Source organism: Lithobates pipiens, unplaced genomic scaffold (assembly GCF_037356315.1).
Source record: "Lithobates pipiens isolate NorthernLeopardFrog02 unplaced genomic scaffold, aLitPip1_a1.2 Scaffold_18, whole genome shotgun sequence".
NCBI lineage: Eukaryota > Metazoa > Chordata > Amphibia > Anura > Ranidae > Lithobates > Lithobates pipiens.
This window is the reverse complement of record NW_027507758.1, coordinates 448,511,680-448,800,037: the sequence shown is the minus strand read 5'-3', so window position 1 is coordinate 448,800,037 and position 288,358 is coordinate 448,511,680. Positions and strand designations below refer to the sequence as shown.

The window sequence follows — 288,358 nt, the reverse complement described above, 5'->3', positions numbered from 1 at the left end:
CTTATAAGGACTGGTAACTTGGTATAGGGTGCTACGGTACATAGGCTTGAGTGCGGTACAGTCTGCTGTTCTGTAAGGACCGCTATCGGTCCACAATAGATAGGGTTGACGTGCACCACTGCTGACCGCTCACCTATACTGCAGCAGTCCTTCAGCGGTATAGGGACTGACGTACAGTCTGCTAATCACTAACACACAACCTGCTTGTTCCACAAAAGTTCTTATAAGGACTGGTAACTTGGTATAGGGTGCTACGGTACATAGGCTTGAGTGCGGTACAGTCTGCTGTTCTGTAAGGACCGCTATCGGTCCACAATAGATAGGGTTGACGTGCACCACTGCTGACCGCTGCCCTATACTGCAGCAGTCCTTCAGCGGTATAGGGACTGACGTACAGTCTGCTAAACACTAATACACAACCTGCTTGGTCCACAAAAGTTCTTATAAGGACTGGTAACTTGGTATAGGGTGCTACGGTACATAGGCTTGAGTGCGGTACAGTCTGCTGTTCTGTAAGGACCGCTATCGGTCCACAATAGATAGGGTTGACGTGCACCACTGCTGACCGCTGCCCTATACTGCAGCAGTCCTTCAGCGGTATAGGGACTGACGTACAGTCTGCTAATCACTAACACACAACCTGCTTGTTCCACAAAAGTTCTTATAAGGACTGGTAACTTGGTATAGGGTGCTACGGTACATAGGCTTGAGTGCGGTACAGTCTGCTGTTCTGTAAGGACCGCTATCGGTCCACAATAGATAGGGTTGACGTGCACCACTGCTGACCGCTGCCCTATACTGCAGCAGTCCTTCAGCGGTATAGGGACTGACGTACAGTCTGCTAAACACTAATACACAACCTGCTTGGTCCACAAAAGTTCTTATAAGGACTGGTAACTTGGTATAGGGTGCTACGGTACATAGGCTTGAGTGCGGTACAGTCTGCTGTTCTGTAAGGACCGCTATAGGTCCACAATAGATAGGGTTGACGTGCACCACTGCTGACCGCTCACCTATACTGCAGCAGTCCTTCAGCGGTATAGGGACTGACGTACAGTCTGCTAATCACTAACACACAACCTGCTTGTTCCACAAAAGTTCTTATAAGGACTGGTAACTTGGTATAGGGTGCTACGGTACATAGGCTTGAGTGCGGTACAGTCTGCTGTTCTGTAAGGACCGCTATCGGTCCACAATAGATAGGGTTGACGTGCACCACTGCTGACCGCTGCCCTATACTGCAGCAGTCCTTCAGCGGTATAGGGACTGACGTACAGTCTGCTAATCACTAACACACAACCTGCTTGTTCCACAAAAGTTCTTATAAGGACTGGTAACTTGGTATAGGGTGCTACGGTACATAGGCTTGAGTGCGGTACAGTCTGCTGTTCTGTAAGGACCGCTATCGGTCCACAATAGATAGGGTTGACGTGCACCACTGCTGACCGCTGCCCTATACTGCAGCAGTCCTTCAGCGGTATAGGGACTGACGTACAGTCTGCTAAACACTAATACACAACCTGCTTGGTCCACAAAAGTTCTTATAAGGACTGGTAACTTGGTATAGGGTGCTACGGTACATAGGCTTGAGTGCGGTACAGTCTGCTGTTCTGTAAGGACCGCTATAGGTCCACAATAGATAGGGTTGACGTGCACCACTGCTGACCGCTCACCTATACTGCAGCAGTCCTTCAGCGGTATAGGGACTGACGTACAGTCTGCTAATCACTAACACACAACCTGCTTGTTCCACAAAAGTTCTTATAAGGACTGGTAACTTGGTATAGGGTGCTACGGTACATAGGCTTGAGTGCGGTACAGTCTGCTGTTCTGTAAGGACCGCTATCGGTCCACAATAGATAGGGTTGACGTGCACCACTGCTGACCGCTGCCCTATACTGCAGCAGTCCTTCAGCGGTATAGGGACTGACGTACAGTCTGCTAATCACTAACACACAACCTGCTTGTTCCACAAAAGTTCTTATAAGGACTGGTAACTTGGTATAGGGTGCTACGGTACATAGGCTTGAGTGCGGTACAGTCTGCTGTTCTGTAAGGACCGCTATCGGTCCACAATAGATAGGGTTGACGTGCACCACTGCTGACCGCTGCCCTATACTGCAGCAGTCCTTCAGCGGTATAGGGACTGACGTACAGTCTGCTAAACACTAATACACAACCTGCTTGGTCCACAAAAGTTCTTATAAGGACTGGTAACTTGGTATAGGGTGCTACGGTACATAGGCTTGAGTGCGGTACAGTCTGCTGTTCTGTAAGGACCGCTATAGGTCCACAATAGATAGGGTTGACGTGCACCACTGCTGACCGCTCACCTATACTGCAGCAGTCCTTCAGCGGTATAGGGACTGACGTACAGTCTGCTAATCACTAACACACAACCTGCTTGTTCCACAAAAGTTCTTATAAGGACTGGTAACTTGGTATAGGGTGCTACGGTACATAGGCTTGAGTGCGGTACAGTCTGCTGTTCTGTAAGGACCGCTATCGGTCCACAATAGATAGGGTTGACGTGCACCACTGCTGACCGCTGCCCTATACTGCAGCAGTCCTTCAGCGGTATAGGGACTGACGTACAGTCTGCTAATCACTAACACACAACCTGCTTGTTCCACAAAAGTTCTTATAAGGACTGGTAACTTGGTATAGGGTGCTACGGTACATAGGCTTGAGTGCGGTACAGTCTGCTGTTCTGTAAGGACCGCTATCGGTCCACAATAGATAGGGTTGACGTGCACCACTGCTGACCGCTGCCCTATACTGCAGCAGTCCTTCAGCGGTATAGGGACTGACGTACAGTCTGCTAAACACTAATACACAACCTGCTTGGTCCACAAAAGTTCTTATAAGGACTGGTAACTTGGTATAGGGTGCTACGGTACATAGGCTTGAGTGCGGTACAGTCTGCTGTTCTGTAAGGACCGCTATAGGTCCACAATAGATAGGGTTGACGTGCACCACTGCTGACCGCTCACCTATACTGCAGCAGTCCTTCAGCGGTATAGGGACTGACGTACAGTCTGCTAATCACTAACACACAACCTGCTTGTTCCACAAAAGTTCTTATAAGGACTGGTAACTTGGTATAGGGTGCTACGGTACATAGGCTTGAGTGCGGTACAGTCTGCTGTTCTGTAAGGACCGCTATCGGTCCACAATAGATAGGGTTGACGTGCACCACTGCTGACCGCTGCCCTATACTGCAGCAGTCCTTCAGCGGTATAGGGACTGACGTACAGTCTGCTAAACACTAATACACAACCTGCTTGGTCCACAAAAGTTCTTATAAGGACTGGTAACTTGGTATAGGGTGCTACGGTACATAGGCTTGAGTGCGGTACAGTCTGCTGTTCTGTAAGGACCGCTATCGGTCCACAATAGATAGGGTTGACGTGCACCACTGCTGACCGCTGCCCTATACTGCAGCAGTCCTTCATCGGTATAGGGACTAAGAGTTTTGTCACAGGGTCATTTAAAAAATGACAGGCAGAGGAAGAGGCAGGCCCTTCCGCAGGGGTGGTAGGGGTAGGGCAGGAGCAACAGGCTTGAGCCAAAGTGGGAAGTTGCAGAAGGTGCGTTCAATTACTTTAAAGGATGCACCAGACTTGGTTGAGTGGCTCGCTCAGCCTTACTCTTCTGCACCCTCCTCATCCTCTCGATCTGCACCCTCTTCTTCACTCTCTGCTATGTGCACCCCCAAAGACACTACCACCAACAACACGACCACCACCACCACCACCACATACCTTCCGCTTGAGTCACTGGAATTATTTTCCGATCCATATCAAGAGGACATTTCTGATGCGCAGCCACTCTTGGTATTGGATCAGGAAGAGGAGGTAGCAACAAGCGCTACTCAGCAGTCTGACGCCAGTACCCAGATCAGCCCAAGGAGGAGGTTGGTCCCCGGTGTTGCTGCCTACTCCGAGATCTCTACTTATAGCGGTGGGGAAGGTGACGTTGATGATGACGTGTCTAGTGATGTCACGTGGGTGCCCACAAGAGAGGAAGAGGAGGGGAGTTCAGAGGGAGATATGGACCAGCAGATAGGGAGGAGAAGCAGCAATGACTTACATTGCACAGCAGGGACAAAGCAGACTGCAAATGTATCAGGAGCGAGTCATCGACCATGTACGGTCACATCTGGCGCTCCCAGGACACCGGCACATGGCTCCGCAGTGTGGGCTTTTTTTAACGTGTCCGCTGCTGACAATAGCGTTGCCATCTGCAATCTTTGCAGTCAACGCGTTAGTCGCGGTAAGCCCAATACTCACCTAGGGACGACCGCCTTAAGAAGGCACATGAGCAGCCATCACCGAGCCCAGTGGGAGCAACGGAACACACAAAGCCACACTGCAGGCTCTCACCGTCCAGCCTCGTCTTCTACTTCTCCTTCTCCTCTCTCCTCACAATTGTCCTCCACTCCACCTTCCATCACGCCAAGCTCACATTTTTCTGCAAAAAGGCAGGCTTCCGTGGGCCTAATGTTTGAGCGTAAAAAAATGATGACGCCGGATAACCCTCTTGCCCAACGGTTGGCGGCTGGCTTGTCAGAACTCATAGCCCGCCAACTACTGCCATATAAACTGGTGGACTCGGAGGCCTTTCGCAAATTTGTGGCCATTGGAACACCACAATGGAAGGTCCCAGGAAGGAAGTATTTCTCAGAGAAGGGCATCCCAGAGCTATATGGCCATGTTCAGCGGCAAGTGAATGTATCTCTGGCACACAGTGTCGGTGCCAAGATACATCTGACCACAGACACGTGGTCTAGCAAACACGGGCAGGGAAGGTATATCAGTTTTACTGCCCACTGGGTGAACCTTCTGACGGCCGTCAAGCATGTAACCCGTGGCACCCGTGTAGATTTGGTTTTACCGCCACGGATTGCATGCAGGCCTGACTCTTCTTCTCCTCCTCCTACTCCATCCTCCTCCCTCTCCTCCTCAGCTGCCTCCTCCTTTTCCGCTGCTAGCGTCTCTTCCACTGCACCGCCCAAGCTCCCCAGAACCTATTCCACATGCCAGGTGAGACGTTGCCATGCCGTGCTGCGTCTGTTGTGCCTGGAAGCAAAGAGCCACACTGGCCCGGCACTCCTTTCAGCTTTGCGTTCACAGGCAGATGAGTGGCTAACACCGCTCAATTTGACAGTTGGTAAAGTGGTGTGTGACAACGGTGCCAATCTGCTTAGCGCATTGAAACAGGGCAAAATCACGCACGTGCCGTGCATGGCACACGTCTTAAACTTGGTCGTGCAGCGATTCCTTGTCAAATACCCTGGGGTCCAGGACATCTTGCGGCAGGCAAGGAAAATCTCGGCCCATTTCAGAAGATCTTACACGGCCATGGCTCGCCTTGCTGACATTCAGCGGCGACACCATCTGCCGGTCAGACGTCTTATTTGCGATTGCCCGACGCGATGGAACTCAACCTTCTATATGCTTGATAGGCTGCTCCAGCAGAAACGTGCAGTTAACGTCTACCTGTATGAACTCTGCGAAAGAAACGGTTCTGGGGAGCTGGGTTTTTTTTCACCGCGCCAGTGGCTGCTCATGCGCGACACATGCAGACTTCTGCGGCCATTTGAGGAGATCACCAAACTGGTCAGTCGCAGCCATGGCGCCATCAGTGACATGGTACCTTATGCCTTCTTTCTGGAGCGTGCATTGCGTCGTGTCATTGATCAGGCTGTGGAGGAGCAGGAGCGGGAAGATGAGGAAGTCGCAATGCTGGATGAATTCCCAGGGGGGGCTACTCTATCTGAGACAAGTCAACAACAGGAGTCTGATGAGGAGTCAGAGGAGGATGGTGCCGGGGCGGATGAGCAGGAGCAAGAAGAGCATGCTTTAAACCTTTCTGGGATCCCTGTTGTGCGAGGATGGGGAGAGGAGAATGAAGAGGACGACATTATCCTGGATGATGAGCAGGAGCCAGGCCACCACACCGCTTCCACTTTAGTGCAAATGGGGGCCTTCATGCTCCAGTGTTTTAATAGGGACCCCCGTATAAAAAGCATGAGGGTCAAGGACCAGTACTGGGTGGCAACGTACTTAGACCCCCGGTACAAACACAAAATGGCGGAAATGTTACCGCCGTCGCAGAGGGCTGTCAGAATGCAGCACTTCCAGGCCTTGCTTCGAGAAATGCTGCATTCTGCTTTTGCGTGCGCTGGCAGAGGAGCAATTCCCACTCCCAGAGAAGGATTTGCGGGTACCAATCCAACAGCGCCTGCAAGAAGAGGCCGGTTTGAAGATGTGTTGGTGACTTCGGATATGAGGTCATTCTTTCAGCCGACCCATCGACAGGTGTCATCCGGATCCAGCATCAGGGAACGCCTAGACCGTCAGGTGTCCGACTACATTGGGTTAACGGCCGATGTGGACGCTCTGAGGAGTGATGAACCCCTAGACTACTGGGTGGGCAGGCTTGACCTCTGGCCAGAGCTTGCCCAATTTGCAATCGAACTGTTGGCTTGCCCCTCATCCAGTGTCCTGTCCGAAAGGACGTTCAGCGCAGCAGGGGGGATTGTGACCGATAAGCGTACTCGCCTAGCTCACCACAGTGTTAACTACCTCACATTTCTAAAAATGAATGAGGCATGGATCTCGGAGGAATTCAACACATGTGACCAGTAGACCATGTATATGTCTATAAACTATTTTTTTAATCAAGCACACAGACCTTCTTAATTCATTTGGCTCACTTCCTTGACCCAAAAAAGCACACCGTACTATATGCCCCTACCCTCCTCTTTGAAGAGGTTGAGCGGTGTCATATTTCTACTGGGGCTGCTTATGATATCCCTGTGCTGTGCTGACTTCCTCCTGGGGGTTCTTATTATGAAGGGATCACACTATCCCTGTGCTGTGCTGACTTCCTCCTGGGGGTTCTTATTATGAGGGGATCACACCATCCCTGTGCTGTGCTGACTTCCTCCTGGGGCTGCTTACGGTGCTGCTGTCAGTGCTGTATGTCACGGTGCTGCTGTCAGCGCTGTATGTCACGGTGCTGCTGTCAGCGCTGTATGTCACGGTGCTGCTGTCAGCGCTGTATGTCACGGTGCTGCTGTCAGCGCTGTATGTCACGGTGCTGCTGTCAGCGCTGTATGTCACGGTGCTGCTGTCAGCGCTGTATGTCACGGTGCTGCTGTCAGCGCTGTATGTCACGGTGCTGCTGTCAGCGCTGTATGTCACGGTGCTGCTGTCAGCGCTGTATGTCACGGTGCTGCTGTCAGCGCTGTATGTCACGGTGCTGCTGTCAGCGCTGTATGTCACGGTGCTGCTGTCAGCGCTGTATGTCACGGTGCTGCTGTCAGCGCTGTATGTCACGGTGCTGCTGTCAGCGCTGTATGTCACGGTGCTGCTGTCAGTGCTCTGTATTACGGTGCTGCTGTCAGATGCCTCTATCACGGTGCATGTGTCATTCCGGTATGTCACGCTGCTGGTGATCATCTCCTGCACCCTCTTCTTTGCCTACCCTGGTCCCTGACCTTCCCTCTCCTCCATTGCCTTCATTAGCTCCATAGTCCTGAATTGTTAGAACAATTTCCCAAATAAAATAAAAATGCTTGTAGTTATCGATCCCAAATTCACCTCATACATGTATTATGTCATTGTCCAGATGGTGGGACTACGTTTTACCCCCTAATAATTACCACGTGGCCGCAAATTCGACATGAAGGTTTGCAAAGTTCGCCTCCCATTGAAGTCAATGGGGCCCGCGGCGAACGTTCGGTTTCGCGAACGTTTGGGTCCGTTCGCATTTCGCGTTCGCGAAACGTCCCGTCGGAAGTTCGTCCATCACTAGTGTACATGACATCTTTTCAAACATAGGTGTCATTCTCAAGTCCCCATGCTGCAGCCTGCTCTGCCTGTGCTGCCATGCTGGCCAAACAATGAACGATCCTGCTATGAAATCCACATGGGTTTTCCTCTTTATTTCAAGGAAATCAAGCCACCTATGATTGCAATGACAGATGCTCTCAGGTGTGAAGGGGTTAATGTCAGACTTTGAAAAAAAAGCAGCTAAAAGGGGAGGAGAGGGGAGGATCAGATTTTAGGGAGAACTGGCTCCCCTCCTCCCCAGGACTGCAGGAACAAATGGGATATTCATCTGGAGCCTGTCTATGCCAGAGAACCTCCCAGAGGGAAATGAGTGGAGGCTCTGGCTATAGGGCGACCCTCCTTATAAAACCCCTGTAGGCTCATCATCCCTACTACTGGGGGGACTACTGCAGGGACAGACATGAGCAACCAACTGACTGTGCTGCTCTTCTGCCTGCTCCTGGCTGCTCGCACCTCTGCACAGCAACCCAATGAAAGGTAAGGAGACACATCCTGGGTGCTACCATCCTCCCCACTGTGCCCACTGCCAATCCACTACTACCTGCCTCACATGGGAACCCACTGCTCTGTTTAGCCCTTCCACTGCCACCAGCAATCCACACACCAGCAGTATGCTGCTTATCATACAGGACTAACCAGACCACTTTCCCAACCTTCCTCTTACTTTATTAGGTTTAGCTGGTGTTGTAAAGTACAGAACCCATAGCAACTAGAAACTCTCATCTGTCATTGTAGAAAAGGCTGAAGGATGATGCCTGGTTCCTATTGGAGGAGTGATGAATTGTGGTTGCTATAGGTTACTAATCTCCTTTCATTTTTTAAATAGCTGAAGACCGACCCATGATTTCTATAGGTTATTAACATATCTGACATTATTGGAGGCGTGATGAATTGTGGTTGTTATAGGTTACTAATCTTATCTTTCATTTATTTTTTTGAATTTTTTGTAAGTAACTAAAGACTGACACATGATTGCTATAGGTTACTTAACATATCTGACCTTACTTGAGTGGGAGGAATTGTTGTTGCTATAGGTTACTAATCTTATCTTTCATTCTTTAAATAGCTGAAGACCGACACATGATTGCTATAGGTTACTTAACGTATCTGCCATTATTGGAGGAGGGATGAATTGTGGTTGCTATAGGTTACTAATCTCCTCTTTCTTTTTCTAAATGGCTCAAGGTTACCATGTGGTTGGGATAGTTTATTAAACTATCTGTCATTTTGGAAATGACTGCAGGGTGAAACATGGTAGCTATAAATTACTAATGTCATTTTCTGAATGGATGAAGGATGACACGTGGTTGCTGTAGGTTATTAAGGTCAACTGTCCTTTCCTAAATGAATTAAGAACAAATGCAGTTTCTATTGGTTTGCTAAATCCTACAGTCATTTTCTAAATAGCTGAAGGAGAAAACATGGTTGCCTTAGGTTACTTTACTCGTCTGTGATTGTCTCAATGATTCAAGGGTGTAATTTGGTTTCTGTAGATTACTAAAGGCTGAAGGATGAATTGTGGTTGTTATAGGTTACTAATCTCATCTTTAATTTTTTTTAAATGGCTGAAGACTAACATGTGCTTACTAAATTTGTCTGTCATTATTGGAGGCGGGATGAGTTGTGCTTGCTATAAATTACTAATCTTATCTTTCGATTTCTAAATGGCTGAAGACTAACATGTGGTTGCTGTAGGTTACTAAACTTCTATGTCATTATTGGAGGAGGGATGAGTTGTGGTTGCTATAGGTTACTAATCTCATCTTTCAGATTCTAAATGGCTGAAGATGGACTCATGGTTGCTATAGGTTACTAAACTTGTATGTCATTATTGGAGGAGGGATGAGTTGTGGTTGCTATAGGTTACTAATCTCATCTTTCAGTTTCTAAATGGCTGAAGATGGACACGTGGCTGCTATAGGTTACTAATCTCATATAATATTTTATTAATGGCTGAAGACTGACATGTGATTATTATAGAATACTAAATTTACCTGTCATTATTGGAGGAGAGTGGAACTTTGGTCGCTATAGGTTACTAATTTCACCTTTCATTTTCTAAATGGCTCAAGGTTGACATGTGGTTGCTATAGTATACTCAACTAGCTGTCATTTTCTAAATGACTAAAGAATGAAACATGGTTGCTATGAGTTCCTAATTTCATCTGTCATTTTTTAAATGGCTGAGGGATGACATGTGGTTGGGATGGGTTACTAAACGTACCTGTTAGGTCAAGATAAAAGGGGGTCTTTTACAATAGCCTTTCACCTGCCATTAATGGATGATGGATAAAATGTGGTTGCTATAGGTTACCAAGCTCATCTGTAATTTTTTTTTTTTTTCATGGCTGAAGGATGAAGTGTGGTTGCTAGGGGTTATAAACTCATCTGTCAAAATAGATGAAGGATGAAGTTTGGTTGCTGCAGGTTACTGAACTCATCTGTTATTTTCTAAACTAATGAATGATTAAACACTGTTGCTGTAGGATACTAAACTTTGTACAGCATCATTGTATACAAAATGTATAAAGTATACAAATACAGTGTGCACACAAATACTGTGTGTGTGTGTGTGTGTGTAAATATATATATATATATATATATATATATATAAATTATGATTCTTGGTTACTAATTCGTTCAGTAGACTCAGTTAAAGCTTAACTCTTGGAAAAGTGAATATCTTCCCTTGCAGTGAGCTGCCTCTGTGAGGCAAGGGTTAAATGCATCTATGGGACCAAGAAAAGCAGTTTTACTTACCCTCTGTTCCGTTCTTGCATGCCTTTTTCCACACCTATATATCGGTCCCTGCAGCCTCCCACCCCCCCCCCCCCCCCTGGCCCTACACTCCAGGAGTCTTATCCCCTCTGACGTCATCAAGTACAATTCGGGGTCCATAGCCCTGTATTGGACGTGAGGACACCAAGGTACAGTCCACCGCCAGAGCATAGGAGTAGGAGATCGGGTAAGTCAAACTGCTTTTTCCAGTACCCAAATCCTAAGCAAGTCATTTTTTTCCCCTGGAGTTCATTGGTGGCCCACTACATGGGAAGGTTTTTAAGGTACTATCTAGTTAGGTCAACCAGTCTCAACAAGGCCAACCACCACGGTAAGGGGTCACAACTCCACTGACTGCTAATGTAAAGGACCCCTGCAGTTGTTAATGCCTTATTTTCTGACTAATAATCATTTTGGTTTGATTACTGAACATATTATAGTTCATGCTGCTAAAAAAAAGTATATGATCTGTCATAAGCTTTTTAGTAGGACTTCCCTGAGACATGAAAATTACTTCAAGTGTACCTCCAGGGTAAAAAGTTTGAGAAGGATTGATTATAGATCTTCCAGACCACATGCTAAACATTCTGTGCTCATTGACTTACATCAAATATTCAGAAACCATTGTTGGCTACAAGAACTATTTAAAGCTGGCCATAGATCAAAATTCAACCAGTTCAGCAGGTACCAGTTGAATTTTCGATCCATCTATGAGCAGGCTGGTTGTACAGGATTCAGTCTCTAGATCAGCTTATGTACAACCAGCCTGTTGGAAAATTTTCACTTAATCAGTGCCACCAGCTATAGCTGGCAGTGGTGATGGGAATATTCTGAATGTGGGGAACTCTCCCCGTTATCGGAATATAATAGCTCCGCAGAAGGGATTCCCCCATCCATCTTGAATGTGTGGATGGGGGAATCAATTGGTTTGGTTATTTATGGGTATGGTTATTTATGTGTATATATATGATATTTATCTTTTTATGATCACATATTTTATTGTGAACTCAATCTCTATTGATATTACTTTATCATCGATGTTTGTTCCTTTATGTTGTCATTATACAATAAAAAGTTTGTAAACACAATAACCTTGGGAGGCTGTTCACATTCTGCGGTGTGATGTTTTGCACTACAGCAAATTTGACATGTCATGCCGAGTTGCGCGTCAAACTTGGCCATTCAATCAATGGGGCTGCCGCCACAACCGTGAGCCAAAAACTTTATTATCCATTATCCCTATTATAAATTGTCAATCAGCAGAAAAAAAAGAACAAAAAAAAAAAAAATCAGTCTTCCAGATCATTCACCTCCTGAATGCCTGACAGCAGTTGCTTAGCTGTGGGCTAAAAAGTGATCCACCGCTTTTCAGGGCATTGGCTAGTGTACCTTGTATATATGAAAATGAGGCAAGGAAAAGTTCTGGACAGCCGCACTCCAGAATGTAGCCTTTATTGTAAAAAATCTGAAATGCAAGCCACAGCAGAGAATGGGACAAAGATCTGACACGTTTCACACTTAACAGTGCCTATTCCTACCTTGTATGTATGACATCAGGTAGTGTATGTTTTTGAAACGAACATCTTATATTATGATTCATTAAAATACTTAAAGAGGAAGTAAACCCTCTCAAAAAAAAAAAAACACCCTGCAGGACAAAGGCATAATGAGCTAGTATGCATAGCATACTAGTTCATTATGAATTACTTTCCTGAGATCAAAGCCCCCGAAGCGACCCTCATTCACATCACTGCCATGATACCCGCAGTGAGTATCACTGCTTCGGGTGCTGTGACTGGCTGAAGCAGCGATGATGTCACTGGGGAGCCGTCAGTGACAGCATAATCACCTTCACTAATGGCACGCTCAGTGTGCCTGTGCCGTTGTCTACGGCACGCATGCGATGTAGACATCAGTGCCCGTTTTTAGGAAAAAATCTCCTTAACCATGTAGGTTAAGGAGATATTTTTTGCACCTACAGGTAAGCCTTAATCTAGGCTTACCTGTAGGTTAAAGTGGTCTGTAAGGGTTTACAACCACTTTAAGATTGTATAATAAACAAAACATGAGTAAATAATCACACATAAAATCAGCAATTTGTATAAGTACAAACATACCCCACTTTTAAGTACACAATAGGCTTTATTTACTAAAGCTGGAAAGTGCAAAATCAGGCTCACTTCTGCATAGAAACCAATGAGCTTCTAACCCCAGCTTGTTTAATTAAGCTTTGGTAATAAAACCTGGAATCTCATTGGTTTCTATGCAGAAGTGAGCCTGATTTTGCACTTTCCAGCTTTAGTTAATAAAACCCATTATGTACTTAAAAGTTGGGTATGCCTGTACTGTGGTATGCCTGTACTTACACAAATTGCTGATTTTATGTGTGATTATTTACTCATGTTTTGTTTATTATACAGTGAGCCTGATTTTGCACTTTCCAGCTTTAGTAAATAAACCCCATTGTGTGCTTAAAAGTTGGGTATGTCTGTAATTGTTTATTGTTATGTTTCTTAGGGAATCATAATAAATAAAGTCCCGTGTAGGTAGATTTCTTCGTGTTTTGCCAATCTTTATTCATAGTATAGTGGCTCTGGCTGTTATTTGAGTGTGCATGCTGTTTGCTTTTCCCAAGCAATTGACTAGATGTGTATAGCATACATACATCCTGCTTCTTCTTCAAACACTTCCATTAATCCAGTTTGCTTCTCATCCTACAATTGTCCCCGATCCTTACATTCCTTCTACCTGTGGAGAACATCTTGCAAAGCTTTGGGAAGGTAATAACACGTGCCGGCGCTCTCTATATACATATTGCATTACAGCTGATGTTTCCTCGTGTTGGCTTTGCCTAATACCTCAGAGGACCCAAAGACTATCTGCAATTGGTCATTATACCACACTCCCCTTCCTCCCAAAGTGCAAGGAACCCAGAATTACATAATATCCCTCGCTCCTTTAGTATCACATTTCTTAGTGTGAGACTAAGTGGTACTTTCGCTCCCATGAACTGGTATTAAGTTGCATTTTGGGCATTTGATTCTTTAGCAAAGTATACGTGATCCAGTCTGGCAATCAACGTGTGAAAGCTTTTAACCACCTCTTGGTTTATTCCACTCATAAAATTTTACTTTAATGCCATTGCTTATCTTCAACTCACTTTACAGGTGAGATAATTCCGTTGGCTGTTTAATTAGATTTTATTACATAGCATGTGAACCCGGTTTGTGTTCTAGGTAATGCGTAACTGACCTTTTCATGAAGCTGCCATGCCAATACTAGAACAATAAAATGCTAATGATCAATTTAGGGTCTTAAAATAAATAAATACAAAATCTGCTACTAATGTTTAATGCATTTTGTGTTGTGCACCTTTTCAGGATCAATTTCAGCTATGCATGTTTGGCTACAGGAAATGTGTCAAATTAAATCTGGTTTTATTTTCCTTTTACGTTTTTGCACCAGTTGCTTTTCACCTTATGGAACTCAACCCAACCGCTTTTTGTGCAGATGCCTTTTTTGTGGAGTTCTTTACCTTAATATAATAGATACAGTGCTCTTTGCTTAGAGGAGTCCTCCTTTATGCCTGGATCACACCTATGCATTTTTGTGCTTTTTGCAGATTTGCTGTACAGTCCATTTAACATGGTTTCCTATGGAACACGTTTTGTAGTGAAAATATGCAAAAAGCACTAAAAATGCATAGGCGTGAATCAGGCCTTAAAAAAGCCAAAGGATGGAAATTCCAAAATATTATAGTTCCAACATTAGGGCACATAGGCAAATATTATAAAAATAGGGGATCATGATGACCTATACAATGCCCTAATGATTGTGCCTGCTTTTAAAACTGCTGTTCCAAAGAAGTGTCCTTCAGCATTATCTGAGAAGTGTGACAATATATCAAAATCTTAGCGTCTAGTATTTTTTTAGAGTAGCACCATGTTGTGAATGGCGCATTCTTAGAGTGGTTTGAAAGGCTCAAGGTTTTTCTGTGTGTGAATGGACATGCCAAGCGTAGCTCAGGAGTGAGCCTGCTCGAGTGCCCCCATACAAAGAGGCTTGCTATTTGGGGACACGTGGCGGGGGGAGGAGCCAGGATTGGCAGTGGGTGATTCAAGAAGAGGATTGGGGCTGCTCTGTGCAAAACCACATTGCAGGTAAGTATAACACATTTGCTTTTTCTAATCTTTCCTTTAGAATCACTTTAAAATAAACCTGTCACAAACTTGGGTGAGGTAAACTGAGCATATAATGAAAAATGCATAAGTATAGGATACCTTTTGTAAAAGATACCTTGTGTAAAATAATACAGAGATCCAAAGAGTTAGCCTCATACACACTATCAGATTTTCTGCTGATTTTTGTCTTCAGATTTACCAAAACCATGTAGTGCAAGGGCCTTCCTGATTGCATACACATTGAAACTCCTAAGGTTTGACCTCATATTATATGGTTTTGGTAAATCTGAAGGTAACAATCAGCAGAAAATCTGATAGTGTGTATGGGGCTTAAGACAGCTGAAGTTACAAAGTTCAAATTTTTCTGTAAAGGTAGAGCTTGGTCCACCCCCCCACCCAACATTCAAGCATGCTTAGTCCTACACTTTGATGTCCCTTCATTGTGATGGGCGGACTTGTTGAAAAATAGAGGGCTTCAAAGAAGGTAGGCAAGCTGGATATTTTGCAGGGCGTCTTGCGTCTCAAATAATGATGGCTTATGCATTTTTTATCATATGCTTAGTTTGATACACGCAGGTTTGTGACAAGTTTAGTTTAAAGATGTATTATTCACAATACAACAGTGCTTTTTAAAATTCCAAATGCTATAGCTTTGGCACATTACCTACAGAAAGCTACTTTAGATAAAGTGTAGCCTCAATATAAAGGAGTTGCAGAAGGTTGGAAGCAGCGGGCTAGCCTTTGACTTTCATGTCTGAGAACCTCAGGATTTGGAGCCCTTGGTCTAGATCGGCCGTCATCAAATGGCGGCCCGCGGTCCGAGTCCGGACCGAGCAGGGCTTCCGCCCGGACCGCTATGCCGCCAGCATAGTAAATGACAGCAATCACTGGTTTGCTGGGACCGCGGGTTTCCCTAGCAACCAGTGACGCTGTGCGCATGCGCCCGCCCCCTGCTCCTGCCCGCGTCTCGGAGCTGAAGACACGCACGCTCACAGGCAGTAGGGGGTGTGACATCAGGTGCGCGCTCCGCCCCCCATGCTGCCCGCGGTTCCGAATTCCCGGGTCCTGGCTCTCCGACTCCTTGAGGCAGCTTCTGTTGTGCCCTCCTGCAGTTGAGGTATGTGGGCTCATGACTGTATTTGTATATTGGTAATTTGCAAAATTCTGGGCTTTTTTGTAAGGGGCATGGTGATGGATATATTTGTAATTTGCACAATGCTGGGCTTTTTTTGTAAGGGGCATGCTGATGGGTATATTTGTAATTTGCACAATGCTGGGCTTTTTTTGTAAGGGGCATGCTGATGGGTATATTTTTTATGTGCACACTGATTTGCATGCTTTGTTAAGGTGCGCCTTAACAGAATATGCCCATCAGTGTGCACTTAAAAATATACCCATCAGCATGCCCCTTACAAAAAAAGGCCAGCATTGTGCAAATTACAAATATACCCATCAGCATGCCCCTTACAAAAAAAGCCCAGCATTGTGCAAATTACAAATATATCCATCAGCATGCCCCTTACAAAAAAAGCCCAGCATTGTGCAAATTACAAATATACCCATCAGCATGCCCCTTAAAATAAAATGTGTTCATCAGAGTGCCCTTTAGCATAAAATAAGGGTCACGCTGATGGGCACCTTTTATGTTAAGGGGTACTCTGATGGACAAATTTAATTTTACGGGGCACGCTGATGGGTATATTTTTAATGTGCACATCGATGGGCATATTTTGTTAAGGGGCACAACAAAATGTGCCTTACAAAATATGCCCATCGATGTGCACATTAAAAATATACCCACCAGCATGCCCCTTAAAATAAAATTTGTCCATCAGAGTGCCTCCTAACATAATAGGCGCCCATCAATGTGACCCTTATTTCATGTTAAGGGGCATGCTGATGGGCATATTTTATTTTAAGAGCAACACTGATGGGTACATTTTATATTAAAAGGGGCACTTTGATGGGCACACACATCAGAGTGCCCCTTAATATAAAATGTGCCCATCAGCATGACCCTTATTTTATGTTAAGGGACACCCTGATGTGCACATTTTGTTAAGGGGCACTGTGATGGGGACACCCGATGTAAAGGGGCACTGTGATGGGGACATCCGATGTAAAGGGGCACTGTGATGGGGACATCCGATGTAAAGGGGCACTGTGATGAGGACACTTGATTTAAAGAAGCACTGTGATGGGGCACCCGATGTAAAGGGGCACTGTGATGGGGACACCCGATGTAAAGGGGCACTGTTATGGGGACACCCGATGTAAAGGGGCACTGTGATGAGGACACCTGATTTAAAGAAGCACTGTGATGGGGACATCTGATGTAAAGGGGCACTGTGATGGGGGCACCTGATGTAAAGGGGCACTGTGATGGGGGCACCCGATGTAAAGGGGCACTGTGATGGGGCACCCGATGTAAAGGGGCACTGTGATGGGGACACCTGATGTAAAGGGGCACTGTGGTTGGGACACCCGATGTAAAGGGGCACTGTGATGGGGACACCTGATTTAAAGGGGCACTATGGTGGGGACGACTGATGTAAAGGGGCACTGTGATGGGGGCACCCGATGTAAAGGGGCACTGTAATGGGGGCACCCGATGTAAAGGGGCACTGTGATGGGGGCACCCGATGTAAAGGGGCACTGTGATGGGGACACCCGATGTAAAGGGGCACTGTGATGGGGACACCCGATGTAAAGGGGCGACACCCGATGTAAAGGGACACTGTGATGGGGACTCCTGATTTAAAGAAGCACTGTGATGGGGACATCTGATGTAAAGGGGCACTGTGATGGGGACATCTGATGTAAAGGGGCACTGTGATGGGGGCACCTGATGTAAGAGCACGGTGATGGGGACAATTGATGTAAAGGGGCACTGTGAAGAACACACCTAATTTAAAGTGCAATCAGATGGGCACATCTGATCTGGTGGGGACACCTGATGTAAGGAGGCACACTTATGGTGACATCTAATGTAAGGGAGCACGCTGATGTGGACACCCTATGCAAGAGGGCACCTTTATATAATGGGGCACTCTGATGGTGACAAATTGTATAAGGGGGCACACTGATGGGAGACACCAGCTGTAAGGGGGCTTTCCATTGCAGAAACCTGATGTAAGTGGGCACTCTGACAAGAATGCCTGATGTAAGAGAGTAGTCTGCCTTTGGCAACTTATTTTTGGGGGTAGTCTGATGGGGCAATGATCTAATGAATTACTCTAATAGGGGCAACTGATGTAAGGGGGAAAACTAATGGGGACATTTACATTTACAGATTACCAAAGTGTGTGGAGGAAACCGTAGCAATAATATTGTTGAAATGCTAAGGAAATTGTACATTTCTCATGTTTTTGATAGATATACAGTGACTACAATCTTTCTGAGTCATAGCGCAGACTTCAGATTCGGACCTCGGCCCAAAGAAAATTTTGGCGACCGGACCTCCTTGAATTTTAATTCATTACCCCTGGTCTAGATGCTATAGAGGGGCATGTCTTGGCACCTAAAGGTGCTTTTTTTGGATATGTGAGGCCAGATTAGATGTCCAAACAAGTTATTCGTTTTGTATTTTGAAGAATACCAGTCTTGATTGGGTTTTTGTACAAATCTGAATATTTAGTCTAAAATCCTTATAATTTTTATAGATTTTTGTACTAAATGTAATATTTGGACCCCTAGGGCTCATTCATATCATGTGCAGTGGGACTGTGCTGGGTGGTTATTCCAGCACAGTCCCATCACATGACAAGACAAAATACATTATCTCCTGAGTGCCTGGTTCACACCACTTTTTTTTTTTCAGTGCAGTGCACTGTGAGGCAGTCCATAGTCTCAAACTGCACACCCAACAGCAGGCCAACTTTATGAGATTTCCTTGTGACATTTCAATAAAGTTTGAAATAAAAAAAGAATGTACTGATGTGTTGTACTGAGATTTTGCCAGCACCACACACCAGCTGCTGCATTGGAATGGTGGCTGGTTTGACCATGCCCTTACAAACTTTACCTGCCTTGCTTGAAGGAAACATGTAGGTTAAGAGAGCTTCAGCTCCTTTACTAAGCTCTGGGGAAAATTCCCTTGCTAAGCGAACAGTCTATTTTATTTTTGATTTTTTTCCAACTCATAAGAGCATAAAAGGGCAAATATGTATTTTTATTATTGATATTGAATAATTATAATCATTTACAATGCAAGTTTAGTTTTAAAAAAACAGCCTTCTCTCGCTAATCCCTGTCCTAATCGAAGTTATAACACTACCCGCTCAGGTGCTTACTTACCGTTCCATAAATTTGAATGGGGCCATATACCTTATTTAAGTCTATAGGGAATTTCTGTGGCAGCAAGTACAGTGCCTTGCAAAAGTATTCGGCCCCCTTGAACTTTTCAACCTTTTGCCACATTTCAGGCTTCAAACATTAACATATAAAATTTTAATTTTTTGTGAAGAATCACCAACAAGTGGGACACAATTGTGAAGTGGAACGAAATCTATTGGATATTTTAAACTTTTTTAGCAAATAAAAAACTGAAAAGTGGTGCGTGCAAAATTATTCGGCCCCTTTACTTTCAGTGCAGCAAACTCACTCCAGAAGTTCAGCGAGGATCTATGAATGATCCAATGTTGTCCTAAATGACTGATGGTGATAAATAGAATCCACCTGTGTGTAATCAAGTCTCTGTATAAATGCACCTGCTCTGTGATAGTCTCAGGGTTCTGTTGAAAGCGCAGAGAGCATCATGAAGACCAAGGAACACACCAGGCAGGTCCGTAATACTGTTGTGGAGAAGTTTAAAGCCGGATTTGGATACAAAAAGATTTCCCAAGCTTTAAACATCCCAAGGAGCACTGTGCAAGCGATCATTTTGAAATGGAAGGAGTATCAGACCACTGCAAATCTACCAAGACCTGGCCGTCCCTCTAAACTTTCAGCTCAGACAAGGAGAAGACTGATCAGAGATGTAGCCAAGAGGCCCATGATCACTCTGGATGAACTGCAGAGAACTACAGCTGAGGTGGGAGAGTCTGTCCATAGGACAACAATCAGTCGTACACTGCACAAATCTGGCCTTTATGGAAGAGTGGCAAGAAGAAAGCCATTTCTCAAAGATATCCATAAAAAGTCTCGTCTAAAGTTTGCCACAAGCCACCTGGGAGACACACCAAACATGTGGAAGAAGGTGCTCTGGTCAGATGAAACCAAAATCGAACTTTTTGCCCACAATGCAAAACGATATGTTTGGCGTAAAAGCAACACAGCTCATCACCCTCAACACACCATCCCCACTGTCAAACATGGTGGTGGCAGCATCATGGTTTGGGCCTGCTTTTCTTCAGCAGGGACAGGGAAGATGGTTAAAATTGAGGGGAAGATGGATGCAGCCAAATACAGGACCATTCTGGATTAAAACCTGTTGGAGTCTGCAAAAGACCTGAAACTGGGACGGAGATTTATCTTCCAACAAGACAATGATCCCAAACATACAGCAAAATCTACAAAGGAATGGTTCACAAATAAACGTATCCAGGTGTTCGAATGGCCAAGTCAAAGTCCAGACCTGAATCCAATCGAGAATCTGTGGAAAGAGCTGAAAACTGCTGTTCCCAAACGCTCTCTATCCAACCTCACTGAGCTTGAGATGTTTTGCAAGGAAGAATGGGCAAGAATTTCAGTCTCTCGATGTGCAAAACTGATAGAGACATACCCCAAGCGACTTGCAGCTGCAAAAGGTGGCTCTACAAAGTATTAACGCAAGGGGGCCGAATAATTTTGCACGCCCCACTTTTCATTTTTTTATTAGTTAAAAAAGTTTAAAAAATCCAATAGATTTCGTTCCACTTCACAATTGTGTCCCACTTGTTGGTGATTCTTCACAAAAAATAAAAATGTTATATCTTTATGTTTGAAGCCTGAAATGTGGCAAAAGGTTGAAAAGTTCAAGGGGGCCCAATACTTTCGCAAGGCACTGTATGTAAATAGTTCTTTAGAACAGATTTGTTCTTGTGTGATCAAGCCACATAAGTAAAAACACTGCATTGCATCCACCACAATGTAGTGCTTCTGATCCATCGCTTCATTTGTCCTGGACAGTCTTGGGCTTTTACAATTAGGAAATGATGATGCTGTCCCAGCAAACCTACAAATTATACTTTCTAATAAAAGTAAACAAGTGAACTTTTTAGAGTCATTTATCTTGATACCAGGGTTTTAAAAATCTTGTCCTCAGGTTATGCTCATAACCCTGGGACCTACATTTGCAGCTTAAATTTTTTTATGTAGCACCATAATGTATCAAATTACATCTAAAATACAAGCTGTGTACTACTTTTTTCAGTGGAGTATTATTATTATTATACACGATTTATATAGCGCCAACAGTTTACGCAACGCTTTACAATGTATAGGGGGGACAACACAATTACAGTACAGTTCAATACAAAAGGTACGGGAGGGTCCTGCTCGTAGAGCTTACATTCTGGTAAAAAGGTAATAGCTGCAGAGAATGATTTGATGGGGGTGGCTAAATACTACTATAATAATATATATAATATAGTGTGTGTGTATGTGTGTATATATATTAAAAAAAATAATGATGAAACAAGGTTGCCCTGTTTATACAGTGGCTGTGGAAAGTGTGCATCCTCTGTTCATATGTGCTGGTGTTCCCGATTTACTAGAGAATTTCCATTTAAAGTGGTGTAAACTGTCTGATGCTTCATCTGAATGACCCTTCTGGAGAAAACTGTGATCTTACAAAGTGATGTTACAAGTTGACTCATCTTTCGGTATTGGAATGATCTTTTGGAAGCTGCTGGTGACCTCATTTTATGTGAAAGATGTAGGTGTATGAGGAAAACATCTCCATAACCGCAACATCATATGGATGCTATCTCCCTGTTTGTGTCTGATGGTTAACCCTGGTTACATGACGCATCTGGAATTATGTAGTACAAATCACTGCACTATACAGGGAAGGCATATGAACTTTGTATTATGAGGTCTTATATGACAGGAGAGGAAGAGAACAAAGTAACATAAGGAAACACTTAAAAGTCTTTTCATTCTTACACAAACATAGAAATCACTGAAATGCCATATTTATGGGAGTTCCCAATTTCGTTTTTTAAAATAACATTCTTTAGTCTGTCAGCTGGTAATGCGGGACATGATGGTATGTATGGAGGGATCTAAAGATTAGTCCTGGGAGTTATCCGGGCTACAGTGTACGTGCCTATGTAATTGACACAAACAAGGAAGACCTGAGTGAGGACTACAGCCAGGGCAAAACTCACTCATGGACTTAGATGCTGTCAGGTTTTATGTACATGGTGCATTTTTAAATGAGTTCCAGTGTGTAAAGGCTGAATTCAGCTGTATGTTTCTTCTAAATTTCAGTTTGCATTACTGAAAATGTTTCATGTAAAATTGACTATTTTCTGTTTGATTAAATATTACTCCAATAATTTGTATTATTTTTTACACATTTCTCTTACAAAACCAACAATCATGCAGTCCAATCTCTCTTAACAATTACAGTTAATTGTAAATATAATTACAAAAAAAAAAAAAAATCCAGTTAGCATCTTACATCCTCCCTTTTTTTTTTTTTTTTTTTTTTTATACAAGACGAATCCAGTAGTATATCTGAATTATACATAGAACGTATTATACAAATATAAAACTTGTATGTAAGCCATACACTTAAAGCAGAGATCCTCAAACAACGGCCCTCCAGCTGTTGTAAAACTACACATCCCATGAGGCATTGTAAAACTCTGACATTCACAGACATGACTAGGCATGATGGGAATTGTAGTTCCTGAACGACTGGAGGGCCATAGTTTGAAGACCCATGACTTAAAGTGATTATAAAGGCAGAAAGTTTTTTTATCTTGATGCATTCTATGCATGAAAATAAAAAGCCTTCTGCGTGCAGCAGCCCCCCTCAGCCATAATACTTACCTGAGGTCCCCCCAGATTCAGCGATGTTGTAGTATTTTCTTGGCTGCCCGGGACTGCCCTCCTTATTGGCTGAAACAGCAGCACAGTGCCATTGACTCCCGTTGCTGTCAATCAAATTCAATCAGCCAATGAGGAGAGAAAGGGGACTGGCCATGGCTCCATGTCTGAATGGACACAAGGAGCTGTGACTCGGCTTGGGTGGCCACATAGCAAGCTGCTTGCTGTGGGGACACTCATAAGGAGGGAGGGGCCAGGATCACCGAAGAGGGACCTGAGGAGAGGAGGATCTGGGTTGCTCTGTGCAAATCCACTGCACAGGGCAGGTACTGTAAGTATAACACGTTTTTTTATTTTTAACTAAAAATACAAAACAAGACTTTACAATCACTTTAACTAAATGAAACAAACCCCCCCCCCCCCAAAAAAAAAAGAGGAAGCGGGGGAGACTGGCTGGTGTGTCTTATACTGGAGGGCACTAGTCCTTTGGGTATTCATTGTGATTGTTTAGCTATTATATTGCTTATGGCCTTGTGAAATATAAGATTTACTGTATAAGGCCTGGTGCTGAATGTGTTTTCCTATTTCAATAATTGTTACAAATAACTTTTGTAAAAGAAGGAACACATGATATGACGATACCTATAGGTGCCTTTTATTTATTAATTTTTTCCTCTAAGGAAACTTGTTTGGATTCCTTGGTGAGTAATACATATACAAAATTTGCATGTTCACTTTCAAATTTAAGTAGTCTAAAGGTTTATTAGGCCAACAAAATTTCAACCGTCAACCAGTCATAGGATTTAAGAGGGAATAGAAAGAAAAATGAGAATACAAACTCCCCCTAGCCCATTTATGGATTAGAAGTGAGCATAGAGAATCGCTGGTCTGGCAGAACTTTAGTAAGCTTTTTTTTTTATTTTTTATATATAATGAAAACCTTGTGCTCAGTTAAAAAAATAAATGTATATCTCTATATCAGACTGTTGCAACTTACAAATCCTTAATACTGGAATTAAACAGTAACCTTAAAATGGTTGTAGAGCCTCAATGCCTTGAAAGAGCCACTGCAACTCTAAGCAAATTAGACCCTTCCTGATATGCTCCAAAGGTTAAAAATCGCTGATTTTGTACCCCTTTTTTTTTTTTTTCCTTTTTTTTTTTTTTTTTTTTTTTTTTTTTTTTACTGTAGTATTGTTCCCTTTCAGTCCCTTTGCACTGGCAAACACAAAGCTGGTGGTGGGCATGCACATTATCTTCTAGCGTTTTTTATGAGAAGTCATGTGAGTGGAAGGGGAGATAAGAGGTGGGACTGAGTGCAGCAGAGCGGAGCTGGCTGGGAGATCTGAGACCGACAACGGAACAGGGAAGTGAGTGTGCAGTTACATTTGCCTGTGGAAAGCAATCGTTGTCAGTCCAAAAGAGGATGGGTCTTGAATAAATTGATTAGATCATTGTTTCTAATTAACCATTTACAAAAGTAAAAGGTGGATAATACAGAAGTGGATGCCTGCAACTAAAGAAATCTGTGGGAGAATATAATTTTTGTCTGGGATGCCACTTTAATGTAAAAAGTGCCCTGTCCCTTTAAATGCGATCAAAATGCTAAATCGATACCAATAATTGAAAGCCTTTTCAAAGCATGTACATCATTCATAAAGGTGAATAATCAATGACATTTTTTTATTTTGTACTCGTCATCGACTGTGTGAATCAATACCCATAATTGATACAGTTGCAAAAAAAACAAAACATAATTTTCAATACAAATTAAGTACTATAGAAAATGTCATATCAATGAAAATAAATATATACAAAAAATACAGAGTTCATATAGTGATGACATCCGAGGTGCCTTTCAAGTGCTCAGTGCTCAAAAAATATAAAAGTGATCCAGTGCTATGGTCTCACCTCCCTCTCTCCCTCATGGGCAGGATTAATCTCGTTAAAATTAAATTACTTCCCTCTATACTATACATACTTTGTCACGCCCTGCTGTGCATCCCCAAGAAATATTTTAGACAGTTTGAATCTGCAGTGGCCTCATTCTTATGGGGTGCAAAGCAGCCCAGGTTTAGGCTGACAATTTTACCATGGACACAGGGTGGGTTGGCTTCCCTGATTTATTTGCTTATTATATTGCTGCTTTGCTTACCCAGGCACACAACTGGTTAGTAGCAGGCGATATCAACGCTGCTGTGGTTCTAGAGACAGCATATCTTGGTTCATAAAGCCTTAAGCAATATAATATATAGAGGCTCCTCATCCCTCTTTCCAACTACACCTTCCATGAAATCCATTGTAAAGGCATGGCAATCCCAAAACCCATTGTCCTCTCATAATTTCTTGCCCCGTACACCCGTGTGGCTCAAACCCTCTCTCAAACAATTCTCTTTGGTCTCTGATCCTAATATATAATCTTCTAAAGGGAAAAACACCTTAACCAAATTTTTGTACAGGGGTGTTCTTCAAACTTTTGATTCCCTTTAAAGAGATCTACTGACTCGCTAACTTGTACTTGTTCTGTTACCTCCAGCTGCGCCGTGCATTTCAGTTGTAATTTTGCAATTAACTAGTATCTTTTACATTATCAGGGACCCTCTAGAGTGCCTATTGCAAGAGGAAGCCCTGGATAAACCTCTCTCCACCATTTATAAGGCCCTTCAGCCCACTATGCATGATGGTCTTGATAAGCTTCTGTCCCGTGGGCACGTAGAGGTCCTGGAGCTGGACTCGGAGGAGTGGAAAGATGTTTGGGAATATCCCATGCAGCACCTGGTCTCAGGCAGGGATAGGTTAATACAATTTTTAAAATTCTTTACAGAGTCTACCTTACTCCCCAAAGAATACATAAGAATTTCCTGTCACATTCATCTACATGCTGGCGCTGTTTGGAAGACCCTGCAACGTTTTTACATGTGTTTTGGGATTGCCCGAGTATTAGACTTTTTTGGACTGAAATTTCTTAATGGATTTGTTCTGTTACTACTATTTCAGTACCCTTGTCCATTGACGTTTGTATATTAAGATCTGGTCCTTCTACTAGCTACCTCCAGAGCCATGAGAATTTTGATAGACCGGTTATTTTTTTATGCTCGTAAATCTATATTCCTTAAATGGAAATTTCCTGAGGCCCCTACCTTAGAATTCTGGAAGTCCATTGTTTAATAAAATGATACCATTGTACAAATTCACATATGAATCTAGAGGTTGTTCTAATAAACTTAAGGAATGGGCCATCTGGATCCTGTCGCCTCAACAGTAGTGCCCCCATAATTACTTCTGTCTAAGGATGGGCGAAAGGTTCGGCCTGAGCATAAGTTCGGGCAGAATTTTGGTTGTTCGGCGAACAACGAACATTATGTGGTGTTCATGGCAAATTTGAAAACCACGGAACCCTGTTTAAGTATATGGGACACTAACATGAAAAACGAAAAGTGATAATTTTAAAGGCTTATATGCAAGTTATTGTCATAAAAATTGTTTGGGGACCTGGGTCATGCCCCAGGGGACATGGCTCAATGTAAAAAAAGTTTTAAAAACAGCAGTTTTTTCGGGAGCGGTGATTCTTAATAATACTTAAAGTGAAACAATAAAAATGAAATATTCCTTTTAAATATCATGCCTATAAAGTGGTGTAGTTTTCCCATGTTTAGAACAGTACCACACAAATTACATTTCCAAAGCAAAGAATGTCATTTAAATCTGATAGCGGCTGTTATTGTCAGATCCCTTCAATACAGATAAAACTCAATGAAAAAAATGCCTTGGGTCCCCCCCCTTCTGTCCATTACCAGGCCCCTTGGGTCTGGTATGAATATTAAGGGGAACCCTGCACCAAAATGTAAAAAAAAAGGCGTAGAGGTCCCCCCAAAATCCATACTAGACCCTTATCCCAGCACGCAACCTAGCAGGTTGCAGGAAAATAGGGGGGCGAGAGAGCGCCCCTGCTCCTGAACCATACCAGGCCACATGCCCTCAACATGGGGCGGATGCTTTGGAGTAGCCCCCCAAAGCACCTTGTCTCCATATTGATGGGGACAAGGGCCTCATCCCCACAACCCTTGCCTGGTGGTTGTGAGGGTCTGCGGGCAGGGGGCTTATCAGAATCTGGAAGCCCCTTTAACAAGGGGACCCCCAGATCCCGTCCCCCCCATGTGAATTGGTAATGGGTACATTGTACCCCAATTCACAAAAAGTGTCAAAAATAGTAAAAATTACAGGAAACACTTTGGGACAAGTCCTTTATTAAAAAATAAAAATGTCCCACAATGTAAATCCATCTCACGCTGCCTGATGAACCGAAAAAAAACAAAAACACAACAGCTCCACCTCCATAGGAGGCTCCTGCACACTGCATGCTTCTTCTCAATGACAGCTGTTATATAGATGAGGGCGGGACCACTCGGTGACATAAACGGGTGACCTCCCCTTCTGACGCCATGCAAGGTAGGGTCACCCGTTTACGTCACCGAATGGCCCCCGCCCTCGGCTATATAACAGCTGTCAAAACAAGAAGTGTGCAGTGTGCGGGAGCCTCCCATGGAGGTGGAGCTGTCATGTTGTTTTTTTTTTCTTTTCTTTTCTTTTCTTTTTTCGGTTCATCAGGCTGCGTGAGATAGATTTACATCACGGGACATTTTTATTTTTTAATAAAGGACTTGTCCCAAAGTGTCTCCTGTCATTTACTATTTTTGACACTTTTTTTATACTTTTTTTGTGAATTGGTAGGGGTACAGTGTACCTGTTACCAATTCACATGGGGGGGGGGCAGGATCTGGGAGTCCCCTTGTTTAAAGAGGGCTTCCAAATTCCAATAAATTCCCCCCGTCCGCAGACCCCCACAACCACCGGGCAAGGGTTGTGGGGATGAGGCCCTTGTCCCCATCAACATGGGGACAAGGTGCTTTGGGAGGCTACTCCAAAGCATCCTACCCATGTTGAAGGCATGTGGCCTGGTTCAGGAAGGGGGAGGTGCTCTCTCATCCCCCTCTTTTCCTGTGGCCTGCCAGGTTTCATGCACGGATAAGGGTCTGGTATGGATTTTGGGGGGCCCTACACCATTTAAAAAATAAATAAATTTGGGTGCAGACCTGAAGGGTCTGGTATGGATTTAAGGGGGGCCCCTAAACTTTTTTTTTTTTTTTTTTTGGCACAGGGTTCCTCTTAATATCCATACCAAACTTGAAGGGCCTGGTAATGGACTGGGGGGGGGGGACCCATGCCGGTTTTTTTTCAATTCGTTTTATCTATATTGCCGAGACCCGATCGCTGCTCCTGGAAAAAAAACGGCTGTTTTTAAAACTTTTTTTGCATTGATATATGTCCCCTGGGGCAGGACCCGGGTCCCCAAACACTTTTTATGACAATAACTTGCATATAAGCCTTTAAAATTAGCACTTTTGATTCATGTTCGTGTCCCATAGACTTTAACAGAGTTCACGTGTTCGTCTGAATTTTTTTGCCTGTTCGCAAGTTCTGGTGCGAACCGAACTGGGGGTGTTCGGCTCATCCCTAATTCTGACTTGCTCCTTTTTTATCTTGGACTAATCTAGCTTGGTATACTACGGGAGAGTTGTCTACTGACTTATGCTTTGTGTACATCAGCAGTTTTGAAAAAGGTTGCCTTAGGTTGGTTGCTAATTACCTAATTTGTGTGCTTGCAAGCCTGGGTATGCCCAATAGGTTCTGTTTTGTAAACCTTACCTTATTTTTAAATTAATAAAAATAATTTACAAAAAAAAGTGCTCCAGTGTTAAAGGTGCTTCTCAAATGTTGAGGCCTCTTACCAGGAGGTAATAATCTCGAATTTCAGAGATCACATGTGTTTTTTATCCAAACAGAAGACCCACACTCTCACCATCAGACCTTCCAATAGCTCTGTAACCCCATCATTAACATACAGCAGCTGTGTCTCCACAACAGGAATGCATGTCTTATGCCCCATACACACGGTCGGAATTTCCGACAGAAAAAGTCCGAAGGAGCTTTTCATCGTATATTCCGACCGTGTGTATGCCCCATCAGAATTTTTACGTCAAATTCTGATGACCCTAGAAAGAGAATATGTTCCACATTTTTCTGACAGAACAAATTCCTATTGGGAAAACCACTCATCTGTATGCTGTTCCGACGTACCAAAAAACGACACATGCTCTGAAGCAAGTACTTGACGGAAGCTATTGGCTACTGGCTATTGAACTTCCTTTTTCTAGTCCCGTCGTACATGTTGTACGTCACTGTGTTCTTGACGGTCGGAATTTGGTGTGATCGTGTGTACGCAAGACAGCTTCAGCGGAATTCCGTTGGAAAAACCTTCAGAGTTTATTCCGACGGGAAAACCGGTTGTGTGTACAAGGCATTAGCCTCTACTTGAATCCAGCCTCTCCAGCATGGATATACAGTATATTACGCATAAAAAGGGAAAAGCCTCATAATACAGTACTGTAAAAGCCTTTTTTTTTATTGATAAGTGCACTTACATGTAGATGAAATGTACAAGCGGTATACACACACACAATCAAAAGTACAGCCATAGGACAATCTGATACTGCCGTGTGTGATGACATCACAGCTCTAGCTCTGCCCGACACGTTTCTCTGTAATAGGAGTTGGAGACTTTGACCAGCCTACATGGTTCATAAGGGAAGGTTTATTCCAACTGGATGACACCCTTGACATAAATCACCTCCTGGCTTCTGATACCCTTGTATCCCTGCAAGATATTTCAGTCTCACTGTGGACACTTCCATGTCCTACTGCAACAGAGGGAATGTCAGTCTTCCATTCTTTCTTTAAAATGTATTTAACTACAGGAAGTAGTCAAATCTGGGAATGTTGATGCAGCTATGTTGCCATCAGTGAGAATTTTATCAGCTGCCATTTGTCCAGAAATGAATTATCAGGCTTTTGACTAAAAAGGAAACCCTAGCCCCAGAAAATATGGGGTCTTTTATGGCTCTTCTGAAGATGCTTGGATGTCATGTGGATCTGTGGCCTCAAATAATATAAGCCCTTGGCACAAAATAACTATTCTAATATGGAGTTCTGATGTATTGTACTAAATGCTTGTTCCAGATCAATGATTTAAATTTAAATTTATGTGACTTTAACAGCTAGCAACTATAATTTCAAAGGAGGTCAATAATGGCAGCATGCATATTTAACTCGGCACAAAACTTTTTTGGACAGTACAGGAAGGCTACTGTATCTTTTTGGTATTAGAAATTTGAGAGACCCCCCCTAGTCCCCACTGTCGGCAACAACAAAAAATCTGCCAAGATTCAAATTTTTCCCCAGTCCATTCAAAATTTAAAAAATGCTTTGGTTGGAATTAGACTGTCACAATCTGGAGTCAGGCTCGGAGGCCAGTAGCTATAGTAGTGGAGCAGCACCCACGACAAATGGGACAGGTATACAAGCAGGTCACCCTGGCTGATGATACAGTTTCACCTGAGGAGAGGAGTCTAAGTAGTAACCAGTATTCACTGGAGATTCTGATACTGGAGATGGATTTTGCTGCCTGTTAGTACCAGGTCACCCTCCTCAGGATGGCTCCTCCAGGAGGTGAGCAAGCTGAGGTCCAGTAGCAGATATAGCAGGTAGGGATCAAGCAGAAGCGTAGTCAGGAAACAAGCCAAAAGGTTAGTAAGAAATGGTTGCAGGTTGGGATTAAGCAGAAGCATAGTCAAGGAACAAGCCAAAGTTTGGTAAAGAGTAGAGACATGGCCTAAATCAGGAAGTTCATGGGAGGAGCAAAGAGTTTAAGGTTCAAAATGAACACGATTTAAGGCAGGATCATACAAGGAATTGCCCAGATAACTGTCCAGCATTCCAGGTGGCTCAGCAAGCAGTCATTGTCAGACATAGCAGAGGTCCCAAGTTCAAGTCCAAGCCCTGATATGGACTTTACTGGATGCATTTCTTTGTGTTAGATGTATTGGAACTGCCAAGCATACAAAATAAGTTGAACTTCATTGACCCTGACATAGGTAAAGATGCTCTAGAGGACCATAACTTGTATCATGTTTACAGGTCTTGATCTGGCCGTCAGTTTATACGACCGTTCACTAGAAGTTTTTATGGTCAGATTTCATAGAAAAATTAGCATTTTACATCCAGTTGACTAAAGGAAACCTAAGACCAATATGCCTGGGTTTTATGAGATCCCAAGTGGCTGTGTTTTTTATGTCTGACATCCTACGCTGTGTACAATGACATATGGTCACACTGACAGCTCTTCTTGCTCCTAATAAGACAGAAAACTGAGCTTAAATTATACGTGAATCAACCTACCCTGTTTTTCCCGTGAAGGAAGATGATTAAATGTTTAGATAGACTTGCCAAGTTTGTCAGCCTTTGTGCAATAAAATATCCAATATCTGCCCATTCTCCAAAGACCGTTCAGAGCCAAAGCAAACTTAACAGTTTATTCTGACCTGATCAGTCTTTTTTCACATGGATTTCAGTGTTATATTTTATTTAAAAAATATATATATACAATCAAAGTAATGCCCCATAACATACCTTTTAAGTCTAGGGTTGTTAACATGTGAGTGACTGAACACCATTTTATACCATTCATCCAAAGCTACAGATTATGTTTTTCTGACTCACTTGTTTTTCGCTTCTTAATTACTCTATTACATTTATTGGTTGATTTCCACCTCAGTCAATATAGTGTGTGGCTACGGATCATAGACATGTAGTAGTCATCTCTGCTAAGCAGTGCAGTGTCGATTTTCAACATACTGGGTATAGAGAGGTAGAATGTACAATGGGTAAAGTGCAGTAATTTCCATTACACAGACTGATGTAAACATTTCTGAAATGTAAAATCTTACTGCTATTTCATGTATTAAATTAGCCAATATGTTCTCTAGTGTTTTCTCACCACAAAAAGGGGGATATTGCAGCTAACCCTTCACTTTTCTCTGTCAATGCTGGTTACTTTAAATGGGCAGTTGCAGTCACCGGCCCCCCAGCCCCCCCCCCCCCATTTTAATTAGAGTCCCTTTATCTCTTCAGCGGGGACACGCTGTCTCTCTCTCCATGGGGTCTCTGCTCTTGATTGGATAGATTGATAGCAGCGCAGCCATTGGCTCCCACTGCTGTCAATTAAATCCAATGATGCGGCAATGGGATTCGTGTCTGTGGACGCAAATGCTGGACTCGGGAACGCACCCGCAGGGTAACCCCCTCGGGAAAAAGCTTCTCCTAGGGGATTATCTGATGCGGGTAGGAGCCGCGAGAGCCGCCAGGGGACCCCAGAAGACGATGTTTGGGAACACTCTGTGCAAACCGAGCTGCACAGTGGAGATAAGCATGATATGTATGTTATTCTTAATAAAAAAACAATCCTTTACAATCACTTCAATGGTATGAACTCAATTACATTCTCTTCTGTACAGGCATCATTTTTCCTGTGGTGGAAATCTAACCGGAGAAAGTGGTCTACTGGGAAGTGAAGGATTTCCTGGAGTTTACCCACCTAATAGCAAGTGTACATGGAGGATTATGGTACGTGGTCACCCCTTCTTTTTATGATTGTGAAAAGTTTAAATCTGACAGTCTTTTACTGCTATCGGGCTCTATTAAGAGATGTGTCCCCATCTTCTGTCCTGCTGACAATGTTTTATCAGACAGGAAGTGTGAAAGACTCTCCAATAACACATACAGAAATAAAAAATGCTCTTCTTTAGTAGAAGGAAAGGCTGGAACCTCCCCCATCAGATTTTTATTTTGTCTTGTCCCTGTTTCATATTTCCCCCTGCTTCCTGTCAGTTGAAACCGTTGTTAATGGCCCAGGAAGTGAGCAATTAAAAATGGACGGAGGGTCTAATCCTTCTCTACTTTATCCTAAACTTGGTTTGGCTTAAACTATAATCTTTAAACTAACAGTGTCAGAACAGTTAAAGCAGAACATCAAGCAAATCCCCCACTCTACAAGACTCTGGTCAGACCGTATCTTGACTATGCCGTCCAGTTCTGGGCATCAGTCCTCAAGAAGGATGTGCTGAAACTGGTAAGAGTTCAGAGAAGGTCAACAAAGCTAATAAAGGGACTAGAGGATCTCAGCTATAGGGAAAGACTACAAGCATTGGCCTTATTCTCTCTGGAGAGGAGACGCTTGAGAGGGTATATGATAGCGATATACATATACTGTACTGGTGACCCTAGCATAGAGAAAAAACGTTTCAGTGAAAGGACGTTTAAAAAGATACGTGACCAGTCACTGAACTTGGAAGAGAAATGGTTTAACCTTAAACTGTGTAGAGGGTTCTTTACTGTCAGAGTGGTAAGGATGTGGAATTCTCTTCCACAAGCAGTGGTATCAGGAAGCATTGATAGTTTAAAAAAATATTAGATGAGCATCTTAATGATCACAACATACAGGTATATATGATTTATTATTGACAGAAACACAAGCACACACCACAGATTGAACTAGATGGACTAGTGTCTTTTTTTTTCAACATTACCAACTAGGTAACACATGGTTAAACATGTAGCTTAAATACTTACATGACTACTGTTTAACCCTCATTAAGATCTGCAATTTCATGCTGTCAGCTTTTTGATCCAAAGTACAAAAAATGGCCACCACACCAATAGGTTAAGACCTCAATTGTTTCACTGAAGTGTTAGTTGCAATAACGGTGTATTTGACACGTAGAAATCATCAAATCCTCCAATGATTTGGAAACACTATGGCCTCCTTTCTCAATTTGACAGAGCTTTGTCATCCAGGCATTCCTGCCGGACAATGAATTCAGACCCTCAAAGTTCCCTGACTCAACAGCATAATGTGGTCAAGACCACACTGCCAGTCTAATGCCTGATGATTGGATAATGATGGAGAAGAGGCACAAACAAACAGAAAAATTCTGAAAAAAACTAATCCATTGCAGCCTAACTGTGCCCATCAAAACACTGCCACTGTGCCCATCAAAACACTGCCACTGTGCCCATCGAATGCTGCCACTGTGGTCCCCTGCCCGCTTCCTGCCCGACACTTACCCCGTGCTGGCGGCGAGCAATGTATTCTATGTCTTCTTCTCCCGTCCTCTCCTCCCATCCTCTCCTAAGATCGGACGCCTGATAGGCGTCCAATCACAGCACCTGTCGTTTCAGCCAATCAGGTGACTGGTAACAGACTCGAGCACCGGATTGGCGGAGAGGCGGTTCAGTGTTAGGAAAGCAAATATTAATTCGCTTTTCTAACACAGCTGGGTGAACTGCAAACGCCAAGCATTGTGCTCGCTGTTTACCTTTTTTAACGACTATTAGAGCCTATGGCTCTAATCGGGTGCTTCAAAAACACCCCCCGCCGCTGTAATTTAGGCGTCCGGTGCCTGAAAAGCCAAATCACAATTGTAGTTTAGCTCCATCAAAGTCTGTTTCTGAGAAGACTGAGTTTGTCCATAATGAGAGCTTTTTATTCATAGTATCAGTCTGACCATTATATCCCTTGGGTTGTCCCCAGCGCTCCACTGGGCCATTCTTTTTAAGCTGTGTGATAATTAAGTCCTCATCAAAGTGATGTAGAACTGCAGGGTTTGCCCTAGTCTAGAGAAAGCAGCATTGTATCAAAATCTGTTTTGACTGGCAGAGATTTGGTTATGGTAGCTATAGATATTTCAGATGCTTGGTCTGCAAAGCTTTCAGAAATTGTCAAGCAGTGACGGCGAGAGGCACCGTACCAAGTCTCAGAGCAACTCATGGTTAGGTAGGCCACTGCAGTTGTGGCAACTACGAGTGATGAGTGAACTGGCCTGAATTTCACAAACCCAAAACATAGTGCCCCGTAGAACCCACTGAAGTCTGAGAGCTAAATGTTTGTAATTGTGTTTTGGCCTTTTCAAGGCCAATTTGCAAGATTTTGTTTAAAAAAAAGGCATGGGTAGCTGGTGACTACTAGTCAACAGTCTCTGGGAGCAGATCTTTTAAAGAGGTTGTAAACTTTTGGGGAAAAAAACAACAACAAAGAAAACCCTGTAAGACAAGGGCACAATGAGCTAGTATGTATCACATACTAGCTCATTATGAAATACCTTAGAACAAAGCCCTCCAGCGGCGCCTGCACACCGCTGAGACGGCTGACATCTTCCCCGGTGTTTCTTCCAGGTTTACAGGTTCCGGCGCTGTGAGTGGCCGGAGCCGTGATGACATTACTCCTGCGCGTGCGCGGGGTAGCTGGCGGTTCACTGTTCACTGAGCTCTGAAGAAACGGCATGGGCGGCCGTTCCTTCAGAGCGCATGCGCCAGTGATTTAACTGGCTTCATGTACAGTAAATATCTCCTAAACAGTGCATGTTTAGGAGATATTTACACTACCTGTAGGTAAGCCTTATTATAGGTTTACCTATAGGTAAAAGGCAGTAGTAGAGTTTACTTCCCATTTAATAATATTCAAAGTGATATTAAACCCACTTTTAGAAACTTGCTCACAGGCAGGGTATTAATGACAGAAGAGATACTAATGGTCTTTTCTGCCATAAAGGCTTCCTCTTGTCTGTCAGCTGTAATGTGCACTGCGTTACATCCCTGATCTGTGCCGCAGTGATAGGACTCCCATGCACATATTCCACAGTGATGTTATTGTGACTAGGGCTGCAACTAACAATTATTTTCATAATCGATTATTTGACTGATTGAAAACCTCCCAAAAACGTTGGCGTATAATTTAAAAGTTGATGTGGAAAGTAAAAAAAAAAAAGACAATTGATTCTTAAATATCTATATACATTGATTGGTAAATATAAATAACTAGCTATATGATTATAGAACAAAATATCTAATGCACTCTGAGAATACTAGACATAAGGGTTACAGTATATACTGTATACGAGGGGGTCTTAAAAAAGTTTCTGCATTTTTATTCTTTTTAATAGAGCTAAAAAAATGTGGAAACTTTTTGAAGAACCCTCATACTAAAGACCTAAAACACTGTTTTGCAGATTTTCAGACTGGATTGTAATATAGTATTATGCATGACAGACTCCCTTGTCATAGGTATGTAGCTTGATACAAACTATCTGCGCCTGCTGTCACTTATGCTGCCTATAAATGAAAAAATAAATTCCTTTGAAAATGTTAGTTTTAAGAACATTTCGTTAAAATTTTATAATTGTTAGTCCAATTGTTAGAAGTCCCCTTCTGGGGACCCCTGCTAGCATTTCTGTCTTCTTCTGCCTTCAGAGTGCCCCTATAGCAAGGTAAAAAAAACTTCTGCCTTTTAAAATCACTGACATCTCCTGCCCAGGACTGCATGTCACATGATGCATTGCTCACACATTCACAAGTTCTCAGGCACTTACTGACATGTATGGATTGTGTACTGACCTGTACGCGTGGTGCAATGTGTATACTGACCTGTATAGAAGTGTACTGAGCTGTATGTGTGCTGCACTGTATTTTCTGATATGTAAACAAATAATGCATTCTGTATGTGTACCAACTAATCAATTATCAAAATAGTTGACAGCTATTTTGATAATTGATTATAATCAAGTATTCCAACTAGTTGTTTCAGCCCTTATTGCAGACCAGCCATTCAAACAGCCAAAGAGATGGAACCTGGAAGGAAGGCTACGTGAAGACAGCCTGCCATATCAGTGACACTGCAGTGCCGGAGGGCTTCTTTAGCAACAAGTCCACCATAATGTGCTAATATGTGAGAATATGAATATATATATATATATATATATATATATATATATATATATATATATATATATATTATTTATAATGTGTACATACACAATATAAATATTGGGATGCCTGCATTTACATGTACATGTACTTTAATGGAACTTTCGTGGTCCGACTGGGATGCCATTAATCCCAAACTCGGTGGCCTGTGCAGAGTCCGGACCTCAGCCCGATAGAACACCTTTGGGATGAATTAGAGTGCAAACTGCAAGCCAGGCCTTCTCGTCCACATCAGTACCTGACCTTACAAATGCACTTCTGGAAAAATGGTCAAACATTCCCATAAGCACATTCCTAATTCTTGTGGACAGCCTTCCCAGAAGAGTAGAAGCTGTTATAGCTGCAAAGGGTGGGCCAACTCAGTATTGAACCCATGTGAATATAATGGCAGGCATCCCAATACGTTTCATAATATAATGTATAAATAAGCGGTATGTGATCAATTATGTCAGCCAGTATCAGCTACTGGTTTGTTGACATTCAGCAGGTAGCCAGGAAACTGTAATTCAAGTCGAAAGAACAGTGTGAGTAGATCGAAAAAACAGAACACTTGGGACTTTAAATGAGGCGATGACCTGGTAAGGTCGATTGCTTCCATCCCAATCTAAATGAAGAGGGGGGCTGGGGATTGGGACTTTAAATGAAAATTATATGAAAATATAAAATTTTATTGGAAATTGATATGATAGTTGAGGGCATGTGGCCTGGTATGGTTTACGGAGGGAGAATGTACACATTTTCTGCCCATCCTATTTCTGGCCAGCCAGGTTTCTTGATTTAATAGGGGTATGGTATGAATTTGCTGGGGCCTCAGGCAAAAAAAAGAACCAAAAAATTGTCTCCACCCCTTTCATTAAGTCTAACCAGGCCACATGGACCCTCCTGAAAAGGCACAATGTTCCCCTTTTGATAGGGACAAGGGCCTCATCCCCCACATTCATGGCTCAGTAGATGTGAGGGTCTACACAGGGGACTGAAATCCCCTTATAAAATAATGGATTCCCCAGATATGCGCCACCCCATATCCTTTGTTAATCATTCACCAGTTTTGCCCCCAATGAGCGCTCCCCTGCTGAAATTATGCTGGATGATGTCATGACCAAATCTGGTCATTGGTTGACAGAGAACACGACCCAAACCCATGCAATGCCAAGCTGCTGCTAACAAAGAAAACAGAATATTGGCATGCATTAAAAAGAGGATTAACTCAAGAGATAAAGCGATAATTCAGGTCCGCCTCACCTGGAGTACGCTGTCCAGTTCTGGGCACCAGTCCTCAGGAAGGATGTACTGAAAATGGAGCGAGTACAGAGCAGGACAACAAAGCTAATAAAGGGTCTGGAGGATATTAGTTATGAAGAAAGGTTACGAGCACTGAACTTATTCTCTCTAGACAGGAGACGCTTGAGAGGGGATATGATTTCAGTTTATAGATACCGTACTGGTGACCCCAAAATAGGGATAAAACTTTTCTGTGGAAGGGAGTTTAATAAGACACGTGGCCACATTAAAATTAGAAGAAAAGAGGTTTAACCTTAAACTGCGTAGAGGGTTCTTTACTGTAAGAACGGCAAGGATTTGGAATTCCCTTCCACAGGCGGTGATTTCAGTGGGGAGCATCGATAGTTTAAAAAAATTATTAGATAAGCACCTGAATGACCACAACATACAGGGATATACAATGTAATACTGACATATAATCATCACACACATAGGTTGGACTTGATGGACTTGTGTCTTTTTTCAACCTCACCTACTATGTAACTATGAAACCCAAAGCTTATCCCTGGTGAATCCAAGGCTAAATATTTCTGAATGGAGCTGTAACTTGGGGGCTTCAACAGCTATGGTTTGCAGGTTTTGTTTCCCATAGCTGTAGGTGGATTTGGAAGTCATGGTGATGAATTGGTGGAGCTGTAATCTCAGAAAACAAAATATAATACGGCGCAGTCTGAATATGACTAGTAAACAAACTCATATAGTGTTGAATGGGAATGAACATCGAGTATAAATAGTATTAATGACCACAATGGGCTGTTACAGTCAGTGATGTCCATGAAGTATAAGGAAAAATAATAAAGTTAAAATAATTAAAAAGAAAGTGTCCATAGGAGGCTGCCAGTTCCGAGTAGAAATGGAAAAAGTGCTCTGGAAAAGACAAATGGAAGAGGAACGGTGCCTGCTAAGTGCATTAAAATGGTAAATTTTAAAAACAAAACAAAAGTGGTTTATAGATATGCATTGTAATTATTTCAACATCCACTAGTTGCCGTCAGAGAGGAGAGGCCATCAGCTGTAAATCCGGCAGAGGGATAGATGATGTGGATGGTCCCAGGCCCGGAAACACCGCTGGATACGATGCTTACGGTGGTTGTGGAGCGCAAACACTAGGCACCAGCACCATTTGTCTTTTTGGAGCTATAATCTCATGAGTGCAAAGCAGAATGTAGGTTAGATGCGTCTTGCACCTGCCATAACAAGGCCAAGTTCCCAAAAGCAAAATTGTTTGTTTCAAGCTTGGCCTAGACTAAAGATCACATGGGGTCTCTATAAAAAAAAAAAAAACTTTATGAATGCCTCAGCATTCATACAAATATTGCAAATAATCCCGTAATGTGTTTAATATGTGTATTTCCCATTATCCACAGTAACCTCTAGTGGTCATAATGCAGTATATTCCTAATTGCGGTATTTCAGGAAATTGCTTCATTATGGCCTCTAGATGGAGTTGCCAATTATAGAAAATGTTAGAAACATTATGGGGACTATTTGTGGCAGCATTGGGAATGCAGAGGTATTTCAATAACAATTTTTTTTATAAATAGGTCATTAAAGACTCCTGTTATTTCAGTCAGACAGGCATTGTCTTCTAGTAGGGTAAGTGGATCAAAAAAGGCATACTCACCATGCAGCACCTGTACATTTAAAGAACAAATATGGCTGCATTCATGTACCTGTTAACACTTTATACATTAAGCTAATATGTTTTACTTGCTTATAAAATAACCAAATCGTAAGACTATAGTTCCAGTTTGACTCCATTGCCTGTGATTTTCCAGGTCTTTAAGAATAGACATATTGGTTGCAATGACCTGTTATAACTGTGAAATGAATAGTATCTCTCTTGTAATGAGACGGGAATGTTTCCAGACATGTAGATTAGTCACAGTTGGTTACTGGGATACCACTGACTCAAATATCCATAAGTCATAAGTGGCTGAAATTACTACAGATTCCATGCATAGCTAGATGTCTGTATTTGCTCTCCCAAAATTATATGTTAATATGGTAGTAATAAGAGCTCATGAGTCACTACAGTAGATAATGTTGGTGTTCAGTATGTCTCTAGCCTATTTGTCCTTTAAAGGTGGATATAGACCTTTATATCATGGTAATCAGACTCCATATATTTGTTTTACCTTTGTTTTGGTCTAGTAAAAATATAAAAGGATACGTGTCTGAAATTTTTTTTTTTTTTTTTTTTGAAGGTGTTAGACTTTTCAGCCACATCACAATGTTCATAGCTGTGGGTGACCCAAGAGCTCGCCTTGGGAACTAGCAATTAGACGGGCTAGAAGAGTTGAAGGGCTAGGCCACCCAGAACGGAAGGCTTAAAACCTCAAACTATTTCTTACATCCTTCAATTACTACTGGTCAGGTCGTTGTGCCTAATTTCCTTTATATGGCTGCTGCGGCCTCTTTGAGGGGTTATTCTCCCTGTTGGATTTTTTTATTCATCTTATTTTATGAAAAATGCACCACAATAGCTGGAACATGCACATGGAAATGGGAACATCCAAAACTTTCAGTTGGAGGGGAAAAGAACTGGAATTTTGGGAAGATCTCACAGTTACAACTTGTTTAAGGAGCTGGAGGATGACTCAGTCCACCAAGTTACGATAACTATGGGGTAGAATAGCGCTTTAATAAAGCCTTCTCCAGCATGGTGCTGAGAATTTGACCCGAGAACAGTTGGATCATGTCTGCCACCTCTAAAGCCTAAAAACAGAGTTAGCAATGCTGCTTGCAGAGATCACCACTGTGTAACTGTGATTCTCTTATCTCTTGCCAGAGCTCTGCTATTAATCTTTGTGGGGTGTGATAATCCTCAAAATACAACTGCTTGGAGCTGTGGAAATTTGAAGGAGAAAAAGAACAAAATATACAGGTGCAACCCCTGACTGCTTATACAGTAAATGGTGCAAGGGGAAGCTGTGATACTGTATGCACGGTTATCATTGACCTAAACTAGATACAATTTAGCAATTTTAGCTGTTATAATCTATTTGCCGTGGGTTACGGCTAGCAATGAGAAATTTGTTATGTCTGGGCACATGGAACTATTGAATCAGAAGCTAAAATCTGATTAGTGGGATGTTACTGTTATCAATATATATTTTTTTAACAATATAGTACATGCTAACATACCGTAATTATAGTTTGTAAATGCTACTTTTTAAAACCCCTAACTAACTGTGCAGCACAGTATAAATGTGTTGTAGACTGCTCATATTTTTTTCATTACCCCTAAATGTCCTTCACTGGAAATGTTGAAAGGTATGTCTGTGTGAAGTATGCACAACATTCTACATCTGTGAACAGCCTTCTTGGCTGATAGTATGCTGATTCATTCTTCTTTGTGGTTCAGAATATTGCTCTCACAGGGGTCCCACACCATGCAGATCTGCTTAACATTTCCCTGAATATCTGTTTTGTATCTGGAATCAATCCCATTCTATTTACAGCTCCAGTGCTCTGATAAAGAAATGCAACATCTAAGTTGGAAAACCACATAGTAGTTCTTCATTTAGGCAAATCCATGTTACATTAGCAGACCGCTTTTAGTTAAGCGCTGCAAAGTAGCATTTTCATAAGAAGTATAGATAAAAGGCAAGATGGACCTTATAGAATTTCTGAGAATTGTTTATGTCGACACTGGGCTTCACCACATTCAACAGTGAATAAATGTGTTTCTTTTATCTCTACTTCCTTTGTATTGGCATGTTGGAAGAAGAGATAGCAGATGGTGAATCTGACATACATATTTCCAATGTGGTTATTACAACTGGAAAGAAAATGAATGATTATAATTGAAATCCTATAGGGTATAGTATTGTACTGAGTAAACATAATAATAAAAAAGTAATAAATCCTTTTTATTATAACTTAACAGCTAAAACCTGTATCTACATCAAACCTTGCCGTACAGAAGTGGTAAAGATTTTTCTGGACCTGCATCTTATATAAATAACAGCTGGCAGCAAGAGGGAAAGTGGACCCTACATAGTTATCAGAGCAACCACTGCTTCCTACTAGGCAGCCTATGTCTGCTTTGCCATATGTTGTAATGCCACCTTCACATTCCTGAGGATTAGCATACCCAAGACTCAAGCAAAACTCAACTGAAAATAAGGGCTACATTGGTTAGCATAATACCACATGAGGCCCAGATACCTATGCTTGACATGCCTTATGAAGCAAAAGAAAGAGCAGAGGTTATGGGGGGGGGGGGATAGGATTGGAGTTTATCGGTAGAAAATGAAGAGTCATTGCTTTGATAACATGCTATAATCATTTCATGTTAGTTGCTTTAGAGCAGCAATGGAAAGTGGTATTATGCCCTGTACACATGGTCGGACATTCTGACGACAAAACCTGTCAGATTTTTTGCAACGGATTTTGGCTTGTCTTGCATACACACGGTTGCATAAAGTTGTCGGAAAATTTGATCGTTCAGAACGAGGTGACGTACAACATGTACGTCGGGACTATAAAGAGGGCAGTAGCCAATAGCTTTCATTTCCTAATTTATTCTGAGCATGCATGGCACTTTGCCAGTCAGAATTTTCTGCACAAGATCGGAATTTAAGTGATCGGATTTTGTTGTCGGAAAATTTTAGATCCAGCTCTCAAACTTTGTGTGTTGGAAATTCCGACGGAAAAAGTCAAATGGAGCCCACACAAGATCGGATTTTCCGACAACGCGATCCGCTCGCACATTTTCCATCGGAAAGTCCAACCGTATGTACAGGGCATAACTCTGCTGAGAACTTTCTTGGCAGCAGTAAGAAAATGCTAGACCCAGCCAACTATCCATAGTCTGTATTTTCTGAAATAGGGTAATGACTCCTGACTCATTTCATAAAATAGAATCAACTCGCAAAGAATATGACCAGATAATTGCAGTCCAAAACTCATTTAGAAACCAACTTGGGTTTTTAGGGACTTTGGTTCTGTACTCGGGGCAACAGTAACACAATTAAGAAGTATAAAAATACTACTACTAGTTATATTGACATGCTTCTGCAATTTTCACATATTTATTTGTAAGAAGTTTTGAAAACCATTGATGATTTTTGGGAAAAGTGTGGCGTGCATTTGTATTCAGTCCCCCTAAGTCAATACATTGTAGAACCACCTTTCACTGCAATTACAGCTGCAAGTATTTTTTGAGGATGTCTCTTCCAGCTTTGCATATCTTGAGTGACATTTTTGCCCATTCTTTGAAAAATAGCTCAAGTTCTGTCAGATTGGACGGAGAGTGCTTGTAAACAGCAATGTTCAAGCCTTGCCACAGATTCTAAATTGGATTTAGGTCTGTATTTTGACTGGGCCATTCTAACACATAATTATGGTTTGATCTAAACCATTCCATTGTAGCTTTGGCTGTATGTTTAGGGTTGTTGCCCTGCTGGAAGTTGAACCTCTGCCCCAGTCTCAAGTCTTTTGCAGACTCTAACAGGTTTTCTTCTAAGATTCCCCTGTATTTGGCTCCATCCATCTTCCCATGAACTCTGACCAGCTTCCCTGTCCCTGCTGATAAAAAGCATCTCCACAACATGATGCTGCTACCACCATGCTTCACTGTGGGGATGGTGTGTTCAGGTTGATGTGCAGTGTTTGTTTTCCACCACACATAGTGTTTTGCTTTTAAGCCAAAAAGTTACATTTTGGCTGACCAGAGCAACTTCTTCCACATGTTTGCAGTGTCTCACATGGTTTCTCACAAACTGCAAACGGGACTTCTTATGGCTTTCAACAATGGCTTTCTTCTTGCCACTCTTCCATAAAGGCCAAATTTGTGGAGTCCACGACTAATAGTTGTCCTGTGGACAGATTCCCCCATCTGAGCTGTGGATCTCTTCAGCTCTTCCAGAGTTACCATGGGCCTCTTGGCTGCTTCTTTGCTCTCCTTGCCTGGCCTGTTGGTTTAGGTGTACGGTCATATATCTTGGTAGGTTTGCAGTTGTGCATACTCTTCCCATTTCCAGATCATGGATTGAACAGTGCACCGTGGGATGTTCAAAGCTTGGGATATTTTTTTATAACCTAACCCTGCTTTAAACTTCTCCACAACGTAATAACTTACCTGTCTGGTGTGTTCCTTGGTGTTCATGATGCTGTTTTTCACTAAGGTTTTCTAACAGACCTCTGAGGGCTTCACAGAACAGCTGTATTTATACTGAGATTAAATTACACACAGGTGGACTTTTTTTTTTTTTACTAATTAGGTGACTTCTGAAGACCATTGGTTCCACTAGATTTTAGTTATGGGTATCAGAGTAAAGGGGGCTGAATACAAATGCACGCCGTACTTAAACGCCATAAAACCATTTATCATTTTCTTTCCACTTCACAATTATGTGCCACTTTGTGTTGGTCTATCACAAAAAATCTGAATAAAACACATTTTTACGTTTTTGGTTGTAACATGACAAAATGTGGAAAATTTCAAGGGGTATGAATATTTTTTCAAGGCACTGTATACCTAGTCCATTTAGTAATTTTACTGAGCATTCTTCAAATTCAAGTCTGAACCACTGTTTCTTCAGGGGCCGAATACAATACTATCTAGAATACTAATAAAACAATAGTTATATTAGTTATATTATACACATATTTCGCATGTATAACCAAATTACATTTTTTCAAATGTTTAGCCAACTAGCTTACTATAACTTCCAACAGAAAATCAATATTTGGTATAGTTAATACCCCACACCACCAGATGCCCACCAATGGTGAAAATAACCCAAACTGACCCCCAGCCACAAATGGGCGAGGATGGCTTCAAGGCACTGGGCCACACAGAGAGCAGACTGAGCCCCCAACAGGATGAACACCAAGCAACTTAACTGCAAACTAAATGATATAATATGCAGCTATTCGTATATGCTTGTAATAAGAATAAGTAATAAGAAGCGATCACATGAACCCTTGTGATTCCCACCTACAGTATAACACATTCACATCACATTTAAAAGAAACCTGACCACACCAAACAACCACATATATGCAAAATCAAACAACACTTACAACCCAACCTACACCCACTTACATCATACACATAACGTACCTAATCCCACTAAAACGCTACCCAGTAATGCATAAATGCAGCCTAGTAGCATGCAACAATCATCCAGGCATTCATTACCATACATGTGCAAAACCACTCAAACCAACACCCTAATAAAACTCCTAACAACCTTACACCCACACTTCATTCAAACAAGGAAGCCACACGACACCCAATAGCCCACACAGACATACCTAACAAACTTCTATCAATCCAAACATCCATTCCACCCAGGACCAACAATGCATATTGCCAAACTATTATATAATACATTGCAAAAATCCTATCAATCCTACACCCGTACACCCACTCCACCTTGACCAACCATACCAACCCAAAGCTCAAAATATTATATCCAGGCTCACATTACTCTCCAAATGTATGGAAACTTTGCACCCTTATATAACAAGAAATAGTCTCACAGCCACAAAGTAAATCCCCTTACATGCAGCAAAACAATGTATTCCAATAATGGGTCCAAATAGCATACCCAATAGTGCAACTTGTTCAATGCTGGCTCCCTGTCGCACACTGCTGCAGCTGCTACCTCCCCCCAGTGTGTTGGCATGTTCCTCCTGCCAAGTGGGACAATATAGGGGGAGGGGTGTTGGTTTGAATGGTTTGGCATATGTATGGTATAATGGATGTCTGGATGTTTGTTGCATGTTAGTGGGTTGGATCTGTGCATGGCTGTGTAGTGTTTTAGTGGGAATAGGTAGGTATTTGTATGATGTAAGCAGGTGTAGGTTGGATTGTGAGTGTTGTTTGATTTTACATATGTGATGTGAATGTGTTCTAGGTGGGAATTACAAGGATTCTTGAAATAGCTTCTCATTACTAGTATTTATGAATAGCTTCATATTATATAATTTTGTTTGCAGTTATGTTGCTGGTTGTTGTCGATCCTGTTGCAGCCTCAGTCTCCTCCCTGTGTGGTCCAATGTCTTGACATCATCCCGGCCCATGTGTGGCTGAGCGTTAGTTTGGACCATCTGGTGGTATGGGGTATCTAAATATACCAAATATTTGCTGTTGAAAGTTGTGGTAAGCCAGGTGGCTAAACACTTAAAAAAATTTCCATTGATTATACATGTGAAACATGTATGTATTGTTATTGTTTTGTGGACTATGTATACGTCTTTTTAGCATGGAATATTGCACTATTTAATCATATGTCTGAGAATGACAGATCATATCAAGCATATCAATACAACTATTTGTTATTTTATTGACAAATTGTAACTAATAAAATTTGTGTTTTATATACTTCCTAATTGTGTTAAAGAGGAAGTAAACCCTGATGAGTTTACTTCCTCTTTGATTCCCTGCAAAGGTAAAGCATAATGGACTACTAGGCATCACATAGTCACACGCGGCATATCGATGTTGACCGCGGCACACTCAGTGCGCCTGCGCCGCAGTCTTTCTGCAAATATCTCCTAAACCGTGTAGGTTTAGGAGATATTTCTTGGACCTACAGGTAAACCTTAATCTAGGCTTACCTGTAGGTAAAAGTTGGTTGTAAGGGTTTACAACCACTTTAATGTTGTCTCTAGTACAGAGCCTTTAAAGTCTTAGTAATGGAATCAGTTAGTTACTGAAAATGTTTTGAATAATTGTTTTGGGATGCGGCACAAGTACGATTTTTCCCCAGGATTTGGTTGATTATCTTATTCTTGTGGACCAGATAATAGCAGTGTAGAGGGTAAATGCTAGGCATAGTCATGATCAACATATCTATTGGGATCTGTTCATATGCTACACTGAACTTTAGTTAAATGATGTGACTACATCTATAGGGATGGTATAGGCATGGGGGGAATAGTTTCAACTGGTCGACAACTGTTTTCAGTTTATATTACAGAGAAGGTTGTATTTTCATATCAAAAAACATTGTTCAAAACAAAAATCTAGTGGGTTTTAGCCCATTAATTTAGCCCGCAAATTCATCTGAACTAGCACGATTTCAAACTGCATTTCAGTGCGAGTTCGGGGGTGATTTAAATGACATTTGTGCAGGTTCATGCATGCCCCAAAAGTCGCCAAAAGTAGTGCATAAAATACTTTTGGAAATCAGTGTGGCACCGCAAAGTCTGTGTCGCACAGTTGGGACAGTGCTGTTGCCAGCACTAGGCTGTGATTTGATATGTCAGCTCGCATGTCAAACCGCACCTATGTGAACTGGGGCTTATGGCTGTTCATACAACTTAATTAAAAAAAAAAAAAAAAGTTTCAAAATCATGCAACAAGTAAAGTGCATTTTGTACTACAGAATGTGTTCCATAGGAAACCATGGTAAATGGACTGAAGTGCAAAACTGCAAAAAGCACTAAAAATGCATAGGTGTGAATCAGCCCTTAATGAAGGATAGTGAGTCAGAAAATGTTGCCCACTAGATTTTGAGAGCTAGGTAATTAGCATTCTGAAAGAGAGGTCAAAAATCACAACCTACATCTTAGTTTGTGTACAGGCTAAGCCTCACAGGCTTCCCTGTAATGATTATATTTAACATATAAAAGTGATTAAACCTGCTAGTGCATGGCAGCATATGAATTAGCAAAGGAACTCTGTACTATATTATATTGGAAAAATTAGTATTCCACATCTCTGCAGCACACTGTTTGTATCACTTATGTAAAAAGTATGTCCGGCTTGGGGTGGAACACCCAAATGGTTGGCACTTCATCCCAAATAGTTAATTGTTGAAATAAAGAGAGGAAAGAGGGGATTTTTATGGTGCTTTCAAATAATAATGAAAGCCAATAATTTTAAAATATAATAATTTTAATGGGAATATAGTTAAAACACAACAGGGCCACTTTGTTCACTAGTAATCAACAATTCATAGTAGAGGTTGTCATTAGGCAAATATTCAGCTTTAACAGAAGTTGCTTATTCGTACATTAACCCGACATGTTTCACATTAGCTTCATCGGGGTATATATATACGAATCAAAAAAGCAAAAAAAGGACAAAGATACAAACAAAATAAATGAAGTACAAAAGTATACAAAACATGAGTATCTTGCAATATAAAGATATATATGTCCTTTGCCAATGCCCGCCCCCAAAGAAGGTGAACCTACCATGCCAGACCTCCTGAGGGCAGCCACAGGGAACCAATTTGACCCAAGTGAAAGGGGCTCTGTGCTGTCACAGAAGACACACAATATGACCAGACTGCAAGTGCGCCAAAGAGAAAGGAAGGAAAATTAAATGTATGAGGTATATAAGAAATATATTTGTAATGTGTACCATATAAAGAAATATAATGGCAACTGAATTACAGAAAAATGCTGCAAACAGAAAAAAGGGAAAAAAAATAAATAAAAGGATATAAAAAAATAAAGGCATATTTATGGTAAAAAGATTAAGGAGTACTCACTTAAAATAAATAAATTCGGAGCATGGGGTGGAGGGCATGCCAAATAACTTTAAAAAGGAAAAAAGAATGGTAGTAGAAGGATAAAAAAAAGGGAGGAAAAGGCAATAAAGAAAACGGCAAAGAAATAAATATAAATATACACACACACACATATATATGTGTAATGTGTATATACACATTTACTACACATATTCATTTACAATAAATCTTATTGTTGTGTTGGCTGCTCTCTGAGGGTGGCACAGTATTTTTAACATCTTTTCATAGTATACACCATGTTTGGAGGTCAATGGCACTGCATATCACCTCCAATACATCATACCAACAGTGAAGTTTGGAGGTGGGAACGTCATGGTGTGGGGCTGTTTTTCAGCATATGGTACTGGCAATTTTCATATCATTAAGGAAGAATGTATGAAAAAATATACCAAGACATTCCTGATAAAAATCTGCTGCCATCTACCAGGATGATGAAGATGAATGTGGACATTTCAGCAAGATAACAATCTCAAACACAAAGCCAAGGAAACTCTCAATTGGTTTCCAAGAAAAAAAATAACGCTGCTAGAATGGCCCAGCCAATCACCCGATTTGAATCCAATAGAAAATGAAGTATGGAAAGAACTGAAGATCAGAGTTCATAGACGAGGCCCACGGAACCTTCAAGATTTGAAGACTGTGTGGAAGAATGGACCAAAATCACACCCGAGCAATGGATGCAACTAGTTTCTCCATACAGGAGGCATCTTGAAGCTGTCATTACCAACAAAGGATTTTGTACAAAGTATTAAAGGGATTGTAAAGTCTCAAAGTTTTTCACCTTGATACATTCAATGCATTAACCACCTGCCAACCACCTGCTGCAGATTTACTGCAGCAAGGCGCCTCAGCTATGCAAATCAGTACAGCGATTTGGGCACTAGCTTTCGTGGGCGCACATGTGGCGGTGCATGCATGCTCTGATTGGCCAGCGGAGGGAGCCAATCAGCGAACTGTGTCCGTTGGCCGCCCACGATCATTCCCCACAGAGACAGAGCTGGGATCTGCCAAAGTAAACAGGGCAGATCTCCGTTCTGTCAGGGGTGACACTGAGATCTGTCTTCCTGCTAAGCAAGAAGGCGAACCTGTGTGTTTCCCCAGTCACACAATCCCCCACACAGTTGGGAAACACAAATGGGGAACACATTTAACCCCTTGAACACCCCTGATGTTAACCCCTTTCCAGCCAGTGTGATTGTCAATGTCTGCATATTTTTAGCACTGATCACTGTAATAATGTCACTGGTTCACAAAAGAGTGTCAAAAATGTCAGTTAGGTGTCTGATCTGTCCACCGCAATGCCACTAAAAATCACTGATCGCTGCCATTAAAAAAAAGAAAGAAAAATGCCATAAATCTATCCCCTATTTTGCAGACGCTATAAAGTTTGCTCGAATCAATCAATATACGCTTATTGGTATTTTTTTTTAACAAAAACATGTAGACAAATATTAGCCTAAACTGATGAATAAATGTTTTTTTTTATTTTTTTGGATCTGTATTATAGTAGAAAGTAAAAAAAATATATATATTTTTTTGTTTTATAGCACAAAAAATAGAAACCGCAGAGGTGATCAATTACCACCAAAAGATATCTATCTCTATTTGTGGGGAAAAAAGAACGTAAATTTTGTTTGGGTACAACATTGCACGAATGCTCAATTGTTAGTTAAAGTAATGCAGTGTTGCATCGCAGAAAATGGCCTGGTCATTAAGGGGGTAAATTCTTCCGGGGCTGAAGTGGTTAAGGTGAAAAACCTTCTTTGATGCAGTGCCCCCTCAGACCCCCCCCCCCTTTTTCTTTCCTCCTGAGTCCATTTGTTTCAGCGCCATACACAAGCCCAGCGGCTCCAGCCACTGGCTCTCATCTCATTGGACAGATAGATAGCAGCAGGAGTCATTGGCTCCTTCTGATGTCAATCAAATCCAGTGACACCGGGAGTGGGGTGCGGAGCAGAGTCCCGCTGTATGTGCCAATGGACGCAGCAGCAGGACTCGGGAGCCCGCCTGCACAAATGCCCCCAGGGAAAGCGGCTATCCGTGGGGGCACCCGAAGAAGGGGAGGGGCCAGGAGTGCCAGTGGCACCCCAGAAAAGGAGACCAGAGCAGGTAAGTATAACATGTTTGTTATTTTTATTTAAAAAATCTGAACTTTTACAATTCCATTTTATTACGCATAATCTAATTTCTGAATGTATTTGTTTTGGTTTCTTTGTACGTATGAATTACATGACTTTGTTACTGACTGTGGTGAAAATTTCATGTCAACTGCACCTTTAGAAATGTATTTACCTAGAAAAATGGTGACGTGCTCAATACTTATTTTACTCGCCATAGCAATAAAAATCTATTTTTTTTGTACAGAAAGTACAGATAGAACCTCTATTAAGTTTTTGTTGCCATCTGTGTCCCATTCCCTTACTTCTTGTTCCAATTTTTACATATGTTGTGTATAAAATCACATTTATCAACAAAAGTTCAGTTAAATTAAGTTTATATTAACCACCTATAGTGCATGGAATATGGGGTGACCATAAGCGATCAGTTTCATGGCCTGCCAGTTAAAATTTCCCAGGAGGAAGATCAGATTGCTGTCCATTTTTAGGTGATCTCTTCTATGTGGCTTATGAAAAAAAGCTTGTTCCACCCTAATGCAGAAACAGTATTATGGCATTGTGATGTAAAATATTACAAAAAAGGTCCTATTTATATAAGTTACCAGAACGCAGTCTCATACAGTACCCTAAGTAAGTGCACAATTACAACAATTCGCTTTCCAGCATTTTTAATGTAAAACATTTTAGCGTAAAACATTGAATGAAATCGATCCCATTCATCTGAATCAAACGTCTCTCTGTACCTTTTATGTGCTAGATGGTTTTGCCAACAGCAGCAATTTAAATATGATTTGACTGACTAGGCGGATATAAAACCTATATAACACACAGGCAGTGTTGCCAAACCCCCATGACTTTTTTTTTTTTTTCTGACTAAACATGAAAAAAATATATACTGACATTCTGAAATATGAACTACTATTATAAACGCAGACACTCGATATTTAAACAGCATAAACAATACTTAAAACAATAATTTGCTTGGCTTTACAATTAGAAATTTAAACCAGACTGACAAAATGTGAGCATGGTTAGGAATATGAAAGGCCTGGGGCACCGTGGGATGAAACAGAAAAATGTAATTCTGCAGCTTGTGTAGCACACTGCGGTGAACTGTATGCATGGCCAGATTTTGTCTAAGGCCCCTTTTCACACTGGGCCTGTGCGTGCGTCGGCGGTAAAGCGCCGCTATTTTTTGCGGCGCTTTACTGTAGTTTTAGCGGCGTTATGCCGAAAAAGGGTTAAAACTGCCCGCAAAGCAGCGCTTTGCCGGTGGTATAGCCACGCTGCCCCATTGATTTAATAGGTAGGAGCGGTGAATACACCGCTCCAAAGATGCGGCTAGCAGGACTTTTTTCACCGTCCTGCCAGTGCACCACTCCAGTGTAAAAGCTCTCTGGCTTTCACACTGGAGTGAAAGGGGACGTTTTTTTTTCAGGCGCTATTTTTGCCGCTGTAGCGCCTGAAAACCCCCCCCAGTGTGAAAGGGGCTTAAGAGGGGATGAATAAACAGAATTTGAGCCTAGTCGCTATATACACTGCACACATACTGTATAGCACAATCCTTGTACCCACAAAATGCTCTTAAAGTGGTTGTAAACCCTTACAAACCACTTTGACCTACAGGTAAGCCTAGATTAAGGCTTACCTGTAGGTCCAAGAAATATCTCCTAAACCTACACGGTTTAGGAGATATTTACTAAAAGACGGGCATCACTGTCTCCGGCGCATGCAGCTACTAAACAGCGATATGCCGTTAGTGGCGGCTCCCTTGCGCATGCGCGGGATTGACGTCATCGCTGCTCCAGCGCTGTGAGTGGCCGGAGCAGCGATACCCAGAAGAAGATGGATGCTCCTGACTACAGGGGACAGCGGTGACATCACTGGCTCCTGTGCCAGGTAAGTGACACATAATGGGCTACTATGCGATGCAGGCGCACTATATATGCCGTTAGTGGCGGCTCCCGTGCGCATGCGCGGGAGTGACATCATCGCTGCTCCAGCGCTGTGAGTGGCCAGAGCAGCAGACAGCGGTGACATCGCTGGCTCCTGTGTCAGGTAAGTGACACATAATGGGCTACTATGCGATGCATAGTAGCCCATTATGCTTTACCTTTGCAGGGAGACAAAACCCATCACGGTTTACTTTCTCTTTAATTACTGTACCACAACTGAAAGCCTCACAGACCTATATATACCACAGGACAAAGGATCATTTTTTAAAAATTAAACATTTCCATTACATACAGTATGTTTTATGCACACAAAAATAATATCATTTTGTCTGACTGAGCCTATCTTAAATAAGAATTTCACTACAACCAACAACTGTTGAGCCAATGAAAACCTTGGTCAGGATTGCGTGACGCACAACATAATGTATGGTGTGCAGGGAAGTAAAAAAAAAAAAAACATGTAGAGTGCAGCAGTCAGGATAACCCCTCTATTCACCTCCTTACATCGAGGTTCCCAGAGTCCCTTCTTACATAGTCTTGAGAGTCCCTCCTTATGTCAGAGTTCCCCTATACATCATGGTGCCCAGATTCCCTCTTTACATCTGTGTCCCCAGAATCCCCCCTTGTAACACAGTGGCTTCTGAAGGGAACTCTGATGCATCAGACAATACATCCAGGAGTCTGGTGCGGAGTCTATGATGATACATCAGAAAAAGCAAACAGGATCAACAGCGCTCTGGACATCTCTGTGGCACTTATAATTTCCAGATTATCCAGTATAGCGCATGACATATGCTACGGATATAAGAACATGAACTCTTAAAAAAAAAAAAAAAAAAAAAACTGGACAGCAAGCTACTGGGTTGCAGTGACAATGCATTTTGTGCCCCAGGTGCTTTTTCAAGGGCTTGAATCATGGTCTTATACTGGATAATCTGGAAGTTGTAAGTGCCACAGAGAGGTCCTGAGCGCTGTTGATCCTGCTTACTTTTCTCTTATGTCAGAGTTTCCCTTTAAATCAGAGTCCACAGAGTTCCCCCTTTACACCGGAGCCCCTCTTTTATATCAAAGTTTCCAGAGTTCCCCCTAAATCGAAGTCCCGAGTATTCCCTCCGTACATCAGAGTACACAGAATTTCCCCCTACATCAGAGTCCCTCTGCATTCCCTCCTTACGATTAAGGTTCTCTAGAGCCCCCTTTTACATAATCAGTCTATAGAGTTTCTCTTTACATCAGAGTTCACAGAGTTCCCCCTAAAATAAAGTTCCCCACATTCCCACAGAGAGACTCCTCCATAGATTACCACAAAAGAGAGGGAGACTGCTCCCAACAGAGAGGGAGAGACTGCTCCACAGACTGCTCCCAACAGAGAGGGAGAGACTGCTCCACAGACTGCTCCCAACAGAGAGGGAGAGAGAGAGAGACTGCTCCCAACAGAGAGAGAGACTGCTCCACAGACTGCTCCCAACAGAGAGAGAGACTGCTCCACAGACTGCTCCCAACAGAGAGACTGCTCCACAGACTGCTCCCAACAGAGAGACTGCTCCACAGACTGCTCCCAACAGAGCGAGAGAGAGACTGCTCCACAGACTGCTCCCAACAGAGAGGGAGAGAGAGAGAGACTGCTCCCAACAGAGAGAGAGACTGCTCCACAGACTGCTCCCAACAGAGAGAGAGACTGCTCCACAGACTGCTCCCAACAGAGAGACTGCTCCACAGACTGCTCCCAACAGAGAGACTGCTCCACAGACTGCTCCCAACAGAGCGAGAGAGAGACTGCTCCACAGACTGCTCCCAACAGAGCGAGAGAGAGACTGCTCCACAGACTGCTCCCAACAGAGCGAGAGAGAGACTGCTCCACAGACTGCTCCCAACAGAGCGAGAGAGAGAGACTGCTCCACAGACTGCTCCCAACAGAGCGAGAGAGAGAGACTGCTCCACAGACTGCTCCCAACAGAGCGAGAGAGAGAGACTGCTCCACAGACTGCTCCCAACAGAGCGAGAGAGAGACTGCTCCACAGACTGCTCCCCACAGAGAGAGCGAGAGACTGCTCCACAGACTGCTCCCAACAGAGAGAGCGAGAGACTGCTCCACAGACTGCTCCCAACAGAGAGAGCGAGAGACTGCTCCACAGACTGCTCCCAACAGAGAGGGAGAGACTGCTCCACAGACTGCTCCCAACAGAGAGGGAGAGACTGCTCCACAGACTGCTCCCAACAGAGAGGGAGAGACTTCTCCACAGACTGCTCCCAACAGAGAGGGAGAGAGAGAGAGACTGCTCCCAACAGAGAGAGAGACTGCTCCACAGACTGCTCCCAACAGAGAGAGAGACTGCTCCACAGACTGCTCCCAACAGAGAGAGAGACTGCTCCACAGACTGCTCCCAACAGAGAGAGAGACTGCTCCACAGACTGCTCCCAACAGAGAGACTGCTCCACAGACTGCTCCCAACAGAGCGAGAGAGAGAGACTGCTCCACAGACTGCTCCCAACAGAGCGAGAGAGAGAGACTGCTCCACAGACTGCTCCCAACAGAGCGAGAGAGAGACTGCTCCACAGACTGCTCCCAACAGAGCGAGAGAGAGACTGCTCCACAGACTGCTCCCAACAGAGCGAGAGAGAGACTGCTCCACAGACTGCTCCCAACAGAGAGAGAGAGAGACTGCTCCACAGACTGCTCCCAACAGAGAGAGCGAGAGACTGCTCCACAGACTGCTCCCAACAGAGAGAGCGAGAGACTGCTCCACAGACTGCTCCCAACAGAGAGAGCGAGAGACTGCTCCACAGACTGCTCCCAACAGAGAGAGCGAGAGACTGCTCCACAGACTGCTCCCAACAGAGAGAGAGAGCGAGAGACTGCTCCACAGACTGCTCCCAACAGAGAGAGAGAGCGAGAGACTGCTCCACAGACTGCTCCCAACAGAGAGAGAGAGCGAGAGACTGCTCCACAGACTGCTCCCAACAGAGAGAGCGAGAGACTGCTCCACAGACTGCTCCCAACAGAGAGAGCGAGAGACTGCTCCACAGACTGCTCCCAACAGAGAGAGCGAGAGACTGCTCCACAGACTGCTCCCAACAGAGAGAGAGAGCGAGAGACTGCTCCACAGACTGCTCCCAACAGAGAGAGAGAGCGAGAGACTGCTCCACAGACTGCTCCCAACAGAGAGAGCGAGAGACTGCTCCACAGACTGCTCCCAACAGAGAGAGCGAGAGACTGCTCCACAGACTGCTCCCAACAGAGAGAGCGAGAGACTGCTCCACAGACTGCTCCCAACAGAGAGAGCGAGAGACTGCTCCCAACAGAGAGAGAGAGTGACTGCTCCACAGACTGCTCCCAACAGAGAGAGAGTGAGAGACTGCTCCACAGACTGCTCCCAACAGAGAGAGAGAGTGAGAGACTGCTCCACAGACTGCTCCCAACAGAGAGAGAGAGTGAGAGACTGCTCCACAGACTGCTCCCAACAGAGAGAGAGAGTGAGAGACTGCTCCACAGACTGCTCCCAACAGAGAGAGAGAGAGAGACTGCTCCACAGACTGCTCCCAACAGAGAGAGCGAGAGACTGCTCCACAGACTGCTCCCAACAGAGAGAGCGAGAGACTGCTCCCAACAGAGAGAGAGAGTGACTGCTCCACAGACTGCTCCCAACAGAGAGAGAGTGAGAGACTGCTCCACAGACTGCTCCCAACAGAGAGAGAGAGTGAGAGACTGCTCCACAGACTGCTCCCAACAGAGAGAGAGAGTGAGAGACTGCTCCACAGACTGCTCCCAACAGAGAGAGAGAGAGACTGCTCCCAACAGAGCGAGAGACTGCTCCACAGACTGCTCCCAACAGAGAGAGTGAGAGACTGCTCCACAGACTGTTCGCAACAGAGAGAGAGACTGCTCCATAGACTCCCAAAAGAGAGAGAGAGACTGCTCCATAGACTCCCAACAGAGAGAGAGACTGCTCCATAGACTCCCAAAAGAGAGAGAGAGACTGCTCCATAGACTCCCAACAGAGAGAGAGACGACATTACATTACATTACAGACTGCTCCCGACATAGAGAGAGACTCTACTCCACAGACTGCCCCCAACAATGAGAGATGCTAAAAATACCCTCTGTTTATAACTAACAATTATGTTCAATTGATTTGCATAATTATGCATATTTAAGTGCAGCTGTTAAATATAGCATGTACCTTCATACGGAGTACAGCTGCTTCAAATCAACATGTTAGCCTGTCAAGCTGCATTCTAATGTATCTTTTCCCAACTTCTATTAGGATAATTTTTATTGACATATGTTGTATTGTAACATATCTATAAAAGAACGAATAGCATTCATTTGAAGCATTCTTGTCATAGTGCACTGAAAACCCTGTCACAGCTATACCACGGTCTGGTAAATACTGAAATGCAGTACTTAATTACTTTAAGTCAAACCTCTAATGAGCAATGTTGGTTGTAATATCTGCTTCTTGGTGGGGTCATAAATGCCTTTATCATATTGTTGACACCATTTCAGTTGTTGGTGTAAGAAGTTCCTGTAACACTGATTAATTGGGATTCATTGTTACCAAAGTCTGTAGGTCAAAGTAGGTACCATAGAACTATGTGTGGTGCTCAGACTGCAGGCTGATGATCCTTAAAATGTATATATAGCCCAAAAAGCTTTTCATATATATATATTTTTTTCTTTTTCTTTTAGGTATGGGTAAAGTTGGGAAAGGTTAAACTACCTCTCTGGTTATTTATTTATGTCTCTGTACCATTAGGAAAATTTCCCTACGCTTGTCCCAGAGATGCTACAGCAAGTTATAGGAAATCTCCTAAAATGAGGGGAATTTCCCACTTTTTACAAAAGTTGTCTCCGGAATGAGTGACCCTTTTAGTAGATTTCCCCATCACTTTTGCCATGTAAATTAAAGAATTGGTATTTTTGAAGCCCTCTTAACATCAAGGATGGGATTATGTAGCTAGAACAGGGTTGTTTTAGAATTTTTACACCTCCACCCAGTTCCTAAGCATAAAACATCTGTCTTTCTGTCAGAAACCATGAACCAGACCGAGACAGAAGTACAATTAAATCACACTTGTTTGTTAATAAAAAATAAAAAGGTAAGTGGCAAAAAGGAGAGCTGGCAATTATCTGACAGCTGAGCAGCCAGCCCAGAGAAGGAAGGGCTAAGCCAGCCCTGACACTTTCCATGTTAATTGCATCAAGACAGTGGACCACAAAGGCCAGAAAGAAACACCAATAGGGAGCCCCGTGGAGAAAATTATCTTTCTAAAAGCTACACTCAGTTACTATGACACATTTGTTACATAGTTGGGCGAGGTTGAAAAAAGACACCCACCAAAGTCCATCAAGTTTAACCTATATGTGTGATTATATGTCAGTATTACATTGTATATCCCTGTATGTTGTGGCCGTTCAAGTGCTTATGTAATAGTGTTTTGAAACTATCGATTCCCCCCCCCCCCCCCCCCCAAGCTGAGACCATCTCCTGTGGAAGGGAATTCCATATCTTTGCCACTCTTACAGTAAAAAAAACCTCTACGTTCTTCAAGGGTAAACCTCTTTTCTTATTTTAATGAGTGGCCACATGTTGTTGTTTCACTTGTGAGGACAACATATGGTGGTCAACGATGGTGACACAAATAATAGCCTAACCAAAGGCAATACTCCTTTTTATTTTATTTTTTATATGAGAGACAATAAAATGCAAATAGTGGATAGAATTTGAGATATCTGATCATTAATGTGCACTAGGACAAAGTATTAGCCCCATGTTGTAGACTTCACTAGTACCCAAAAATAATGCTGACTCTCTTTTTTAGGTTCCAGAGGGTAAAGTGGTTGTCTTGAATTTCCGTTTCATCGATTTGGAAAATGACAATCTTTGCCGATATGACTTTGTGGATGTGTACAGTGGTCATTCGAATGGACAGCGCATTGGACGATTCTGTGGTACTTTTAGACCTGGTGCTCTTGTATCCAGCAGCAACAAGATGTTGGTCCAAATGGTGTCAGATGCCAACACAGCAGGCAATGGTTTCATAGCAATGTTCTCAGCAGCAGAACCCAATGAAAGAGGTATTGGCTTTGTATTTATAATATATTAATATATATAAGCATGAATTTCAGAGGACAAAGCAAATAATTGTCTGTAACAATGTTTATAAAAAAAGAGGTCTACCTGTGACAAAAAAAATAATTAAATCATTTATTTGTAGTTTATTAATACAGTAAAAGGATAAATATACACAACTCCCTAAAAGAGTCTATAATAGGTACTGATTTGGATATATGAGGAATAAAGGTGGAAATACCACCACTACTACTGTACGCTACTTAAAATTATAATTTTCAAAAAATATTTACATGAAAAATGTAAAAACTCCCTAATTAATCACTTTTATTTGGATAGTTATTTGTGTTTCATTGAACTTTGGCCAGCGATGCATTTGCAGCCTATCTGGTTGTTTGGTTGAATTGAACAACCAAATACTTAATCAGCTTACTGAGGTTTCTGTGATTACAGGGGATCAGTACTGTGGAGGAAGGCTGGAAAAATCTATTGGAACTTTAAAAACTCCAAACTGGCCTGATAGAGATTACCCAGCTGGTGTCACATGTTCCTGGCACATTGTTGCACCTAAACATCAGGTGAGATGTATTCATTATATTTTTAATTTCATAAACAGGTGCTATTACTTTTTGCCTTCCATTATTTAGTAAATGTATAGAAAATGTTAAAAAATTATTTAAAAAAGCTCACTTTCTGGTATAGCTGTGCTTTATTTCATATATTTATTTTACTTTTATAATTTTTATTAAAAGTTGTATTTTATTATCAGAGTGACTAACTGAACCCAGTTAAATGCACGGCAGAGCGGTCGTATTTAGCAGGCTTAGAGTTTGTGTCGAATGGCTTTTTTTACTTCAAATGGGTTACATTACAAGACTATGAGAATGTAAAACTAGCTTGAAGCAGGTGAAATGCAGTTTGAAAGGGGGTCAAATGCTTTGGTCAATGAATTCTGAATGGTCTCAGAAACCTCTTAAACTGGTGACACAATGTTGCCATCTGTACAAGTCTCAAGCCTGTTGACACAAGCCCTTAAATGAGAATTTGTTCTAGCGTTCCAAAAGGATGGAACTGATGGTGAGTGCTAAAAATGCATTGTCTGCTAACAAATGTTTAGATATATAATAAAGGTACCTGAAGTACAGATTTTCATTGAAATGTACAAGCAGACTTAACATGGTAACTTTTATGCCATGTAAACATTACTATCTTAAAGTGGTTCTAAAGTCTAAACCATTTTTACCTTAATGCATTCCCTGCATTAATGTAAAAAATGTTTAGGTAGTAATATTTATAAGTGTTTTTTTCCTTTTGTATTATCTTAATTGTTATCACCTAGCCAGTAATTTATTTATCTATTACTTGTAATTGCTATTCAGCAAGTTTTTTTTTTACTGCAGCTAGTGGAATTTATTTACGTACATATCATTTGCACTTAAATCTAAACTTTGTTGCTATCACCTAGCGCTGTGCGTTTTTCACTTATTAGTATTGCAGAATAGGATAGTTCCCCCCAAGGTTTTTTTTTTTAGCAGCAATTAAAATTGATCAAAAATATAATTTGATAATGAGTTTTTCGTTTTACAAAAAAATTTAATACAAATTCATAAGTTTTAAAATAATAAGCTTTGGTTGCACATTACAAGGACATTTATCATGTATGGCAGTATAAACATGGTGGAGCAAAACATTACAAAAATGGCAACCACAATTGGATACCATGACTCGTTTTGATCTATGCAGTCATGGTCTTCTTCAGGGGGGTTAATTCTAAAAGGATGCAACAGACATATTATAATATGTAAACATTTACATGAAGGTTAAGAGTATATTTACTGCCCAATGATGAAATTTAGGAAAAAGTCCTATAACCAGAGGTTTCTAAAACGTGAGTGATGTAGGGGTATTCATGAGCCGTCCCATCCCCTCAAAGGCAGAATGCCGTTCCAATGAGCTTACAAGAAGTCACACTTATGGCCCTCAGGAGGAAGAGGTAGGCAGGCCCCTGAGATACAGTTCTCAGGGGATAGCAATAAATAAATAATGTATACCTTTTTGTTGTAGTTATGACAGAGGGGCAAAGGGTGAAAAAAAATGGAAAATATATTTAAAGGGCATTAAATATATATATTTTTTATCTATTTTAAATTTTTTGGGAATGTGATACATGGCGTTTTTTACTGTGTAAATCAATTGTTCCAAAAAAGAAGAAAACTGATTTTGTTGTGTGTGATGTAAAGTGAATATGACCAAATATATTGACATAATCATTATAATGGCTCTAAATGTGTAAGCAAATGGTGCTGGGATGAGTGAGTGTAGTATGTGTATAAAACTTTTGAAGTTGTAAGAGAAAATACCATATGTGAACAGCAAGTGACTAAGGTAACTCACAAGTGAACCATGAAAAGTAATAATTAAAAATGCAATATAAACGTAATAGATAAGTTAAAATGTGCAAAATAAAATAAACACAATTACCCGATAAAGTGACGTTGCTACATATGGCCAACAGTTGAATGTGTGATATCACAGCGCTGAAATGAAAATTAATGGTGCTCAAAAAATTATGCGACCATATCTGTGTTGAATGTGAAAAAAGGAAAACATAAGACCACCAAAAAATCATATAGTACTTAAATATTTTGGTATATTAATGCTTGCAGCATAATCTGGCCATATAATGGCAAGAGAACAGGCTTGCTTAGATTTTATAGGGTCTGTACTTACATTTGAAACGCCAGTGCACCCCGCACGAATTTAACTAGCACACAGTTCATACAAAGAAAATTTCAAATATGTTTTTGGTATGTAAAACTGTATATATTGATTATATGATATATGATACATATTAAAGTTTTGATATAGCTTTTTCAGTGACCAGGTGGCTTTGTGGTCCCTCCTGCATCGTCTCTGACTGTTTCTGAATCTGCATGGTGGGGGGTTGTGGGGACCACCCTCTCTGCTTCTCCCTTTGATATGCTCCAACCATGCTGTAATTCCAGTCTCGGCCTTTTGAGGGAGCACTCCCATGCAGGCAGCATCCTATGATCATGCACATGTTACATTGATTACGTGTGCAAAGCGTTATGACATCACACATTTGCTATGGAAATGATGGCAGTGGGTGGGGCTAAGGTCTTCCAGGAGGCTGAGGAAGCCACATGGTGGCTGCAGTCCCAATGGCTAAGGCATCTGGATTGGGAAGGCGGGAGGCACCTGTGGGCAATCAACTAGTTCCCAGCTCTCCTAGAGTATAGGAGTCACTATTTAAACCCCAAACCTCTGTGGATCACAAGATGATCTCATGGGTGTTGTTGGCAGAGGTGTGTGAGGTGCCCTGGCATTTCAAATGCAAGTACAGACCCTATAAAAGCTAAGCGAGCCTGAACCTTTTCTTGTATGGAGTTTTTTTTCCTTTTCAACGTTTTCTTTTTAATTTAGACACCTCAGTTTGACTGATTATTGTCCTGGGCTATCTAGCAGTTTCCAGATCTGTATTCTGCAGTGTTTACCTTTGGGACTGTACCTGGACCCCACTGTGTGATTTTGGCCTGTATTGTTTGGTTCAGCAATTGGATCCTGCATTAGGTGTTAACTTGTTGCAATTTGTGTAGCAGGCTGCAGGTTGCAATACAGGTTCATGGCTGTGGTCCATCTCTATGGTCCCCAGAACCTGAAACCCCTTTAGGGGTATGCTCACCTTGACAAGAAAAGCCTGGACTCCTATCAGGCCCAGCAACATTGAATGAATGAATGAATGAATGAAATACTTAGCGCACAGTGCGAACTGAATCGCCTCTTGATAAGATAAGGCAGAGCTTCTTTGTAATTTGGACCATTCCTGGCTATAGACAACTAGCGGTGCTTAGCACAGAAAGCAGATACATAGGCACAGGAATGGAGAGTCATTCACAATTGTACTTGTCTCTAAGGCTAGGAACATGATCAGTGCCTGGGTAATAGCAGATCCTGTATTCCAGGCACATAGAACGTAAAACCCAGGGCTCAAGTCCTGCGGGAACGCATGGTAACGGAGTTCCTGCACTTTTTCCACAACAGGACCTCCATTCCCGTTAGCAGCCGTGTCCTACAAGGCTTTGAAGTATTTGAGTTGTGTGGCAGGTGCTACACCAGCAGCTGCTGACACAGCTCGCAATAGTAAGTGCTGCACACCTGACCATTCAGGCATTGCCAGTAGGAGGCCCCATGACAGCTTCCACTTCCATCTACCTGTCAATCACAGCTAACCAACGGGTAGATCAGGTCCCTGCTGCTAAGAGATTGTATTTAGTCAGACCTCTCGTGATGTGCTCCTCCCCACCGGCCCCTCCTGATTTTCTGTCTCCACCCCCCCCCCCCCCCCCCCAGTCTCCTGCATACTTGCTCTGTGTGTCCCGCTGAATCCCCCCCTCCTCTATCTTCAGTGCCATATGATGAGAGGACCCAGAGGAGGAGCACAGCTATTCTGCTCACAGGACATGCAGGGAAAGAGGTGAGCTGAGGGAGGAACATCAGTTTGGGGTGGTAAGCTGAGCACAATACCTGCCAAAGTTTAATGCCAGGAGGGAAGTTTATGTGGAAATATGTGAAGGGTTGGAATAGCAGCGAGTGTGTGTTGGAGCCCTGCAGAGTTTGCAGCCCCCCAAGCTAACATACATCTCCTAAGCAGGAACACATCACTATCTCCCTAAGCATTCTGTCCAGATAATGTGCAGTTAATTTATGACCTTTCCGTTTAACCCTGTGTTATCCAAACTCTGTTCAATGAAAAGTGTAAACTCACCACATAAACATTCTATATACAAAATAAAATTCCCCAATAAAGATCAGAACATGATGTTCACATTTGCATGGAAGCACAATTGAATGAATGCTGATTATTCAGAGAATTACCGTATTTATGTTTATTGAGGATTTTTTATTTTTTTATGTACTAACAGTTAAGCTTCATACACACAATACGAAAATTGGATGAAAAATACTACTTATGAAGTGTTCGTGCATATGAGCGTATCATTTTTTTTTTTTTGGTGGGCGAGTGGATCTTGGGTGGGAGTTCCCACACTTTTTTCCCCAGGACTTGACCCCTGGTAAAACCCAATCCATTTCATGAGTAACCCACTGGGATCCCCTCTCTTTAGAAATCTCTTTAGCAAGACCTGATTCTCCACAGCCAAAACAAACTCCTATGGGCACTAGGAGTCTGGCAAAATCAAAGACTTTTCCTACCCATACACATGTAAATGTGCATTATATGAGAACTGGGATAATCCTTAACGGATATTTGCTCTTCTTAAGCTTTTTTGTTTAAATGTATCATATAAAAAGGAAATTTAAGAAGAAATGGGCTGTTCCAGTAATAGAGCCTGTGAATTCAGCCCTCAATAAACACCTTGCAGTTCCTACGGAGATTGTTCCCTAATTTAAGGATTCTGTTAATAGGCATTTTGATGCATTCCTAAAGGCCTCATTTGCACTTGCAGGTCAAGCCCTGCAGCCAGCATTTGCTGCCATGTCTAATTGCTAACTGGACAAAACCAAGGCTTAGTGCTTCCTCTCCTTGCAAACCTTGGACACCAAGCCTACCCGTGAGCCCTCCTCATAATGAAGGAACACTCCCAGGGAAATTAGATCATATCATGTCCAAGGATACTTGGATGACCTTCTACTGAAGAATTCCTCCACCACAACATTGTCAGACTATTCAGTTTCCTTAAACCTTCGACTGGTTAATCAACTTTTCAAAGTCTCCTCTTCAGCCCTCACTCTGGAGTACCTAGGTCTAATCCTGGACACAACCCATGCCAGAATCTTCCTTCCTCCAGAAAATATTTCTTCTTTAAGGTGCTACACACAGACCCTCAGTTCCAAAAGACACACCTCGGTTTGCTCTATGAGGATCCTGGGCCTAATGGTTGCCTCCTTCAAGGCCCGGTTTCACTCCAGTACAATTCATCCCAATACCCTCATGTTGTGAAACTAACAGGTTCTGGACCATCCCATGTGTCTATCCAACCCAAAAAATCTCTCCCTGGCATGGTGGATCTCCGACTCTACCCATTGAGTTGATTAGCGCAATGCCTTTGGGAGACCTCACATGAAAGGTTTCCTACCTATTACATCTATTAGGCATGTTTCAGAACTACTAGACCCAATTTTTATTGCACAGGGATAAGGTAGTCTTAAGAGCAAGACCTTCTTTCCTACTGAACATGGTCTCTTCTTTCCACCTCATTGAGGATATTGCTCTCGCTTCCCTCCCTCTTTCCCCAAAACATGCAGAGGATATTTCCCTACACTGCTAACTGCTTGTCGGAGCTATCGGAGTTGCTTGTCAGCCATGGCTTTTGTTCACAAAATGAAGTCTGTTGTTGTCCTCCCTACAGGCTCTCATATAGGACATCCTGCTTCCTGCTCCACCATTGCCAGAGGGATTAGACTTCTTTCCAGGGCCTATTCCTTTCCCGACCAGAACTCATTCCACCGGATTTGTTGATGTCTATTGGAATTTCCAGCATCAAGCATCCATAATCCAGATTTGCAAGGTCCTCTGTTCACACATTCTTCAGGTTTTACCAGGTGGATATTTAGGCCTGGGCTGATGCAAGCTTTGGCCGCAGGGGGCTTTCAAGCTGTCATCTGAGTTTTTTTTTTGGTTTCCTACCCCTTTGTTTTTTGTGTGTCTGCTAACAGTTCTGATTGTCTTATAATTAATATAAAGGGAATTTTGACCATTGGTTGGTGGAATAAAAAAATTGTGGCAAGGCCCGGGGGGGGGGGGGGGGAATGGCTTATGCAGCTTTTCGCAGGTAATTTGTCAGGGAAATGGTTTGTATTAGCGTTTCAACCATTACGGCACCATAGTTAATATGGTGTCAGAATCATTGAAGCGTATTATTTCTATTATTACATTGTAATATAAAATGAAATAGTTCAACTCGCCATGATGCAGAATCTGCCACCAAATGCAGAGTGTCACTTGCCACGTCACTTGCCACCAGATGCAGTTTGTCACTTGCCATGTTGCCTGGCACAAGATGCGGTTTGTCACTTGCCATGTTGCCTGCCACCAGATGTGGTTTTTCACTTGCCATGTTGCCTGCCACCAGATGCGGTTTCTTACTTGTCACGTTGCCTGCCACCAGATGCGGATTGTCACTTGCCATATCGCCTGCCACCAGATACGGTTTGTCACTTGCCACGTTGCCTGCCACCAGATGCAGATTGTCACTTGCCAGCAGATGTGGATTGCCACTTGCCATGTCGCCTGCCACCAGATGTGGTTTGTCACCTGCCACCAGATGCAGATTGTCACTGCAGTGGTGGCAGCACAGGCATGCGCATTAGGCAGGCCTGGAGTGGTGGGTTCCAAGTGAGTGAGAACAGCAGTAATGCAGGCAGGCGGTGAGAGATGATCTAATCTCTCTGCTCACCTGCCTCTTCTTTAACAGTGTAGTGGCCCCACTGTGTGGACGTGAAGAGCGGTGATGCAGGCGGGCAGAGAGAAATGATCTCATCTCTCTGCACCCCCGCCACACCTCCAGCTGTATAGCAGCCCCGCTCTGAGGGCTGAACAACAGTGATGCAGGTGGGCGGTGAGATATGATCTTATCTCTCTGCTCAGTGCAGCCTTCGCAGCCCAGCTGCAAACAGGCCAAGGCCCAGCACTGGGCCGTGGCCCAGAGGTTTGGGACCCTTGCAGTATAGGACACAGGGCCTCCTCTGTTTCCTGTGGCCTTATAGCTTGCAAAAAACTGTAGTCTCACAGAGTGGATGGGGTTATATGAGCATGCACTAGTTCCAATCACCTAAAGGCAGCCTGTATGGTTTATGAATACAAGTCCTGTGTCCTGTACTGTACTCCAAGATGAGATATTTACAGGTAAGTTAGAATTCAGTTGTTTTATATGAAATGGGTGCTCTTAGTCCTTTAACGTGTGAAAAAAAAACACAAGATAGCTGGCTACTTTAAAGCAGAGCTGCAGGAAATATCTTTTTGGACTCATTTAGTGGAATGGTAATTGGTAGAAGAGATCTTTGCACACTGATGGTTGGTTTTGTCATCCTATTTAAATTCTACATTTTAACTGTGTATACATCACTTTTATTTAAGGTTATAGAATTAAAGTTTGAGAAGTTTGATGTTGAAAGAGACAATTACTGCCGATACGATTATGTTGCAATATTCAATGGTGGAGAAATAAATGATGCTAAAAGGATTGGGAAATTCTGTGGGGACAGTCCACCTGCGTGAGTACTCGTACATATATATGTATGTACCTTCATTTATAAGTACTGTGCTCAAACAATAGAAAGTTTTGTATATATTATAATATCATGTGTATACTAAAAGCAAATGCTTCTGTGAAGATACTATTTATACCGCTCTTGCTTTTGGTAATTTACAATAAAAAGTTTAAGCATAATCACCAATTCAGTACTTAAAATCAAGCTCTCAAATTATTCTGTGTACTTTAGAGAGTGCTAACATTTTGCTTGATGCCATAATGGGGGTAAGCCTACTCTTGTGTACACTTTTCTTTTGAATTCTGTGTTTATATAGACACATCATTGCACTCTTTCTGCATTTCCCATCATGGCAACTAGCTGTATAGGCAGTATTAAATAAATGAAGGAATATCTGGTTTGGGTTTCTTCAGAGTTCATTCTTGGCTACCACTTTTGTACCTGACTCCTTAGCCTCATTATTGGTTAGTGAGGACACCCCTCACCGCGATAACCCAATAGTAGGGCTCTGAAGAGGCAGGCAAAGCAACAATAGGAATAATAACAGATTTGCCTGGTATTGGGCTTATTAGCTGTCTGCATAACATCTTACAAACATCTTGAGGTGTCTTACAAGCATCTTGAGGTGCAATAGTTTGAAGGTTCTACTAAAGGCACAAATACTTTAAAGCTGAACTCCAGGCAAACAGCTAAATACAATTACAGCCTTGTAGGCTTAAATGCATCAACTGTCTTTACCTGTGTACTGTACACTGTGGTTTCCTGAATAAAAGCAGGATTTTAGAGCAACAGTGGTTGTGCGGATCATCTTTATGAAACGGCTAAATGCGCAGGTGAAATACTTTTTATGGCAATTTTTTTAACTACCAATGGATTTTATTTATTTTATCTAACATAACAAAATATTCTATAATGTTGTACAACAACAGGTTAACACCTACATACATTAGTCTACAAATCTTGAAGCAAACGTTTCTCCATGCTTACCATGTCCATGTCTTTGGTCATGTAATCTCATGTTACATGACCAAATGCAGGGAGCATATGGGGAAGCATCACTGTGGTAGTCCTGGAGCATCTCCATGCTTTTCTGCTGTGCAGAATCTATCACATCTGTTTTACATTCTGCGTTAATGTGAGTATACAGCAGAGTGTCGTGGATGCCCAGGAATAGGAAAAGGCCTGCATGGGTGTGGGGCACAGCAAGCTGGAGGGACCCTGGCCAAAATATGAAATGGAGCCCCCACCTCCATAACTACATCACTAGCTGCACTTTAATCTTTGCCTTGAGTTAACCTGACAATCTTTGGTCTTGCTGCCATGCGCTTTCCACTCTACTGTTTAACCTCTTACCGACTGGCTCACGCTGATATACTTTGGCAGAAGGGCAGGTACAAGCATATTAACGTACCTGTAGGTTGCCCTTTAAGACGCGGCATTGTGGGCGCTCTGTGAGTGTGATCACGGGTCCTGCGGACTCTATGTCCATGGGGATTCCCGCGATCGTCTCACGGAGAGGAAGAATGGGGAAATGCTGATGTAAACAAGCATTTCCCTATTCTTCCTAGTGACAAGACACTGATCACCGCTCCCTGTGATCAGTGTCACGTCACACATAGCCCACCCCCCCCACAGTTAGAATCACTCCCTAGGACACACTTAACCCCTGCAGCGCCCCTAGTGGTTAAACCCTTCACTGCCAGTCACATTTACACAGTAATCAGTGCATTTTTGATCGCTGTATAAATGTGAATGGTTCCAAAATAGTGCCAAAAGTGTCCGATCTGTCCGCCATAATGTCACAGTCATGATAAAAATCAGATCGCCGCCATTACTAGTAAAAAAAACATTAATAAAAATGCCATAAGACTATCCCCTATTTTGTAGACACTATAACTTTTGCACAAATCAGTAAACGCTTGTTGCGATTTTTTTTTTTTTTTTATTTTTTTTTAACCAAAAATATGTAGAAGAATATGCCTAAACTGAGGGACATTTTTTTTTTTTTTCGTGTATTTTTGGGGGATATTTATAGCAAAAAGTAAAAAATATTGTTTTTTTTTTTTCCCAAAATTTTCGCTCTTTTTTTTGTTTATAGCACAAAAAATAAAAACCGCAGAGGTGATCAAATACCACCAAAATAAAGCTCTATTTGTGGCAAAAAAAGGACATCAATTTTTTTTGGGAGCCACGAAACAAGACCATGCAATTGTCAGTTAAATCAATGCAGTGCCGAACTGCAAAAAACGCTCTGGTCTTTGGTCAGCCAAATAGTCCGGAGCTAAAGTGGTTAAAAGGTGTTGTTTACACCATATATGACATACTGATACATGTTTAGAGTAGATACATTTGAGATGTGCTTAGAAGGTCACTGTAGACTTTTCTTGAATAACACATTATTCTTGGTGTAAACAGTTGATTAATTGATTCAATATGAACTGTATATTCACATGATAAAAATGGGCTCTTTGTTGCATGTGGCAGAACACTCTTTAGCAATTCCCACCAATGGTTGCTAGCTCATTCTGTTCTATTCTAGAGTAATAGCTACCTACTTGGCAATGGTATTTTTAGGGATATTGCTTGGCTGTTGATAGTTATATTTCCAGGGATTTCTAAGGTGGGTATGGGAGACATAGGGATTTTCATCTACAATATGTTAGGCCAGGGTCAAGAGCTCAGGAGCATTTACAGTGCGTTGTAAAAGTATTCACCCCCTTGGCTTTTTACCTATTTTGTTACATTACAGCCTTTAGTTCAATGTTTTTTTTTTATATCTGAATTATATGTGATGGATCAGAACACAATAGTCTAAGTTGGTGAAGTAAAATTAGAAAAATATATACATAAAACTATTTTTCAGAAATAAAAAAATGATAATTGGCATGTGAGTATGTATTCACCCCCTTTGTTATGAAGCCCATAAAAAGCTCTGGTGCAACCAATTACCATTAGAAGTCACATAATTAGTGAAATGATGTCCACCTGTGGGCAATCTAAGTATAACATGATCTGTCATTACTTATACACACCTTTTTGAAAGGCCCCAGAGGCTGCAACACCTAAGCAAGAGGCACCACTAACCAAAAACTGCCATGAAGACCAAGGATCTCTCCAAACAAGTAAGGGACAATGTTGTTGAAAAGTACAAGTCAGGGTTAGGTTATAAAAAAAAAACACAGTGAAACATGGTGGTGGCAGCATCATTCTGTGGGGATTGATTTAGCAGTCGGGACTTGGAAATTGGTCAGAGTTGACGGAAAGATGGATGGTGCTAAATACAGGGATATTCTTGAGCAAAACATGTACCACTCTGTGTGTGATTTTAGGCTAGGATGGAGGTTCACCTTTGAGCAGAACAAAGACCCCAAACACACTGCTAAAGCAACACTTGAGTGGTTAAAGGGGAAATGTAAATGTGTTGGAATGGCCTAGTCAAAGCCCAGACCTCAATCCAATAGAAAATCTGTGGTCAGACTTAAAGATTGCTGTAGGAGGTGGAGCAGTTTTGCAAGGAGGAATGGGTAAAAATGCCAGTGGTAAGATGTGGCAAGCTCATAGAGACTTATCCAAAGCGACTTGGAGCTGTGATAGCCGCAAAAGGTGGCTCTACAAAGTATTGACTTTAGGGGGTGAATAGTTATGCACATTGGCTTTTTCTGTTATTTTGTCCTATTTGTTGTTTGCTTCACAATAATAATAAAAAATAAAAAAATCTTCAAAGTTGTGGGGATGTTCTGTTAATTAAATGATGCAGATCCTCAAACAATCCATGTTAATTCCAGGTTGTGAGGCAACAAAACACGAAAAATGTCAAGGGGGGTGAATACTGTTGCAAGGTCCTCTGTATGGTCAATGTAAGTGGTAAAACTAGAAGCTACGATTATAGTAAAATGTTTGACTATGTTCCCCAGGACTATTTATTACAGGTACTTATAGCACCGGCAATGCTTTACATATATACATTTTATTTTTACATCAGTCCCTGCCCTCAAGGAGCTTCCAATCTAAGGCCAGTAACTCACATTCATATACTAGGGCCAATCTAGACAGGAGCTAATTAACCTAATAGCATGTCTTTGGAATGTGGGAGGAAACCCACATAAGCAGATGGACAACATGCAAACTTTGTACATTTGGTGCTGTGATTGGGAATTGAACCTGCGACTATAGTGCTGCCAGTTGGACGTGCTAACCACTGTACTGCCCCTATTTGTAAAGCATTGTAAATCCTTTGGTAGGTAAAATGATAAACATAATATATATTTACTTGGTCATCAGATTTTTAAGGATTTTTCAGGCAGCCTTGCTCCCAAGAAAAGCAAAGTCATCACTGAAATATTTGAAGCTATTCTGTGCTGTAGGGAGAATCTCATGATCTCATTTTTACCGTAGCCAAAATACTGCTTAAATCATTCAAAATAATCTGTGTATGAAAAAAAATAATGCAGCTTATGTTCACCAGAGCATGTATAAATATTTTTTGTGGAATGACGCATACGTGGTTCAGGGAAAAGAGGTGTGAATACACCCCGAACCAATACATATTGCATGTTTATTTCCTATACACTCAGTGAAGTAGCTTCAGTATACTGGTAAAACTATACTCTTCACCAACATTTACCACATTGGTTATTATGTTAGCATTTCGTAAACAGCATTGGAAACAAACATTGGAAACTGGAAAGTCAGTTGCTAAATGCACATCATACCATGCAGTCAAGCAACTTTTTGATCAAGCAACTTTTTCCAAACTATTTTGTTCATTTTGACATGTGTTCTGATGGTATGTGCAACCTAATACTATGAAAAAAAAAACATAACCTGTATTAAATAAATAAAAAAAATAAACTGTAACTTAAACAAAGTGACAGGAGTACCTAAACACTGTACCACACACACTTCATTTTAGTCTCCAGAACATCCAGATAGCTCCCTAAATTTCACTCTACAGCAGTTTTTATCTCCAGCAGTAGAGTGAATGAATGATTGATCCTATCCTTGCTGTAACTGTTGCCATCTTTACTCATAAGCCACTCTTCCACAAGAATGCCTAAGCATTTTTGGAGACAGCCTTCTATCCACCTTTGGTCAAACACTTTTGTGTGTATTGCTGAAATTTTTATACAAAATCTGGTGACTCTCTATTTGCAATGCTTGCTGAGCTCATTTTTTACAAAGGTGAACAGAACTCATAAAGTCAAAAACTTTTTTCTTGTCTTGAATGGAGTAGTAAATGGTTGGAATCCCTTGCCCCCTGTATCCAAGGTAGGTAGATTCACCCTCTCTTTGTTCTTGTGATCATTGTCACCAAGACCAAAAAAAGTGATGGGAAATCTAAAATTTTATCATCACCGGAGCAAAAGCTGAGGTTCAATCTTTCATCAACTGTCTACGAGGAAAATTTTCCTAACTTTGCAGAGATTTGGCTTCACTCCCTGTTTCCAGGAAAAGAAGTGAAGGGAAATCTCCCCAATGGAACACATACAGGGTTTTAACCATCCCCCTACTCTATCCAAAACTAAATAGGAATGTTTGGCTCTACATACACTTTATTGTGATTTAGAAAGAGTGAATTTGTTCTTATTACACAAAAACATGCTTTTGCAATATGGTACTTTTTGTGATTTTTGTTTTGTCCTTCTTTCAGACCTATTGTATCTGAGAAAAATGAACTGCTAATTCAGTTTTTGTCTGACTTAAGCTTGACTGCTGATGGCTTTATTGGCCATTATAAATTCAGGCCTAAAAAGTTACCCTCTACATCTGCTCCTGTTACAACTGTTCCTACCACTACAAGTAAGTATTTTGGTATTCAATGCTAGAATTGTATTAGGTGCTGTCTAACGCTATCCTAAATGGTCACACAGCAATGCTTACCTGTGTATGATACATTCCTTTGGTAATGAAGGAGATGCTAATCTCCGAATACAAAAATCTGCTAATTACAGATCAGAATAAGGCATTTTAATGGAACAGTGCTGATGTTTATCAAAACAAGTCCTTTGAAGTCTGAGACTGCTTATTTTCACCATCAGCGAGGTTCTCAGAAATTACAGTGTGATTGCTCATGACTGTAACAGATACCACTCAGCAAAGCTTAATAAGCATAATGAGAAAAGTCTTTAATGATACCTCTTCTGTCAGAACAGGCAATATTGGTACAGATCTGATTAAAATCCTTAGCGATTGAATGACAGCAAGGAAATTGCTGCACATTAATATTTGTTATAAACATTGTATGGAAGGAACGTGGTAAGAAAATTTGAAACAAATTATCTTAAATATATAACACAACGCAGTACAGTTACATTTTAAATTATACATTATCTGGATGCCTTTTACACACACACCCATTGAGAGATGTGTACAGCAAAGCAGTGATAAATACACACTGGTCTATACTTGGTAAAAGCTCCTATGATGGGGCATAATAAACTGTGATCTTTTTCTGCATTTTAGATTGTCACATGACTTTACCCCATGCAAACTAAAAGACCACGTGACTTGGTATATAGGTACCCTAAGGATTAAATACATATTATCTGGCCAGAAATATTTTGGATAAAATGTTTTCTATTACAGCCACACAAGCCACCTATTATGAAATATAAAACTGTGACAATTTAAAGTTAACTTGCCCTGAGAGAAATAGATGAGCTACCATTACTGAACTCCTTCTTAAAAAACAAGTGGGCCAAATGTTATGCTGTCCCACTTCTTTTGATACTTTGAGATACTGTTATGGAAAAGGTTGCAGGTCAGGAAAGTCAGAAGTAATAGCAGTGCCAGATTTAAATCTGGAGGGGGGGGGGGGTCAGTCTGGGGCACTTCAAGTTTGGGGGCCCCTCAACATAAATTCAATTTTTTATATGACAGGATTCAGGACATGGAAATTTAGAAATCAATGTCTCTATTACACTCGGTGTAGGACACGTAAGGAAGGAAGATCCTCCACTCTCTGCCGATTTTGATCTATGCTATGTCATTCTGATCGAATTCTGATCCAGGGCCACGTCTGTCCCAAATTCGACCAATCTCGTAATTTTGAGTTTGCTAGCAACGTTTTACCCTATTCAAGATCGCAGTGTCAGATTCGCCCCTTGACCCAATCGCTGATGTTTTTCACTGCGATTAATCAATGCTGGTCTTTAGCCTCATTCCCACACGATGGGCTCGGGGCTGTTGCCTGGCACTTTCCGGATTTTTTTAACTTTCCCCTTGTCCCACCCACTTGTCTCTTGTAAACAAGCCAATAAATTCCATGACACAATCATGTTAAAGTAAACTACTCAAATAAGAAAATAATAGAATTTGAAATGTAAAACATCTGCCAGAAGCCCTCATCCCTTTCTTTGCCTCTGAAGTCAGACTTAACTGCTCTGTATCCTGGCACCCACACACTTTGTTATTTTTTTTAATAATAAAACTGATTTCATAATTATTACATTTTTTTTTTAGTCTGGGGCCCCTATTGGCAGGGGGGGGGGGGGGGGTGGGACAATTTCCCCTTTTGGCCCCTTATTTGGCACTGATTACTAGAGCAACTGGATTAGCGTAACAAGAAGAATTTTCAGAAGCAACAGTCCTTTAAGGGTGCACCGCAGTCACAGATGATTATTTTGCCTTTAAGACCAACAATTTCATAAGAATGTTTTGTTTTACACCACTGTTACTTTATCTGTGATTAGCGGTGAGTGTTAGTTAAAGTACAAAGGTGAGGTTAAGGGAACCAAATATAATTTTGTGGAATTTGGTATGGAGGTTGGACATCAAACTCACAAAAATACCAGGAGAATAATATGGGAGCCGCCACAGTTAATTAATTGTTAAAGGCTGTCATTATTACCATTGCTTTACTGCCTTGTGATCTACTAAACTGAATTGTGTCAACATGCATTTGTTTGCATCAGAACTTCTTTTCTTCCCATAAAAGTTAATGGGCATGCAAAAGCAGCTGAAGCAAATCAAATGTGGGTTAACTATACTTGCAATGGATTCTAAATAATCTCAGAACAGTCTCAAAGTGATGTCCAAAGCACTCCACATTTTCTCAGTAAGTCTAGGTTTACATCTATGCTGCTCAGCTTGATCCATTTTTCAAGCACCTTTTGCAGTACATTTTTCTCATTGCATGCACTGTAAACATGCTGTATATAGCTGGTTTCTAAGGAGCGGGTCGGGAAGCCGGCCGCAGCATCCTTAACAACCGATGAATCAGCAGTCAGCAGGCAAAAAAGTTTGCAAGAAAAATGGCTTGGGGTTCTCCCCCAGATCCATACTAGGTCCATATATGATGTCACAAGGGACAGGCTCTTCAAACGACGTCATTGGATGGCCAAGATGCCGGAGAGCGGAAACATCACGATGGAGAAACACAGCTTCGCGACAAGACCAGTTTTTTTTTTTTTTTTTTTGCAGGTAACCGGCGGCAATGAAGAAGATGTCAGTGGCAAGGAAGAAGAAGAGACCGGGAGATGTTGGCTCGGGGAGAAGATAAACAGTGAGAAGACTATGGCGCTGGGAGAGGCGGCAGCGGGAGAAGACAGCTCACAGCTATTTTACTAATAAAGGATGTTTTTTTATTTTTTTATTTTTACATTCACATGATTGGGCCGGGATCTGGGGGCCCCCCCTTCTTAAAGGGGGGCTTCCAGCTTCCGCTATGTCCCCCGGCCGCAGACCCCGACAACCACTGGCCAGGGTTGTCGGGAAGAGGCAACACTGGGGCAAGGTACTTTGCAAGGTACTTTGCTCGGCGCCCCCAACCCCCTTGTTGAGGGCATGTGGCCTAATATGGCTCAGAAGGGGGGGTGCTCACTCGTCCCCTCTGTTTCCCTACCTGCCAGGTGGCATGCTCAGATAAGGGCCTGGTATGGACCGGGGGGGGACCCCATGCCGTTTCTTTTTCATGATGTTTTTTGCCGGCACTTTTTTTTCTTTTTTTCTTTTTTACATTCAGATGTCAGTGGGCAAGCCTGCTGACAGCTGATGATTCATGTCCATGTTAAATGGACTGTAGTGCATTTCTGCAACCTGCAAAACGCACTAAAAACGCATAGGTGTGAACCTAGGGTAAAGCCCACATAGACTTTAAATGTCCAGCTGGACTTCTGGTATACCTGTGCATGTTACAGGTCATCAGCTTACTAGCAATAAAAGGATAATAATTAAAGCACTGGAGTGAGGGCCTTCAAAGACTAGTCAGCAATAGCTCCCTTTTTCCTATCCTAGAAAAGGACACATTTTAAAGTGAGAAATATATGGAGTATTTTCAGTAAGCACATGTGTATGGCATGCCATCAATGTTATCTTGCAATTGTGTGTTTATTAATATATTTGTTATGTTTCTGATTTTCTTTTGGGGGTGGGAGCATTAAAGCTGAACTTCAATATAAAAATCACAAATGAGTGCATCTCTATAATATTAATACATCATGAAATGTATGTTTTTAAATGCAAGCAATGTAGCTAATAAGTGGGAGAAGGGGAATCAGTTCATGTACAGTATGCCACACTAAAGAAACCTTCTAATAAGCGGAAAGAGTTATTAGCTTATGAGTGTGTTGCTTCTATTTTTACTGTCTAGTCACAGGGTAAGGTTGAGTTGAAGAGATCTCTTAGACCCCTTTCACACTGAAGCGCTGCTAAAACAGCCGCTAAAGTGCTGACCGATCTTGCGGTGCTTTAGAGGCGCTTTTCGAGCGCTAGTGGGGTTCTTTTTTTAAGGTTACGTGACAAAATGACCTTTAGAAAAGCCAAAAAGATCATTTTGTGGTGCTTTGGAAGCACTTTTTAAGGCGCTTTGGAAGCTTTCAATGGGCAGGGGCGTCTTTGGAGTGCTTTTTACAGCACTCCAAACACACCCCAAAGATGCTGCTTGCAGGGATTTTTCTAAAGCCTCGCAAACGCACCGCCCGAGTGTGAAAGCACCCATGCAAATGAATGTGAGGCAGTTTTCAGGGGCTATTTTTAGCACTAAAATGCCTGAAAACTGCTTCAATGTGAAAGAGGTCTTAGTGAAAGTAAATCTGCAGCTTGGAGAAATTAGGTCTCCTCTTCTAACCAGACAGGGCTGTGATATAGGAAATACAAATGTTTTGGTAGTGTACAGGACGCCGTGGCTGGGTCCTGGAAGGACGCTATGTTTCCCCTCTGTTTGGTTTGTGGTCCCTTTAAGGGAATAAAATTGATTAACCCACCTGTCAGAGGAAGTGGGTTTAAAAACAAGACAGGAAGTGGTAGATGGGTGTGGAGGAGTGTATTTGTTTTGGTGGATGGTGTTTGTTTTGGGTTGCAGCAACAGAAGTGGACAGCAGTGTCCTGCCTGGATGCCTCCTGGCAGGGGAAGCTACCTGCCATAAAAAATCAAGTACTGTTTGATTGAGACAGCTATTCTGGACTTTGCAAGTCGGTGAGACTAAAAACCTTTTTTCTTTTGGCTGCTGTAAAGCTGTTTAAGTTTAATAAACCCCTTGTTGTGTGAAAAGCCTGTGTCCTGCGATCTAGCGGGTCCCCCCGAACATTACAGTAGATAGAGCAGCTTTCATATAAATAATCATTGTATTTAGCCATTTGCCTGGAGTTTAGCTTTAAAGGAGAAGCTCTTTTGGCCTTACTTCTCCTGTAGGTCACCAGAGTGCACTTTGTTTTGCATTCCTGTGACCCATAGTCAACCAAAAGTATGCTAAAGTCCCCTATCGGCTGATATCACTTAGCCCACACAGGCTCTGGAGGGATGCTGACTTTAATGTCGGCATCCACCCAGATTCCTGACCAGAAGCTGGCTCAGCCTCTCAGTGGGTCACTGAGAGGCTAAACCAGGTGCTCCCACCCCCTCTACATACAACGCGAGCGCTGGAGAGGAAAAACAGAGCCATGACTGACAGTGACTACTCTCTGCTCACTGAAGACCTAGAACTGAGCATTCAGTGGTCATAGGGGTGTCAGGGGACAGATATCTAGATGAGTATGTATGTATCTTTATTTTTTTCAAAACTCGCACTTCTCTTTTCAGATAATTTCTTCATACACACATAAAATGTATGTGACCTTTCCTGTGAGTGTGCAAGCATGCTTCCAGCTTCGTAAACAGTCATACACGTCTTGCATTTCTTCCCCAAGCTTCCAGGCTAACTAGTAATCTCAAGCTGCAGTACAACAAGGGCCTGTGCTATTTTTATTTTACAGGTTTTCTTTAGAGGTTTGGAATGACACTGAAAATTCTATGTTTAGTACTAAAAATACATCTGGTTAGATGGGGAATTAGAGGGTAGCAGTGCTTTAGGATTGTCTCTGTTATTCACACATTCCGCTGTGGCTGGCAGATTAGATATATACACATGTTGTCCTACATAGGCCAATATTTATGTCGTTTTTACCACAGTTTCCCTCCAGTGTTCAAAGTATGTATAGATATGTTTTACCACCAGCACACTTAAAGATCACACACATTAATATCTGACATTCACACAAAAGGCTGTGATGCTTGGCTCCAGGCTTATCTTTTTTTCTGACATCTGGCATTTTCAGCATGGCTGAAGTCATTCAGATGTTGGCTTGTTTGTGGGCTGCTACACGCATTACTAGTATGAACACAATTCTTGGTGCAGTTTATGTTCTTGTCTCTTGTCTGAGTTGTTAGCTATTATGGAATAAAAGTACATGTTTGCTGATCCCTTTCTTTTCCTGCTTTAATTCCATCATTGCATACAACCGCGCTTCCAGAAATACCTCTGCTGATACACACGCATAAGCCTTTGGCATCCTCTGCGCCTGAGACCAATATTCCACCTACTTGCATTCTGGCAGTGGCTTCCATTTCAAAAAACCCCCATTCCTCTAGGCAAAACATCTTGTCGTATTTAGGGGGGTCCAGTTCACTTTCCAGTTATGGGAAAATGCTTTATAAATTCATGGACATCTCTCTTTAATTCTCATTTGCTTACAACTCTGAAACAAATGGCAAACTGAGAGAACAAACTGAGCAGTATATCCGCTCTCTCTTTTCTGCCTACCATGAGAACTGGGCCTCTCTCCTGCCTTGGCCTGAGCTTGCCCATAATAACCTCAATAATTCAACCCCCAGGTAATTTTATTTTCTTTGTAGCCTCTCATAAGCATCCCAGGGTACCAACTCCTATTCCACTAGTTGATGACGTGCCCTAGCTACCATGCAAACCTCTATCAACCCACTTTTGTTCCAGGCACAAAAGAACCATCTTAATTTTACTTCCAGAAACAAAATATGTGCACACCGCCAGCACAAGCTAAGCTCCTGACTTCCAACCTGGAGATAAAGTGTTGGTCATGAGTGAAAACCTTTCCTCAAGATTACCTCTACTAGGCTTACTCCATATTGTGTTGGTCGTTTTGAGGTTTCAACCAAGATCAATCCTATGTCTTTGAAGCTACATCTTCCTTTTCATTTTCACATTCTCATGCCTCCTTTCTGAAGTTGGTTGTTCTCAACAGGCTTCTCTACTCTACTCCAGTTGTTTCTCCTTGAGCAGCCTTCTCCCAAGAATACAAAGACCAGTAAATCAGATTCCAAGATCTTCAGAGGAAAGTTGTATTGCCTGTAGGATTAGAAAGGCTTTGTCCCTGGAGAATTCTCCTGGACCCTGGCAACAGGTATTTTTTATGGAAATTTCATCCCCTTTTCCCTCTAAAAGCTAGGCCCCTGAGCGAGTAAGGATACCCAAAGTTTCAAAGCTGCATCACATGATCGATCAAATGACACAGCAGCATGGTGGATCTTCCATTTAAAATCAAGCAAAGCACTTAATCACAGCGCAAGCAAGGAATCGGTGTGCTTCCCTGAGCATCCTAACCTGTGTGTGTGTGTGTGTATACACACCTCTGTTCACAGCCTCAGTGTCGTCAACTTGCCCTCTTGCCTCTGAAGCACCCACCTGTGGTGTAACTGCAGCCTCCACAGCACCCACAGCCTTCATTGTTTTTTCTTTTGCTCCTCCTCTGAATCTGCTGTTTCCTCTGAACCCACAGTCTCAACTTCTACTGCACCCAAAGCCTCATAGCGTCTTAATCCAAAGCCTCCAATCTGAGCCTCCACCGCAACCACAGTCTCAGCCTCTGCTGGATCACTTTCCCCATCAAAGGATTAATAGAAGCAATATTAGGATATGTTAAATGTGTTGTAAAGGCAGAAGATTTTTTGCATTCTATGTATTAAGATTTAAAAAAAACCTTCTGTGTGTAGCAGCCTCCCCAGCACCCCCCTAATTACCTACCTGAGCACCTTCTCTCTCCTGCGATGTCCACGATACCCTCAGCCATCCAGGACACTCTTCCTGATTGGCTGAGACAGAGGAGCTGCACCATTGTCTCCTGCGGCTGTCAATCAAAGTCAGTCAGCCAATCAGGGGAGAGAAGGGATGGGGTCAGGTCGAATGCTGTGTCTGAATGTGTACATGAACTCTGACTCTGCTATGGTGGCCCCTGTAGCAAGCTGCCGGCTGAGGGGCACTCAAAGGCGGGAGGGGCTAGAAGCAGCGAAGAGGGTCCCAAGAAGAGGAGGATCCAGGCTACTCTGTGCAAATCCACTGCATAGAGTAGGTAAGTATAACAGGTATGTTAAAAAAAAAAAAAAAAAACAAGCCTTTGCAATCACTAATAGCTACTACAGGCCCTGTTCATTTAAACAACAATACAAGTAAAATAAAATTATATGTGCATTTAACAAATTTTAGGCATGTTTTTACCTCTTATTTACCTGTCATTTATCTATAAATACCAGAAGAGGAAAGGGTGGGCTGTGCTAGGGAATTGATAGGTTCTGGAGGGTCAATTTCCAGAACAAGTCCAGAGCAAGTTCAGAGGCACATTGCAAGTCAATAAAAAATTATTTATGGAAAGGACAAATACTGTAAGTAAGCATATACTTCCATATACAATACTTTGATTTATCCGTAAATTGTTTTACGTTGTTGACAGGGTTTCTTTAAATTCTTGTGATGCGTGAAATACATGGATAGCCATGGCTGATCTCCTTTTGAAAATGCTGCCTGTTTTCTGGATTCACAATTTTCTGAGTTGGAAACGCGCAGCAAGAGAAGACAGAATTCTATATACTTTTCCAATTGAGTAACAGACCCCAAAAGCATGATATTTGAACAGTTGGCATTTTTAGAAAGAGATCAGCAAGAACAAAAGCCTAAGCATTTCTTTTATTACAGGCTTTCTTTAGATATGTGTTTTTATGGATTAAAACACTCCTTTAACGTTTGGATGGAGGTTATCCAGGAGAAAGCTTGCTGAATTCCTGTGTTTTAAGATATGCTTTAGAGAAAAAAGAGTTCATGCAAAGTTCATTCACTCTTAGTACATGCCATCATCACAATAATAATGCACCTGCATGCTATGTGATCTAGTGCTGCCAGAAATGGAAATTGTGTATTTCAACTTTCTTAAGAAAATCCTATAGCGTCTTTTTTATACAAGTATAATGTATTATTTACAGCACTAAAATACAATATATTGTTTGTTTTCGTTTTTCTTTTCCTTTAGGCAAATATGAAATGTTACACGTGAATAATTCATTATTACCACTTGCGGTCAACAGGTGGCCCTATAATATAGGAAGGGTCTCTCTGATGTCTTAGCAACTGACATAAACACAGTCAACCAGAGAACATATAGGTGGTGCTGGGCTGTACCCCGTTAAGCTTCTAAAAAGTGTACCTCTCTTACCAGGCCATTGTTTTGGGACAACTTTCCACATATGTTTGTGTCTGAGCCCTTTGACAATTTTTTTCTGTTGTCAAAGGGCTCTGTTTGTGCTTTTTTAATACAATTTTGAATCAGTCGATGCACCAGGGTTTTACCCATACTGTACAATGTATTTGGCCCCTTCATCCCTCCTTGTCCTAACTGCCATCCCTTTTGTCCAACATTATTACTCGAATGATCTTTATTCAAAAATATCTCTTTCTGTTGTCTTGTGTAATAGTTTATTGCGTAAGTATGTATTCCTAAAACCTTTATATTCCATTCTAGATGAATGCTCTTATCAGTTTTTTGTTGTCTGTGTCTCATTGGAGAGTTTTCACTTCCTGTCCTAAAAAGTAGAGGGAATTCCCCTTTTAGACAATTGTCACTGGAACCAATGTCACCATTCCCCTTTAAGCCCTTGTACACATGGTCGGACATTCCGACAACAAAATCCATCTGATGGATTTTGTCCCAAACTGGTGTTGCATACACACAGTCGGACAAAGTTGTCAGAAAGTCCGATCGCTCGTAACGTGACGACGTAATTTAGTTACGACGGGACTACGTTCAGGCTAGTAGCCAATAGATTTGGTCTAGGAATTTGATCTGAGCATGCGTGGCACTTTGTCCGATCGGAATTCTCTACAAACGATCGGACAAAGTCCGATCGGATCATGTTGTCGGAAAATTTTATAGCCCAGCTCTAAAACTTTGTCAGTCGGATATTCCAACGGAAACAGTCCGATGGAGCCCCACACACGGTCGGATTATCCGACAACACGGTCTGATTGGACATTTTCCGTCTAAATGTCCGACCGTGTGTACAAGGGCTTAGACAGTTGTCATTAGAACAAATGTCACCCCTTTATCCCTTATGCTGGTGAAAACTGTAAAAATTTGATTTACCATAATTTTCTGTCTGTATGGTAATGATCCTCAGGACAAATGAAGATGGTGCATCTTCCCAGTAAGGACACAGACAGCTATGAAAGCTTGACTGGGTTCTAGCCCTATCTTCCATACTTTGCATTACATTTACCATTACCAATTGACACTGGCAGAAACATTTAAAAAAGTCCTTGTGAAAATGATCTTCCATTTGTAAACTACTAATCTCCTGATCTCTCATATAATACGAATTAACAAAGGCAGGCCTAGGTGGCAACCATGGATCCCTACATTGATACAGTGGACAGGGACAGGACAAGAGAGGAAGTGTGTTATGTGCAGGATTACCAGGTGAAAATCAAAGAAAGGAAGCCTGAAAAAAAAGAAAGCTACATCTAAGGACGGCTAAGTTGCAATATTTTAAATTGTTGTTTTTAGGTTTAGATACACTTTAAATGAAGAACCCAGATAGTGAGGGTAAGCTTACCATGCCCTATCTGTTACTCCCTGGGCTATCAGCAGAATTCCAGCATGACTTGTGACTCTCGGCTGCCTATACCAACTAGCAGCCATGAGCTTGCTATGTAGAGTTGCATGGCATGTGCTGTTGAATTTTACCATGAACACTGCTGTCTGCAAACCAAATTGCAGTGTTGCTAAACCCACAACAGTAAAATCTGTCTGTATATGCAGAATAGCATAAGACACAGTCAAAGTAGTAAGGCTGCAGTTTGGTCTCTATTGCTGGAGAGAACATTTCCTTGTTGAACTGAGCTTTTCAGGTCACATGATATTGACATTACATAGGCAGAATAAAGACACCAGTCCATCCAGTTCAACCTAAGTGAGTGTGGGTGCATGTCTACAATTGTCCCTGTCCCTGCACATTGCGTCTCATGAAGAGGCTCCTCCATTATATATTATTTATTTTGTAGGTACCCATATAGCACTGTCAATTTATGCAATGCACCACACACACATTGGTCTCCACACCCAAGGGCCAATTTTGGACAGAAGCCAATTGACCTACCAGAATGTCTTTGGAGTGTGGGAGGAAACCGGAGTACCCAGAGGAAACCCACACAGGCGCAGGTAGTGTCGTGGTTGGGATTCAAACCAGTGACCCTTTTTACTGCTAGGTGAGAGTGCTAACCACTACACCACTGTGTGGGATGTCACATCTTGATTCATGGATGATCCATTTCCCATAACAGCATGAGGACACAGGCTGTAGTGGGAATCTCCTCCTACATGAACACTTGGCACTCAGGCAGACCCTGCAGTTTATCATGTGACCATGGTATACAGATCAGCAAAAAGGTATATAGTGGCAGTATTTTAATGTAAAGAGAAGACTTATAAGCTGGGGGGGGGTTAAGCTCTTTTCATATTACTGGGTTTAGTAACACTTTAAGTCAGACCAGTACCGAATGGGTTTTGGGAAAAGCAATTGCACTTAATCAGCACATGAGAATAAGAACTCTTTGGACCTTATGTAGCAGTGTGTTCCTTTTAAGAACTCAAGTTAGCTTTCAAGAGCTATCACTTGCCTGATGCTGTTTGATGGCTGATAAGTAACTCCATTAGGAATATGATTGATCTGGCCCTTCATTTAAATATACCTGATACAATTCACTGAATTGCAACATGACGTCTAAACTGGCTACAGATTTCCAAAATGTTTTTTTATTTTATTTAATATTGCCATACCTGGAGGCATTTTACAAATGTTATTTATTTTTTAATAAGTACGTCCTTTTGTTTTGCCTTTGTCCAGGGATGCCCAACCTTTTGAAGAGCGAAGGCCACTTAAGCAACTTAGTAACCAGTTGCAGGCCACAATGAGCAGATGACAGTTCTGCATCCACTCTGGTGTATGCAAAGCCGGACACAGACACAGCCCACTCTACTCTATGGGCCCTCTCATCTGATTAAATGGAAGGGGACGGATCCACTTTCCATTTTTTTAGCAGATCAGATTGGAAGGAGGCAGGTATAAATGGACACAAATCTTTTTACATCTGCCGCTCCATAGAGGTGAATGGAGGATCTGATTAGGTCAGACAGATCACGTTAAAGGGGCCTAAGGCTACTTTTACACTGATGGTCTGCGGTCTACCCGCACCTGGGGCTTTCCTGCAGGTTAGCTGTACTTTGCCATAGAATTCTATCATATCCTGCAGGTGTGGTGCACCAAACCCACAGGTAAAACCACAAGTCTATTGCTCAGTGCAGGTAAGCCACAGGTACACTGCGCTACACCTGCGCATCAGTTTAAAAGCAGCCCAGTAACCACTGCAGAACAGATATCTCCATATATACACTGTGATTTTAGTAATGAACTTGCTGTCCCAGACAGAGTGCATTTGGTATCACTCCACCTATGACAGGAGCTGGTGCTCTACAGGAAGCATTGGCTTATGCGGCTCTGCGCAGCTGCTTGCTTCCTCTACCGCTGGCTTCATTCACAACACTGATGCTCTGGCATGGTGAGTAGATAACCTACAATCTGGGCTTGCCAACCCGCTATCCCAGAGCAGGAGGTCGCGGGCCACATCAAAGGGCTCCACGGCCCACACGTGGTTGGGCACTCCTGCCTTTGTCCAATATGTTCAGTTTTAGGTGCCCCAGTTAACAACCGGCCCATAGCCAAATGACAGCTACAGGGCGGTTGCTTAACTCTGGGAGCCCGTCATATGACATCCTCCCAGAGTTCCGCTCTCGCTTGCCCCCTGGGGCGTGCACTTGAGAGCATCCATGACCGCCCGGTCCACAGGACTCGGTGCATTACGGTAAACGGCCGCTCATCACGGCTGTTTACCACGTGATCGCTCCATCAAATGACGGAGCTATCACTTGTAAATATGTTATGACGCCGGTTCCTCCCTCCCCTCTCTGTACCAATCGGTACAGTGAGAGGGGAGAAATCGGTGTTAGTAGTGCTGTGGGCTGGATCTGCAGTGCCCACAGCACTGCTCACCGACAATTAACCCGCCAATACTCTGCAATGCCCTGCCAATACTCTGCAATGCCCTGCCAATACTCTGAAATGCCCTGACAATACTCTGCCATACTCTGCCATACTCTGCAATACTCTGCAATACTCTGCCATACTCTGCCATACTTTGCAATACCCAGCAATACTCTGCAATACCCTGCCAATACTCTGCCATAAATTGCCATACCCAGCAATACTCGGTGATACCCTGCAATACCCAGCCATAGTCGGTAATACCTAGCCATACCTGGTGATACTCTGCAATACCCAGCCTATACTCGGCCATGCTCAGCCATACTCGTGATACCCTGCAATACTCGGTGAAACCCAGCCATGCTCGGCCATGCTCAGCCATGCTTGGCTGTACTCAGCCTCTGTATGTGGCCAGGCTGTAGAAGTCTCACACACGTGTTATCGCCGTACCCCGGAGGAGTAGGAGAATGTATTTTGGGGTGTCATTTTTGGTATGTACATGTTATGTGTTAGAAATATTGTATAAATGGACAACTTTGTGTTAAAAAAACAAAAATGCATTTTAACCACTTCCCACCCACCGGCCGTCATATGATGTCCTTGTCTTTGTGCGGGGATATCTGAATGATGCCTGTAGCTACAGGCATCATTCAGATATCAGCTTTTCACCCGGCGATTCTCTACACCATAAAAATGATCATTGAGGCTGTTCCGCTGCTTAATCGTTCTTACAGAAGGCGAGAGGGGACGTCTGCCGCCCTCTGGTGCTTCTACCGACTCGCCAATATGATCAAAGCCAGAATCATTATCTTTTTTTTTTTTTTATTCAAGGCTTCCCAGCCTAAAGGTGAGATGTGGGATCTTATTGACCCCATATCTCACTGTAAAGAGGACCTGTAAAGAGGACCTGTCATGCCATATTCCTATTACAAGGGATGTTTACATTCCTTTTTAATAGGAATAAAAGTGATCAAAAATGTATTTCTGGGGAAAAAAGTGTCAAACTAAAATAAATAAAGTAAAATGAACAATAAAAAAATAAAATTAAATTTAAAGCACCCCTGTCCCCATGTGCTCGCATGCAGAAGCAAACGCATACCTAAGTCCCGCCCAAATATGAAATAAAAAGTTGCAATGACATCCATTGTATTCTCTAGGGTCTTTGCTAACCAACATATATAATGTTAACGTGTAGGAGAGAAATGTCAGAATTGGCCTGGGTGCTCCAGAGCGCTTGATGGCGCTACCTGCATGTTTGGCCTCTGTATGTGGCCACGCTGTGTAAAAGTCTCACACATGTGGTATCGCCGTACTCGGGAGTAATGGCAGAATGTGTTTTGGGGTGTAATTTGTGGTATGCATATGCTGTGTGTGAGAAATAAACTGATAATATGACAATTTTGTGAAAAACAAAAAAAATCTTGATTTTGCAAAGAATTGTGGGGAAAAAAATGCCAAATTCAAAAAACTCATTATGCCTCTTACTAAATACCTTGGAATGTCTTCTTTCCAAAAAAGGGGTCATTTGGGGGGTATCTGTACTTTTCTGGCATGTTGGGGTCTCAAGAAATGAAATAGGCCATCAGTACTTCAGGTGTGATCAATTTTCAGATATTGGCACCATAGCTTGTGGACTCTATAACTTTCACAAAGACCAAATAATATCCACCAATTTGTACTTATTTTTACCAAAGATATGTAGTAGTATACATTTTGGCCAAAATTTATTTAGAAAAATTACTAATCTGCTAAATTTTATAACAGAAACAAAGAAAAATATTTTTTTTTACAGAATTTTCGGTCTTTTTTTCTTTTATAGCACAAAAAATTTAAAAAACAGCAGTGATTAATACCACCAAAAGAAAGCTCTATTTTGTGAAAAAAAAAAGGACAAAAATGTTATGTGGGTACAGTGTAGCATGACTGAGTAATTGTCATTCAAAATGTGAGAGCACCGAAAGCTGAAAATTGGTCTGGTTTAAGTGCCCAGTGGTCAAGTGGTTAATCAGTATGATTTCTGAACATGACTTATTTGCTTATGCAATACGCCTGTATTTTTTTTTTTTCAGTCTGTAATGTCACAGTATTGAGTGAGTCATTCTGCTTTACTAGAATCTTTAGCAGTGATGTAATATGGAAAGTATTGTGCTCACTGGGGAATAAACCATGGCCAATAATGTGTATGTCTAGTACATTCCTCTTAACTGCTATTGTCTAGGTAATGTTAACTCTTATCCTATTACTAGGTCGTCGCCATAAAACCCCAAGCCAAGTGGATGGCATTTCCTAAGTCTGGAAATAGATTAGCTGTAACTGATTTTATGAGAGTTGCCTATAGTTTTGCAGGTTCAAATTCCAATGTATTACAGCTGTAGGTGGTATAGCAACAAGGCCGGCCCGGAACACCTAGTAATGACCTTGCAATGACCTAGAACAGATGACAGTGTCTGCATGATGCACTGTGATCCAGTCCCTGGAGTAAATTTCTAAGTGTGGATTGCTGTAATTGGAATATTACTACATGTCATGTAGGATTCCTTAACCACTTGCAGACCGAACCATTTTGCTGGTCAAAGACCAGACCACTTTTTGCGATTCGGCACTGCGTCGCTTTAACTGACAATTGCGCGGTCGTGCGACGTGGCTCCCAAACAAAATTGACGTCGTTTTTTTCCCACAAATAGAGCTTTCTTTTGGTGGTATTTGATCACCCCTGCCGTTTTTAATTTTTTGCGCTATAAACAAAAATAGAGCGACAATTTTGAAAAAAACGCATTATTTTTTACTTTTTGTTATAATAAATATCCCCCAAAAATATATAAAAAAAACATTTTTTTCCCTCAGTTTAGGCCGATACGTATTCTTCTACATATTTTTGGTAAAAAAAATCGCAATAAGCGATTATTGATTGGTTTGCGCAAAAGTTATAGCGTTTACAAGATAGGGATAGTTTTTATAGCATTTTTATTAATAATTTATTTTTTACTAGTAATGGCGGCGATCAGCAATTTTTATTGTGACTGCGACATTGTGGGGGACCCATCGGACATTTTTGACACATTTTTTGGGACCATTGTCATTTATACAGTAATCACTGCTATATAAATGCAGTGATTCCTGTGTAAATGACACTGGCAGTGAAAGGGTTAACAGGTGGGTGGCAGTGTAGGGGTTAAGTGTTCCTCGGGGTGTGTTACTAACTGTGGGGGGGTTGGGCTTTCATTTCGTGAACACTGATCTCTGCTCCAATCACATGGAGCAGAGATCAGCGTCACTAGTTGCTAGGTAGAATGGAGAAATGTTGTTTACACAGCATTTCCTCCATTCGGCCGCTCCGTGAGACGAACGCGGGGATGCCCGCGGCGATCGAGTCCGCGGGTCCCGCGACCGGACTCACGGGGGTCCCGACCAGCGCGGGAGCGCGCTGCCGGCGGCGCGCTCCCGATGGCAGGGCGGCATTGAATATTGGACGTACCTGTACGCCAATATGCCTGCCCGTGCCATTCTGTCGACGTACATCGTCGTGCGCTGGTCGGGAAGTGGTAAAAGCAGTAAACTTGGGCTTTTAAAAAAAAAAAATCCTCTGCAAGGCAATGGATAATGTGCTAGTACACATACAAGCACATTATGAAATACCTTAGAACAAAGCCCTTCAGTGGAGAGCTGTCTCCGCTGACAGGGCTTCCATCTTCACCTGGTCTTCCTTCTGGGTTGGCGGGCTCCAGCTGTATGAATGGCCAGGCTGCGATGATGTCACTCATCTGTGGCGGCCTGAGTATGGAGCTCTGAAAATATGGCATGGGTATGCCATCCCTTCAGAGCGCATGCTCTGGTGACATCACCAGCTGCATCCCATGTGAATATCTCCTAAACAGTGTTTAGGAGATATTGACTGTACCTACATGTAGGTCTTATTATAGGCTTACCTGTAGAGGTAAAAGTTCAAAAGTGGACTTTGCTACCACATTAAGCTCAATTCACAAAACTCTGCACTTCATATTTGCCATGTTACTGCAGTTTTAAAATCTCATTGGAGCTCAAAGTAAATAACAGAAAACATAGTATTGACAACCAATCATTGTATAAATGTATAATGCAGCATACACACGACCGGACTTTTCAACGGACTAGGTCTGATAGTCTTCCCGACCGACTTTCAGAGGAGGTCCGACGGACTTTCACACACACGACCGGACTAAGTCCATTCGAAAGTCTGTTCATTTTGAACGTGATGACGTAAACAAGACTAAACAAGGAAGTTCAATAGCCAGTAGCCAATAGCCATCCTTGTGTCGTATTTGGTCCATCGGACTAGCACACAAACTAATGGTTTTCCCGATTTTTAGTCCGTCGGATAGATTTGAAAAATGTTTTATTTCTAGGTCCGTCGGACTTTTGGGAAAAAAAAGTCTGCTGGAGCCCAAACATGATCGAATTGTCTGATGGATTCCAGTCCGCCGGACCAAGTCTGCCGAAACGTCCGATCGTGTGTACGCGGCATAAGACTTTGTATATGTTTTTTCTTTATTTGTTTTATTGAGAATTAAAACAGTTTCTTTTTTTTTTTCTTTTTTAGTCAGGTTGATTTTATATATTGCATTTGAATTGTTTGCATGGTCATATAGACCCAGCGGGGGGAGATTTCAACACCTTTTCAAATACTTCCTAGGTTTTCCTTTTCTGCTTTGTTAAAAAAAGGTATTTTGTATACAGGATGCAGTATCTCAAGCTGAAATTTAAACACAATTGTATATATTAAATTAAGCAGGACTGAAGCTAAGCTGAACTGTCACCATCTTACTCAACTTCTCTGATGGAAGAGGCCTCCAGTGTTGTCTACATCTCAGCCAGTAAAAATCTAGTCCCGGGCTGCCCTGAACAGTTACTGTATTGCAGTAGCTACATACTAAGAAAGTGAAAAAAATAAATAAAATAGCTAGTTCAATAAATGTTCTTCCACCATTGGTCTGAGTATGCCCCTAGGCAATGGCAAATCACTGGCTTAGGAAGGAAGGCAGAATCACCAGACAGCTGGCCTAGGCGGGCAAGCAGTATACATCTTGCCCTGGATATCATCACGCATAGATATGTAGTTTTCTAGCATTCGTTCCCTTTCCTCTATGAAAAATAGCCTCTCAAAGCTCCTGTTTATCCAATAGCCAAGGGTTTTAATCTTAACCTCCCTGGCGGTATGATTATTTCAGGTTTTAGGTGCTGAAAGCGGTACAGTTATTTTGCATGGAAATTTGGCGTTTTATATTGTAGGCCTGCAATTCTTAGGAATAACTATCTTAAATCTGTTCAAACCAGAGTCTAGTAGACATCCCGGGTATGATAAGGTTTATAATATAATAAATGACTATAAATAATAACAAATAATCAAAATTATTCAATAATGTAATCAAATCCAAAAACACTGAAATTTGCTCATTTGCAGAATTGTCGCTGTCATTAGATTTAGTATTTGATGACGAATCTCCCCACAAATCGCTATCGCTCAATTCTGCGAGTGATTCTAATTTATTATCGCTGTTTTCTAGCTGGTCTAAAATCACTTTTGACATAAAAGGCCACTTTTTGGTTGCTATGGACAATCTCCAAATTCTAGGCAGAAAAAACTGTATTTACAATATAAAAGTGCATGCAGGGCACTGGACAGACCACTAGGGACAAAGGGGATGTGTATTTTTTTTTTATACAGTATTGTAATCTGTAAGATTACAGTACTGAATGTGTACTGTGTATTTTTACTTTTTAGAATTTGGCGCCGATCTCCACTCCCGTGCGTCGTAACGTTGCAGGGAATGGAGATCAGCGGCACTCGGTCACTGTGTGAATTGAGCGGAGGACAGCTCACTCGCACAGTGTGGAGGAGATCGCTGGATCCAGGGGACAAGGTAAGTAAGTCTCCCTGTATCCAGTGATGCGATCCCGAGTCTGGCTCGGGGTTACCGCTCATGGTACTAAAATCCCAGCCAGACTCGGGATCACCGCTAGCGAGGTTAATTAACCTCTGGAAGGTTTTACCCCCTTCATGACCAGGACATGTTTTGCTATTCAGCACTGTGTTAACTGGCAATTGCTTGGTCATTCAACACTGTTCCTAAATTAAATTTATATAATTTTCCTTCATAAATTTAGGGCAAATGTATTCTGCCGCATGTCTTTGGTAAAAAAAAATCCCAATAAATGTATAATTGTTTTGTGTGGAAGCTATAGCATCTACAAACTATGGTATATACTGTATACTGGTATTTACACCGCTATAGATGCTATACTAGTAATGCCGGTGATCAGCGATTTATGGTGTGACTGTGATAGTGTGGAAGACAATCTGACACTGGCTGGGAGGGACACTAACTGACACTGACATCACTAGTGACACTAATACAGTGATCAGTGATAATACTGTACTAATGACACTAATGGGTGACAGGGGTGATCAGAAGGGCAATTATGGGTTTAAATGTGTGCCTAACGAGTGTATTTGTGCTGCTTTCACATACATGATCTGGCTGTCTTTTCACCCTGAACTCAGAGTTGATTTCAGGGAGAAGAAACAACCAGATCGCTGTTCTGTGTTTGGTGTGTTTTGTGTTTAAAAACACAGAACTGTGCTGTGATTGGCCACAGCCGATCTGCAGGTATACAGCCAAAATGATTGGCTGCAACCTGCTGACAAACTCGTGCTGTGTGCAGTCTCAGCGCAGGGGGCACACACGCACGTGCTCGAGAACCAGAACTTTCACTTCAATGTACAGGTAGATCGTAGTGCCTGGCTGTGCCATCCGCTAGCAGTAAATGTACAGTTGGTGGGTGGCAAGCAGTTAAGTACAGAGCCATTTTAATATTACTATTGTTCTTTATCATTACATTTTGATTTATTTATCATATAATGTACGATCTATTGTTTTCTTGATTAACTGGGAATTGTTTATAATTTAACTTTTTTTTTTTTTTTATCTAGGTGTAAAACCAACAATTGCACTTTGCCAACAAAAATGCAGAAGGACTGGATCCCCGGACAGCAATTACTGTTCAAGTAATTTTGGTATGGTGATATAAATTAGATGATTTTTACTCCTTAATCAGTGACTTGAATTAGTGAGGGGATGTGCTTGAATGTTGAGAAATGGCAAAAAAAATATAGCTAAAGTTTGGCATCAGTACTCAGGCTGCCCCGCCTGTGTCTTGCATTAGTGTCTGTGACTCAAAGGATTCCTTGAGACATTTAAGAGAGAAAAGCATAAACATCTGTCCCAGGCAAACGGTGTAAACACAAATGGCCAGACAGAAGGTAAACTGTTACTATATAAAGGTCTTTATTCAGAATGTTGTATTGCTGGAACACTGTATATATTTTCAGCTGACAAGGACAGGTTTGTCATGCTGAAAACCAAATCTATACTCTTTTATAATTTAGTTTCACTGTGACACATGTTAAAAATTAATTCATGAGCATTATTTAAATATTAATGTAAACTAATCTTGGCACACAGTGAATCAATAAAACAACTCAAATATACCCATACGTCCTACCATATAGAATATATATAAAGGTATATTAGAGCTGTATTACTGTTGTACAAGATGTGTTTCTTTCTTTTTTTACAACAGTTCAGCTTTAGTATCCTTTGAAGTCCTCCTGAGGAAGCAGGGTTAGCCTTTGAAACGTGTAGAGGTACAAAAGAGCTATACAAGGGCTACCTACCTATTTTGGGAGAACTTATGCCATGTGTTATGGCTAACCTTGTTTGAGCATCCCTTTTTACTATATTGGACCCCAATCAGGGGAAATTTTCCTTTTTAATGATGTATACATATTTTATTGCATCACTATATGTAAAAAATAGGGCTGTTACTGATTAAAATTTTCCTGTTCGATTAATCGTTTTTTGTTTTTTTTAAAATCAATTAATCGACTAATTTTGATTAGATATAATGCACATACAGATCCAACTACTTTTAGTAGACTAGTTTTAGTATACACTATATATAATCACCCAACACTAGTTTGTTTCTACAATCCATGACTTAACTTCACAGTTCACACAAATACATTTTAAATTTAGACAGTAGCACTGACGTAAGTAATTTTTTTTCCACAGTAGCGTGACAATCCCTTCACCTCTGGTCTAACTAATCACTCTCACGTTATGGCATGGGCCCCTGTGCAAACAGGTGGTCATGCAAGCGGGTATCACAAGGGTTAACACGGACCATAAACTTCTCTCACGTCTCCTTAGATCTCAGCAAGGACGCCAGGTCATGGGTAGAGAGAAAAGATCTAAGTGCTCACCGTTTAAGTATAAGAATTCATTTTTGTGTGCAAACACAAACTACTCACATAAAGATGATAAAAACACAGCATGTAAAGGCGTCAATCATGTTAGTTCCGTAGGGCAGCAGCGGGTGACGTCATGTGTAGCTCCTCCCCCGTATGCCTTACGTTCAATCAGAACTTCAACGTCACCGGACTCCTCCCCCCCCCCTTCGTTAGCAGATGGAGGCACTTGGGGAAGGGGGGAGGAGTCCAATGACGTCGATGTCCGTGATGTCACCGGATCTCCGACTGAACTCTTTTGATCAATCAAAAATATTAATTGATTAATCGAGGAATTAATCTTTAATTTCCACAGCCCTAGTAAAAAAAAAGTTTGTAAATAAGTATTGATAAGTCCATAGTGTCTTATTTATTTCTTAATACATATATTCAGGATGTGGTGCTTGATATACTTACTGTTGCAGTTACTATATATCAATAAAACACATTATTTAGCAAATAATTTTGAGAGCCAAAAATGGCACATTTATTATTAGGTGCAGGGAACAGTTTTAAAGGAGAAAAAAACAAGCATACATATTTACCACAAGGCTGCATCATCAGCTCTAATGTGTGAGAACTGAGCGATCACATGACTGCTGATCACGAAGTTCTTAGTCTTCTCAGAGCGGAGAGTGTTGACTGTCAGTCACCACTCTTTCCTCTGTACCTCCAGCGCTTACTGGAGTGCCAGGCTGGGAAGGTACAACTGGCATCAGCTCTCAGACATGCGCTGAGAGCCAGTGCCAGTGCCAGTTGTCAATCTGGCATCTGGGTGGCTCCCAATAACATTGTCAGGATCCTTCCAGACCCCAAGGGGGCTCTGTGATGTCAGCTGACAGTAGGCTTTAGCAAAAGTAAGTGCGTGCCTGTGACCTACAAGAGAAGCATGACCAAAATAGCTTTGGCCTTCTGTTTTAAAAGATAAGTTCACCTTTTAACAAAAAAATATAAATGCACATTTTTTTGCAGGTAATAAAAGGTAAATTTATGATTTTCTGTTTCTGGAACCTCTAAAGCATTGCACCAGCGATCAGTAGATTGCTGGTGCCATGCAGGTCCCCTGCAGACCTGTCAGTGTATCTGTGTGCCCGTACATCATATACTGACAGGAAGACTCAATGAACTACCACAACACTCCACGACGCAGTGATAGTTCTTTAAAAACTACAAGCCAGCAGCTGCAAAGGATGTCGGGACTTGTAGTTTTCCATTCACAGAGGTCTGTGAATGAGTGCCACGGCTGGCGGGACTCCATTAGGTGACTATTCCATCAGTCCCACTGCAGGCCAAGGTAAAATGCCTTGTCTCCGGTGTGCCTAATTCACAACACTGAGTGGTGGGTGGTGTTTGGGCAGTGTGCTCTGAAAAATAGTACTTGGTGCAGTACTTTTTCCAGCGCATTGCGGTGTGAGGCAGTCCACCGCCTTTCACCGCATGGGCAGCAATTGAATTGAATGAAATGAAAAAAGTGAACAGTGAAATGCGTTGAGAGTGGCACATCTGCACTGCTGTAATCCTGCCAAATCGCACAGCACATCAGCCACTGCATTGTAGCTCAGCGGCTGGCGTGAATTAGCCCTGAAATTGTAGAGCGGTTTTGTTGTGCTGGTTTAATAGTAATTTTGTATTGAGAGAGAGAGAGAGAGAGAGAGAGAGATTTAATTCTGTCATTCCTAATGAGAGGGCCACTAATATAATAATAATAACGTATAACTCCATGTTTCAGGAATATGTTATATTGTCAAGCAACAAAAAAATGTATACATTTTGCATTAGGCAAGTATTGCTTCCAGTGTTCCTTAATACTTGTCCAAGGTTGGGGACTTGTCATAGACGTTGGTGACTTGTCATAGATGTTCAATTTTATCTCATCACTGTAGGAAACATGTAGACAAGGCTCACTGATAGCTCTTATTTTACATTAACATTGCACTTATTAAGATTCCCTAGAATCATATTTCTCTATAGGTCCCTTAGAGGAACAAACACAATTTGCACATTGACTGCTGGGTACCATGAGGATTTTGAGAGCCAACACCAGCATAAAGGAGCTAAATGTGTGATAAATGAAACGATATATAGTTTATCATGTTACATCCCTGTCTCCCAATCTAATTTGACAGCGATGGGATGGTGAAATGTAAGATGTACAATATATGTAATCATTTCATTTGGTGGTTAAAAAAGTCCCAATAGTCTTGGATCCATCGATAGCACAATTTTATCAAGACCCTAATGCCGCGTACACACGACTGGACTTTCCAATGGACTTGGTCCAGCGGACTGGAATCCGTCGGACAATTCGATTATGTGTGGGCTCCAGCGGACTTTTTCTTCCCAAAAGTCCAGCAGACCTAGAAATAAAACTTGCTTCAAATCTTTCCGACGGACTCGAGTCCGGTCTAAAAATCCGGTCGTCTGTGTGCTAGTCCGATGGACTAAAACCGATGCTAGGGCAGCTATTGGCTACTGGCTATGAACTTCCTAATTCTACGTCATCAGGTTTGAATCCGTCTGACTTTTGGAGTGATCGTGTGTGGCCAAGTCCGTTCGTTTGAAAGTTCGGTGGACCTCAGCTGCAAAGTCCGTCGGATTGTCCGCCGGACCAAGTCCGTCAAAGTCCGGTCATGTGTACGCGGCATAAGATTGAGATGCTCACTGCAGGTCTTGTTTGAGGTCAGGTCTTTCCCCAAAATTTCACCCAACCAATGATCAAGGGGCTGACAATAAAAGCCAGTTCACAAAAAAATTAACTGGACTCCAGATAAACCGCTAAATACACAGAAATGAAATACTGTATATAGGAGATGTTGTACTTGGTGGATGTGTATTTCTGTCCATAAAGTCCTAAGATCTACATAGCTAGCCACAGTGAACAGTCCTGCCTAAAAGTTCTGTCTGACCTATCAGAATGGCTGGCCTGGGCAATACATGCCTGCCTATGTAACTATGTAATGTGCAAGGAAAAATCAATTTATCATGTATGCAGTTCAATTGGCCATACACAATCATGTCAGGACAACATTATGACTAGGGCTCCATTTTAGACAACTCAATCTTTAACAGATGTGGCCTTACACAAATTTAAATAAAGCAGAACTTCACTCTCTCAATCAACATTGACTTTTTGAATCCTTATGCTGCTAGCATTAGTAAATAGATAGCAAAGTATATCATATTTACTTGTTTTAGTTATATATATATATTCAATTCCTTTCTGGTTTCCAGGCCTAAGTAAATTATGTCATACATCCCAGAAATCTTAAGGGGAGGAGGGGTTTTCTCAAATAAGCACACCCTTATGCCTGCATGCCTACGTTAAGTGCAGATGGATTCCAGGAAGTAAATGCTACATGAATCATCTGCCCTTACTCACAGCCAAAAATGCTAGGGGGTGTTTTTCAAAGTGATTTCTCGAAAAAATAAACCACGAAGACAGGAAAGGATGGGCGAGTTTGCTTTAAATAATAAAAATGAAGGAAATGGCATCTGGTTTGTGGTGCTCAAATGCAGTGTAGTTACGCTTTAATCTTTACAGTTCTTTTACACTGCTACTCAGCATCCAGATTTTTTACAAGTAAACTGAATGATATCCATGTACTCAAGCAAATTTGGATTTTTCATTCCTGAATGTTATCTATGAAAGTACTAACAAGCTGAGTATGTATGCTGAATGCCAAGTGAGGGCTAAAGTCACTTTCCTCTGCTGATAATGTAAATAACATTGGGGCCTACAATATCCCACTCCTGCTTCCTTGCATTATAAAAAGAATTAAGAGTGCTTCTCATGTAATGGCTGCAAAGACTCGTGCTTGGTATTAATGTCATTTTTTTTTTTTGTTCTTCAGTGATCACTGGCATGGTTATAACAACAGTAAGCAAAGGAGGAAGTGTACACGCAACACTGTCCATTATCAATGTTTACAAAGCGGGGACCCTGGCCATCCAGCAGGCCGGCAAATCAATGAGTGCCAAGATCATAGTGGTGTGCAAACAGTGTCCGCTGGTCAGAAGAGGTCAGTTACAAAGTGCAATGTTAAACTTTGATTTATAAAAATAAACATAACCCAACAGGGCAGAAATAAAGCTGAATTCCAGATACAGTTTTTTATGTATAGTTGGTCCAGCTTGGGCCAATGTAAGTACCGTGTTTCCTGAAAAATAAGGGCTACAATTTAAGCCCAAGTTTCCCCCAAAATAAGCCCTAGTTTAAAGTGGTTGTAAAATCCTATAATCCAATAAGTATTATATGATGTACAATGTATGTGTTTCTGTAATATAATTGTGCCAAATACCTTGGTCAAAGTGGCGCTCTGCCGATCTCCCGCTGCTCTCCCCCTCTTCCCCCAGCTGTTAGCTGGTAAAATATAATATCTTTAACCACTTGCAGACCAGCCACCGCAGTTTTACTGTGGCAGAATGGCATGGCTGTGCAAAACTATGTTATGTAACATCACTTTTCCCTGTGGCCACTAGGGGCACGCACGCGGGCTCCCGCGATCGCTCGTGACACACCGGTCCTCTGAGGGGAGAAGAGACTGATTGTGTGTTCATACAAAGTATGAACAGCGATCTGTCATCTCCCCTAGACAGTCCCCTCCCCCCATCAGTTGGAACACAGGTAACCCCTTGATCGCCCCCTAGTGTTAACCCCTTCCCTGCCAGTGAAATTTTGACAGTAATCATTGCATTTTTATAGCACTGATCGCTCTGTAAATGCCAATGGTCCCAAAAATGTGTCAAAGGGTATCTGATGTGTCCGTCATAATGTCACAGTCCCGATAAAAATCACAGATTGCCACTATTACTAGTTAAAAAAAATAATAAAAATGCTATACCTTCTGTTAAAAAAAAAAGCTATAAATCTATCCCCTATTTTGTAGATGCTATAACTTTTGCGCAAACCAATCAGTATACACTTATTATGATTTTTATTAACAAAAATATGTAGAAGAATACATATTGGCCTAAACTGAGGAAAAAAAATGGTTTAAAAAAAAAAAATGGGGATATTTATTATAGCAAAAGTACAAAATATTGTGTTTTTTTTTTTTTTTTTTTTTTAAATTTAAACACTTTTTTGTTTTATGATTTATTACATTTTTTTGATTTTGAGTTTAATACCGCTTTAAATATGCAGGCTTTTAACTCAGATAGATCCATTCTGCAGACTTTATACATTTCCAGATGGGGGTACAGCATTTAAAAAAAAAGAATCTGCATGGGATTGGGAATTAATTGGGAACATGAGCATTCTTGAAGATTTGATAGTGAATGTCTAATTTTGTTCTCCTCTTTCCTCCACAGGCTTGAATTATATTATCATGGGCCAAGTAGATGAAGAAGGCAGAGCAAAGGTCTTTCCCAACAGCTTTGTAATGAGCTTCAAGACGAAGAACCAAAAAATGCTGAACACACTGGAAAATAAGAGATGTTAGACATCATTTCTGTTTGTAACAAATTTGACTGTGTTTCCCCTGTTTCAAGAGGGAAATTAAATGTACCCACAGTTCAATCCATCAAGAACACTGACTTGTGCTGGGCCTACGGCACAGTGACAGCTGCAATGTGCAGTCATCTCCTGCAATTGTACGTATTAGCACCTCCACTAGGGGGTGCTGTCAAATAAGCTTCTCCCATCGAGATTCCAGTGATATAAACTGAACTGTTCTAGGTTCTGACTACTTTTGAATTTGTTTTATTTATACATTTCTGAAAACTTTGAGAAATATATTTTTAGTAATAATATGGTCTTGTAACATATGAAAAATTTTAAGTGCAATATTTATACTTTTTTCTTCTTTTGACTGAGATTTTTTTTTTTTCCAGTGAAATGTCTTTTTAAATGCTGGTTTTGTGTGTGACCTATGCTTAATAAAACCTATTCACAAATGTTCTTTTATGGTTATGAAAATATACACTAATAATAACAATGCAGTTATTAACAACTGAGATAAAGTAGAAAACTTCAATCTAGGAAACTCTGTACTCTGGCAATGTGGGAAAGATCACTTAATTTAAACTGAACTTGCATTTTGCTATTAGTTATACGTTATATGTTTATCCTAATTCACCTTCCGTTCAATCCCCAACCATTCTATACCCAGTGAAATACCCAGTACTTCCAGGTACCAGAAAGCACTACGCTCTCTACCCTTTTTCCTACACTACTGGGGGCATGAGTGTACATTACATAGGCTTAGTTGCTGTCATATTGGGGGGGAGTCCTTCCCACTGGCTATATACTGGTAGAATTTTGTAATAATTTTTTTATTTTAATAACCTTTGTTCAATGTTGTAATCATTAATGGGTTCAAATCGATGGTTGTTTTTCAACCATAGTTATGAGAAAATTCAATAAAGCAGGATTTCTAATGCCGTGTACACACGACCGGACTTTTCGACAGCAAAGGTCAGATGGAACGAATCTGTCAGACAATTCGATCGTGTGTGGGCTCCATCGGACCTTTGCTGTCCAAATAATCTGACGGACTTTAGAAATAGAACATGTTTCTATTGAGAAATCCATTCGGGTGTATGCTAGTCCGACAGACAAAAACCGACGCTAGGGCAGCCATTGGCTACTGTCTATGAAGTTTCTTATTCTAGTCTGGTCGTACGTCATCATGTTCAAATCCCACTTTGGTGTGATCGTGTGTGGCCAAGTCCGTTCATTTGGAAAGTCCGTCGGAACACCGCTGAAAGTCCGTCAGAAAGACCATCGAACCTAGTCCGTCAAAGTCTGGTCGTGTGTACACGGTATAACAGTATATGCCTAATGTTCAGGAAAATTCATTCATTCCAAAATTTAATGTTAAAAACAAAGGAACTTTTGAAGTACTTTCAACTGACAGCCGTGAAGTCATCAAATGTACTAAGAATTTTCTCACAAATGTTCATTCACATCATATTTTCGTATGAATGTTCTTAGAAACATTTGTTTGGAAATCTACTAGTGTATGGCCAGCTTAAAGGAGAAGCACAGCCAAAGCTTATTTGGAGGCAATGGCATGCAATGCCAAGCTGCTGCTAACAAAGCAAACAGAATATTGGCCTGCATTAAAAAGGGTATTAACTCCAGGGATAAAGAGATAATTCTCCCACTCTACAAGACTCTGGTCCGGCCTCACCTGGAGTATGTAGTCCAGTTCTGGGCACCAGATGTGCTGGAAATGGAGAGAGTACAGAGAAGGGCAGTAAAGCTAATAAAGGGTCTGGAGGATATTAGTTATGAAGAAAGGTTATGAGCTCTGAATTTATTCTCTCTGGAGAAGAGACGCTTGAGAGGGGATATTACAAATACCATACCGGTGGTGACACCAAAATAGGGATAAAACGTTTTCACAAAAGGACATTTAATAAGACACATGGCCACTCAATAAAATTTGAAGAAAAGATGTTTAACCATAAACTATGTAACTATGTAATCCTAAGGTTTTTAAATATACACCAGCTATGTCCTTCCCAAGCTAAATGTTTAACTTGCATCCATATTCATTTTTGTTCCTTTAACACTATATAGTATTTAAAAAATATATATATATAATTGGTACTTACTGCATATTTTCATTGTGTAACAACATGCAGCATGTACCTGGTATATATTTTATTGTAAATAAAAGAAACAGCCAGCTTCACAAAGACCTGCTCAGGTTGCACAGTAAAATTGCCTATTATCTGGTCTTAAGCCCCCAAAATCAGGTGCAGTAGAAACTGACATTAGGCCCATGTGTATAGTTACTTGCCCGACAGAAACCAATCTCTCCAACAGCCAACCAGCATCCAATCAGTACTCTCAGCCAATGGCTGCAAGCACTGGCAGATGCGTTCTGCGGGGGGTGGGGGATCCTACTGTCAGAACCCAGTAGCTCAGCGGAGAGATCACTGTAATAACATCACATAATTAATACAGATATCTTCTCCTGAGCTCCCCAGTTTTTTTTGTTTTGTTTTTTCATTCAGCCCGTTGGATTGAACTAAAAAAAAAAAAAAAAAAAAAAAAGTACTGTGTGTACCAGGCTTTAGATCTTATCATATATTCTAAATGGCAAATATACCATGAATACCTAAAGCCAAGATCCAAGGTGTTCCAATTTCTGTTTGTACACCTGAGTGATGGGCTGAAAAGAACCAAGGCTGTCCACTGATGGTAACATGTACAGTATCTACACATCAAGTGGTTACCTGCTGTTAGGAACCAGTTTCCGACCCTGGATGCAGAAAGATTTTGTCCAAGGGCAAAAATGTATCCCTACCTGCAGGTAACCACTGGATGTGCAGCAACATGATTACAGCAGCAGACAACCTTGGCAGGTAACCTTGCCGCGCCATGGTCATGTAGGATGTATGAATGAGACCCAAGACTTTAGCTAACCTTACTGTGCAACCTGAACAGGTGCAAGGCGCAATATATTCTGGTAGGCAGTAAAACAGTGTCTTAAGAAATTTTATTAAATGTTTTAAGAGATTAAAAAAAAAAAAATAGTGCACTGCCTACCACAGGTGCACCTGGTCAATAAGGTTGGCTTATATTCAGTCTTGCCCTGTAGAAAACCCAGATTTTCAACTTGTACCTACAGGTATGCCTATAATAAGGCTTACTTGTAGGTAAAGAGAATATCTGCTAAACATGTGATGTTTAGGAGATATTCACATGGGAAGCAGCAGGTGATGTCACCCATGCATGTGCTCTGAAGGGATGGCATACCGTTTTGGCCATTTGGCAGTCTGTTCTGCACTTATTTGATCTGTTTTTAGCTGACAGCTGGGTAAAGGCTGCTACATCACTCAGCAGGTCCAGGCTGGGGAAAGACCCCAAAATTTAAGTTGGGATTCACCCAGATCCCTGGACCGGCAGTTGGCTCAGCCTCTCAGCGAGCCGCTAAGATTCTGAGCCAGCTGCCCCTTCCACAGCCCAGCACTCCAGTGTGCATGAGGGATGTTCTCCCTCCTAAGAACTCCCCCCCCCCCCCTCCTCAAGCAAAGATACCCACTGCAAAATATCTCCCTCCCTCAAATATTCTCCCAAAAAATTAAACCCCCTGTCTCTAAACTGACCTCCAAAGCAAAAATATCTCCCTCAGTCAACACCCTCTCCCCTGCAAAGATTCATAATTATGAAGAAATGTTCCTTTCGTTCAACCAAACTCCCTCCCAGAAGCAAATCCCTGCCATTAACCATCCCTGTAAACTTCTCTACGAAAAATCCCCCCTTCTCCAAAAGCAAACCCATGTATCTTTCCTTAACCCCCCCTCCAAAAGAAACTCCCCCAGGCAGGAATTCACACCCCCCCCCCCTTTCCCCAAACAGAAAGTTTATGCCTCTCCACTTGCCAGACCTCAGATTCAGTGCTTCAGAGAGGCAGAAAAACTTCTGCAGACCCAGTCTCCCTTCTGCTCTGTCATATGTACCTCAAGGAGGAGTCTAGGAGTTCCCTCGATCATGCACTGTCAGTTGCAGGTATCTGAGACCTGTTTGGAGGTATTGTAAGCATCGGGACCTCGCAGGAATTTCATGGCTTTCGGGGGACTCCTTATTAAACTGATGGGGATTTGGCACAATATAAGGGGGATTGGCTACTGCACTCCAAAACTCCTTGATTGCTTCTACTGTGCTGTTGCTGTTGCTGAAGCTGAGCAGCGCAGCAGCAGGGACACTGGCTGGGCATTTTGCCAGGATGCTCTGGGGGGGTTTGAACATTTCTGACCCCCCTTATCTACTCTCCTGAACTAACCTGATCCATATTGAACAGAAAGGTCTCTTACCTCCTCTTCTGATGGTCCCCTTGCTGGAGCTGACTTTTAAGGAGGCTCCCTTGCGTGCCTGCTCCTGAGCCAGGTTAGTGTGGGCCATAAAACAGCAAAGGCATATGGCGCACAATAGAGATGTTATATACAAGATGATATGTCCCTTAAAAATTCACTTATATATATAACCATGTGTTCGTTAACCCATATGTGGATGTAGAGGGGGATAGTCCATTAGGAATGGAAGACTAATGCCTTGTACACACGGTCGGACATTATGACAACAAAATTCGTCAGATTTTTTCCAACGGATTTTGTCCTAAACTGGTGTTGCATACACACGGTCGGAAAAAGTTGTCAGAAAATATGATCGTTCGGAACGTGATGACGTTCGTTCGTTATGATGGGACTACGTTGAGGCTAGTAGCTAATAGCTTTGGTCTCGTAATTTGATCTGAGCATGCGTGGAACTTTGTCCGATCGGAATAATCTACAAACGATCAGAAAAAGTCTGATCGGATTTTTTTGTCTGAAAATCTGAGAGCTTGCTCTCAAAAATTTTCCGTCAGAATTTTAGATGAAAGAAGTCCGATAGAGCCCACACACGATCGGATTTTCCGACAACATAATCCGATCGGACCGTTTCCATCGGAATTTACGACCGTGTGTACAGGGCATAAGTCAGACCAGACCATAGAGAGTTTGTAAAAGTCCCCTCAGTAGACTGCACTTCAATAGGCAGTTCCACCAGAGACAGGAATGATCCCTACAAAACTACAAACATGGGGGGGAAGCTAAGTGCAGCATAAAAGGATAGACTCTGACTTTGATCTATTTGACTTTGATCACATTGCAGACTGTGGCATGTGAGTTTGCAGTTGCCTTTATTAACCCCTTTGCGCCAGCACCTCCCATCTCTTTAAGGGATAGGCTGTCATGGCAGTCACATGATCGGAAAGCTTCCAATCAGCTTCCAGGTGTGTCTTCAAATTGGTACGCAAATATGTGGCCTCATGGCGCCAAGGCCCACCTGTTGAGAGGCTGCATATTTGTGTAACTGTCGGTGCCTAGGGGTTAATAAAGGTGTCCTTTTATGCTGCACTTAGCTGGTGCCCTCCTGTTTGTGTCTGGGCCATACACAGTGCCAGTAAGCCATGTCCCCACTTCCTCTTCAGAGGAGTTTGACTGACAGCAGTAGGAGCCTATAGCTTTGCTGTCCTCAGTTTCTCCTGTGAAAGCAGGAAGTGGAGGGAGCAGAGCTGGAGACAGCACTGGAGCAGTGACATGGAGCCCGGTATCTGAACCTGAAGCTTTGTCCTGTAATTGCAGCCTTATTTAAAAGCTGTTCACAATGCCTCTTGTCACATTATCCTATGCTGCATGACTCCACTGTATATAAGCTAAATCCACTCAGAATTATAATTTAGCTACTAAGTGAAAGTCAACATGAGGGCTCACCTGACCTAACACTGAGAGCTGTCTTCAGCTCTGCACCACCAACAATGAAATATCTGTTATTCATTTAAAATATTGAGAAATTAGATCTGGGCCCTGCCCCAATAACCCAGCACTGGTTTTGTGGGGGGAGATTTACTAGAACTGGATCACACATAATCTGGTGCAGCTGTGCATAGTAACCAATCAGTTTCCTGGTTTTATTTTCAAAGCTTAATTGAACAAACTAGTTAGAAGATGATTGGTTACTATGCAGAGCTTTACCAGATTATTTGTGCATGGTTTTAGTAAATCAACCCCAGTATTGCACAGCCACCCATTCAACAAATTGCTCTAATGTAGTTTGCTCCCAAGAAAATATGATCATCACTGGGCCACTTATGGAGAACTGATAAAACTTAAAGTTGCTGTAAAAGCCCCTGTTGATTTACTTTAGATTCTTGGATTTTTCACAATTTAATAGCAGTTTTTTTTTTTTTTAGGGATAAGCATGAATTTTAATTACCCTAAAACATAGTTCTGATCAAGGAACTCTTAGACCACTGACAAGCCTGCTGATAAGTCAGTACAAGTGGTACTGTTGTACTGGGCCCAGGCCTCATCAGCTAAACAGGGAGGCCCAGGGCAGCTGTATTGTTTTCTGCCTAAATTGATAATTCGATTATTTATGTATTTATTAGTCCACACCCCCACCCCTACTTGCTTACTAGGGCTTAATTTACATTTCCTGGGGCTTCATCAATTCAATGATGGAAGCAGAGGAGGGACTTTTTTTTTGGGGAGTAAGGATAAAGTCACATTGCTGTTCTGCTGCACCTAGGGAAGTGGAGGGGTTAAGATTTGTAAAAGCAGCCCTAACCACTGATATGCCATTCTTGACAACATTTCTTTAGTATATTCTGCATCTTTAGTTTAATCACTTTTAGATCCTGATAGCAGAGGTTCCTGGGTCTGATCTACCTTCAATGTCTCTGGGTCACACTTAAATCCAGATAGACAAGCTGTGGCACTGGGTTTCCAGCGATGTCTGTTAGAAATACTTACTAGTAACTCCTGAAATCCTAAGAGACTTAAAATATGTATTAGTAACCTAGCTCAATCCCTCCAGATACATTGGCCAGTCCAATAAATATTCATAACTCCAAAAAATATTTATCCTAGCTTAAACTTCTGGACCACACCAACATAAGCTGGCTAAAGTAATGATAATAAAGTTGAAGGATTTTAATACAACATCCATAAAAATCCAGACAGCTCGGCAAACTACAGCCTGGGGTATGATCCCAACATTGATAAACAGAGAACACTGAGCTGTCATATGTCCATGAAGTTTTCAGGCATCCATCTTGGAATTCCTAATGGTCATAAGTTACACACAACTGGACATTGTGATTACTCTTAAAACAGTCTCAGACATAAATCCTAGATATGATACATATATAGTTGCCATTCCATCTGCAGCATCTGCTGGAGTAGCAAAGAAAACTACAAAAATTGATTAGGCACCTGTTGAAGAGAATCAATAAGAATGTTGATTTAAATGTCAGTCTTATGGATCATAGCTGCTGGGAATAAACGCCTGGTAAAGAGAACTCAAACAAAGCTGCATGAAATTGTTCCAAATAGCACTTGGATCCAGATGATGTGGTCTTTAAATACATAGGATGTGAAGGATACATAACCTGATGACACATCAACTTCTATAAAAAAACATAAGTTTATTCCAATATGTACGAGTTAAAAAGCTTCACCTAGGACAAGTGTCAGATGTATAAGAACAACCACAGTGGCTGAACCTGCTTACTGTTATCCAACAGAGGAGGTCCAAGATGTGTCTGGTTAGTAAACCTCAGTACTGGTTTCCAGGGCGATGGATCTAGAACCTTCACGGTCCCACAGCCTGTCTTACATCCTCCTGGTTACATTCTTCGGCACTGTGTTTGCCAAGACAGCACCTCCTTTCCCGTTGGGTGGCTCCGTGTTCTAGATCCATCGACCTGGAAACCAGAACTGAGGCTCATCAACCAGACACATCTTGGACCTCCTCTGTTGGATAACAGTAAGCAGCCAATGTGGTTGTTCTTTTACATCTGACACTTGTTCCGGGTGAAGCTTTGTAACTTGTACATATTGGAATAAACGTATGTTTTTTTATAGAAGTTGATGTGTGATTAGGTTATGTATCCATCACATCCTATCTATTTAACTACTTGCCGCCCGCGCTATAGCCAAAAGACGCTGCAGCATGGGCCTTAATTGTCGAGAGGGCGTCCATGGATGTCCTTTTGAACAAGCGCAGTCTGCACGACCTTGCGGGTCACTCTGTGATCACAGAGTCTATGAGACTCGGCTGATCAAAGATCCAAGTAAGGGGTCGATCCTGGCCCCTTATGATGCGATCAGCTGTCAGCCAATGACGGCTGATCACGTCATGTAAACAGAAGCTCGGTAATCTGTATTTTTTTGTTCCTCATGCTGTTAGTGTGAGGGGAAAAAAAGCTGATCACTGCCTTCTGTCAGAGGCACATCGATCCCTCACTCAGAAAGACGCAGCTATGCCCACCAGTGTCACCTGCCAATGCCCACTGTGCCACCTGCCAGTGCCACCTATCAGTACACACCAGTGCCCACAGTGCCACCTGCCAGTGCCCACAGTGCCACCCATCAATGCCCACCAGTGCTGCCAATCAATGCCCATCATTGTCTAATCAGTGCCACAGATGAATGCTGCCTATCAGTGTCATCTATCAGTGCCCTATAGTGCCACCCATCAGTGTCATTCAGTGCCAATCATCAGTGCCACCCATCATAGTTACATAGTTAGTCAGGTTGAAAAAAGACACAAGTCCATCTAGTTCCACCACAAAAAATAAAAATAAAATAGTAATAATATCATACAATCCCATATACCCAATTCTATACCCACAGTTGATCCAGAGGAAGGCAAAAAACCCCAGCAGACCATGATCCAATTTGCTAAAGCAGGGGAAAAAAATTCCTTCCTGATCCCCCGAGAGGCAATCGGATTTTCCCTCATCAGTGCCACTTCTCAGTGCCACCAATCAGGGCCACCTCATCAGTGCTTGTCAGTGCCATCTATCAGTGCCCATCAGTGCCGCATTATCAGTGCCCATCAGTGCAGCCTCATCAGCGCACAACAGTGAAGGAGAAAAATTACCTGTTTTCAAAATTTTATAACAAACTATGAAACTGTTTTTTTCAAAATTTCGGTTCCTTTTTGTTTTATTTAGCAAAAAATAAACAGCAGCAATTAAATACCACCAAAAGAAAGCTCTATCTGTGTGAAAAAAATTATAAAAATTTCATTTCGATAAACTGTAGCATGACTGCGCAATTGTCATTCAAAGAGTGACAGCGCTGAAAGCTGAAAATTGGCCTGGGCAGGAAGGGGATTTAAGTGCCCAGTATTCAAGTGGTTAAAGACTACATAATCTGGATCTAAGTGCAATTTGGAGCAGTAAAACAAGACTCCATCCTCAGTCCCACCAATAAAATAGGAGCCTTTTTTATAAATCTGTATACAGAGTTTGTTACTAACAATAAAAGTGAAATAGGGACTGTAAAGTTATATGCTTTTGCTGAAAGAAAACTATTTACCAGGGATACTATCTTTCACGCTGATCATTTCATGAGGCAAGTTATGAATCTAATGTCAGCTTATCTTGGATAAGCCAAACAATGTTATGGAACAATCAGGGTAATTCAATAATGTAGTAACGTCACTTTTCTGGTAGTAAGGCCCCTTTAATATGGCCTGTGCCTAGCTCATGAAAGCCTTGCACCAGTTTCAGTACAAGAACATGAGCAAGATTCCGATAGTTTTTACTACAGATTCTAAAAGAATTAACATCTGCGTCCCCGTTAGGGAGATTTGCCCTTCTTCTTTGTCCTGTTTACCATTAAAATGACCAAAAGTGATAGTGATAGAAAATCTAAAATTTTGAGTTGGTATCGCCAGAACCAGAATAGAGGGAAAATCCTTCTATGGGGCACTAGTTCTGGTGATATTGTTTATGTAGCGGATGACATTTGGGATCAAATGTCACACGCCTGTAAATTTCGTTTTTGGCCTCAGAACACTAAAGGTTCTGAGGGTTAATTGTATAGATAGGCCTTAACACCAGTCTGGCCAGGCTGTGTTTGTTCTGCCTGGTCATGTGGACGGTGAGGTGCACATGACAGGCCAGAACCAAGTCTGGTTGGATGTTTGGGTATCGGCCATCTCGGAGCCAATCAGCGGGAGTGCCGGGGCCCGCTGAGGAGTCTGGGAGAGGGTACTTAAACGTGTTCAGGGTTCCGGAGTTGTTGGAGAGACCCGTGTGGTCTGGTCTGGTTCCAGGACCGGGGTAGCCCCATGAGGGGTCCCGGTCACGGGGTGTTCGACACCCCGCAACATGTTCCTGTCAGTGGCCCCTGATAGACCTGCCTGGTCTGGGGTAGGGATCCGTCTGTTCCTGAGTCTCGGAACCTGCTGGTCTGAGGCGCAGTAACTGAGGGAGGATTCAAGGTGTCCAGGTGTGCTCACGGCTTGGAGGGACACTGCAGCTTGTGGAAGTGACCGGGGGAGGACTCTTCGGAGGAGGGCCGACAAGTGGCATCCTGAGAAGTGCCTGGTTACTGAGTTGAGAAGGACATTGACACACTTTTCCAGTACCATAAGGAGACGGGAAACATTCCAGGCACGGAGAAAAAAGGTTCCTGTTTGCCCTTAGTTATTTGTTCAAGTTTGAGTCAACGTGCTGATTGCCATGATCTCTGGCTAGAGATCTGTCCAGCCTTGAAGTACCCAGCTGCGAGTGGCTACTCTCTGGGTGGAAATAGAGACTTTGCTAGACCTGCAGTTTAAGGTGCCTAAGTTCTTCCCTCGTGCCCTCTGTTCCCTAAGAGACTGTGTTAATTGAAAGTTGTACTGCAAAATAAAACCCTTTTTAAAGGACTTCATCTGTGTCAGTGTACAAGTCATTGGGTATCAACCCTGGGAACCCCTAGAAGTGGAAGAGCAGGCCAAGAGAAGGTAACCGGTAAGCCCATTAAGTCAAGGCCGCCCTGCAACAGGTTATGGCTGCTACATTTACAACCAGGGAATCCCTCACTTTCGGGGTATTTCCTCTCATTTCCCATTTTGGTTACAAGACAAAAAGTGAAGAAAAATCTCCCCAATGTTTTACAGAGGGCAAAAATAAAGGTGACAGGGGTTATAAACCTCCCTTACACTATGTGAAAAAAAAAAAAAAGCCTTGAGTTCTACTTTAATCTCACAAGATCTTTTGAACCATGTACTAAAATATTAGTTTTTTTATAGACTTGCCCCTGGCAGGCGAGTTTTATGTAGGCTGCTATTGATCAACCCTTTTTGCGATTCGGCACTGCGTCGCTTTAACTGACAACTGCGTGGTCATACGACGTGACTCCCAAACAAAATTGACGTCCTTTTTTCCCCACAATTAGAGCTTTCTTTTGGTTTAATTTGATCACCTCTGCGGTTTTTATTTTTTGCACTATAAACAAAAATAGAGCGACAATTTTGAAAAAAATGCTTTTTTACTTTTTGCTATAATAAATGTCCCCCCAAAATATATAAAAAAACATTTTTTCCTCAGTTTAGGCCGATACGTATTCTTCTACATATCTTTGGTAAAAAAAATCACAATAAGCGTTTATTGGGTTTGTGCAAAAGTTATAGCGTCTACAAAATAGGGGATAGTTTTATTTTTATTAATCATTTTTGTTTTTACTAGTAATGGCGGCGATCAGTGATTTTTATTGTGACTGCGACATTATGGCGGACACGTCGGACAATTTTGACACATTTTTGGGACCATTGGCATTAATACAGTGATCAGTGCAATTAAAAATACACTGATTACTGTAAAAATGTCACTGGCAGTGAAGAGGTTAACCACTAGGGGGCACTGTAGGGGTTAAGTGTGTGTGTTTTTTTTTACTGTAGGGGGCGTGGCTTGGCGTGTGACATCACTGATCATCTTTTCCTATGACAGGGAACAGACGATCGGTGACAGCCACACTAGGAAGCACGAGAAGAGGGTTGTTTACACTTACCTCTCCTCCTTCTTCAGCTCTGTGACCCGATCGCGGGTCACAGGAGGCGATCGGGTCCGCGGGTCCCGCGGTCACAGTCACAGAGCTCAGGAGCGGGTCGCGAGTGTGCCGGCGGCAGCGCGCGTGCGACCGACGGCTGGGTACTTAAAGGGCAACGTACCTGTACGTGCTTGTGCCCAGCCGTGCCATTCTGCAGATGTATATCGACGTGAAGCGGTCCTTAAGCGGTTAAACCTAGTACACCCCACACTAGTCAGAGACACTGTACTAGCAATTTGATGTTAGTACAGAGATCTCCCCTGCTGTTCTATTATGTTCTGACAGGGGGACTGCCACTGATCGGGAGTGGGTTGACTACTGGTTTTCCAGCATGCTCGTCTGACATTCTGCCTGTAGTAGGCTTAAGAGTGCTAATTTCCTGGCTTCAGTGCTTCTTGAGACACTGGGGTTGATTTACTAAAGGTAAATAGACTACTTTGCCAGGGAATTTTCCCTAGAGCTTAGTGAATGTGGTGAAGCTCTGCTGACTTCCATCATCCAACCACATGCTAGCAAAAAAAATGTTTTTTTTTCCAAAAATATAAATGGGTATTCTTTGCAAAGAAAAACTTCATCACATTCACTAACCTCTGGTGCAAATTTAGTTGCAAAGTGAACAGTCTATTAATCATTAGTAAATCAGCCCCACCGACGGCACCAAAAGTTTTGGATCCTCTACTTTAAAAAACTCACTGCATCTGGATCGCATGGTACTTCTGTACCATGGATCTGATGTAGGGGAATGCACTGTGTTTGGGACCTGCGATTGGGGTGTCATTAACATAACATTGGCACACGCTGCAGATCACATCCCATGTTCTTTATTGAAATACTAGTACTCTACTGCTGATTTCATGTTTTCCCTGAAACTATTGTTAAGTGTAACTATTGAAATGTCATTTAATATTAATCAATAATAGAATAAAATGGGAAAACTATGATAGGGTAACAGGCACACTCTCCCTGGGCTAAGGGTTAAATTATCCGCATTCAATAATGGCTGGCACTCGTATATAGCCACCTCCCTTCAATTTTTGCCACATAGAGCCTTGGAATAACACCAAGACACATTTAACTGATCTCCTGTTAATACAGTGATATTTTCCTTCCTCACTGAGAAGTTTAAAGTTTGCCCAAATCCACACCCCGGCTGGACTGTCCTTCTCATGTGTAATAACACAGTTAAAGATAAAGTACAGCAAAGTGCATTGAAATGAAGGACAATAACTGCTATATACAATTCAGAACTGAAATATACGATAAGTAAACCTTCATTGTTATGTGTGTATGAATAGGAAGGGCTTCTTGGATGTATTGTAGGAGAGACCAAGTGCTCTATCATTTACACATTCCATAAATAGCGCCAAGCCACTGAGACTGAAGTTAACCATCACAATTGGCAAGAATGCTTTCAAAGTAAAAAACAGAAGAAATGTCAGCTTTTATCACATGTTTAGAAATAGCTCACTTTTTAAAGTACAGTAAATCTAAAATATGTTATCATTATAAAAGAAATGATTATTCACAAATGTGTTTGTAAAATATATCAGCAACCTGGCGCTGCTTGTTTTAGGCACAGAGATGTGGTGATTTTTTTTTATTATTTATTTATTTCTTATTTTCTAATGTGGGATGGTTAGGTACTATTAACCACTTGCCTACTGGGCACTTAAACACCCCTCCTGCCCAGACCAATTTTCAGCTTTCGGTGCTCTCACACTTTGAATGACAATTACTCAGTCATGTAACACTGTAGCCAAATTCATTTTTGTCCTTTTTTTTTTCCCACAAATAGAGCTTTCTTTTGGTGGTATTTGATCACCTCTAGGTTTTTTATTTTTTACGCTATAAATGAAAAAAGACCGAAAATTTTGAAAAAAAACACATTTTTCTTTGTTTCTGTGATAAAATTTTGAAAATTATTAATTTTTCTTTATACATTTTGGCCACAATTTATACTGCTACATATTTTTGGTGAAAATAACCCAAATTAGTGGATATTATTTGGTCTTTGTGAAAGTTAGAGAGTCTACAAGCTGTGGTGCGAATAATACAAAATTTATCACATCTGATGTACTGGTGGCCTATCTCAATTCTTGTGACCCGAACAAGCCAGGGAAGTACAAATACCCCCCAAATGACCACTTTTTTGAAAATAGACATTCCAAGGTATTTAGTAAGAGGAATGGTGAGCTTTTTGATGTTGTCATTTTTTTCCACAATTCCTTGCAAAATGAAGATTTTTTATTGTATTTAAATGTTTTCCACAAAATTGTCATTGTAATAGGTTATTTCTCTCACATGGCATGTGCATACCACAAATAATGCCCCAAAATAAATTCTGCTACTCCTCCTGAGTATTACAATACCACATGTGTGGGACTTTTCCACAGCCTGGCCACACAGAGAGGCCCAACATGCAGGGAGCACCGTCACATGTTCTAGGAGCATAAATTACACATCTAACTTGTTGACTACCTATTACACTTGTGAAGGCCCTGGAGCACAGGAACAATGACAGTTGACACCAACGTGGCATTGATGACAGATGCACTGATATGTGGCACTGATACGTGGCACTGATTACAGATGCCACTAATACGTGGCACTGATGACACGTGACACTGACAGATTGCACTAATATGTGGCACTGATGACAGATGGCACTTATACGTGGCACTGATGACACATGGCACTGATGACACATGGCACTAATAAGTGGCACTGATGACAGATGGCACTAATATGTGGCACTGATGACAGATGGCACTGATACCTGCCATTGATGACATGTGACACTGATAACAGATGGCACGTGACACTGACAGGTGGCACTGATGACAGATAGCACTGATGACAGACGGCACTAATATGTGGCACTGATGACAGGTGACACTGATATGGCACTGATGACAGATGGCACTATGTGGCACTGATGACACGTGGCACTGATGTGGCACTGATGACAGATGGCACTATGTGGCACTGATGACACGTGGCACTGATGACAGATGGCACTTATACGTAGCACTGGGGACAGAAGGCACTGAGGACAGGTGGCACTGGGGACAGATGGCACTGATGACAGATGGCACTGATGACAGATGGCACTGGGGACAGATGGCACTGATGACAGGTGGCAGTGGGGGCAGATGGCACTGACAGGTGGCAGTGGGGGCAGATGGCAGTGGGGACAGATGGGCACTTTATTTTCGTTTTTTTTTTAAATTTTTTTTTTACACTAACCGCTGCATCTCTGCAGCGGTTCATCTCTCCCTCCTCACACGCTCTCTGGGTGAGGAGGGAGAGCCGGCGATGAGAGATGATCTCATATGTTTACATATGAGATCATCTCTCATTGGGCACGCCGATCGTGCTGTAAACAGGCCGATGTGATTGGCCGTTTACAGCGATCTGTGACTGGCTGTGTCCGGGGGACACGGGCAGCACAGAACGTCCCCGATACGCGCCTGCGGCGGCACGCAGAGGGAAAGTTAAAGGGAGGATGTCCAGGGACGCCCTCCCGACAGATAGTGTCCGCGCTGTAGCCGTCTTTTGGCTATAGCGCGGGCACGAAGTGGTTATAGTAAGACTTAAGTCTAACTTTTTTTCATTAAAAATAACAAACATGTAATACTTACCTGCTCTATGCAGTGGTTTGCACAGAGCAGCCCAGATCCTCCTCTTCTCAGGTCCCTCTTCGGTGCTTCTGGCTCCTCCCTCTTGTTGAGTGCTCCTACAGCAAGAAGCTTGCTATGGGGGCACCCGAGCTGAGCTGCAGCTCTATGTGTCCAATCAGACACGGAGCCGTGGCTAGGCCCCACCCCTTCTATTTCCTCATTGGCTCAATTGCTTTGATTGACACCCATGGGAGCCACTGATGCCATGTTGCTGCCTCAGCCAATGAGTAGGGGAGTCCCAGACAGCCGAGTCTCTCAACATCGCTGGATAGAGATGGGGCTCAGGTAAGAATTAGGGGCTATCATTGCTAGTAGATATTGTGGAGGAATGTCTCCTACTTTGGTGGCCTTTGTGCTGTACTAGTGAGATTTTGTGCTATATAAACTTTTTTCATTCATCAATAACGTTAATAATAAAATAATTGATTGAATTCCATCGTAGATTCTCCCCTTGATTGCAATCCTGGGACTATTCTAGTCCCAATTTTCTTTCCTTTTCATATATGTGTCCAGTTTGCTATTAGGGACATAGCCCGTCGCTTGATGAATCAGCCAATCTGTTGTAATCTAATTGTTCACAAGTGGATTCAAGTAATTTATTATATTTAAAAAAAGAATTATGGGGGGTTGCTGCACACCAAAGACTTTTTATATTAAGGCATAGACTGCATTAAGATAAAAAACCTTCTGCCTGTACAACCACTTTAAGAACAAGGTAAGATAGGTATGAATTTAAAGGAGTTAGTTTAATATTAGTAGTAATGTTAAATTGGGGATAGCATCAAGAGTCAAATTTAGGGTTACATTTAAGGTGGGTTAAGTTTTAGACCCCTTTCACACCGAGGGCTTTTGCAGGCGCTATAGCGTTAGAAATAACGCCCGCAATCTGCCCTCAAACTGCTGCTATTTTGTCTCCAGTGTGAAAGCCCCAAGGGCTTTCACACCGGAGTGGTGCGCTGGCAGGACATCAGGAAAAGTCCTGCCAGCAGCTTCTTTGGAGCGGTGAAGGAATGGTGTGTTTACCGCTTCCCCACCGCTGCTCCCTATTGAAATCAATGGGGCAGCGCTGTATTACTGCCGGCAAAACGCTGCTATTGCGGCGTATTGCGGGCGGTTTTAACCCTTTCTCGGCTGCTAGCGGGGGTAAAAGCATCCCGCTAGTGGCCGAAATGCGCTGCAAATCCGACGGTAAAACGCCGCTAAAAATATCGCCGTTTTACCGCTGACGCTATAGGCTCTGCGGTGTGAAAAGGGTTAATTCTCAGGATCTAAATATAGCCAAAGCCAACTTGAAAGTCTCAAACACTGAGAAAGTGGCCTAGGGATAACATTTTCTGATGCCTCAAGTTTGGAATAGAGTTGAAAGAGATTAGAAAATCCGTCATGTTTTTATTGCTGTCTGTGCCCCTGTTAGAGCTATTCACCAGAACAGGAATAGAGTGGAAATTTTCCAATAGAGACACTAGTTTTGGTGATCCTGGTCACTTTGAAGGGATTTCTTGTGGTGTCTATCAAGAAAATCAAGAAAAGTTTTGACTTTAGTTCTAGTTTAAGGTGTCTGTATAAAGTCTGGTTAAAGTGGTTCTAAAGCCTTAGGGTTTTACACCAAATGTGAAAAACCTTCTGTGCTGCAGCTGCCCCCCAGACCCCCCTTTTGCTTACCTGAGCCCATCTGATCCAGCGATGTGCATGACCGCAGCTGCTCCCACCACTGGCTCTTTCCTTATTGGACAGATTGATAGCAGCAGGAGCGATTGGCTCCTTTTGCTGTCAATCAAATCCGGTCAAATGGGAGCAGGAAGAAGGGGGCCGGCTGAGTCCCGCTGTCTGTGTCACTTGGCGCAGCAGCAAGACTCAGTAGCAAGCACGCACTGATGAAGAGGAGGGTCCTGAAGCACCGGCTGGGGGACCCCAGAAGAAGAGGAAGGGGCTTCTCTGTGCAAAACCATTACACAGTGCAGATAAGTATAGGAATGTTTGTTATTTTTATATAACAAAAAAAGCTTTATAACCACTTTAAGTTTTAGAGGAGGTTAAATGTTAAAAGAGACACTGGTGCCTTGCCTATTTGGGGCAAACTGACAGTGTCTATGTAAAAACAGCCATCTCACTCTTTTATTCTTACCTCTTCAGTGCTCCCTTAGCAGCCACCAAAATACCTGGTTTCAGTATACTCACTCACTGTACTGTATTGAGGAAGCTATGGTTTTCATTCATCCTAGACCTCAAATATGGCTTCCTCACTTCACCTCTATTGTATGCATAGTTTAGATGGCAGAAAAAAAGACGAAGTCCGTCAAGTCTGCCTGTTATGTTGTTTTTTTGTGTGTGTGATTTGGGTTTTTGTGTGTGTGTGGGGGGGGTGGGTTCCATTAACTTTTTTTTGTCTGAGTATACATCTATGTTTGTCCCCAGTAAGGATGAGCCAAACACCCCCCTGTTTGGTTCGCACCAGAACCTGTGAACAGACCTAAACTTCGTGTGAACTTTAGAACCCTATTTAAGTCTATTGGACTCGAACGTTCAAAATCTAAAGTGCTAATTTTAAAGGCTAATATGCAAGTTACTGTCCTAAAAAGTGTTTGGGGACCTGGGTCCTTTCCCAGGGGACATGAATCAATGCAAAAAAAAGTTTTAAAAACGACCGTTTTTTAGGAGCAGTGATTTTACTAATGATTAAAGTGAAACAATAAATAAATTTCGTACCTGGGGGGTGTCTATAGTATGCCTGTGAAGGGGCGCATGTTTCCCGTGCTTAGAACTGTCCCTGCACAAAGTGTCATTTCGCAAGGAAAAAAAGTCTTTTAAAATCACTTTGAATTGTAGACTCCCGTAATACAGAGAACACTCAATGAGTGTTCTCTGTATTATGGAGCCGACAATTCATTCATTGTTAAAAAAAAAAAAAAAAAACATGGGGTTCCCCTAAATTCAATTACCAGGCCCTTTAGGTCTGGTATGGATATTAAGGGGAACCCCGCGTCAAATGTAAAAATTTTTTTACGTGGGGGTCTCCCTAAAAATCCATACCAGACCCTTTATCCGAGCATGCAACCTGGCAGGCCGCAGGAAAAGAGGGGGGACGAGAGAGCGGCCTCCCCTCCTGAACCATACCAGGCCACATGCCCTCAACATTGGGAGGATGCTTTGGGGGTCTGTGACCCCTCAAAGCACCATGTAACAAGGGGACCCCCAGATCCCGCCCCCCCTGTTTGAAATGGTAAGGGGGTACAAAAGTACCCCTACCATTTCACAAAGAAAGTGTAAAAAATGGTTAAATAAGACAAACACACTTTTGAAAATTTCCTTTATTAAAAATAACGTATGGGTGACCCCGCCCCCCTCTGATGTAACCCAGGTCCCCAAACACTTTTTAGGACAGTAACTTGCATATTAGCCTTTAAAATGATCCAGCGACGGGCGATTTTCAGTCCAGCGCAGTCCATGCATCCGTCTTCTGTCTCCACTGCGGGGATCCCAGCACTGACATTTCTTATATTAGGAGGGCGGGGCCACCCGTCACCTGACCCACCCCCTCTGATGCTGGTGAGGGAAGCCAGCAGGTTTCCGTTACATCAGAGGGGGGCGGGGTCACCCATACGTTATTTTTAATAAAGGAATTTTTCAAAAGTGTGTTTGTCTTATTTAACCATTTTTTACACTTTCTTTGTGAAATGGTAGGGGTACTTTGTACCCCCTTACCATTTCAAACGGGGGGGCGGGATCTGGGGGTCCCCTTGTTAAAGGGGGCTTCCAGATTCTGATAAGCCCCCCACCCGCAGACCCCAACAACCACCGGCAAGGGATGTGGGGATGAGGCCCTTGTCCTCATCAACATGGAGACATGGTGCTTTGAGGGGTCATAGACCCCCAAAGCATCCTCCCAATGTTGAGGGCATGTGGCCTGGTATGGTTCCCCCCCCTTTTCCTGCGGCCTGCCAGGCTGCGTGCTCGGATAAAGGGTCTGGTATGGATATTTAGGGGGACCCCCACTGCAATTTTTTTTTTATTTGACGCGTGGTTCCCTTTAATATCCATACCAGACCTGAAGGGCCTGGTAATTGAATGTAGGGGAACCCCACGCTTTTTTTTTTTTTAACAATGAATGATTTGTCGGCTCCGTAATACAGAGAACACTCATTGAGTGTTCTCTGTATTACAGGAGCCGACAATTCAAAGTGATTTTAAAATACTTTTTTTCCTTGCAAAATGAAACTTTGTGCAGGGACAGTTCTAAGCACGGGAAACATGCTCCCCTTCACAGGCATACTATAGACACCCCCCAGGTAAGAAATGTATTTATTGTTTCACTTTAATCATTATTTAAATTCACTGCTCCTGAAAAAATGTCAGTTTTTAAAACTTTTTTTAGGACAGTAACATGCATATTAGCCTTTAAAATTAGCACTTTAGATTTCTGCCATAGACTTGTACAGGGTGTTCCGGCTTTTCGAATTTGCTGCGAACACTCCAAAATGTTCACTGTTCGCTGAACAGGCGAACAGGCAATGTTCGAGTCGAACATGAGTTTGACTCGAACTCGAAGCTCATCCCTAGTCCCCAGCATGTTTCAAACCACTTACTGTTGACTGGCTCACTACCTCTGCTGGAAGTTTATTCCAAACCTCCAATACCCTTTCAGCAAAATAATACTTTCTAAGATAAGTTTTGAACTTTCCTCCAGTTAGTTTGAGGTCATGTCCCCATGTTCTTGATTTTGGTCTCCTATTGGAAATACTGCCCTCTTGAACCTTATTCACCCCCTTCATGTATTTGAATGTTTCAGTAATGCTTCTCCTTTCCCTTCTTTCCTCCAGACTGTACATACACTGAGCAAAATTATAAGCGCAACACTTTTGTGTTTGCCCCTATTTATCATGAGCTGAACGCAAAGATCTAGGACTTTTTCTATGTACACAAAAGGCCTATTTATCTCAAATATAGTTCACAAATCTGTCTAAATCTTCTCCTTTGCCAAATTAATACAGCCACCTCACAGGTGTGGCATATCAAGATACAGCATGATTATTGCATGGCCAGCATATTACTGGATAGGTCACCCATTGAGCATGTTTGGGATGCTCTGTATTGTGGTATGTGACAGCATGTTCCAGTTCCTGCCAATATCCAGCAACTCAGCACAGCCATTAAAGAGGAATGGACCAACATTCCACAAGGCCATAATCAACATCCTGATCAACTCTATGTGAAGGAGATGTGCTGCACTGTGTGCGTGAAATGGTGGTCCCACCAGATACTGACTGGTTTTCCCCCCAATACAGTAAAACTGCACATTTTAGAGAGGGCTTTTATTGTGGTCAGCCTAAGGCTCATCTGTGCAATAATCATGCTGTCTAATCAGCATCTTGATATGCCACACCTGTAAGGTGGATGGATTATCTCAGCACAGGAAAAGGGATCACTAACACAAATTTAAACAGATTTGTGAACTATAATTGAAATAAATACCGTATATACTCGAGTATAGGCCGACCCGAATATAAGCCGAGGCCCCCAATTTACCCCCAAAAAAACTGGCAAACTTATTGACTCGTGTATAAGCCGAGGGTAAGACATGCCTGTCCATCCCTGTGTGTGTGTCCGTCCATCCCTGTGTGTCCGTCCATCCCTGTGTGTCCGTCCATCCCTGTGTGTCCGTCCATCCATCCCTGTGTGTGTGTGTCTCCATCCATCCATCCATCCCTGTGTGTGTGTGTGTGTGTGTGTGTGTGTGTGTGTGTGTGTGTGTGTGTGTGTGTGTGTGTGTCCAGCCTACCTGTGTCCTGAGCCTTTGTCCCGAGCCTCCGTCCCGTGCCGAGCCTCCTTGCCTCCGTGCCTCGCCGCCGTGCCTCGCCGCCATGCCTTGCCTCCGGTCCCGTCCCGTCCCGTCCCGTGCCGTGCCGTCCTGTGCCTTGCCTCCGTCCCGTGCCCTCTTCGTTCGTCGGCGGCCATTGTAAAATTCAAAAGCTGCGCCGCCGCCTTCGCCTGTGATAGGCGGAACACTGAATTTCCCAGCAGCCTGTGTTCCGCCTATCACAGACGTCGTATCATCCTCGTCCGTAGTACGAGGATGATACGAAGTCCGTGATAGGCGGAACACAGGCTGCTGGGAAATTCAGTGTTCCGCCTATCACAGGCGAAGGGGGAGCCGGAGGCGCGGCTTTTGAATCAGAATGGCCGCTGTCTGTCTGCTCGACACGCTGATCGAGCGGGCAGACAGCGATGACTCGAGTATAAGCCGAGGGGGGCACTTTCAGCCTCAAAAAAGAGGCTGAAAATCTCGGCTTATACTCGAGTATATACGGTAGGCCTTTTTTGAACAGAGTCAAAGTCCTAGATCTTTGCGTTCAGCTCATGATAAATAGGGGCAAACACAAAAGTTTGCGTTTCTAATTTTCCTTAGTGTATGTATTGAATCCCTGAAGTCTCTCCTGATAGGTTTTATCTCTCAGTCCTTTCATAATTTTTGTTACATGTCTCTGTCTCTATCTTATTAATATCTTTTTGTGAGGTCTCCAGAACTGGACACGGTATTCTAAATTAGGTCTCACTAAAGATTTATATAGGGGATAGAAGAACCTCCTTTTTGTGGATCCCTCTGGTGATCCCTCTAGTGATGCATCCTAGAATTATATTCGCTTTTCCAACTGCCTGGCCACACTGTTTGCTCATTTTGCAATCATCTGAAATAAGCCAAACAAACCTAAATAAATAGCCAAACCTTTTTTCCTCTGTAGTGCTGTTCAATACTGTACCCCCAATATTGTACTATGTCAAAGGATCATTTTTCCTAGGTGCATTATTTTACATTTAGAAACAATGAACTGCAATTTCCACTGCTTTGATCAATCTTCCAGCAATGCCAAATCATGTTCCATGTTAAAGACACCACCAGAGATATCAAGCCTATTGCACACCTATATCTATAAACAAGCATACATGGCTGTATTCAATAAACATGAGTTTAGACTTTTCACATTTTACTGGCGACATGTTTTTTCAGATTAGTGACTCAATAGGTCGTGCAGCCAGGATCAAAATGATAGGCTCTTTGAAAACAATTCAACGGTGGCAGCTCTAATATTAGTATTTTTAAAGGTTCAGATACATTTTTAATACATATTCATAAATATTCACAATATTCATTCCTAGTAATAAGGTTAGGAAAAAATTGAAAATCTAAACATGTTAAAACCTAAGCAACTCACAAGGGCCCACAGTTTTGTATGTCTATCACTATACCATATGAATGAAGCACCTACTTAAAGTAGGGTTTGCAAACAGCATGTGCTTTGTGGTGTAGATGCTTAATTTCCATCCAAAGACAGTATTCCCAAGGCTTTTTCCTGAGCATGACAATTAAAATATGCAGCCATGTAGCCTTTCGTGGTCTGGTGTAAGAATTGTTAAAATTGCGTCCAGTACTTTTGCATGTAGCTAAATAGCTACTGCTGAGTAATATCAAAATTTTTCATACTACAATCAAACTTTAGCTCACAACATTCTATGAGTTTCTTAAAACGTTTGCAATATTGCATGAGATGGAAAATCTAATTCCATTTAATTTTCCAGGCTAGTAACACAAAACTGTTACATCAATTTCACACGTCTTGCTGAAAAGATATATGACCATGAAAAGCATCTTGATTTTTTAAACACATATTTGAAAATATGAGAATGATCTCATTTTCCTGTAATCAGTCTAGGTATTTTACAGTCAATAAATTCATATTAGTTTTCATAAGTGTTATAATCTCTGCTTTGCACATTTATCTCTATTCTCCAGACATCTCCAAAGAAATAGTCCAGCATGACCTAGCTCTTGTCTATGGTTTCAATTGTATGCGGGTTGAATAAAGTCATAAAATTTTCTGAAAATGATAACTGACAGTAGTATTATTTTTATATTTTGTGTAATTTCATGAGAAATCAACTAAAGACATAGTATTGCAAAGTAGCCAATATCCAGAATTAAACGTATGGCAAACAATAAGATGGCTGAACTCTAGAGCCCAGAGAAGGAAGAGCTATACCAAACTGTGACTTAGCTGAGACCCAATGCCCATCATTGAGAGGGTCATACAATTACCTGCAAAGTGCAATTACCCAAACTCCACTGCAGTGTACCTTTTTACCCATACCCTATTATTATTGATCCCCATACCATTCCCTTAATCTAGTCAGAGCTTCTTTTCTACCAGCAGTGGTTCATAGGTAGATGGTGGTCTTTCTGTGCAGTTATTGCATCACCAATGCACAGTACACTTCAACTCTCTCCTTGTTAATGTCTTTGAGTCCTAGCGTTAAACAGTACCCTATTCAAGTTATAGTTACAACTGCAGTCCAGTCTAAAGATCCTGCTACTCAATTCCTGCTTCCATTCCAGCCTCACTCCAGTCTTCTGTTTTAGTACTGAACTCTTTGCTCCTGTTCTATGCATCAGCTTTATCCATTTGGCCCCAGTCCTGTTGCTGCCTCCCAGTTCCAGTATCTCCCTCTACATTCCCGTTCTGGACAGACCACTTGGCTTTAACCCTAGGTTTATGTACTGTACTTCTGTATCCTGCCTGTATTTGTGATACCGCTTGCCCAGCTATTTCTACCGACTCTTCAAGTTGAACTAAATTTCTCTCAGCATTCCAAATTCCACCAGGTTCACCTTGGCAAAAACAGCTTTCGTTGGCCAGATGGGTCTTTCACTCCTGTTAGGTAATTCATAACAGTTGTTGTGAACTGTTTTGGGGTGAATGTATGCTCTCCACTACGCAGCACAGCATTGAGGATACCTTGCAGTTTTGGTTATGCCCTATATAATTTATACACACACTTATTATACTGTAGGTAGACCATGATTAATCATGCTGCAATAGTATTTAATTTAGGCCCCTTAGACCCCTTTCACACTGCCAAAAATAGCGCCTGTATAGCGCCTGAAAAAAGCGGCTCCTCTCACTCCAGTGTGAAAGCCAGAGGGCTTTCACGCTGGAGCGGTGCGCTGGCAAGGCATCACACAAAGTCCTGCGAGCAGCTTCTTTGGAGCGGTGAAGGAGTGGTGACCTCACCACTCCTCCACCGCTGCTCCCAATTGAAATTAATGGGGCAGCACTGCGACACCGCAGGGAAAACGCCACCGGTTTTAACCTCCCCGCTAGCAACCGAAAACTGGGTTAAATCCGCCTGCAGAAGGCCGCCAGAGAGGCGTTTTGCCGGCGGTATCGCAGTGCTGCCTCAATGATTTCTATGGGGTGCAGCAGTGGAGCAGTGGTGGAGGAGTGGTGAGTTCACTGCTCCAAAGAAGCTGCTGGCAGGACTTTTTGTGACACCCTGCCAGCGCGCCACTCCAGTGTGAAAGCACTCTGGCTTTCACACTGGTGTGAGAGGAGCCACTTTTTTCAGGCACTACACAGGCGCTATTTTTAGCAATGTAGCACCTGGCAGTGTGAAAGGGGTCTTAGGTTAAATAGTGTGATTAGGCTAATGCTAAGTACATGGGAAGTTTTTTTCCCATTCAGCCAAGTGGGCTGAATGAAACAAAAAAAGGACAAGTTGCTGTACTAACTAAGCAATGTTAGTGCGGCAATCTCCCCTGCTAAGCTATTGTGTTCTGACAGGAGGACTGCCCCCCCCCCCCAGTTAGAACACACTATACAGCACTCACAGCCATTGGCTGCAAGCAATGATCGGATTCTGGTTGCCCAGCATGCCCAGCAAGCCTAGCATGCCCATTCAATAAAAGTCAGTCATTAGACCTGCTTCTGTCTCACAAGCTGCTGTATACACAAGCCAAATGTCAGCTGGTTTCTGTTGAACCAGCTGATAATGACTTATATTTGGCCCATGTGTACCAGCCGTTATAAAGCAATAAAGGCATACTAACAAGCAAACAATAATAAAGAGATATAAATAGTAATATAATGTAAGTGATGATAAATATTGTGCATTGCGTACAGTAGAATTCAGCTCAGATTAATTTTAGTAATAAAAGTGTACTTTTTAAAATTTCTTAAATTTTAAAATGCAGTGGAGTTAGTAATAAAAGTCGTATTATATCACTCATTCAGCTGAAGTTATTGAGCAAATAAGGGCAAAATCACATTTTAACACATACGTTTTCGATTTTGTAAGAATCATTTTAACCTAAATGATATTATAATACATAATTACATATCAAATAAAATATAACCAATATACCCTAGGTACAATAGTGACCATTTGTTTCTTATTTGTCATTAAATTCTTTCTTTTTCTAACATCCATTATGAGTCTTTTATTGTTTACAGTAACCTCTCTCAGGTCTTGACCTATACTACGAAGTAGAGAGAAGTTGAAATTCCATATGTTTCTCTTTAAATCATACATCATAAAATATGCAGAGGCCTCTATGCATCACATACTGACAATTTTAAACACATAATACTTTGTTTTATTAATGGTACTCATTTCTTTAATATACAATGCAAACATAGAGCCAGCACTGTATTTACATAATTTACACGATGAAGACAAAAAAATATTCATGGTACAATTGTTTGTATAATTTTTATCTGATTTTACTTTAATTACTGTATTTATCTTAATCAATAAATGTTATTTCAGCTGTAGATTTTGAGTGTCCATTTATGGTTTAGCAAGGAATTTTGAAAAAAAATCAGGTTTTCATTTAAGAGTGGCAGACAGGCCATAAGGGTTGATTTACTAAAGGCAAAAGGGGTGTTCACTTGACAAGGGAATTTGTACCAGAGGTTAGGGAATGTGCGGAAGTTTCGCTTTGCAAAGAATATCCAATTTATGTTCAAGGAAAATTAAAAAAACAGCATTTTTGCGTGTATGTGATTGAATGATTGAAGTCAGCAGAACTTGACCTTATTCACTAGGCTTCCGGGCCAAATTCCCATGCAAAGTATAACTTCCCTTGCAATGTGATCAATCTATTTGCCTTGTCAACCCCATAGTGTTTGGTGTTCTAGCTCGGATAAATCAAATACTTTTTTGAGGGGATACAATTTGATGTGGTGATCTCTGGATTGCTCCTGGTCCCTGGAGGCATATGGTATACTCTATTGTTTCTGTGTATGCCAGGACATTTTGCAGTGAGGGATATGTCTTAACTGAGTTTAGCGTATGAATAATGTTGACCAATGGGTTCCAGGTTTGCTGCTGTAAAATTCTGAATTCCTAGACCCTGAAGGTGTTCTGATCCACCCAACCTGTATCTCCCTAAGTCTAGTCATCAGTGTTCCCATATAATCCTATATGTCCAGTACCTACCATGGAATTTAAAGTTAAACTGATTGCAAGCCACAGCATCCGGTAGAACTGATGTTGGAATCTTCTTTCTCTTCAGTATTTGCCTTGAGAATTAATCTACCACTTAGGTAAAGGATAATGGAAATATTGGGTCTACAAGTCCTTTAACACTTGGTACTCTGATCTATAAAGTGTTCCGTTAAAATGGTTCTAAAGCCCAAACATTTTTTACCTCAATGCATTCCCTGCATTTGAGTCCTCACTTGACTCAGTGCTATGCCCATTTGCAGTGGCTCTCACTGGCTTTGTCAAGGCAGTGGGAGGCAATGGCTCCCACTGCTGGCAGTCAAATCCTGTGAGGAGAGAGCGAGGGGTAAGGCTGAGCTGCATGGTTTGTGTCTATAGACACAGTCCATGTGACTCAGGAGCAAGCCTATATAAGTGTGCCCCCTAGCAAGCAGCTTGCTATGGGGGCACCCCAAGAAAATGAGGAGCCAGGAGCAAGGGCTGGGGACCCAAGAAGGGGAGGTTTGGGCTGCTGCAGCAGGGCCATAGATATTTTTTTGTTCAGGGGGGGAGGGGTTCGGCAGCAGGTACTAATTAAAAATCTTTTTAAATAAAATAAATTGCGTCAAAATTATAAAGACTGGAAAAAGGAAAAACTATATGCGTTGCCCCTAGTAAGCAATCACATCCTAATTGTATTTTATCAGGTCCTTTAGAAAATCGAACCTGATTTCAGTTTTTTCCTTCTTCCAGTTTTTATGAACGCTGTTGGCTATTGTCCAGTATTAGTGCCCAAACTGAATAGTGCAAAGTGAGTGTGCTGCCTACCTACAAGAAGATGGTGCCTTTGCACCTCCTTAGTAAGGTTGGCTATTATAGTGCAAAGTGCACCATGTTGTGTCAGACAGAGCACTCACTGACTTTATTTACTTTTACAGATAAAAAAAAAAGGGGGGGGGGAATGCAATGCCTACCACAAGATGGTGCACTGTAATAGTCAATCTTACTGGGAAGGTACAAAGGGCACCATCTTGTGGAAGGCAGCACACTCACTGTGTTCACATTAGCTTAATTTTCAATTAATCACAGAATAAAAAAACAACAATTAACTGAACAATTACCAGCCTTAAATACATTGACTTTTCTTTAGGCTAGGTTCACATCTAAGCGGGTGCGAGAAGGTGTGTAATTGCACACCTTCCTGCACTGGCAGAGGATAAACACACTACTGCTTATGAGATTTATGAAGGTACGCTACAATGCGGGAAACCCTCAATCCATGCACGTTTCATGGACCTCATTCAAATTGCACCACCTTGCAAACTACAGTGGGTGTCGGGCTATCTTAAAGTGGTTGTAAACCCCCCCCCCCCCAAAAAAAATGCAAGACAAAGACATAATGAGCTAGTATGCATAGCATACTAGCTCATTATGAATTACTTACTTTAGATTGAAGCCCCCGAAGCGGTCCTTGTACACTGCTCTGGCTGGTGACATTGCTCCCGGAGTTACTTCTGGGTATCGTGGGCTCCGGCGCTGTGATTGGATCGGCGCGGAAGTGCTATTGCTTCAGTGCGCATGTGCTGATGATGTCGGCACATACTGATACAGGGGATATCTCCTAAACAGTGCAGGTTTAGGAGATATCCGGGGTAGCTATAGGTAAGCCTTATTATAGGCTTACCTGTAGCAAAAAGTGGTTGTAAAGGGTTTACAACCACTTTAACTACATCCCAAGCTAAGGTTGCAAAACACAGTGTGTTTGCCTGCACCAGATCGCATTCACAAAATGATCATGCAAACCGGTTGCAGTGCGGTTCCAAAATTGGTGCATGCATGACATTGGTGCGATTTGAGCCCATTCAAAATTAATGGCCTTGCTTGCACCGCAATCAACACAGTAATCCTGGTTTCTCACTATATTTTGCATGTAAATCGCATAGGAACTGCACCACATTCCTCTGCAATTCACATGTGATTCTGTGTGGTGTGATTTGAGTCCATTTTGAATGGCCTGAATTGCACCATATCGCACTAAAGAAGTACAGGCACCATTTTTTGAAAACCAACCATGCGATCTGGTTCAGATAAACACTGCTTTGTGACCTTCTTTTGGGCAGTTGTTAACTTTGAATTGACACCTGCAGCAGATCAAAAACACAGTGTGCTTGCAATGCAGTGCGGAAACACACAGGGAGCACAGTGTTTCCTGTACCACATATGTATGAACCAGGGGTAAAACAGGGCCAAGGTGTGCCACTGAGGGAAGCAGAAAGCCCAGCCTGGCTCTGGCATTGGCAGACATGTTGTAGTGCCAACTGATGAATCAATAAGCCAGTGAGCACCACAACAAGCTTGCCAGTGCCAAGCTGGACTGTCAGTAACACAAGCAATAAAAAACTCAGCTTAGCCTCAGTCAACTGTCAGTAACACAAGCAATGCAAAATTTTTCCCAGCCAGCCTCAATCACATACTTTGTCGATTGCAACACAGAATCACAGAGAGTCTCTCACAGACTCACGATTACCTAGTATGAACAGCAGAATGCCAGCAGCAGCACAGCAGTCTGAGCCGTGGTAGGTCTGAGGACACTCTCTGAGACTCTCTGAGACTAAGCCAGAGAGAAAGAGGGACATACCTGGACAGGACAGCAGCAGTTCATCTACGTGGGGGGCTACACAGCACTTTATAAGCACTTTGCGCTCCAGGGCCCAAGTAAAGCTCCTCTCCCAAGCCCAAGGTGGGAGTGGCACTGCTAGCCAATGGGAATACATGGTGTGCAGTGGGCAGGATTACATGCACCACCGGCTCCCACTGTGCTGCCTGGTGATAGATCTGACAGCCTTCAGCCCTAGCCTGATAGACCGGCCTGGTACCACAATATGCGTGCGGGTATGCCTAATGATCTATTACACTTGCTGCAGCGGCATTATTACACTCTGTGTGCCACTGACTGCAGTGCTGCCTGTCGCTGGTCTAATGCACAGCTGCAGAGCAGAGACACTATGCATTTAATTTTGGCCCTGGGGGGTTTGAACACCCCCGATCCCCCCTTATCTATGCCCCTGCAGAGCAGCTATGTATAAACCTGTTTGTTATTTAGAAAATGTTTAGAATCACTTTAATGGAATGTAATGGCTTCATATTGACCTATTCACCCTATTTATGTGACAATGTGCTGAAAACAGTGAAAACAACAGAAACAAAAAAACTCCCTTATGCCTTCTATTGCTCCAGGAAAGAACCGAAAATCATGTTAGTTTTAATTTGTGGCTTTCAATACCTTAATGTGAAAAAGTTCTTAGATGAAATGCCTACGTGTTGCTGGACATGCCTTTATGTGATTAACTATAAATAATATTTTGGTGGAAAACTTGTTTTTTTTAAAATGTTGTTTTAAAAAACCTGTAATAGCGAGGCCATTCAAAAGTGTTTAATAGAAGACTGCATGTGTTAAAGACAGCCAACCAAGCCAAAGTGTATGCAAGAATGAGAACATCTAGTTTTAAATTATTATAATTCTGCAAGCTTGTTAGTACAATTTGCGTATTTAGCACCATGTTTAGCTTTACTTAGTTTGTCTGAGGCTGACCCTTGGAGGTATTAATTAGAATTAAAAGGTCACCGGGCCAGATACCTTTTGTGCCCTCAGGAGACATCGGTTTTCATCAAGCCTGCAAGTGGTTCTAAAGGCTGAAAGTTTTTTTACCTTCATGCTTCATATGGATGAAGGTAAAAACCTTCAGTGTACAGCTACCCCTCAGCCCCCCTTACACTCACCCGAACCCAATCCCAAACATGCTCAATGGGTGACATGTCTGGTGAGTATACTGCCATGCAAGAACTGGGATGCTTTCAGCTTCCAGGAATTGTGTACAGATCCTTGTAACATGGGGCCGTGCATTATCATGCGGCAACATGAGGTGATAGTCGTGGATAAATAAGCCTCAGGATCTCATCACAGTATCTCTGTGCATTCAAAATGCCATCAATAAAATGCACCTGTGTTCGTTGTCCATAGCATACTCCTGCCCATACCATAACCCCACCGCCACCATGGGCCATTCAATCTACAATGTTGACATCAGCAAACCGCTCACCCACACAACACCATACACACTGCCATCTGCCCCGTACAGTGAAAACCAGGATTCATCCACGAAGAGAACACCTCTCCAAAGTGCCATATGCCATCGAGTCAGTTACGTCGACGAACTGCAGTCAGGTGGAGACCCCGATGAGGATGACGAGCATGCAGATGAGCTTCCCTGAAGTGGTTTCTAACAGTTTGTGCAGAAATTCTTTGGTTATACAAACCGATTGTTGCATAAGCTGTGAGGGTGGCTGGTCTCAGATGATCTTGGAGGTGAAGATGCTGGATGTGGAGGTCATAGGCTGCTGTGGTTACTCTTGGTCAGGCCGGTTGGATGTACTGCCAAATTCTCTGAAACGCCTTTGGAGACGGCTTGTGGTAGAGATATGAACATTCAATTCAGGGGCAACAGCTCTGGTGGACATTCCTGCAGTCAGCATGCCAATTGCATGATCCTTCAAAAGTTGTGACATCTGTGGCATTTGAATGGGTGATAAAACTGCACATTTTAGAGTGGTCTTTTATGGTGGCCACACCTGTGCAATAATCATGCTGTCTAATCAGCATCTTGATATGCCACACCTGTGGAGTGGATGGATTATCTCGGCAAAGGAGAAGTGCTCACTAACACAGATTTAGACAGATTTGTGAAAAATATTTGAGTGAAATAGGCCTTTTGTGTACATAGAAAATGTCGTAGATCTTTGCGTTCAGCTCATGATAAATAGAGGCAAACACAAAAGTGTTGCATTTAATATTTTGTAATATATACCGTAATTTGGACCCTTTATGTCACAGTCCAATCAGGGACACAAATATAGGGACATTTTCAAAACACAGAGCACAGCCAAAAAGAAAAAAAATATGCTGTAAATTGTGGCAACTAATTCGATTTTATTTTCTAAACAGCAGATTATTAGAAATATTACATTAAAATTTACTATTGAATTATTTACTATTTTCAGAAATTTTAATAAGCTGTCTTTAACCACTTCCATGCAGGGCCATAGTAAAATGACAGCCGCAGGAACCCTCCCTCCCTCCAGGTGGCATATGATGTCCTCGGCTTCCCAGCATTGCGAAGATCGCGCGAACACCCACCGTATTACAGGGGACCCGATGCATGTGCCCACAATGTCCGCCGGTCACCCGCAATTGCTCATCACAGAGCAGGGACGTGGATCTGTGTGTGTAAACACACAGATCCACGTCTTGTCAGGGGAGAGGTGAACTGATCGTATGTTCCTTGTATATAGGAACACCGATCGGTCTCCTCCCCTTATCAGTTAGAATCACTCCCTAGGACACACATTTAATGCTTTCAGAGCCCCCTGGTGTTAACCCCTTCCCTGCCAGCGATATTTATACAGTAAATCAGTGCATTTTTATAGCACTGATCGCTTTATAAATGTCAATGGTCCCAAAATAGTGTCAAAAGTGTCCGATCTGTCCACCGCAATGTCACAGTCATGATAAAAATCACAGATTAGTAGTAAAAAAAACAAAATAATAAAAATGACACAAATCTATCCCCTATTTTGTAGACGCTATAACTTTTGTGCAAACCAATCAATATACACTTAGTGTAGACTTGTAGAAGAATACATATCGGCCTAAACTGAGGAAAAAAATTGTTTTAAAAAAAAAGATTTGGATATTTATTATAGCAAAAACGAATAAATATTGTGTTTTTTTCAAAATTGTTGGTCTTTTTTTGTTTACAGCGAAAAAAATAAAAAACCGCAGAGGTGATGAAATACCACCAAAAGAAAGCTCAAATTGTGGGGGAAAAAATTATCAAAATTGAATTTGGGTACAACGTCGCATAGCCGTGCAATTGTCATTCAAAGTGTGACAGCGCTGAAAGCTGAAAATTGGCCAGGGTAGGAAGGGGGTGAAAATGCCCTGTATTGAAGTGGTTAATAAATACATTGACTGTGGCTTTAAATAATGGTGAATAGATAATTACAATTTCATTAGCTGCATGTATAAACCGTGTTTTTTTTTTTGTAAATCAATGGTATTCTTCACATGACTTTGAAATAACCTGACCTTTAGCAGCAATCAAGTGATCACATTTAAAAAAATTGAAAATGGATCATAGTCCATGTCCATCATGGATCATAGTTATACAAAATTTACCAGGCAGCATACCTGCTTTGTGCATATATGAATATTTTGTTAATAAAATAACATTTTATAATAGAATAATAAATGTCAAACTCAGGTTGTAATATGGAACTATAATGAATCATACATGATGTACTTGTAAATAAATACTTAAGTGTGAGACTATAAAATACTGACACAAACAAGTGCAAGAAGTCATCAGCACAATACTCTCCTGGACAGAAGTTCCGCTTTGTGTTGATGTTTTTAGTTCCTTGGATAAAACATTGCATATTTTGAGGTCCGGAAACCAAGCAGATCCCTCATTTCATTGCGGAATTTGGACAGATCCTGACGGAGTTCATTTAGGTTTTCCACTGTGGCCTGGTCAGTGCTTTGCATCTTCTGCCTCATTGAAGTCAAGTAGCGATGCACCAAGCAACACATGACCTTCTGATAGTTCTCATCTCTCTTCTGCCTGAGACTTTTCCATTCCTGCAACAGCAAAAAAAAAATCCAGCATAGTCAGACACCATTCTTAGGCCTCACACCATAAGTGCATAAAAACGGATGAAAAAACAAGCAGATTTGACTTGCATAGGCTTGTTTACACCATGTGCAGAGATATGCGTATTTATTACATATGTCTCTGCAAGAACACAAAGAAAACAATTGTTTTCTATTATGTGCTGTTCGCACCATACCACTGATATCACGTGTGGATTTTTTCTATGCAGAGATATGGAAACATATATTTTCTGCAAGGGTACAACAAATAAATTGTTCTCTATGTGCTCTGTACACACTACAATGTTGATGTCACATAAGTTTTTTTCTGCATGGAAAACTGCACACAGGCTTCAGATTCATGCAAAGAAAAAATCTGCACACGATATTAGTGTTGTTGTGTGAACAGCGCACTTAGAAAACAACTGTTTTCTTTGTACACTTGCAGAACGCATGCAGAAAAACATACATCTCTGCACGTGGTGTGAACGAGGCCTTAGGGTTTACATTCATGGGCTCTATCACTGCATGTGCAGTAACTGGTTGCTACTGCTGTTATAAATAGACTATATTTGAATTGTTTCAACTGCCAAGGGATTTGTTATTTTGAGTAGTAACCTACCTACAATACCCTTCACAGCAGTCCTCAGACTGGAAGGGTGCATATGGGCCAACAATGAACATACTGACTAGTCCAATCAGCCAGCTGTGCTACTAATGAAATAAAGGTTGAAGACCTAGTTTACTGTCTGATAGGGATGTCTGGAGCACAAGGCTGGCTGAACAGAATAAAACATCACTGTTGGCTGTTTGGTGACAGCTGTCATGTTATCACAGTGTCACCCTGTAGCAGGGGGGAACTGACAACTCATGGGGCCCCCTGGGAAATAGGAGATTAGGGGGCCCCCAGGCAATCCGAGTTTATGGGGCCACACAGTATACACACACACACAATCACACAGTATACACATACATGTACACACAGTATACACAGACATGTTTCTATTGGCTGAGAAGGTACCGGAGAGGCGGGGCAGCTATAATCTTGGGATTTTTAGACCAAAAGGATGTCGGTAAGGGACATTTCAGAGACAGATGTAAAAAAAAACACAGATTTTTACATACTGTCCCTGGTTTTACTGAGGCTGGTAACCCTGATGGGGCCCCCTAGTGGCCCGGGGCCCTCGGGCAGTGCCCGAGTGGCCAATGGTCAGTCCGCCCCTGCCCTGTAGGGCAGTTGTTAGATGGAGCAGCTAGAAGCCAATGGAGCAGAATCAGATATCTGTGATCACAGAATTCAATGGTTAACAAAAGCTCTAACTGGAGTTATCCTCAGAATCTTTCAAATAAATAAGTAAACCTGTATCAACAGCATGCTAAAAAAAAGAAGTAGAATGAGTTAACAAGCATCATCTGGCATATGTGGAAAACTGCAGCATAAGCCTGAATTGTAAGAGGGCGTACATTGTGGGTTTACTGGCTGATTCATTTATTCTGCAGATGCTCCTACACAGTTGCTCTTATCTCATATTCTTTACCACCTGTGTTCATAGGCTCATACTTTACACAGCCATGAATAAATACAGTAACAATTCACAAAGATCTACATGATTTATACTTGCTAGGTCATGCACTTCAGCCATGGTCCAGGATGAAAAGAATTTCCAGGCCATTCATCACATTCATGTCCTAATTAGCATATATGTTATTGTGATAAAGGTATGGGGGATGTCAGGAGCTACTCTAAAAAATGCCCCATGACAAAGAGAAAATAGACTATCTCAGTACCCAGGAAGTGGACAATTGAATATAAAAAAAATATATTTTTTATTGTAGAAAACAACTTGATACACATTAATACAAGCAATATTAAAAAAGTATTAATTGCATACAATAGCACAGTAATACAGACTTAAACAGTGGGAACCCCACAAGAAAGTGGAGCCTCCGGAGATGTAGGTCCAAAATGTGATCCTCTACATGTTTTGCAAATAAATTTCAGGAGGAATTGACCTTATACATCGATGGAAACCCAAACAGGGTCACAGGCGGCACAGGGGCGTACCAATATGGGGGCGGGGGGTGCGGTCCGCCTCGGGTGCCACACTTTGGGGGGGTGTCAGTGGCCAAGTGACTTTGATATGGGAGTGCATTCCGCACCCAAGTCGGGGGTGACACCGTCAGATCATCTCAAGGGCATCCCTGCTGTCTCTGGTTGCTCATTTTCACTTTAGTTTTTTTTAGAACACCCCCGTGCCATGGCCACAATGGACTGTTCCAGACTGTTCAGTGAGTGACTGTATTCCCTCCTGCTAGCTCCGCCTCCACCCACCACTGCTGCTGCCTGTGTGTGTCTGTCTCATCTCTCTCCGCTGGGGTGGCTGCTTCCACACAGTGAATAGGAGTCCTCCCTAGCCGACTGAGAGCCCGAGGTGGTGAGCAGGGGGGATTGATGTAAGAAGAGGCTGCAGCCTGCAGAATTGTGTCTACCCCTGTGCTGGTCTAAGGTGGGGGGGTCAGTGACTGTGATTGCTATATCCACCACTCCATCTCCCTGCCATGTGTATTGTGTAGCTGTCTGACCTGATTGGGGGGGGGGGGTTGATGTAAGAAGGGGCTGGAGGAGTGTGTCTACCCCTGCCATGTGCTGGTCTGGGGGGGGGGGGTCAGGGTGATTGCTGTGTCCCCCTCCCCCTGCCATGTGTATAGTGTAGCTGATGGGGGGGTTGATGTAAGAAGAGGCTGTAGTATTGTGTCTACCCCTGTGCTGGTCTGAGGGGGGGGGGAGTCAGGGTGACTGCTGTGTCCATCACCCCCTCCCATGTGTATAGTGTAGCTGACCTGATGGGGGAGGGGGGATTTCAGAATGCAGATATGTGCTATATACAGGGTGCAGAATGCAGATATGTCCTATATACAGAATGCAGATATGTCCTATATACAGGGTGTAAAATGCAGATATGTCCTATATACAGGGTGCAGAATGCAGATATGGCCTATATACAGGGTGCAGATATGTCCTATATACAGGGTGCAGATATGTCCTATATACAGGGTGCAGATATGTCCTATATACAGGGCGCAGAATACAGATATGTCCTATATACAGGGCACAGAATGCAGATATGTCCTATATACAGGGTGCAGATATGTCCTATATACAGGGTGCAGATATGTCCTATATACAGGGTGCAGAATGCAGATATGTCCTATATACAGGGCGCAGAATGCTGATATGTCCTATATACAGGGTGCAGATATGTCCTATATACAGGGTGCAGAATGCAGATATGTCCTATATACAGGGCGCAGAATGCAGATATGTCCTATATACAGGGCGCAGATATGTCCTATATACAGGGCGCAGAATGCAGATATGTCCTATATACAGGGTGCAGAATGCATATATGTCCTATATACAGGGTGCAGAATGCAGATATGTCCTATATACAGGGCGCAGAATGCAGATATGTCCTATATACAGGGTGCAGATATGTCCTATATACAGGGTGCAGATATGTCCTATATACAGGGTGCAGAATGCAGATATGTCCTATATACAGGGTGCAGAATGCATATATGTCCTATATACAGGGTGCAGAATGCAGATATGTCCTATATACAGGGTGCAGAATGCAGATATGTCCTATATACAGGGTGCAGAATCCAGTCGTGTGCTGTATACAATAAATATTCTTGAGAAAATGGAAAATAAATCGTGGGTGTTTTTTCATTTTAAATTGGGGGGGGGGGGTGCCAGATGTAGGATCCGCCCCAGGTGCCAAATGCTCTAGGTACGCCCCTGAGGCGGCACAGTATCAGGCACCCAAAAATTGGGTAGTCCCCCCACGGCGAACATGGGAGGCACTGGAAGAATGCAGTATCAATAAATTACATATGATAGGTAAAACCCGGGGATTAGGATATCAAACCCAAAGCCTCTGCAGCAGTTATAAGTGGGGACTAAGCCCCAGGCAGGTCAGTCAGGACAATGCCACTTGACAGTTCCCCTGCAACCAGTGACCTTTAAGATGCTGGGTGGAATAGTGTCCCCAGGTGGTGGCCATCTGCCATGGCAGATTTTTGGAGTAGCTCCTGACATCCCCCATACCTTTAAGTGTAAGGATGATGGTACCCACCCCTATTTCTATTTACCTATTTAGATTGAGGCACTTTCCTTCAGTATATTTTATCATGTCATTCCAACCCCAATAAGCTGGTGATATTGAGCCCTGCTAGCTGGGAAGCTGTCAACAGCAACAACAATTTACTTGATAGCATATGTATGACCATCCCATCAGAACATAATACTTATATAATTAAAGCGTAACTTTACCCATAACAGCTTGCTAAAAAATAATGTTCTTTAGCAAGGGACATAAGGTATATTCCACATGAATAATTATGCTACCAAAATTAGTGTGTGCTGTTAATTGCCTCCAGCATTGTGCCTGTTTCTTTTTGCTGGATGATGCCATTTTGTGGAAACTCATAGCCCCTGAACAGCAGTAAATCTTTAGGCTTTCAGCAGATCAGCTTCTACATTTTTGGCACAGTGCCTAAAAAAAGAGCAGCTAATCCATTATCCATAGTGGAGAAGGATCTGGGGGTTTTGGTAGATCATAAGCTCAATAATAACATGCAATGCCAAGCTGCTGTTTCCAAAGGGAGCAAAGTCCTTTCTTGTATTAAGAGAGGTATGGACTCCAGAGAGAGAGATATAATTTTGCCCCTGTTCAAATCATTAGTAAGACCTCACCTGGAATATGCAGTTCAGTTTTGGGCACCAGTTCTCAAAAAGGATATCAGGGAACTGGAGAAAGTGCAGAGAAGGGCAACCAAACTGATAAGAGGCATGGAGGAGCTCAGCTATGAGGAAAGATTAGAGGAACTAAATGTATTCACTCTTGAGAAGAGGAGAATAAGGGGGATATGATCAACATGTTCAAATATATAAGGGGTCCATATAGTGAACTTGGTGTTGAGTTATTCTCTGTACGGTCAACCCAGAGGACACGGGGGCACTCTTTACGTCTAGAGGAAAAGAGATTTCATCTTCAAATACGGAAAGGTTTCTTCACAGTAAGAGCTGTGAAAATGTGGAATAGACTCCCGTCAGAGGAGTCTATTCCGTGTGTATGCAACAGTTTCGGACACAATCCGTCGGACTAAATCCGACGGGCAAAATCCGACGGATTTGGTTGGCAAAATCTCCGACCATGTGTACGTGGGCTTAAAGCAATCTACTTCCTCTGGCCAGCTCAGTAGATTGCTTTAAGCCCACGTACACATGGTCGGAGATTTTGCCAACCAAATCCGTCGGATTTTGCCCGTCGGATTTAGTCCGACGGATTGTGTCCGAAACTGTTGCATACACACGGTCGGGCCAAGTTGGCGAAAAATCCGATCTTTCAGAACGTGATGACATAATTTCGTTACGATGGGACTACATTCAGGCTAGTAGCCAATAGCTTTGATGTAGGAATTTGATCTGAGCATGCGTGGCACTTGGTCCGATGAAAATGCTCTACACATGATCGGATTAGGTCCGTCTGGCCCAGTTGGTCAGGAAATATTTCCAACATGTTGGAAAATTGGGTCGGACGGAGATTCGGACGGAATCAGTCCGATGCATACCACACACAGTCGGATTATCTGACGACACGGTCCGATAAGACTCATTCCGACAGATTCTCCGACCGTGTGTACAAGGGCTGAGAAAGGCCTGGATACTTTCCTGAATGTACATAATATAACTGGGTACTAACATTTATAGGTAAAGTTGATCCGGGGAAAATCCGATTGCCTCTTGGGGGATCAGGAAGGAATTTATTTCCCCTGCTATAGCAAATTGGAGCATGCTCTGCTGGGGGTTTTTTTTTGCCTTCCTCTGGATCAATTGTGGGCATAAAATTGGGTATATTGGATTGTACGATATTTTTTTATTTTATTTATTTGTTTTTAAGGTTAAACTGGATGGACTTGTGTCTTTTTTCAACCTGACTAACTATGTAACTATGATCATGTGCAAAGCAATGTGAGACAGTGTGTTACTGAATTTTAAACAGTATAGGCACTTATTTTCAATGTTTTACATAGCTATATCTGCAAAAGAGGCCAGCGTGAGGTGATCTAGCAGGGCTTAATTTCCACTTTAGGAACTAGAATATAGGTAACTGAATACGTTTTAAAGTAGAACTCCGTATAATAAAGAAAATTTTCTACTTGCCAAAAAAATTTAATTGTATACAATAATTCTGGTGATTCACACACTCCTGCCACACTAAATAAAGAGGATGGTGACACTACTTGAGAGCATCAAGACATTGCACCTTCTTGTGTCACCTGTGTGGCCATTACACTGTGAAAGAGTAGGATTATATTGTTCCAGCCTCCCTTCACAAAAATAATGCATAAAAACTAACACAAAAATACTGTAAATAAAACATTTTTAATCTTACAGTACAGTACCTTGAAATGTACAGTATTACAGTACAACAGCTGGCATACAGGGGCTGGCATGGAGTGAACAGGGAAGAGATTTACTGACTAGAGGAGGGAGAGGAGGTGGGAGATGGTGGAGCTGAAGGATCATCAGCAATAGCAGATGGAAGAAGGCAAGCTGAAATTTCACTCATGCCAGATGTTGATGGAACTGAAGGATCTTCAGCAATAGGATATGGAGAGCAAGCTGCAATTTTTTCCAATAATTTTTATAAATTTTTAGACTTTTATTTTACAGAACCAACAATCATGCAGTGCAGTTTCTCTTTACAATTACAGTCAATTGTAAATAGCATTACAAACCTTCCAAAAAATATAATTATCCACATCTTACATCATTTTTATACAAGAATAATCCAGTATATCTCTACTAAATTATATATTGAACGTATTATACCCATATAAAACGTATAAAGCTGCAATTTTACTCATGCCTGATGTTGATGACTAGTGATGGACGAACTTCCGATGGGACGTTTCGCGAACGCGGCCGATATTTCGCGAACCGGAACGTTCGCAGCGGGCCCCATTGACTTCAATGGGAGGCGAACTTCGCAAACCTACAGGTCAAATTTGCAGCCAAAAAATAATTAATAGCTGTGCAAACATAGTCCCACCACATGGCCAATGACATAACACATGTATGAGGTGAATCTGGGATTGATAACTACAAGCATTCTTTTTTTATATGGGAAATTGTTGTGACAATTCAGGACTGTGGAGCGCATGAAGGCAATGGAGGAGAGGGAAGGTCAGGGTAGGCAAAGAAGAGGGTGCAGGAGATGATCACCAGCAGCGTGACATACAGCAATGACACCTGCACCGTGATAGAGTGATCTGACAACAGCACCGTGATAGAGAGCACTGACATCAGCAGCGTGACATACAGCAATGACACCTGCACCGTGATAGAGTCATCTGACAACAGCACCATGATAGAGAGCACTGACATCAGCAGCGTGACATAAAGCACTAACACCAGCACCGTGATATACAGCACTGACAGCAGCACCGTGACAGAGAGCACTGACATCAGCAGCGTGACATACAGCAATGACACCTGCACCGTGATAGAGTCATCTGAAAACAGCACCGTGATAGAGAGCACTGACATCAGCAGCGTGACATAAAGCACTAACACCAGCACCGTGATATACAGCACTGACAGCAGCACCGTGATAGAGAGCACTGACATCAGCAGCGTGACATACAGCAATGACACCTGCACCGTGATAGAGTCATCTGACAACAGCACCGTGATAGAGAGCACTGACATCAGCAGCGTGACATAAAGCACTAACACCAGCACGTGATATATAGCACTGACAGCAGCACCGTGATAGAGAGCACTGACATCAGCAGCATGACATACAGCAATGACACCTGCACCGTGATAGAGTCATCTGACAACAGCACCGTGATAGAGAGCACTGACATCAGCAGCGTGACATACAGCAATGACACCTGCACCGTAAGCAGCCCCAGGAGGAAGTCAGCATAGCACAGGGATGGTGGGAGCCTCTCATAATGAGCATAGCACAGGGATGGTGGGAGCCCCTCATAATGAGCATAGCACAGGGATGGTGGGAGCCCCTCATAATGAGCATAGCACAGGGATGGTGGGAGCCCCTCATAATATGCACAGCAGAGGAACAGCCCCAGGAGGAAGTCAGCACAGCACAGGGATGGTGGGAGCCCCTCATAATAAGCAGCCCCAGGAGGATGTCAGCATAGCACAGGGATGGTGGGAGCCCCTCATAATAAGCAGCCCCAGGAGGATGTCAGCATAGCACAGGGATGGTGGGAGCCCATCATAATAAGCAGCCCCAGGAGGAAGTCAGCACAGCACAGGGATGGTGGGAGCCCCTCATAATGAGCATATCACAGGGATGGTGGGAGCACCTCAAAATATGCACAGCAGAGGTACAGCCCCAGGAGGAAGTCAGCACAGCACAGGGATGGTGGGAGCCCCTCATAATATGCACAGCAGAGGTACAGCCCCAGGAGGATGTCAGCACAGCACAGGGATGGTGGGAGCCCCTCATAATATGCACAGCAGAGGTACAGCCCCAGGAGGATGTCAGCACAGCACAGGGATGGTGGGAGCCCCTCATAATAAGCAGCCCCATTAGAAATATGACACCGCTCAACCTCTTCAAACAGGAGGGTACGGGCATATAGTACGGTGTGCTTTTTTTGGACAAGGAAGTGAGCCAAATGAAGAAAGAAGGTCTCTGTGCTCGATTAAAAAAATTGTTTATAGACATATACATGGTCTACTGGTCACATGTGTTGAATTCCTCCGAGATCCATGCCTCGTTCATTTTTAGAAATGTGAGGTAGTTAACACTGTCGTGAGCTAGGCGAGTACGCTTATCGGTCACGATCCCCCCCTGCTGCGCTGAACGTCCTTTCGGACAGGACACTGGACGAGGGGCAAGCCAACAGTTCCATTGCAAATTGGCAAGCTCTGGCCAGAGGTCAAGCCTGCCCACCCAGTAGTCCAGGGGTTCATCACTCCTCAGAGCATCCACATCAGCCGTTAACCCGATGTAGTCGGACACCTGACGGTCTAGGCGTTCCCTGATGCTGGATCCGGATGACACCTGTCGATGGGTCGGCTGAGAGAATGACCTCATATCTGAAGTCACCAACACATCTTCAAACCGGCCTCTTCTTGCAGGCGCTGTTGGATTGGTACCCGCAACTCCTTCTCTGGGAGTGGGAATTGCTCCTCTGCCAGCGCACGCAAAGGCAGAATGCAGCATTTCTCGAAGCAAGGCCTGGAAGTGCTCCATTCTGACAGCCCTCTGTGACGGCGGTAACATTTCCACCATTTTGTGTTTGTATCGGGGGTCTAAGTACCTTTGCCACCCAGTACTGGTCCTTGACCCTTATGCTTTTTATACGGGGGTCCCTATTAAAACACTGGAGCATGAAGGCCCCCATTTGCACTAAACTGGAAGAGGTGTGGTGGTCTGGTTCCCGCTCATCATCTAGGATAATGTCGTCCTCTTCATTCTCCTCTCCCCATCCACGCACAGCAACAGGGATCCCAGAAAGGTTTAAAGCATGCTCTTCTTGCTCCTCCTCATCCGCCCCGGCACCATCCTCCTCTGACTCCTCTTCAGACTTCTGTTGTTGACTTGTCTCAGATAGAGTAGCCCCCCCTGGGAATTCATCCAGCATTGCGACTTCCTCATCTTCCCGCTCCTGCTCCTCCACAGCTTGATCAATGACACGACGCAATGCACGCTCCATAAAGAAGGCATAAGGTACCATGTCACTGATGGCACCATGGCTGCGACTGACCAGTTTGGTGATCTCCTCAAATGGCTGCAGAAGTCTGCATGCGTCGCGCATGAGCAGCCACTGGCACGGTGAAAAAACCCCCAGCTCCCCAGAACCTGTTCTGCCGCAGAGTTCATACAGGTAGACGTTAACTGCATGTTTCTGCTGGAGCAGCCTATCAAGCATATAGAAGGTTGAGTTCCATCACGTCGGGCAATCGCAAATAAGACGTCTGACTGGCAGATTGTGAATGTCAGCAAGGCGAGCCATGGCCGTGTAAGATCTGAAATGGGCCGAGATTTTCCTTGCCTGCCGCAAGATGTCCTGGACCCCAGGGTATTTGACAACGAATCGCTGCACGACCAAGTTTAAAACGTGTGCCATGCATGGCACGTGCGTGATTTTGCCCTGTTTCAATGCGCTAAGCAGATTGGCACCGTTGTCACACACCACTTTACCAACTGTCAAATTGAGCGGTGTTAGCCACTGATCTGCATGTGAACGCATAGCTGAAAGTAGTGCCGGGCCAGTGTAGCTCTTGGCTTCCAGGCACAACAGACGCAGCACGGCATGGCAACGTCTCACCTGGCATGTCGAATAGGTTCTGGAGAGCTTGGGCGGTGCAGCAGAAGAGACGCTAGCAGCGGAAAAGGAGGAGTCAGCAGAGGAGGAGAGGGAGGGGGATGGAGTAGGAGGAGGAGGAGAAGAAGAGTCAGGCCTGCATGCAATCCGTGGCGGTAAAACCAAATCTACACGGGTGCCACGGGTTACATGCTTGACAGCCATCAGAAGGTTCACCCAGTGGTCAGTAAAAGTGATATACCTTCCCTGCCCATGTTTGCTAGACCACGTGTCTGTGGTCAGATGTATCTTGGCACCGACACTGTGTGCCAGAGATACATTCACTTGCCGCTGAACATGGCCATATAGCTCTGGGATGCCCTTCTCTGAGAAATACTTCCTTCCTGGGACCTTCCATTGTGGTGTTCCAATGGCCACAAATTTGCGAAAGGCCTCCGAGTCCACCAGTTTATATGGCAGTAGTTGGCGGGCTATGAGTTCTGACAAGCCAGCCGTCAACCGTTGGGCCAGAGGGTTATCCGGCGTCATCATTTTTTTACGCTCGAACATTAGGCCCACGGAAGCCTGCCTTTTTGCAGAAAAACGTGAGCTTGACGTGATGGAAGGTGGAGTGGAGGACAATTGTGAGGAGAGAGGAGAAGGAGAAGTAGAAGACGACGCTGGACGGTGAGAGCCTGGAGTGTGGCTTTGTGTGTTCCGTTGCTCCCACTGGGCTCGGTGATGGCTGCTCATGTGCCTTCTTAGGGCGGTCGTCCCTAGGTGAGTGTTGGGCTCACCGCGACTAATGCGTTGACTGCAAAGATTGCAGATGGCAACGCTATTGTCAGCAGCGGACACGTTAAAAAAAGCCCACACTGCGGAGCCATGTGCCGGTATCCTGGGAGCGCCAGATGTGACCATACATGGTCGATGACTCGCTCCTGATACATTTGCAGTCTGCTTTGTCCCTCCTGTGCAATGTAAGTTATTCCTGCTTCTCCTCCCTATCTGCTGGTCCATATCTCCCTCTGAACTCCCCTCCTCTTCCTCTCTTGTGGGCACCCACGTGACATCACTAGACACGTCATCATCAACGTCACCTTCCCCACCGCTATAAGTAGAGATCTCGGAGTAGGCAGCAACACTGGGGACCAACCTCCTCCTTGGGCTGATCTGGGTACTGTTGTCAGACTGCTGAGTAGCGGTTGTTGCTACCTCCTCTTCCTGATCCAATACCAAGAGTGGCTGCGCATCAGAAATGTCTTCTTGATATGGATCAGAAAATAATTCCTGTGACTCAAGCGGAAGGTATGTGGTGGTGGTGGTGTTGTTGGTGGTAGTGTCTTTGGGGGTGCACATAGCAGAGAGTGAAGAAGAGGGTGCAGATCGAGAGGATGAGGAGGGTGCAGAAGAGTAAGGCTGAGCGAGCCACTCAACCAAGTCTGGTGCGTCCTTTAAAGTAATTGAACGCACCTTCTGCAACTTCCCACTTTGGCTCAAGCCTGTTGCTCCTGCCCTACCCCTACCACCCCTGCGGAAGGGCCTGCCTCTTCCTCTGCCTGTCATTTTTTAACCTCCCTGGCGGTATGATTCAGTCTGGAATAAGGTGCTGAAAGCGGTACAATTATTTTGCATGGAAATCTGGCTTTTATTTTGTAGTCCTGTAATTCTTAGGAATAACGCTCTGAAATCTCTTCAAACCAGAGTCTAGCGGACAAATCCCGGGTATGATAAAGTTTATAATATAATAAAGAATAATAAAAATTATTCAATAATGTAATCAAATCCAAAAAAAACTGAAAAAGGGACATGTTTTGGTTGCTATGGACAATCTCCAAATTCCAGGCAGTAAAAAACAGTATTTATAATATAAAAGTGCATGCAGGGCATTGCACAGACCACTAGGGACAAAGGGGGTGTGTATTTTGTAATACAGCACTGTAATCTGTAAGATTACAGTGCTGTGTGTGTTTTGTGTGTTTTTACTTTTTTGAATTTGCCGCCGTTCTCCGCTCCCGTGCGTCGTAACGTCGCAGGGAACGGAGCTCGGCGGCATTCGGCACTGTGAATCGAGCGGAGGACAGCTCGATCACACAGCGCGGCGGGCATCGCTGGATCCAGGGGACAAGGTGAGTAACTCTCCCTGTGTCCTCCCCTGCATCGAGCGATGCGATCCCGAGTCTGGCTCGGGGTTACCGCTTATGTAATTAAAATCCCAACCCGAGCCAGACTCGGGATTACCGCTAGGAAGGTTAAATGACCCTGTGACAAAACTCTCAGTCCCTATACCGATGAAGGACTGCTGCAGTATAGGGCAGCGGTCAGCAGCAGTGCACCTCAACCCTATGTATTGTGGACCTATACCAGTCCTTATAGAATATCAGACTGTACCTCACTCAACCCTATGTACTATAGCACCCTACACCAGGTTATTACCAGTCCTTATAAGGACCTTTGTGGAACAAATAGGTTGTGTGTGACTGATTAGCAGACTGTACGTCAGTCCCTATACCGATGAAGGACTGCTGCAGTATAGGGCAGCGGTCAGCAGTAGTGCACCTCAACCCTATGTATTGTGGACCTATACCAGTCCTTATAGAATAGCAGACTGTACCTCACTCAACCCTATGTACTGTAGCACCCTAGACAGACCAAGTTACCAGTCCTTATAAGGACCTTTGTGGAACAAGTAGGTTGTGTGTGAGTGATTAGCAGATTGCAGCAGAAGGGCAGCAGTCAAGTATAATATTCTTTCTATATTTGGAAGAAAGAATATTATACGTGTACAAGCCTATTACCATACCAGTCCTGAAAAGAACCTTTGTGGAACTAATAGTAACAGCTACTGATTAAACTGACCCTCACTGCCTCACACACTGCTTCCTGCCTGTCCCTATATAAACTGACAAAACAGAGGCTACTGGAACAATAACTGGAATAGCACTTTTGTGGACCTGATAGTAACAGCTAATGACTAAACTGACTGTCCCTACAGCAGACACACCGTCCTGTCCCTTTCTCTAAACTGACAAAAGACACTCAGGCTGCTGCAACAATCACTAGCACAGCAAACCTATATCCTGAACTACACCTAACACCTATACCAGTCCTGAAAAGAACTTTTGTGTACCAAATAGATAGCGATTTGGGTCACTGCAATCTCTCCCTGCTCCACACAGCAACCTCTCCCTATAGTGACAGAAGAAAGAATGTAATTTCTAAGTTAGGGGGAATGTCCAAGTGTCCATGTGCTGTAATGTCTCAATTGGCTGTCCTGTACCCCATGATGGATGTGTCATCATAGGTCAAAGTTCTTTTACACAGTAAACACGGAAGTCCGCCGGGCGAACGGCGCCAATAGTCCGCCGATCGGGCGGACCGCGAACAGCCAAAATTTGCCGCTAAACGACCGCCGGACGAACCGTTCGGCCATCCCTATTGATGACACAGGTTCTAATTCGTTGCTGGATTGAATTCTATCTACCCTCTTGAAAAAAAAACAATCCAGTGACGTCTAGCTAGTAGCTTTTTTTTTCTCATCATAGATTGCACGGTAACACTGGATGGCATTCTGAATTGTTGCCTGAACATTTGTGTACTGTTCTATGTTTGGGTCCTATGCCTCAAAAAGTAACGATGCCTCCTCAAATAATGAAAATCCCCTTGTCATTTCCTGTGTCATGAATCTCTTTGGTCCTTTCATTTATTTCTCCCTGTTGGCGCTTTTCGTCTTTTCCCCAGGCCTTCAATTGTGCCAGGTTTTCATTGGTAAGCTCCTCGTGTTGCACAGCAAGGCAAGGAGTTTAATTAAGTTGTCCTCTTGCAGATCTAGTTCCAGCTTTTCACTGAGTGTCACTAAGTTGCTGAAGAACGTTTTGAACTCCTCACCCACCTTCTCAAATCCACGAACATCATACTCCTCACCTACCTTCTCAAATCCACGAACATCATACTCCTCACCTACCTTCTCAAATCCACGAACATCATGTATAAACAGAGGGCAAAGGTTCTTCCAAACTCCATCCATGGTGACAGTCATAACCTCACGCCAAGCAAATTCAATGTTTTTTTATGGCCTTGTAGAGTTCTTCCAAAATTGTCGCAAGGTTGTTGCTGATTTGTTAATCGGCTTTACTGCTTGATGAAAAAAGTGACATAAATAATATTTCTTGAAAGTTGCAATAACTCCCTGGTACATAGGCTGGATAAGTGCCATAGTATTTCATGACACATGCACAAAGTCATCCATGAATGAGGGGTGACCCCAGAGCATTGTCAAGCATTGTCAAGCAGGAAAAGAATACTAAATTGTACATCTTTCTCCAATAAATATTTCTCTATCTCTGGGGTAAAGTGGAGGAAAAACAGCCCTGGAAAATGGCCTGCTTAACCCAGGCTTTGAAATTACTTTTCCACACAAGAGGAAGCGGGCCCTTGGTTATGTTTTTAAGGGCTCTTGAGTTCTTTAAATGATAAACCAAGGAAGATTCAGTTTCATATCGCCTAGAAGCATAGTCACCAAACAACAATTAGTTTTACAGTACATTTCTGTCTCATGTACATTAAATGCCTGCTCAAGTAAATAAGTGCCTTCATCAATAATTTCAGGAAATTCCCAGGCAGCTATAATATCTTCACTTGCTGCCACATGGCTTACTTTTACGTTGCGAAGGTTGGCTCTATTCTTGAACCTATGAAACCAGCCATGGGTAGCATTAAAAGATGTAGCCTCTGATTCTTTACCGCATTTCTTCTTCAAGTCTTCATACAGGCATTTTTCTTTTTCTTGAATCAGGATTAAGCTGAGCGGGCCTCAACGCTGATGTTGATCCTGCATCCACACATTGATAAGTTCCATTGCTCTATCACTTCTCCATGCTTTTTTATATTATTGTCGACATCATTGGCTCAACAGAATTCAAATGTACCATGATCTTGTCATTGCTCTTTAGAATTGTGCCGATGGTGGGACGATTCATGTTATAAGAACGAGCGACATCTATAGATTTTCTCCTCGCTCCAATCTCTCAATTATTTTCACTTTTGTTTCAATGGTTATTGCTTCTTAGCTGTCCCCACTACATCACCACTGTTTTATACTTGTTTATGGACATCTTGGGCTTGAAATCAGCACTGTATTACTGTACACTATAGTACTGTACAGTAAAGTGCACAGCAGCACAACTGCTTGCGGCAAAGAGTACACACATGTGGCAATGTGCAGCAGACATGTGAGCTACTGTTTTGAACTGAAATGCGAACAAATGTTTGCATCTTTGAAAGATTGCAACCTGAAGGTTCATTCATTATCCCCTTCCCGCCGAGCGTACGCAGATCTGCGTACTCAGCTTCTGGGGGGTATACCGGGATGATGCCCGCACCTGCAGGCATCATCCCGGTACCGTTTTTTACAGCGGGCGATTGGCTTTCCAGCCATAACAACCGATGCGGCTAAAAGCCGCTCGGCTGTTATGCCGGAGGAGCGGGAGGGGACGTCCCCCCCTCCTGCCGCCTCTCGCCACTGTTACCGGTGCTCCCGCTCGATCGGGAGCACCGATTAGCGATCCGTCGGCTCTGGCTGCTGGGGAGGAACTGGAACGAAGCCGTAATCGGCTTCGTTCCAGTCTCCTCATCGTAAACACGGAAGCGACGTCATGACGTCACTTCCCATTTACTCGGCTGCCAATGGCGCCGGTTTTAAAAAAATATCCGGTATTCAGAATCGCCGTTTTCGGCGATCTGAATACATTGAAGTGTAAAGGAGGGGTGGGGGGTCTTTTAGACCCCCGATCCCTCCATAAAGAGTACCTGTCACCACCTATTACTGTCACAAGGGATGTTTACATTCCTTGTGACAGCAATAAAAGTGATCAAATTTTTATATTTTTTTTAAAAACAATTTAGTCATTTTAAAATAAATAAAATAAATAAAAAAAAATTAAAAAAAAATTTTCAAAGCGCCCGCCGTCCCCGCGAGCTCGCGAAGCAAAGAAAACGCATACGGAAGTCGCGCCCGCGTATGTAAACGGTGTTCAAATCACACATGTGAGGTATCGCCGCGATCGTCAGAGCGAGAGCAATAATTCTAGCAGTAGACCTCCTCTGTAACGCTAACCTGGTAACCGTAAAAATTTTTTAAAGCGTCGCCTATTGAGATTTTTAGGTACCGTACTTTGTCGTCAATCTACAAGTGCGCGCAATTATAAAGTGTGACATGTTTGGTATCTATTTACTCGGCGTAACATTATCTTTCACATTACGCAAAAAAATTGGGTTAATTTTACTGTTTTGTTTTTTTTTTATTCATGAAAGTGTCCCTTTTCCCAAAAAGTTGCGTTTAAAACACCACTGCGCAAATACCGTGTGACATAAAATATTGCAATAATCGCCGTTTTATTCTCTAGAGCCTCTGCTAAAAAAATATATATAATGTTTGGGGGTTCCAAGTAATTTTCTAGCAAAAAATATGGATTTTAACTTGTAAACACCAAATTCCAAAAATAGGCTTAGTCATGAAAGGGTTATGTAGGGGACTGACTGTACCTACTCTACCAATATGTCTTTTTCTGTCTTATGTTATGTAACTATAACTATGGGGACTGCATCAATTTCCTAAAATTCCCCTTTGATCCTACCTTGGTTGCTATTCAAAAGGTTATGTAGGGAGGTGGCAGGAGGAGAGGTTGGTATGCACAGACAGTAAATAGACAGTCTTAGCCCCTGTACACACGGTCGGACATTCTGCCAACCAAATCCATTGGATTTTGTCCGATGGATTTTGTCCGATGGATTTTGTCCGACGGATTGTGTCTGAAACTGTTGCATACACACGGTCGGACCAAGTTGTCGGAAAATCCGATCGTTCAGAACGTGATGACGTTATTTCATTACGAGGGGACTACGTTCAGGCTATTAGCCAATAGCTTTGATGTAGGAATTTGATCTGAGCATGCGTGGCACTTTGTCCGATCGGAATTCTCTACACATGATCGGAGTATGTCCGAACGGACCAGTTTGTCGGAAAATATTTCCAACAAGTTGGAAAATTGGGTCCGACGGATACTCCAACGGAATCAGTCCGATGCATACCACACACGGTCGGATTATCCGACAACACGGTCCGATGGGACACATTCCGACGGATTCTCCGACCATGTGTACAAGGGCTAAGTGTTGTTTTTATGTGATTTATTGCTGATAAAACTTGTAACAGGAAAGTGGAATTAACTGAACTAGATGTATTCTCTCTTGAGAAGAGGCGATTAAGGGGGATATGACCACTATAAATATATAGGTTCTCCATATATTGAACCTAGTGTTGAGTTATTCAATGTCATGTCATTACAGAGGACATGAGGACACTCTTTACATTTGGAGGAAAAGAGATTTAACCTCCACATATGGTAAGAGTATGAGCTGTAAAAATTTGGAATAGAATCACTCAAAAAGTAGGCAATTTAGTATATTGTTTTAAAAAAGAGCTGATTGCATTCCTAAATGCACAAAATATAACTGTATAGTAAACACTTATAGGTAATAACACCAAGTTTATTTGATCCAGGGAATATCCAATTTCCTCTTGGGGGACCAAGAAGGATTTTTCCCCTACTGAAGCAAATTTATCATCCATTATTCTTTTTTTGCCCTTCTTAGGATTGTATATATGGAGTTTTTTTCCTTGTGATTGGACTAGATGGACTTGTGTCCTTTTTCAACCTAACTATGTATCTACGTTGGGTCTTCAAAAAGTTTCCATACTTTTATATTTTCATTGGAAACGGAGAGGGTGGGAGAAGTAGTAACTGGTCGTATCTGAGAGTGTCATGTGACTGGGAAGCTTGGCTGACCTTGTAGTTTAGTGTAAGAGCTGTGGTGAAGATGGCTGCAAAACTTATAAATTGCCCCAAAGAGGAACAGTATTCTCTTATAAGCTTTTTGTGGGCAGAAGGTGTGCCAAGAGCACAAATTCATCGCCGCATGTGAGCTCAGTATGGGGATAAAGTTCTCTCTCATAGAGTCGTTTATAAGTGGGAAGTTACAGAACACCAAGCTTATAGTCCAGATTTAGCCCCATCTGATTTCCACCTGTTTGGACTGCTCAAAGAAACTTTAAGGGGAAGAAGATTTCCATGTGATGATGATGTGAAAGCATGGGAAAAAATGCATCGCTAAGGAGGTGTAGAGAAGTCAGTAATTTGTTTTTGGAATTCTTAATAAATCGCGTTAAAAAATGTGTGGAAACTTTTTGAAGACCCCTTGTATGTAAAGTCTCAGAAATGTTCAGTTTTTCCATATACAGTGCCCTAAATTACCCTTTCATGGCCCCAAATGCAGATGTGTCAATTCTCTGGATCAAAACATTGCTCGCCTAACCTTTAGTATTTACAACTTTTAATGTTATTTGTTGCAAGCAAACCGTCTAGTCATTTTTTAATTACTGTTTTTGGTAATATACCATGGGGTAATTGATTCCACAGTTTCACACTTATGCCACGTACACACGACCATTTTTTCCATCAGAATAAACTCTGATGGTTTTTCCAACGGAGTTCCGACTGAGTTCCGCTGAAACAGACTTGCCTACACACGATCACACCCAAATACGATCGTTTAGAATGCAGTGACGTACATCACGTACGACGGGACTAGAAAAAGGAAGTTAAGTAGCCAGTAGCCAATAGCTGCCCTTGCATCGTTTTTGGTCCGTCGGAATAGCATACAGACGGACGGTTTTCCCGATAGGAATTGATTCTGTCAGAAAGATTTAAGTCATGTTCTATTTCTAGGTCCCTCAGAATTTTTCGAAAGAAAAAGTCAGCTAAAGCCCACACACGATCGGAATATCTGATGAAATGATTCAGTCGAAACTTTTCTGCTGGAAAGTCCGACCGTGTGTACACAACATTAAGGTCCCTGTAAACTAATCAAAGTTCATCTGATTCCTACTGAAATTTGAACTATGGGTGGCCCTGAAAGCACCCTCTGTCTTGAAAAAAGCCAAGACAATAAACAACCGAGCCAGGTGGAAATATTTTTGTTATTGATTATATGCTCAGTGAACAAACCTAGGAATGATGGAGGCTTCCAATTTAAATTTTAAATTAACTACTAGAAGTTATCACTTTAACTGCTATGGTTTTGCCATTGATTTGAACAGCACACCATGCTTCTGGGAAATCTGTTTAAGATAAAGAAAATGAACAGCAAATGCAAAGAACAGGGGAATTCCCCATTCTAAATATAATATTTGTTCCCAGGAGTATGCCAAGAAAGAACTTTGTATGACAGCTTCACATATTTTCAAACTACTATTGCACCTTCAGGCAAAAACACCTCTATTTATGTCATAAAGGAGCTCAGTGAATTGACCTGGCACTCGGCTAAATTTGGCATCCATAGAAGAAAAAATGTGTACTAACAGGGGGGTGTTTGTGTAATGACATATATGAGCTAGAGAAAAACAAGCAAATGATAAAACTGATGGTAGAATTCCCTTCACATTGGCAAAATAAATTTGACATGAAAGTTCATATGTTTAGACAAATAATTAGCTTATTTCATTAATGGCATATGTTTAAAAATGTCAACACTTATTTTACTTGGCTGGTAAGTATACAGGATATAATTATTATAGGGAACTATTCTATGTACTATTTTCTCAAAACTTTTACATAGGTTTGTGCAAACAATTTGCTTTACAGGTCAGCTGAGTTGTTTTGGTTGTTAAAAGTAGAAATAGTATCAGTTTAATATTTAGGTTAATTCATGAAGTAAAGTGTGTCAAATACAAAAGCCTATACACATGCCTTTAATGTTTGTAGCACCCTCTAGTGTGCTGCTAGTGTTAGAGCAGGCAAAACATAGTTTGGCTCATGAGTAAGTATGAGTCATGGAATCTGGGTCGGGGTTTATTTTACTGGGGGGCTAGATGACTCATACAAACAGGTCTCTGGTGCCTCCCCCTGTTTCTATAAAGTTGGAGAACGTTCTGGAAACTGGACGGTGGAGGGTGGAGGCTAGGAGAGTCATTCTGCATACTCAGGCAGACCTGGCCAGTCCCCAGACAGTGGACCTGGCAGGGTGGTTGAGCCAGCCCCTAAGTATTAAGTCATGCTGGCAGAGGGAGTCGGGTGGAAGATGGAGTGCTAAGGAGTCTGTTGGTGGCCCTGAGGGGCCCTCTAGGTCTAGGGGGGCCTCACAGGCAGGAGGCTCAGGCTGTCTCAGGAAGGATCCTGTCTGCAGTGCGGAGTGATTAAGACCACCACCAGGGAGCGGTGGGAGCAAGGAGAGGACAGTGAGTACAGAACCTTGAAAAAGTATTCATACCCCTTGAAATTTTCCATCCATTGAAATTTTCCATTTAGCATTTTCCTTCCACTTCACAATTATGTTCCACTTTGTGTTGATCTATAACATAAAATCCCAATAAAATATATTTTGTTTTTTGGTTGTAAAATGACAAAAATGGGAAAATGTCAAGGGGTATGAATACTTTTTAAAGGCACCGTATATATAATATATAATTGTTGTGGGGGCTGATTTGTCTACATTACACTGAATTGCTATGGGTTACTGCCTTTATTTATTGAAAATATTTTATGCAAGGAAATGTATAATTTGCTGACCAGTTAATCAAACATTATAAAGTATGAATTAAGCTGTGGCGCTAAAACCTTTTCTAACAAATATCCTGGTGTCAAAAAGGTGTGTAAAGATCTAATCAGTGTAATAAATAGATGGCCCTGTTTATTGCCCCGGAAAATAATATAAATAAATGTTGTGAATTGATGTGAAATGTGTGGTCTCCTGAGGACCACCTTATAGGTGGTACCTACCAAATATTATATATATACTTCTTATAAATGCGTGTTGTGTAGAAAAGACAATTTTTTCCTGTTGGCATGCAACTCAAAAAGTACACATGTGTTATAACCAAAGAATAGTGAAAATATTTCATAAAAATGTAAATAAATAAACCATATATGCTAAGTGAGAGAGATCATATGCAAACCACAAGTCACTATATTAGTGGTCTGTAAACTGTGCTCTATATTATGAGTCCCAAGAGTGACAGTCCAAGAACAGCAAAAACAAAAAGAATTCTTTCAATGCCCAAACAAATTTTTTCAAATCGCATCACACAGTTGCTCGAAAAAACGCATAAAGTCTCTTCAAGTAAAAAGGGTAGACCAAAGTGACTAGTGCAGAAATTATTTCTCTGACACTGAGTGGCGCACCGGAGAAGATTGTTCCTAACCTTTCTGCACTAGTCACTTTGGTCTACCCTTTTTACTTGAAGAGACTTTATGCGTTTTTTCGAGCAACTGTGTGATGCGATTTGAAAAAAAAAAAAAAAAAAAATTTGTTTGGGCATTGAAAGAATTCTTTTTGTTTTTGCTGTTCTTGGACTGTCACTCTTGGGACTCATAATATAGAGCACAGTTTACAGACCACTAATATAGTGACTTGTGGTTTGCATATGATCTCTCTCACTTAGCATATATGGTTTATTTATTTACATTTTTATGAAATATTTTCACTATTCTTTGGTTATAACACATGTGTACTTTTTGAGTTGCATGCCAACAGGAAAAAATTGTCTTTTCTACACAACACGCATTTATAAGAAGTATATATATAATATTTGGTAGGTACCACCTATAAGGTGGTCCTCAGGAGACCACACATTTCACATCAATTCACAACATTTATTTATATTATTTTCCGGGGCAATAAACAGGGCCATCTATTTATTACACTGATTAGATCTTTACACACCTTTTTGACACCAGGATATTTGTTAGAAAAGGTTTTAGCGCCACAGCTTAATTCATACTTTATCTCTGACCTACTCCTTTATTTTAAGGGGTAGATTCTAAGCACAGGCAGCTTCAACCTCTCGAGTTTACTTTTTATCTCATTTTTATTTTCACCTGTTTTTCTTTCAGTTTTGCAGTGTATAGGCATTATATCTGTCCATAGCGCAATCTTATTTACTTATAATCAAACATTATACATGACAAAACGTGGAAAATTTCAAGGGGTGTGAATACTTTTTCAAGGCACTGTACATAAGCACACTCAGGGATACTACAAGGGGAAATATGCCATATGTAGTCAGCTTTCTGGAGGGACAGCAGTGTGCTTCCCCCCTTCATACTTACCTAGAGAGATCTCTGGAGAAGCCAGGTGGGCTAGTAGGATCCGCTGAGTAGTGGAGCTGGGACCAGATCCACAGAGGGATGGTATACACTCCTGCAAACAGCTACCTCAAGATTGTGCTAATTTCCAGAAGGGCCCAGGGCTCATAGTCTGTAATGGACTTTTAATATTAACCCACAAAGAACTGTGAGTTTGTACAGAAGGAAGCAGTTCAGGACTTTTGTATAGAGAGAGAGAGTGATATCATTTTGCCTCTGTACATATCAATTCAGATCGAATTCAGAGAGTAGTGGTTAATGATTCACACGCTGAATGGTCTAAGGTTATCAGTGGTGTACCCCAAGGTTCACCCTTACTGATATTTTAATATATTTATAAATGATATAGGGTCTGGAATTAAAAGCACCAGTTAAGTGTTTGCAGATGACACCAAGCTATGCAGTGGAATAACATCCTTACATGATGTCAGCCAACAAAAACCTCCTCCTCGTGCCCAAAGCCCGGTATAAATCCAAGGGGGATCGGAGATTCGCTGTCCAAGGGCCTCGGCTATGGAATGCTCTACCAATCAACATCCGCCTGGAAGAAAATCACCTGGCTTTTAGGAAAAAACTCAAGACCTTCCTCTTTTAGCAGATGATCAGGGCTCGCCACAGCGCCTAGAGGCGATTCAGTTCGCATTGTGCGCTATATAAGTATTTCATTCATTCATTCATTCATGTCTCCAACTTACAAGCGAACCTCAATGTACTATTTAATTGGCAACTATGTGGCAAATGAGGTTTAATGTTGATAAATGTAAAGTTATGCACTTGGGGGCTAAGAATATGCATGCATCATACATACTTGGGGGAGTACAAATGGGGGAATCAATAGTGGAGAAAGATCTGGGTGTTTTGGTAGATCATAAACTTATTAACTTAATAGCTTAAGGAACTAGAGCAATATATATCCCACATTATTAATCATAAATTAATTCATTTAAAAGCATAGTGATCTATGCAATCATAATAATTAAATGACAAGAGTCCATGAACGGTCAATCTATTTAAAAGTCCAAGGACCATATAGGATGGTGATAGGGGGTCCCACATGACCCGACCTCCAGACCCTCTAATCACTTGGCCTTCACAATATGTACTGCATCCCCCTCACAGATCCTTAAACTTCTTCTTTTTTAGTGCCCAGTCCCCCTCAGCATCATCATCCAGAAAAAGAAAACTCACAGGATAGGCTGTAGAGGAGGATGAACCAGAAAAGAACCAAAATGCCCAGAAGCACCAAAAATGCTAAAAATATTTAAAGTGATTGTAAAGGCTTGTTTTTTTTTTTTTTTTTAATAAACATATACATACCTCCACTGTGCAGCTCATTTTGCACAGAGTGGCCCTGAACTTCTGGGGTCCCCTGGCGTCTCTCGCGGCTCCTGGCCACATCAGATAACCCCCTAGGAGAAGCGCTCTCCCACGGGAGTTACCTTCTGGGTGCGCTCCTGAGTCCAGCATTTGCATCCATAAACATAAATGCCAGACTAGGCCCCGCCCCCCAGTGCTCACATCATTGTATTTGATTGACAGTAGCGGGAGCCAATGGCTGCGCTATTATCAATCAATCTAATCAAGAGCCAGGGCCCTGTGGAGAGAGGGAGAGCACGTCTCCGCCAACAGAAATATGGGGCACGGGTAAGTAAAACGGGTGGGCTGGAGGGCCGGTCACTGCCAGGTGTTTTTTCACCTTAAGGCATAGGATGCATTAAAAAAAAAAAAAACACTAGGGTTTACAACCCCTTTAATCTCCGTTCACATATTCTCTCTACTGCAGACATGTCTCCCATTAGTCATGGACTAAATTTTTCCCCAATTAACAAACCCAATCCCTTTCTCCTTTTTTAAAGATTTAAACTGATATATACGTAACCTCACCCTAAAAATAAATTTTCATCTTAAACAAGAAAAAGAAAGAAACAACATCCACAATGATTCTACAACCAGTTCCCCACCTGAATTGTCAGATCAGTTTGATTTTGACATCAGTGCTATTAATAGTTTAGACATACTATCCACTGAGGATGCGTCCCTATAATTACTTACACAACATCGTCTCCTACAGTTCATTCCTCCCTTAGACCCAAATCCATTTTTTACCCAGCACATTCTAATGGTCCATATTTGCAAAGCTTTTATAGAGTGGTTTATGCAGACTTATTGAAACTCGGCAACTCCACCTCTACTTCCAAACCAAACAATCTCTCTCCATCTGAAATCAAAGCCCTTGACCAGTTAATGCACACACACACAAGATGTTGTCATTAAATCAGCGGACAGAGGTAGAGGGATTGTCCTCCTAAATAGAACGGATTGTGTGAAAGAAGCAAACAGAATTCTTTCAGATAAAGCAACATATGTCAAACGTAAAAAGGACTCCACAGCTGACTTTGCCAAGGAAGCTGACATATTGATCTCCACTGCATGTAAGGATGGCATCATTTCTAAAATGGAAAGCTCCTTTTTACGAAAAGAATTCTACCAAATACCATACTTGTATCATCTTCCTAAGATTCACAAAAGCCTAGATCATCCCCCAGGTAGACCCATTGTAGCAGCAATGGACAGCGTCACCACAGGTTTTAGCTTATATATAGACTAATTCTTACAACCCATTGTACATCAACTACAATCACATATTCATGATGGTACACACCTACTGGAACTTCTGTCCCCTTGCAGGTGGGAGCCAACTTACGTGTGGCTCTCACTTGATGTAATTTCTCTCTACACCTCCATCCCCCATAGCTTTGGTTTTATGGTAATGGAACCATTATTGGCTATGGATCCACTAATCAACCTCAAAGCCCCATCTCATTCAAACTTGGTCATGGGTTTTTGGGAAATAAACCATATCCACAAAAATAATCAATTTTCAGCTAATATTATTTTCTTTGGGAGATACATAGACAATATTATTATCATCTGGGATGGTGCTTCTTACCTGATCAGTTAATTTGTCCAACACTGTAATATTAACACATATTAGTTATCGTTTACATTTGTCACTGATCCTACCACAATGGCCTTCTTGGATCTAGAGTTGGGCTATGATGGCCAGACCATCTGCGCAAAACAACTATGTGAAACCAGCGGCAGGCAAATCCTACTTGCATTTTAGGAGTTGCCATTATCCCAATTGGATCAACAGCATCCCAAAAGTGCAATTTTGTTGATTACAACAAAACTGTACTAAAGATACTGACTATGTTGAACTCAGTGCCAACCTACAAAGAAAACGGTATCCTGAGAACCTAGTGGAACAAGCATATGAATTTTACTTTCATGGAAAACCCTGCAAAACCAGTCAAATTTTGAAGGATCATTCCACTAGGTTCGTAACCACATTTCTTTCAAAATATAAAAAGATAGAAAATATACTATCAAATCATTGGGATATCCTACTACAAGATCCGCACCTGAAAACCATTCTCCCCGCATACCCTAGAGCTACATATCTAGGGCCCCAAATTTGAAAACTAAAATTGCTCCAAGCTAATTTAAATCCACTATAGCGCCATCTACTGTGCCTGTACTCATATCATTGGTAGGCATGTACCAATACCGTAAAACATTATGCAAAACATGTACGTTTGTACAGCATGGTCAAAAATCCTTCAGCACAAAATGAAAAACCTACCAACGCAAAGAATTTTACAACTGTTCATCTGACTATGTTGTCAATGGCCTCAATTGTCCATGTGGCCTGGTCTATGTTGGCCGAACAATCTCAGCCTAAGGCAGAGGTTCAGCGAGCATAGACGGTTCCTCGAGGGGGGTGAGGACCCACACAGTGTCCCACGGCACTTTGCAGAGGTCCACCACAAATCCACCACTGGACTAAAAGTATGGGTCATCAAACTGTTTATAGATCCTTCTCTGCAGCTGAAAGATTCAAAAAACTGTGTGCTAGAGAAACATACTAGATATGTAATCTAGACGTTCTCTCACCAGGAGGTATCAATGAAGGGATCGAGATAGCTACCACCCTTTAACATGACTTTTTCCATACATATGATATAGGCATAGACACATGTTTATCTGTATTCATGCCAGCTATGCCATATACATAATAATTTTATATCTAGCTCCTAGGTGGGTTTTCCTTTGGGGGTGGCGGGCATTCGTAAGTATGGTTATGCTCCATATCAAACCCCCTTCCTTATTAAGTGTAGTTTCCCTGACCTATTTGAGTCTCTGATGAACCTGTTACCATCAGGATCTATGTACAATATGCACACATTGCTTGTACCTTGTATTTGCAGTGTGTTGCACTTATCTAACATCTATCCTGTATTGACTAATGCAGACAAGTAAGAATATGATGGTTCAGACTATATGTAATTATAGAAATTCCTTTAATATTTATCAATTTTCATTACCTTTCGTTATTTTTTATTCATTTTTAATTTGATAACTCTCCCTCCCCTCCCACCAAATACATATAACCCCCCCCCCTTCTATGTCCTATCATCCAATTATACTATGATTATCACTAATATAGACATATGTATATATACATATATGTGCATATGAGTTTATACATTTTATACATACTTCTGCTATCAAAATATATCTATCTTTATTAATTGTTTACCTAAATTACTGCTTTCAGAACTGCTTTAATTTTTCATGGCATAGATTCAACAAGGCGTTGGAAACATTCCTCAGAGATTTTGGTCCATATTGACATGATAGCATCATGCAGATGCTGCAGATTTGTCGGCTGCAAATCCATGATGTGAACCTCCTGTTCCACCACATCCCAAAGGTGCTCTATTGGATTGAGATCCGGTGACTGTGGAAGCCATTGGAGTACAGTGAACTCATTGACATGTTCAAGAAACCAGGGGTGAGATGATTTGAGCTTTGTAACATGGTGCATTATCCTGCTGGAAGTAGCCATCTTAAGATGGGTACACTGTAGTCATAAAGGGGTGGACATGGTCAGCAACAAAACTCAGGTGGGCCGTGGCATTTAAATGATGCTCAATTGGTACTAAGTGGCCCAAAGTGTGCGAATACAATTTCTCTCACACCACTACACCACCACCACTAGCCAAGGCAGCATGGATCCATGCTTTCATGTTGTTTGTGCCAACTTCTGACCCTACCATCTGAACGTGGCAGCTGAAATTGAGACTCATCAGACCAGGCAACGTTTTTCCAATTTTCTGTTGTCCAATTTTTGGTGAGCCTGTGCCGATTGTAGCCTCAGTTTCCTGTTCTTAGCTGACAGGAGTGGCACCCGGTCTGGTCTTCTGCTTCTGTAGCCCATCTAGTTCAAGGTTCAATGTGTTATGCATTCAGAGATGAGTTTATGAATACCTTGGTGGTAATGAGTGGTTACTTGAGTTACTGTTGCCTTTCTATCATCTTGAACCAGTCTGCCCTTTGTCCTCTGACCTCTGACATCAACAAAGCATTTTCCTCCCCACTCACTGGATATTTTCTCCTTTTCAGACTATTTTCTGTAATCTCTAGAGATAGTTGTGCATGAAAATCCCAATAGATCAGCATTTTTTGGAATACTCAGACCGGCCCGTCTGGCACCAACAACCATGCCATGTTCAAAGTCATTTAAATAACTTCTTCCCCATTCGATTACTCGGTTTGAACTTCAGCAAGTCCCCTTCATCACGTCTAGATGCTTAAAGCGTAGCTCCACCCTAAAGTGGAGCTTCCGCTCATTGGAACCCTCCCCCCCTCCGGCGCCACAATTGGCACCTTTCAGGGGGGGGGGTGCATGTACCTGTACAGTACAGGTATCTGCACCCACTTCCGGCATAAATAACTGCAGAAGCTATGCCCCTTTCTGCAGAATCTACCCCCCTTTCCGAAGGTCCCCCGCTGTCTGCTGGGAAACACACGGATCCCAGAGACAGCGGGGACCATCCTTATTGCGCAGCGCGACTCGCGCATGCGCAGTAGGGAACCGGGAAATGAAGCCGCAAGGCTCCACTTCCTGATTCCCATACCCAAATGGCGGCAGCAGCACCCGAGAGACGATCGAGAGATCGGCTTCGGGTGCCGACATCGCGGGCGCGCTGGGCGGGTAAGTGTCATTATTTTAAAAGTCAGCAGCTGCAGTATTTGTAGCTGCTGGCTTTTAAAAAAAAAAACGGCGGACTCCCGCTTTAAATGCATCGAGTTGCTCTCATGTAATTGGCTAATTAGCAATTTGTGTTACCAAGCAATTGAACAGGATGCACTGCCTTTAACATCCCTTCCCAATGCAAGCCCATACTACATACTTCTACAATCCCTGCTGTGTTAGTTTGGATTTACCAGATTACATGAATATTATTCTGACTGGGACGGTTTAGAAAGAGATTACTATGAAATATCTTACCTTGAGGCTATTCTGCCGTTTGACTCTTCCTTTTGGACTATGAGAGCAGATCCACTTGCTCAAGCTGTTGAACAAATAACAAATAGTCTTGGGAGAGGGAACAATGTTGAAAGGTGGAGGAAGCGTGCATTTGTCATCAAAATAGCTGAGCCACAACTTGGCCCGGGCAAACTTCCATTCTTTATCTTCATGATTCTGGAAGTAGAACACAGAAAAAAAAAGATAATGGTTACTGAAAGAAGGCATGATAGGAAGAAACCCATCGAATCTGTTATGATGATATGACCTTGGATGCATCTGTAGGAGTACAGACAACCTGAAGTATTTGGCTGGGGAAAAAACGATCACAGCACTTTTTAGAATAACATTCAACAAAAACAAGTGAATACTTCAGCTGCCAAATAAACAAGATAGAGAACTGTGTATTTCGATGCGATATTACTCCCCCTGCACATTGCTTATAGGCTAAACTGAGCAGCCAACAATTCAACTTGGCTATTGTGACCACCTAATGTACAATAGTTCCTTGCTGCCCAATGATGTCGGGTATGTAACATAGTTTTACACTTTGTTTACCCCCTATTTGTAATTTTACTTATTTCAAAATGTGTGGGTAGAATGATTATATGTATTATGACAAAGACTTGCATTTTGCATGGAAAATACAGTTGTCTATATTCTTTGATCAATGCTTATTATTGATATATCCAGTGATCAGCAGAGTATCAATGAGTAATACTTGCCTTCACTTCAAGAATTACTGGGGATGATTTACTAAAGGCAATTAGGTTGTTCATTTTGCAAGGAAATTTACACTTTGCAATGGAATTTTCCCCTAGCTTGGTGAAATTGGTTAATATTCACTTTGCAAAGAATACCCAATCATATGCTAGGAATATTGAAAAAAACGAATATTTCCGCTTGCACATGATTGGATTATGGAAACCAGAAGAGCTTCACCTTATTCACTAAACTAAGAAAAACTATCTATTATAAAGTGAACAGCCTGTTTGTCTTTAGAAAATCATCCTCATTGTCTCTATGGATAGATTTGTAAGGGAGGTTGTTCCATTTGCTTACTATTTAAGGTTAGGTTCACAGATGTCCAGATGCGATTTTGTTCACCTGTTCAGGTGCGATTCCAGTTGCCAATTTTTACATGAATTTGCACCTAAACTGGACCCAAAATCGCACAGGACCCTTTTAAATAACGGACCACAGCCACCCCAGACATGTGAAAACCACGTCCATTGAAAGCTGGTCCGATACACTTTATGTATGCGGTTAAAAATGCATCCAATTTGAATATATGTGAACCGAACCTAATTGTTTTGCTCCCAAGTTCCCATGCTCCCATTGTAAATGCTCCCAAGGGCTTTTAGGCAGCTTATATTATGTGCCAAGTATACTACATCGAGTATATATAAAAATGTCTTTATTGGTACATAATATGCTCCCAAGGGCTTTTAGGCAGCTTAGAAAAGTTAGACTACATCAAGTACATATACAAATGTCTTTATTGGTACATAATATGAATATAGAACATCAATTAAAAACCACATGAGCTCTATGCATGATTTTCATATACAATGACATGTTAAATTTTACATTGGAAAATAACAAAAAAACTCAAATGTATATCTCAAACTGGGTGCTTTCTTGTTTTTTGTTATCTGCCAATGTAAAATTGGACATCTTATTGTATATGAAAATCAATCATGCATAGAGCTCATGTGGTTTTTAATTGATGTTCTATATTCATATTATGTACCAATAAAGACATTTATATGTACTTGATGTAGTCTAACCTTTCTAAGCTGCCTAAAAGCCCTTGGGAGCATTTATTTAGTTTTGTCAATCTATTTTGCTCTAGCAGCATGTTGTCTCCACCCAGGTGGGTGGGTTCTTGCTTTTCACCAATCATGTTAAGATTTTCTTTTACGTTAGCGATTTAGCAGTGTAATAGGGACTAATATTGTCCCATTTTCTTTACCCAGACTGAAGGGCAGAACCCATGATTTCCACAGCTTAGCAGCTGTCAAAATTTCAATTAGCATATAGAAGAATCGTGCTCTCTATACTGGGAAAAGCATATGCACAAGCAACCCAGAAACACAGGGATCAGAAAGCCCACTGCATCCCAGCATTCAGTTTTGTACATTTGTTTGTCATGTCAGGCATGATGTAGGGTATGCAGAAGAAACCTCTACCTATTATTTAAGTGGAAGTGGATATATCGGGTATACAATACATATGATGAGTTGCCGGGTGGTAGTAGGGAAGACAAAACCAACATTGTTTTTTATAGTTGTGACCCATAAGGGAAGGCTTTTGGAATTTGATTTAATCTAAGTAATACTTTAAAGAAAACTGTGAATGAATACACTTTCCCCTAGAATATGTACAATTTAGAACAAGGAATACATTTTAGGAGTATCAATATGTGCTCACAATCTGAAGAAAGTACACATCAAGAAACAAAGGGCCCTGTAAACTGTTCTTCTGTAGATGCAAGATATATCTTAGGTTTAGCCATTAGGATATAAGGAGGTATGTGGACTGAACATTATATTAAATCTAGATGAGGCAAGAGGTGAAAACAATACTGCAAGCATCCAGCTGGCCGGTTTTGAAGGATCTCACCCAGTCCAGCCCATGGAAAAACGTATAGGTACCCACCATTCAAAGAAATGACAAGGCCCTTTTAAAAGATAGTATCCAATTTGAACTCATAAAAACTGGAAAAGAAAATATCCATTAAAACATCTATGCTCCTGTAATACGATATGGAAGAAGAATATCTTCCATTAAAATTAAATACCAGTACACTATGCCCATTGTTTAGGCAAGGTGACCCCTTGGATTGTGAAAGCTACAGAGGCATATCCCAACTAAGCTCTGCCTAAAAAAAATCTATCTAGAAGAATCACCATATAATGAAAACATCTAAACCATATGTGAAAAAGAGCTAGGATTCAGAACTGAAACATCAACAATACATAAAAATTTCTCTAAGGCAAATACCTGAAAAGCCCTATGAGCATGGAATCGCCTGCTTGTTGATTTTAGAGCAGTATATTATAGCTTAATATAAAAGCAGCTGTATACAGCCATGAGGGAAGAGAACTTGGAACAAAAACTAATAACAGTAGTGACATTTTCCGTGGCCGGTAGTACAGCACAGTCCCTTGTCAAGGGCCCTGAATATTATCAAAGGTTTGAATCAGGGTGATGCAAAGCTATGTATTTTTTTTAATGTAGCACTGGTACAGATGCTGAGATACAGTGTGCTGATGATACAGATGTCGTTCTTTAATCCAAGGATGCACAAATGTCAGCTTCCCTGGTCATGGAAAAGGCAGCAATTAGAAGAATACTTGTGTGTCTAAAAGAGATGGGAAAGCCAAAAGATGAACCACACAGAACTTTAAAGTCAGGGACATGAAATTTTGAACAGGTAAACTATTTTGCCGCATACACATGACTGGACTTTCCGGCAGAATAGGTCCAACGGAATCATTCCGTCGGATAGTCCGATCATGTGTGGGATAGTCTTTAAAAAATTCCAATGAACCTAGAAATAGAACATGTTTCAAATCTGTCCGGACGGACTCAACTCCTATCGGAAAAAACTTTCATCTGTATGCTGGTCCGACGGACCAAATAGGATGCAAGGGCAGCTATTGGCTACTGGCTATTGAACTTCCTTTTCTAGTCCCGTTGTACGTCATCGCGTTCAAAATGAACAGACTTTCGAATGGGCTTTAGTCCGTTTGTGTGTGAGCAAGTCCGTTCGTTCGAAAGTTCGTCGTAACTCCGTCTAAAGTCCGTCGGGAAGACCGTCGCACCTTTTCTGCTGGAAAGTCCGGTCGTGTGTACGCGGCATTTCTCTTATATTGATACAATGATAAAATCAGAGAATGGTAATTGTGGACAAATTAAAGCACATATAATGACATATCAGTAGATGGTGTCATGGCCTCTTAAAGCAGATAAAACGAATATTCTGTTAAGTGCAACAGAGGTTCAGCCCTATTCAAACCATTTGTCGCATACGGAGCTGAACGTTGGACATTGTTACAAGCAGATATGAAAATACCTTGTAAAATAAAAAACATTTATAGAAAGGCAAAACGTTTGCGGGCAAAATGCTTATACGTATTTATATATGTTAAAAATATACATATTGTAAATACCTTTTTTTCTTTTTTATAAGTGATCACATAATCTCTGTTCGTAGCTGCATAAATGGCTTGGAGAGGTGGGAGTGGAGAAACAGCTGAACACTAATCTACATGTTTTTTCACATTCAGGGCCTCATCGGGAAAGTCCTGTATGTGAGGAAAAGCATAGAAGCGAGACTTCCAGTTGTGACATTACTTCAGTCATTTGGAGCACATGCTGGCACGGAGCAACAGTGCTTCTAAAGATCTTTGTCGGCGAGTCATTCCGGGTACCACAAGGGCACACAAGATTGTGAATGCATTACTTTTTATTTATTTGGGGATTTTAAATTCAAGCCTTGCTGCACTAGGATAGTTTCATAGGTTTATTTTTTTAATAACTTCCCATATACATTATGACTATTTTTTATTCCCATGATGCTCCTGAGGGGGGCCTAATTAAAGGAGACAGTGGAGTACTTTTGGGTGCAGTTTGACCTTCTTATTAACATAAGGAGTCAATATCTATTGGTGAATGTGAATCCTGGTGGGGAAGTGTGGTGGTAGCACTCTGAATATTGCTTTGAAGACATGCATTTAGCACAAGTAATTTTAATGGACTATTTGTTACATTTGTGTGTTGCCACTTGTTGAGCACTTGGTGCACTTTTTTTTTTTATTACATATGCACTTTGACAGATTAATTTATGAATTTTTTGGGACACATTAGTATATTGTTTTGGAGTTTGTCCCATCATATATGAACTTTATAAATTTTCACTGCACCTAACAGCACTTTATGAATTTATTAATTTCTATTGATGAGTTTTATTTCAGAGTGTGTAAGTACAGCTGTATTTTTATGTCTTATTTTGACAAGGTGTGTTTAGTGATATACACAGTTTTGAGCAGCAGCTATTAAAAGCACACTTTTGTTTTTTGCCCCCGCGGCTCAGTGTGAAAGGGCTCTAAGTTGTGGCATAGTTTCTGCTAATGATGGCAACTATGACCTGACTTTTGTTTATTCATGGCTAAGCTTCATCTACTGACATAATTTTGTCTGGTTATGGTGCTTTTTTTAGCCACCGAGGTGCTCTTGGCATACAAGGTAATGACAATTGGCAGGGCTTAGCCATATAGGGGTTGATTTACTAAAGGCAAATCCACTTTGTACTACAAATGCACATGGAAGTGCAGTCGCTGTAGATTTGAGGGGAAGATCTGAAATCAGGGGAAGCTCCGCTGATTTTATCATCCAATCATGTACAAGCAAAAATGCTGTTTTTTTATTTTCCTTGCACGTCCCCCTTTGGGTCTACAACGACTGCACTTCCAAGAGCACTTGCAGTGCACATGTAGTGCAATGCGGATTTGCCTTTAGTAAATGAACCCCATAGTCAGGGACAGTCAGTCAGCAGTAATAAACTTAATGAGGGAAGGGCCCAAAACTAGTTTTCCTTACTAATAGTGGTAATAGAAGTTATTTTTTATGCTCTTGGGTTAAAATGGCTTACAGATTCACTGTAGGAAGATTGACATGATTTTGGAACCTTTCTGCCACCAGTAGAGCAAAAGATGGATAATCTTGTAATGGGACACTTTTTGTAACCATACAAAAGTATATTTTCCTCACTTTGGAAAGATCTCCTTTCACTCCTTTTATGTCTACAGGTTAATAGGATAAACATGGCAAATAACTTGACAGGGGTTTTTAATCTTTGCCGACTTTATCCTAAATGAGAAAAAAAAAGTTTTGGCATCAGATATATGTTAAGCTGAGGGATCAGTTAAGCTGAACTATACAGAGAGGTATCTGATTGCTTTTAAATGAACAAATGCAGGCATGCATTCTCCTGAATTGGAAAACTACAACTTAGTGCCTTTATGCATTCTACAAAGTAGTAATGTGCAGTGTTGGGTTTCTGATTTTCATCTCTGTTTTAAGAATATAAAATTAAATGTGATTTTCCAAGCTGTCCATTCACTTTTCTATACAAGTAGGGAAAGTATAGAAGGATCATTTATTGGTTTGTGCACTTGGTAAATATCCCTCAAGCTGTGTACTGGCCAGATTATTTTCAGATTGATCTAGCAGCTGTCATTGTAGCAAAACTGTCCGCCTATCACTTTCTGAAATATAGTTTTTTCTTAAGATTTAGATATATGCAACTATTCAGAAGCAGTTAATGACTTAACATCACACAAGAACAACATTACTGCATAAACTCAAAAATGTAAACCTACACTAAACTTCTGATGCCCTGTACACACGGTCGGACATTCCGACAACAAAATCCATCGTATTTTTTCCGACGGATTTTGTGCCAAACTTGTCTTGCATACACATAGTCGGACAAAGTTGTCGGAAAATCCGATCGTTCAGAACAAGGTGACGTCAAACACATACGTCGGGACTATAAACGGACCAGTAGCCAATAGCTTTCGTCTCGTAATTTATTCTGAGCATGCGTGGCACTTTGTCTGTCGGAATTCTCTACACACGATTGGAAAAAGTCTGATTGGATTTTGTTGTCGGAAAATTTTAGATCCAGCTCTCAAACTTTTTACGTCTGAGATTCCGACGGAAAAAGTCAGATGGAGCGCAGACACGATCGGATTTTCCGACAACATAATCCAATTGGACTTTTTCCGTCAGAATGTCCGACCATGTGTACAGGGCATTAGATTTACAAAATCTGAATGCTGCTTGAGAAAATTATGTTAAATTGTAAGCTTTTTTTTTTTTAGAGTAAATGAAAACTGAACCACTTTTTCTGATCCTTGTTTATGAACACACATAATCCCCTACCCAAACCCTTTTGTAAGCAACAGCAAGACCATTATCAGATTGCTGGTTACATCTATGGACCTCAGTTACTAGGGATAAGGGTAGAACATGTAAAAAATGTAATGGGGTCCCTGCAACTGAGAGGGTCAGCTATGACCATTGTTCAGGATTGATTGCCATTTTTCCCTTCACTGTACTAACAGAAGCACCATCATTAGGTTTTCATTAACTAGAAGAGTTTCTTATGCTTCACAGATCCCTTGGTGAATACTCAATAGACATAAACCCTTCAATGATCTTCCATGAAGATAAGAGTCTTATGGGTACAGTTAACCTTAAAAATCTCTCTATTATCATTGATGTAAACATTTTTCTATAACTTACCGCTATGAGTTGGAAGCTTTTGTGCAGCATTGCCACTAGAAGCTTGGTAAGTACAATCACCACCACCACATTATATGTTCCAACAATCAGCGCCCCCACAAATGACTGCAGTTCTTCAGTGTAACTGAATCTGGTCACAAAGAGCGCTACATGTGCCAGTGAGAAGATGTACCAGAACAGAGCATAGCATGTGCCAATAAACCTGCAATGAAAGACAACAAATAAAAAGTTGTACAGCTCCTTCATTAGTCACAGAGATAAAGTAACAGTAACAGAATTGGATGTATTTAGCCCCATCTCGATCCATCGATGTGCACGAGAGCCTCAGCTCTCCAGGGACTCTCCCTCCTCATTGGTTGAGGCAGCAGTGGGAGCCATTATCTCCCGCTGCTGTCAATCACAGCCAGTGAGCCAATGAAAAGAGAGAAGGCTTAGGGCTGAGCAGAGGTTCTGTGTGTGAAAGGACATGCAGAGCTTCGGCTCGGGAAGGTGCCTGCTTGGGTGTCTCCAGAGAAAGCTGCTTGCACTGGGAGCACTTGGCAGGAGGAGGGGCCAGGAGCGCTGACAAGGGATCCAAGAAGAGGAGAATCTGGGCTGCTCTGTGCAAAACCACTGCACAGAGCAGGTAAGTATAACATGTTTGTTATTTTAAAAAAATCACAAGCTTTAAAAGAACCAAAAGGAACCATGGTATATATTGCATGAGTTAAGTATAAACATAAAATTATAAAAATGGCATTGTTCTGTAAACCTTATTGTACCTTGGTACAGTATGCTCAAACTAAGCTCAAACAAAGGCATAAACACCTAGTGCATTGCCAGAGATTTATTGTAAAGGATGAGAATGTTAAAGAGGAAGTAAACCCTGATGAGTTTACTTCCTCTTTCATTCCCTGCAAAGGTAAAGCATAATGGACTACTATGCATCGCATAGTAGTCCATTATGTGTCACTTACCTGACACAGGAGCCAGCGATGTCACCGCTGTCCCCTGTAGTCCGGCGCATCCATCTTCTCGGTGGGTCTCACTGTTCCGCCGCTGTCATTCGGCGAAGCAGCGATGACATCACTCCCGCGTATGCGCACGGGAGCCGCCTCGCGGCTGGGTGCTAGCTCGTGAGGGAGGACCCTTTTGCAAACCTTGCTCCAACTTCCCTTTTCTGGGGAACAATACATTGCCCCTTTGGATTAAAAAGACTGTACTGGAGAGCACTTCTGCCACTTTTAAAGGAGGAAAAAAAGTACTGTCTCAGCAGGATTTAAAGAGAGAGATCACAGCAATTTCTATCCCTGTCTGCATTGTAGTTGACTTTTATTGAACCAGAGCATGTGTTCAGAGACCCAGAAGAGGGTGCCCTGGGACTAGTAAGAGACTAACTTCATACAACTAACTACACATCGTTATCCAGAATACAGCAAGTGTTTAACCATATCTCTCAGAGTAACATTATTGTCTTATTGATTGTTTGTACACTCGCAAAAACCTCTCTTCTTTTAGGCTATATCTGGCCTAAAAATATGTAATGCATATTATTAGCAGGGTTATATGGTGAAAATAAAAGGAAAACTAATGCAGTTATCATATCTAGGGACTGATAAGCCGCAATATATAAAATGTTTGTTTTTAGTTTTCGTTTTTATTCTCCACTTCTACTACTAGGAATATTATTGTTGGCTCTGAGAAGTGTATATTTATACATCTGGCTTTCTCACTGTGACAGCGAGGAGTTGCAGAAGGTTTTCTTGGAAATTTGTCTCCTGCATCACAACCATGCACTCTCAAATACAGTGCATCCGAAAAGTTTTCACAGCGCTTCACTTTTTCCACATTTTGTTATGTTACAGCCTTATTCCAAAATGGATTAAATTCATTATTTTACTCAAAATTCTACAAAGAATACCCCATAATGACATCATGAAAGAAGTTTGTTTGAAAATAAAAAAGAATATAAAACACATGTACATAAGTATTCACAGCCTTTGCTCAACACTTTGTTGAAGCACCTTTGGCACCAATTACAGCCTCAAGTCTTTTTTAGCATGATGCATTAAGCTTGGCATGCCTATTTTTGGGTAGTTTCTCCCATTCTTCTTTGCAGGACCCCTCAAGCTCCATCAGGTTAGATTAGGAGCATCGGTGCCCAGCCATTTTCAGATCTCTCCAGAGATGTTCAGTCAGTTTCAAGTCGGGGCTCTGGCTGGGCCACTCAAGGATATTCACAGAATTGTCCCGTAGCCACTCCTTTGTTATCTTGGCTGTGTGCTTAGAGTCTTTGACCTGTTAAAAGATCAACCTTCACCCCAGTCTGAGGTCCAGAGCGCTCTGCAGCAGGTTTTTCTCATGGATGTCTCTGTACATTGCTGCATTCATCTGTCCCTCGATTCTGACTAGTCTCCCAGTTCCTGCCACTGAAAAACATCCCCACAGCATGATGCTGCCACCACCATGCTTCACTGTAGTGAAGGTATTGGGCAGGTGATGAGTGGTGCCTGGTTTTCTTCACACACAACGCTTGCCATTCAGGCCAAAGAGTTATAGAAAAACAAAAGAAAATAAAACCGCGCTGAAACCCTCAAAAAAAGGAAACATCTCCTCTTTCTTACTTTATCATGCAAGAGGAAAAAATATCAAGCAAGAAAAAATAAGTATTTTTCTCAAATGAATATCCCAAAAAAATTAATCTTAGAAATAAATACAAATAGTCCAAAAATTACAAATGAATGTTTCACAGAATATAAGGCTGCTGCTCCACAGTGGGATACACACACATAAACATAGATAGAAAATGAACAAAAGAGCTGCGCCAAATAATATAAATAAAAAAAAAACTATTTATAAAGAAAAGTCCATGAAAACTTTATGTTATCCAAAAAAGGAAGACGATCGCACCACAGTGATTCCACACTTCCTTATCGCTATAGTGTCCCACCACCGACAAAACAGTGCGCTTACCAGATGGTAAAAGCACAAGGAGTGTTTAGAGTACCAAGCCAGCAGCAGCTCCTCGCTTCCACCGAACACTTTATCCTTAATCCCTCAAGAACGAACGATCCATACACTGTAGCCGCTCCACATTCTCATAAGTAACCGAGTTTCACGTTCGTAATATAAAAAGAAAAGAAGCCTCCCATAGTGTAAAAAACTTCAATGCTTTTTTAATTAGTAGAAATACACTTACATAAAAACGAATGTTTTCCGCATGTAAAATCAAGCCGGCCGGAAAAAAAACGGCCAAACGGACCAAACGGCCCTTACAAATAAGGTTGAATGAGCACATTACAAATATTCTTATAGGGTTCCCCAATCACTCGGTGTCTAAGCATTATTTGCTCAAACACAACAAAGATCCTTCTAAAACTTTATTTCTGGGCATAGACAAGTTCAAACCACACTGGCGAGGAAGCTCGTTGGTTAGAGAAATTTCTAAATCTGAAATGTCCTGGATCCATCGGTTAAAATCTTATGTCCCTTACGGACTCAATATAGATACAGATGTGAACGCATTTATAGATAATTCCTAGGTACAAAGCTTTATTTATTTACTGGTTAAATTAAATTATCTTTAAATTAGCCTTGTATTTTGTAAACTTTTTCTGAGGCATGGAGGTTGGCTTTTTTTCTTTTAGTAGAGGCCCAACTTTCAAAATCTTTGGGGGTATATTTATTTTTATTTTTATATTTTTATATAAAAATAGTCTCCTTTTTTGGGGGTCTTTTTTGGGGTCTTTTTTGTTTTTGTTGCTATAAAAGTAAAAAAGTAATTATTGGGTGGCACTATTTTGGCTATTGGCCATCACTATTTTCATTTATTTATAAGAGGGGTAATTATGACATGTGTGTATAAGGTTAGTATAGCACATTGTACAGCGATTTCGGTCTACATATCTAACCCCCCCTTTTGTTAGGGGGTCTGTATATGTGGATGATTTTTGTGTTCTGTATATTATTTATATATACATGGAGAATGCAGAAATATTATATACATATATATTTTTTGTATATTCTATCTATTTGGGGATAGTATAGCTTTAAGAATTTTTTTTCGTATTTTATCTTTTTGTATTTCATCATTTTTGACACATAGGGATATGAGGTAAATTTTTGGTAATGTATCCTCATAGTTCCGTATGGGATGCATTACCTATACAATTCGGGTATTTAATACATATATAATCATTTTTTTATTATATATATTTTTTTTTTGTTTTCTAACTATATATTTTTTTAGGTGCTCAAATTTGTGGAACAGTTTTGGGGAGTGACATCCGGATTACCATGTTCCTTTCATTTATAAATTTTTTGCCCTTATATTCTGTTGGGAGATTTAGTCGTTTTGCCCACAACTAAGATGGTTTTATTTGCCAGACCTCTAAGTCTCAGAACGAGGTTTGGCTCTATTTAATGGTGGTGCGTTACGGCGGGCCCGTTCCCCATTGAAAACGTCACGTATGACGAAACGCGTATGGGAGGGCACGCTGTGACGTCACCACTTGTTACGAGAGGAGGACGGGCTCTCGTTTTTTTCCGGCCGGCTTGATTTTACATGCGGAAAACGTTTGTTTTTATGTAAGTGTATTTCTACTAATTAAAAAAGCATTGAAGTTTTTTACACTATGGGAGGCTTCTTTTCTTTTTATATTACGAACGTGAAACTGGGTTACTTATGAGAATGTGGAGTGGCTACAGTGTATGGATCGTTTGTTCCTGAGGGATTAAGGATAAAGTGTTTGGTGGAAGCGAGGGGCTGCCGGTGGCTTGGTACTCTAAACGCTCCTTGTGCTTTTACCATCTGGTAAGCGCACTGTTTTGTCGGTGGTGGGACACTATAGCGATAAGGAAGTGTGGAATCACTGTGGTGCGATCGTCTTCCTTTTTTGGATAACATAAAGTTTTCATGGACTTTTCTTTATAAATAGTTTTTTTTAAATTTATATTATTTGGCGCAGCTCTTTTGTTCATTTTCAAAGAGTTATAGCTTTGTTTCATCAGACCAGAGAATTTTGTTTCTCATGGTCTGAGGGTCCTTCGGGTACCCTTTGGCATACTCCAGGCAGGCTGCCATGTGCCTTTTACTGAGGAGTGGCATCCATCTGGCCACTTTACCATACAAGCCTAATTGGTGAAGTGCTGCAGAGATGGTTGTTCTTCTGGAAGGTTCTCCTCTCTCCACAGAGAAATGCTGGAGCTCTCAACTGAATTTACCACAGGTAGACCAAAATCAAGTTGTAGAAACATCCCAAGGATAATCAGTGGAAACGGGATGTACCTGAGCTCAATTTTGAGTGTCATGTCAAAGGCTATGAATACTTATGTACATGTGATTTTTTTCATTTTTTATTTTAAATAAATTTGCCCCCCTCCCCCCGGGCCTCAGAACTAGTGTCCCCGCTCAAAAAATTCAGGGCGGGTCTTAAACAGCAAGGTGTGTGGTCTTGACAGGAAGGAGTGGGTCATATTTAAATTAGGGGGTGCATGAGTTTAGTCAGGCCTAGGGCAGCACAAAGCCTAAATACACTACTACCCCCATACAAACATGTGTCAGTCAGTCAGTCATTCTGGCATAGCTTGAATGTATCGGGAATGCATGCTGATTGTGTACATTCAATAGAAGATTGCGAACAGGCAGGTAGGTCTTTGTCACTGCAGAAGAGATATAAAATGCTTGAGCTGCCTGATTGCAGTTTTAACAACGTTCAGGCTTGTTTATAAATGTGTGTTGCACTGCAATGTATTGTTAACACGCATTGCTTTGCTTTGCCTTTTTTTCCCAACTCAATGTTATTCTTATACTCCACAGTGTTGCAGTGTGTAATAGCATGTTGCAACAAGCTGCACACATACAGTGGTGTGAAAAAGTGTTTGCCCCCTTCCTCATTTCCTGTTCCTTTGCATGTTTGTCACACTTAAGTGTTTCGGAACATCAAACCAATTTAAACAATAGTCAAGGGCAACACAAGTAAACACAAAATGCAATTTGTAAATGAAGGTGTTTATTATTAAAGGTGAAAAAAAATCCAAACCATCATGGCCCTGTGTGAAAAAGTGATTGCCCCCCTTGTTAAAACATACTATAACTGTGGTTGTCCACACCTGAGTTCAATTTCTCTAGCCACACCCAGGCCTGATTATTGCCACACCTGTTCACAATCAAGGCATCACTTAAATAGGAGCTGCTTGACACAGTAAGGTCCACCAGAAGATCCTTAAAAGCTACACATCATGCCGAGACCCAAAGAAATTCAGGAACAATTGAGAAAGAAAGTAATTGAGATCTATCAGTCTGGAAAGGGTTATAAAGCCATTTCCAAAGCTTTGGGAATCCAGCGAACCACAGTGAGAGCCATTATCCACAAATGGCGAAGACATGGAACAGTGGTGAACCTTCCCAGGAGTGGCCGGCCGCCCAAAATTACCCCAAGAGCGCAGCGACGACTCATCCAAGAGGTCACAAAAGACCCCACAACAACGTCCAAGGAATTGCAGGCCTCACTTGCCTCAGTTAAGGTCAGCGTTCATGCCTCCACCATCAGGAAAAGACTGGGCAAAAATGGCCTGCATGGCAGAGTTCCAAGGAGAAAACCACTGCTGAGCAAAAAGAACATCAAAGCTCGTCTCAATTTCTCCACAACACATCTTGATGATCCCCAAGACTTTTGGGACAACATTCTGTGGACCGATGAGACAAAAGTGGAACTCTTTGGAAGGTGTGTGTCCAAGTATATCTGGCGTAGAAGGAACACTGCATTTCATAAAAAGAACATTATACCAACAGTAAAATATGGTGGTGGTAGTGTGATGGTCTGGGGCTGTTTTGCTGCTTCAGGACCTGGAAGACTTGCCGTGATAAAAGGAACTATGAATTCTGCTGTCTACCAAGAGATCCTGAAGGAGAATGTCCGACCATCTGTTCTTGTACTCAAGCTGAAACGAACTTGGGTTCTGCAGCAGGACAATGATCCTAAACACACCAGCAAGTCCACCACCGAATGGCTGAAGAAAAACAAAATGAAGACTTTGGAGTGGCCTAGCCAAAGTCCTGACCTGAATCCTATTGAGATGTTGTGGTATGACCTTAAAAAGGCCGTTCATGCTCGAAAACCCTCTAATGTAACTGAATTAGGACAATTCTGCAAAGATGAGTGGGCCAAAATTCCTCCAGGACGCTGTAAAAGCCTCATTGCACGTTATCGCAAACGCTTGGTTGCAGTTGTTGCTGCTAAGGGTGGCCCAACCAGTTATTAGGTTTAGGGGGCAATCACTTTTTCACACAGGGCCATGATGGTTTGGATTTTTTTTCACCTTTAATAATAAACACCTTCATTTACAAATTGCATTTTGTGTTTACTTGTGTTGTCCTTGACTATTGTTTAAATTGGTTTGATTTTCCGAAACACTTAAGTGTGACAAACATGCAAAGGAACAGGAAATGAGGAAGGGGGCAAACACTTTTTCACACCACTGTATGTAACATGTTCTCTTTTTCTAACTCTAATTGTCTTGTTCTTGCGCTGGGACTCTGTGTTGGCAGTACAAAAGGAGTTAAGAAACTTCATTCAATAAAATGTAACTGTGTTCACCTAAAACAGTGGTCTCCAAACTGTGGCCTGGGGCCAGATGCGGCCCTTTGCTCCCCTTTATCTGGCCCTTGGAGCACTTTTCTTCCCAGTGATACAAGACACTATTCCTCACACTGATACTAACAATGGGGCATCATTCTTGCTACTGATATCAATGGGCCACTATTTCTTCCACTGACACGAATAATGGGGCACTATTCCTCCCACTGACACCAATGATGGGACACTATTCCCCCCCACTGATACCAACAATAGGTCATTATTCTTCCAACTGACAACAAAAATGGGGCACTATTTCTCCCGTTGACACCAACAATGGAGCACTATTCCACCGATTGACACCAATGATGGAGCACTATTCCTCCAACTGACAACAATGGGGCACTATTCCTCTCACTGACACCAATGATGGGGCACTATTCCTCCCACGGACACCAAAGATGCATTGTTTACTCCCACTGATGCCAGGACAATGTCTACTCCCAATGCCCACAGTCCGGCCCACCTAAAGTCTGAAGGACAGCAAACTGACCCATTGTTTGGAAGGTTTGGAGATCCCTGACCTAGAAAAATGAACCATGTGCAGATCAAATTAAAAAGGAATTAGCTTTTCACATGACTGTATAATTAAAATGAATCTGCTTTGATAAATCAGCCCACTTCATCGATCAAGGAGTGCAGCACAACATATATAAATGATATTCCCATACACATCTTCCCTGTATCTTCCTCCTTTCGTAGTAAACAAATAAATCAAATACATTTTAAAAAAAGTGTCTTATACACATTTATTATGAAATGTATACTTCAAAGTAAAGTTCTCCAAATCAAGTCCATGAATTATATACACCATGCATTTGTTGACTCCTTCACATGCAGTATTGTCCAAGTGAGTCCCACCACCAGTCATACAGGAAGCTCACCTGTATACATTGGCATATTAAATAAAAAGTGCACAGTGACCTATTTTATTCGATCAGTCAATGTATTCAGGTAAGCCTACCATGTGAAAGGTGGTGGGACTTGGACAATGCTGCATGTGAAAGAGTTAACAAATGCATGGTGGATATAATTTATGAGCACTAAGGACTTGATTTGGAGAACTTTACTTGTACTAAATTATACATTTCATAAGGAGTGTGTATAAGACAAATTTTTTTTTAATTATATGATATATTTGTTTACTACAGAAGGAGGTATCTAAGGCTGGATTCACACCTATGCATTTTTAATGCTTTTTGCATTTTGCAGGTTTGCACTACAGAACGTGTTCCATAGGAAACCATGTTGAATGGACTGTAGTGCAAATCTGCAAAATGCAAAAAGCACTAAAACTGCCTAGGTGTGAATCCAGCCTAACAGGGAAGACGTGCATGGGGATAAAACATATATATGTTGTGCTGAACTCTTTGATGGTTGATTATTGCTAGGTGTGGGAAACACATTTCAGTGTGAACAGTAACATATTTACACATTGATTTTGGTTTGCATTTGCTTCTTGCACCGGTTTTACAGATTTCTAATTTTGCTATATATATGGTTTACCTGGTAAGAAAATAATTTAACAACTATCTGTGTCACACATACAGCCATGGCCAAAAATAGTGGCAACCCGGCATTCCTGTCCGATAATGCACCACTTCAGAAAATTGTTAAAATTACAAATGTTTAGGCATTCTCATATTTATTTCTTTTGTTTGTATTGGTATGACTCAAAAATTGGAGAAACAAAAAGCCAAATATCACACATTCCACGTAAAACTGCAAAAATGGACTGGACAAAATTATTAGCACCTTCTCATAATTGTAAGAAATAATTGCATTCTAAGTTTGTGATGGTTCTTTAATTTATAATTAAACTCACCTGTATCAATTAAGAGGTGTTGACAATATAGAAATCACACCGGCAACCAGTTAAAATGATGAAAAATTGACTCAACCTTTCTGTTGTGTGCCTCTGTGTGCCACATGGAGCATGGAGAGGCTTTGCTTATTCAGGCACTGGATGTCTTGACGGTGTGCGTGGCATTATTAAATCTGAAGACTACGAGAGAATTCTGGGGTGCAATATAGGGTCCAGTGTCAGACAGTTGGGTGTCTGTCAGAGGTCGTGGGTCTTACATCAGGCCATGACTGTATTATTAATTTGATTTTTGGTTTTCTGTTTCAGTTTTTTTCTGTCTTCAACTGGTAGTCATCAGTTTACTTTTATGATAATTGTTATTATTAAAGTGGAATTCCAGCTTAAACCCACCCCCCAACAACTATGTTAACAAATTTGTTAGATCGATGTATATACTTGTCTATTTACAGATTGCTCTGGTCTGGTCATGTGATCTCCCTGATGTCAGCCAACAGAAGCTACATGGGAGAGAAGAGAGTGCTCTGTTTTCGGCCATCCCTCTTCTCCCTGAAGCCATGCTGGCTGACACAGGAGAGAGGGATAATGGAACCGAGCAGCTTGAAAATTGGTAAATACGCAGGTCGCACACAGTAGTAGTAGGGTAGTTAGGGTTAAGCTGGATTTCCACTTTATTGTTAATAAATCCAGGTTCCACCCATTATGGATGCTTCAAACCTTTTTTAGTTGGCAATATTAGTTATTTAAATACTGGTAGCCAAAGGAGGCACAAAATGACTGCCATCGTATGACATGGTTTTATAGGTTAGGGCTATTGGGGGTTATTTACAAAAGGCAAATCCACTTTGCACTACAAGTGCAAAGTGCACTTGAAATTGCACTGAAAGTGCTCTTGGAAGTGTGGCCAGTGTAAATCTGAGGGGTAGATCTGAAAAGAGGGGAAGCTCTGCTGATTTTATTAGCCAAGCATTAAGCTAAAATGCTGTTTTTTATTTTCCTTGCATGTCCCACTTGGATCTACAGCGACTGCACTTCCAAGTGCACTTGTAGTGCAAAGTGGATTTCCCTTTCGTAAATAACCCACATTGACATCAATAAAGTATATTGTAAATAGGTGTATGTGTGTTTTCTACTAGTGATATATATTTTTGTACTTTTGAGTCCATTTGTGCTGGTGTACGTCAGAAAACTAGTAGTAAATAATTATTTTTTGTTTGTTGCAGTTTATATCAGTGAAATTCATATAATTATGGCAGAAAACCTTGTAAATCAGCAACGGGACTTACGAGTGGAAAGTGTCATTGCTCTGTCGCTCACAGAAAATCCCAACACAGTCCTTTGGTTCATTGGTTGTATAACCTTTATCATACAGTTGGGTTAGACCAATAGTGAAGGAAAACAGCACAAGGAGGAACATTCCCAAGAACTTGCCAAAGTCTTGTAACATCTGACCCATGGATATCTACATATTAAAAAAAAAAATTGCCAGAATTAATTTTAAGAAATGTAGAAAGAGACTGTAAAGATAATATTTATTACAAGTTGTCTGTCTGACTGTCATTGCCTTATCCTCGAGGAATTAAAGTTCATTTGCAAAGGCTATAAGCATATGTGAACCAGATTCCCTTCCAGAGAAAAGTAATTATAACAAAGCAAAAAGAAAAGACTTCTCCAATCAAACTTCCTTTACTAATCAATACATTTAATTTCTGAAGACATATTATACCTTGGTGGCATCAGGGTTTCCAATCAGTTTCTTTATTAAACTTTAGATTACTGCCTTCATCAAATTAACCATGAAACCTGTATTATTAAAGAAATGAATTTATAATCACTGGACATGTCTTAATGTAGATTCTGGCTCATACAGATAGGGCAGAGAGAGGGGTGGAGAGATACCTTGCTGGGTAAGAGGCAGGGTGTACCTACGTATGCAGGAGGCTAAGTAGGGCAGCTTGGTGACTCCTCCCCAGGCTGCTTCTGCAAGAATCCTGATAGAGATTAGAACTTGGAATATGTCCAAAAGGAGCAAAGTACATACAAAATTATTTTTGGTTCAGAGCATGGAGTTTAGAGGGAGAAGGTTAGAAAAGTTATTATGATTGCCTGGAGCTCATCTTTAAAGATGTTACCTTTTTTTCTAACTTACTTTTTGTGCCATCGTGCAAATTTGCGGAGACTTAAAAACAAATTTGTATTGAGCAATTTCGTTTTTCTAAGACCAAGTGCTGAGTGGGGGGACAAGGACTGGCACTGGTGCTCACTGGAGGGAAAGGACGTCACTGGTGCTCAGTGGGGAAGAGGGGAGTGGGCATTGGTACTCAATACCTGGCTGCTTGATACCATTCAGACTCCTGTAGATGAATCATTCCCTTTCTCACTGTTCCTGTCTGCTGCTCTTTTCTCCAGCCACAGATGCAATGACAGTGCTGTCACTTGTAAACAAAGAGGCAGCGGCAAAGGAGGACCTCCTCTACTCACTTCTCTGCCAGGGTCTGATTGATGACTTCATCTAATGCAGAGCCCTGCAGAGAATGAGAATAGGGGAAGTCTTCCTTTAGTGCCAGCTCCTATGTTTACTTGGCTGAGCTGTCACTGAACTTCCAGGCTGAAGCTGAGGATGGAGGCACCTACTGATCCTCTTGCCTGCTCCATCTTTTGGTGGCAGCTCTGAGAGGTATACCTCAAGCTGTGAGGGGCCATTGTGAGGCTACAAAGCCAAAAACGTGACTGTCCTGGCAAATCGGGGACATTTGGCACCTCAGGCCCAAGCATAGTCAGAATGGAGTCTTACAAAGTTTTATGCATATGGCAATTTTTAAAAAGCTGGTATTTGCACATGGTTTTAGGGGCTCTTAGGGTGGATGGGGCAGTGCACTCCACTTAAAACCTTATGGTGTTTACGAAGCAGTGCAACACTTTAGCTACCTTATACAATACATAACTCACAGATTTACTTTAATTTGACATATTGGACAAAGTAATTGTGTTCCTTTTGGATTACCTGCCAGTGCGCTAAGAAGTTTAGAATTAAGCAATTTTTGTCTGCTCATTGAAAAACTCAAAACATTATTTTGGCATGGTTGCAAATCTAGAGTTTTTTTAGCATTTTTCCTGTGTTTATAATCAATTTACTCATACGATTTTTATTATAAACGATCTTTATTCTGATCATACGGTCCTTCAAGCGTTATTGTATTGAGTGGTTACCTAAGTTGTCATGACCCTAATTTATCATTTGACTCTTAATAAAATTGTGTGAGTGTTGGAAAATACGGTGATTTATATACCTTATAATCAATTTACTCACAAACATTTTTTTTTTTTTTTTTTTTAGGATAGTCTACTGTATATTCTAATCATGTCGTTTTCAAGCATTACTATATTTAAAGGATATCTACGACGTCATGTCCCTCATTCATTATTTAACTCTTTTTACTTAAATTGTGTAAGTGATGGAACATAAGGTGATTCATCATATACCTGTATGAACAATAATGCCCACACATATGTATAAATAGATCCTAGCGAGTGGACTCTGAGTCCTTGGTGCACAAAGTTCTAAATACATAGACTGCTGCAGTATATTGGTCAGTGCTTGGCATGTAAGGGACAGTGTTTGTCACTGAATGGTCTAACTGTGAGAGACAGACATAAATACTCAGCCAATAAGGAAAATAATTTACTATACTGAGACTGATGTACAAAAAAGGACCTTCTCAAAGAGGGGTTAAAGTGGTTTTAAATGCCTGCATGTAACCTTTTTTTTATAATAATTACTGATAAGACTTCTGTTTGTATAGAAACAAATTTTATTTTATATTTAGAACATATTTTTGAAAGGGTGTATGACTATTATTAGTCCACGTATTTCTGTATAGCTGAATAACCTTGTTAAAATGGACCTATACTTGAATGCGCCAGTGCCTTAATTAGTGGACCTAGCAGCCAATAGCCTTCCCTCGTCCAGGTGCTTGCTCATAACTGACCATGAAATGACCTGGAACTGTATGTAAAAAAATGTGCCCTGTGACATAAGAAAAGCCTGGAAACTCCTCTCCTTCCTCTATGCTGGGTCTGGAACAAACTATCAGGCTAGTTCAAGTTCACTGTACAGCACTAAACATGTACTGCTGGAAGACACTACACTACACACATTGCAAGAACTACTATACTACACTATGGGGGTTATTTACCAAAGGCAAATCCACTTTGCACTGCAAGTGCACTTGGAAGTGGAGTCGCTCTAAATCTAACGCCGCGTACACACGACCAGACTTTTCGAGGGACTAGGTCTGACGGTCTTTCCGACGGACTTTCGGCGGAGTTCCGACGGACTTTCCGAATGAACGGACTTGGCCACACACAATAACACCAAAGTCCAACGGATTCGAACATGATGACGCACGACCGGACTAGAATAAGGAAGTTCATAGCCAGTAGCCAATAGCTGCCCTAGCGCCGGTTTTTGTCCGTCGGACTAGCATACACACGATCGGATTTCTCGGTCCGGCGGAGTTCCGGTGGAAAAATGTAAAACGTGTTCTATTTCTAAAGTCTGCCGGATTTTTGGAAAGGTCCGATGAAGCCCACACACGATCGAATTGTCCGACGGACTCGTTCCGTCTGACCTTTGCTGTCAAAAAGTCTGGTCATGTGTACGCGGCATAAGGAGTAGATCTGAAATGAGTGGAAGCTCTGCTGATTTTATCATCCAATCATGTGCAAGCTAAAATGCTGTTTTTTATTTTCCTTGCATGTCCCCCTCGGATCTACAGCGACTTTACTTTCAGTGCGCTTTCAAGTGCTCTTGCAGTGCAAAGTAGATTTTCCTTTAGTAAATAACCCCTTATATTACAAAAGTATTGGGACGCCTGCCTTTACATGCACATAAACTTTAATGGCATCCCAGTCTTAGCTTGTAGGGTTCAATATGGAGTTGGCCCATCCTTTGCAGCTATAAAAGCTTCAAGACACACTCCTAAACCTTGTGGACAGCCTTCCCAGAAGAGTTGAAGCTGTTATAACTGCAAAGGGTGGGCCAACTCAATATTGAACCCTACGGACTAAGACTGGGATGCCATTAAAGTTTTTGCACATGTAAAGGCAGACATCCCAATATTTTTGGTAATATAGGGGGTTATTTACGAAAGCCAAATCCACTTTGCACTGCAAGTGCACTTGGAAGTGCAGTCACTCTAAATCTAAGGGGTAGATCTGAAATGAGTGGAAGCTCTGCTAATTTTATCATCCAATCATGTGCTAGCTAAAATGCTGTTTTTTATTTTCCTTGCATGTTCCCTTCGGATCTAAAGCGACTTTACTTCCAAGTGCAATTTCAAGTGCACTTTGCACTTGTAGTTTGCACTTGTAGTGCAAAGCGGATTTGCCTTTTGTAAATAACTAGGGCTGTGAAAATTAAAGATTAATTCCTTGATTAATCGTTAATTTTATTGATCAATCAAAATTTGATAGATCAAAATTCTTTTGACCGTGTCTAAACTGACTGGTGTCAGGTGATTATACATAGTGTATACCACATTTACCACTGACTTATGCAGAGTTGCAATGCAAGGAGATCAGCTAAAAGTAGTAGGATCTGTATGTGCGCTATAATTAATCGAAATTAGTCAATTAATCGATTAAAAATAAAATCGATTGATCGACCACAACATTTTTAATCAGTAACAGCCCTATAAATAACCCCTTATGCCACTATGTTGTGAATTAGCTCTTAATTTATTGTAATTTAACAGTCCACAGTAGAGGTGTTTTTCCTATTCTTTAGCTCTGATTTAGTTCTGAACTCCCAAAATTCATTGGTTCTGTCTTCTGATTTTTTTTTACCAACATTAATACAATTTTACTGTACTTTTCATTAACTTGTGGTCATTATTTAATCTTTCTTTGAATTATTCCAGGGACCCTATCTATTGTACCCCACAAGACAGAAAACAGCCTTTTGAAGCTGGTGATTAGATCATAAAATGACTTATTTTTTGGGACAAGACAGGCAGGCATTTTCCGTGCTTGTTGAAAAGGTTCTTAGCCTAAAAAATTTAAACGAATGCAGCCACCACATGAAAGGACCGGTAAACTGTGATATATTGCATTTTAGTTTGTGGAATTAGTTATCCTTGAGGCCCGGTTCACACTAGTGCGGTGTCAGACATTGCATGTGATTTGCACCGCATTGCTGTTCAGATCACATGCGATGTTTACACAAAGCGATTTCAGCCATACAAACTGTATGGCTGAAATCGCATGACATTTGCACCAAAATGGTGCAGGACCCTTTTTTGGTCTGCACTGGAATCGGATTGCATAGGTGTTCACACTTATACAATCCGATTCCTGCAGTTTTCACTGCCATCTGCTGACAAATCTGGGGGTGTTGTTAACTTTACATTGACACCCGCAGTGGTTCGCAGATCTCATTATCAACCAATGTGCGATTCAGGTGCGATGTAGGAACCCGCACTGGCTTCGCAGGGTTCTCGCATCGCACCAGTGTGAACCGGCACTTAAGGCCTCATGCACACTGGGCATAAAAATGCTGCAGGCTTTTGGTGTTTTTTTCTCCAGCCTGTAGAAGCAACTCTATATAGCCTGTTTGTCCATGCATATTTGGGTGTTTACAGACATAAATGCAGAGCATCATTTTCAGACTGGAAAACACATCAAACATCATGGGTGTGTTTTTGGGAGGAGCATTCAGGCAGAGCTCGACTAAGCATTTATTGCCCCTGAGGAACCTAATGCTAGGCCATTTTTCCTTCTGTCTTAATATAGCAGTGATGGTGATCCTTGGCACCCCAGATGTTTTGGAACTACATTTCCCATGATGCTCAACTACACTGCAGAGTGCATGAGCATCATGGTAGTAGTAGTTCCAAAACATCTGCGGTGCCAAGGTTCGCCATCACTGTAATATAGCAATGAACGCATCTCATTATATCTGTTAAAAAATAAAAGAAGTCGGAGCTGTCCTGTGCTGTCCATAACTTAGGACAGAGCTGTTATCTCCAGGGGTCTAATTGGCCCTCCCAGTGTTTACATTGGACTACAGAGCAATTCTTCCCTATGCTGTGGATATTGGGGGAAAGGGGGGGATTCAGTAGTTTACCAAGAGATAACTGGGCAGGGCTGAGACTAATTGATGTGATTTTAATCCATAAAAAGTCAGGTAATGTCCTCAAAAAGAATTCTAAATACTGAATGCATTTATGGCAGATCAATGGGTATATTTCTGTATTTGCAGGGTTTGTAAAGGTACAAAATATAGGGACATTTTCATGAATTGTAGATATCTATTGCATGTGTGTTTCCTTTTTTTTTTTTTTTCTTATTTAAATTTGGCCCTGAATTACACTGAAGAAGAAAACTAGAAAAAGCAGTCAAAGTTTAGCTTGAAAATGCATGCCTCACTACTGCCACCATGTGTTTAGATTATTATTATACCTGCAAGTGACTATGGCAGCAGTCATTTTACCTGCAGTGGGCCCAGGATTGAGCTAGTTGTGTACATGAAGAACAAGCGTAGATAGCTCAGCACGTTGCCAAAAGCAAACAGGCCCTCAGCCACTAGAGTTGGATGGAAAGCGTCCCAGTCCTTCCTTTCTGCAATGCGGTGAAACTAAAAAAGAGAAACATGACTTGGTTAGCATATTCTATATTGTACAATAAAGTTTTGCAATATGTTAACTCACCCTAAAATACAGGGACTGACAACATTTGCATATAACCATTGCATGGTTAATTATTTTGTCATAAATGCTACATCTACAGTGCTTTGAAAAAGTATTCATACCCCTTGAAATTTCCCACACTTTGTCATGTTACAATTAAAAATGTAAATGTATTTTATTGGGATTTTATGTGATAAAAGTGGCACATAATTGTGAAGTGGAAGGAAAATGATAAAAGGTTTTCCAAATTTGTTTCAATAATAAATATGTGAAAAGTGTGGCATGCATTTGTATTCCGTCCCCCTGAGCCGAAACTTTGTAGAACCACCTTTAACTGCAATTACAGCTACAAGTCTTTTAAAGAGGAAGTAAACCCTGATGCGTTTACTTCCTCTTTCATTCCCTGCAAAGGCAAAGCATAAGCATCGCATAGTAGTCCATTATGTGTCACTTACCTGACACAGGAGCCAGCGAAGTCACCGCTGTCCCCTGTAGTCCGGCGCATCCATCTTCTCGTGGGGTCTCGCAGCTCCGCCGCTGTCATTCGGCGAAGCCGCGATGACGTCACTCCCGCGCATTGCGCACGGGAGCTGACACGTGCGGCAGCTCCGTCGTTGAAGATGCCGCGCTCAGTGCGCCTGCGCGCCGCTGTCTACGGCGCATGCGCCGTAGACAGCGGTGCCTGTCTTCGGGCAAATATCTCCTAAACCGTATAGGTTTAGGAGATATTTCTTGGACCTACAGGTAAGCCTTTAATCTAGGCTTACCTGTAGGTCAAAGTATGTTGTAAGGCTATACAACCACTTTAAGGGATGTCTTTACCAGCTTTGCGGATCTAGAGAGTGACATTTTTGCTCATTCTTCTTCATAAAATAGCTCAAGCTCTGTCAGATTGGATGGGAAGTGTCTGTGAACAGCAATTTTCAAGTCTTGCCACAGATTCTCAATTGGATTTTGGTTTGGACTTTGACTGGGCCATTCTAACACATTATTTTGCTCTGATCTGAACCAGGGGTAGGCAACCTTAAAGAGGTGGAGATCTATCTGAACAACATGGAGAAGTCAAAGATCACTGGGTACAGTGTCGTCCATTGTCACCTCCTCACACCTGATTTAAAAACGCTAATTGCTGCACTACTGTGTTGCAATTGCATGCATGGCAATAGCGGGTTTTAATCAGGTGAGGAGGCAACATATCGCATCTTCACCACCTGTCAAACACAGTTGGATTGCTTTTCAGAGGAACAGCAGTGCCTGCTGCACTTGTGAATGAGCCTTGAGTTGCATTCTGTAGCTGGACCCTTAGGGCTCATTTACATGTACAGTTGGGGGGGTGTTAAAACCCTGCAGTTTTACCACCCTCAATATCCATCCCATTCAGCATTCAGCTGCTGAAGCAGCAGCCAAAGGTGTACGAATGCCACAGCAGGAATGAAACCCCCTGTTGCTTTTGGTGGGTGCTACCACTTGCCAGTCACGACCCTTTCAAATAAATTGGGCACTCTGCAAGCGCCCCGCAACTGCAAGCTTCTTTGGAGTCCAAGGGGGTTAAAGCAGGTGACGAGAGAGCAACACAACACTGCCTGCTTTAACCCCTTGTTTTCTGTACTGCATAAGGTTGCAGTGCACTTGCAAAGTGGCCTCTTTCACTTGAATTGGTCATGCTTGACAGATGCAACACCCACCATCCATGACAGGGCATATAACTCCTGCTGCGGCTGTGACATGTGTACATCCCTGGCCACTGTAGCTAAAGGGTGTGCGGTTGGAGCGGGGATAATAAAAACACATCTTAACTATCGGGTTTTACCACCCCTCCCCCAATCTGAAAATGTGAATGAACCCTTACTGTTCTGAGCCCCCTATAAGGCTCCTTTCACACTGATGTGCTGTGGTTTACCTGCACCACTGGTGCAGCACAGTGCATTTGCGAGTTTCCTGGGTAACTTTGCCATAGACTTCTATTTTATCCTGTAGCTGTGGTTTGCTTTCATAAAATGCACCAAACCTGCAGGATATAACAGAAATCTATGGCTAAGCATAGCAAACCTGCAGGAAGGCTGCAGGTATGCTGCACTGCAGTAGCACATCAGTGTGAAAGCAGCCCTATATTATTATGCCCAGTGTATTGCTTCACACTGACCTGAAGATCTCTTCTTTCCTACTGCTGGCACCACTCTGGAGACTGCTAGCCAGGATAAGAGGTGGAGTGCAGTTGATATCCCTCCACATGGGACAGGATCCAGCACTACAGAGGAGGCATTGGCTTATATGGCTCTTGCTCTCTACTACAGCTCCAACTTTACAAGTATTCCTTTAGAATTGCACTCTGTTTGATGGTCTGGGATGGCGGGTCAGCGAGCCCAGACCGGGATCTACCAGACACCTGTCCACGAACTACTGGTAGATTACAATCTACTGGTTGAAGGCCCCCGATAAAAACCATTTCATTGTAGCTCTGACTGTATGTTTAGGGTTGTTGTCCTGCTGGAAGATTCACCTCCACTCCAGACTCAAATCTTTTGCAGACTCTAACAGGTTCTCTTCTAAGATTGCCCTGTATTTGGCTCCATCCATCTTCCCATCAACTCTGACCAGCTTCCTTGTCCCTGCTGAAGAAAAGCATCCCCACGACGTGATGCTGCCACCACCATGTTCAGGGTGATGTGTAGTGTTAGTTTTCCGCCACATCAAGCGTTTTGCTTTTAGGCCAAAAAGTTAATTTTGGTCTCATCTGACCAGAGCACCTCCTTCCACATGTTTGCTGTGTCCCCCACATGGCTTCTCACAAACTGAAAATGGGACTTCTTATGGCTTTCTTTCAACAATGGTTTTCTTCTTGCCACTCTTCCATAAAGGCCACATTTGTGCACGACTAATAGTTATCATTTTCCTTCCACTTCACAATTATGCGCCACTTGGTCTATCACATAAAATCCCAATAAAATACAATTACGTTTTTGGTTGTAACATGACAAAATGTGGAAAACTTCAGGGGGTATGAATACTTTTTCAAGGCACTATACGGCTGTTTTTTTACTTCATAGTTAAATGTGATCCAGCACTGTGTCACCTCTTTATGTCTTAACGTCTGTTATTCTGTATGCTGAGTGTAGTTCTTTGCATAAGCTATTATTTCTGCAAATTATCTTGTATGGTATCTGTTGTTATTTGCTAACAGCACTGCATAGTTTCCTTTCATATACAGTTGTGCTCATAAATTTAGATACCCTGGCAACATTTATGATTTATCTGCCATTTTTCAGAGAATATGAATGATAACACAAACTTTTGGTTAGTGTTTAGCTGAAGCCATTTATTATCAATCAAAGCTTTTTAAATCATAATGGCAACAGAAACTACCCAAATGACCCTGATCAAAAGTTTACATACCCTAGTTCTTTATACCGTGTATTACCCCCTTTAACATCAATGACATCTTGAAGTCTTTTGTGGTATTTGTGGATAAGGCCATTTATCTTCTCAGATGGTAAAGCTGCCCATTCCTCTTGGCAAAAAGCCTCCAGTTCCGGTAAATTCTTGGGCTGTCTTGCATGAACTGCACGTTTGAGATCTCCCCAGAGTGGCTCAATGATATTGAGGTTAGGAGACTGAGATGGCCACTCCAGAACCTGCACTTTATTCCAGTGCCGGCTGGTGAAGTTTTAGGATGGGGGGCGCCAGACCCCGCCCTTCCTTGTTGACCCCTCCCACTGGGGAAAAACAGGTATGGTTTTGGTGAAATAGTGGGCGTGAATTAAATGAGTATGGCTCTAAGGGGGTGTGGTTAGCATCTGAGATGAACAAGGGATGGAGGGAGAGGAGGGGAGAAGGATGGAGGGACAGCAGGCCCAGATCCTACACAACAATAGAAATATGTGTATTCCAGAAATTAGAAATTCCAGTTTAACAATCAGCAGATAAAGATACTCCAAATACCTGGTGTTAGCGCTTCAATCATCTCGGCACCACGGTTGTTATGGTGTCAGAATAATCAAAGCACATTATTTCTATTATTACATTGTAATATTAAATGAAATGGTTCAACTCACCATAATGCAGAATAAGTGGGAGCCCTGAGCATGTCACCTGCCACATCGCCTGCCCCCAAATGCCATCAGGTCCCCAGCAGAGTCCATCCTTACATCAGGTGCCCCCAGCGGAGTCCGTCCTTACATCAGGTGCCCCCAGCAGAGACCGTCCTTACATCAGGTGCCCCCAGCAGAGCCGGCCTTACATCAGCTGCCCCCAGCGGAGTCTGTCCTTACATTAGGTGCCCCCAGCAGAGTCCCTCCTTACATAAGGTGCCCCAGCAGAGTCCCTTCTTACATCAGGTGCCCCCAGCAAAGTGCCTCCTTACATCAGGTGCCCCCAGCAGAGTCCCTACTTACATCAGCGTCCCCAGTGGAGTCCCTCATTACATAAGGTGCCCCCAGCAGCAGAGACCTCCTCACATCTGTTTCCCTATCAGCGGATTCCTTCCTTACATCTGTGTCCCCATCAGCGGAGTCCCTCCTTACATCTGTGTCCCCATCAGTGGAGTCCCTCCTTACATCTGTGTCCCCATCAGCGGAGCCCCTCCTTACATCTGTGTCTCCATCAGCAGCAGAGTCCTCCTCACATGTGTTCCCATCAGCAGAGCAGAGTCCTCCTCACATGTGTCCCCATCAACAGAGCAGAGTCCTCCTCAAATGTCCCCGGAAGCACAACCCTCCTTCATGCCGTGTCTGTCTCTGTCCCCTTCAGCAGCAGCTAGTTCCTGGCTCTCTCTGTGTGTTTAGTGGAGAGAGGAGGGGCCTCCCCTCGCCACTGAACACAGGGGGATTAGTCCTCACTTAGTCCTCCTCTTTTTGTAGCCCGCCAGAAGTGACGTTATTCTCACGCTGCGCCACAAAGCAGCTCTAAACCCCCGCCAATGAAGCACCTCGTCTGCAGTCACATGATTGCATAAACGTGGCGCTTCCCATAGTGTACTGTGTCTGGCGGCCGAACACAGTGCACTTAAGAACTTTTTTTTTCAATTTTTTTTTAAAGGGCCATTTTTTGATAACATACTGAATTCATCTTGCTATCAATTTTGAACAAATTTCCTGTGCCTTTGCAGCTCACACACCCCCAAAACATCAGCGATCCACCTCAGTGTTTCACAGTAGGAATGTTGTACCTTTCATCATAGGTCTTGTTGACTCCTCTCCATATGTAGCGTTCATGGTTGTGGCCCAAAAGCTCAATTTTGGTCTCATCACTCCAAATGACTTTGTGCCAGAAGGTTTGAGGCTTGTTTTTGTGCTGTTTGGCGTATTTTAAGCGGGGTACTTTGTGGCATTTGCATAGTAATGGCTTTCTCCTGGTGACTTAACCAAGCAGCTCATCTTTCTTCAAGTGCCTCCTTATTGTGCATCTTGAAACAGCCACACCACATGTTTTCAGAGAGTCCTGTATTTCACCTAAAGTTATTTTGGGGTTTTTCTTTGCACCCCAAACCATTTTCCTGGCAGTTGTGGTTGAAATTTTAGCTGGTTTACCTGACCATGATTTGGTTTCAACAGAACCCCTCATTTTCCACTTCTTGATTAGAGTTTGAACACTGCTGATTGGCATTCTCAATTCCTTGGATATCTTTTTACATCCTTTTCCTGTTTTATACAGATCAACTATCTTTTCCGAGAAGATCCGTTGGCAATTCTTTTGCTTTCCCCATGTCTCAGAATCCAGAAACGTCAGTGCAGCACTGGATGAAAGATGCAAGGGTCTGTCAGGAGTCCAGAAACTCATTGACCTTTTATATACTCACACTAATTACAAGCAAACAGATCACAGGTGAGGATGGGTACCTTTAATAGCCATTCCAACCCCTTTGTGTCAACTTGTGTGCATGTTATCAGGCCAAAATCACCAGGGTATGTAAACTTTTGATCAGAGTCATTTGGGTAGTTTCTGTTGTCATTGTGATTTAAAAAGAGTAAACACAGTTGATTTATAATAATAGCTTCAGTCAAACGCTAACCATGAGTGAAAGAAACGTTTTTGTGTTATCATTCTCAGAAAAATGGCCAAGAATCAAAAATTCTGCTAATGAACTTATAAGCACAACTGTATCTGCTCAATGTCTATCTTTTTATTGTGTGCATTCGTAAATCCCCTTTGTAAGCCACTCCCCTTAAACAATTTAGCCACTCACAGTTTTTTTTTCTGCAATTCGTGCTACTTCCCTATCATTCTGTAAATGATTCTCCCAAGTTGACATCTCTGACTATGTAATGCATAGCCTCAGCCTTTCAATCCTGAATGAGACTAGTGGTGGCCATACACACTTTAATAAATGATCAATAACTTTTCCAATCAATCATTTCCAATAGGAACAATCAATTTATAGTTGACACCCCATTCAATGAATATGCCACACATGAGTATGTGGATTTCAATTGATACAATCATAATTTGCGATCATAAATTATCATTTGATTCTCTGTTTCCAATATGTAATCTCATAATCTGATTGATTGAAACACGATTGTATTGATAAGCAACTTAATCATTTCCCTCCCTGGCTGATTGACTCAATGTGATCGAATATAATCTAGATTACGTCAAAATCGATCAAAAGGGAAGTTGTATCTATTTGATTGTTTGCAGATGTGACCTTTTTGATCGAATCTCACATCAATTAATAATCAGATAAAAAAATTCACCATAAAGCAGAGTCAGTAGAGATTGCATGGTTATCTGTTTTCTTTCCCGCTCATAAGAATAATCAGGAACAAGAATTGCCTGCAGGGCTGATTGAGGCTGAGCATTTTGTAGGAACCCATACCACTAATACTCATTTTCTTAGCTGCAGACAGGCTAATGTGTCACCAATAGCACAAGATAACCAGACGTCTGCTATTTGTCCCTTGCCTTAGGTGAATTACTGTGATTTCCTCCCAGGCTCAACTGAAAAGTGAAGCAGTACACACTAGGGGAATACTTTGTCCCCTTCATTCATACAGATTCTAGATTGCAAACTGGCTTTTCAACATGCTGGAAAAGGAGTGTGCTAAGAAAAACTTGTGATTAAGCTGCAGAACCATATTTAAGCCCTATCACTCATCATTCACCCAGTAATTAAAGGGAATATAGTGGCTTTTTTACTAATTTACAATGTCAAGATTAAAATTATATATATATATATATATATATATATATATATATATATATATATATATACACACACACAGGGGTGGACTGACAACTCATGGGGCCCCCGGGCAATAGGAGATTATGGGCCCCCAGACAATCTGAAATTATGCGGCCACACAGTATACACACGCAGTATACAATCACACAGTATACACATACATGTACACACAGTATACACAGACATGTTTCTATTGGCTGAGACGGTACTGGAGAGGTGGGGCGGCTATAATCTCAGGATTTTTAGTACTGTCCCTGGTTTTACTGAGGCTGGCGACCCTGATGGGGCCCCCTAGTGGCTCGGGGTCCTCGGGCATTGCCCGAGTGGCCCAATGGTCAGTCCGCCCCTGTGTATATATATATATATATATATATATATATATATATATATATATATATATATATATATATATATATATGTATATTGTAATGTTCGGGGGACCAGGTAGATCGCAGGACACAGGCTTTTCACACAACAAAGGGTTTATTAAACTTAAACAGCTTTACAGCAGCCAAAAACAAAAGGAAAAGGTTTGTAGTCTCACCGACTTGCAAAGTCCAGAATAGCTGTCTCTATCAAAACAGTGCTTGATCTTGATGGCAGGTAGCTTCCCCTGCCAGGAGCCTTCCAAACAGGACACTGCTCTCCACTTCAGTTGCTGCAACCCAAAACAAACACCATCCACCATGTCTTCTCCACTCCTCCACACCCATCTACCACTTCCTGTCTTGTTTTTAAAGACACTTCCTTAACAGGTGGGTTAATCAATTTTATTCCCTTAAAGAGACCACAAACCAAATAGAGGGGAAATATAGCGTCCTTCTAGGACCCAGCCACGGCGTCCTGTACATATCCCCCCCTGTGCCCCAACGCCAAGGAGGTGGAGGCAACAGTGGAGCTCAAACAATGGACTCGGGAGAGGGCATCGGCATTTTGATGCAGTCTACCGGGCCTATGCTCCACTACAAATTTAAATTCCTGGAGTGCCAGGAACCACCGGGTAACCCTGGCATTAGTCCCTTTTCCCTGTCTCAGCCATGTTAAAGGGGCATGGTCAGAAATCAACCTAAACTTCCTCCCCAAAAGGTAATATCTGAGGGATTCCAGAGCCCACTTTATGGCCAGACACTCTCGTTCAATTATGGCGTAGTTTTTCTCCGCTGGTGTTAACTTCCTGCTGAGGAAGACTATCGGGTGTTCCTCGCCATTAATAACCTGTGACAACACCGCTCCCAATCCTACATCGGAAGCATCAGTCTGGACAACAAACTCTTTTGAAAAATTAGGTGCTACCAGGACAGGGTGTTGGCACAGCGCCGACTTGAGCTCCAAAAAAGCCTTCTCAGCGTCTGCATTCCACTCCACCATGACCGATTTCCGACACTTAGTCAGATCGGTCAACGGAGCCGCCAACGTGGCAAAGTTGGGTACAGACCTCCTGTAGTATCCCACCATGCCCAGGAATGCACATACCTGCTTTTTTGTGAGGGGGTGGGGCCAATTCTGTATAGCCTCTATCTTGTTGACCTGCGGTTTCACTACCCCTCTACCCACGATATAACCCAGGTATTTCACCTCCTCCATTCCCAAAGCACATTTTTCAGGGTTTATTGTAAACCCCTCCTTCCAAAGAGAGTCCAGCACTGCCTGAACTTTGGGCAAATGTGATTCCCAGTCTTTGCTAAAAATGACTATATCGTCCAAGTATACTGAGGCATACTTTCGGTGAGGTCGTAAAATCCTATCCATTGCTCTCTGGAACGTGGCTGGAGCAGTTTGCAATCCAAAAGGCATCCTTTTGTACTGAAAACTCCCCTCTGGGGTAGAAAAAGCAGTTTTCTCTCTAACAGCCTTAGTCAACGGTATTTGCCAATACCCCTTGGTAAGGTCTAACATAGTGATATACCTGGCTGGACCTAGTCTCTCGATAAGCTCATCTACCCGGGGCATGGGGTAGGCATCAAACCGGGAAACTTCATTAAGTTTCCGGAAATCATTGCAGAATCGCAGAGTCCCGTTGGGCTTCGGTACCAACACAATCGGGCTCCACCACTCACTCTGCGATTCCTCAATAATCCCTAGGTCTAACATCTTTTTTACTTCCTCTGAAACGGCCTTCCTTTGAGCCTCTGGGATGCGGTAGGGCCGGACAAAAACTTTGACTCCTGGTTCTGTGATAATATCATGCTCTATGACACTAGTGAGCCCTGGCAAGTCTGAAATGTTTTCTTTATTTCTCTGCAAGAACTCCTTTGCCTGCTGACTTTGGGTTTTAGACAGGGTATTTGCTACTTGGACACTCTCCACCCCAACCCGAGGCCCAAGTTTTATACTAGCCAGGGAGGTCACTGGTTCCCTGTCTGTCCAGGGCTTTAACAAGTTTACATGATATATCTGGTAGGGTTTCCTCTTGCCTGGCTGGTGGACTCTATAATTTATCGCTCCCACTTTTTCTTCAACCTCGAAAGGGCCTTGCCATCTGGCCAAGAATTTACTTTACACAGTGGGGATCAACACTGCTACTCGATCCCCCACTTGGAAGTTCCTAATTTTGGCTGCCCTATTATAGACCCGTCGTTGAGCCTCCTGGGCTTTTTGTAAATGTTCCTTAACTAGCGGCATCACAGTTCGGATCCTCTCCTGCATTTGAGAGACATATTCAAGAACACTTTTATGCTGAATTGGTTCACTTTCCCATTCTTCTTTAACAAAGTCCAGTAATCCGCGAGGTCTCCGCCCATATACCAATTCAAAGGGCGAAAACCCAGTGGAGGCCTGGGGCACTTCTCGGATAGCAAATAGAAGAGCTGGTAACAGGCAGTCCCAGTCTTTCCCATCCCTTTGTACCACTCTCTTGAGCATAGACTTAAGGGTCTTATTAAAACGTTCTACCAATCCATCTGTTTGGGGATGGTAGACTGATGTGCGCAGCTGTTTAATCCGGAACAGTTTGCACACATCAGCCATAACCTTCGACATAAACGGGGTGCCCTGGTCTGTGAGTATTTCCTTGGGAAAACCTGTCCATGTAAACAACTGGAATAGTTCCCGTGCAATAGCCTTAGAGGAGGTATTGCGCAGGGGTAGCGCCTCAGGATATCAAGTGGCATAGTCGAGGATCACCAGTATGTAAGAATGACCTCGAGCCGACTTTACCAAGGGACCCACTATATCCATGGCTATCCTCTCGAATGGGACCTCAATTATGGGCAGAGGGATCAACGGGCTCCGGAAATGGGTCGCCGGAGCGGTCAACTGACAGGTGGGGCAAGAGGTACAGTATCTCCTTACCTCTGCTTTCAAGCCTGGCCAGTAAAACCGATCGGCGATCCGTGCCTCCGTCTTTTCAACTCCCAGGTGTCCCCCTAAAACATCATCATGGGCCAGGTCCAGGACCTTGCGTCTATACTGTTGGGGTACCAATAATTGTTCTACCACATTTTCTCTCACTTTAGTAACCCGATAAAGCAATTCATTACATATTGAAAAATGTGGCCACCGCTCATTAGCACCTGGCTCTTGGGGCTCCCCATTTATTACTACAACCTGTTCCCGTGCTCTGGCCAAAGTGGGGTCCTGCATCTGGGCAGTACCAAATGCCCTCTGGGGAACACCCAAATCTGGCAAGGCAGGGGTAGAGGCTACTTCCTCATCCTCTTCCCCCAGCATTACCTGAAGCGGGGAAGGTTCCCCCCCCCTCAGTATTCAGGTAGGTCTGTGAACCCCACATTTTGACATCCTTAACAGTGTCAGCACTACGTTCATCACCATTAACCAAATCCTTAGCATTTTTATCAACTGGGTCCATATTACGAACATGCGGCATCTCAAGGTTATTACCCTCGACAACAGGAACAGAGGGACTAGTTTCTTCCCAGTCTCTGGACCTTTCGGATAGTTCTCTTTGTCCCCACAGTTTTGCAAATAACGGACAGTCTCGTCCTATGATAACGTCATGTATCAAGTTCTTTACCACCCCCACCTCTTGAGTACCAGTGCCACATGCTGTGGAGATGGACACCGAGATGAGAGGGTACTCTCTAGTGTCCCCATGAATGCACACAACCCGTAAAAATTTTCTTACCGGACCGATCTTCCCAATTACTCTAGGGTGAACCAGGGTTACCATGCTTCCAGAGTCCAGCAAAGCCCGTGCAGGGTGGTGGTTCACTTGGACTTCACACTCAAATTTCCCCTCTCCAAGGTCAAGATGTGTTATACACGCTTTATGGGCATAAAAAGACCCCCTCTGAAGAACCCCGCATTCCATAGGTTCTTCCTGCAATGGGCAGTGGGCCCGGGTATAGCCCCAGGCATGACATCGCCAACATTGTACATCCCCTCCTCTCCGATCAGGAACAGGTCGCTGAGGGGGTAACGGGTGTGACTCTTGGCCTTCCGGGGTGTTGGTTCCAGGGCTCCTGGGGACATCCTTTCGAAGGGCGGCAGTTGGTCGGAAAGGCCGTGGCAGACTGGGCCCTTTTACGCTTGGTGGGGCCAAGCAGATCCTCCACCACTGCATATCGTTCCACCATCTCGACAAGGCGGTTCACGGTTTTGGGGTCTCCATGGCTGACCCACCGTTGAAGGTCGTCTGGCAGTGACCTTAAGTATCGGTCCAGCATGACCCGCTCCCCAATTTGGGGGCCAGACAACACTTCGGGCTGCAGCCATTTTTTTACTAGTTGCACCAGGTCACATGCATTTGAGATCGCGTTGGCCGGTTTGAACGATACTTCCATTGGTGCACTCGTTGGGCCCGAACAGCCGTAGTCACCCCCAACCGAGCCAGTATTTCTGCCTTTAGTTTTTGATAATCTTTAGCATCTTCTGGTGGTAGGTCAAAATAGGCTTTTTGAGGATCTCCGGTGAGGAAAGGAGCAATTAAGCCGGCCCACTGGTCCTGGGGCCACCCTTCTCTCTCTGCCGTCCTCTCAAATGTTGCCAGAAACGCCTCTACGTCATCACTCAGGGACAACTTCTGCAAAAAATGGCTTGCCCTTATGGTCACCTGGTTGCCAGGGGCAACGGCCACTTGTTCATGGCCCTGAGAAAGCTGCTGCACTGCTTCTTTTAAGGCCACCATCTGAGCCTGCATAACCCCTTGTTGGGTCGCTAGCTGGGCTGCTAACTGGGCCACCAACTCGTTGTGGTGCGTTTTTTGTACCTCCAGCTGGGTTGCTAAGTGCTGATTAGCTTCCTCATGGCGAGTCTGCGCTTGTATATTAGCTAAGGACAGCTGTTTAATTAGCTCCTCCATTGTTTCAGCTTTCAACAGTTGTGCAGCTTTAACCCAGGACATAAATTCACTGTACTGTCCCTTTACATGTCAGTTCAAATCCAATGCAAAAAAAAAAAAATAGCAAGAAAAACGCCTGTTACTTTGTCCTGCCCGCATTCTCCACCACTTGTAATGTTCAGGGGACCAGGTAGATCGCAGGACACAGGCTTTTCACACAACAAAGGGTTTATTAAACTTAAACAGCTTTACAGCAGCCAAAAACAAAAGGAAAAGGTTTGTAGTCTCACCGACTTGCAAAGTCCAGAATAGCTGTCTCTATCAAAACAGTGCTTGATCTTGATGGCAGGTAGCTTCCCCTGCCAGGAGCCTTCCAAACAGGACACTGCTGTCCACTTCAGTTGCTGCAACCCAAAACAAACACCATCCACCATGTCTTCTCCACTCCTCCAACCCCATCTACCACTTCCTGTCTTGTTTTTAAAGACACTTCCTTAACAGGTGGGTTAATCTATTTTATTCCCTTAAAGAGACCACAAACCAAATAGAGGGGAAATATAGCATCCTTCCAGGACCCAGCCACGGCGTCCTGTACAATATATATATATATATATATATATATATATATATATATATATATATGTATATATATATATATATAAATATACACACACACACACAGTATCTCACAAAAGTGAGTACACAACTCACATTTTTGTAAATATTTTATTATATCTTTTCATGTAACAACACTAAAGAAATGACACTTTGCCACAATGTAAAGTAATGAGTGTACAGCTTGTATAACAGTGTAAATTTGCTGTCCCCTCAAAATAAATCAACACACAATAATTAATGTCTAAACCGCTGGCAACAAAAGTGAGTACACCCCTAAGTGAAAATGTCCAAATTGGGCCCAAATTCACAATATTTTGTGTGTCCACCATTATTTTCCAGCACTGCCTTAACCCTCTTGGGCATGAAGTTCACCAGAACTTCACAGGCTGATACTGGAGTCCTCTTCCACTCCTCCATGATGACATCACAGAACTGGTGGATGTTAGAGACCTTGCGCTCCTCCACCTTCCATTTGAGGATACCCCACAGATGCTCAATAGGGTTTAAGTCTGGAGACATGCTTGCCCAGTCCATCACACTTACCCCCAGCTTCTTTAGCAAGGCAGGGGTCATCTTGGAGGTGTGTTTGGGGTCATAATCTTGTTGTAATACTGCCCTGCGGCCCAGTCTCCAAAGGGAGGTGATCATGTTCTGCTTCAGTATGTCACAGTACATGTGGGCATTCATGGTTCCCTCAATGAACTGTAGCTCCCCAGTGCCAGCAGTACTCATGCAGCCCCAGACCATGACACTCCCACCACCATGCTTGACTGCAGGCAAGACACACTTGTCTTTGAACTCCTCACTTGGTTGTCGACACAGACGCTTAAATCAGCCAAAACAAATACGTTTATCTTGGTCTCATCAGACCACAGGACATAGTTCCAGTAATCCATGTCCTTAGTCTGCTTGTCTTCAGCAAACTGTTTGCGGGCTTTCTTGTGCATCATCTTTATAAGGGGCTTCCTTCTAGGATGACAGCCATGCAGACCGATTTGATTTCTGAGCACTCCCCCACCCCTTCACCCTCTGTAGCAATTCTGGCAGCACTCATACGTCTATTTCTCGAAGACAACCTCTGGATATGATGTTGAGCACGTGCACTCAACTTCTTTGGTCGACCATGGCAAGGCCTGTTCTAAGTGGAACTTGTCCTGTTAAACGGCTGTATGGTCTTGGCCACCATGCTGCAGCTCAGTTTCAGGGTCTTGGCAATCTTCTTATAGCCTAGGCCATCTTTATGTAGAGCAACAATTCTTTTTTTCAAATCCTCAGAGAGTTCTTTGCCATGAGGTGCCATATTAAACTTCCAGTGACTGGTATGAGAGAGTGAGAGCGAAAACACCAAATTTAACACACCTACTCCCCATTCACACCTGAGACCTTGTAACACTAACAACACTACTTTACATTGTAGCAAAGTGCAATTTCTTTAGTGTTGTCACATGAAAAGATATAATAAAATATTTACAAAAATGTGAGGGATGTACTCACTTTTGTGTATATATATATATATATATATATATATATATATATATGTCAAAAAGGTAAATATGAAATATATTACTTTATGTTCTTAAATCCAGCCAGGAAGTGAAGCTTTCGTTACTGGTGCCTTTTCACATTATTTTCAGTTTCGCCTCATTTCTGGTTGTAAAAGGCCTGTTGTTTACAAAGCTCATTAGCTCAAACAGAAATGTAGCCACGAGTTAATGAATCAGAGCAGTAACTTGTCTGCAACAGCCTCTGAACTGCTGCATGGGAGGTTAGAATGAGAGACAGTCTACCCAAAACGAGACAGCTACTGTGTTCTCTTAAAATTGTATTAACAAAGATTGTATATATAAATAAATTATATATAAATAAATAATAATAAAGAAATCAGATATAAAAAAAGTTTACAGTGTCCATGATTAAATAAGAAAATGGCAGATTGACCCAAAATCATTATAGTTTCCTTTAAAAAAGTGAAGCTGTCATTTGTTGTCATGACCAGGGCTGGACTGGGACAAAAATTTGGCTCTGGACTTCATCATGACCGGCCCACTTTAATTTTTAGTGTCCCCAACAGTGCCCCCCTTACATCAGAGAGTCCCAATCAGAAGCCCCCCTTCACATAAGAGAGTCCCCGTCAGAAGCCCCCTTCACATCAGAGAGTCTCTATCAGAGAGTCTCCTTCACATCAGAGAGTGCCCATCAGAAGCCCCCTTCACAGTGTGTCCACATCAGAGAGTCCCCATCAGAAGCCCCCTTCACATCAGAGAGTGCCCACCAGAAGCCCCCTGCACATCAGAGTCCCCATCGGAAAGTTCCCATAAGAAGCCCCCTTCACATCAGAGAGTCCCCACCAGCAGCTTCCTTCACATCAGAGAGTCCCCTTCACATCAGAGAGTCCCCATCAGAAGCCCTCTGCACATCAGAGTTCCCATCAGAAGCCCCCTTCAAATCAGTGTGTCCTCCCTCTCCTCCCCCTCCCACTTGTACTTGTTTTGAAGGCAGCTTCTCCAGTCATGTGATAACAAGTGATAAGGGGAGAGAGGAAGGAAAGTCTGCCAGCTGTCTATTTTGCCCTGTAGGCTGGAGGGAGCAAAAAGCGATCACTCACTGTCAGAGAGGAGCAGCTCCAGGACTGCGCCTGACCAGCCCACTGAGCCATCGGCCCACGGGAAACTCCCAGTAGTCCCGATGGTCAGTACATGCCTGGTCATGACACAAGCAAACACCAGGTGGAATGACCCTTAGATCTTTTAGCTTTTTCAATACAATACTTACTGGATTGATGGTCAGAGCCTGCATTGAAAAAAATAATATTCATGCACACAACTCACCTTACTGTGAGCCACAATTTTCAGAGTAAAGGTTGCCAGGTACAAGGAATTCATCACAAAGCTGAGCTGGTTCCGAGATTCCTCCAGGAAATCTTCCAGGCCATCATACCAGAGACGTTTCACATCTGACCAAACCATACCTGGATATAGACACATGAGGAATCAGACATATAATACAAGCAGTGTAATTCCTCTAGTCTGAAACTAAAGCTCTTATATAAAGCATTACTTGATCTTGATCCAAGCAAGCTTCCTAACATCGAATGTCAGGGATACTTTGTAGATTAGTGTTCAGTAGAAATTCCACCATTACATGGACATGGACACTGAAGCACATTAAAAGTGAATTCATTGTTTTTTTCTTTTTCCCTTTCTAGTCTTCTTCCCTAATCCTCATGCTAAAACATGATCATCCATAGTTTAATTTGTTCCATCACTTCTCTCCTCCATCTTGTCCAATCAGAGAACAGAAAGCCATGCATATATTATAAAGAAAATTCAAAGTCTTCTATGAATGCTAGCAGTCTTGAGCGAGCGATAACCTGTGATCAGTGTGCAGAGGAGAAGCACAGAACCTGAGCAGGGCCACGAAGTTAATGGCTATCACAGTAGCAGTGCTGACTACTACTGTGATTTTCAGCTTACTCAGGAGCCTATCTCAGGTATGAGATATGCATACTTACATTGCATAAAGCTGGACCAGTGTAAGAATGCAATATAGTATAGTATAGTTCAATTCTGGAGTTCCTCGTATTGAAGCTTAAAGCGGAGTCCCACCCGTTTTTTTAGTTTATTAAATGTTAGGAGCTGCAAAAAGTGTAGCTGCTGACTATTAATAAACAGACACTCACCTGTCCCACGGTCCAGCGATGCAGCCGCCTGGAGCCTCGCTGCTCTCCCCTCTCCTCTCCACAGCACCGCCATAGCAACGGTGGGCAGCTTACGGCTTCGCAGCCAAGCGCGCACTGCTCATACTTGAGTCGCGCTGTGCTCTGCTATTGGCCAGGCAATCTTCTGGGACCTGTGACGTGTCCCAGAAAATTGCTGGGAGGGAGGGGCCACCTAGGGGGAGAGGAGGAGTTAAGCGGCCAAGAATTGGATGAAAGAAGTGGGACAGGAAGTCCCTCTAAAAGAAGGTACCCACTCCGCCGCCAAAAAAAATACATGCTAAATGTGGAATGTAAGGGGACGAGGAGTCCTTAAAGTGTAAGTTCCACTTTTGGGTGGAACTCTGCTTTAGGCATAACACACAGGGGTGTGTTTATAAAACATTTTAACTTTGAATTTGCCCATTTAAAGTGCCCATGCATTCATTCTGCCTAAGTAGGACACAAAAACAAATGTTATAAGGTTATTTCCTATGTTGGATGAATGCTTCTTATTGATTAAAATGGAAAATACTGCATTTAGCCATTAGATGTTGCTACATATCATATACAGTACACTTTCTGTAATACTTAGCACTATCTAGTGGCCAAATATGGTATTTTCAGTTCCAAATCAATGAACAACATTCTTACAGCACAAGAACAAATCTAATATTATTATTTTTTTTGCTCCATTTGCACAAAACAAAAGTACATGTACTTTCCTCGGGCAAACAACTATGGATTTTTTTATCAATACACTCCATAATATAGCAGAAAGTCAGACTGGTGTAGACTTTGAGCAGTAGCCTCAAGTTTGCTGCCTTCTGGATACAAGAAGTAAATATTAAATATATATATGGAATATGTCATATATGCTTGATTAAAAAGAAATAAACATATTTTTATTTTATTCATTATTATTTTATTTGTTTTTAGAAAATATATGCACAAAAATTTAACATTTTCTGCCTAGTAAAGTTGTCCAGAGGCATGAAACTGGTTAATTTATTTTTCCTTTCTGTAAAATGATACACTTCTTCTGGGGATATTCTTTCTAAACATACTATTGGGAATTTGTATTTTAATAACAGTGGAGTTAGTGTGGGTGTTGTGGTTAGTTCCAATGGGTGGCCAGGCCACCAAGAGCTAAAACCAGTAATGAATAGCAATGATTTGAAAATATGAAGTGCACATGTTTATTAAGAATCTGTTTACTGAGATCTAAACTGTTATAAACCTTTTTTTTAACTTTTAAATAAAGGTAAATTAAATTACCCTAAATTTAGGATATCATGAATATCTCATACTAATTCGGTAATATAGAATCATCTTTTACATCTGAGTTGTTTTTAAATATGTTTTTTGCACTAGGGGTACATTTTGCCTTCCATGACAATTTTTTATAATTTTCAGTAACATGAAGATTGCAGGAGCTAGCTGTCATATAGGTTTTCACCTAAATATGCAAGACAGCTGTATTAATTTGTATCCTCTGAAACAAGAACAATAAAAGAGAGAGAAAAGCACTATAAGTACTCCAAACAACAATTTTAATTAAGCTCACACAACCGCTAGTACACTCAGCAGTAGCAGACATGAATGCCATATTTTTGTCTATATGCCACTTTCTTAAAAATAATCTTTCCATCTTGCATCTGCTCTAAGCCAAATCTGCTATTCAGTGTCCCACATGCTGCATGCACCATCTGTGTGGATGGCAAACTCACAGAATCCATGAACTTCACTGTCACTATGTGCCTGTTTTCTGAAAAGATAAAACTCCAAATTAAAAGGTAAAGCATCACTAAAGGATATCCTTATTCTCCAAAAATAATCCATACACATCCACTACTTAATGGCCCTATAATCTATTTCTCATGGCATTATTTCTTATTGTGTTTTTCTGCCACTTTTTAACATCCTCCTTGAGCTCCTCATTGTGTTTTGAAAGGGCATTGCACGTTAGTTGTGGACAAGTTGTGGACAAGTACATTGCTCTATGCCAGCTTTTTTCAACCAAGGTGCCCAGGCAAAATGCCTAAAAATTTCCCCCGGAATTGTATAGAAGCCAGCAGATGAATGAACCCTGCCTTTTAGTTACACAAAGCCACAGGTTTTCATTGTGCACCATTATGACCTCCTAGCTGCCAGCATCCTGACAACCAATGACCCTTCCCTGCCCATCTCTGTCAGTGCTGGGGTGATGTAGAAAAACTGAGGGAGAAGAGAAACATTGGAATACTAGTCAGTACCAATATTCAAAAGTGTATTGGATTTAGAAGAATAAATCACCTCTAATGTTGGGTTTCCTACATGTGTGGATGTTAATGTATTATGTAAAACTATTAGAATCGTTTTTTACATTTTAGAATAGCCGTGCCTCGAGAATGTACATCATTTTAGAGGGTGCCTTGAGATTGTCCATAATTTTAAAAGGTGCCTTGACTTAAAAAAGGTTGAGAAACACTGCTCTATGCACACTACGAATCCCATAGTCCATCTTGGGAGCAAGCAAGAGAGGGTGGCTATGTTCCTACATACAGTGATACCATGGAGAACAAACAGTCACCCTCTATCTGTAAGTCGGTTCACAGCAGCAAAAAAAAAATATATAATTATAATTTGGAGATTGGAGGAGGCTGAGAGCAATAGAAGGGACTTTTTTTTCAGTTAAGAATACATACTAACACCTCCTAGATAGGAGCTAGGTTAGGTAAACTTAGTTTAGGCTTACTGTATTCAGTGGAGCTGTATTTCATTGTTCTGGCATGTTCCGTGTTTCATTGGCTGCAGGATTGACTGCTTCCCCATTTGTCTGGAAATGTTCTGGAAGATAGTGGGCAGGGATAGTCTAATCATCAGCTGAATATTTATGCAGCCCCAGCCAATCTCTGGAGAGAGGTGCCCAGATGGTTGTTAAGAGTGTGTATAATTAGTCTGACTATAAGAGACTATGAGCAGAGGGTTCTTTTTTCCTGAAGAGGAGATCATAGCCTAAGGGAACTGTTTGCGCCCTAGACAGTTCTGCCATGTACCTGCTTTTCATCAAGGCCTCAGTTGGAAAAGCTGGAGGCCTACTTTGCTAAAAGTCTGCTGAAGCTGACTGAGGGGCCTTCGTCTGAGGATCTAGTCTGGTATCACTGGGAGAAATTGTATGAAAGATATTAGAAGGAGGCAACCAATTATCCAAGGACATTAGTGAATACAGACTGGTGTGAGAAATCCTAGGGACCGTGTGCTGTTGCCATCACTCTTACACTAGAGTCGGGGTGTTTAAAGGGGACATTGTGTTTTGTGTCCTGAAGAACTTAGTCTATTTAATTACTATTGAAATATTTTTAAGAGGAAGTTTCTGGTATAATGTTTTTATTGATATGCAAAAGAAAAACAGATGTCAAATTTCCACACAGGGTATATAAACAGGAACATAATACATATTTTCATGCAAGAACATGTATAAAATGGTGTTATAAGATTTAAACTATAAACCAACAGTGACCCTGAACCTGCAGACTCAGGGGCTGAGGTGGACAGGGGAGCGGACCTGCCTTTGAAAATGGAGTCAACAAAACCAAACTAAGCACAGGAAAAAGAAATGAACAAAAGAAACAAACACAAAAAAAACACAACGAGGGGGGGGGGGGGCAAATTTACAGGCAAGAGGCCCAGACATAGAAGAAAGGGTAAGGAAGAGAGGCGAAGAAGAGGTAGAGAAAGGAAGTTCCCCCAGGATGGGGTCAAGGTCATGTTAGTTTGAGAGGCCTAGGCTGATGGATGTAGAGTTGGAAATGCATAGGACCACCACAAGGCCCATACTCTGAGAAATCTGGCATGGAAGTCATAGAGGATACTGGTCTTTTTTTTGTGGATCATAAGTGTCGTCAAGGTGCTCTTCACCTCTGAAAATGATACAGCCTGATTTTTTCAGGCCTCGCTATTGTGCGCTTATCTGTGATAAACAGATAGGTACAGTACCTAGTTTCTGCTGGTAAGAGAAGAGGCCTGAGATTGGACAATGGAGCAATGCAAATTTAGGGTCCTTATGGAAGGGAACGTGGAAGAGGGTAAACAGGAGTCCAAAGTCCCTTGACCAAAGTCCCACGAGGCGGGGGCAGAACCACCAAATGTGCATTTCATTTCCTCGCTGACTGCATCCTTGGAAGCATCTATCACTATGGGATGGGTTTGACTTGGCAATTCAGGCTGGAAGCCAGTACCAGCAAAGGAGGACCTTCAGCCTCCAACGTGGATGGAATATAAAAAAAATTTAAACCTGAGTTTAGTGTCACTTTAACTCTCGGCTCTGCATTTCGTTAATCCTGTTAGGACAATCTTATCTCTAGAATGTACAATATGCTCATCCACATTATGGTTTGTATAAGCACAGGTTTATACAGGCATTTTATATTTTTATTTTTATTTCCTGGCACCTTTCTGCACCCAGGGAGCCGCATATGGTACGTACCAGCCTTCCATATTGTTAAATGGTTGTACATGGACATACTCTTGTAAACACTAATGCTTCTTTGCATCAGTGTTTACCTGCAAATGCGAGACTGACGTAATGTTGAAAAATGCATGGCAAGCTGTATGTGGCACGTGTGGCTCCCCAGGTGCATGTGCATATGAACCCTTAATAAACAGATTTATTTGGATCTCTACAAAGGCTAGCATATCCAAGCAACGGCACTGCCAAGAACATTGTAAGAACATTGTAAGAAAATGAAAGAAAACATGAATTTGAAGTGAACATTTATATTATGGGGGAAATGATAGGAAACTATACCCTGCCTGTTTTTTGTTTATTTTTGAGACACAGCACAATTCAGGCACCAAAGAGCTCCTCAATATGGCACTCTCTTATCCCTGTATCATATGGATACCAGGTCTTTTGATCATTGAGTTCAGAAGATATATATTTGTTTTGTGGTATATTTAGCTATCAAATAGTAATTAACCAAGAGTGCACAAGGCTAAGATAAAAAATACCGAGGCTGTGAAAAGCCCATAAAGGGAATATACTCTCTGAAGAGCCCTATAGAAATGTGGTATGTGTTTTAGGATTCATATTTCAGAACATGGCAATCTACAGAACACTGAGCAGAAAGATCCTTTCATATAAGTTTGTGAGATGTGTAACTGTCGCTTTAGTATTCAGATCCTTGTAAACACATTAGTGTTCTTCCAGGCCTGGCCACCGTTCAGCAAACAGCTGAGATCACTCTGCTGAGTTGGAATACTGGAGAAATGTAATGCGGTTCTTGGCAGAGTAGAGCCCTGGCTATGTAGGTGGCTGACCAAATCAAATCATACATTGGCACTATATGGTCAAGCAAGCGCTACAGTTAACAAAATGCTAGTCATGCAGCAGTGTCCCCGAGCTGGTGTACCAGAGTCTGAAAGCCCACTTTAGGGTCACAGTTAAACATGAATAAAATAACATAAACTTGGTTTTTGAATATGAACATTCACAGCTGATGTTAAGGTGTCAAAGACATAGGCTTCACTTAGTCTATGTCCTGACACCCGTTGCAGAGGAACAGGGCAGTGCTTTTTTAGCACTGAAAAGGTTACCTGAGTGTAGTCCAGGATCACCCTCAGGTAACCTATTAAAAAATGTCAGTTTTTTACCTTAGCAAGCCATAACATTATAGCCACCGACAGGTAAAGTGAATTACATTGATTTACTCATTACTATGGCCTCTGAAAGTGGGTGGGATAAATTAGGTAGGAAGTGTAGCGCTGGGGTTGTGACCAAGTTATGCTAAATAATATGATGTTCTTTAAGTAAGAGTTTGTCTCCCTCTAGTGTCCTTTTAATGCGATTAAGACTTTTGTTTAGTGTGTGTGAACAGTTTATGTGAAGCAGCGTTACAAAGCATTATGGGAGATGTAGTTTAATGAAGAAGTGACTCTTGTGCTTAAATCAATCTGGGAACTACTGACCCACAATGCCTAGTTTACCTACCCTCAATGCTAAGTCACAGAACAGCCTGCTGGGTAAGGAGATAAAAGGACAGGCGTGGCATTCTTTCGATCTCTCTGGACACCATTCAACACACAGCAGAAAGGCCTGTGTGTGTGTGCCCAGGGCTGGGAGTGCCTGCGGCCTACAGCGAAGAGCGCATCGCCCGCTCCAGAGGGATCCTTGTGAACGGCCCTGCTGATCAAGCAGGAGGATCGGTCTGCGCTTTAGAGCATTTGAAGCCATCAGCACCAACTATCCGGAGGAGTGATACAGCTTGGACAGAGACATCTTTAATCAGACTGAGACACCAGGAGGAGAGACTGGATGGAGCCTCACAGCCTCTGGGTCTACTTGGTGAGAAAGCCACCTGCCCACTTCAGTAAAGTGCACTGTTGACTAAATGAGTTGTCTGTAGACTGCTGGTAGTCCCACAAGAGTGATCTCACTTATCCATAGGCTACATACAGTGGAATTTCAGGGTATGCCTTCCCTGTGCTATAAAGTCAATGCTGAATCCCATCCACTGCTAAAGAGAATGTATTATAAGTGCCTTATATTTGCAAGTATACAATTACCAGCTCATCATTTATCCCACAGTCTGATGTCTACAGTTCCCCTGTTTGGATTTACAAATACTGCAGTCTTATACCATAAACTAGCTGAAGACCAAGAAGACAAGGAACTTTTATCACCTTCTACAAACCATTACAGTTCACTTGCATTTGGGACATTGCATTACAACCTAGGGGGAGCCCTTGAGTATAGGTTAGATACTGTATGGTGTGATTACACGTGAAAGACATTACTCTGCAATTTAGTGTCTGTGTTGAGGCTTCAGTAGGAAGGTGGTTGATATAGATCTTTGAGGATATCAGACATTTGTCCCACTGTACCCCTATACTCTATACATTGACTATTGAAATTACACATCGTGTTAATGGTCATCCATTGTCATCTACTGTTTATATCTGACCACATTGTTCCGCATGTTTATTGCTTATTTCAATGGTTAATTGATATTCTGTGTGAGTCTCTGTCTATTACTACAGCTGGGGGTACCAAGATTTTGGTAAATATACTGTATAGTATACCATTACTGTGTTTCTCTTTACCATTGGGTCCCACACTCATATTGCCATACAGGTGTGCCAAAGGGGTCAAAACTGTTCTTGGGGTTGAGAGGCAGGGTGCAGAATTGAACATTTTTCAGCAGCTCCTTTGGGGGTAGTGCTACACAAGTAAGCATGTTTTCCTTGACGTTTGTGTGTTGAAAGCAGAAAAATTGGTCAATTGTAAGGATTTCAGCGACTGAGAAGAACAAAATTGTAACAGCTAGATACTGGGTCAGAGCAACTCCAAAACTTAAGCTCTTGTGGGATGTTTGCAGTGGTCAGGATCAACCAAAAATGGTCCAAGGAAGGTAAACCAGTGAAACAATGACATGGTCATGGGTGACTAAGTCTTATCGAGGCATGTGGAGAACAATGGCTGGCCCATGTAGCCTGAATAGAAGAGCTACTGTAGCTGAAATTGTTGAAAAGGTTCATGCTGGTTCCGATTGAAAGATGTCAGAACACACAGTGCATTGAAATTTGTAACATATAGGCTGCATAGGCACAGACTAGCCAAGGAGCATCAGAACTGGACCACAAAGCAAAGAAGAAGCTGGCCTGGTATGATAAATTCATGAATGGTTTGAGGAACACAATAGCAAATTCAAGGTTTTGCTTTGACGTCCATATTATCCAGATCTCAATCCAATTGAGCATCTGTGCAATGTGCTGAAAACACAAGTCCAAGGTAGAGGCCCCACCTCACAACTTACAGGACTTAAAGGCTCTGCTACTGACGGCTTGGTGCCAAATACCACAGCATACCTTCAGAGGTCTAGCAGAGTCCATGCCTTGATGGATTATGGTGGGTGGCCATAATGTTATATCTAATTGGTGTATACCTCCATTTATTCCTCTCTTGATAGTTCTGAAGTAGAAGAGAGGGGGACTGCCACATAAAATATAAACACCATTTCCTACATGGTACACAGAAACGTATGTGCCCTATAAAAGGGATCAAAGAGAATGTTTTTAAAGGTCAATACTCTGGTTCTATAAAACTTATCCTTGCTTTACTACTTAAAGTGTTTGTTACCCCAGTATTTCATATTCTGCTTATGTGGCTGCTGTACCATGTACTTGTATGAAAAATAATCCTGCTCCCTTTGTATTGCTTCCTTTGTGTGAAATCCCTAGTGATCCTGTCAGTCCCCCTGCTTTCATAATAAAAACTGACCACACTAATCAAGAGAAAACAGCGTGGTCAGCTCCCTTGCTATGCTGAGAACTCAGCCTGTTCTCTTGCCATCTCCACCCCCCCCCACCCCCGCTCAGCCATTCACTGGAAATTTCAGTATGCTGTTGCTTCTCCTCTCCCAGCTCTTATGCAGCTGAGAACAGAGGGAGCAGAGGGAATGTGATCACTTCTAAAAAAAAGGGACAAAAAAGGTATTTATCATTTTTTTTATATCTATACACAAATGTTTTACCTTTCATTTCTATTTAAAACGGAATTGGTTGTTTTACAAGGTCCACATTTGCAATCACTTTAAAAAAAGTAATTGACCTTTAACAAACAGGAACATATCAAGTTTCCCTATACAATGGTCAAGAACAGTGAAAGTATAACTGAAAACAAAACTTTTTTTTTTTTTGGATAGAGTGGATAGGGTTTGGAGCCCCTGTTGGTTTTTATTGCTGTCTGTGTCCCTGTTAGGGAGTTTCTCCCTCTCTATTTGTCCTGTTTACCATTATTATCAATAGTGAAATTAAAAGAAGATCCCAAATTTTAGGTTGTCCCCAGAATAGTTATAGAGGGAGAATCGTCCAATGGGGACACTAGTTCTGGGAGGGAGGGTGGGTGTGGTTAATGGATTCCCCTAATTTTCAGGGATTTCCTTGCACTTCCTGTTTTGTCACTGGAACAAGAAGTGAAGGTAAATCCCCCCAATGAGACACAAATGGCAAAGAAAAAAATCAGACAGATGGTCTAAGGCCTGATTCACACCTATGCATTTTCAGTGCTTTTTGCAATTTACAAATTTGAACTACAGAGAACCTGTTCCATAGAAAACCATGTTAAATGGACTGTAGTGCAAATCTGCAAGATGCAAAAAGCACAAAAAATACCTAGGTGTGAATCAGGCCTAACCCTCCCCCACTGTATTCGAAATAAAATAAAAAAATTCCTGCAGTTCCAATTGAAGGAAAGCTAAGAATGACAGTCCTGGGTTGTGCATCTTCCATTTCTCTAACTTCACAAGAGTTCCATTAAAAGTTTTTTTTTTTATTTGTAATCTAAACTTGCACCCATGAAGCAACCTTGATAAGTGCATTGTACTTCGATCAAGAAAAGGGGTGTTGGATATTATCTGTCAATCCAGGGGCGGATCCAGGGGGGGGGCAACGGGACAATTGCCCCCTCCCAGAAAATAGAACTTACTCCAAGGCTTTCTCCCTCCGCCACCTCACCAGATTTGCATGAGGCATCTAAATGCAGCTGGGACTTTATTGCTGCCTCCCCTGGCTTCCATCAGTTTATTTAGAGGGGGCCAGTGGGTCACTATGGGGGTCTGGAATTGATGTGACACAGGCTGCTGCTACATGCTGGCAGAGTTGCAGCAGAGCGGCACGAGTGTCACTTCACTTCCCTGTCAGGCGGAGTGATCTCTACCCCAGTGGTCCTCAACCCTGTCCTCGGGGCCCACTAACAGGCCAGGTTTTATGTATTACATTGGGGAGATCCAGACTAGAATACTGCAATCACTGAGCAGCAAATGATATCACCTGTGATGTATTTCCGTTATCTTGCAAACCTGGCCTGTTAGTGGGCCCTGAGGACAGGGTTGATGACCGCTGCTCTACCCGACAGGAGCTACCTAGTCCCGGCTGGTTATGTTAATTAGCTACGGCAGGCATTGCTATGTTAATTAGTTAACACCTTGTCTTACAGGTGAAGTGGTGAATGCTTTGGGGGTGAGGGGGGTGAAATAATTTACACTGGTAATTGTAATATGGCACATGGAGGGGGTTAATGTACTCACTCATGTATTTGTGATCAGTGACAATTAACCCCTTTGTGCTGCATTAATGACAGTGGCACCATCAATGTTAATTAACCCCTTTTATGCTACAGCATGAAGGGGTTTATAAACACTGCCACTAGTGCCACTAATGCAGCACAAAGGGGTTAATTAATTGCCACTGGTCAGTAATACATCAGTGAGTACATTAACCCCCTCCATGTGTCATATTACAATTACCAATCATCATCATTATCATCATGATAATCACACAGCACAGGTGCGTTGAGCCACAGCACCTGTATTGTGTGATTATCATGATGATAATGATGATATAGAATGACAGAAATCCGTATCTTTATGCTTCATTCACACAGGCAGACATGCGTCTGACATGCAGGGCTGTCTTTTACTGGCTTGGGGATGCATAAAGTGTTACATGCATCCCATTTATTTATACTGAGACACACAGCCGCTATATCCCAGTATGTCATGCGTGCGGATCCCAGAATGCATGCAGGGTTTATTCAAGGACCCGCACCAACATGTCATATTGGGATATAGCGGCTGTGTGTCTCAGTAGAAATAAATGAGATAAAACCGTCTCGTTCGCGGCCTTTACCGCCGTCGCCCGCCCACCCCAGTGTGAAAGCAGCCTTATTTTCTGGCAGTGCCCCTCCCGAGACTAGACTCTGGATCCGCCCCTGTGTCAATCTCTAATTTATTGGCTGCATAAGTGCTGTTTAATGAAGAAAAGCAGATTTGTAATTTAGAAATATGGATTAGTAATTTAGAAAAGTGGAAGATATCAGTGTATGTCAGTAGAAACTATTCAGATGCTATTTTTGTAGTGCAAATCAGCTAAAATAATTGTAGGCAGGTGCAGATTGCTGACATTTCAGATCAATTTAAAGCCTATGTGATGAAAAATGAAAAAAAATAAAAATTAAATCAGCACAACTGACATCACTCACTATCAGTGTGATGTGTCCCTTGTGCTGCTGACTCCTGGTTTAGTAAAAACCTTTCTACTGACCCCCCTACCCCCACTGCTGTAATCCTCTGGTGATGTGGGGGTTAACAGAGCTGAGGGAGTTGTGACAGGCACTCATCAAGAATGCCAACCAGTGGCTGTTGGTCCTGTATATTTGGGGGGGGGGGGGCAAACAAGGCACCCATCCACACCACCCCCCCCCCCCCCCCCCCCATCTGTCCATCGCACTTACCATCTAGCAGCTATGCCAGCCGTTTCCGCTCAGCTCCTCTACTCATAGAAGCCGTACTATAGTCTCTATGAATGAAAAGCTATCTATGAATATATATATATATATATATATATATATATATATATATATATACACACACACACACACACACATTCTCATGGATTTATCACAATATTACTTCTGGATACTATTACTCGAAAATCTTTCTGAGATCAAAGCCATAAAGTCCAAAGCACAAAATTTACATGTCCAATTTATATTTTTCAAACACCAGGAACAGTCATTTTATAGATCTTAGAGGGCATAAACTCATATAATCAGGCCTTAAGGTGTAACTAAAGGCAAATCATGTTTTTGGATAGAGTGGGAAGGGTTTAGAACACCTGTCAATTTTATTGCTGTTTGTACCCCCATTAGGGACATACACCTACTATTTTTGTCCGGTTTGCCATTAGCACTGAAAACATCAAGAAAATCACAAATATTGGGTTAACACAAAACAGTAACAGAAGGGAAAACTTCCAATGAGGACACTCCTTTTGGTGACCCTGGTGACCCCCTGGGATTCTCTTTGGAGGGATTTCCTCTTACCTCCTGTTGTGACTATGGGACATAGATGGCAAAATAAACTGACAGCAGTTACAACTCTCCCTTATGCCCCGTACACACGAGAGGGATTAAGTCTGACAGACCTCCAAAGGAGTTCCGCCGGAGTTCCGACGGAGTTCTGGCGGACTTTTCGACCGAACGGACTTGACCACACACCATCACACCAAACTCCGACGGAGTCGAACGTGATGACGTACGACTGGATTCGACGTAGGAAGTTCATAGACAGTAGCCAATAGCTGCCCTAGCGTCGGTTTTAGTCCGTCGGAGTAGCACACACACGAGCGAATTTTTCGAAGGGGACCGGGTCCGGCGGAGTTCCGTCGGGAAAATTTGAAGCATGCTTCATTTCTAAAGTCCGTCAGACTTTAGCGAAGCTAAAGTCCGTTGCAGCCCACACACGATCGGATAGTCTGACGGACTCAGTCCGTCGGAGTTTGGATGTCGAAAAGTCCGCTCGTGTGTACGGGGCATACCTCTATCCAAAATTGAAAAAAATGTTTTGCCTATAGTTCTAGTTCTATTTTAATTGATGTCTTAGTTTCTACACCAACAAAATAATTTCAATAATCTACTAATGTCCATACTCTACTTACCAATGAGCCATATGATGAGCAGATAGTCAATTCTCTCTAAAGCTGGTCCCATTGTGTTCTTTTTGTCCTCATTGTAGACTAAGGAATACAGGTTAAGAAGCAGCAGGAACGTGAAGTAAGAGGCTCCATGTATGATAAATTTCATGAAAGGTGTGTGGATCATACGTCCAACTTGTGACTTTGGGGCAAGGAGATAGCACAGGGACAGAATTGGCCAGCATATGACCACAGTGAGGACAATCAGTATCTTCTTGCACGTGTGTTTTCGCCTATAGCCTGCCATTTGCCCAAACCAGACAGTGTTGAGGAACTGCTGACAGTTTGACTGGGATACAAACTGAAAAAAAAAGAGAAATAGACTTAAAGGTATATACATTTGGCAAGCAAGAGGCAGCTGCTTTGGGCCTCACAACAATGATGGGGCCCAGGGCAGCTGCCCCTTTTGCCCTGCCTTAAAACGGTCCTGACTGCCATACACACAAGCCGAATGTTGGTAGTTTTTTATTACACCAGCCAATATCTCATTTGGCCCGTGTGTACTAGGCATAAGGGTCAGGTTTGGCTTTATTGAAAACAACAGAGTTTTTAAAATATTAACTGAGCCAAAGCAATCATTCAATGAAATCAGTGGTAGGGGAATTTTTGGGCAGTCATGAAGGGCTTTTCCCTCTGAAAATGTTGTTGTCTGACTGAAATGTCAACACTTACCTAGACACTGACACAAAGAAATCATATAATTCAGGAGTTCTGACTGCAGTTTGACTTTATTTGTTACATGCTCATTCCATATCAGTTAGGGCTGATGCCATTTCTTGCAGTCTACTAAATGCTGTGTGTTGTCAGCCCACAAGAGGAAACTGGAAGTGCATTTCTGGCAAAATCAATAAGTATTTTTGTGTACTTGTAGGGCCTTCAAAGGGAAAGCAATGTGCATGTATTGCAGAGATGTACTGCATATGTTTTTTTTTGCTGCCATACACTTTAAAGAGGAACTGCCGTCTGCTCACTTAATTTGTAATAAAAACATATTTGGCATTCTGAAGCTGCCCTCCAACAACTTTGCATGTTATTTTATACATACTGTGATTTTGTACTTGCCAAATATGCTGCAGAAATCTCCCTCCACTGAGTCTGGCTGCAGGCATTTTAACTGTGGGCAGCTGAAACTGAAACACTTCCTGGAGTTTACACAGAGGCACACCTCCAGTTCTGCAACCCTGCAGCTCTCATTGGCCCTCTTATGCCTCACCCCCCTCCCTTCCTGGCAAACTCTCAGGAGAGTGAGAGAGAGAGCTGTGCATGATGTCATAAGCCTAGGCTTTTTACCAGACAAGATCAGGAAGTGGTCTGTATAAGGTATTGACTGGCAGAAAAAAAATGTTTTACTATCCAAAGTTAAAACAACAAGGGCAGAAGATTTAATAGATGGAAAGTTGAAAAAATGACTGAAGGTCCGCTTTAAGCAAAATCTATATTCAAAATATCTGATATACAGATAGCCACTAGATGGAGTTTTTGTATCTGCATATAAAATGCAGTAACCAAACTATAGAGCATACTAGTACAGAAAAATGTAAAGTTTAAATCAAAAAGTACTTATAGATATGTTACAAAAACAACTCAAAATATGTACTTATTAACATGTCTTTTATAACAAAAAAAAAAAAAAATCCCAAAAATTGTAAATTGATTGGTTTGCATGAAAGTTATTGTGCCTACAAATGATAATTTATGTATTGGATATATTTTTCTTATCTAGTAATGTCTGTGATCAGCGACTTATAAAGGGACTGCGAGCAATCTGACACTAATGCCGCGTACACACGATCAGACTATCTGGCGGACTTGGTCCGGCGGACCAGAGTCCACCGGACAATCCGCCTGTGTGTGCGCTAGTCCGCCGAACTTTTGAAATGAACGGACTTGCTCACACAGAGAAAAGTCAGTTGATTTTGAAAGCACTCCAGGCAGCCGGGACTAGCGCAGGAGGTCAATGTCGCCGCCTCCAAAAGATTAACTGTGTGCCTAATAATGCTTACAGTGTGTATTGTGTTTTTACTAAGCAATGTGCCAATTTTTACTAACTGTTTTGCAGTGGGAAAAAAACAGCACATTACTGCTGTCTGTAGAGAAACCATGTTGTTTACCAATACAGGGCTCTCTTCTGTCATTTGCTCCGCCAATCAGCGGGTTCCGGCCATAAATCAATGGCTGGGATCCGCTGATCAGTTTGTGCTGTAGTGAATGACAACACAGCCAGCGTGGCACACGCACGCCCCTATCTGGAAATTCAAAACATGTATAGTTACATGATCCTGCACAGCCGAGTCACACTGTAGCAGTAAAGCTTCAAGAGGTGGTCGCCAAGTGGTTAATGTAATTTCATAACTTATTTTCAATCTTAAAATTTGCAGCTTAAAATAAAATAACTGGTGATCCTGCCATGAAGGTCCTTGTTCAGGCATTTCCTGTTAAAGGATGACAACTGACTCCCAGTTGTACACTTGAGCTGCCACACTTGTGTGGATTTATTAAACCTGATGTACATAGAAGCTGGTGCAGCTGTGCATAGTAACCAATCAGCTTCTAACTTAAGCTTAAGCTTTGACAGTAAAACCTGGAAGCTGATTGGGTAATAGGCAGAGTTGCATCAGATATCTATGTGCACCCATTTTAGTAAATGTCACTAGCGCCCCTACTGAAAACCACAGAAACATCGCACAGGCATGGCTACCAATATCAAGATCAGGAAGCCAACCAAGAACAATGATGGGCAGTTGAAGCTGGAGCAAGTGCATATAGACAGGAAATGTCTGAAAGTGGATGAAAGAGATTAGGGGACAGAGATACAAAAAAGGGTGAAAACGGTGAAACAGTAAAAAAAAAAAGGCAGTTTTTTTTTTATCATGCATTGCTTTTGCAAACTTAAGGTAGGGTTTAGATCTACTTTAAGAAATTATTTGCACTTTTATCAACATCTTATTTTATAATGAACTGTTTACAATGATTATAAACCTACCTCTTTCTGGTTGTACTTGATTGCCAGCTTTAGTCGGCTCAGATTCATGCGCTCCTCTAGAAGTCCTCTTTTGTCCAGCGGTTCATCACTAGACTGATGATTTAAGATCACTTCGAGTTCCCGCGAGTTCCTAGCCTGAGCCAGCAAGTCCTTTGCAAAAGTCTTACACTTCTGAGCAAGCTCTTCATAATCATTCCTGAAAAGTACAGCTTAGTATAATATGATACCTTCTCCTTTTTTTCTTTCTTACAGAAAATTGTGATCAATGTACCTTCTATCCCTGTCCATTTCCCCTGCCCTTTTCCTAACCATTCTTTGACCATTTCTATAGCTCTTTTTAGTCTAATGCCGCGTACACGCGATCAAACTATCTGGCGGAAAAGTCTGCCCGTGTGTGGGCTCCAGCAGACTTTTTTTACCCAAAAGTCCGGCGGACTTAGAAAGTAGTTTTGACTCAAAAACTGTCCGCCGGACTCGCATTTCGGCGGACAATACGGCCGTGTGTGTGTGTGCTAGTCCGCCGTACTTTTGAAATGAACGCACTTTCCCGCACGGAGAAAAGACCATTCATTTTGAGCGCGGCTCCAGGTAGACGGGACTAGCGAAGGAAGTCAATGTCGCCACCTTCGGTGGCAAGATTGACACGTCACTGGCCCCGTCACCTGGTATGGACTTAAAGGGGAAGCCCTATGATGAAAAAACGGCATGGGGGTCCCCCCCTAGGTCCATATCAGACCCTTATCCGAGCACGCTACCCGGTCGGTCAGGAAAGGGGGTGGGGACGAGCGAGCGCCCCCCCGAGCCATACCAGGCCGCGGCCCCCCCACCCCAAAGCACCTTGTCCCCATGTTGATGAGGACAAGGGCCTCTTCTCGACAATCCTGGCAGTTGGTTGTCTGGGTCTGTGGGAGAGGGGCTTATCGGAATCCGGGAGCCCCCTTTAATAATAAGAAGACCCCCGGAGCTGTGCAATTATTTATTTTTAACCCTTGTGTGTTGTGTTTTATTTACATTTTTTTCACAGGTGAATGGGTAGGGGTACATTGTACCCCATACTCATTCACATAGGGTGGGGGGCCGGTATCCGGGGGCCCCCGTATTAAAGGGGGCTCCTGGATTCCGATAAGCCCCCCGCCCGCAGATCCCAACAACCAACGGCCAGGGTTGTCGGGAAGAGGCCCTTGTCCTCTTCAACATAGGGACAAGGTGCTTTGGGGTGGGGGGGCCGCGCGGCCCCCTTCCCCAAAGCACCCCCATGTTGAAGGCGCCCCCCATGTTGATGGCCTGGTATGGCCCAGGAGGGAGAGCGCTCACTCGTCCCCACCCCCTTTCCTGAACGGGCGGGTAGCGTGCTCCAATAAGGGTCTGATATGGGCCTGGGGGGATCCCCACGCCGTTTTTTCAGCGTAGGGCTTCCCCTTTAAGTCCATACCAGGTGACGGGGCCAGCGACGTGTCAATCTCGCCACCGAAGGTGGCGACATTGACTTCCTTCGCTAGTCCCGGCTACCTGGAGCCGCGTTCAAAATGAACGGACTTTCCTACCGTGTGTGGGCAAGTCCGTTTATTTCAAAAGTACGCCGGATAGTCCGCCGGACCTAGTCCACCGGAAAAGTCCGGTGTGTGGGCAGGTCCGCTCGTTCGGAAATTTGGCGGACTTTCCGGCGGTTTGTCTGCCAGACTAAGGCCGCGTACACACGGGCGGACTGTTCGCCCAACTTTGTCCGCTGAACAGTGTTTGGGCGGACAGTCCGCTCGTGTGTGGGCTTTCAGCGGACAGTTTCAGCGGACAGTTGGACGGACAAGGTTTTTCGGAATTTCCGAAAAACTGTCCGCTGAAACCTTGTTTGAGCGAACAGTCCGCCCGTGTGTAGGCTTGTTCGTCAAACAAAGTTGCGCGCATGCTCAGAAAGGATTTTCACGCCGAAAGCTATAATGCAGTGTATAGGACGTCGTATTTTTCGTCCCGTCGTACGTGCCGTTCACGTCATCGCGCACGGTTTCAGCAAACTGTTCGTCCGTCGTGTGTGGCCATGTCCGTCCATGCTAAGTTTGAGCGGACTGTTTGCCGAAACTGTTGGACGGACAAAGTTGGGCGAACAGTCCGCGCGTGTGTACGCGGCCTAAGTCCGCTGGATAGTCTGATCCTGTGTACGCGGCATAACACAAACAGGCTTGTTCAAAATGACAGTGTGGAAAGTAATGAAGATTTCCAAAATGCACCGAATTATACCAGTCTTTAATGCTGTGTACAGACGGCCGGACTTTTTGACAGCAAAGGTCTGACGAATCCGTCAGACAATTCGACCGTGTATGTGCTTCATCGGACCTTTGCTGTCGAAAAATCAGACGGACTTTAGATTTAGAACTTGTTTCAAATCTTTCCGACAGACTTAAGTCCGGTCGAAAAATCAGTTCGTCTGTATGCTAGTCTGATGGACGAAAACCGACGGTAGGGCAGCTATTGGCTCCTGGCTATGAACTTCCTTATTCTAGTCCGGTCATACGTCATCACGTTCAAATCCGTCGGACTTTGGTGTGATTGTGTGTGGCCAAGTCCATTCGTTCGGAAAGTCCGTCGGAACTCCACTGAAAAGTCAGTCGGGAAGACCGTCGGACCTAGTCTGCCAGAATGTCCGGTCGTGTGTACGCGCATTAGATTTCAGTTTACAGTGCTCAGATCAGTTGAAGGTACTTTGGTGTACTGAATGTAGTACACAACCAATTATTTTACCAAAATAAGGCAAAATTCACAAAACCAACATAAATCACACAGTGTATCTCAAATTTTGCATGGCATTTAGTTTACTTCTGGTGCTGTTGTTTTTTTTAACTTGCACATGCAGTTTATGGTCCTTATATATTCGATTGTCTAAAATTAAACATGTACACAATTACTTAGAATTGTGTGATTTCTCCATAAGCAAACTGATTAATGAGAGTTGAGCAAAACAATCCAAATTCTCTCTGCCTATATTTTTAGCTGATTGGACCCAAAATGTACTTTGTTGGAGAATTTATTTAAAGGGAATTGCAGATTTCAACAAAATGGGGTTTTAATGGATTTTGGGAGGGTAGTGGTTTCTGGCCAGCCTTCTGTGTATTTTGCAGACAAATTGGGGGGCCATGTGTGATATGCACTTCTGAGCACTGCATAAAACACACACTACTGAACACTGCGCCCTCTGCAATAAGAACTCCTGATACCTGTGCCCTGTGTGATACACAATCCTGAGCCATGAGCCCTGCACAATACGTACTCCTGAGCCGTGCACAATACACACGGTGGAGCCCTGCGCTCTGTATGAAATGCACACCTGAGTCCTGTTTTCTGCACAATACACACTCCTGAGCACTGCACAATACACACTCCTGAGCACTGTGCCTTATACAAAATGCACACCTGAGCCCTGTATCCTGCACAATACACATTCCTGGGCCTTGCACCCTGTGCAAAATGCATACCTGAGTGCTGTTTCCTGCATAATATGCACTCCTGAGCTCTACACCCTGTGGAATATGCATTTCTAAGCCCTGCACTTGTGCAATACACACTCCTGAACCCTGCACCCTGTGTGATACACACTCTTGAACCTTACACCCTGTGCAATGTGTACTCTTGAGTCCTGAGTGATAGGCACACGCCTGAACACTGCACATAATGCACACCTGAGCCCTATTCAATATGCACTCCTGAGCACTGCACAATACGCACTCCTAAAACATGTGTGATATGCACTTTTGAAACCTGCACCATGTGCATGGTGGACTTCTGAACCCTGCGCAATATGCCCGATCTTATAGAAAAGCCAGTACCTCAGTATAATCCACAAAAAGATTTCCTTTATTCATGGTGAACAGTATATGAAATCCACACAGAAGGCCAACACGTTTGGGCCACTAGGGCTTAGTCATGGCTATACATGAATTGGTTAGCCATGACTAAGGCTATGTAGTCAAAATGTGTTGGCCTTCTGTGTGGCCTTCATGTTCTGTTCCCATGTATAAAGCATAACTATTTGTGGATTGTACCAGGATGCAGGCTTTTCTATAGTATTGTTCATGTGTTGGGCTTACAGCAGCCTTCACCTGGAGCACCGGTGCATGCTATTAAGCATATTGTGGAGTGGAGGTAGAAGCACTGCTCATTGTGCAATATGTACTCCTGAGCCCTGTGTCCTAAGGGATATGCACTCATGAGCTCTGTGCTCTATGCATTCCTGAACCATGCACCCTCTGCACAGTTCTGAGTCCTGACCATACCCAGCATTTGATGTGGCTCGCTGCACCCACCGCTTTACTTCTCTCAACTTCAGAACAGGGAAAGGATGCGGGGAGTTGGCAGGGTCAAATGTGAGTGATTGTACTTATTATCTGAAAAAAAAAAACCCTATATATAACATCATATAATTTATATATATATTATACATTAAAAACAGATAGATTAGTTAGGTGTATAATCTTTTATTACCCTCTTTTTTCCCCCTGAGTTGGTTCATCCATTCTGACCACCACCTCATCATCCTATTTATCATTCTACACAATAAAAGTAGGACGTAAAGATGAAGACTGGAGGATAAAATACTTTTATGTATGTATGTATGTATTATTTCCTTATAAGTATAGGATTGCTTTTCTACATATGGCTATTGTGTTTTGGCAGCTGGGAGGGAGATGTGTACCACAGCAACTTTGCAAAGGAGCCAAAAAAGTACATAGTATGCTGGTTGGCAATACTCATCCCAGATTTAAAAAGGTCAGCACAAAAAAATGTAAATGTTCTTAAAAAGTACAATACAGAGGCTGGCAGTCTTCTTTGTTAGCAACTTGGCAAATGGCTAAAATGAAAGTACTGTGGTGACTAGTCTGAGAAGTAGAATACTTTAGCTGTATTTGTTGGTATAAACAAATTCAACAAAATGGGTCAAAATTTCCAACAATTACAATAAAATGAAGGTGGGCAGTTTCCATTGGAAGTTTGACAATATAGAGCAGGGTTTCTCAACCAGGGTTCAATGGAACCCTTGGGTTCCTCCAGAGGTTGTTAGGGGTTCCTTGAGCAATGAGCAATTTCTGCCTCTCAGTTAAGTTCCCACTGACACCACTGATATTTTTATCTATCTCTAAGGGGGTAATTCTTCCCAATCACCACACATGTAAGGAGCATTCTACCCACTGACCATCACACTAATATATAATGAGTTGTAGATATAGTAATTTTTAGCAGGGGTTCCCTGAGATTGAAAAGTTATTTCAAGGGTTCCTTTGTGTTGAAAAGGTTGAGAAACCCTACTATAGAGAGTGAAATTGTTGCCTAATGCCTAGCTCTTATATGATGCTGATTGCTGAAAGCCAGTGTTAGCAGAAACTTTATTATGCAATGCCTTTCCCTCCTCACAACAATGACTGATATTCTGTTACATTTCTTATATGGAAGAGAGACAATTCTTTTCACCCCTACTGATTGGCTGCTAGAGGCAGCAAAAACTCACTGGGGGTTATTTACTAAAGGAAAATACACTTTGCACTGCAAGTGCACTTGAAAGTTCAATTGGACGCAAAGTCACTGTAGGTCCGAGGGTGAAAATGCAAGGAAAATATAAAAACATCATTTTAGCTTGCACATGATTGGATGATAAAATCAGCAGAGCTTCCACTATTTTCAGATCTACCCCTTGGATTTATAGTGACTGCATTTCCAAGTGCACTTGCAGTGCAAAGTGGATTTGCCTTTCGTAAATAACCCCCACTGTCTTGAATCAGGATGCTAGGGATGATAGGAAGGTTTTGCAGTATCATAACAAAATGATGTGTGCCACAAATTGACATGCATTGCAAATTCACAGTTTCCAAAAAGTCTACAAGCGCGTTGGCTCATGTGTACATATTTCCAAGCAGCTAATACTACTTGTATAGTTCAATGATTATTTTTAAATGTTTGAAACACTACAGCTTCATGAACAATACAAATTAAACACTAATGCCCCATACACACGATCAGGAATTCTGCCAGCAAAAGTCGGATGTGAGCTTTTGGTCAGAAATTCCGACCGTGTGTATGCTCCATCGGACTTTTGCTGGCAGAATTCCAGTCAGCAAAAGATTTAGAGCGGTTCGGAAAAAGTTTCTATCCGAAAATGCGTTCATCTGTATGCAATTCAGACGCGCAAAAAATCACGCATGCTCTGAAACAATTCGACGCATGCTTGGAAGCATTGAACTTAATTTTCTCGGCTCTTCGTAGTGTTGTACGTCGCCGAGTTCTTGACGGTCGAAAGTTCAGAGAACTTTTGTGTGACCGCGTGTATGCAAGCCAAGCTTGAGCAGAAATCCGTCGAAAAAACCATCCAAGTTTTTTCTGATAGAATTTCAAAATCGTGCGTATGGGGCATAATAATTTTAATCCACAACAACAGAATGACTACAATTCTACAATGATTTAACAATAACATAGCCTAAGACTTTTCTTACCTAAATTCCACTTCTACAAGACTAAGCTCCTTTAAGTCTGCGCTGAGTTCAAATGCCCGCAATATAGGATCTTCTTCTGTTAGCATAATCAAAGATGGGCTGGCCAAGCATCGATAAATATCAAGTCGAAACCTTAAAGAAATCATGCTTGTTTTAGAATACAATTGTATATTATGCATCCTTTTACCATACCACCACCTTGAAACATCTAAACCCAAAGGCAAAATTTTAATATATTGACACTTATGAGTCCTTACCTGCAGTGGCTGCATTAGTTTTATTTTTTCAGGCTTCTTTCCTTTATTTTCACTTAGCAATCCTGTGTATAATAAACTTCCTGTGCCTATCTATGTTCACTCCTCCTCTATATCTATGGTGAGAACCATAGTTTCTACCCAGACTGGACTTCAAATATTCAAGATCCTGTCCAGCAGTGTCACCCAAAGTCAGTGTAGAAGGGTGCAAGGTTAATGATGGCACTGTATGAATCCAAGAAATAGCCAGCACTCCTTAACCACTATGCATCTTAGCCCCCGTACACACGGTCGGAGATTCCAACAACCAAATCCGTCTGAGTAATTCCGACTGATTAATTCCGGAAGAGGTCCGGAAGTGATGTTGCATACACACGGTCAGACAAAGTTGTCGGAAAATCCGATTGTACATAATGTGATGACGTTATTTCGTTACGACGGGACTACGTTCAGGCTAGTAGCCAATAGCTTTGGTCTAGGAATTTGATCTGAGCATGCGTGGCACTTTGTTGGTCGGAGTAGGCTACACATGATCGGAGTATGTCCGATCGGAGCATTTTGTCTGAAAATTTTACCGGCAAGTTGGAAAAGTTGGTCTGTCGGATATTCAGATAAACAGTCCGATGGAGACCACACACAGTCGGAATATCCGACAAAACGGTCCGATAGGACACATTCCGTCGGAATCTCCGGCCGTGTGTACAAGGGCTAACGCCTCTGTTTTGAACCGTGTTTAAGGAGTCCTGTCTATTTTTGTTTTTTCATTTTGGTCTTCAGATATGTCTGCCTAAGACACTGCATTTCTGGCAAGATCAATAACCAAAGTGAAAACTAACACAGCCACATCAAATGACCCGTATGTTGCAATATATTACATTTTTGGTTTTGCGTTTATTTATCTTTTTAAATGATACTTCTATTACCTTAGATTAAGGCCCCTTTCACACGGGCGGATAGAATGGTGCTTTTAGCTGCGGATTTTCTTCATTTCTACCGCAGCTAAAAGCACACAATGCTTTCCTATGGCCCCATTCACACACAGCGTTTAGCGGCGATTTCGTTACATGCGGTTCGGTGCGAATAGAAAAAATAGAATTGTATGCGTCCAGGTGCGATGTAGCGCAGCTATAAGCACATAACCGCAGGTAATCGCAGTCTTTTGTGTCAATTGCGGCCAGCAGCGTGAAAGAAGAAAAAAAAAACCCGGAAGCACATCCTATACAGCAGGTGTACCTGGGAAATGACACAGGAAGTTGAGAGGGATGAAAGGGGAGAAGACAGCATGGCGGCAAGAGACATCTCACACGAGGCCATCATCGCACTGGTGCAAGCCCGACCAGAGTTATGGGACTCAGAATGCCCAGGATATGCAGACCGAGTGCTGAAGAGAGCAAAGTGGGAAGAAGTCTACAAATATGTCACACCGAACTGGGACGAGATGTCTGCAACTGAACAGGATAACCGAGGTGAGTGCAAGGTTTGTTGTGTCTATGCAGCAGGGTACACATGCATCCTAGTAAAGATTTTACCCCCTAATGACCAGGCCATTGTATGTTTTTTTATATATTGCAGGAAAGGAGGTTTATACACGTTGGAGGTCCCTGCGCGACCGTTACAAAAAAGAAGTCAACGAAGAGAAGGCTGCGGAGAGAAGCGGAGCACCCTCAACTCGTCGCAGGCCTAACCCCCATGCAGAGGCTTTGTCTTTTTTGAGGCGCACCACTGAGATGCGCACGTAAGTATATCCATTTATTTTACTTAGCGATTTGGCATATTCATGTTCACTTTTTTTTTAAACGTGTAATCTTTATTGTTACCTAGAACTGTGTCAAGTGTCCCTGTGAGAGCAAGCGCAAGGCGCGAAAGTTCGTCGCCATCACCATCAGGAGACGCTGACACCAGTCAAGAAACCACAGAAACAGTGTCATCCCAAGAATATCATCCATCCACTCAAGAACCTGCGGTATGTATTTTAAAAATGTCACAATTTCTGTCCACAAAAGACGTTACATTTTGAAAAGGCAGCTGGTGTTGGCACAAATGTTGTAGAAACAACAACGACTTGTTTTTTGGGCAAGGTGTGACTTGTTCTTCTGGCTTTGGAGGTCTTCAGTGAGATCAGGTTTTTGCAACAAAACAAGTACCTGTGTGTGATCTATTCTAAACAGGTGCTGCAATATTTGTGCAAGCCATCATATGCTGTTCAGTGTGACCTCAGTATCAGATGCATAATCTATATATTATAATATTGCAGGCAAATCCAGATAGGAGAGTCCGGTCTACTACTACCACCCGTCGAACACGTACTCAACAAGAGACACCTTTTGAGGAATATTTCAACCGTATCATTGAAGAAATGAGAAACCAATCACAAAACCAGGCAAAAGATGATGAATTCCTCAACATCTCAGACCCCGATGTTATGTTTTTAAGAATGTTGCTTTGTGTAATCAGGGAGATTCCTGCAGATAAGCGCACTGAGGTCAGGGGTGATATACATGCCTATTTAACGTATATTGTGTCCGCTTGCAAAGAGCAACGCCCATATCCTAAATTTCAGCCATGGGCTATGGGTTTTAATTCACCTAGTGGGTCTTTCAGTAGACCAATGCCCAGTCAGCAGTGCCATGACACAACATCTGCCATTAACCCTTATGTAGGACCCCCACCACTGTATACATCTTACCCGTCTAATCCTGGTTACCAAAGGATGCATGTGCAGCCACACCCAGTGTCTTCACCCTCATCTTCCCATTCAGGATCACCCATAGATGTTGGCAGTGAACCAAGCCATTCTTCCCTGCGTAACCCTAATTATTCAATATATGAAAACTTATAGTATTCCTATGGCAGTGATATGACGGTTGTATTTTTCTTGTTGTGTAATGTTACTTAATGTTTTACCTACACTACTTTAATGTTTTACCTACACGAACTAATGTTTACAACAAACCCCAGATTCCTCCATGTACACTGAACTGTACGCACAGAAGAATCTCCCACTGTCCCAAGCTTATACATGTTGCTACTTGGCCCCACTTGCTCTCACAATACCTGAACTTTCTGATTGGGTGCTAGCATTGTTTAGGTTGAGAGACTTGGCCCAGTGGGAGATTACCCCATCTACACAGTGGAGTGTACATGGCGACATCTTTTGCACTTTCTCCATCTAGCCAAATATTTCAGAACTGTTTACCGCACTCAGTGCCCATCTTTGGCCCCTTTCACACGGGGCGGATCAGTAATGATCTGCCCCGTGATGATCCGCTCGCTCAGCGGGATTGCTCCGTTGTCCCCGCTGAGCCGGCTGCGGACAGGGCGGTCTCCGCACACTGTGCAGGGACCGCCCTGTCAGCTCTCCACTCTCCTCTATGGTGATCGGACGAGCACGGACTGTCTGTCTGTGTCCATCCGATCGGCTCTGCAGACGGATAGAATAGGTTTTTACTCCGTCTGCAGAATCGGACTGTTGCGGAGGCGGACGATATCGGGTGCCACCGCAATTGTCCGATTCTGTAGACGGAGGGAAATCCAATTTTTCTAGCCATCTGCAGAGCGGATTGGATCTACACGGACAGATGGTACGTGCTCTTCCGATCCCCATAGAAGAGAACAGAGAGCTCACAGGGCACAGTGTGCCGGGACAGCCCTGTCTGCCACCGGCTCAGTGGGGACAATGGAACAATCCCTGCCGACCAAGCGGATCTTCACGGGACGGATCATTACTGATCTGCCCTGTGTGAAAGGGGCCTGACAGCACTTCAGGAATACTGTAACCTTTTTTTTTTTTTACGGGGGGTAGGGGGGGATATTTTGTGGACTCGTTATCTGTTGCACTTGAAATTCAATACTTTAAACTAAAAGGAGATTTTATATATATATCTCTATATATATATATATATAGATCTCTATATATATCTCTCTATATATATCTCTATATATATATATATATATATATATATATATATATATATATATATATATATATATATATATATATTCCAAAGGAATTAAAAAACATTTTTCTATACTTGCAAGCATTCAATGTTTTTGTAAGGTTTTTCTATTTTTTTTATACACCCTGTGCAGTGCAGGAATACTGTAACCTTTTTTTTTTTGTGGGGTAGTGGGGGATATTTTGTGGACTCGTTATCTGTTGCACTTGAAATTCAATACTTGAAACTAAAAGGAGATTTTATATATATATATTCCAAAGTAATTAAAAAACATTTTTCTATACTTGCAAGCATTCAATGTTTTTGTAAGGTTTTTCTATTTTTTTTATACACCCTGTGCAGTGCAGGAATACTGTAACCTTTTTTTTTTTGTGGGGTAGTGGGGGATATTTTGTGGACTCGTTATCTGTTGCACTTGAAATTCAATACTTGAAACTAAAAGGAGATTTTATATATATATATTCCAAAGTAATTAAAAAACATTTTTCTATACTTGCAAGCATTCAATGTTTTTGTAATGTTTTTCAATTTTTTAAATACGCCCTGTGCATTGCAAAAGATAGAAATAAAAACAATTTAAATTGTTGAAAATTGTCGACTACTTTATTTAAGGCAAACGTGAAAACTGACACAAAAACCTGAAATATGTGATGAAAAAAACATGCAACAATGGTTAAAAATTTATACATAGTCCAATTGCCATGGCAGCTGTCCATCTTCACTCAAAAAATAATCAGTGAAATGTTCACGGACTTGTAGGGCCTGATTACTTGGACGAGTGCCAGTAACAGGACCTATGGGTTCCTCATAAACAGGGGTTTCGGTGGCCACGATCTCCTTACCCCTCAAAAAATTGTGGAGAACACAACTCGCTAGAACCACATTGACGGCATGCTCAACTTCCAGATGCATGGCTGTCATCAAAACACGCCATTTGGCAGCGCAAATGCCAAATGCGCACTCCACCATTCTTCGAGCTCTGCTGAGTCTATAGTTAAAAATTCGCCTCCTGGCAGTGAGACCATGCCTGGTATAGGGCCTTAGCAGGTGCGTGGTTAAGGCAAATGCCTCATCTCCCAGCACTACAAGTGGAAGATCTGGTCCAGTAGTACCAGGGAGAGGCCTTGACTGTGGCACCTGAAATTCACCATGTTGAAAACGCCGCCCCATTATGGAATTTCTGAAAATTCTCGAATCTCCAGAACTCCCATACGCTCCAACATCCACAGCGATGAACTTCATATTTGCATCGCTGAGTCCCAGAAGCACAATAGAAAAGTATTTCTTATAATTGAAAAAGCGGGAACCGGATTTTGGAGGCTTGATGAGCCGGATGTGTTTCCCATCTAATGCCCCAATGCAGTTTGGGAAGTTGGTCTTCTCCCAAAATTCCTCCGCTATTTCCTCCCACAGACTGGATGTTGGCTCCGGCATGACTGATGTTCTCAGTTCTTCCCAGATGACGTAACAGGTATCATGCACAATGGTGGATACGGTGGAAATTCCCATCAGAAATTGATGATGGAGGGAGGTGAAACTGGCACCAGTGGCAAGGTATCTGCAATACAAAATTGATAACAATTCAGAAAATATAAAATATAGTAAAATAAATAAAATTTAAAAAAAAATCAATATACATATGGAGTTCTACATGGTAACAAATAAACATCAGCATCTATATAAGCTGATGACTTTTAACACATTGCAGCCCAAAGATAAATCCCTCGGCTCTGGTAGTAGGTGCTGGCATCCAAACAGGAAGCCTGGTGGTGGGTTGGTCTAGTACAAAATATTATTTGGTGGTACCTTGCTTGTTAATGCAAAACTCTGCCTTTGTGTTCAGAGCTCACCTACATAATGAGAAACTACTGAAATTTGATGATGTTTCCTATTTGCAAAAAATAAAACTGACTGTGCAAGGCACGATAGATAGTTTTCAAGGATAAAAAATAATGGTAATGGGAGTAATGTGCGAAAAATCGCTGTTGTGATATAGATTAGGTTATAGATTCATCTATATATATATATATATATATATATATATATATATATATATATATATATACATACATACATACACACACACTATTGCCAATATTGCCTAAGCCTGCATGTACATGAATTTAAGCATTTGTTCAACATATGGAAAACCTACCTTAACGTAAGTAACAGCCGTTCTTCTGGACTAATGCTTCTTCGCATATTGGTCGTGGTTCTGGTCAGGCGTCCTCTAACAAGTCCCAACAGCTCATCGAAGCATGCCACCGACATCCTGGTGTAATTGTGGAACTTGTCCCCATGAGTCCTCAGCTCACCGAACATGAGGGCAAAGTAGCCGATCGATAGGCGCTGAGACGTTAGGGGATGGACCCAGTAACGACGAGGACGTCGCCTACTCTGGATCGCTCTTCTTCTCTTCATCCTCATCATCAGCAAAATGAGCATTGCAAGCAAACTACCCATATTTGCATTCATTTTTTAAAAAAACTGGCACAAAACTCAGCACTCCTCTCCACTCCTGCAAAACTCCAACACACACTCAGCCAGAGAACAAAGAAACAGGTTTAAATATAGAGGACTGCAATGCATCATGGGTACATTCCAGGGAACAAAAACATAAATAAATAAAAGGGTTGCTATGGGAATAAAAACTGCAGTTAAACGCAACCGCATAAAAACGCATGTAAACGCATGTAAACGCTGGTAAACGCACTGTGCAAACGCAGCTGATCGCTGTGCCTGGAGCCTTGAATTTTGTAGAAAAAAATAAACATGATTCCTGCGGCAGAACAGCCGCCCGTGTGAAAGGGGCCTAAACCTTCTTTCAAAAGATATTATAAACAATGTATTTTGGAAGGCAATATGCACTTTATTTTGCAGATGTACAAATGTTATAGTTGTATTGGTTCAGTCTTTAATTGAAGATGTATTTTTGACAGGGTTTAGGTACTGGGGTACCTTTACTGGATATTTTATCAATGCTCTATATTATATATTATATTAAAATGTATTCTAAAATAAACTTCCCTTACATATATGTATTTTATTTTAACACTTTAAAAAAGCAGCATTGTGCTGTAACCTATAGCAAGCAGGTCACTATCCAGAAAACAAATTTGTATAAGCCCCTTACCAAATCAGATCAACAATGAACATCAAAAAAGGGTCTGTACATTTTTTCTACTACTGATCCCCATGACAACAAACAGTAGCAAATTAAAGCTGTCTAGATGGTGTCAGTACTCAAGTCATGGCCCTTCTCCATCAGTGCAAATTGTTGCCAGATGACTTAGTGAGGCAATCATAATTCATAAATAATGTATTAATGCACAAAGCATTCCCAATGAAATAAATGAAACAAAAATATCTTTCCACAATCATTGGAATAGACTCAAAAACTTTTAACTCTCATCATTTTCTTCTTCCAGAAGCAATATTTTTCCCAGAGCTACTAGCAACATTTCCATCACTATAAGTCACTGCTGAAAACAGATCCTACACACTTCCTTCAATCTATAATACATTGAAAATGCTACAACAATCTCATGAAGGCTAAAACTTGTTCTACCCTAGACTTAGATGGACATTCACAACCAGAACAGAGCTATGTTAAAATCCTAGCAGATGGAGCTATCTATGCCCGCTCCCCTGAGTTCTCCATCAAGACCAACAACACAGCTAGCCTTCCCTTCCCTTTTCCATGGTGCTGGATGTAATTCAAAACCTTGACCTGTCCTTTCAGGCCCGCATCCAATCACTGTCCAAATCTTTTAACTTTTACCTCTGTAATGTTTCTAAATGATACCCCCCACCCACTTCAGTCTATCATGAATGCTGCCAAACAAATCCACCTTAACACCTATTTAGAACTTACCACTTCTCTATTCCAATCTTTCCACTGATTTCTGATCATCCGCCAAATAAAAATAAAAATACTAAAAACAACATACAAAACCATCCACAACTCTGCCCCAATCCACTCTCCTAACCTCATCTTAAAATATCACCCAAACCATTCTCTTCACTCTTCCTAATACCTCCTGCTGTTTAGCACCCTTGTCACCTCTATACCATGCTTACCTCTAGTCTCCTCCCCAGTCCTGAAGGCACCCCAACAGGTCATGTTTCCAGACATTCCATTATCTTGCACAGGTGATTTGATCAGTTTCACTGCCTTAGTAATTACCACAGCTCATCTGAGAGAAATCCTGAAAACATGACCTGTTGGCGCACCTTGGGGACTGGAGTTTCTCTCCTATCCTTTGGAACACCCTACTCTAACTTATACGGCTGTCTCCTATTCTGTCTGTTTTTAGGTAATCCCTGAAAACTCATCTCTTCGAGGGAGTCTATCCCGCCATCACCACATCAACAATTGATATTTACTTTCCATACAACTTAACCTTACAAAGTAACATACCTTTAGTATTTCTTGCCCCACCCTTTTAGATTGTGTGCGTTCATGAGCAGGGCCATCCTTGCCCTCTTAAATTATGTTGTAACTATATTGTCTAATTTTATTATTTTGTAAAGTGCTGCACAAACTGTTGGCGCATATTACAAGTTTAGATGACATATTTGCATAGACCTAAAAAAATTTACAGTTTTGCTCTACAACCAAGAACACATTACCGTCGCATCGACTTTGACATAAATGTCCACATTCAAAAGACTCAGAAAGCACTGTAGATGCTGTTGTGTAGTGTAAGTGTGGTAAGAATTGCTAAAAGGAAACTTTCACGTGCCGAGCTCCAGCAACTATGTGCCAGTCCTGACCTGGAGTGCCTTAGACTGTCCTTCTTGTTCTTAGCAGTACACAGGGTACACTCACAGCCCACAGCATGAGGTTTTGGGAGGGACACATCTTGTTTCAGAAGCATTGTTAGGATCTCATAGTTGTTTCTGTGAGCAGCTAATATAACAGGGGCCACATCCATAGTAGTAGAATACTCGGGGTTCTGTATACGCTCCATGAGTTTCTAAAATATAAAACAGATAGTAAAAGGAGTATAAAGTATTGTGCAGACAACTATAAATGTTTTTTTTACTCTGTAAGTTGAAAACTAAGATTATTAATAGCACAGCACATTACTGATATACTAAAAACACATTAGCTATGCACGATTTACTATTTGTGGGTAGACCCCGGTCACAAATTCTTTTTGATGCTGAAGTTCAGTTTGTTGCCATGGTGATGGACATTATAGCTTGTGTCCAGTGGTGGTTCTCCCAGGGGACAAAATCCTGTCCATTTTTAACCACTTGGCAGTACACCATGGAGTTACTACACATAGATCATCTTTTACTAAAACAACAGAGACCTGGGACATGCAGTTTTCAATGAACAGAAAGCTGATTAGATTTGTTTTGTCAAATTATTTTTATTTTCATTTTAGCAAAATTGTACATACAAACTTAAAGCGGGAGTCCGCCGGGAGTTCCGCCGTTTTTTTTTTTAAAAGCCAGCAGCTACAAATACTGCAGCTGCTGACTTTTAAAATAAGGACACTTACCCGCCCAGCGCGCCCACGATGTCGGCACCCGAAGCCGATCTCTCGATCGTCTCTCGGGTGCTGCCGCCGCCATCTTGGGTATGGGAATCAGGAAGTGGAGCCTTTCGGCTTCATTTCCCGGTTCCCTACTGCGCATGCGCGAGTCGCGCTGCGCAATAAGGATGGTCCCGCTGTCTCTGGGATCCGTGTGTTTCCCAGCAGGCAGCGGGGGACTTTCGGAAAGGGGCGTAGATTCTGCAGAATCTACACCCCTTTCCGCAGATAGCTATGCCGGAAGTGGGTGCAGATACCTGTACTGTACAGGTACCTGCACCCCCCTCCCCCCTGAAAGGTGCCAATTGTGGCGCCGGAGGGGGGGAGGATTCCAATGAGAGGAAGGTCCACTTTAGGGTGGACCTCCGCTTTAAGCGTGTTACACAATATAGTATAGTACGATCCCCATCCAAGAGTACAGATCAAGATGTTTAATAATATACCTCACACTCCAATTTTTTCACCTGTAATTGTCAATTAAGATAAACAGAAAGGAGATGACCCCTCTCAAGTTCTTTCACATATAAGTACCAGGATTAAGTAGCAGATATTATATACTGTACAATGTAGAAGATGACCTACAAGGTTAATACTTAGACCAGTGAGCATTAAAACAGGACACCCAAAATACAAGGACGACACAATTAACTCTAATCAGAGAAGGTTGATGTGGAGGAGATCCATCCACCCCAAAGCTTGTCAAATTTGAGAGGTGCATCCCTATTGGAATAGGTGGCCTTATAAAAGGGTGGAGCCTTGATCACCAGCAATTTCCAGGCTGTCAATGTTGGCATTGTGGTCTTTTTACAAGACAGGAATATCAGCTTTCTTGCAGAAAATAATAGCAAGGTAAGGAGAGTGTGAATGGCATTTGTGAGAGCTAGGGAATCCACCAAGCTCAATAGAAGGGTGTATGGTAATAGTGGTGACTGAGATTATCCAAGTCAGGACCCCCTTCCAATATAACTGAATAGCTGGTCATTCCCAATAAATGTCAAGAAAATGGATATATGTGGAGGTGCAACACCAGCAAGAAGAGGATTAATTTCTATATATCCTTGACAGTTGCTGGCTGTTACCAATCTGGTAAACCGGCCTCCTACAAATCATCCCAGTCATCTCTATCCAGCCCTGGGGCAGCGGTGTCCCATGGGATTAACATGGTTGTAACAGAGTACCTATTTCCAGAAATACTTTGTAAATGATGGAAAGTGTTTTTGTTAAAGAGTCATTTCTCAGTAATTGCTCCAGGTCAACTGACAGGAAGGTCAGTCAGGGAGGTCAGTCACAAACTGGGACGCGGAAAGCATGCCGAAATTGTAAGTACCTAAATAGGTGAATATTTGGCAAGTGATATAAGGATTTAAGCTCATCAAAGGTCAACAAAGTCCTATTGTGGACTAAGTATTGGAACGTTTTAATTCCAAACCTGGTCCATAAGACAGGGTCAGGATAGGCGTAAAAATTAGCCAGATAAGGTTTCTTCAAGGGAGTGTGTGGAAAGATAGTGAGAGCTCCTGACCTCCCAATCCATGAGCAACACCCCAGGCTGTGAGGACAGAGCACTTGGAACAGGTCAGCGCATAGGGGGACCTCGGGCCTCTATGCACCATATGCATCAAGCCTCATAGGAACCAATGATCGCTGCTTATAGGGACACTGTAGCAAAAGGTGACTTTAGCCAATAATGAGCAAAAAAACAGTTGTCTGGCAAGGAAATATTAAAAGAAACTGGGTACTGCTAGGCCCCCTTCCCACCAGGGCTGTTCCAAGATTAACAATTTAACAAGGGTTTTTGTCTGCTTTACGTAATATTACTACATGGGCTTCATAAAAGGACAGAGGTAGGGTTTCCATAGTCAATTAATGTATTTGATTTTCAAAGGCCAAGTTCACCTTGGAAAAAAAAGCCCATGCAGACAATGGGCCCCAGTATATTGAAATGCACTGTGCTTTTTTTTTTTTTTTTTTGCAAATACAGTGTAATACAATTAGCCCACCTATAGGCCTCTGCTGACAAAATCACAGTGTGCACCCTCCTTCCATATCCCAGCAATGCTGAGCCTCTAGAGAGTGTGTACTGCAAATGCGCCAGGATAAAAGAGTCTGCAGTGCATATGGGACACTTTTGAAAGAGTGCAGCATGCTGCCATGATGCTGAGAAGGAGCATCTAAGCTCTGCTGTGTTCTGAATACTATTAGGGACAAGCAAAGGTAAACAATATGGCAATACATTGGGCTAGGCTTCAGGCCTACCCGCTATGGCCTACAGGTGCACCAATCACATTACACTGTACAGTGATACCTCGGTTCACAAACTTAATTTGTAAAACGACTCTGGTCACAAACCGAATTGGCTCACGAACTGAGGCAAATTTTCCCATAGGGTTCAATGTAAATCAGGTTAATCCATTCTGAACCTTTTTTTATGTTTTTGAACCACAAAAATATGAAAAAAAGTACAGTATGAAGAGAGAACACTAACCTTGCTTGAGACGACTTCTGGCTTGGAGGAAGGCAGGAAGGAGGCGGTTATTGTTCAGAGGGAGAGTCCCCCTCCATAAGCACATTGGGGAGATCTCCTTCAGGGGTTTCCTCTCTTCTTTGTCTCTTAGCCGTAAGCTCAGTTTTGGTGAAAAATCTGTCCAATGTCACTTGTCTTTTCCTTCTCTGTATAACCCTCCAGAAATGAGAAACCATGTTATCGTTCATCAGATTTAACACTCTGTTTGTTACAGTTTTGTTGGGGTGGTGCTTCTCAAAAAAATCATGGCACTCATTCATGCGCCTTCTGCTGCTCACTGTGGAGTTTAGAAAGTTCTTCCATGGTCAACACCTACTTATGTTCCTTAACAAGCACCTCTATGTCTGCACCATCGATGTCCAGACCCATACTGTTGCCCATGGACACAGTCTCCTCCAGTACCTCTGCATCAGACCCTTCAAAGTCGCGTTAAGTGGCACATTCTGGCCACAGTTTCCTACAGGCTGAGTTTAAGGTTCAGTGAGTAACATCTTCCCAGGCGTTGTCAATGAGGTTAATGCAGTGGAGAACATTGAAATGTTTCTTCCAGAAATTCTTTGAGACTCAAGGGTGTCTCTTCAGTGACATTAAAGAGCGCCTTTGTGTACAGCTTCTTGAAGCTGCAGATCACTTGCTGGTCCATGGGCTACAGAAGAGGAGTCGTGTTGAGGGGGGAGGAACTTGACCTTTATGAAGTCATACTAAGCGTCCATATAATCCACTAATACTGGAGGGTGTGCCGCGGCATTGTCCATCAGAAGAAGGCACCTTTCAGCCAGTTGGCTGTCAGAAATATATTTTCTTAAGGTGGATGCGAACACCTTGTGTAGCCATTTCATGAACAATTGCCTTGTGACCCAAGCTTTCACATTGGCCCTCCACATGACAGGCAGTCTGGCCTTGTTCACATTCTGTTCCCTGAATGCATGAGCTGTCTGGGAATGGTACACCAGTAGTGGCTTAATTTTCAGATCGGCGCTTGCGTTCGCACACAGCAAAAAAGTCAATCTGTACTTCATGGGCTTGTACCTCGGCAGTGCTTTTTCCTCCTGCGTGATATAGGTTCTGTTCGGCATCTTTTTTCCAGAAGGGCTGTCATCACAGTTAAACACTTGTTGAGCGACGTATCCTTCTGTTTTTCATGAATTCCACAAGTTCTTTCTTGTAGGCTTCTGCACTGCCTTGTCAGAACTGGAAGCCTCATCATGTCTTGTCACACTGTGGATGCCACTTCTCTTGCAGAATTTTTCAAACCACCCTCTATGGATTTAAATTCTTCACTTGGTGCACTTGTAGAGGGTTGTTTTTGCAGTAGATCACTGTGCAATTTCTTGGCTTTTTCACAGCTTCACTAAGGCCGCGTACACACGCACGGACTGTTTGCCCAACCTTGTTCGTCAAACAGTTTCGGCAAACAGTCCGCTCAAAATTTGCATGAGCGGACTTGCCCACACACGAGCGGACTGTTTGACGAACAAGGTTGGGCAAACAGTTCGCTCAACTTTTGAAATGAACGGACTCGCCCACGTAAGGAGGAGGCAAATCCGCCCATTTCGAGCGCGTGTACAGGTAGGCGGGGCCCGCGAAGGAGACGTCGCGGGCTCCGCCGCCTGGAATGGGCTTAAAGGGGAACCCCAACGCCGAAAAAAATCGGCGTGGGGGTTCCCCCAAAGTCCACACCAGACCCTTGTCCGAGCACGCTACCCGGCCGGCCAGGAAAGGGGGGCGAGCGAGCGCGCCCCCCCTCCTGAGCCGTACCAGGCCGCGTGCCCTCAACATGGGGGGGTGCCTTGGGGAAGGGGGGGCCGCGCGGCCCCCCCACCCCAAAGCACCTTGTCCCCATGTTGATGAGGACAAGGGCCTCTTCCCGGCAACCCTGGCCGTTGGTTGTCGGGGTCTGCGGGCGGGGGGCTTATCGGAATCCGGGAGCCCCCTTTAAGAAGGGGGCCCCCGGATACCGGCCCCCCACCCTATGTGAATGAGTATGGGGTACAATGTACCCCTACCCATTCATCTGTGAAATAAAGTACAAAAAAAAACACAACACAGGGAAAAAATATTTTATTGCACAGCTCCGGGGGGTCTTCCGTCTTCGGGGGTCTTCTCGCCGGACTCCTCCGCTATCTGTGTGTAGCTCTTTTACTAGCGGAGGAGTCCGGCTTTCTTCCTCCCCGCCGCCGGCCTCTTCTCCCGACTTCGGGGGTCTTGTCACCCTCTTCGGTTCTTCTGCCGGGCCACCGCGCCTTCTTGTAGCTCTTTTACAGGCGGTGGCCCGGTCTTCTGTCGCCGCTGTCGTCGCCGCCGCCGCCTTCCGTTCTTGTTCTTGTTCTTCTTCTTGTTCTTCTTCTTGTTCTTCTTCTTCTTCTCCTGGAGATGTTGACTCGACGAGCTCTCCGGCCGGAATGCCAGGGACACGCTCCGCTGCCACTTATATAGTGACAATGGGGCGGTGTCACATGGTATATGTCACATGGGTTGGTCACATGGTGACCCCGCCCCCTTACGATGTCATAGTCCCCATGTGACATCAACCCATGTGACCAACCCATGTGACATATACCATGTGACACCGCCCCATTGTCACTATATAAGTGACCGCACAGCGCGGCTCTGGCATTCCGGCCGGAGAGCTCGTCGAGTCAACATCTCCAGGAGAAGAAGAAGAAGAACAAGAAGAAGAACAAGAACGGAAGGCGGCGGCGGCGACGACAGCGGCGACAGAAGACCGGGCCACCGCCTGTAAAAGAGCTACAAGAAGGCGCGGTGGCCCGGCAGAAGAACCGAAGGCGGCGACAGAAGAACGGAAGGCAGCGGCGACAGAAGACCGGGCCACCGCCTGTAAAAGAGCTACAAGAAGGCGCGGTGGCCCGGCAGAAGAACCGAAGGCGGCGACAGAAGAACGGAAGGCAGCGGCGACAGAAGACCGGGCCACTGCCTGTAAAAGAGCTACAAGAAGGCGCGGTGGCCCGGCAGAAGAACCGAAGAGGGGGACAAGACCCCCGAAGTCGGGAGAAGAGGCCGACGGCGGGGAGGAAGAAAGCCGGACTCCTCCGCTAGTAAAAGAGCTACACACAGATAGCGGAGGAGTCCGGCGAGAAGACCCCCGAAGACGGAAGACCCCCCCGGAGCTGTGCAATAAAATATTTTTTCCCTGTGTTGTGTTTTTTTTTGTACTTTATTTCACAGGTGAATGGGTAGGGGTACATTGTACCCCATACTCATTCACATAGGGTGGGGGGCCGGTATCCGGGGGCCCCCTTCTTAAAGGGGGCTCCCGGATTCCGATAAGCCCCCCGCCCGCAGACCCCGACAACCAACGGCCAGGGTTGTCGGGAAGAGGCCCTTGTCCTCATCAACATGGGGACAAGGTGCTTTGGGGTGGGGGGGCCGCGCGGCCCCCCCTTCCCCAAGGCACCCCCCCATGTTGAGGGCACGCGGCCTGGTACGGCTCAGGAGGGGGGGCGCGCTCGCTCGCCCCCCTTTCCTGGCCGGCCGGGTAGCGTGCTCGGACAAAGGGTCTGGTGTGGACTTTGGGGGAACCCCCACGCCGATTTTTTTCGGCGTTGGGGTTCCCCTTTAAGCCCATTCCAGGCGGCGGAGCCCGCGACGTCTCCTTCGCGGGCCCTGCCTACCTGTACACGCGCTCGAAATGGGCGGACTTTCCGAGCGGGAACAGTCCGCTCATTTCGAAAGTACAGCGAACAGGCCCACACACGGGCGGACTGTTCGCTCAAACACAGTTTCAGCGGACAGTTTTTCGGAATTTCCGAAAGACTTTGTCCGTCCAACTGTCCGCTGAAACTGTCCGCTGAAAGCCCACACACGGGCGGACTGTCCGCCCAAACACTGTTCAGCGGACAAGGTTGGGCGAACAGTCCGCCCGTGTGTACGCGGCCTAACTCTATCACCTGCCAGCTGTTTCTCATTCAAACATACTAACAAAAGTTTTTCCACCTTTTCCAGCACTTGCGCCCTCTGCTTGGTTAACATCATTACTCCTTTTGCCACATCAGCTGCTTAGATGGCAGATTTCATCTGCAAAATAGTCGAGATTGTTGACTTTGCCATCTTGTACTCTGTGGCCAGATCAGTCACACAAATAACATGGTCATGCTTTTCTACAATTTCCTTCTTTGAGCTGAAGAGGGAAATTGTAGAAAAGCATGACTGTGGTATTCATGTGACTGATCTGGCCTCGGAGTACAAGATGGCGAAGTTGAAAATGGTTATTTTCTTCACAACCTTATTCTTACAATTCCTGCTCTAAACAGTCTTGTCACCTTCATTACTGCTCTGCACTTTCTTTTTACCACCATGCTTGCTCTGCACATTCTTATCACCTGCATTTCTGCTCTGAACATTCTTGTCACCTGCATTTCTGCTCTGCACATTCTTGTCACCTGCATTTTCACTATGCACATTCTTCTCACCTGCATTTCTGCTCTGCACATTCTTGTCACCTGCATTTTCACTATGCACATTCTTCTCACCTGCATTTCTGCTCTGCGCATTCTTGTCACCTGCATTTCCACTCTGCCCATTCTTGTCACCTTCATTAACGCTCTGCACTTTCTTGTCACCTTCATTACCACTGTACACTTTCTTCTCACCTACATTACCGCTCTGCACATTCCTGTCAGCTTTATTACCGCTCTGTACTTTCGTCTTACCACCATGCTTGCTCTGAAGAGTCTTAACACCTTCATTACTGCTCCGCACTTTCTTGTCACCTTCATTACCGCTCTGCACATTTTTGTCACCTGCATTACCGCTCTGCACATTCTTGTCACCTTCATTACTGCTCTGCACTTTCTTCTTAACACCGTGCTTGCTCTGAATTTATTTGAGAGCTATACTGGATGTCTGGTACAGTACAGTGCAGTATGTGTTAAGAAGCACACAAAAAAGATTTACAGCAAGTGTGCAGAAGGTTGTACAGTACAGTACTGTATAGTATGTGTCCTAAAAACAGACCAAAAAGCTTTTCAACACTTCTCAACACTTTAAGTGTCTTCAGAGTACACATTCAGTGTTTCTCTGTGACCCCAATCTCACCTACAAGAAGTCACGACCATATGTCAGAGCAGGAAAGAGGGCCGCGGCTCGTGTTCGTGAACCAAAGCAAATTTTTGTCAACTCTTCTGTTCACGAACTGAGTTGTTCGTGAACAGAAGCATTTGTGAACCAATGTATCACTGTATTTTGCAAAAAGGTATAGTGATTTCTAATATGCTAGGGCCATTTGTCTACATAAGGTGGACTCTGCCTTAAAGTAAGAATTTGCTGGTAAAGCTATACTTCCTTACATAATTTTGCAGCTGAACACTTAAGGAAATATTTCATAACTCATTGGTTTGGGATAAAATGTTGTAAGTTTATTAATTACCAGCGTACTAAAATTTGTTTTATAGAATTAACCAGATGTGACCCTCGGCAAAGATCACATGAGCCCTATAAGACCATTTAATGTAGCTCGCTGTTTTGTTTGTGTTTGGCATGCCTTCTTTAAAAGAACTTGGAGTACAGCAATACAATAGCTGGTTCTTACCACAATAGTTGGTCTTGTAGACCATTTTGGACGATGATTGAGTAAGATGTCCACGGCTCCTACCACTTCAGAGTCAATTGCCACCAGCAGTGCATCTGTTGACTGAACAGTTGTGTTAATGTTTATAGCCACCAGCAAAGGGCAGAGATTAGAGACAATAAATTAAACAAGCTCATGCGTATAAACTATATAACATTATTAGTTTAAAGGGTATCTCCAAAAAGTAAAATCCTAATTTGACTGGGTTCTAAATATGCACACTACTTTTATAAGCAGTAGCAAAACTTCATACTTTTTTGGGGGTTTATAGGCTGAAGGTTGGCTATGGAATTGCAAAAGTTATCATAGAAAAACACTGCAATTTATGATGCAATGCCAATATCACCAGTAGGTTGTGCAGAAAATTTTACTTCTGACTTCAGCTAAAACCTAGGTGTTGGGTGAGGAAGGAACCCTACAAAGAAGGTTTGTTTCTAGTTTACCTGCAAATGTTATTATTTGACCTAATTATTAAGATTATTAATATTATATTAAGAGCTTAGCCTTTTCATGATTTTCTCAAAAATGCTAATGATAGTTTTCATTCCATCTCTTCCCAATATTTTCTGTTGACCTAGCCACTTGTCATTTACCAGCTACATAGATAAATATGTGAACAGTAGCCTACATCAATTCGTTCTAGATTATTATTTTTTCTCCACTCTCATGTAAGAGCTAAAAAGAGATCAGTTATTAATCGCCAAAGAACTTTTAAATGTTTCCTGCAGTACAGCGTGAAACTCTTCCAAGCTTTTTGCCATAAAGGGTAATACAACATTTGACTTGCAATCCTGTTGAAATGATCTATGAAATGTAGCAAAGCTGGATAAGCAAATGTTATTCTACAGTGAGTTTTAACAATTTTATTTTTGCTTGCATAAAGTGTGAGCATCTTGCAGAAAACTTAAATGCATGTAGACAGTCCTGCCTACCTTGTAGAACCCAAATAAAAAGGAATGGGACCAACAGCAAAGGCTGGTCCTAAATGCAAGTAGAATGAACAGCCATCTATAACTTACCAAACAGCCCTGACGCTTGAACTCTAGAGCCCTGACATCGTCAGGACTCAGTATAGGAGAAGCCCTGCAAGCCCCAGAATGGTAGCACTTGTGGAAAGAGAAGACAATGGTGAATGATGAACACAGAGAGTAAGCCACAATGAGGAATAGAACAGAAAAACAACAGAATATGACTTAGAAATGACTTTCACAAGCCTCTATGAATGTGGATGATGTATGAATAACACTCTAACTCAAAACGTTTGAAACCCATGTCAGGTCTTTATTTCTGGCTTTGTCTCCACTGGCGACGTCAAAGAGACAGATATTTAGAGATAACCTAAACATTATACAGTTGTCAGTGAAATAGGAACAGGATATGTGATTTGGTGACAGCCACCAAAGGTAAGGTTTCCCTTCACCTTGGACAGATTTTACTTTACTGTTGTTACATTAATTTACTTTTGTAGGGACCCAGACACATGTTGGAGTTCCACTTTTGGTTTTGAAGTTATGTAGAGCGTTAAGCCCTGTTTTTGCTGTTTAGTTGTAGGTTATAGTTATATAAAGTGCCTTGAAAAACTATTCATACCCCTTGAAATTTTCCACATTTTGTCATGTTACGATCAAAAATGTAAATGTATTTTATTGTGATTTTATGTGATAGATCAACACAAAGTGGCACATAATTGTGAAGTGGAAGTAAAATGATGAATAGTTTTCTAAATATTTTACAAATAAATATCTGAAAAGTGTTGCTGCATTTGTATTCAGCCTCCTTTACTCTAATATCCATAACTAAAATCTAGTGGAACCAACTGCCTTCAGAAGTCCCCTAATTAGTAAATATATTTAATCTCAGTATAAATACAACTGTTTTGTGAAGCCCTAAGAGGTTTGTTAGAGAACCTTAGTGAACAAACAGCATCATGAAGGCAAAGGAATGCACCTGACAGGTCAGGGATAAAGTTGTGGAGTGTAAGTGTAAAGCAGGGTTAGGATATAAATACAGGAGCCAAATACAGGCAATCTTAGAAGAAAACCCGTTATGCCGCATACACACGATCGGACCAGAGTCCGCCGGACAATCCACCCATGTGTGGGCTCCGGCGGACTTGACTTGACTCAAAATTGTCTGCTCACACACGGAGTAAAGTTCGTTCATTTTGAATGTGACTCCAGGTAGATGGGACTAGCGAAGGAAGTTAATATCGCCGCCTCCATCGGCGAGGTTGACACCTCGCTAGCCCCGTCGCCTGGTATGGATTTAAAGGGGAACCCCTACACTGAAAAAACTTTGTGGGGTCTCCCCAAAGTCCATACTAGACACTTATCCGAGCACGCAGCCCAGCCTAGAGGAAGGGGGTGGGGACAGGCGAGCGTCCCCCCTCCTGAACCGTACCAGGCCGCGTGCCCTTAACATGGGGGGTGGGTGCTTTGGGGAAGGGGGGCACCCTGCAGTCCCCCCACCCCAAAGCACCTTGTCCCCACATTGATGGGGACAAGGGCCTCTTCCTGACAACCCTGGTCGTTGGTTGTCGGGGTCTGCGATTAGGGGGGCTTATCGGAATCTGGGAGCCCCTTTAATAAGGGGGCCCCCAGATTCTGGCCCCCAACCCTATGTGAATGAGTATGGGGTACATAGTACCCCTACCCATTCACCTGAGGGAACAAGTGTTAATAAGAAAAACACAACACAGGTTTTTAAAGTACTAGTATTAGACAGCTCCGGGGGTCTTCTTCCGACTTGGGGGTCCTTTCCTGGGGTGCCAACCCCTGGATTCACACCAGGAGACATATGCCTTCCAGATTCTATAGTATATGACTCTGGAGGCTGGCTTCCTAGCATTAACCAAAGTAGAAACTACTGAAGCTAACAGCACACAAGCTTTCAGAATGTGGGTCTCAATAGCCAAACCACTAACTTTAGCTTTTGTAAGGTAGGATGGAATATCAGACATTGCGAGAGAAGGTCTGACCATAGTGGTAGGGTTCAAGGGTCCCCTACCGCCATCTATATGATCTCAGCAAACTAAGATCTCCTGGGCCACACTGGGGCCACAAGAATCACCTCCTTCCCTTCTTGCTTGATCCTGCGAGAAGGCACAGAACAGGAGGGAATGCATAAATCAGTGAAAAACTGATCCCACGGAAAAAAACAAGGCATCCGTTCCATATGCCATTGGATCCCTTGTCCTTGATTCAAAGTCGTCGATCTTGTTGTTGAACCTGGAAACAAACAGATCCACATCCGGAACTCCCCATCTTTGGCATATTGACAGAAAGATGTTGGGGTGAAGAGACCATTCTCTCTGGAACAATTGTTGGTGACTCAAGTAGTCCGCCTGCCAATCCTCTATCCCTGGAATGAAAATTTCAGATAGGCAAGGAATCTTGTTCTCTGCCCAAAATATAATATGATTCACCTTTTTCTGGGCAGCACGACTTCTCGTGCCCCCTTGGTGATTGATATAGGCCATAGCTGTGGCCTATATCAAGGGTCAAGCATACTTCCCGAATCTCTAGAATACTGATGGGCAAGGTCATCTCTGATTTGGATCATTTCCTTTGGACAGATGCTTCTTAGCCCAGAAGGCTGGCATCTGTTACCACCTTCCAAGTAATTGGTAGAAAGGATTTCCCTTTTTGAAGATTCTTGGATATCAACCACCAGTTGAGGCCCTGATGCACATTGGGGTATAAACGCATTTGGAAGTCCAGAGCTTGGACCTTCTTGTTCCCAGTTGAAAGGATACTGTTTTGCAGCAGTTTTGAATGAAACTGTGCAAAAGGAACAGCCCCGAAAGAAGCCACCATCTTTCCCTACAATTTCATGCAACATCGAAATAGAAGGATTCCTCTTTGTTTTGACCAACTGAATCAGTTCCCTTATATAACTGATCCTTTCCTGGGGAAAAACACACTGTTCTGAGCTGTATCTATGATCGGCCCCAAGTACTGCAATCTCCTTGATGGTTTTAAGGAGGTTACTTAGGTTGAGAAACCAACCTTGGTATTCCAGGTAGCTGACTGCGGTGACCAAAGTTTGGTTTAAGCGGGCTACTGATTGATCTATTAAGAGAAGACTGTCTAAGTAGGCTAGTATTGTTATAACTTGAGCCCTTAACCTGGCTAAAGGAGGAGCCAAGACCTTTGTAAACACTTGAGGCGTAGTAGCTAGACCGAAAGGCAGAGCTACAAACTGGAAATTACGATTTTCTACCTCGAGGCGTAGAAATTTCTGGTGAGCAGGGAAAAATGGCACGTGGAGATAAGCATCCTTGATGTCGACTGACGCCAGAAGTTCTCCCCCTTGTAGGATGGAGACTAGTGATCGGATTGACTCCATGCAAAAAGAACAGATGTTCAAAAAAATGGTTTAGATCTTTGAAATCTAAAATGGGCTTGACATCCCCGTTTGGTTTTGGAACCGTGATTAGGTTTGAATAAAACCTTAAACCTTGCTCTTCCAAGGGGACCACCGATATCACTCTTTGGGACAAGAGATGATCCAAAGCGAGAAAGAGAGACTTCTTTTTCACTGGATCTCTGGGAACGTTTCATCTGAGAAAATGAGGAGACGGGAACTCTCGGAACTCTAGTTTGTAACCTAGAGAAATTGAGGAAGCTACCCATCTGTCTTGACATTGTTACTGCCAGACCCTTAAAAACTGTAGAAGCCTTCCCCCCACTCAAGCGAGGCTTTAGTATTCTGTTTTGTGGGTTTCCTCCCCAAGGTCCTCTTTTGGCCCTGGACTGACCCTGAGGTTTACCTTTTGAACCTGATGGTGGAGGCCATCATGACTGCCTGGAGGCTGATGCCCCTGGCATTGGAGAAGAAGCACGTTTAAAAGAAAAATGTTTAAACTTCTTTTTAACCGATAAAAGGGAACTTTACCCATTAGAAATTCTTTGGATATACTTATTTAGTTCGTCTGCAAATAACCGTTCACCATGAAAAGGGAAACTGGCCAAGTGCTTTTTGCATGGAGCTTTGGCTAACCAATTTTTCAATCATAGGATTCTACGCACATGCACCAGCCCTAGCATGAGCCGTGAGGCCTGAAGAATAGAGTCTTTCATATCGTCTACTGTAAAACACAATGCTTCTGATATCCCAGCCAAATCCTGGGCCTGCTAAACAGGAATAACCTTAAGTACCTCTATAAATTGGTCCTTTAAGGACTGAGATACTCCGATCGCTGTCAGCGCAGGCTGAACAATTGAACCTGCGAGTGAAATATAGTTCTTAAAAAGGAATTCCAACTTCTTATTCGTTGGATCTTTTAGCATATGAGCATTGTCTACTGGACAAGTCAGTTTTTTTTTTACAGAGGATATAGCAGCGCAAATTGCTGGAATTCCACATGTTTTATAGAACTCTTAATCCATAGGATAAAGTATTGAAAAACTTTTTCGGAAGGAAAAACTGTTTATCTGGGTTCTCCCACTTAGAATACATAAGCTTCCTTACCCATGAATGGAGAGGAAAAGCATGAACAGATTGTGGAGGCTTTAGTGAACCCAAACCAGAAGTGGGCTCATCGACTGACTGCGTTATTGGCAGTAAAAATGTAGAATGGACCAATTCAGTGAGAGGTTGTAACAACAACCTTTCCTCCGAACTAGATACTTCTATATCAGGTTCTTCAGAAGAGGAGACATCAGCCCCTTCCTGGTCCTTTGAACAAAATTTGTCATCTCTCTCTCCTTGTTCCTCAGCATGAGGGTCCTGAGCAATGGAGGGGACGTGCTACGCTTAGTTCGACTCTGGGATGTGATTAAAGCATCAATCTTTACTTCAAGCTTAAAATGGTTGAAGAAAAAAACCTCCAATAACATACACAGGGGCTGCAGTGTTGAGAGCAGCTGCAACACTTGCCCCTCCTGATGGCTCATTCTGACCAGCCATATTACTCTCAGGGGAGGAAGCCATCTTTACTGGGATGGATCTAGGCTTCCATGTGACTGTAAAAGCCTTTCTAGAGCCCTTTCTGAGGTGTTTTTCACCCCCCTTTTGAACATAGCCCGAAGGAATGCATCCACTGCTTGAGCAATAGTTGATCTCTGCACTGCTATTAATGCTCAGCCTGATGCAGTAGTAAACGTGTCAAAGGAATGCCTGTGTCACCAACTCTTATATGCAAACAAAACATCTGTTTTACCTTGCTCCTGTGTCCCTCCACAGCTTGCAACAGCACAGCCCTTTAAAAAACATACCTTCCCGCACTGGACGTTGGAGAACGCCAACATCACGCTAAGCCCTTCCCCTTCTTTTTTTAAAAAAGAGCTTTTTCCTGCTCTTGATCCTATGGGATCCAAGGGAGGGAAGCAGAAATAGCGGGGGGGGGGGGGGGGGGGGTCTGGAAGCCACAGAGCGGTGTGCCGTTTGCAACATTTTTTTTAATCAAAACTTGCAGTGCTCTTTTCCCAATGAAGAGGGGAAGAAAATCAGCACAGGGGGACATCTGGTGGGGAGAGGGAACCCCCCAGACTTACCAGAGGTCTGCTGTTTGGCTGGAGCAAGGAGCATCTGCAGTTTTCAAGACACATCGTGGGCTCTCTGAGAAGCATGAGACAGTGAGTGCTCAATGCAGACCCTAGTGGTGACACATAGGCATGACAGCATTTACTAAATTAAAGGAGACATCCATAAGAAAATGTAAAAAAATTCTCAGAAAACTCCACTAAGAAATGTGGAAAATTTAAACAGGTATGAATACTTTTTCAAGGCACTGTAGTTGAGGTTTTGGGTTAGTAATTAGATTGATCATTAGAGTTAGGGGCTGCCATGGATTTAATTTACAATTAGGGGTTACTCTGAAGTAATGGTTATGGGCTGAGATAAGTTATTAAGGATTGCATGTGTGGCTGACACACATTTTGGCAAAATACGCTTTGGCAGAAAATGAAAATGCACTCATGTACAATTCATTGGTGCTAAGAGTGATGTACTGCAAGCTTTTCTGCCCATACACCAATGCCATTTGTAAATAATTAAAAATCTTACAAACATTTAAAGAAACACATATACAATAAAGATCTCATGACAGTTTTTAATATTAGTGACTACAGTATATACTGGTTGGAAGAATTGCACTATGGATACCATGGATTGAAGAATGTTTTACCCATTTTCAAGGTATACTAATCTCAAAAAATTGCCCTGCTAAATTGTATGTATTGAAAGGTAATGTACAGTATAACTCATATAGTATAATCTACTCTCTAATATATACTATTTTCTATCTCTCTTTACCATTTATGCACACATTTTTGGATTGGGGCTGCCTGTCCCCCACAATCTGAGGTGCACCATGTACACTAATGCCGCGTACACACGATCGGACTACCCAGTGGACTTACCCAGAGGATCAGAGTCCGCCGGACAATTCGACCATGTGTGGGCTCCCGCAGACTTTTTCTTCCCAAAAGTCCAGTGGACTTTAAAAGAATACTTGACTCAAAATTGTCTGCCGGACTCAGCTTTCCGGCAGACAAAGCGTTCGTCTGTGTGCTAGTCCGCTGGACTTTCCAAATGAACGGACTTGCCCACGCACGGAATAAAGTCCGTTCATTTTGAACGTGACTTCAGGTACAACGGGGCTAGAGAAGGAAGTCAATGTTGCCGCTTTCATCTGCGAGACTGACACTTTGCGAGCCCCGTCTCCTGGTATGGGTTTTAAGGGTAACCCATACGCCGAAAAATGGCATGGGGTCCCCCCAAAAGTCCATACATGACCCGTATCCGAGCACGCAGCCCGGCCGGTCAGGAAAGGGAGTGGGGATGAGCGAGCGCCCCCCCCCCTGAACTGTACCAGGCCGCGTGCCCTCAACATGGGGGGTGGGTGCTCTGGGGTAGGGGGGGCCCTCGGCCCCCCACCTCAAAGCACCTTGTCCCCATGTTGATGAGGACAAGGGCCTCTTCCCGACAACCCTAGCTGTTGGTTGTCAGGTTCTGCGGGCAGGGGGCTTATCGGAATCCAGGAGCCCCCTTTAATAAGGGGGCCCCCAGATCCTGGCCCCCAACCCTATGTGAATGAGTATGGGGTACGATGTACCCCTACCCATTCACCTGGGGGAAAAGAGTCAGTAAAAAAACACACACCACAGATTTTTAAAGTAGTTTATTAGGCAGCTCCGGGGGTCTTCTTCCGACTTCGGGGGTCCTCTCGCCGGGCTCCTCTGCTATCTTCTGCTCTTTTGCCACTCTTTTGCTAGCGGAGGAGCCCGGCTTTCTCATTCGTCGCCATCGCCGTCCTGGGGTCTTCTTCCGAATTCGGGGGTCTTCTTCTGACTTCTCTGCGCTTTCTGGCATCTTCTCCCGCTCCCCGGTTCTTCTGTTGGCTCCTCTGCTATCTTCTTCCAGCTCTTTTACTAGCGTTGGCCTGGTCTTCTCGTTCGTCGTTGTCCCTGTCTTCTTCTTCTTCCGATGTTGACACGACGCTCTCTCCCACTGCAATGCCGGGGACACGCTGCACGGCGACTTATATAGGCATAATGGGCGGGGTCTCCGTGTGATGTCACATGGTGACCCCGCCCCGTATGATGTCACAGTCCCGGGGGATGCTTTGGGGAAGGGCCCCCCTTTCCCAAAGCACCCACCTCCCCATGTTGAGGGCACACAGCCTGGTACAATAAAAGCGGCGACATTGACTTCCTTCTCTAGTCCTGTCGTACCTGAAGTTACGTTCAAAATGAATGGACTTTAGTCCATGTGTGGGAAAGTCCATTCATTTGTAAAGTCCGGCGGATTGTCTGCCGGACCTAGTCCACCAGAAAAGTCAGTTTGTGTGTGGTCGTGTGTGTGCACGTCTGCGCGTTCGGAAAGTCCAGAGGACCTCCGCTGCGAAGTCCGGCAGATTGTCCGATCGTGTGTACGGGGCATAAAACAAACTATGACACACAGGAACAAATTTGAAACAGGAAGCTTCCACCTAAGTAGTAGGTAGTGTATAAGGAGGTGAATATATATAAAAAGAAACAGATATTTATAAAGTAAGCCCAAAATCCTGACATTTTTGAATAAATTAATAACTTTTACAATCTGTATCATTTTCAAATGCAGAAAGATATATATCTGTCCAGATGTGCATTTTAGCAACTATGTCTAATATAAATATCTGTGACACTTTGCAGGCCTTTCTTTTATACTAATACTGAGCGTCTACATGGATAGATAAGAGAATGTGTAAACCAATGCCAAAACAAATGGAAGTAAAAACCTTCTATTTCAAAGATAACATATACAACTATGGAATGTACCTGGCAGCCATGGTCTAGAAGAAGTTGTAGTATATCCAAATTCTCATTCTCAATGGAAATGGTAATAGCATTTCTTCCTAAGACATCTACTGAATTAATATTCAGTTCATCTGAACTGTTCTCCTCCAGGAGCTTTTTAACCATATAATAGTCACCTGTAAAGTAACATATTAATATTATTATTGTTTTTATCATTAGCACGATGGACTTGTAGTACCAAAGCCCTGGGTTAAAGGCCAATAGGACCCTATGTATATGTGTGTTTGCTCTCCTTATCTTTGCCATCCAGATATTCCAGTCTCCCACAAAAACAAAAAACATTCTGGTCAGTTAATTTGACACTTTGGTGCCTGGAGATTGTTGCAGCACTTGGTGTACACTAATTGTAGAGTAAAACCTGAATAAAGCTGCATTATTATATTCTTCGTCTGTCCCAGTCTGATATCACAGTTTGAAAATGGTTAGTTGCTATTATGACCTGAAACAGACAGATATCTTAAACATGGGGTAAAGAAAACTGTGCTACCCTAGAAGAACTAAAAAAACTTAAAAAGGCTGCAGTTTGAGTTTGAGATAAACACAATAAACAATATAGGAAGAAAAAACTGCGCCAGCAATGAGTCCAACAAGGTCCACAGCAGACCAAAGGTAAATGTCATCCAAAGTAGGTGTCGGACGCAGTAAATCAAATCAATACAGTCTCTTGGTAAACCATATGTCTGTATACATAATTCATTAGTATCCACGGACTGCTGTTATGTCTCAAGAGGCCTTGCTAACCTTCAGCCCACATGGTGACACCATGAATGTGACAGTCCGTGGATACTAATGAAGTTATGATTCTACGGACCGCATGTTTTATGGAAAGAGCCTAGAGCATCCTGCACAACCTATGAGAGGCATCCCCTGAGTTTTCCATTTCTGAAGTCAAAGGCCATGGCTGGGGTATAGCCGAATGCTGATTTTGGCCTGCCCTCTGGTAAGCGGCTTTCCATACGGTGGTGGTTCTCTTCACTTAATTTGTGGATCACAGAGGTGTTTTACTTAATTATATATATGGACATATGGTTTACCAAGAGACTGTATAGATTTGATTCACTGCATCCGACACCTACTTTGGATGACATTTACCCTTCGGTCTGCTGTGGACCGTGTTGGACTCATTGCTGGCACAGTTTTTTTCTTCCTAGATTCTTTAAACATACCTAAACCCAAGAACAAAAATGAATAGACTTGCATCTTACTGTTCCTCAGATGCTGCAGCTGCATTTTTTTCTTTGTTTTTCACACTTTTTTTTCTTTAGTTTTAACCTGGTAATCCAGCCATTGACTAATTTCCTGTACCAGGGTGACACCCATACTGAGCAGAGTTGTCATCCTAGGAAAGGAAGAATGCTAGGACTGCATAACACTGTTTTAATACCACATAACTCCTACCTCTCATCTCCTCCATGCGAGGGGAGGCATTTTTTTAGCCCATGAAAATAGCTGGAAATAAGGCCAATTTGTTAAAAGTCCAGAGGCAGTCACAGATAGGTTATTAGTTCACAAGATTTCTAATTGAATTTTTTTTCTATTTTTTCCTGCACTTGTCAAAGAGATATAATAAAAAGCTTTCTGTGCTATTGTATATTTAACAGACCAAAATGCAGCAAATAAGAGAAATGTATTGTTAGAATTTGCATTCACCAGACATTGGATTCATAGTATATATGGTGTGTCATCTAGCATGCAGACACCATTGCCAATCATGGGTAGGCTGTATCAGAGAAAGCAATGGAAGTCATAGGAAGTGCAGACACAGCATGATAGTTGTCAGGGAAACATCTAGCACACACAAAATTCTGTCTAGGTTGAGGTACCCCCATAGCCTTTTTTTCACATCTTTTATCGATATCTAGCACACACATTCAAGGCATAATTCAGATGTTGCTTGAATATCCTTGATTTATTTGAAAAAAAAAAAAAAGTTGTGTTGGTTTCTTTCATCTCCAAGGTTCCTATAATGCTGATCATAAAGGAAAATCTAAAAATAATTTTACAGTGGTCTCAACAGGCCATTGGTACTCTACATGTAGTACAGTCCTAAAGAACTGTGCAAAGAAGGGCAAAATAGAATCTTAAGCTCCATGCACACTATCCCATTTTCTGCTGATTTTTGTCTTCAGATTTACCAAAACCATATAATATGAGGTCAAACCTTAGGAGTTTCAATGTGTATGCAATCAGGCAGGCCCTTGCACTACATGGTTTTGGTAAATCTGAATACAAAAATCAGCAGAAAATCTGATAGTGTGTATGGAGCTTTAGTCTTCTTTCTCTCTGAATGAATCAGGTAAATACTACATTATCAATCCTAAAGTTCTGTGCAAATAAGGGAAAAAATTAATATCAAGCTGTTTACTCTTAGGTTGAATAAATCAGGAAATACTACATTATGGCCATTAGTTGGCGCTGATGTTCATAGGAAGAAAATACTTATTTACTTTAATTGTCAGCTCCATCTAATTGCCATAATGCAGTATTTTCCTGGTTCACTGTACATTGTATTCTGTGAAGCATAATATTGGACCTGGAGAGAAAATATCCTAATAGCATTCATTTTTCCCATACTTAGACAGAACAAATGTACATGCAGTTTGGGTATTTGAACTGTGGCTTGCAAGGTCAATTTAAATCATTTAGCCCCAATTCACATGCATAGATGTGCATTTCATGTTTCACATTTTATTTGAATGGGCTGTCCAATGCACAGAAATCACTCTAAATATGTGCATTTACTTTTTAACCACTTGCAGACCGGACCATTTTGCTGGTCAAAGACCAGACCACTTTTTGCGATTCGGCACTGCGTCGCTTTAACTGACAATTGCGCGGTCGTGCGACATGGCTCTCAAACAAAATTGACGTCCTTTTTTTCCCACAAATAGAGCTTTCTTTTGGTGGTATTTGATCACCTCTGCGATTTTTATTTTTTGCGCTATAAACAAAAATAGAGTGACAATTTTGAAAAAAACGCATTATTTTTTACTTTTTGTTATAATAAATATCCCCCAAAAATATATAAAAAAACATTTTTTTCCCTCAGTTTAGGCCGATACGTATTCTTCTACATATTTTTGGTAAAAAAAATCGCAATAAGCGATTATTGATTGGTTTGCGCAAAAGTTATAGCGTTTACAAAATAGGGATAGTTTTATAGCATTTTTATTAATAATTTTTTATTATTTTTTTTTTTACTAGTAATGGCGGCGATCTGCGATTTTTATTGTGACTGCGACATTGTGGGGGACCCATCGGACATTTTTGACACATTTTTGGGACCATTGTCATTTATACAATAATCACTGCTATATAAATGCAGTGATTCCTGTGTAAATGACACTGGCAGTGAAAGGGTTAACCAGTGGGTGGCAGTGTAGGGGTTAAATGTTCCTAGGGGTGTGTTACTAACTGTGGGGGGGTTGGGCTTTCATTTAGTGTACACTGATCTCTGCTCCAATCACATGGAGCAGAGATCAGCGTCACTAGTTGCTAGGCAGAATGGAGAAATGTTGTTTATACAGCATTTCCTCCATTCGGCTGCTCCGTGAGACGATCGCGGGGATGCCCGCGGCGATCGAGTCCGCGGGTCCCGCGACCAGACTCACGGGGGTCCCGACCAGCGCGGGAGTGCGCCGCCGGCGGCGCGCTCCCGATGGCAGGGCGGCATCGAATATTGGACGTACCTGTACGCCAATATGCCTGCCCGTGCCATTCTGTCGACGTACATCGTCGTGCGCTGGTCGGGAAGTGGTTAAAGAGGGAGTCCACTGGAAAAAAAATATTAAAAGCCAGCAGCTATAAATACTGCAGCTGCTGACTTTTAATAAGTGGACACTCACCTGTCTCAGGGCCCAGCGATGTCAGCAGCCAAGACCGATCGATCGCTCGGCTCTTGGCTGCTGCCGCCGCCATTCTCGGTGAGGGAATTTAGGAAGTGAAGCGTTGCGGCTTCACTTCCCGGTTCCCTACTGTGCATGCGCGAGTCGCGCAGGACCATGGGAATGGTCCGCGCTGTCTCTGGGACCTGTGTGTGTCCCAGCAGACAGCGCTGCGGGACAGGAAGAGGCATAGACTCCCGTGGGAGTCTATGCCCAGAAGTGGGTGCAAATACCTGTCTGCACCCCCTCCCCCCTGAAAGGTGGCAACTGTGACACTGGAGGGGGGGGAGGGTTCCGATGAGCCGAAGTTCCAATTTAGGGTGGATCTCCACTTTAACCACTTGCTTACTGGGCACTTAAACCCCCCTCAGTCCCAGACCAATTTTCAGCTTTCAGCGCTGATGCAATTTGAATGACAATTGCGCGGGCATACAACACTGTACCCAAATGAAATTTTTATCATTTTTTTCCCACAAATAGAGCTTTCTTTTGGTGGTATTTAGTTACAGCTCGGAGTTTTATTTTTTGCTAAACAAACAAAAAAAGATGCAAAAAAAAAAAAAATCATGTTTTAATAGTTTGTTATAAAATTTTGCAAACGGGTAATTTTTCTCCTTCATTGAAGTGCGCTGATTAGGCGGCACTGATGGCTGCATTGGTGGGCACTGATAGGCTGCATTGGTGTGCACTGATAGGCTGCACTGGTGGGCACTGATAGGCATAGTTAAGGCGGCACTAATAGGCACAGATAAGGCGGCACCGATGGGCACAGATAAGGTGGCACTGATGGGCAAAGATGGGCACAGATAAGATGGCATGGATGGGTGGCACGGATAAGTGGCACGGATGGGTGGCACGAATGGGCACTGATAGGTACCACTGATAGATGGGACTGATGGGCACTGATAGGTGGCACTGATAGGTGGCTCTGATAGGTGGCACTGCTGGGCACTGATGGGCGGCACTGCTGGGCACTGATGGGCGGCACTGCTGGGCACTGATGGGCGGCACTGGGGTGCAGCACCTTTGAGGCACATTGTGGGCACTGTGGGTGGCACTGTTGGTGGCACTGCTGGATGGCACTGTGGGTGGCACTGTGGGCACTATGGGCACTGCTGGGTGGCACTGCTGGGGGGCACTTACTTTTATTCAGGATGGCACTGCGGTGGGCAGGTGGGCACTGGCAGGGGGCAGGTGGTCAGCTGTATTGCTGGCCGTGATCGGGACTGATGTCCCGATCACGGCCGCCGGTGATCGGCTTTTTTTTTCTCTCCTCGCGCTGTCAGCGCGAGGAGGAATAATAGCCGATTACCGGCTCCGTTCTATCACATGATCAGCTGTCATTGGCAACGGATCGGTGATCAGGTGAGTCTCACGGACTCGCCGATCACAGAGCGCGCCGCGCGCGCCCCTCAGGGCGCGCGCAGGCCGCTCGTACCCGGGACGACGTCAATAGACGTAGTCCCGGAAAAGTAGATCCGCGCTAATGCCGTCATTTGGCAATAGCGCGGATCCCAAGTGGTTAATGTCTTGTACAAAGCATGGTAATCAGTTACTATGCATTGTGGTGCAGTAAAACGCACACGAGCCGATTCAATTCTACACAGACATAATCGTTCAACCCATTTTGACAGGCATGCAGATGTGGGTGAACAGTCCCAAATGCACATTCTCTGCATTTGAGGCCGCTCACTTGCATGCCTGTCAATTGGGGACAAGCAGCTGTGCCCATGTAAACAATTCATCCCAGTAGAATTGAATGGACTGCCTGCATGTAGCAGCTGGCTGCTGAAGCCACATAATACATGGCCCATTCATCATCTGTTTGAAATAGGCCTAATTGTAGGTGCCCTGGGGTGGCATTCATTCCTAACCTTCCTAACACATATGCCTCAGCACCCATGTGAATGAGGCCTAATAAACATTTTTTGAGCACTGTGTTAATGTCCCTGATTTTGTGTTGTTTCTCCAGTGCAAAGATGTGAACATGAACTTAAAGTGATCAGAAACCCTTACATACAGTTAGTATACCCAATGAAGTAACTAACCTCATGTCATACAAAGTGATGAAGCAAATCCTCCCACATTAGCTGTTACCTGTTTATCTGCAGCTTTCTCTCCTCTACAGCCTCCCATAGTATACAGACCAAAGGGTATTTCTCAGCTTTCATAAGGCAGGGGGTGGTACTTCAGCACAGAGCTGCATGTAATCTGATACCAGAGTGGAGGGAAACGACACCCCCCTCTACACAGACTCACAGGGAAGCATGCTCATCTAAAACTATCAATTACTTTTTGTGTCCTGGTGGGGGGTGCAAAACCTTCTCCCATCCCAGGATTGCTTTGTATTGGAAAAACTGTCAGAAGTGACTTATGCAGATAGCAGAGGGTGAAGAGAGCAATTACTAACAACACTAAATGCTTTAAATTGAAGCAAGTACTATAGCCACTTAAAGCTGATCTTCAGTAATTTTTTAATCTTTCCATCTATTAAATCTTCTGCCCTTGTTGTTTTAACTTTGGATAGTAAAACATTTTTTTTTCTGCCAGTTTCCTGTTTCTTGTCTGGTAGAAAGCCTAGGCTTATGACATCATGTACAGCTCTCTATGTCTCACCCTTGTGAGAGTTTTCAGGAAGGGAGGGGGGATGAGTCATAAGCAGGCCAATGAAAGCTGCAGAGCTGGAGGCGTGCCTCTGTGTATCTGTGTAAATCCAGGAAGTGAACAGGCAGCAGCTTCAGCTGCCCACAATTAAAATGGAGGCAGTCAGACTCAGACCCCATACACACTATACAACTTTTGTTGTCTGATTTCTTCAGATTTACCAAAACCATGTAGTGCAAGGGCCTGCCTGATTACATACAAACTGAAACTCTAAAGCCCCGTACACACGAGAGGACTTATGTCCGACAGACTTCCGAAGGAGTTCTGCCAGAGTTCTGCTGGAGTTCCGACAGAGTTCTGACGGACTTTTCGGCTGAGCGGACTTGGCCACACACAATCACACCAAACTCAGACGGATTCGAACGTGATGACGTACGACTTGACTCGAATAAGGAAGTTCATAGCCAGTAGCCAATAGTTGCCCTAGCGTCAGTTTTAGTCCGTCGGAATAGCATACACACGAGCGAATTTTTCGGAGGGACCGGGTCCGACGGAGTTCCGTCGGAAAAATTTGAAGCATGTTCCATTTTCTAAAGTCCGTCAGACTTTTGCGAATCAAAAGTCCGTTGCAGCCCACACACGATCGAATAGTCTGACGGAATAATTCCGTCGGACTTTGGATGTTGAAAAGTCCGCTCTTGTGTACGCGGCATTAAGGTCTGACCTCATATTATATGGTTTTGGTAACTCTGAAGGAAAAAAATCTACAGGAAATTGTATAGTATGTATCCAGCTTTAGTGGGGGGAGATTTCTGCAGCATATTTGGCAAGTACAGAATCACAGTATATATAAAATAATATGCAAAGTGGTTGGAGGGAAGCTTCAGAATGACAAATATGTTTTTATTACAAATTATGTGAGCAGACTACAGTTCCTCTTTAAGGACCAGGCCTTTTTCTGCAATACAAATCAGTTTTTGCTAGAAAATTACCCACAAACATGATACATATTTTTATTAGCAGAGGCCCTAGAGAATAAAATGGCGGTCATTACAATTGCAGTTTTTTTAAACTAATTTTTTGGGGAAAAAATACACATTAATGAATAAAAAAATAAAACAAAACACAATGTATAACCCAATTTGTTTGTAAAATAAGAAAGGTGATGTTACGCCAAGTAAATAGATACCTAGTATGTCATGCTTTAAAATTGTGCACGCTCGTGTAATGGCACCAAACGACAGTACTTAAAAATTTCCATAGGTGACAATTTTAATATTTCTACAGGTTACCAGTTTAGAGTTGCAGAGGAGTGCTAGAATTATTGCTCTCACTCTGACTTTGCGTCGATACCGCACATGTGTGGTGCGAACACCGTTTACATATGCATTCATCACTGCTTGCAAGCACATGGGGACAGGGGCACTTTAAAAAAAAAATGTAAATTAATTTTATTACTTTTTTACATTTTTACACTGTCCTTTTAAAAAATAAAATAAAATGCAACCACTTTTATTGCTATTGCAAAGAATGTAAACATCCCTTGCTATAATAAGGCAGTATGACAGGTCCTCTTTATGGTGAGATCTGGAGTCTAAAAGACCCCAAATCTCTCCTCTACCATTAAAAGCAAAGGATGAAAAAAAAAATTAGATCTTTTGCTTTAAACAAAAAAAATGGCCTTGTTTACATGGGAACTGAAAGTGACGTCATGATGTTGCTCCGGTCCTCCTAGGGCAGGGGTGTCAAATTCATCATGGGCCACATCAGCATTATGATTGACCTCAAAGGGCTGGTTGTATCTGTAAGACAATATAAATTTAACTAAGCTTTTTTTTCCCAGAGAATAGGTGTACAAGCAATAAATACCAGGAGTGCATTACACAAGGAGTTCAGGGATGCACTATTTACAGTGTTCCGTTTCAGGGGTTCCCTATGCACAGAGCGCATATTTCAGGGGTGCACTACAAACAGAGTGCAGGGTTCAGGGGTGTGCCATGTACAGAGTGCAGAGTTTAGAGGTGCGATGTGTACAGAGTTCAGGGTTGAGGAGTGTGCACTAAATACAGAGTGCAGGGTTTAGGGGTGTGCTGTGCAGGGTTCAGCTCTTTCACAGGTTGTCCACATCTTACTTCCACCCTCCCCCGACCGGGTGCGAGGGCCACATAAAATGGCCTGATGAGCCACATTTGGCCCACGGGCCTTGTGTTTGACACATGTGAAATGAGTGGAAGCCATCTTTTCTTCTTTTTTTTTTTTTGAGGCCAACTTAACTCGGCATATCTCTGTGCCCAGCCGCCACCATGTTGGATAGGTTTTTGGGCTTCCCAATCTGTCAGGTAAGCCCAAAAACCCCCAGAAAGTAGCAGGAGCGGGTGGGTACTAGGGTGACCACATGTCTCACATTTTGTCACCTTCATTCCGAGACAATACAGTGTCCTGGGATTGCCCCCTGGACCAATACCCCCTAAAAAGGCTGCCGCAGTCTGTTTCCTGGTAGACTCTTGGCCGGCTGAGACCCATTTTACATTGTTCACCACTGGGCACTGACTCACTGTGGCCCACCTAGAATCCAGCAACCAGTGATGTCACAAGGAGGAGAGTGAGGCCACAGCCCCAGCATTCAGAGCGGAGGAGGATTTAACTTCCTCCTCCTCTGCTCCTAGTGCTTAGCTCTACCCACCTCCTCCCCGTATCTTCTCAGGCAGTATTCAGATGAAACATCGTGAGGCACTGACTGCAGTGCAGACTGCAGAGAAGACGATCGGCAGATGAGTATGCTGGCAGAAGACACCAGGGATGGGAGGAGGACACATCCTTAGATATCAGGGCAAGGCTGATGCTTGGACTTGTAGTCATTTACTTTTGGGGGATGTTACACCCCCAAAAGTGAAGGATTACAGGTCCCAGCATGAACCCCTCAGAGCTGAAGATGTGACACCCCCAGCTCCAGTCCAAACAAGTTGTTGTTTTTTAGGTCAAAAGACTTGTCAGCAAGGGTACAGTTATGCCGCGTACACATGATCAGACTATTAAAGGGGGCTCCCGGATTCCGATAATCCCGCAGACCTCGACAACCAATGGCCAGGGTTGTCGGGAAGAGGCCCTTGTCCTCATCAACATGGGACAAGATGCTGTGGGGTGGGGGCCGCAGGGCCCCCCCTTCCCCAAAGCACCCCCCCATGTTGAGGGCATGCGGCCTGGTACAGCTCAGGAGGGGGGGGGCGCTCGCTCGTCCCCACCCCCTTTCCTGACCGGCCAGGCTGCGTGCTCAGATAAGGGTCTTATATGGACCTTGGGGGGACCCCCACAACGTTTTTTCGGCGTAGGGCTTCCCATTTAAGTCCATACCAGGTGACGGGGCCAGCGACGTGTCAATCTCGCCGCCAAAGGCGGCGACATTGACTTCCTTCGCTATTCCCAGCTACCTGGAGCCGCGTTCAAAATGAACAGACTTTTCTCCGTGGGTGGGCAAGTCCATTCATTTCAAAAGTCCGGTGGACTCCCGCCATAGTCCGCCCGGTTGTCTGCCGGACTTAGCCGCCGGGAAAAGTCCGGTCATGTGTGGGCAGGTCCGTCGTTCGGAAAGTCCGGCGGACCTCAGCTGCAAAGTCCGGGGGGTGTTCTGCCGGACTAGGTCCACTGTACTAAGTCCACCAGATAGTTCAATCGTGTGTACGCGGCATTAGTGAACATGGCCAAATATTCCTTACAACTCGGCTTTAAATTCATGCTTGTCACTGAGAAATGAACACACATTCCATTAAGTGGATTCACTATGGACTCCTACTGAGTGCTGACTATTCTTTACCAAATCATTTTGGAAAAAAACAAGAGAGAGAACTGAATATAGAGTAGAGGGGGAGGGAGAGAGCATGAAATTAGCCTCGGGGATAGCAAGGCTGCCATACATAGATTGAAATTCAGCTGGTTCAAAATTCAATCCATGTATGGGCAGGTTGACTGTACCCAAGTCGGTCCAAATTCAATTACTGCTGATGGCTATAACAACTTGCAGTAATTATTGCGTTCTGCCAGCTGGGCTCCCCCACCCCCCCTCCACCGCTGACAGAACACAATAGCGATGCGGGAGGCATTCTACAATTAACACTGACCTTGTTGTTGAGGAGAGCAGGTGATTTTCTTTCTTACACCCAGTGGCGTTGCTAGGGGGTGGCTTTTGCAGCTATAGCCCCAAATCTGGGGCCCATAGCCCGAGTCTCTGCAGGGGTCTCCAAGGGGAGGGGAGGCTCTCTGGGGACTCTGATGTAAGGGGGGGGCTCTCTGGGGACACTGATGCAAGTGGGAGGCTCTGTGGGGACCCTGATTTTAAGGGGGAGGCTCTCCGGGGACCCTGATTTAAGGGGGAGACTCTCTGGGGACCCTAATATAAGGGAGGCTCTCTGGGAACCCTGATGTAAGTGGGAGGCTCTTTGGGGACCCTGATTTAAGGGGGAGGCTGTCTGGGGGAATATATACACACACATGTATATTACTGTATATACATGTGTATGCCTGCCTAAGTGTATGACTTTCTTTACTACGCTGCTATGGGCTCTAGCCCCAGATCTTTTGCAGACCTAGCAAGACCCCTGCTTCTGGTGAGTGGAAAGAAAACCAAATCATTTGTGGCCTGCTGTCTGAAGATGTAAATTATATAGTTATCTCCCTGACACATGGAGCATTGATTGTTGTAAAGGTTTACAAAATCCAAAGCCATTAATGTATGTCAGGGGGAAAAAAACATTCCAATGTATTGTATCTTTTTGCTGTTCTGTTAATGCGTTTTTTTTTGCCTTTTTTTACACAATATTTTTGGTTTTCAGCCTGTATAGCACAGCTCCATCGTGAGCACATATGATCTTACAGTAGGTGTGCAGGCATGAATTGTCATTTCTCAGCATGTTGCCAAACCGATTATTTAAAGCCGAGTCCCGCCAGGTGTCTGTGCAGACAAGTCTTCAGCTGTATACTTATAACAAGTGATTCTGCAGTCTGATTCTGTGATTTCTGTTATTACCCCAGCTTGTTCCTTGATTCATCTGTGACTGTTCCCTGTCTATTCATCTGCTCCTATGGAGACCCATACTTGTTCAGTGTCTATGTTTCCTGTCTGATGCTCTGATACCTCACTGGCCACTCACCTGGCCTGTTCCTGACTCTGTTTCTGCCTAATGATTCTGTGCCATCTTGGTGAAAAGCGAGATTTGGGACTTTATATGAGGCATAAGACCCATAGGTACATTGCCTCCATCCCTGTTTGACGATTCATTGAAGAGTAGTTGTAGTTGTCAAGTGGTTATGAGTAAGAAGGAGATGAAAGCCAATGGTAAGAAGAGATCAGCAACAAGTCTGGACAGCAAGGGGCAGGCAAGATGGTGCAGAATCCATTGAAGAGAGAGGTTTGGGACTTTGTATGAACCATGCAGCTGGGGGAGGGGGTGACCATGATGCAAATTGCGTCTGACCAGTTGTTATATAACTATAATTACTAAATTTCAATACAAGGCATATAAAGAGTATAATAGAATAAAAATGTATTCTATATATGATGTGTACAACCAAAACATCAAAATAATATAGCATAATAATCCATAATAATAATAACGTCAGACACATAACCCATGTATCACACAATACATATATAAAAGTGCATGATTGTTACATATTGCAATAAAACTGAATACAATTGATGGAATGATCCTGACTATAAACATGATAGTGGCATCAACATAGCTCGACACATTTTGTGGGTGACCTCCACTCATCAGGAGCAGATGCTTGCTATATATCTATAATTAATAAGTTGCACACATTATTATCGGTCTCAATGTAAGAGGGTAGGGGAGGGGGGAGGGAAAACAAAAGTATGGAAAATATTCACCCATACTTACAATATAGCTATTAGTCTGAAATAGAGCGATGATTGCTGCAGGCCGGCCAAACAATTCACTAGCTGGCCTGCAGCTCTCATCACGCTATTTCAGACTCATAACTATATTGTAAGTATGGGTGGATATTTTCCATACTTTGTTCTTCCTCCCCCCTCCCCTGTCCTCTTACATTGAGACCAATTAAATGTGTACAAATTATTATAGATATACAGTGCCTTGCAAAAATATTCAACCCCCTTGGCTTTTTACCTATTTTGTTACATTACAGTTTTTTTTTTTTAATCTGAATTATATGTGATGGATCAGAACACAATAGTCTAAGTTGGTAAAGTAAAATTAGAAAAATATATATACATAAAACTATTTTTCAGAAATAAAAAACTGATAATTGGCATGTGCGTATGTATTCACCCCCTTTGTTATGAAACCCATAAAAATCTCTGGTGCAACCAATTACCTTCAGAGGTCACATAATTAGTGAAATGATGTCCATCTGTGTGCAATCTAAGTGTCACATGATTTTCCATTACATATATACACCTTTTTAAAAAGGCCCCAGAGGCTGCAACACCCAAGCAAGAGGCACCACTAACCAAACACTGCCATGAAGACCAACAAACTCTCCAAACAAGTAAGGGACAATGTTGTTGGGAAATACAAGTCAGGGTTAGGTTATAAAAAAACCTTGATGATCCCTAGGAGCGTCATCAAATTTATCATAACCAAATGGAAAGAACATGGCACAACAGCAAACCTGCCAAGAGATGGCCACACGCCAAAACTCACGGAGGAGGGCATTAATCAGAGAGGTAACACAGAGACCTAAGGTAACCCTGGAGGAGTTGCAGAGTTCCACAGGTACATAGGACAACAATAAGCTGTACGCTCCATAGAGATGGGCTTTAGAGTGGCCAGAAGAAAGCCATTACTTTCAGCAAAAAACAAAATGGCACGTTTTGAGTTTGCCCATAGGCAATTGGGAGACTCCCAAAATGTATGGAGGAAGGTGCTCTTGTCTGATGAGACTAAAATTGAACTTTTTGGCGATCAAAGAAAACTCTATGTCTGGCGCAAACCCAACACTTCACATCACCCAAAGATCACCCACAGTGAAACATCAAGCATCATGCTGTGGGGAGGTTTTTCAGCAGTCGGGACTGGGAAACTGGTCAGAGTTGAGGGAAAGATGGATGGTGTTAACGACTTCAGGACCGCCGTATTGCCAATGTACGTCAACACAATGGCACAGGCAGGCACAATCACGTAGATGTACGTGCCTGCCTTCCAGCGGGTGGGGGGTCCGATTGGACCCCCTCCCGCTGGATACGGCGGTCCGGTTCACTCCAGGAGCGCTCCGTGATGAGGGGATGGCCGTTGGTTTTCGGCCACCCCCTCTGGATCGCTCCTGGCCAATGAGAAGCTTCCTCCCACTGTGTATTGTTTACACAGGAAGGAGGAAGTGATGTCATTCTCCTCGGGGCGGTCTTTTTGACCGGACTACGAGGAGAAGACTAATAGTAAGTGTGCACCAACACTACACTGACATGTAGGTACACACAGGCACACAAACCCCCCCCCCGATCCCCCCCGATCGCCCCCCGATCCCCCCCCGCCCCCCCTCCCCCCCCAGTCACAGTGTCACTGATTGCATTGATCATTTCTTTACTGATCAATGCATTCAGTGTCAGTTGTGACAGTAAAAACTGTCAGGACAGTTAGTGTTAGGTCCAGGGTAGCCCCCTATCACCCCCCAATAAAGATTTAACCCCCTGATTGCCCCTAGAGTTAACCCTTTCACCCCCTTTTGCCAGTGTCACTAAGCGATCATTTTTCTGATCGCTGCATGTGTCGCTAGGTAGCTAGTTATTTTTTTAGGTTCACCGCCAGGTTTTTATATCGCTAGGTACCCTGATATACTACCCAATAATGGTTTTAACCCCCTGATTGCCGCTAGTTAACCCTTTCACCCCCTTTTGCCAGTGTCACTAAGCAATCGTTTTTCTGATCGCTGCATTAGTGTCGCTACAGTCGCTAGGTAGCTAGTTATTTTTTTAGGTTCACCGCCAGGTTTTTATAGCGCTAGGTACCCCGATATACTACCCAATAATGGTTTTAACCCCCTGATTGCCGCTAGTTAACCCTTTCACCCCCTTTTGCCAGTGTCACTAAGCGATCATTTTTCTGATCGCTGCATGTGTCGCTAGGTAACTAGTTATTTTTTTAGGTTCACCGCCAGGTTTTTATAGCGCTAGGTACCCCGATATACTACCCAATAATGGTTTTAACCCCCTGATTGCCGCTAGTTAACCCTTTCACCCCCTTTTGCCAGTGTCACTAAGCGATCATTTTTCTGATCGCTGCATGTGTCGCTAGGTAGCTAGTTATTTTTTTAGGTTCACCGCCAGGTTTTTATAGCGCTAGGTACCCCGATATACTACCCAATAATGGTTTTAACCCCCTGATTGCCGCTAGTTAACCCTTTCACCCCCTTTTGCCAGTGTCACTAAGCGATCATTTTTCTGATCGCTGCATGTGTCGCTAGGTAGCTAGTTATTTTTTTAGGTTCACCGCCAGGTTTTTATAGCGCTAGGTACCCCGATATACTACCCAATAATGGTTTTAACCCCCTGATTGCTGCTAGTTAACCCTTTCACCCCCTTTCACCAGCGATCACAGTATAAGTGTCACTGGTGACGCTGGTTAGCCAGTTAGTTATTTAGGTTTCCCGTCAGGTTTTTATATAGCGCCAGGGACCCCCATATACTACCTAATAAAAATTTGAACCCCCTGATTGCCCCTAGTTAACCCTTTCACCACTGATCACCGTATAAGTGTTACGGGTGACTCTGGTTAGTTTGTTTTTTATAGCATCAGGGCACCCACCATTTATTACCCAATAAAGGTTTAACCCCCTGATCACCCGGCGGGTGATATCAATTAGGTTTTAGGGTCAGGGTCTGCGTCGCCCCAGGCAGCGCTAGGTTAGTGCCAGTACCGCTAACACCCACACGCAAAGCATACACCTCCCGTAGTGCTATAGAATCTGAACAGATCAATATCTGATCTGATCAGATCTATACTAGCTTCCCCAGCAGTTTAGGGTTCCAAAAAAACGCATTGTTAGCGGGATCAGCCCAGATACCTGCTAGCACCTGCGTTTTGCCCCTCTGCCCAGCCCACCCAAGTGCAGTATCGATCGATCACTGTCACTTACAAAACACTAAACACATAACTGCAGCGATCGCAGAGTCAGGCCTGATCCCTGCCATCGCTAACAGGTTTTTGGTAGCATTTTATATTTAAATCCGGAAGGCAGTGCTTGGTTTTCGGGGTTCCGTACGTGGCTAGGCTCCCAAAAAGTCCCCCACATGTGGTATCCCCGTACTCGGGAGAAGCAGCAGAATTTATTTTGGGGTGTAATTTGACTTCTGCCCATAGCATGTGTGAGCAATATATCATTTAGTGACAACTTTGTGCAAAAAAAAAAAAAAGTTTGTAATATTCCCGCAACTTTTGGCAAAATATAAAATATTCCATGGACTCAACATGCCTCTCAGTAAATAGCTTGGGGTGTCTACTTTCCAAAATGGGGTCATTTGGGGGGGTTTTGTGCTATTTTGGCATTTTATGGCCTTCGAAACTGTGATAGGTAGTGAGGAGTTAAATCAAAAATTTGCACCCTTAGAAATCCTGAAGGTGGTGATTGGTTTTCGGGGTGCCGTGCGCGACTAGACTCCCAAAAAGTCCCACACATGTGGTATCCCCGTACTCAGGAGAAGCAGCAGAATGTATTTTGGGGTGTCATTTCACATATGCCCATAGCATGTGTGAGCAATATATCATTTAGTGACAACTTTGTGCAAAAAAAAAAAAGTTTGTAATATTCCCGCAACTTGTGGCAAAATATTAAATATTCCATGGACTCAACATGCCTCTCAGTAAATAGCTTGGGGTGTCTACTTTCCAAAATGGGGTCATTTTGGGGGGTTTTGTGCTATTTTGGCATTTTATGGCCTTCGAAACTGTGATAGGTAGTGAGGAGTTAAATCAAAAATTTGCACCCTTAGAAATCCTGAAGGTGGTGATTGGTTTTCGGGGTGCCGTGCGCGACTAGACTCCCAAAAAGTCCCACACATGTGTATCCCCATACTCGGGAGAAGTAGCGGAATATATTTTGGGGTGCAATTCCACATATAACCATGGCATGTGTGAGCAATATATCATTTAGTGACAACTTTTTGTAAAAAAATTTTTTTTTTTTTTTTTTGTCATTATTCAATCCTTTAGGACAAAAAAAATAAATATTCAATGGGCTCAACATACCCATCAGCAATTTCCTTGGGGTGTCTACTTTCCAAAATGGGGTCATTTGGGGGGGGATTTGTACTGCCCTGCCATTTTAGAACCTCAAGAAATGAGATCGGCAGTCATAAATTAAATGCTGTGTAAATTCCAGAAAATGTACTCTAGTTTGTAGACGCTATAACTTTTGCGCAAACCAAAAAATATACGCTTATTGACATTTTTTTTACTAAAGACATGTGGCTGAATAAATTTTGCCCTCAATGTATGACTAAAATTTAGTTTATTCGATTTTTCTTATAACAAAAAAAAGAAAATATCTTTTTTTTTCAAAATTTTTGCTCTTTTTCCATTTATATCGCAAAAAAAAAAATCGCAGAGGCAATCAAATACCATCAAAAGAAAGCTCTATTTGTGGGAAGAAAAGGACGCAAATTTCGTTTGGGTGCAATATTGCATGACCGCGCAATTACCAGTTAAAGCAGCGCAGTGCGAAATTGCAAAAAGACCTCTGGTCCTTAAGGTGTTTATTGGTCCGGAGCTGAAGTGGTTAAATACAGGCATATTCCTGAGCAAAACCTGTACCAGTCTGTGTGATTTGAGGCTAGGACGGAGGTTCACCTTCCAGCAGGACAATGACCCCAAACACACTGCTAAAGCAACACTTGAGTGGTTTAAGGGGAAACATGTAAATGTGTTGGAATGGCCTAGTCAAAGCCCAGACCTCAATTCAATAGAAAATCTGTGGTCAGACTTAAAGATTGCTGTTCACAAGCGCAAACCATACAACTTGAAGGGGCTGGAGCAGTTTTGCAAGGAGGAATGGGAAAAAATCCCAGTGATAAGATGTGGCAAGCTCATAGAAACTTATCCAAAGCGACTTGGAGCAGTGATAGACGCAAAAGGTGGCTCTACAAAGTATTGACTTTAGTGGGTGAATAGTTATGCACATTGACTTTTTCTGTTATTTTGTCCTATTTGCTGTTTGCTTCACAATAAAAAAATGTGAAGCCACTATCATGTTTACAGTCAGAATCATTCCATCAATTTTATTCTGTTTTATTTCAATATTTTATAACAATCGTGCACTTTAATATATGTATTGTATGATACATGGGTTATGTGTCTGACATTATTATTATTATGAATTATTATGCTATATTATTATGATGTTTTGGTTGTACACATCATATATGGAATACATTTTTATTCTATTATACTCTTTATGTGCATTGTATTAAAATTTTGTATTTACAGTTATATAATGAACTGGTCAGACACAATTTGCATCATGGTTTGTAGCACCCTCTAGTGCTAGGTTTGCTAGTGTAGAATGGTTACTGTAGAACGTGTAGACAGATTTGGTTCAGCTCAGGGCTAAGCCTGAGCTGTGAATCTGGGTCAGGGCTCAGGGCTGGATGACTAATCCTAGCAGCCTCTCTGGTGCCTCTACCTGTTTTCTGGGACATTGGACAATATTCTAGACATAATGGGTGGAGGTTAGGAGGAGCTGCTTGGAATATTTATGAGGGCATCGGACTATCACCAGTAAAGGGCTGGCAGGCTACTTCATAAATAGGCATGAGTTATGTCAGTGGGGGGCAGTTGGGTGGAAGATGGAGATGGAGTGCTGAAGAGACTGTCGGTGGCACTTGGTGGTGCCCCCTAGTCTGGGGGGGGGGTGACCTTGGGTAGAGGGGCTTGGGTGCTGGAAGAATCCTGCCAAAACACACAGAGAAAGCCATTCCTGGAGGCACAGGAGCTAAGAGAGAGGTCAGCAGGAGGAGGTCAGCTCTACTGGGACATCTCCTGAGAGTCAGCCGGGTGGGCTGGTGAGTGTCAGTCAGGAGGACTAGGACTGTGATGGAGAAGTTAGAAGAAGTGGAGCTGTATATAGAGAGTTTATATAGAAACTGTATATACAGCGCCTTGAAATTTTCCACATTTTGTCATGTTACAACCAAAAAACGCAAATGTATTTTATTAGGATTGTATGTGACAGATCAACACAAAATGCTACATAATTGTGAAGTAAAAGGAAAATGATAAATGCTTTTAAATTTTTTTTTACAAATAAATATCTGAAAAGTGTGGCATGCATTTCTATTCAGCCCCCTGGAGTCAATACTTTATAGAGCCACCTTTCACTGCAAGTCTTTTTGGGTATGTCTCTACCAGCTTTGCACATCTAGAGAGTGAAATTTTTGCCCATGCATCTTTACAAAATAGCTCAAGCTCTGTTAGATTGGATTGAGAGTGTCTGTGAACATCAATTTTCAAGTCTTGCCACAGATTCTCAATTGTATTTAGGTCTGGACTTTGACTGTGATTGTCCTGTATTTGGCTCTATCCATTTTCCCATCAGCTTTGACCAGCTTCCCTGTCTCTGCTGAAGAAAAGCATCTCCACAACATGATGCTGCCAACATCATGTTTCATGGTGGGGATGGTGTGTTCAGGGTGATGTGCGACGTTAGTTTTCCGCCACACATGTTCTTTTTAGCTTTCAGGCCAAAATTCTCAATTTACTGGGCCATTCTAGCACATGAATATGCTTTGACATAAACCATTCCATTGTAGCTCTGTCTGTATGTTTAGTGTTGTCCTGCTGGAAGCTGAACCTCCACCCCAGTCTCAAGTCTTTTGTAGACTCTGACAGGTTTTCTTCTAAGATTGCCCTGCATTTGGCTCCATCTATTTTCCCATCAACTTCCATCTTCCCTGTCCCTGCTGAAGAAAAGAATCCCCACAACATGATGCTGCCATCATCATGTTTCACATTGGTGATGGTGTGTTCAGGGTAATGTGCAGTGTTAGTTTTCCACCACACATAGCGTTTTACTTTTTTAGGCAAAAACATTCAATTTTGATCTCATCTAACCAGTGCACCTTCTTCTACATGTTTGTTGTAGAAGAAGACGGGACTTCTCATGGCTTTCTTTTAACAATAGCTTTCTTTTTGCCACTCTTCCAAAAAGGCCAGATTGTGGCGTGCACAACTAATAGTTGTCCTGTGGACAGATTCTCCCACCTGAGCTGTGGACCTCTGCAGCTCCTCCAGAGTTACCATGGGCCTTTTGTTAAGGTGGATGGCCATGTCTTGGTAGGTTTGCAGTTGTGCCATACTCTGTCCATTTTGAGATGTTCAAAGCTAAAAAAATTAAAACTGCGAAAAATTCATCAAATGTGTAAACCACTTCCAAATAACTTATGCCGTTTTAAAAAAAAACAAATATACATTGCTTAATCCGAAAGAATATCATAGGATATTGAACAAGAAATGAATCAAAGCCAAGCTTTATCACAAGGGATAAACGTCCTCAACCCGATCTTCCCCACAATCAGTCAGGCAATTGCCTCTGATGATGTCATCTATGACGAAACATGTGGGACAGAGGTATGACGTACGATGCAGAACTTTGCACGCATTTGTGGCTCAGTGTGGCCATTTTGGGTACTGGCGAAAGGATCCACTTGCTCCAACTGCATTACATATACACCTGAATGCTTTTTTATCTTCTACCCGACTGATTGAGGGGAAGATCGGGTTGGGGACGTTTACTCCTTGTGACAGGCAGGAGTGCCTGGTGTGTCTTCTGGTATCGACACTACCAGTGAGGTTGCCATTGATGTCCCATTATAAAGGCCCATATTGACCACCTTAATCGGGGTCATAACCATCTTGTAAAGCCCTCCCGCTCTTTATTGCACATGGTGGAGTGATCTTTTGGCCATTTACTCTGGGGACTTACTTGCTTTATCTCTCTGGTGACACTTCAATATACCCATGGACTGTGGCTATTTTTATGTATCACCCATTCACAAAGACAGATTTTTGGCTTTGGTTCATTTCTTATTAAATATCCTATTATATTCTTTGAGATTAAGCACTGTATATTTGTTTTTTAAAATCTGCATTCATTTTTTGCAAGTGGTTTACACATTTGACACATTTTTGGCATTGCACAGTATTTTTATTAGCAACTTTATATTTATTTATTTGCACCATGCACTTTATGATACATAATTTGGAGCACTGCACTTTATATATCCATAATATACAGTACTTTACCATAGTATAGTGCTAGCAGCTTCTTTTCATTAACCTCTTCCGGACCACCATATAGCAGATTTACTGCTACAGGGCACCCCTCCTGTGCAAGATCATGTATATATACCTGATGCTGCACTGTCACCTAAAGGGCATGCTCAGTGATGGCGGGCCACTTCTGCTGTGATTAATCACAGCAGACACCAATCTGCAAGTTGTGGGCACTGGATATCCGCTGGCACCCGCTGACACATAACGGAGATCTGCCTATGTAAACAAGGCAGATTTCTGTTCTGACAAGAGGGAAGGGATGGATTTTGTGAATAAAAAAAATAATAATAATCTATTCTCTTCCCCTAGTAAAAAAAGCACATACAGTACACAAAAACACTGGCTATGCACACTGTTAACCCTTTGATCGACCCTAAATGTTTAACCACTTCTCAGCTAAATTTACTCCCCTATAGATCAATCCATACTCCTGTTTTTATAGGGCCGGGTGCTGCCTTGCCCCAGTGTTTCTCCCAGCCTACTCAGTGGGTTTGGGGATACTAGGGGCTTTGCTGTCCACCTGCAGTAAACACATCTAAGAGCTATTTTTGATATAATCTATTTTTGGGAGCCTTGGAGATTAAGAAACCACTCACAATGCCTGATTTGTCTTGTTGCTTTTAACTATAAACATCATGGGATATCTATGTAACACTTCATTTTGATCTGTAATTACACTATACAGAGACCTCTATAATAATCATCAATGTATATAATTATTTTCATGTCCTAATGTTCTGTTATTTATGTTTTTTGAATAGAAATGTGCTTTTGCTATACATTTACTCCTGAGTAAGGAGATGTTCGGCGCTCTGAAACGCGTAGGGTGACAAGCTCTATAGCTCACTGCACTTTATACTATTGATACCCTGTTGTCTAAGTCGTCTTTCTATGATATGTTTTTATAATAGTTTAACTAATAAATTTTGCTTCCTATTTACTTCTCATTTTTTGTACGTGCCTTTAAAGTCCACCCCCAGGGGCTCCTTTTTGCTAGTTCGTACAGTGATAGTGCATATTTTTAGCACTGATCATTGTAATGGTATCACTGGTACTCGCAGTCAGTTAGTGTCCGATTGTCCGCCACAATATAGCAGTCCCGCTATGTAGCTGAAAAGAAATGAAAAAATTCCCTAAATATATACCATAGATCAGGGCTCGACAAAACCCGGGCGCCAGGTCGCATTGGCGACTAGAAATAGCGACCTCGCGCCTGGGGCAGCACAGCTGGGGGTATCCTGTCTCTGTGGACCCCCCCAGCGTGATCGCGTCGGGCCGTTCCGCCGGCGGCCGAAAATTTAGGCCGCGGCTTTGAGGCCTTCTGCGGTCCTATGATTCCTTATGGAATCTGGGGCCCTCTTGTGGTCGCCGTTGGTATGACAAACCAGCAATGCTAATGAAGCTCCCTCTGAGTGTTTTATATTACCTGCCTTTTCTTCCCTTTATTTAGAACCCCCTAAACATTATATATATTTTTTATTCTAACACCCTAGAGAATAAAATGGTGGTTGTTGCAATACTGTCTGTCACACCGTATTTGTGCAGCGGACTTACAAGCGCACTTTTGTTGGGAAAAATAATTTAGTTAATAAAAAAATAAGACAACAGTAAAGTTAGCCCAATTATTTTTTATAGTGTGAAAGATAATGTTACGCCGAGTAAATTGATACCCAACATGTCACGCTTCAAAATTGCACCCACTCATGGAATGGCGACAAACTTTTATCCTTTAAAATCTCCATAGGCGACGTTTAAAAAAATTCTACAGGTTGCACGTTTTGAGTTACAGAGGAGGTCTGGGGCTAGAATTATTGCTCTCGCTCTACCGATCACGGCGCTACCTCCTATGTGTGGTTCGAACACCGATTTTATATGCGGGCAGGACAGGGCGCGTTTAAAAATTATTATTTTTTCTTCTTATTTTAACTTTTTTTTTTTTTTTTCACTGTTCTTTTAAAAAAAATGTTGTGTCACTTTTATTCTTATTACAAGGAATGTAAAAATCCCTTGTAATAGAAAAAGCATGACAGGTCCTCTTAAATATGAGATCTGGGGTCAGAGAGACCTCGGATCTCATATTTACACTAAAATGCAATTGAAAAAAAAATTGTCATTTGAAAAAAATAAATAAAATGTCCCTCTAAGAGCTATGGGCAATGACTTGGAGACGGGGGGGGGGGGGGGGACAGGGGGGGCGGCGACGGCGCTGCTATCTTCCCCTCACTCGTCTCCATGTCAGGCCAGGGACAGGTCCGGATCGCCGTCGTGGACCTGGCTCCTAACTTTTTAAGCTGGCTCCTAGATTCCAAGCAAATTTGTCAACCCCTGCCATAGATTGTTGTTGTAGATGTAGTTGTAGTTTGTAGACGCGATAACGTTTATGTAAACCAATCAATATATGCTTATTAAGATTTTTTTACCAAAACATGAAGCAGAATACTTATTGGCCTAAATTTATCAAACAATTTTTATTGGGTATGTTTTATAGCAGCATGTAAAAAAATAGTGCTTTTGTTTTTCAAAAATGACAGTCTTTTTTTGTTTATAGCACAAAAAAATAAAAAGACGCAGAGGCGATCAAATATCATCACAAGAAAGCTTTATTTGTGGGGGGGAAATGACACCAATTTTGTTTGGGTACAGAGTTGGATGGCAGCGAAATTGTCAGTTAAAGTAACGCAGAAAAAGTCACAAAAAAAGGGCCTGGTCATGAAGGAGGTAAATCTTCTGGAGGTCAGGTGGTTACGGTAACTTCTTTAGCCACTTTAGCTTTGGTCTCCAAATTAATCAAATTATTTTCTCAAAGGGCACTTCTTAAACTTCAACTGTAAGGACTCTGAAAATATATAGTATACTGTATATTGGGGAAAAATGAAATTCTGACTCCTGTAATTCTGCCCAGCCAGGAAATCCAAAATGACTTTGATGATCCCAAAAGGCTTTTTAAGCACCGGAGAAATGGTGGGTAGTTTGCTGCATACAATAATCCGCAGGAGCGAGTAACATACATTCCTAAGTAAGGCAGTCAGCTAGGTATTTATTGGAAATAAAAAGATTGCTGGGTGGCTCATTGGGTCACCAGACGTAGGGTTATGTTTATGGCTTTAGACCATTGCACAGTCATGTAGTATTATGAAGAGATTAGACAGTAATATACGCAATGTGATTACATAACGTTGTAAAACATACAGAGCTTGCGATGATGACTGACAGCTTCCAGAGGATTTAAAGAACTCTAAAAAAATCTGCTACCTACTGTACAATTTATGAAGAAAAAAACAGTAGACAGTTTGAAATATTTGCTGCCCAACAATTATATTGGGGGAAACACTTTTTTTTTCTTGACATAATAGGAGAGGAGGTTTTTTTAAATGAGCGTTTTTAGGCAAATGGACGATATACCATCAACTTCCGATGTTACTAGATATCTTATTAACATATGATACACAAGCATAATAACATACTTCACAAATGTATTACCAATAAATGATATACAAATCCTGTATAATAATAATAATAATATGATAAACAATTATAAGTTCTTTTGTCAGACAAGTGCAGCCTAGTGTATTTTAAATCATACCTTCCCTTAATTGACACATATATGGACTTTTTTTTTCACCTTTACCAAAATCCAAAAGTACAGTAGCAACAAAACAACCACATAAATAAGATTTTTGTCTTAAGCAGGAACAGGTGTCCCCATTAGAAGATTTGCTCTCAACTTCTGTTCTGGCTGCAGAGTTTTGGATTTCTTAATTGCTGACTGTCGACTAACGTCACAAGGACAAAAAGAATAAGATAATCTTCCTACTTGGAATAATGCAACAGGGTAAAACCAGACAGGGGCTCTAACTCTTCCCTACCCTATTCAAAACTAACAAAAATGTTATGGCTTAAGATATCTAGTGAAGTGCTCCTTTAGTTACCAGATGCAAGCGTAGGACCATTTAACTCCTTGGGTTCCTGGATATGTCCAGGGAAGATACGTTTCTCAGTATGCCTCCCTCAGCAGCTCAGAAAGGCCATACCTGATGAAGCCGGGGTAGCTGGGCAAGTGTTCTGCAGCCAGGTGAGTTTCTCTCCACCGTCAGAACTAACATGTGGACAACCAAACAGGAACCCAATAGAATACAGCTTCTCCAAATGACCCAGCTACTGCATGGAGCACCACCATTTGCTAATAGTGTATTCTGGGTCCACTGGGGTGTGCTCAGCCCCATCGTGTCCTCAGCCCTTGAATCCCTCCAGTTGCTTACCTGAGCTACCCTGGACTTCACAGAGAAGGACACTGTTTATGAGGATAATTACAAGTAGTTGCTCCTGCTCTGAACAGTTTTACTGAGGTAGCTATCCTTACCTTGACTCTCTGTAGGTATAGAGTCTTATAGAAACTATGCTATGCAGCTACGTTACCCTGATGAAGCCACAGAGAAATTGCTGTAAAGAGTCCATGTTTGTACAGCTTTCATAATCTGTGTATGCATGCTTGTTGCCATCCTAGACTTGTTTTGCATTATTGATTATACCTTTGCACCTGTTTAGTAAACTGCAAGTTATGGTTACTTTTTATCTGATCATTTGGCTGATTACCCATTGTGTTACAAATACACTTTAAAGACTAGGGTGCCTTAGATCAAACCTAAGCTAGGTTGCTTGGTCTGATCTTTTCATGTAAGACCATCTTAACCTGTTTTCTCAATCAGCTCACTTGTGTGCATCTTTATTCGATTTTCTGTTTTTCTCTGGGAATCACCCAAAGAGAAAGCAGCAAAAACACTAAACGTTTAATGCTGAGACTCATATCCATTTCATGGTTTTTGGAGTGCCTTGGGATTTGAACTCAGATAACAGCTAGCATTTAGCCTGTGTTTATGGCAGTCTCTCTTCAGCTGCCAGATTGTCCATTGACCAGTGTCTGTTAGCAGTATTGCAGATACAGGGCTGGTACCGAGACAGGTTTGCCTGTTTATTGTACATGATTTTGTGAGATCTTGTCATTAAAAAAGGGATAACATAAAAAATTGTGTCAGGCAGAAAACATGCCTAAGTAAAAGGTTACTCATTTGTATCTATGTTAATTTCAAATTAGCTTGACTACAATTTACACATAAGGCTCAGTTCACACTGCCACAACTTGGGCTCCGACTTGTGAGACCCCAAGTCGCATGACATGTGAAATCCCATGTTAGTCAATGAGAGCTGTCTTAATTAGCACTACTGAAGTCACTCCTACTTTAGAAAAGGTTCCTGTACTAATTCAAGGTGACTTCTATCTGACTGCACATAGACCTTAATGGAAGTTGCCTCCAAGTCAGATCCTCCTCTATATTGATGTGATTTGGATTAGACATTACAGGAAGATTACCCAGGCATTCCTGAAAGTCGCTTCTAAAGTCGCATCAATCCACATCAAAGTAGTACTCAAGCCGCCAGCAAATTTCCAAGAATTAGCCTGGCAAAGTGGCACCATAAGTCGCGTGACTTTCAGGTCGTAGTAGTGTGAACCTTTCCTGCAAGTAATATGAGAGCTGCCACTGATGGTTGATGGCCACGATCGACCCCTTTCTGAAAATGCTAGTTGACAATTATTTTCACCCACTAGCAATAACTTCAGGCAGATATAAAAGACAAAAATAAATGCAGCTCTGTAATCAATAATACGTAATTAAAAGTGGCAACACAGTGTAAGTATCTGAATATCAGGTATAAGCCCCTTGCAATTCCTGTGCTGCAGAGTTCATACTGGGGGAGGGAGAAGCAGCACAAGGAACCAATTACTTGGTTTGTAGTCTAGAAAGCATACTTATAGGTGGAGAGAGCAGAGACAGGAACTCATCACTCTGCTGCTTCTCCTTTCACTGTCCAATCACCAGATGAGGATGGAAAAGACCTGTAAGTTACCTTACTACAGCAGAGAAAGTTTAGGTCCTCCTATGTGAGACAGGATTGCCTGGGTGGCAAGCTAGAAATTTTCAGAACTTGATAACAAAATCACAAATCCTTTGGCAGGTAAAACAGCTTCCTTGTGTGTATTTCATTTGCATTTTTAGCTGTTTGCCTAGATTTCCACGTTACTATTTTCACTGATTGTTAGCCCGTCTGATTTTTTCCGATGGATTTTGTCTGAAACTGGTGTTGCATACACACGGTCAGACAAAGTTTTCGGAAAATCCGATTGTTCGGAACGTGATGACGTTCATTCATTACACCGGGACTACGTTGCGGCTAGTAGCCAATAGCTTTGGTCTCGTAAGTTGATCTGAGCATGCGTGGAAATTTGTCCAATCGGAATTCTCTACAAACTATTGGAAGAGGTCGGATCTGATTTTTTTGTCGGAAAATTTGAGGTCCTGCTCCCAATTTTTGTCCGTCGGAAATTCCGATGGAAAAAGTCAGATAGAGCCCACATACGATCAGATTTTCCGACAATATAATCCAATCAGACCTTTTCTGTCGGAATTTCCGACCGTGTGTACAGGGCATAAGGGATCAGAAACTGGTATCAGTGATCTGAAACTTGTACTCAAGAAAGTCAGAGAAAAGACAACACTATATGCAGTAGGTTTATCTGTGAATTCCTTCCATGGATTGTTATTCATGGCTCTAATGAAAAATAAATATGTAGGTGCAGTAATGGTAGAACCCCATTTATTGAACACAAATACAGAGACTGGTGAATCTTAGATCCACAGTCAATATGACAGTATACTGTATTTGTAATGTTATGTTATTTTTTTTAATAAAGTGATTGCATTATGCTAGTCATTATACCTAACAAGTAGAGTTTTATTTCTCGAATAACTCATCCCCACACAGTCCTTACCTCTCACGAGCAACTCTTAAATTGTATTATAGCACTACTGTCTCCCTTTATTTTGTAAAGTGTTGCGCAAACTGTTGGCACTACATTGATCCTGTATAATAATAATAATAATAATAATACCAATAATAATAGTAATAATGAAAATAATACTAATAATAATTATAATAAATATTAATAAATGCATTTTTGCTAGCAGTGATTTTTGTTTTGCTTTTTTTATTTATTTTTTATTTATTTATTTCAGTTACTTATATAGCGCCATCAATTTACGCAGCGCTTTACATATACATTGTACATTCACATCAGTCCCTACCCTCAAGGAGCTTACAATGTAAGGTCCCTAACTTGCATTCATACATACTAGGGACAATTTAGACAGGATCCAATTAACCTACCAATTATGCGAATAACAATCATTTTGAAATATTTGTAAGCAATGTTTGTAGTGTTGGTCTCATTCATTTTTAACATTCTATAAGTGTTGGTTGCACATTTAGAATATTTGGATAAATAGCAACCAGATCACGCAGGAAAGGAAAAGATATGGTGCTCAAAGTAAGTTTAAAGAAAACATTGCACATTCAAGTAATAAGAGCGATAATTTATAGTGGTCACACAAACGTATTGAGGCGGTTATCACATATTAAGGGTTATGGGATTTAAAAATACTAAATTTAAACATAAAATGTATTTCTTCAACCTAAACAACTGCTTGATGCGACAACATGTTTATCCTTTATACCGATAGATAGATAGATGATAGATAGATAGATAGATAGATTTGCATCCATACCTTTTTCACAGGCCAGCAAGAAGAGCTTCTCATCCAAAGTGGTTTCTTCCTTTACTTCTCTGACGTCTTTTAAAGCCAAGAATTTATTTGGAGAGGAAGAGTCGGTGCTCTGGTATAGAGCTGCCATGGTAGAAGAAATCCCATCGGTCACCTAATTGCAGGCGGTGATTTTCTTTAGGGGTTAAAAGATGTGAGGATGCCCCTTGTTATTAATCTGTGTTTTCTGTTCTCTGATACATCTCATTCCTCCTACTCCCTTCCCATGACAATCGCCAGCTGGGAAAGGGTCTGTGATGCTGAGATGTAATGCACAGCACCATTGGCTGTTTTCCTCCTCTATTAGTCAGTGCACAGTGATTTTTCATTGGTCCCTGCATGGTTTTTGCCTACGTATTTATTGGTCCTATCTGCTGAATGTCAGGGATGTGCACTGCTTTCCCTCAGGAGCTTGCTTTGCATGGCTGTCACAGGACAATACAGGCTTCTGCCAGATATTATTACTGGGGCATCTGCTCTTACATTCCAGGATTAACCCCTACAGCCCTGCACTTCTGATCCACTATTCAAATGAGAGCTGGGAACTGTGCTCTTCTGCAACCTGAATAATCTTTGTTATTAGCAGAAGCAACTCAGCCATCCTTTTCACTCCCTTTTTCACTGTGCTGATTTGTAAATACAGTAAATTCATTAGCGTTGCATACTGAAATGTTTATTGCCTTATATTCAATGCAGAGTAAAGCTCCCAGTGCAGGATTAACTGTTCCTAGCTACAAGGGGTGCAACCATTTAGCAATTTAACTAACACCGAGTCAAATCGTTTTGTTAAGAATGTGCTGACTGTTGGGTGTAGTGATGGCCGAACGGTTCGCCCGGCGGTCGTTTCGCGGCGAATTTCCGACTTTCGCCGTCCGCGGGTTCGAACGCCTTTTTCCGTCGTTCGCCCCGGCGGACTTACGTGTTTAATGTATACAAGAACTTTAACCTTTCGTGACACGTTTATCATGTGTTACAGGACAACCAATTGAGACATGACAGCTCATGGACACTTGGACATTCCCCCTAACCTATAAATACACCCGATCCGGTGGCCATTTTACATTCTTTCTTCTGTCACTGTAGGGAAAGGATCCTGTGTGGAGTAGGGACAGAGAAAACGCTAGCTATTTGGTACACAAAAGTTCTTTTCAGGACTGGTATAGGTGTTAGGTCAGCAGCCTGAGTTTCTTTTGTCAGTTTAGATAAAGGGACAGAGCGCTGTATGCTGCTATTTTAGGGACAGCTCAGCCAGATTAGTCTTTCTTCATCATCATCATCATCATCATCATTAGCTGTTACTATCAGGTCCACAAAAGAGCTGTTCCAGCTAATCGTTCCAGCCTACTCTTTTTTGCCAATTTGTATAGGGACAGGCAGGAAGCAGTGTGTCAGGCAGTGAGGATAATTTTAAAGACTTGCTGTTACTATTAGTTCCACAAAGGTTCTTTTCAGGACTGGTATCAGTGGTACGGTAATAGGCTTGTACACGTATAATATTCTTTCTTCCAAATATAGAAAGAATATTATACTTGACTGCTGCCCTTCTGCTGCAGTCTGCTAATCATTCACAACTCACTTGTTCCACAAAGCTCTTTATCAGGACTGGTAACTTGGTCTGTCTAGGGTGCTACGGTACATAGGCTTGGGTGCGGTACAGTCTGCTGTTCTGTAAGGACCGCTATCGGTCCACAATAGATAGGGTTGCCGTGCACTACTGCTGACCGCTGCCCTATACTGCAGCAGTCCTTCAGCGGTATAGGGACTGACGCACAGTCTGCTAAACACTAATACACAACCTGCTTGGTCCACAAAAGTTCTTATAAGGACTGGTAACTTGGTATAGGGTGCTACGGTACATAGGCCTGAGTGCGTTACAGTCTGCTGTTCTGTAAGGACCGCTATCGGTCCACAATACATAGGGTTGACGTGCACTACTGCTGACCGCTGCCCTATACTGCAGCAGTCCTTCAGCGGTATAGGGACTGACGCACAGTCTGCTAAACACTAACACACAACCTGCTTGGTCCACAAAAGTTCTTATAAGGACTGGTAACTTGGTATAGGGTGCTACGGTACATAGGCCTGAGTGCAGTACAGTCTGCTGTTCTGTAAGGACTGCTATCGGTCCACAATACATAGGGTTGCCGTGCACTACTGCTGACCGCTGCCCTATACTGCAGCAGTCCTTCAGCGGTATAGGGACTGACGCACAGTCTGCTAAACACTAATACACAACCTGCTTGGTCCACAAAAGTTCTTATAAGGACTGGTAACTTGGTATAGGGTGCTACGGTACATAGGCCTGAGTGCAGTACAGTCTGCTGTTCTGTAAGGACCGCTATCGGTCCACAATACATAGGGTTGCCGTGCACTACTGCTGACCGCTGCCCTATACTGCAGCAGTCCTTCATTGGTATAGGGACTGACGTACAGTCTGCTAATCACTAACACACAACCTGCTTGGTCCACAAAAGTTCTTATAAGGACTGGTAACTTGGTATAGGGTGCTACGGTACATAGGCCTGAGTGCGTTACAGTCTGCTGTTCTGTAAGGACCGCTATCGGTCCACAATACATAGGGTTGCCGTGCACTACTGCTGACCGCTGCCCTATACTGCAGCAGTCCTTCAGCGGTATAGGGACTGACGCACAGTCTGCTAAACACTAACACACAACCTGCTTGGTCCACAAAAGTTTTTATAAGGACTGGTAACTTGGTATAGGGTGCTACGGTACATAGGCCTGAGTGCAGTACAGTCTGCTGTTCTGTAAGGACCGCTATCGGTCCACAATACATAGGGTTGCCGTGCACTACTGCTGACCGCTGCCCTATACTGCAGCAGTCCTTCATTGGTATAGGGACTGACGTACAGTCTGCTAATCACTAACACACAACCTGCTTGGTCCACAAAAGTTCTTATAAGGACTGGTAACTTGGTATAGGGTGCTACGGTACATAGGCCTGAGTGCGTTACAGTCTGCTGTTCTGTAAGGACCGCTATCGGTCCACAATACATAGGGTTGCCGTGCACTACTGCTGACCGCTGCCCTATACTGCAGCAGTCCTTCATTGGTATAGGGACTGACGTACAGTCTGCTAATCACTAACACACAACCTGCTTGGTCCACAAAAGTTCTTATAAGGACTGGTAACTTGGTATAGGGTGCTACGGTACATAGGCCTGAGTGCGTTACAGTCTGCTGTTCTGTAAGGACCGCTATCGGTCCACAATACATAGGGTTGCCGTGCACTACTGCTGACCGCTGCCCTATACTGCAGCAGTCCTTCATTGGTATAGGGACTGACGTACAGTCTGCTAATCACTAACACACAACCTGCTTGGTCCACAAAAGTTCTTATAAGGACTGGTAACTTGGTATAGGGTGCTACGGTACATAGGCCTGAGTGCGTTACAGTCTGCTGTTCTGTAAGGACCGCTATCGGTCCACAATACATAGGGTTGCCGTGCACTACTGCTGACCGCTGCCCTATACTGCAGCAGTCCTTCATTGGTATAGGGACTGACGTACAGTCTGCTAATCACTAACACACAACCTGCTTGGTCCACAAAAGTTCTTATAAGGACTGGTAACTTGGTATAGGGTGCTACGGTACATAGGCCTGAGTGCGTTACAGTCTGCTGTTCTGTAAGGACCGCTATCGGTCCACAATACATAGGGTTGCCGTGCACTACTGCTGACCGCTGCCCTATACTGCAGCAGTCCTTCATTGGTATAGGGACTGACGTACAGTCTGCTAATCACTAACACACAACCTGCTTGGTCCACAAAAGTTCTTATAAGGACTGGTAACTTGGTATAGGGTGCTACGGTACATAGGCCTGAGTGCGTTACAGTCTGCTGTTCTGTAAGGACCGCTATCGGTCCACAATACATAGGGTTGCCGTGCACTACTGCTGACCGCTGCCCTATACTGCAGCAGTCCTTCAGCGGTATAGGGACTGACGCACAGTCTGCTAAACACTAACACACAACCTGCTTGGTCCACAAAAGTTCTTATAAGGACTGGTAACTTGGTATAGGGTGCTACGGTACATAGGCCTGAGTGCAGTACAGTCTGCTGTTCTGTAAGGACCGCTATCGGTCCACAATACATAGGGTTGCCGTGCACTACTGCTGACCGCTGCCCTATACTGCAGCAGTCCTTCATTGGTATAGGGACTGACGTACAGTCTGCTAATCACTAACACACAACCTGCTTGGTCCACAAAAGTTCTTATAAGGACTGGTAACTTGGTATAGGGTGCTACGGTACATAGGCCTGAGTGCGTTACAGTCTGCTGTTCTGTAAGGACCGCTATCGGTCCACAATACATAGGGTTGCCGTGCACTACTGCTGACCGCTGCCCTATACTGCAGCAGTCCTTCAGCGGTATAGGGACTGACGCACAGTCTGCTAAACACTAACACACAACCTGCTTGGTCCACAAAAGTTTTTATAAGGACTGGTAACTTGGTATAGGGTGCTACGGTACATAGGCCTGAGTGCAGTACAGTCTGCTGTTCTGTAAGGACCGCTATCGGTCCACAATACATAGGGTTGCCGTGCACTACTGCTGACCGCTGCCCTATACTGCAGCAGTCCTTCATTGGTATAGGGACTGACGTACAGTCTGCTAATCACTAACACACAACCTGCTTGGTCCACAAAAGTTCTTATAAGGACTGGTAACTTGGTATAGGGTGCTACGGTACATAGGCCTGAGTGCGTTACAGTCTGCTGTTCTGTAAGGACCGCTATCGGTCCACAATACATAGGGTTGCCGTGCACTACTGCTGACCGCTGCCCTATACTGCAGCAGTCCTTCATTGGTATAGGGACTGACGTACAGTCTGCTAATCACTAACACACAACCTGCTTGGTCCACAAAAGTTCTTATAAGGACTGGTAACTTGGTATAGGGTGCTACGGTACATAGGCCTGAGTGCGTTACAGTCTGCTGTTCTGTAAGGACCGCTATCGGTCCACAATACATAGGGTTGCCGTGCACTACTGCTGACCGCTGCCCTATACTGCAGCAGTCCTTCATTGGTATAGGGACTGACGTACAGTCTGCTAATCACTAACACACAACCTGCTTGGTCCACAAAAGTTCTTATAAGGACTGGTAACTTGGTATAGGGTGCTACGGTACATAGGCCTGAGTGCGTTACAGTCTGCTGTTCTGTAAGGACCGCTATCGGTCCACAATACATAGGGTTGCCGTGCACTACTGCTGACCGCTGCCCTATACTGCAGCAGTCCTTCAGCGGTATAGGGACTGACGCACAGTCTGCTAAACACTAACACACAACCTGCTTGGTCCACAAAAGTTCTTATAAGGACTGGTAACTTGGTATAGGGTGCTACGGTACATAGGCCTGAGTGCAGTACAGTCTGCTGTTCTGTAAGGACCGCTATCGGTCCACAATACATAGGGTTGCCGTGCACTACTGCTGACCGCTGCCCTATACTGCAGCAGTCCTTCATTGGTATAGGGACTGACGTACAGTCTGCTAATCACTAACACACAACCTGCTTGGTCCACAAAAGTTCTTATAAGGACTGGTAACTTGGTATAGGGTGCTACGGTACATAGGCCTGAGTGCAGTACAGTCTGCTGTTCTGTAAGGACCGCTATCGGTCCACAATACATAGGGTTGCCGTGCACTACTGCTGACCGCTGCCCTATACTGCAGCAGTCCTTCATTGGTATAGGGACTGACGTACAGTCTGCTAATCACTAACACACAACCTGCTTGGTCCACAAAAGTTTTTATAAGGACTGGTAACTTGGTATAGGGTGCTACGGTACATAGGCCTGAGTGCAGTACAGTCTGCTGTTCTGTAAGGACCGCTATCGGTCCACAATACATAGGGTTGCCGTGCACTACTGCTGACCGCTGCCCTATACTGCAGCAGTCCTTCATTGGTATAGGGACTGACGTACAGTCTGCTAATCACTAACACACAACCTGCTTGGTCCACAAAAGTTCTTATAAGGACTGGTAACTTGGTATAGGGTGCTACGGTACATAGGCCTGAGTGCAGTACAGTCTGCTGTTCTGTAAGGACCGCTATCGGTCCACAATACATAGGGTTGCCGTGCACTACTGCTGACCGCTGCCCTATACTGCAGCAGTCCTTCATTGGTATAGGGACTGACGTACAGTCTGCTAATCACTAACACACAACCTGCTTGGTCCACAAAAGTTTTTATAAGGACTGGTAACTTGGTATAGGGTGCTACGGTACATAGGCCTGAGTGCAGTACAGTCTGCTGTTCTGTAAGGACCGCTATCGGTCCACAATACATAGGGTTGACGTGCACTACTGCTGACCGCTGCCCTATACTGCAGCAGTCCTTCAGCGGTATAGGGACTAAGAGTTTTGTCACAGGGTGATTTAAAAAATGACAGGCAGAGGAAGAGGCAGGCCCTTCCGCAGGGGTGGTAGGGGTAGGGCAGGAGCAACAGCCTTGAGCCAAAGTGGGAAGTTGCAGAAGGTGCGTTCAATTACTTTAAAGGACGCACCAGACTTGGTTGAGTGGCTCACTCAGCCTTATTCTTCTGCACCCTCCTCATCCTCTCGATCTGCACCCTCTTCTTCACTCTCTGCTATGTGCACCCCCAAAGACACTACCACCAACAACACCACCACCACCACATACCTTCCGCTTGAGTGCAAATGGGGGCCTTCATGCTCCAGTGTTTTAATAGGGACCCCCGTATAAAAAGCATGAGGGTCAAGGACCAGTACTGGGTGGCAACGTACTTAGATCCCCGGTACAAACACAAAATGGCGGAAATGTTACCGCCGTCGCAGAGGGCTGTCAGAATGCAGCACTTCCAGGCCTTGCTTCGAGAAATGCTGCATTCTGCTTTTGCGTGCGCTGGCAGAGGAGCAATTCCCACTCCCAGAGAAGGATTTGCGGGTACCAATCCAACAGCGCCTGCAAGAAGAGGCCGGTTTGAAGATGTGTTGGTGACTTCGGATATGAGGTCATTCTTTCAGCCGACCCATCGACAGGTGTCATCCGGATCCAGCATCAGGGAACGCCTAGACCGTCAGGTGTCCGACTACATTGGGTTAACGGCCGATGTGGACGCTCTGAGGAGTGATGAACCCCTAGACTACTGGGTGGGCAGGCTTGACCTCTGGCCAGAGCTTGCCCAATTTGCAATCGAACTGTTGGCTTGCCCCTCATCCAGTGTCCTGTCCGAAAGGACGTTCAGCGCAGCAGGGGGGATTGTGACCGATAAGCGTACTCGCCTAGCTCACGACAGTGTTAACTACCTCACATTTCTAAAAATGAATGAGGCATGGATCTCGGAGGAATTCAACACATGTGATCAGTAGACCATGTATATGTCTATAAACAATTTTTGGAATCAAGCACACAGACCTTCTTAATTCATTTGGCTCACTTCCCTGACCCAAAAAAGCACACCGTACTATATGCCCCTACCCTCCTCTTTGAAGAGGTTGAGCGGTGTCATATTTCTACTGGGGCTGCTTATTATGAGGGGTTCCCACCATCCCTGTGCTGTGCTGACTTCCTCCTGGGTGTTCTTATTATGAGGGGCTCCCACCATCCCTGTGCTGTGCTGACTTCCTCCTGGGGGTTCTTATTATGAGGGGCTCCCACCATCCCTGTGCTGTGCTGACTTCCTCCTGGGGGTTCTTATTATGAGGGGATCACACCATCCCTGTGCTGTGCTGACTTCCTCCTGGGGCTGCTTACGGTGCTGCTGTCAGCGCTGTATGTCACGGAGCTGCTGTCAGCGCTGTATGTCACGGAGCTGCTGTCAGCGCTGTATGTCACGGAGCTGCTGTCAGCGCTGTATGTCACGGAGCTGCTGTCAGCGCTGTATGTCACGGAGCTGCTGTCAGCGCTGTATGTCACGGAGCTGCTGTCAGCGCTGTATGTCACGGAGCTGCTGTCAGCGCTGTATGTCACGGAGCTGCTGTCAGCGCTGTATGTCACGGTGCTGCTGTCAGCGCTGTATGTCACGGAGCTGCTGTCAGCGCTGTATGTCACGGAGCTGCTGTCAGTGCTGTATGTCACGGAGCTGCTGTCAGCGCTGTATGTCACGGAGCTGCTGTC

General features: G+C 42.7%; 3 protein-coding genes across 6 annotated transcripts; 2 read left to right on the top strand and 1 right to left on the bottom strand.

Moving 5' to 3' along the window:
- Window positions 1-8,101: 8,101 nt before the first annotated feature.
- PCOLCE2 (procollagen C-endopeptidase enhancer 2) lies at window positions 8,102-99,501 on the top strand. The gene is made up of 9 exons (XM_077488224.1): window positions 8,102-8,339; window positions 32,209-32,317; window positions 58,187-58,442; window positions 58,891-59,015; window positions 66,554-66,690; window positions 72,338-72,486; window positions 92,247-92,330; window positions 97,454-97,621; window positions 98,913-99,501. Exons 1-9 carry the CDS (start codon window positions 8,263-8,265, stop codon window positions 99,041-99,043), a joined length of 1,236 nt encoding a protein of 411 aa, XP_077344350.1. The 5' UTR covers window positions 8,102-8,262; the 3' UTR covers window positions 99,044-99,501.
- Window positions 99,502-130,827: 31,326 nt separating this feature from the next.
- Window positions 130,828-280,536, bottom strand: TRPC1 (transient receptor potential cation channel subfamily C member 1). 4 transcript variants are annotated; one of them, XM_077488219.1, is made up of 14 exons: window positions 280,215-280,536; window positions 251,772-251,926; window positions 243,528-243,614; window positions 242,470-242,571; window positions 233,628-233,830; window positions 224,642-224,773; window positions 218,172-218,367; window positions 215,153-215,489; window positions 201,810-201,949; window positions 185,749-185,892; window positions 179,543-179,718; window positions 168,819-169,020; window positions 161,484-161,678; window positions 130,828-132,557 (listed from the first exon to the last, which is right to left on the bottom strand). In XM_077488219.1, the coding sequence occupies exons 1-14, from the start codon at window positions 280,339-280,341 to the stop codon at window positions 132,330-132,332; spliced, it is 2,424 nt and encodes an 807-aa protein (XP_077344345.1). In that variant the 5' UTR covers window positions 280,342-280,536; the 3' UTR covers window positions 130,828-132,329. The 4 variants fall into 4 exon arrangements, with proteins under 4 accessions (XP_077344345.1, XP_077344346.1, XP_077344347.1 ...); XM_077488220.1 differs by lacking the exon at window positions 243,528-243,614 and having other exon boundaries at window positions 280,215-280,535; XM_077488221.1 differs by lacking the exons at window positions 242,470-242,571; window positions 243,528-243,614; window positions 251,772-251,926; window positions 280,215-280,536 and adding an exon at window positions 236,883-237,718.
- On the top strand, window positions 225,825-229,343 carry LOC143988554 (uncharacterized). The gene is made up of 4 exons (XM_077488223.1): window positions 225,825-226,361; window positions 226,468-226,630; window positions 226,717-226,858; window positions 227,150-229,343. Exons 1-4 carry the CDS (start codon window positions 226,136-226,138, stop codon window positions 227,732-227,734), a joined length of 1,116 nt encoding a protein of 371 aa, XP_077344349.1. The 5' UTR covers window positions 225,825-226,135; the 3' UTR covers window positions 227,735-229,343.
- Window positions 280,537-288,358: the final 7,822 nt, after the last annotated feature.

Excerpts from the sequence above, each read along its gene's own strand:
- TRPC1 (XM_077488219.1), bottom strand. The coding sequence starts at position 280,341 with ATGGCAGCTCTATACCAGAGCACCGACTCTTCCTCTCCAAATAAATTC. Across the intron at positions 218,368-224,641 it reads CTTGTAGAAGTGGAATTTAG|GAATGATTATGAAGAGCTTG; the intron begins GTAAGAAAAGTC and ends TGTACTTTTCAG. Across the intron at positions 179,719-185,748 it reads CAATCCTGGGCCCACTGCAG|ATATCCATGGGTCAGATGTT; the intron begins GTAAAATGACTG and ends TTTAATATGTAG.
- PCOLCE2 (XM_077488224.1), top strand. The coding sequence starts at position 8,263 with ATGAGCAACCAACTGACTGTGCTGCTCTTCTGCCTGCTCCTGGCTGCT. Across the intron at positions 58,443-58,890 it reads AGCAGAACCCAATGAAAGAG|GGGATCAGTACTGTGGAGGA; the intron begins GTATTGGCTTTG and ends CTGTGATTACAG. Across the intron at positions 59,016-66,553 it reads TTGTTGCACCTAAACATCAG|GTTATAGAATTAAAGTTTGA; the intron begins GTGAGATGTATT and ends CTTTTATTTAAG.
- LOC143988554 (XM_077488223.1), top strand. The coding sequence starts at position 226,136 with ATGACACAGGAAGTTGAGAGGGATGAAAGGGGAGAAGACAGCATGGCG. Across the intron at positions 226,362-226,467 it reads AACTGAACAGGATAACCGAG|GAAAGGAGGTTTATACACGT; the intron begins GTGAGTGCAAGG and ends TATATATTGCAG. Across the intron at positions 226,631-226,716 it reads CGCACCACTGAGATGCGCAC|AACTGTGTCAAGTGTCCCTG; the intron begins GTAAGTATATCC and ends ATTGTTACCTAG.